At 44.9% G+C, this 243793-nt stretch overlaps 5 protein-coding genes across 9 annotated transcripts; 4 read left to right on the top strand and 1 right to left on the bottom strand.

Annotated features, from left to right (window-relative positions):
- Positions 1-581: 581 nt before the first annotated feature.
- On the top strand, positions 582-38830 carry ppm1ba (protein phosphatase, Mg2+/Mn2+ dependent, 1Ba). Of its 3 annotated transcripts, none has more exons than XM_018725046.2 (6): positions 582-990; positions 22458-23328; positions 25733-25850; positions 27768-27879; positions 28320-28377; positions 36543-38830. In XM_018725046.2, exons 2-6 carry the CDS (start codon positions 22483-22485, stop codon positions 36570-36572), a joined length of 1164 nt encoding a protein of 387 aa, XP_018580562.1. In that variant the 5' UTR covers positions 582-990; positions 22458-22482; the 3' UTR covers positions 36573-38830. The 3 variants fall into 3 exon arrangements, with proteins under 3 accessions (XP_018580562.1, XP_018580559.1, XP_018580561.1); XM_018725043.2 differs by lacking the exon at positions 36543-38830 and adding an exon at positions 33876-36535; XM_018725045.2 differs by lacking the exons at positions 582-990; positions 36543-38830 and adding exons at positions 1793-2014; positions 33876-36535.
- A 2069-nt stretch (positions 38831-40899) lies between these two features.
- On the top strand, positions 40900-47793 carry slc3a1 (solute carrier family 3 member 1). Its single transcript, XM_018725155.2, has 10 exons — positions 40900-41331; positions 42387-42566; positions 42647-42789; positions 42970-43095; positions 45043-45162; positions 45772-45896; positions 46011-46212; positions 46425-46601; positions 46752-46871; positions 47317-47793. The coding sequence occupies exons 1-10, from the start codon at positions 40926-40928 to the stop codon at positions 47743-47745; spliced, it is 2028 nt and encodes a 675-aa protein (XP_018580671.1). The 5' UTR covers positions 40900-40925; the 3' UTR covers positions 47746-47793.
- A 653-nt stretch (positions 47794-48446) lies between these two features.
- prepl (prolyl endopeptidase like) lies at positions 48447-57559 on the bottom strand. Of its 3 annotated transcripts, none has more exons than XM_018725151.2 (14): positions 57049-57559; positions 56534-56668; positions 55947-56013; positions 55461-55670; positions 55074-55200; positions 54772-54988; positions 54378-54569; positions 53058-53261; positions 52126-52304; positions 50740-50956; positions 50398-50547; positions 49898-50003; positions 48839-48927; positions 48447-48560 (listed from the first exon to the last, which is right to left on the bottom strand). In XM_018725151.2, the coding sequence occupies exons 1-14, from the start codon at positions 57127-57129 to the stop codon at positions 48486-48488; spliced, it is 2049 nt and encodes a 682-aa protein (XP_018580667.2). In that variant the 5' UTR covers positions 57130-57559; the 3' UTR covers positions 48447-48485. The 3 variants fall into 3 exon arrangements, with proteins under 3 accessions (XP_018580667.2, XP_018580668.2, XP_018580669.2); XM_018725152.2 differs by having other exon boundaries at positions 52126-52301; XM_018725153.2 differs by lacking the exon at positions 53058-53261 and having other exon boundaries at positions 52126-52301.
- Positions 57560-57640: 81 nt separating this feature from the next.
- On the top strand, positions 57641-151030 carry camkmt (calmodulin-lysine N-methyltransferase). The gene is made up of 11 exons (XM_018766076.2): positions 57641-58028; positions 59466-59644; positions 59814-59878; positions 124858-124918; positions 126674-126728; positions 128863-128926; positions 132695-132761; positions 134960-135034; positions 142068-142131; positions 144648-144779; positions 150442-151030. Exons 1-11 carry the CDS (start codon positions 57867-57869, stop codon positions 150535-150537), a joined length of 1020 nt encoding a protein of 339 aa, XP_018621592.1. The 5' UTR covers positions 57641-57866; the 3' UTR covers positions 150538-151030.
- Positions 151031-238921: 87891 nt separating this feature from the next.
- Positions 238922-241932, top strand: six3a (SIX homeobox 3a). Its single transcript, XM_018766195.2, has 2 exons — positions 238922-239663; positions 241555-241932. Exons 1-2 carry the CDS (start codon positions 238972-238974, stop codon positions 241745-241747), a joined length of 885 nt encoding a protein of 294 aa, XP_018621711.1. The 5' UTR covers positions 238922-238971; the 3' UTR covers positions 241748-241932.
- The last annotated feature ends 1861 nt before the right edge of the window (positions 241933-243793 follow it).

Genomic DNA, 243793 nt, shown 5'->3' with positions numbered 1-243793 from the left:
TTTTTTAAGACGTTGCCAATTCTAACATTATGCGACAGGCCGAATTATTCAGCACTCGCATAATTTGTTGCTAAAAACATAACAGCTCAAAGAGAACTTATGCTAAGAAGTAACATTACCACCACGTACACGCAATCTGATCTACGCCTGTTTCTTGCTGTGTGTTTGAGACACATTCTTTCATATCCAAACCACAGCTAACACCAAAATGCGTTAAAGATTAATGCAATATTAGCTTGCTTTCGCGAGACAACATCTTTAACAGACAAACCATATAACCAATTGAAAACCAAACCACAGCGAGCCTGCTGAAAACCAATCATATAAACGAATACAGGCGGATTCCCTACGTCACTTCTCAACTAAAATGACAACATTTTCATCCAAACATATTTGGCTATTTGATAGCGTATAAACCAATAGGAAAGAGCTTTATGGTGCCTCTAGCCAATAATACTTGATCAGAGGAAGACCTGTGATGTAATTTGACCGCCAGTTAAAATAACCAATAATAGCTTGTCTCGGTAGCGTTGACTTACCAATGGGTGGTGAGAACAGAACGTACTGTCCCTCCCCTCGACCTGGACGTTGAGCTTAGGGAGAACTACAGTCCGTCAATGGAGGATGAACGTCATGCATTTGTAGCATTTAGCTAGTCAGCGAATTCAGCTCTATTTTTATGTCTCATATTTTCTGTTTTGAGCCCCCAGACAGATTGGAAGCTCTGCTTTTTTGATTGTTGGGGTCAGCCGACGGAGTGACAAACATGTATGAAAATCCCCGCAACCAAAGTAGACGAGAGCTATTGAAAGGGGGATCACTCGTGTGAAATCCAATCTCGGGAGCTAGCATCGTAGCTAGCGAGCGCGCGAGCTCCTGCTTTGCTAGCTGTAAAGGAAAAAAGAAAAACGACAGCAAATTTAACCACTAAATCCTCCCCCTGCAGCCTGGAGTAGCGTTTGGAAGGGTTTTAATCTCCACTTTGAATACGTAAGTACATTGGTTCGGACAGAACAGAAGGCGTTATTTGTGAGTGAATGCGACTGCTGCCTGCTGCTTGTGATTTTCGAAACACCACCACCTCGGCTAGTCTGACGTACAAAATACCTTTGGCCTCTTAGTTTGGACATTCAGCGTATATAAATAAGTGTCCTGGCTCAGTATAAAATGAAACTAGGAGGCTGGGTGGGAACATCACTTGACAGCTGTCATCTGAATTCAGCATTGTGATTAGCTAATGCTGTTAGCTGTGTGAAGCCTTCACTGAAGGCAGGTTCGTGAACTCGTTTATTTACCCCTCCCCCCTGTCATTTTTGGGGGGTTAAATACTTGATCCGGATTTACCAAGGTAATAACTTTGATACTAGATCATGCAACGAATGCGGTCTCAAACAGGAACAAATACGTACTACAAGTGATTGGAATCCAGTGCGGCGTTCGCATCGTTACGTAATGTTTAGTTGGTGTCGTCTAAACAGAATGCGTGCTGCTGTAACTGTGATGTAATAGCTGTTCGAAGGAGTTGAGCGTTTAAACGGCCATCATGTGGGTTTTTTTTTTTTTTTTTTTTTTTTAAACCCCCCCCTCCCTTTGGTGTTATTTGTTACACAGCACACACCCGCTGCGCGTGGGTCGGTCGGAGGGACGCGCGTGGCGTGGTGGAGAGCGATCGGGACGAAGACCCCAAGCAGCGGCTCTCCGCGCCCCTCCTCCCCATCCCTATATTTAGATAACCCTTAACTAACTGAGGCTTGAGCTCTCTGCAATGGATGTGCCCCGCTTGTTGTGTGCGACGGGTCTCCTGTTTATTCAGTTGTTTATTATTAGATTTCTTGAAAGAGCAGATCCGTAAGGAAATCGAGTCGAAGGCCAGCCAGCCATCACTGATTTTTGGACGTGGTGTGTCACGTGATTATCAATTCAAGGAAACAGTTTTTCATCTAACAATGTCCCTGGAATCAATGGAACATGTCGATTAAATCACTTTAGCGTGTTGAAAGTGCACCATCAGCTGGTAAGAGTGTTTCATCAGTTGATGTGCTTGTCTGTCTCATGCAGAATTAATATTGCTGGTTATGGAAAGAGTTTTGGTTTGTCTTTCCCGAAGCAGACCTTCAGGCGAGGTAGGTTTCTTACAAAGCATAAATGCATCAGAAATGCATATTATCCATTTTTGAGCTTACAGAATCAACCATGTGCGATATTTTCCCACATGAATTATGGCAGTGTTTTCATTTTACCATTAAGTGACAAGAATGCTCACTCAGGGTGTCCTGAAGTATTTTATGAATACATTTATTGGTTGCCTTTAAGCATATCTATTTTTTCATATTTATGGCACATTCTTAAAACCTTGACAAAGCAAATGTGGTCAGAACAAGAGTTGAGGCTTGATTGCAATGATGAAACTTTATCTCTGACATTTATTTTTGTTGCTGGCTCAAACATATGTACGCACAAACGAGCATGTATGAGTGACACAGAGTGAAGAAAATTTGAGTTGTTTTTGGTTTTGTCCTAGTCTTTTGGCCATTTCTGCACTCATTTGGCTGTTACTGCAGTGTTTTGCCCTCTACTCTTTAAGTCAAGTGATGCCTCTGTGTTTAAGACGAACACTTCCATGCTTTAAATAATTGGAGTTTCTGAAAAATCACAATTTTTGAAGCACCTGTCATCCATACACTTACTTTATAAATACCAGTAATAAAAGGCACCCACAGATGTTATTAATGAACTGTTTCCACAACAAGAGTGTTAAATTCCAGGTCTAATACATCTGTCCCTCACCTGTTTAAGCAAGTGACTGTAGGTTAAGTATAAGGTTTATAATAAGAAATAGGAAACACTTGGAAGGGTAACAGCTGCTCCACCTTGAACATGGACCTCAGTGACCAAAATATGTGCCCCTTGTTGAGTAAAGCTTGAATTTGATCACTTAATGGGTTAGAAAATGATTGTGGAGCTTTTTGGAGACGCCTGAGATTTAACTGCTTTGGTTTGCAAGAGTGACTCAACGAATGTATTTATGAATACATTCACAATGAATCTCCCAATTAATAATGCGTATAGTAATGTATACATATAAATTAGTTTTACTAAACAAAAAACCTACCCGCTTGGCTGGAAGAAGAGTAATTTGTCTTGACTGTTTTGTAAAGTGGACTATGATAAATTTGAACTCAACCCACTAACCACATGGTTGACATGGTTATTTTTATGCTTACATTCTCCAAAATAGTATCTTCTCTTGAAGGTTGTAAGGCCTTCAGAAGTGTAGAAGTATGAGCTGAAAACCGATAGCAAAGCAAAAGAAGTCACATTGAGCAGTATGTGTTTGGAATGCTTTGTGCAAAAATGGACCCTTTGAATGCTGGGATAACTACACTAGGACAGGCACCAAAGGGTTCCTGGGGCCTTGTGTCTGGGCTTCGCTCAGCCTAACCCCCTTGCTGCTGCTCTGATGTTACAAGGGCAAACCAAGGACGTTAAAATAATGACATCAGGAGGGTTTTTTCCCCCACAAAGCAACTTTAATAGAGATCACATTTTTTCAAGAATTCTGGATTGTGTGTAAGAAATGGATTAATAGAGAAATGGAGATCCAGTAAAGGGATTATGGAGTGATTTTGTGGACGGGTTTTTGTATTATAACGGTTCTGCAAATCAGAGTATTGGAAACCTATGAGAACAGTTTATACCATTTGCTCAAGCTAGGCCTCGCCAACAGTTCTGTGGAGCTCCTCCTTCAAATCCTTTTAGTGTAGAGTTAATCAGATCAGAATCCGGTTTTGGATATTGTTGTACATTTTGTCCCTTTTTCTCTATTCTTTCTTGTTTCTCTGAAATGTTCCTGCATAATGTCAGGATGTGAAAGCTAAAAGGTGGGGTGGTTTAGAGGAAAAGTCTGATGTGCTGTCAGCACAGTGGAATGGAAGCAGGTCTGTTTACTGCAGCTGGTCCCGGCGGCTGTCTTCAGCATGACTCTTAAGGCTGCTGACATTGCAAACACTGTACGACGGCTCATGCATGCATGGGATGGTGTTAGGGTGGGGTTAGTATTCTAGTTTTTGGCAGTAACGGCTGAAGTCAAACATTGTATATGCTTTTGGGAAGCAGCAAGAATTCCTCTCGTGTGCTGATTTCCGCAAAAAAATCACTTATGCACTCCAGTGGTTGAGGACGAATTTAGATATTGATTGATGTCACACCAATCTTGGTATTGTGTGAAAAGTCTTTATTCCGTCCTAATAATCATTTGATTATTTTTTTCCCAGGATATCTTGTGTATCGATTTCTGCAGCTCAGATTTAATACGCTGTGAGAATTGAGAGTGAAATTAATTAAAAGCCACCTTCTCTCCTTTATCTCTCTTGGTTGAAAGCCAATGATGTTCTTGGATCAGGATCACATCTGTGTACAGTTACGATATGAAGGATGGTGCAGGTTTCCTTTGATTCAGTCATTTAATGATGAAAAGAGTTTTCTTTCAGGGTTTTTTCCTTCCCTGAGGAATACCTGTAGAACATTGTCATTCTCGTCTTTGCCCTAGCATGCTACTTAGAAAATACAAGGAGTGAGGGTGTTTTTTTTTTTTTTTGGCAGGGGGGTTGGTTTGTATCTTTTGTGAAAGTTTGCTGTAAGCATTCCTTGATTATTAATTAAATTGAGTTTTATTACAGCAGTTTTTTTTTTTATTTCTATAAAGTAGTTTTTTCTGGTCAGACATTGTGGTTCACTACTTCCATAGTCTGTTCCCTCTTCTAGCTAATCTCAAGATAATGTCTGCTCCGCCTCATTCTGCCTTCTTTCTGTACTCCCCATATGCACACAAAATGATCACTCATTATGTTCCTTTTCTCACAAGCTGTGGAGCTTACACAAAATCAGGTATGCTACTGATCTTCTGACATTTTGGTGGGTTTTGAAGACTCATCTCTGTACTTGCTGTCTTGGAACTGTGTAAATATCATCTGTGTTACTGTCACTTAATATCTTACTGTGTTCCTAATTCTTGCTTGTTTGTAATAGGCTGAACATGCATTTAAGCTTATTCTTACATTGTTTAATTTGTTAAATTGTTGTCTAGTCCAGTCTTAAGTTGACCTTATAGATTCTTACCATATCATTGTCCTATGACTTTGTAAAAATGTTGCCTTTCTGCCAATGTAACGTAAGTTGTCGTGGACAAAGGTTTTAACAGAATGAAAAATAATGAATAGACAACAATACTGAGTAATATTGACACGGTAAAGAAATAATCAGTTAATGCATGGTTTTAAACCATATTTCATTGATAGAGGTGTTTTTGAGTGCCTGTTAAAAGTGGGGGATTCAGTGTCAAGTGTTTGTGTATAATATTTGGTTGCAACATGTTCAGCAGATTTCTTAGTTCATAGCTAAAGCATCTGTTTAGGTGCCTTTTTCTTTCGTGGCAAGAAATGTTATTGGTGGGATGCTGACTGGGAGAAAGCAGCATGTGTCATGTACTTTTGTTTTGTTTAGGAACCATAAAAAGCAAATCCCGCTCATCTCAATTTTTTTTTCTGTGGTTTCTGAAAGGTCAACAGGGACGCTAAATGTTAAGCACAGAAAATAGTGTATATTTTAAGCAAACCATGTGATTTACCTGTAGCGCTAGTTTCTCTGTATGCAAATACCCATGCATCTGTTTTGTTGCATATGATGTAATTTTTGGTGAAGTTGGTTTTTTCTTGGGCCCTGAAATCAATGGTTGTGTGTTTGTTACCAGTAGGTTGTCTGGATCAGGTGACAAGGACCTCAGTCTGCCTCACACTGTCTTTGTGTGTATATTTAGAATACACAGTGTGTTTGGAAGATATTAGAGGGTATGTGTGTTTGGAAAGAACTGCAAATGGTCAGTGGTTTACACATCATGGCAGTTTTTAATGTAGTCATGGCTCTGTTGCACCAGGTGATGTGTTTGGTGATACCTCCCTTCCTTTTCTTTCCCCTCTCTCCCCACCCCATGAGCTCAGGCTTACGATGCCAGAACAAGTGTTGACGTGAGGTCTCAGAATAACCCGGTGGTGAGTGTGTTGAGTGTAGGGTCAGTGATAAGTAATAGGGGAGATGGGTGTGTGTAGAAAGGGGATGACTGCCCTCCGAGGGACAGGAAGGAGAGACAAAACACTGACTTGCTCTTCTCTACACATGTGCCTAACAAGGTGAGACCCAGAACCGTGGCTCTTTGGTCACTGCTACTGTAACACTGTCTTCTAGTTATTCTGTGGATTTATGGCTGGTTGGAAAATAAATATATAATCTTTCTTTGGGTCTGTGGAATATATTGTTTCCATTTAAAGAGAAAAGTAGGGACTCAAACTGAGAGAAAAATAGGCACACAGTTACATTTTTTAAAATGACCAAAAAGGGCATTCTTACTTTCTAAACTTGAAAGGGCTGAAGTTGAAGCCTGCATGCCCTCCTCCTCTGTACAGGATTGAAACAGGGGTTAGACCGGTTAACAGATGGTACACAGTCTCAGTGTCTGCAGATTACTGAAGTATTTCATCAGGTATATTTGTGTTCCATTCATTTTAGATTTGTCTAACACTGGTGAAAAACCAGCTAAACCCATACCCTGCTGGACATGGTTTGTTTTCATATAGATCGGGCAGGGGAGGGAGCAGAACCCCCAGCAGAGAGGGGAGGCTGAGTGATTGACTCACGTGCAGTCCGGATGTAAACAAGGACACGTTTTCAGGCCAGCTGTCATTTTGTTGTTCTCTCTCTGTACACCTTAGTAGTATGGTACATTTGACTTCAATATATATAAATTCTCCACTTGGGGCAATTTCTGAATCAATGATTAGCATTAATATAAAATATTATCTTAATACTGTGTGTGTAGTACTGCTTTACGAAACTTTTTTTTTATTTCTTAAAGTAGTACAGTTGCGCTCCAAGTTTTTTTTTTTTTTCCATGTTTTTGCGTAGTTTTCCTTGTACATTTTACATAAGCTGATGTTTTGGACAGACTTTTCAAAATGTATATTTTAATTTTAATTTGTTTATGTATCGCATGCTGTTGCCAAATATGGCCATTTGCAGAAGTCTTACTTCTTATGCACTTTTTTCAGTATACCAGTGCAAGATCAAAACACATGATATGATATTTTGATCTAGTAAATAATATCTTGGTTACACAAGGTACAATGTCATAAACTTTGCTCTTTTAAGGAGCATGTTAGATTCATGTTAAAAATGGTGTATTTCACTTTGCTGAATGGATCTGTAAAGAGGATAGTTATGGTGTATAAGGTGCTAATCTTTTTTGACTAGTACTTGTTAAGCAGTATGGAGAGTTTCATTTAAAGCAAGATAAAAAATAGTTTTTTTTTCCGTTCATATAAAAAAATATTTTCATTCTCTCAAAACTGCAAGAAAAATGTTTTTGTCTCCTCTTGAAAATGCCAGATCTTTTGATTAATTTGATTGCGACATCAGTACGATGTGTCACATTGGTGAATTGTAGTTATTCTTGTGTTTTCGTTGCATAATTTTTGAGCTATTCCTTTAAATTTATAAATAAGTCTTTTCAGCATTAATATTACAGGAACATTGTTTTTGGCTGCTGTAAGTGTTTCACTGCGTTCTGTCTTAGGATCTAATGGCTGTTTTGATCCTTTTCAGTATACCATTTGTTATTACTAATGTAATGATAATTATGTTTAACAAATATCAAATCATTTTTATCTCCTCCAGAGCTGACAGGCTTCTTTTGCTTTAAAATGTACAGTAACATGCAGTTCTTTGCACTCGGAGGAAATTACATGACACTAGGGTTCTGAGAACATTTCTCCTTTATACACACATCTGATAAATATCATAGGAAAAAAGCATATTACTACATGTTTTACATTAATGGAGCATTTCATTGCTGGGCATGTTTTGTCCTGGTTTTTAAGAGTTGGTGAGCTCTATATTAAATAGGGTGTAGAAAGGGCCTGTTCTGAAGCCTTAGCATTCTTCATCTGACATTCTTGGTATCAGTAATTTTTTCCGCCTTGGTAATGTGAGCCCATGCTGCCTATGATTGTTTTTAAATTGATACTGTCAGAGTGAAGCCATCAGACTGTTTCAGTGAGATAGGGTCTAGTATGCTGAATGGCCATGGGCTCAATTCCTTTTGCAAAGCTACTGTTCCACTGAAAGGGAGTATTGTTTTCCCCCTGTTACAAGTGTTGATTTTCCGCTCTGTGAAGGGATAACATTCCAGCAGAATGCTGTGTGAGCCACAAGTTGAAGTCCTTCCAAGTTTCTGTATGCGAGATTGGATTGAAGAGGCCTTCACCCCTGGCCAAAACTGGGAAAACCACAACTATGACCTTTGTGTGTGTGTGTGTGTGTGTGTGTGTGTGTGTGTGTGTGTGCGCGCGCGCGCGCGCAGGAGTACACACATGCTTTACATGGTAACCGGCCTGTTGATTTTGTTGCTCCCATTGTGCACCTTTAGGATTTCTACAGCCCCCTTTTTTTTTCTTTTTACCCTGCCATACATGACCTATACCATCCTCCTTCCATTAATCTTGCAATCCTTGTCCCGACCACTTCGTGTATGTTCAGAGCTGCGGTTACGTTGGTTAAAATTGCCTCATTGTTAATTGTCATTATCATCATCAAGACAGTGTAAGCAACCTCCCTGTGTACTTGGTAGTTTAAGGTCATAAACCCTGTACTGAAAAGGATTACAAGTGGAAGGAGTAGCAAAAGTTCCACAGTAAAGCAGCAAATGAATGCTATATTGGCAACAGTGCACAAACAGAAGGTCCACAAACACCACACCCCTTCCTGTGGTCCTGTTGACTTGAGAGCGATTAGGGTTTTGACAGAGTCTGGACACAACTCAAGAATTAAAGATGAAAGCAGCACATTGTATGCAGTTCATCCATGGTAAATGCTCAGAGGAGATGAGAGAGATGGTCCACAAGGACTCAGAGTACTTGAAAATTTTGGGAAATGTCAGATGAATTTTGTCTCCCTCTCTTTATTGGTGCAAGGTGGTAAAGGACATGGTGTTAGTTTGAGTGATAATGCCTCTTGGCACACTGAAAGAACTCTTCAAAAGCTAATCATCTGCTGCATGGATCTAATGAGTGGATTAGCGAATTGAGTTACTATGGTGGCTGCACTTACTGTAGGTCTTCTGTTCTCGACGTGGCTTTACTTACAGGCATTTTCTGTCTTCCTGTGGCAGTTAAGGGTAGGAAATTGAAATAGACAGTACCCTCTTCACATATGTGAAACCCCTGTGGGGGAAAGTGGCTTGCTTTTGTCATGTATACCACCCTTTATCGTGCAGAGGTATCAGGCTATGGTAACCATGATACTTTGTCTTATAACTGGATCTGGGCATATGACAACTCAAAAAATGTGAAACTTCAAGATCCAAATAAAAGAACATATTACTATGATAAACATTTGACTTTTCAGATTTAAAAGATTTTTGAGCTATTTAATCAAATGATCACTATTTTTTTTTTCTTGATTGTTTTAGCTCTGCTAAAAATCCCCAACTGAAAAGATCACACTTTTTTGTAATTGGCTGCAAATAGACTTTGCAGCTAAGTGGTACTTTGATGACAAGGTCCTCTAAGTCTGTGTGATGCAGATTAAGGTGACGAGGGCTCCAGTGTCAGATTTGTAGCCATTGTGTACAGTGGTGTGTAGTTCCTTTTTTTTTTTTCCCTGACATACGATTTCAAACATTACTGTGACCCTCATTGACTTGTTAGGTCGTTTAGCAGTATTGACTTGCTTCTACCCATGTACTGTACACCTAAGGGATATGCATGTCTGCACTCTCATGACCCTTTTGTGTTATATTATTTTTTTTTGTCTGCTCAATGACTGCAGATGATGAGGCTTTTACATCTCCAGGGTGTTAATTGTTCTTCCTTGCCCCTGTCAGCTGAAATAAATAGAGCAGTTAATGGCCAAATGTTGGCAGTACATTTGAATTTTAGTGTATTTTATCTGAGGATACTCTTGGTGGTATGTCAGGTCTTTCCAGTGTTTCCACTCTTTGCGTTGAATGTTGCATAGGCTTGGGATTGACCTTTCTTTCTTGGCAATGCTCTGACACATTTCACGCAAGGCTGTTGTGGCATATGTTTTGGTTGTAGTTATACTTCACTTTGGGTTCTGTGGCCCATATTTGATTATATCACTCTTGGAAAGTGCTTGTTTTTTTCTGTGTATTATGTTCTCTATGTTATTCATGCTTTTGGATAGATAAATGCTTTATTGATCCACAGTGCTTGAATGAAGGGGCCCATTTTAGTATCTCTCCTTCCCCATATTCATTTTGTTTGCTGTAGTAAGAGTTGTCAAATGAATGGCAACCTTTTGCTTGTTTAAAAAGTTCTTTTTAATGTAAAAATGCTAAACATAAGTATCATCAATCCATCAGGAGAAGGTTCTTTAGCTACTATGTGCTCATTTATTGGGTTGAGTGGTGGGAGAGGATGTTTGGTTGTTCCCATGTCTCCTGTTGGCACAGCTGCTGTTAGGCAAATGCAGGCTCTGTCCAGAGAATTATATGGGGTGTGAACCAGAACCGTCACCAGCATCTTGTGCCTCAGAAGCATGCAGGCATTAACTTATCTCTGCCTCAGTCAAGGGAACATACCTTATTTGTACCACCTGGAACTGGCATGGAACTGCAGTACTTGTTGAAATGAGCAGGGATGTTTTGAGAACTGAGCAGAAAGGGCAGCACAGATAGGGACAGATCTATGGAGTTCTTCCATGTCCTTAATCAGTTATTTCAATCAAACGCTCTTTAGACATTCAGTCAGAATACTAACAGAAAGGAAATAAATCCAAGATTTTTGGAACACGCACACACACACACCCTGAATCACAAGGGAGTGGATTGCCTGAAGTCAAAAGCTGCTGGCTGCTACCAGTGGGTCATGATTTGAGAGTGGCCAGGGCAACAGGCCTTTCAGGTTAGTGTTTGGGAGAGTCAAAATGCCCCCTCTTTTATCACACCCACCCCTTGCTGGGTGCTCTGTGTGAAATTGCCCTTGTAAGGGCTGGTTGTGGGATGGAGGGCAGTTAGTTCTCTGCTCCAGCCCAGGATGGCGGCGAGAACAGACCAGTTGCGTTGAATGAAGTAAACGCATGTTTGGAGAGGAGCACTTGGAGTAGCTTGGCAACGACGTTCTGTTTACTTTATTTTTAGAATACGGTGTCGTTTCTTTGGCACGCCAGATAAAACTGGGGGTATAAGTCATAAACGTGTGTTGTCAGATGAGCTAATCCTGAAAGGGAAATGGCCCCTGCTAATTCATTTTTCTACTCATGGATGTGGTGCAGGGCATCTCCTTGGTGGGTACTGAGAAAAAAGGTGCTTTGGCCACTGACACACTCCCCTCAGAATGGATTTTATTTTACCACCTTTGTGAGAGCACAAACTTCCTATGCATAGATAGCTGCTGTGGCACCTCTCCTGGGATATTTCTCAAGGCTTTAAATTCTCAGACCCACTAAAGATCCTGAACCAAGGCCTATAAAATCGGGGTTTGGGGACCTTTAGGTGTTTGTAGATGCTATCCAACTGATAATTCTTGTTGATTTTTAAAAAAAGAAAAAAACTGTACATGCTTTGAAGGTGCTGCATCCCAATTACCTTTGTAATGATTTTACTTTATAAGGTAAGCTACTTTATTGTCACTGTATTGCACAATACAGTGAAATTCCATATGGCAACCCTCAGGAGAACAGCAGCAGAAAGAACACTTGATAGAAACAACCAAATAAGTAAGTAAGTAAGTAAATATGCTACTTTGAAAAGCTTGCAAGTTGGTAGTCTTCTAATTCGCATGAGAGCCTCTGTTTGATGTACTGGTAATGACCACAGGCTATATTATATAGCATGACTGCTGAAATGAAAGTTTGTCTATTGAACAATAACTGGTCACGGGCATCAAAGAGGGAATGGTCTGGTAACTCCTAGGTGGCAATATGCATTCATGTGCAATGTTCCAGAATTTAGGGAGGTTTATTTGTTATTTCAGGCTACCACAAATTCACTCCAGGCATTAATAAGGTAATCAATGTGACATCCCACATCTGTGAGCTAAATCAAATTCCTCAGAGCTCATTTATGGTATTGACATGGAATTTTGATCAAAAAAAATCTTTGCACTATTATTAGCTGCATATGTAATTATGACTAGTTGATGCAAGAAGCTGAAGCGTTGCTTACTCGTGGATTTGTTGATTAATTTTTGAAATCTAACTCCCCCTGGACTGTTCAGTCTACCACCCTTTAACTTTAATTTATTTGCTCATTTGAAAGTGTATAGAAGTTATCAAAGAAAAGTTGATCTGTAAACACAATGCATTTGCTGTGGGCATTTCAAAGGGCATGGCATATATGGTCAGTCTTATACGTCAAGCATTTCTCTTCCTAAGAAGAGAAATATATTGAATATATTTTTTTGAGTAAATTCTCTTAACTTTTGTGTGTGGTTGTCTGACTGTGATGGAATCAGACCCAAATGTCTGATGTTTTTTTTTTTTGTTTTTGTTTTTTTTTTTTATTGTGGGTATAAGGCAGATATTAAGTGAATTTTGTGTTTACACAAGCAACACAAAATTACAAAATGACCATTATAGGATGATATGATCTTGTAGATGTGCTGTCCAGTTTTTTCATAATTAATGTTTTCCATGATGTTCAAAGTAAGAGTTCTCGAATGCAGTTAGTGTGGAGTTGAATTTACAGAACAGCAAATGCATTTGTAATATATATTTTCTGATGTAACATTAACCTGTTTTACAGTAAAAGTTGACTTAGTTCAGTAATGATAGGAAAAATCTCTGGTAAGACTCATGAGACTGAAGGTTTTGCATTAGTACAGAGTAACTGTATATCAAGAGGACAACTGCATTATAGAACAAGACAGACAGTTTTCTGGCCGTTTTTATTTTGTGGTGTTGATGTGTGATGCCAGCAGAGGGCTGGAAAAGATAAAACTGCCATTAGATGAGCATTCTTTGGTAGGTTTAACCAAAATTCATATTTCAGGTTTTAGTGGTGCAGTGCTCTTTAGTTCCAGCAGAAGCCCATTGTTGACTCCTACAAAAGCATAGTGACATCAAGTTTTGGAATGTGTTCAGTAGTTAAATAATGCAGTATGGTTGCATCCTCACCACAACTAAAAGACATACCTCAAGTCCACCAGAGTTGGTTTCTTGTCTCCATAGAAACCACCCAGCAGCCACTCCAAGAAGGGTAACCATAGAAACAGAATAAACTGCAGCATCATGGTGGTTACATCATCACAGTGCTAAAGACACTATGGGCACATTTTCTACATCTCCCTTGTGTGCAAGATGGACATTTGTATAACTAGTGTGTGTGTAGATATTTGTTGGCAATTGTGGGTTAAAATGTTCAGCTCTTACCATGTGTCTATCCCCCCCCCCCCCCTTTAAAAACACGTAGTCATCCATGAATGCTTTTTTTTGTCCAGGTGAACTATTTCACATCACGAGAAAATGGCTTTTTATGTTTATTAAACACTATTCTCTGTAACTCACTCTAAATATATCTGGATACTTAAAAACAGGGTTGTCACTCTTGTATGGAACCAAAAACATAGCATTGAACTTTGTGTATTAAAACTGCATGCACTAAACCATCTTAGCATATTGACTTTTAGGAGGACTAAATTTACTCAGAATTTTTGCATTCTTTTCCAGTGTCTGCACTTTGTTGATATGCCCGAATTCTCCATCTTATGAGTTGTACAGAGTTTGTTTACTTAATATAATGACACAGTGATTCCTCTGATGGAAGAGTCCCAAAGTTATTCTTAATCGTCAGGTTGGTTATTAAACTGCACAAGTTACGAATATTTGTTTATTGGCCATTTCCTTCATCAAACGTAAGATAGAACAAAGCTGAGCCTTTTTGGCAAGCAAAGTGAAATAACTGGCATAACAGTAGAAGATGCTTATGTGTACCATTGTGTAATATGTCCAAAAAACTAGACACTATATGTACATATATGGGACAGCTGGTAGCGTAGTAGAGTTACTGCCTTTGGACCCAAAGGTTGCAGGTTTGAATCTCACCTCCACCTATCATACCCTTGAGCAAGGTATGTACCCTAAATTGCTCCAGTAAAATTACCCTGCTCTATAAGTGGATAAATAATTGTAAGTATCTTAACATTGTAAGTTGCTTTGGAGAAAAGAATCAGCTAAATTAATAAATGTACTTAAATGTGCATATCCAGTGTTGCTCATTTTCCAGATTATATTGTTAATGATTTTTTTTTTTTTTTGTTCACAATGTGAAAATGAATTCAAAAGTTGAAACTGGATGAAGCTGGAATATTTGGAACAAAGTGGTGTAAGTTGACTTAGCGATCACAAGGTTTGTAAATTCAGCTGTTTGTCCCTCACTTTCCATTGCCAAAGAAACACTTCAAAGGGACACCCTAATTTCCTGTTACCGTGTACTATTGGTTTATTTAGGTCTGTTTTGTATTCAAGTGCCTGGCGAGCGACTTTGTTTGAGTTTGAAAAGCATTTAGACATCCATAAGCAATGAACGATATTATTAGGTTGCATGTGTTCTGTCATGGTAATAGCAGAACATGATCAAAGGTGGGAGAAGTGACTATTAGAGTCCATGCAGTTCAGACATAAGGTACAGCTGTTCATCCTGACAGTGTATTCACATGCAGTTTTACATCAGATTAAATGTACAAATCTGATGTAAAAGTCTGATCCCGCAAATCTACAGACCTCAGCTGAAACTGGGGACTACAGGACTGAGGGCTGGTGTGTTGCCCAGTTCTGTGGGCTGTTGGCTCACCTGGTTTTTCTGCTGGCTTTACTGAAGTCTTTGGAATGTTTTTATCTTGACATCCTTCCCTTTAGCCCACACCAGAGGACCCCCCTTGATCTGGGCAGCTACATCTTTGAGAATTTCAATTAGGGCTATCTTCTGCTTCCCCTCCACTGTGCTGCCACAAGCTCTGCTCTAAGAGGTTGTTCCTTCCTCTTGAGAGTGTTGGGTAAGGAAACTAAGGATGTGTTGCCCTGAATGAATAGTGAAGGTGTGACAGTGTTTCCTGGTTCCTGGGTGCTTTGCTTGTGCAAGGTTGTAACCTAAGCCTGTGAGATATTAATAGCCCGGTGAAAGTTCATAGGTAGGAAGGGTATGCACACAGCCAGGCTGACTGGACTGTGGCATTGCAGGTCACCACCTGACTGTGCCCACTGGCCTTTTTTGGGAAAGCACTTGTCACATCCCTCCTGTGAAAAACCTTGCTGCAGAAGCAGGGCGGCTGCTTCTTATTTTTAGCAAGAGTAACCCCCTCCTCTGTTTCCTCCAAGATCTTGTCCAGAGACTGGGGTTAGAATATACCCAGCCTTTAGGGATGAAAGTGTCACTCTGGCAGTTGGGAAGAAGAAGTCACAGAATCCAGCGTCAGCTATCGCTCTGACCTGTTGCAGTCATGTTCATAGTTTTCAGCTTCTCATTGTATCTATGTAATTTGATATTTGATAAATGGTTTATTCACAGTGATACCCATACCCAGTGCAGTGATGACTTATAATCACTCTGTTCGAGAAACTTTATCAACCTTTAGCATCAAAATATAAAGAACAAAAGTGACACACTTCTCAGCAAGATCCTGCTGAAACTATCATTCTTGTTACTTTTTTCTGTTGTACAGTACTTTAACTTAATTTTTAAATATGCATTTCAAGAGACAGAATTTTTATAAACGATGGTCTTAAACATGTTTTATACAGTGCAAATTTGTAGAGATCTATAAAATAACTTTCCCTGTTGGTGACAAAAGGACTAATTAAAAAAAGGAAATATTTTAAACAGCTTTATTTTTTTCTTGTTTTCACCCAAAAAACAGTACCAGTGACATTAACAACTATCCTAATGCTTCGCAGAAATATTATGATTACAAATGTCAGTCTTGTTATCCCTGGCTAGCTTAATTGAAATGAAAGGTAGAATTTCAAAATTCCTTTACATTTTAAGCAACACATACATTGATAAAGCATGAATGCATGCTGTTATTTCAGATATTTAATGCTGATAGTAAGCAAATGATTACATTGTTAAATGATCTTTATAGCCAATGGCAAAATGTTTTTGTATACATAATAAAATGAAAAAAGAGGCCGACAGAAGTAAATGATGGTAAAACAGGAGGTAGAGAGGGCAAGGGAGTCTGCACCTTAAACAAGCAGCCTTGGAGTCATTGGATTAAAAATGTGGTGGTCTTTTTCACTGTCAGCTTTTTCATTTTTGGAGCCTCTGAAATGAGCACTGAAACATGTTAGGCAGGGAAAATAGGTGTCTGATTTATTTGAAAATTGTATGTCCTCATTATTTTGACAAGGTTCATGTGGTCTCTGAATACTTATTTCCATAACAGAGGATGTCAAATGCTTCAAGCTAATTATTCCTTATTTGTATATAAAAATGCAAATATTTTCCAAAGGAAGTTTTTTCCTCTCTGCAGTATCCATTTCAAAGTGCATATGAATCATTGTTTTAAAATTCAGATGTTTAAATGGGTCGCTTCAGACAATCCATATCATCATATCCATATGGTGAATTCTTGGGGTTTCTGTTGCATGAAGATGTAATTAGTATTTTTACACGAAGTTTCATGGGAATAATCATTGATGGAATAGTAAATTAACCACTAGATACAGCGATACCTTTCGTCACATCTGTAAGACCACAACTACCATTATGCAGTCAGTTATGTTTTTTTAATATGTAATTTGCCTAATGCCTGATTTTGATTGGTAATACCTTTAGGTGTCTATTTTTGGCCATGTGTAATGTTCTTACTGTTGAGGTTTGGTTAAAGCTGCTTAAAGCACCTTGATTCTTTGTAAACCATGTACAATTAGGGACAGTGTGAGTATAATGATATGGAAGTCTAGGCATAACCCAGCTTTATATATAAAAGCTTTATAAAAACAAACTCAGATGTTGTTTACTCTACTACATACAATCAGATTTTAATGTTTGAAAGAAAATGCTTAGAATGAGGGGATGAGCTTTGTGTACCTGTTGCCAGCAGACAGTGGTTTGTATTTGGTGAATTAAGTAATTATTTTTTCTCCCAACAGAATATATAAAGAAGTTCAGCAGTTTGTAGATTATCATGGCAGTCAACATCATAAGCAAAACACCTACGTTTCTCAGAAGTGTGAGTCAGTAAGGTGTGGAGTGTGGTAGGTGTGAAATGGGCAGTTTGCGTGGGCTTTTGTAACTGTGTTGAGAAAACGATGGAAGACTCTTGTTGAATCATGTCTTTTTTTAATGCATTCTAAGAATAAAACACAACTTCATCTCTGATGATGGCTATGAAACTTGTGTATAGTGTTAATTCTTTATGTGGGTGGCTTGTGCCATGGAGTAAGTGGAGTCATAGTTAACACCTGTGGCATTTGAGTCAGACAGGTCTTCAGTGGATCACTGCAGCTGGCTCAGATTCTGCTGAACTGGGAAGAACTGGGGTGAACACACACTTGTGAAATGTGTTCTCTTTGTTGCTGTGCCTTTTCCATTAAACTATAAAACTTAAAGTTCTTGTGGACTGAACATATAGATGGACCCTTGCGGTACTGAGTTCGTCTGGATCCTTCTAGGTGATCGACAGTGAGGAGGGTGTTTGACAAAGCTGGAGAGAGCTTCCAGAAAGTGTCTTCTGGTTTTGTATTTGAAGCAGACACAAAAGTCGATGAATGACGGATAGCAGTGCGTGTGCTTGTATTGCACCTCTCCAATGTCACATGACATCAGGGACTGCTAGGATGAGGCTATCTGAGTAACATGCTCAGGAAATCCTAGTGCTTCAATCAACTGTCTTTTGCTTTGTAACCTAATTCCTAATTTAATTGGGGTGTAGTTAGCAATCATTAATTTCATTGAGTGGATTTCAATGTAAAATCCCCACACATGAGAAAGGCACAGACCTGGGGAGTATTTTTTCTTTTCTGTAGATATGTCTCACTCAAAAAACTAAGGTTGATGTTGTTTCGTGTGTGAAAACATCCTTGATATGGAGGGGAAAGAAAAGTTTGGTCTCCACACAATAAATAATGGATAAAACCTTAAACTGCTTCCAATCAAGTACTATTTACCCACTACATGTTCAGTGGTATACAGCATAGAGAGGAGCTGTTGGTCTCAGAGACATTTACACATAAAGGATGTCTTTTTTTTTTTTTTTTTTTGACTTGTGACTTGTCTTGAAAGGCTAAAGTCTTCCCTAAAGCTTGTGACAGTCAGACCCCCCTGCAGGAACCTCTGATAATTCAGCAATTCATTTTTGCCTTTAGGGCATGTTAAAAGGGCATCATCTGAAATATAGACTTGAGATAAATCTTTTTTTTTTTTTCCCCCCCCCCCCCCCCCCCTCAGTTTCTGTAATGTGAGAGACATGTGGTTCCACTGGTCCAGATCTTTACTGCCCACACAAGGGAAAATGTTAAAGGTCTTCATTAAAGACCAGAATATAGCCTAGGTGTGGTCTCACCCTGACTCATCTCTTCTGCCATGTTATTGCAAAACGGAGATAGCGGCTCAAAGAGGGAAACGGCAGGGACCGTGTCATTTATGTGCTGAGAATGTGGCTGACAGTAGTGTATTACACAAATATCTTCCCTTGCTTTCAGTTTTTAACACTGCAAGAAGCCACATTAACTGCTTCAGAACAGTAAAAGTTTTTAAAAAAAGCTTTAGTGATGATTGGTGAAAATGGTAATATGGGAAAACTTAATTATACATAAGTTATTATATATATATATGTGTGTGTGTGTGTGTATATATATATATATATATATATATATATATATATATATATATAAAATTATAATTGGGAACATGTCAGTAATGTCAGCCTGGTATAAAGAAGGAAAGATGTTGTCACAGGGCAGCCATAAGTACAATCATGCGTTCTGAAGCTGTGGTCAACAAACGTTAACCATAACTAAGAGAGAGTAATTTCAGCAATCGCCTCAGACCCATGATATAACATTGTTCTCCAGTGACCTCTTATTAAACCAAACTATAGACGGTGGAGTGTCTTTAGGGTTTCCTTAAAGTATCTGTTTCGGAATCGTACGATGGGGGTAAAATCATTGTGGAAGGGCAGCATGGTAGGCCCCAATTGAGTTTATGATGTGTTTGTGTTGTTCTGATGGCATATTTTGGTACAGCAGCATCCTGGTTAACATTTTAATGTTAACAACAGGGTGGCATGGTGGCACAGCAAGTAGCACTACTGTCTCACAGTGCCTGGGTGATACGAGAGGACATGGGTTTGATCCTTGCTCAGTCTGTGTGGAGTTTGCATGTTCTCCCCATGTCCGTGTGGGTTTCCTCCCACAGTCCAAAGACACGGTGTTCAGGTTCCCCCATAGTGTGTGTGTTCCACTGCTCTATGGATGAGTGACCCAGTGTAAGTAGTGTATCTAGCAGTGTAAGTCACCTTGGTGAATAAGCTATGTGGGCAAATAACACTACATAGAGTTCACTGATAGTCACTTTGGAGAAAAGCGTCTGCTAAATAAATAAATGTAAATTTTTAATATTTCACATTATGAACGAGTGTAATGATTTTATTGTGATCCTTCCGCTCTTGTGAGAGTTTGAGCTGTTATAATGAACTGTTTGAAGACCTGGGCAATACTTTAGACCACTTTAGTCTTAAAGTGTCCGATCATTCAGCCGAGTGAGAAGGTTCCTAAAGAGACTATAATTGCTTTAGATTTAGTTGTCTGTGTACAATCTAACATTAATGAATGAGTTAGTCAAACCACTGTTGCCTTTTGAAAGTGAAGTTGTTCACTGACATTGTGGAATTTTAAATGATCTATGTAGTTGGGAAAAAAACATTTCCCTTTTTATTTGTCAAATGATATTCGTCTTTTCCTGTGCCCATTAATCCTGGGACTTCAGATGTAAACTGTTTTCTAAGGCTCATGGCTTTCATATATTTTCTTGTCCTTCATTGTTTTGACACTTCTAACAATGTTAGGTCTTTGTGCTGATAAAAGGAAAACAATGCCATGTTTTATATACTTAGAATCAGTTTATTACATCATAGATACTCTCAATACTGCACACGAATGAAATAAATTACTCCCATATTTCCAAATTAAAAATTTAATTTACTAATTTCCTAATTGGAAATTTGTTCAAGAATCAAGTCTACATCCATATTTCTCCGTTTGTTGTGTAAATGCACTTTTGTTTACTCTGAATTGTATATTGCTTTGAAGAAATGCATATGTTAAATTCATAAATGTAAACGTTTCAAGTGCATAAATGAACCATATCTGGTCAGGGTAACCTTTTTCCCCCCAGACATAGGAGTAGTGTTGCTCTGAAAGTATACGCATTTTATCTTGGTTGGTTTAAACATCCCAGTAATTGTATAGATGGTTGTCCCAAAGCCACAATTCTAATAATCAAATTCCTAGACATGTTTATTTAGTTCTTTGACTGTACACTTTCCTGTAGTTTGTTCTGCTCACAAGAACCATACGTTCTAGCGCGGCCCCTTCAGTCCTCCCTTATAGTGCTCCTTGATCCCTGGTGACTGGTCCAACTCTGTCACTTGTTGGAAAAACCCTCTTTTTGGCAGCCACCCTTTCCTCCACCCTCCTCTCACGCTGCAATCTGGTTGATTATTTGGATTTATGGGTGTTAATTTTTAGAAGCAGCATGTTGGCCTGAATGCTATCCCTGCTCTTGTCTAGGTAATCTGCATATTTTTGTCAGGTTATTTCTGCTGTCACATTTATATGTGGAGGAAGTGGCATCTGTTGAGCTTTTAATGGCTTTAGACCTGCATTCTATGCAATTTCACTCCCGTCTTTTATGGGAGTGATTGATACCCGTGTTGGCAATGTGCTGTGTTGCACAGGGCGGATGCAAGGTTCTAACATGGAATTTACATATGCTGCCCAACAATGGGGGGGCGTGGTGGCGCAGCGGGCTTGGCCTGTGCCTGCTCTCTGGTGGGTTTGGGGTTCGAGTCCCGCTTGGGGTGCCCTGCGGCGGACTGGCGTCCTGTCCCAGGTGTGTCCCCTTCCCCTCCAGCCTTACTCCCTGTGTTGCCGGGTTAGGCTCCGGTTCACCGCAACCCCGCTCGGGACTAGCGATTTCAGTCTGTGTGCGTGCCCAACAATGTATTATTAATTTTATTGTTGAATTTCATTTTTACAGCTAATTACATTTTGGTTCCAGAGCTTCGAGAGTATGACACGCAGGAGGAAGGAAGACCTCTTCAGCATACTTTTCATCAGTTAGCTAAATTGAATCAGTTGAATTCTGAAGTAGTTGTAGCAGTGTATCTTGGTACCTGACTTTTAAGGTTACTTGAGAGCATTAACTCCAATAGGTCATGGTTTCAATGTAGTCACCAATAAATCCTAATTTTTGCTTTTGCTTAAATTGTATGTCATCAAGTCTGTGGTACAACAACATTTAAAGCAGAAAAAGCACACAAGTCAAAAGGCTAGTTTCTTGGGTGTGCTCTAAAGGGGGCATTTTGAAAAGCCAATGAGCCAAGCTAATTGTTTTGTGCTTTAATATGCAATATTATTTGAAAGTTGATGGGTTTATTGTCACAGGAAGTTGCAGGAAAATAGGTAATTGGTTTGCTCGCAGTTTAGAAATGTCTAATACCCTTGGATCCCAGATGTAGGCTAGTCTCTACAGAATGGTGATGCAGTAACGCTCTTATTCTTCACCTCTCTTGACCCCCATGGGCTTACACGCAGCTCTTGTTTGGTTAATAGTCCTCCTCTTGGTTAGCTCTGGAACGTCACATTTAGCCAGAACCTGACTGTTTTAGGCTCTAGCATGTCACTTCACTTGCAAGCCAAGCTAGAGAATCGGTATAGCAAGGTGCAGGAGGTTGAGTCTTTAATGAATGAATCAGAAGGCCTCTACATTGAATTTCTGCCTTCTCTGTATGCACAGGGGACAGAGGGTGGAAGCATTCTGGTATCCTATGCAATGTCAGAACTGTCAAGAGAGGGGGCCCAAGGAGCAGTGGTACAAGAGTACAAAGCAACTGATAATGGATAATGCTGGTCTGGGCCACATTGAAAAAGTACAAGGCACTGGACAGACATTTAAATACTTATGAACATTTCCATACCTTGCACTGTTTTTTTGAGAAGTGTAAATATTCTCATTATTTGACATAGCATTAACTTCCTTTCCAGGAACTGTTTTAAAGGTTTTTGTTTTGACCTGCTTCTAACTGATTTATCTATTGAAACAGTATGTTAAGTATGATGGTCAAGGTTCAAACAGCAACTGGTTTCAGTCTGCTTGGAGCTACTATGTTGCTTACTTGGCATTTGTTTTGAACTTGCTCTCCTTGTTCTCTTTCTCAATCTCTCAGCTGGTTCCAGGAGGTGCAGTGAAGCATGGGGGCATTTCTGGACAAGCCGAAGACGGAGAAACATAATGCGCATGGCTGTGGGAATGGGCTACGTTTTGGCCTGAGCAGCATGCAGGGATGGCGGGTGGAGATGGAAGATGCACACACGGCTGTTGTGGGCCTGCCACATGGCCTGGATGACTGGTCCTTCTTTGCTGTCTATGATGGGCATGCTGGATCACGTGTGGCCAACTACTGTTCCAAGCACCTGCTGGAGCACATCACGGGTAGTGAGGGTTTCCGTGGTGCTGAGCGGGCCGGCCCTGGGGGCGAGCCCGCCGTGGAGGCTGTGAAAAGCGGCATCCGCGCCGGATTCTTGAAGATCGACGAGTATATGCGCAGCTTCTCTGACCTACGCAACGGCATGGACCGCAGTGGCTCCACAGCAGTAGCTGTACTACTGTCACCTGAGCACCTGTACTTCATCAACTGTGGTGACTCGCGGGCTGTGTTGTATCGAGGATCCCGTGTCTGTTTCTCCACGCTAGACCACAAGCCCTGCAACCCACGTGAGAAGGAACGCATTCAAAATGCTGGCGGCAGTGTCATGATCCAACGGGTCAATGGCTCATTGGCTGTCTCGCGTGCCTTGGGGGACTATGACTACAAATGCGTTGATGGCAAGGGCCCCACAGAGCAGCTGGTGTCACCTGAGCCTGAGGTGTTTGAGATCCCACGCTCTCAGGAGGATGAATTTGTTGTGCTGGCCTGTGATGGTATCTGGGATGTTATGAGCAACGAGGAGCTCTGCGAGTTTGTCAAGTCACGCCTGGAAGTGACAGACGACCTAGAGAAGGTCTGCAACGCTGTGGTGGACACCTGCTTGCACAAGGTATGTTACATGCGCTTATGGAGCTTTAGGATGTCAGAGTTCATACTGATCAAGGTACCCTGAGTACCTCAGAGAAGGACCAAGGCTTTGAGCTCTTGATAATAGTTTTTTTATACTTATGTTTGTGAACAAAGTAAAGTATTTCTTATTTTTAGTTGGACAGGTGGGATTGCAGGGTGAGAAATTTGAAGGTAACGGTTCTTATAAAAAAAAAAAGACTTTGTTGAGCGAGCTCATGATGAAGCTCTGATGTTATGCTACTGTTTATCCTATGGTTTGATTACTGAAACCAACTTTACCCATCCCTGTTCTGTGCTTATCCCTTAAAATTAAAAATCCTGATCCTTTTTTCTACCACTTGCTTTATAAGCATGAATTCCATTTTTCAGAAATAGCGAGAAGGCGCAGAACCTGCATTCGTTTCCATAATACATTCAGCGTAGCTTAGTTTTCATGAAACTGACGCTACGTCCGTACAAAATTTAAACAGTGATATTTACAGAAATCTTTTCAGAAACAAGTGTGTACCTCCCTGGTAGTGTTTGACTAACTCAGTGTGCACTCAGGGTTCTTTCTGTTTCACCCAAAGGCTTTGCTTGGGTGCAGCTAATGGAAGACTTCTGTTTTCTTCTTGGGCTTATTCAGGTTTAAGAGTTTACTATGTATATGAATAAAAAATGCTGTTTGGTGAGAACTAGGCATGAAGTCAGCTTTAGGGCTGTTCTTTTGTTCTTTTATCTTTTTTTTTTTTTTTTTTTGAATGGGAAAATAGCACACATCCCTCAAAGGATATATTTTTTATTTGTTTTACATCTGTTTAGAAATCTAGCTATTTCACAGTTATGCTCCTTATAACCTGGGCATCTGCTGAAACCTCACACCTTTTTTCAGTTGTACATCCATTTATATAATGTTTGCAATTACTGATGAAAATACACAATATTCAGCATATCCTGAAATACAATAAAAGTACACATATTTACCATAGCAAAAATCTTGGCTTTTAATTTTCAAGTAAACATGCATTACACTTTCAGAAAAGTTTGAGTATGGAAAGCATTTCTTAAAGTAGGGTTAAGGTCTTTAACATTTTCATAATTGTTTCATATTTGGAGCACATGGGATGAAGCACCATGTTTTGTTGTTAGGCTTCAATACTGGATGCAAATAAAAGGATGGGTAAAGAGCAGCTGCCACAGGGTAAACACAGACTTGAAATTTACTGTGTGTGACATGGTAAACAGAGTACTCTGTAGAGGTAGTTGCTTGCTTGCCTAATATTAAAACTACAGTTGACACAGGAGCCCACTTTCTTTCAAATATGTTGTCATAAATGTGTTTGATCCAAATGTTCTGTGTCTTGGTTCTTTTTTTGTTTGCAGTAGCGCTTTTTCTGAAATTGTCATGTTGATATGGCACACTATACATTACATCCTTGATGTCAACAGAAATAGAGCAGCAAAGAAATAGTTCAGTGAATATTTCACTTGTCAGAAACATTGTGCCAAGACAATTGTAGCAGGCAGTTTGAAGGTGTTTAGAAAGTGTATGTGATGGTTTTTAACACCGAATGGGTTTCTTTAGTAGTGGAGTTAGATATACCCTGAACGGCTTTAACTATTTTAGGAATCATGGTGGTAACATTGGTCTGAGGTATTGACAGATGACCAGGTATGACTAGATAAGTGAAAAGGTACCGTTTAAGTCAACTTAACATACGTTATTAAGGTTATGTGTTAGAATGAAGTATAACATGAAGGCAATACCAACAGGTGAATAAAAAGTATTTGTACAAATTCTGTGAAGGTACAAGTAAAAACTTTTTATCTTTTAACTTTTTCCATTTTATCCCGTCATTTTGAAGTTGGCAGTTTGTGCTGAGGATTGGAGGAGATGACTTTATACTCTTCTCTCTCCTCCCTCTGCTCTTCCTCTCAAATTCGCCTGGCTGTTCCTGTCAATGGAAAAAAGGGCGTTTGTTTCCATTTTTAGCAGCCATGATAAATTCTCATCTAAGTTAAACGGGGGTTTCAACTCTCTCCTCCAGCAGAAACACGACCTGCCTTCTAGTTTGAAGTAACTGTACGTGTGAACAGAACGTCACCAGTTCATGTCCTTGAAGGGGTTCCTCAGTTTTGCCACAGAGAAAGGGAGCTGAAATGAACAAAGTGTACAGTGGCAAGCTGTGGAAGTAACAACATCTAAAAAAATAAGCTAAGAAGTAGAATAATAAAAGGCATCCTGCTGATGTGAAATCAGTTGACAAAATCATTACATTGTTCTCTCTCATTGTCTCTCTCTCTCACACACACAAACACAGTGAAAAGACTGTTCTCAGCTGTGGCAGTGCGTAGGGGTGCTTGTTTACTCAGCGTGACTCCTCGGTCTCTGTCTGCCCTTTCAGGGAAGCCGGGACAATATGAGTGTGGTGTTGGTGTGTTTGCCAAACGCCCCCAAGGTGTCAGAGGAGGCTGTAAAGAGAGACGCTGAACTGGACAAGTACCTGGAGTCTCGCGTGGAAGGTGAGCAATGCTTGAGGGTGACCTCTTCGTACTCCTCCCTCCCCCTCTTTTTTTCCCATTGTCCTTTTTGTCTGTCTCTCTCTCTCTCTCTCTCTCACACACACACACACACAGGGGTGCTCATCCCTGCTGTAGCTCTATAGATGCTTTTGTACTTCTCAAACTACACACACCTACCACTGAAACTTTCTCTATTAGACCAGCATCACACACGAACATGTATCCCTTCCTTGGTGACGTGTGCGAGAAAGTGCACTGCTACCCCAGCCCCTGGAAATCTCAAAACCGTGTTTAACAAACAGACCAAAGGGGTCCCTCCTGTCCCCCATCATCTCTTCTGACACCTTTCATGTTTACAGTAGGAAAAGAGCTTCATTCCATGTATGAACTTGTATCCCTTGGGTCCTGTAGATAAATGTCAGTGGGGTTTTGGGGGTGGTGTGGTGGGCCACAGGGCAAGAGGTGTTGTAATAAAAATTCCCTTTCTACATTGATCCCATCTCCCCCCATGACAGAGTGCCTGTCACTCAGAGAGGAATGAACCGCTTGTTATTCTGACCTACTTTTGCTGCAGGCTTCAGCGGTGCTCTGAGAAGTTGAGTCTCTGCTGTGTTGCTTTTCATATTTTAATTTTTTTTTTTTTTCCTGGCTCTTTAAAACATTCTGGCACAGCAGTGTGAGTTTTGTGAAGCCCTGAGGTTATGTAAACTCTTCCTCTCGGTGTTGGCTGCTAGAGTCAACCCAGCTTTGGAACGGCCTTTCACTGGGGCGGCGCTGCTGTTCTGCTTCAGGAATGTGCTGGCGGAACATCGGGCTGGCTGCGGGCCCGTGCCCCAGACTGGACTTCAGGGTTTTCTCCTGCAGTCTCGCTGTGGGGGAGAAGTCTGCGGGGGCATTGCTGTAGTGGGGGTGGGGTGACTCTGCCCCTGCCCTCCTCGTGCAGTTAGTTGGTGAGTCTGGGAGAAGTGTCGCACTGGACAGTGTACTTTGGTGGGGGTATATTTGTCAAAGTTTTGTCTTTCACATTTGGAGACAGGGGATTTTGTCAGTTTAAATGTACTTAAACATTAATTTGTCCAATAAAAAAATTATTTACGGTATTTGCGGTTGAGTCAGTCGACTCTTTGACCACTTACTTGGCTTTCATGCAAAGGGAGCATATGGAAGTGGTTTACCGTTGCCTTGTTCATTGCCTGTCTTTGGACTGTGGGAAGAAACCCAAAGAAACACTGGCAGAACATGCAAACTCCACACAGACAGAGCCGGATTTGAACCCAGATTCAAAACCGCAGCCCGTTGCCTGTGAGGCACTAACACTACCTGCTGCACCACCATACTACTAAAAAATTGATGAACACAATATTGAAGTCTTTTTAATGGCAAACTTAGTGTGGGACTTCAAATAGGCAATATTTTTAGATTACATAAAAGCTTAATTTGGCATTGAACATTACTTTTTCAAGATGCAGACGGTTGTCTTATGGCATAAAGTGGTGTGTGTCTGACACCATAGTGTGTGTCTGACCTGTGTGATGAGATGGTGTCTCTGTCAGGATACTGTTGCTTTCAGTCAGAGATGACTTGGCCGCCAGTTCTACATCATCTGATCAGAGTTGAATTTCGACCCTGGCATGCTTGCCACGAAGCATTCCCCAGCCACCGTTGCGGTCATACAGTCTCCCTCCCCTCCCTCATCTGACACACTGAGTCTTGATCTTTATGTGCTTCTCTGGCCCCACGTTGCTCTAGATATCTCTTGTTGTCTCTTGTCTCAATTCACACATAAACAGGTGTCACACCCTGCCTTCATGGCTGGTGACTGAAATTTAATGTTTAATAACTAATCACTCTTCTTTTGTTCCAGAGTATCTTAACTTGGTAGTTTATGCTCTGCCCATTTGTAACCTTTTCCTCCAGAAATTATGGAGAACTCTGGAGAAGAAGGTGTTCCTGACCTGGTCCATGTGATGCGCAACCTCTCCACGGAGAACATCCCAAATCTGCCACCAGGGGGAGGCCTCGCCAGCAAGTATGGCCTTAAATGCCAGCACAACAGATACTTACTGATAGATAGGGACTCAAGATGCTTTCCTTGCTCACCTCACTGTATAACTTGTAACTGGTGTGCAGGTTGATCCCTGTTTCACCTGTTTGTGCAGCTTATGTAAACCTGCTACATTTCTGCTGATTTGTGTTGAAGTTTTACTTTAGTTTTATTTTAGCCTGCCCAGGAGTTTGTTCAACCTCACTTTCTGTCAATATGGGTTGACAGTAATGTGTAAGGTGACAGCTATGATAGTTTGGCAATGCACATTAAATTATCTGTGTCTTTCGTGGACATGGGCTCCAGTCAACATGGCTTGGTGATTGTAAATGTATTGTCTGGAGAGTGCTACAGCTTGTGAGTGTTTGCTGTTTGTCCCCCACCTTTCATATGATGTGACCATGTCTGGTCCCCTTCTCCCTCAGGCGCAGTGTCATTGAGGCAGTGTACAACAGGCTGAATCCTCACAGAGAAGAGGATGGGGTGAGTGTTAACTTCTTGCCTATCCAGGCATTATGTATGCTTCCAGTGTAATATTTGCACATATGAAAAAGTATTATACTTATAATGTATTTACTTGCCCCTTCCTTAACCCAGCATAGAGCCTCCTGCCCCTATTGCCACACCATGAGACACACCTTTCCTGTCAAACAGGAAACAGAAATATTTAATGAAGATGAGAAATTAGGAGCTGGAGTTTCTCAAACACTGAAATTCTTCATGGGCTTTTAAAATTTCAATCTCTCCTGTCTTATCCAAAAAGCTGATTAAAAAAGCAATAGCCTCGTATCTCTTCCACAGAATGTAAGGAATGTCTCATGATGTCTCTGCCTCTTGTGTTTGGAGAATATAGAGCAGGGTATTGTGGGATACACTGTGTGCCTGTATCCATGAGCCCTTAAGTATATTTTTTGCATAATGTATTGTGAAGTAAGGAGACGCCTATGCATTGTGTATCTGGATACTCGAGAGGTTTTTTTGCTGTTGTGATGTTATTTCCAGTTGTCAGTGTAATGTAGTGCGTCATGCATGGACACAATGCATTATGAGCTGTTGAGAGAAGTGGTGGGGGGTTGGTGGGTTTGAATTTCTCTCCTTTGGCACATCCAAGAGCCCTTTCAGTTTAATCCAAACTCAGGCCCTCTGTGCACATGGTGTGTGCATGTGTGTGCCTGCTGGGTGGGAGAGTGTTTGTGTTCACCTGGCAGAGCAGGGGGGTTGACTCTTGGACTGTCCTGGGGCAATGTGTGGTGATGGCAGTCTCTGTTTGCCCTCTGTGGAAACAAGTGGGGATTGTGGCTGGTTAAGGGGTTCCATGTCACTGTTTGTTGCCTGCAATGTGGAATAGTGTAGAGGAGATAATGTGATCATTATGCTTCGCCTTGGAAGCGTGCAAACTGGTGTCCGTATGTATATGTAAGTGTGTGGACATGGGTGTGTATGTGTCTGTATATGTGAGTGTACACGTGTGGACATACCTTTCTGTCTCTGTGTGCCTTTACTGCTCCTGCTGCTGCTGTTGAGGCTGTTGCCTAGAAGAGTTTAGCAAAGCCCAAGGGACAAAAAACAATTTACCAAAAAAACGCACCATGCACACTTCTGACACAAATGGAGATCTGCCTCTGATCATCTGTTGATCTTCTCAAAAAAAGCAGAACCGACTGCTAATTGGCACTTCTGTCCTGTAGCAAGTTGGTAGTATGTCTTGGTTTGTTTTGGGTAGTACTGGCATGCCACATGTGAAGAAGCAGCCATCTGAACACGTCCACTGAGGTGACAGGAGGCGCAGCCTGCTGTACGGAAGAGGTGTGGAGCGGGAAAGGCCCCATGGGCATAGCCTTTGTAGTAGGCGAGAGGTAGCTGCTTGCTTCCATAGCAGCAATAACTTCAAGCCTCCGTCAAGCCTTGCCCTGCACCTGGCTAACGCAATGTCAACCTCTGATTAATGCAGCCCTCCTGTTTCATTTGGTAAGTTGACATATATGTATGTTTGTCTTTCCCACTTCTTTTTGGGTGCATATTCTTGGGGGTTCCTGTTTGGTAGCTTCTACAGGAAGTAGAAAGCTTTTCATTGCTCTTCTCTTTCACGAGGCAGGAGGAGGAGTTACTGGTGAGCCCTCAGATCTCATTGTTGCAGAACATCATTGCTAGGCACCTTCAGTTTCCCAGAATACCACAACACTCTAGCTTTCCTGCTAGCAGAAGACTGACTCCTGAAATAGAAACTTCAACACTCAGTTTATTCAGAATATTTTACAGCATTGGCAAATGGCACAATGATATGGTAGTCTTCAGGGTTTACAGCCTTTGCACGTTTTGGTATGTTAGACTTAGTTATGTATTTTGCTGTCGTCTTCATATTTTTTTAGTGGTACAAGGTTTCATTGTGTTGATGAAAAAACAATTTATTTTAAACTAATATTTGTCTTTTAAACATGACATGTCCAGTTCTTTGTGTTTTCTTTCTGGAAGTCATGTACTCCTTTGTTTAAAAAAATGTTCCTTTCTAGAGCAGGCATTTTTAAAAATAATTTTACGTTATTCTTTTGGATTCTACATTTACGTTGCCATCTATATATTTTTTTATTTTAAAATGTAAACTAAAAGAATGAGAAATGGTACAGGCAGCAGGTATTGTAGTGGTTAGAACTGTTGCCTTTGTATTCAAAAGGCACATGTTTGAATTTCATCTGCTGTTGTAATACCCTTGAGCAAGGTACTTATTCTAAAATTGCTCCAGTAAAAAAAATTACACAACTTTGTAGATCAGTGTATACAGCTGTAACATTGTAAGCTGCTCTGGAGAAAAGCATCAGCTAAATGAACAAATGCACATTTAATAAAAAAAAAAATGTAATCTACTTTTAATTTGGTTGCCTTAAGCCAGGGCTGTCTGCGTGCAAAACTGAAGTGACAGTGTTCACAAAAATGAATAATTTTAAATTAAAGTTGTCTTGTGCTACATACATCATTTTATGCCTCCTTCTGATTAACTGTTTGCTAATTGCATTTTTGAACAAATTCATTTTATACTGGCTCCTCATCTTTTGAATATTCAGGTTATGAACTGAAAAATACAAGCACTTGTATTTTTAGAGTTTATTTTTAACCCGCAGTTCCTCACTGTTATGTTTTCTAAAAGTTCTGCTGGCAAAGGAAAATCAATGTGTTTCCACCCTCAGGTGTTGGCTGGCAGTAAAACACACCCAAACAGTACAGCAATCTGGAACAGACTTGTTTCCACAGGATTTTGCAGTGTTTATAATTCTTAGCTGGGATTTGTGAGACACAATGATAAGTAGCAAAATGGCAAAGGTTAGACATGTCTATGGGATGAATCAGTCACAGCTGAACAGGAGTATGTGACAGAAGGTATTATTTCCAGTCATTAAAAATTAGTTTTATTGTTGCTTGAAATTAAAATGAAAAATGTGACAGTATTTTTACTTAATATACATATTTAAAAAAATCTGACCATATATAAATTGGAGAACGTCAGTTTATTAACGTTAAACTTTTATTGATTGTGTAGATAATGAAGTTTCAAGCATCCAGAGGCTGATGAATGTTCATACTTAAAGGATGAATCTGTCAGCAACTGGGACTGAATAGGAGGTAATGGGGATGACTGATGTATCTGAGGACTGATAGGTATACTGTAGGTAGGTAACAAACACTGGTTTCTACACCCTGCTACACACCTTGTGCTTTTGGAATAAGCTTTCAACCACCACAGTCTGCACTGGACAACCATTTATTGTTGATGGATAGAAGTATAAATTAATTTTTTTAATTATTTTATCATATTTTGAGATTTTTAACAGAACCTAACCCACGAAGTAATGCAAGGGTATCTGTGTTATGCAGCTTTTACTGATTGTGTGTGGTTAATGAAATTTAAGAAATATCTACAAGCCAAATTATGAGTAGGCTTCTGGTCCCAGTTTCATCAGCTGAACTGATCATGGTTTAGTTTTTAGTTGCTGTTAGTGATGAATTTGTGCAAAGAGTAATACCACAAAATGTTTAGAGTGATAATTCATGTAGTGATGATTATAAATTGTATAATTATAAATTATTATATCATAAATGGTCAATTATACACTCATTCTAACCTTTAAAATACTCTGTAATACACATTGCATCTTATATGTATGGTAGGATCATGTATTAACTGGAGCATAAACAGAATTAAATTTTACTCAGGAATTGTACTCTTATTAAAAGATTATTAAATGTAATAGCAAAAACTTGTATCTTTGGTGAAAGTTATTGTTCTTAATGCCTGAATAATGCATTGTATTTCCACTTATCAAAAGTATTAAAAACAAGCAGATTTATTTTAATGTTATGTTATTTAGTATTTAGTACTGTATTAAAAATGTGAGGTGTGTGGCTTCCTAAGTGAAACAAAAGTCTACAGCTTGAAGTACAGATAGCCAGTGGCAAAATTATTTTTCCAACATGAGCAGTAGAGTTAATTTAGATAAACATGCATATATTTTGTTTCCCTGGGCACATATAAAAAAAACCATAGCTTGACTATTCCTAACATTTAAATTGCATACTCTCTGAAAAAATCTGCACTGTTAGTAAATCTCCCTGCTTTCAAGTAATAATTTTAACAGAAGTTAAAGAAAAATAACAGCCTGTTTCAGCACCTTCTTGCCAATTGACAAAATTGTCAGTTGCGATGGCTAACAATGTTTTCCGTGATGGGACATGAAATGCCACTAAAATGTTGAAAATTTCTCTGTTAGGCATAATGTGTAGGAATTGGCAGTCATGCTTTGCCTGCGTGTGACTTAAGACCCTGGTAAAATATCTTTCGGTGTCTTATGGGAATAGATAACAAGAGGACAAATGATTTAACAGATTGAGTTCTGGCTGAACTTTGAGGCCGTCCTGGGCTCTCCTCTGACCTCATTGTTTTGGCAGCAGTGTTGGCAACTGGGTTCCTGTGATTTGGTTAGTGACAAATTGTGTGCAATTTTTGACAGCTGCTAAAAAAGGGTGGATATTGGTGTCTAAAAGTGTCCTTCAAGATTTCATCTGTTTGTTGTCTGATGTCAAACTGCTTTTGCTGATTGGTCACAGCGGCATTCTCACTGTTTAATATTTTGTGATGTAGACAAAGTCAGGTGTCATTGCTGTTTGAAGTATAAATTACTTGCTTTTGGTAACTGACTGTCCAAGTCAGTGTCGTCACAGTTTGGAGCCTGTCCCAGAGGCACAGGGCACAGAGCTAGTTAGGGTATACGCTGGGTGAGATTTACTGCGCACTGCATTGCAGGTTAGTCACCCACACATTTACACATTATGGGCAAATTAAAGTCCCCAGTTGAGCTGAGACACATGTCTTTGGACTCTGGGGAAGAAGCAACACCCAGAGGAATCACTTGCAGATGCTGGGAGGACATGCTAACTCTACACTGGCTAAGCTGGATTTGAATCTACAGCTGAACCGGCCAGGTGCTGTGTGGCAGCAGCATTACCCACTGCTCCACCATGGCACCCTACCTATAAATTATACTAATTTTACTAGAATAAACTAAGGGGTCCTGGGATTGTGTGTGTGTGTGTGTGTGTGTGTGTGTGTGTGTGTGTGTGTGTTTAAGCGAGTGATGAGAGAGAGAGAAAGAGAGGGAGAGATGATGGCAGTCTTCTGTGACTAAGTGGAGTGGATTGCCAGTTGGTCTGTGGGGTCCCCTTAGTGCAGTCCTTCAGGTCTGTGCTCCCCTCTTGTCCTGCACAATGCGTACAACCTTCATGCGTCTCCTTCAGGGTTTGCTGCTGCCTCAGATGATTATCCTCTTTGAGATGTTCTCCTTCTGATGTCTTTGAGAGGCTGCTTCATTGAACCTGTGCTCCCCCCCCACCCCAAGTCCCCACCTGGCAGCCTCCCCACAACCTCCAACCAGTAGCTGTGTAAGCAGTGTGTCCTCTCTGCTCTCTCCACTGACACTGGGGTTTCACACCAGGAGGCAGAGGGAGCGGATGAGGGCAGCACCACCGTGCACCTGCTGGAGGCACTGCGCCAGTTCCGCGCTAATCACAGGGGCGAGTGTCGGCACCTCCTGGAGGAGGCGCTTTGCACATATCAGCTTTCCTGCGAGACGGGGGCTGAACCCCCTGACCCCGACGCTGAACCACCCCCCTCACCTCCACCTTCCCCTGCCGGGGAGCCTGAGGAAATCGAGAGAGGTTCCAGTGGTGTGCTTGAGACGGCTTGTGAGGATCCTGACCTGCCCTCTGCATGACCTCTGACCTTGCATCCCTGTTGTATCACCCAGAACCATCATTGACTACGGAGGGGATATGGAACCAAGTTGATTGCTCAGGGTGTGGGATTGTTTGTGGATTCCTGCCTCTGGGGGAATGCAGAAAACCCTGGGGCAGAAGAGGTGTAGAGGAGTGAGCCTAACCTTGCCCCAGACTGCTAGCCTCAGAGAGAAACCTTTTACTTTTCCAACTCTTGATGATAATGACAGAAAGGCAAAATCCACTTGTGCTGCATCTGCTCTCCTCTGAAGCTGTCCAGGTACAGCCTATAGTGACTGCAGATTTCTTCAGGTTTATTGGCCATAATATGTACAAATTTAAAAATGAAATTTTGTGTTGAAACACCTGACAATCTGTAAATCACTTTTGATTTGGCTTCAAGGATGAAGCTTATCTTAGTAAGACAATATAGGGAAAGCACACTGCAAGTTGCTGAGCACAGATGAACGTTCATTATTTCTGTTGTCGGGACTTCAAATTTGGCAATACAGCACAAATTATGAAGTTTGGAATATAGTCCCTCACATAATCTTATGAATGAAAAAAGGTGTTAGGCATCACTGTCATTTATGATGAAGTTTATACTTTGCTTAATGTCTAATGCACATTTATGAGTGAAATTTATAGGCATAAGTATGAATTTATGTGCTCAAGTTGCTTTATAAAGGACTGAAAAGTCTCCAAAAACAAGATTAGGAATCCATGAGTTGTAATGCATGGCTTCAGCCCAGCAAGGTAACGCAGTTAAGTGCTATAGGCACTGCTATACCTGCTTTTCCAAAGTAAAACACCACAAGCATGAGGAAGATGTATACCCCGGGTGTGCAGCAGGCAGTTTACTACCTATACATATAGGGTATAGAGAGCAAATATGAGTATATATTTGTGTATATAGGTTTGGTTGTGTAGATGATGAAGAATGCTGTTGTTACCTCTGAGTATTTTCTTTTGTTTTTTACTTTAGCTTGTATGCAGAACAACTGAAGACTATTAACCAAAAATGTGAAGTAGTGGGCAAAAGCATTGAACATAACTGTTAAAAACAGTCACTTCTGAATCATAAGGCAGCATGTCATGTATAGTGGGGTTTATTTAAAAGGATTGTTTATAATAAATAATTCATGTTATTGTTACAGATTTCTAGCTTCATATATGACATTGTATAGGAAATATTGAATCTGTAATACCGTGTGAAACCCATTATGAGACATTGTCTCCTAAAACACAAGTTGTCAAACTGAAATTTGAATGACATTTACTATGGAACCCTACATATAGCAGATGGCAAAAAGATGGAAAGGAAATTGAAAGAGGTACTCTTAATTTTCACAAGCATCCAAATTCCTGTCATTTATTTTCCAGAGGAGAGAACTGAAGTGTTAACTTGAGATCAACACAAGCAGGCTGATGGCATGATTGCTTACACAGTCAGCAGCTGGTTGCCAATCTGCTATAATAGCTGTCCTGTTGCAGAAGTTCAGCACATTTTGAAGGATACTCATGGTTTTGATTATTGAATCAGACGAGTGATAGATTTTTCGTTGTGGAGCAGAGCGTTGTCATATATACCATTATGGCTCCTTTCTTGCTAGTTTGAAATGTGATTTTTCACAGTTACTGTGTACGGTGATATTGCTATACCATATTGCATGGTTAATAAGTACTTAGAGGACTTGCACTGTTGGTGGGCTAAATCTTGACCGCCTCAACGCACAGGCGGTACAATACTGTTTTCACTTATGCCGATTCTCAGAACTTGAAACTTCAGAGGATGGCTTGGAGACCATGGTTAATTTCCATGAAGAGAAGCATGGTTTTCGGTCTGCTTCTGTTGTGGCAGAAAGCAGTTCCATATTGTAGTGAAAGGTGTCACTCCATGCAAATAAAAATCGTTAAGCTGACAAGGTGTCCTTGGCTCTTCATTTTCTCAGTGACATTAGTGGTCTGTAGAGCTGGTGGTGAGAACTTTATAATTATGTAAGTGTTCTTTTTTTTGTCTTTTTTTAATTTTAATTCCAGCATCTGTGTGTTGCGGGTGAGGTAAAACGGTAATCATCTTAGTTTAAGGATTATACTCTGCCAGTCTGTCTTTTGAACATTAGAGCATTAACACACTGTGATTTCTTGTGCGTTAGTGTGGCCTCGTTCATCTTAATAGGATAGGCCACTTTTGGTCTATCGGCTAGCTAGCTCATTAAGGCATCTTAAATAGTTTGTAAACAAGCAGAAACTAGAATAGTGTGATTTCATACAGAGGCGAAAATAAGCTTGTGAACTCGCTATTCTCTGTATGTAATCACTCAGCATTTTTGTTGGCTCTTGTGTTCATCCCTCACTTCACATTCCTTTCTCTCTCTTTCCCTCAGAATGGCGGAGACCTGGAAGACCCTTGGTAGCTGTAGAGCACAGCCCCCTATCCCTACAAGAGAGTCCTGAATTCATAAAAAAAGAAGATGTCTTTATCCTCATTTGTCCCTCACCCTTCTTTTGACACCACCTGCAGATCAGTTGGACCACAATGTTTAAAAGGAAAACAATCGAAATGCAACACATGCTTTTTTCCCCCCCCCCTCCCCTTCAGATGTCAGATGAGGAACTTTAATGTTAGAGATTATAAAGTGAATTAAAGTATGTAATAGATAAGAATTTTTATCTTTTTCTTCTTTTTTGTTTCATTTCCAATTCAAGAAAAGCCTGAGAGAGGACTCGTGGTTTAACCCTTGCCCGTGCAGAATGCGGTGCCTTTTCATTTTTTTGTTTTCTTTTCTTTCTTTTTTTTTTTTTTAAATGTGGCTGCAGATTTGATACTGTATGGCTAATGGCAGTGCGGTCCTTGACTCTGGATTAGGGGTGGGGGGGGGCATTGTGGGACCACCGCATTGCAAGTCATCCGGGTGCCTCTCTGCACGCGCATTGCTCTGGACAAGAGCACGAGAGACAATTTTTGAAAAGGTGGCTGGATTATGGCATTACTTTGTTTTGAAAGAGTTCTTAAAGTTTGAAAGCTTTTGCATCCCTGCACCCATACTCCCACCACCCCAAACCACAAGCTGTCCACTCCCATAGCCTGCATGGAGGGAAGAAACTGTTTGAAACGATTTGTGTTCCTTCTAGAAGACTTCCACTCTTTTGTCACAAGCCTTTTATCCTGCTGTTATTAAGAGAAAGAAACATATATATAAATATATATACAGATATATATTTTTATGTTCCCTTCTCAGTTTGTTTTTCCTGTTGTGGCCTACTGTGCTTGCTGTACAAAGAAAGTAAAAACCAAGGAACCCACCTGACAATGAGAAAATATGAATAGTGTACATACGGAATAACTGTGGGAGGTGCAAGTTTTAAAGAATCAGCACATGCATACGAGATGTAGGAACTCCCTACATGGAGTTTTCTGGCTGGATGGGTCTGTAATGCCTGTTAACACCTCAGAATTCATCCCCGTTCCTCAGTCTCCTCTCCTGTGCTGTGCTCCCACACAGGGCAGCGGTCTCGTGTCAGTTTGCCTCCCCCCCCCCCTTATGATGTTGTAAAATTGTGATTTTGTTAATACAGATTTTTTTTCTATACAATGAATTGATTTTTAAATGTTATTTTGCAGATGCAGTGTACTGTGTTACATGGTGTTTGTTAGACTGCGTTTTACAATGCTCTGAAAATGACAAAGTACAGAGATATGAAGAATAGCAGAATTAAGTACTTAAAATAATAAAAAGGTTAAAAAAAAAAATGCATAAAATCACTTTTACTCGTTTTTTCTTTTTGGGCAAACAAACGAGGTGAAAGGGATATGCGTGTGGCCCGGTCAGAATTTTTTTTTTCCTTTTTTTTTTTTTTTTTGGGGACATCAGCGAAAACCATGGTACAAGACTGGTTGCCATATAATTATTAGGTACTTGAATATTCTGTGTGTGGTTCTATTTTTGCAATAATGAATTTTATGAGATGATTTTGCGCTGTGCATGTATTTGAGTTGGGGGTTTCGGTGTTTATCACGGGAAAGATTTCCATCTGAGACGCTGGGGTTGGGGTTGGAACAATGAATGTATTTCACCTTTACACATCTTGGATACATGCAGTGGTGGCCTCATAATGTGCTACGCTTTCTTTTTGTTAGTCTCTCAGTTCCTGATCTTACTTGCCCTTGTATGTACTTTCAGATGCATTTCAAACCCCCGTCACCCATAAGTTGTAGCAGTTTGCTCGAAAGCTTCTGGTGTTAGCAAGTTACACAAATGATTTTGCAAATGAAAATACGGTAAAGAATTTTTGTGCTTTGGTGCCCATTGTTACAAACCCTGATCCCCCCCCCCTTTTGGTTTTTTGTTTTGTATATCTACAGTTATTAATAAATAGAATAATTATTGCAACGGTTTATTTTATTTATTCCTAGATTTTAGCGTTGACGGTGAAATTTGCTGTACGTGAAGAGAATGGGATGAGGTAGTGTGTATGGGTGTTTCCGGGCCTGTTTCACAACCCCCTTCGAAGGGGGGAAAATGTGGATTGGCGGGGTTTGGAGAGGTACATGGGCCTTCCCTGTGTGTTCACCTTAACTCCTCCTTGTAACCATAGTTCCCAGTATGATATTGTGATGTTTCATACCATACAGTGAACATAACCACCTTATCTTCAATAAAGGATTGCTAAAGATGGCTGCCGTTGCTCTGTTCTCTTCTCCTTTCCCGCCGTTTTTCAGGCTGCCTCGTTCTGGGACAGCTGGTAGCCTAGTGGTTAGTTACTGCCTTTAGAGCCCAAGGTGGCAGGTTCGATCCTCACCTCCAGCCGTGCTACCCTTGAGTAAGGTAATTACCCTAAATTGCTCCAGTGAAATTACCCCGCTCTGTGAATGGGTAAATAATTGTAAGCTTAACACTGTAAATCGCTTGGGAGGAAAAACGTCAGCTGAATGTGGCGATTTGCTCTCGTTCAGGGGCAGAAGCCGCCATTTGTGCTGGAAGATGTCCCTCCTCGCGGCCATATCCTGAGTGTCCCGTCGTATTCATTTAGCGGTTTTTCGATGAAATTGCATGAACAAACTTTGTGAACGAATGTGATACACGCCATTTTTTTTCGAGGGGGGAAGTAGGTGCCGCTGAAAGGCTTTGCAAATGTTGTCATTCGTGGTTAATGAAGCCAAACACCGGGCACGAGTCAGGTGTTGCAACTGAACGCTGCTCCTGCATGTTGCTCGGAGCCTACGGAAAGTACACCAAGTGCAAAAAGTACACCAAGTAAAGTACAGTATGTAGCACAGGTAAAGTACGTACCACGCGCGGTTAGCTGTAACCGCCGGCTGAGGCGACCCGTGACGCGTGCGCGCGCGGGAGAGCTGGGTCATAATGTGGGCCCGGTTATTCTTCTCCTTTAAAATATTGCAAAATCTCCTCAGGTTGGACAGAGATTAATACATTTCTCAAAGACTGGCTCTAAAGTTCGGTATCAATTGACCCCCCCCCCCCCCCCCCCCCCCGAAAAGCCAAGGTTATTTTAATATTTCTGGATTATGTTCCCCAGTGGGAAGTACGTATTTAGCAATGATTGTTTTGGATAACTTTTCAACGTCTTAACTTTTCTTTTTTTGACCCGTTTAGTAATAGCAGTGACTGTACTAGAGGGCAACCTGACTAAGCCGAGCGCCGCGTTCCTTTCGGGACAGGCTCCGGCCCACCTCGACCCTGCCGGAGGACGAGCGCTTGTGGACACTGAATTATAATGTTTAATCAGATTTATTTGGGATGGTGTACGTTCGTGTCCGTCTCGCGGAGCATCAACGCGGCAGCTGCGGGAGAACACATTCACCCTGGTGAATAAGGTGTGTGGGCTCATGACACTAGAGTTCATTGGAAGTTGCTTTCGAGAAAAGCGTCTGCCAAATATGAAATAAATAAAAGTAATGTAAAACATGGTGGTCCCCCTCAGGAGGACAGCGGTCTCCGCCACATAGTTTGTCACCTCATCATTGTCCGGGAGCACGAGAATCTCCGCAGAGATGACCATCAGTCAATGTTTCTCAGCGCTCCTGGGCGGGGGGGTCCTCCTGTTCTTTACAGAGTTGAGTGTAGAGAATTACTGACACTACAGTAATCCTTTTTTTTTTTTTCTTCAAATTATGAATGCTCAATGTTTTATTGCATTTCTTATTGCATATCTCTGTGCGCGCGCCGCCCCCGCATTTATGTTTCCATATGAAGTACAAAGGGCGAATACGGAAACTGGGAAGTCCGATTCTCAGCTCGACACCTTGCCTTCTGCGCTCTGAAAACCTCACGGAGCCACCGAGGAAAGTGCCGGAGCTCCCGGTGGTCAGTTTCACACTGATTTCCCAGGCTCGCGCACAAAACAAAGAATAGGATCCCTGCGCTCCAGAATCCTTCTTCTTTTTTTGGGAGTTTTTCACTTCTGTGTAATATCCCAGCCCTTATACAGAAATTACACTCTCCTGTATTGTACACCTTTCGCGTGCCTGAAAATATGACATTATAATAAATACCCTTAGTTTTTTCTCTTTGATGGCAGTGTGTGAGGGTGCACGCGCATCAGGGCACGGAGGCGACAGCGCGGTCCCGCGCGCTCTCTGAAGTCCGCTCCCCCCTGTGAGTGAGGGAGAGACAGGGTGGGTGTGACCGTGGGGTGGGGTGGGCAGAGGGAGGTTATATTCTGTACCTGCCCACTCCGTTCAAAACAAGCCGCGGTCGCAGAAGCGCGAGCACTCGGTTCTCGACGGGTGTCCGCGAGGCAGCAGCATGATGATGATGATGATGATGAAAGAGGAGCCCAACGGCGCGGGACTGGAGCTCAAGCAGGGCGTCCGGAACGCGGCCTTCCAAGACGATGAGGCCGTCCAGGTGGAGCCCACGGAGCGCGGCGACTCGGGGGACCCCGGGGAAAGCGAGTACACGCAGGTGAAGCCGTACCCGGGTATGCCCAAGGAGGTCCTTCTGCTGTACTCGTGCCAGGCGCGCTACCGCGTCCCCCGCGAGATCCTCTTCTGGCTCATTGTGGCGCTCACGCTGGCGCTGATCGCCGTCACCGTGGCCGTGATCGCGCTGTCGCCGCGCTGCCTCAGCTGGTGGCAGTCGTCCCCGGTGTACCAGGTGTACCCGCGCTCCTTCATGGACTCGGACGGCGACGGCGTCGGGGACCTCAGAGGTAGCTATCCCCGCCGCGGCACGCGCCACGGGCCACGCAGACCTCGATGATCGATCGCTAGCGACCACTGATTGATTGTCCTTCGTCCGACTCGCGCGCGGTTCAAGCCGTTAAATTCAAAAGTCCACTGATTTTACTGCCCTGCGTTCGCGGCTCATAAACGTGTCCGGGCAGCCAGGAGGAGATGCGCTCGTTGACATCATCATCACGTGTTCATCTGGCAGAGGTTAGGTAGTAGCGCCTGGGTGGTACAGGGGACGTGGGTTCGAGCTCTGCTCAGTCTGTGTGGACTTTGCACGTTCTCCCCGTGTCTGCGTGCGTTTCCTCGGGGTGCTCTGGTTTCCTCCCACATTCCAAAGACATGCTGTTCGTATGGATTGCTCACTCTACATTTATTCATTTAGCAGATACTTTTCTCACACGCACTATGGGTGAACCTGAACAGCATGTCTTTGTCACTCCAAACTCACCCACAGTATGACAGTGTGTGTGTGTTCCACTGCTGTATGGATGAGCGACCCAGTGTAAGTAGTGTATCTAGCAGTGTAAGTCACCGCGGTGAATAAGGTGTGTGGGCTGATAACACTACATAGAGTTCATTGGAAGTTGCTTTGGAGAAAAGTGTCTGCTAAATGACGCAAACGTTAACACTTTTCTCCAAAGCCATGTATAACTCATAAAAATACAGAGTGCATTACATCAACAGAAGAGACTGGGATTCAGAAACGTGATTCCAGAGTACGGTCAATGTTTCCTACAAAAAAAATCTATGTTTCAAACTTATCCACCACCTTCTTCTTGTAACACTGCGGAGAGACATCCCTCACCCATTATAAATGATTCACATCTATACTGACACACGGTGCTTCCTTGCCTGTGAACGTAAGTTGACCACAGAGTCAGGTGAGGGACAGCAATTACCGAGCCAGGTAACCCACCAGCACACAGACGGTGCGTGTGACACCGCTGTGACATCACGACAGGGGTGTCATTTCGCAAAAGCCCTGGGCAGCTGTCCTGTTCCTCTATCTTAATGCTGTCCCACTTCTGCACAGGTATCATGCAGAAACTAGACCACTTTGAGTACCTGAACATTAAAGCCGTCTGGATCAGCCCCTTCTACAAATCGCCCATGAAGGATTTTGGGTACGATGTGCAGGACTTCAGGGATGTGGACCCTCTCTTCGGGACTTTACAGGACTTTGACGATCTCCTTGCGGCCATGCACGACAAAGGTATGTTCGGAGCGCGAGACGGGTCTTCGCCGAGATCTTTGCCGCACCGAATAACGGCAGCCTGGATGTTTGTCCGCCAGGGTTAAAAATGATTATGGACTACATCCCCAACCACACCAGTGACAAGCACGTCTGGTTCCAGCTCAGTCGAAATCGAACAAAGAACTACGAAGACTACTACGTTTGGGTGAACTGCACCCAAACAGAACCACCTAATAACTGGGTGAGTCAGTCATCCGCCGACCTTGGATGTCAACGTGGACATGGTTTAACCAAGAACTGCGGGTTTAGTCTGAAGGAAGTTTTAAGGTAGTGTTTTGACATCACGATGGTGATCAGAAGAAAACATCTTCTGAACTCAGCACCGCAGACATCATCTGTCGAGTTGCCATGTTCTCCTCAGGTGAGCATATTTGGGAACTCCTCTTGGACCTTTGATGAGGTGCGGGGCCAGTGTTACCTGCACCAGTTCCTCAAGGAGCAGCCTGACCTGAACTTCCGTAATCCCCTTGTGGTCAACGAAATGCTAGTAAGTTCATGTCTCTCCAGAGGACATCTTTCCTGGTCACTAAGAGACCAAAGTTGTGAACGAAAAAATGAGGAAGCAGCACCGTCCCAGCCATGTTCCTTCTCCAGCAGACCCCTGGGCTTGGGGATTCTGGGTTTCCCTGTAATGGTTCGAACACACACAGGTGACCATAGAGAGGCCTTTTTATCCTTCGCTGTACTGCGGTAATCCTGTCTGGGGCTTAGCGCCTGGAATTTCTGGATGTGGGGCCTGGTTTACCTCTAGGAGGATATCCGGTTCTTCAGGTCTCCGGCAGCAGCAGTAAAATTTTACGTCACTCATTTGATGCTGTTTTCTGAGTGGTTTGCATAGATTTCGGTGGGAAATTAATTAGGTGAAAGTAAGAGCATCAGCCTTGGTGTGGTCAGCGGCGCAGAAGTCAGCAGGTTTTAGATGCATTTAAAGATGCGCTAAAGACTTGCCCAGCATTTTACCAGAGACGAATGCAGTCGTTTCCATTATAATGTGTGTTTTAATTAGACGATTAGGATGTAATGCGATGAATAAATAGAGGAGAACAATTTACATCACTGGAAAAATTTGCGAGCAACTGGGGAATAATGTGATCGCATTTCGTCGATACGAACATGCTATATATGCTTTTTGGATTTGGTGTCTAATTCTGATATACTCCATCTCAGTAAAACATGGTTAGCCTAAGTGATAGCAGTGTAGCGACATGCTGTCTTGGTCAAAGTGCTGGTGGAGACTGGAAAAGGAAGGCTTTAGATCAGGGGTGTCCAAAGTTTTTTTGGTGAGGGCCAAATACAGAAAAATAAGCAAAGGCCCGGGCCACACACAAGAGGTGACATATTGACACATGATTACTGTGTGTATTTCTAACTCACTTCTTTAAAGAAATATTCATTTTCCCACCGTGTTTGAAATCTTCTACACTCACTTGCTATCTTGCGTTTCTTCGGTGCTGCCATTTCTGGTGACTCGTGGTAAATATTTTTCTTTGCTTAATTTTGTTTAGTGGAGAAGCACCTTTTCTGTGACTGAAGTCTAGTGTTGAAACTGAGAAGTGCAACAGAGTTGAGCTCAAGCGCCATGTGCGGGCCATATTCAATTATATTTTCAGAATTTGCTGCGGGCCAATAAAAACTGACCCGCGGGCCGCAGTTGGCCCGCGGGCCGTAGTTTGGACACCCCTGCTTTAGATGCTAGAAGAGAAACTGGATGTTATGAGGTGCTTTGAATGTACAAAATGTGGCAAACTGCTTATTCTTGCACCTTCAGGTGTTTTATTGTTTCACTGCAAGAACTTGCCTTTTACGAGTTTTGTGCCATCTTCTAATTTAATTTTGGGTGTGCTGTTACTTTTTATTACATTATGATTATTGTACTGTATGTGCTCTTCCCCTAACTCCATTTTCCATTTTGCCAATTGAAACTGTAATTCTCATTATGCAAATTAGCTTAACGTGATGTTTCATAGGAACGCTGTTATCACCTTACAGCGGAACAGCCATACGGGACAATGGAGACTTTTACACTTCTGTTAGTAATACATAACCTCTTAAAGTGGTTAATGATTATAATGAATTGACAATGGATTAGACTACAGTGAACCCTCTATAAATGGCAGGGGTGTAAAGTCCAGGCGAACTCAGGCAGATTATGGTAGGGCATGTTGCATGTGGCGAAGCTCGTGGGTCACGGAGCACACGCTACATAGGACTGACTGTCAAACAGTATAGCCCCACTGTACAGGTGGGGGTGCAAGTCTGTGGTGCCAGTGTCCTTAGTCTCACTCGCCGGTGTGATTCCTCAATTTCCTCGTGTTAAATGCTAAAGATTAACGTTATCAACTTGCAGGTTGTTCTTGGTGGTGTTCTCTCAATCCCGTATAGGCTTAGGGACCCCTAACACCTCCCATGCCTCCTTAATCGACCTGTCTTCTAGGAAGTCCTCCGATTCTGGTTGGAGAAGGGTGTGGATGGGTTTCGCATGGATGCCGTGAAGCACATGCTGGAGGCGTTGCACTTGAGGAATGAACCCCAGGTTGACCCTAACCAGCCCCCTGTAAGACTCGCCTCCTTCCAACAGCTCTGATCCAAGCAGTCATATAACTCCCAGATAGCTTTAAGGGAGCCATTTTTATTAAAGTCTAAGTCATTTTTGTCTTAACGTGGGCGAGACTCCACTGACAATCGTTTTAGTAACGTGCACAATCACTTGACACAACGCCATCACTACGCACATTATTGTCGTAGTTGGGAAATATTAGCGTTATATTTTCCTTCATGTTATTCAAATAAGATGAGAATGTTAGTGTCAACTCTACATGTTACTGGGTACTTAGGTGCGTTAAAACTTTATAGATGAAAGATGCGGAACGGCCTGTTTTATTGTCATTTGTTAGTTTTGCAGGAGAGAGCATTAAAAGGAAGACGCTTGGTTTCAAACCGTTTTTCACCTAAGGGACTGCCTTTTCCCAGCAAAATGGGAGGGGGTTGCAAACTGCAAAGTGCACAGAAAAGAGATTATTTGGAGCATATTTTTCAGGATTTACCTGCAATGCTTTTGATATCCTAATCCTGCTCAATTACATCATGTCTGAGCGGCTCAAGAAACTGCAGACCAGGAGATAATCTCCTCACAGACCTTTTCCGTTCTGTGCCCCCTGTCCAGGAGACTGTGGACACAGAGTTTGAACTTTACCACGACTACACCACCTCGCAGCCTGGCCTCCACGACATCATACGGAGTTGGAGAGTGGAAATGGACAAGTACAGTACGGAGCCGGGGCGCTATAGGTACATCTTACAGCGACTGCTTTCCTTAGTAACCAAGGCAACAAGACTGAAAACTCATTTGTGTGTATGAGTTGTCTTCATGTTAGCCTGTCCCCATTTCGCTGCATCTCCTAGGTTCCTGGTGACAGAATCCTATGATTATGAGGAAATTTACAAGACGATGATGTACTATGGCACTCCGTTCATCAAGGAAAGTGATTTTCCCTTCAACTTCTACCTCCTTTACCTGCCTGACAACCTGTCTGGACAAGGAGCCTTTGACCTGGTTGACCTCTGGATGTCCAACATGCCTGAAGGACAATGGCCAAACTGGGTGGTACGTGAGAGAATAAAGTTTTTCATGTCTTTTAAAAGGGTAAATTGTTAACCTGAGATTGGCTGACAGGTAAGAATCTACATGCTCAACTCATTCATTTTTATAACTCATAACATTTAATTGGTTACAATCTTTGAGAAAAGCCATCTGACAACCGACTGGTCGTCTCCGCTGCTCTCCAAGTAACATGACATCACCATGGCTGTGTGCAGGTGGGCAACCATGACAAGCCACGCATCTCCTCCAGCGCAGGCCTGGAGTACATGCGTGTCATCAACATGTTGCTCCTCACGCTTCCTGGCACACCCACAACATATTACGGCGAAGAGATCGGCATGGAGAATGTGAACGTGACAGACATACAAGACCCCTTTGGCAAATTCAACCCAGTAAGAGCCCCCGACCTCCTCCAATTCTGAAGAAGACCAGTCTGTCGTGGTTTGATTAGAAACCAGGGCAAATCAAGGTAATGCTTACATTGTCGGTTTGTTGCTCTGAGACAGGGGTTACCTTCAGTGTGTTGACTTTATGTGTGTCAGAATAACTCGCGGGACCCCCAGAGATCACCCATGCAGTGGAGCCCGGAGGAGAATGCTGGCTTCAGCATCAATAAGACTTGGCTTCCAGTGCATCCTGACTACAAGACTGTAAATGTGGAGGTAAAGAAGGGATTTTAGAACACTGCACTTGCAACAGTTTAATACATTAAATAACAGTGCAGACTGATTTAGGTGGACTTATTAGTTCCTTTCAGTTTTTTTTCAGGCTTGTCCTGCAGAGGGTCTCAGTTATTATTAAATGACAATCAGAGGTACAGTTCTTACAAAGAAACCTGATGAGGCAAATATCACATCATTAATTTTGTTTTAAATAAAGCAGATCAAGACGACTGGCATCGTTCAGTCACCTCTCCTAAATTGTTTATCTCTGTGCTTATTATAATTACTGTTGAGGTGGTGAGGTAGTGACTAAAGTACTGTACAGTATGTAGTACAACACTTGGAAAAAGTCTTCTAAACTAGTAAGATCAGTGATACAGAACAAAGGCATGGATGTTGTTTTTCTTAATGATAGTTAGGTGGTGTTCCTCTTGGTTCCCCCTAGGTCCAAAAGAATGACAGTCGATCAATTCTGCAGCAGTACCGGGCCCTGAGCCAACTTCGAGAGGCAGAGCTCCCTCTACAGCGAGGCTGGATGTGCTACGTGTGGAGCGATGCTAATGTCTTTGCCTTTTTGCGTGAGATGGATGGCTTTCCACAAGCTTTCCTCATGGTGCTCAACTTTGGAGCCAATGCAGTCACGGATCTCTCCGCTGTGCCCGAGCTACCGGAGGAGCTGACTGTGCGGCTGAACACACACTCCAGACAACCAGGGACGCGAATCCGAAAGTCCACGATCAATACGGAGAGTGGGGAGGGGCTGGTGCTGGAGTACTCATCCCAGAAGAGGTTTTATCCTGGCAACGTCTCAAAGTGCTATGTTTCAGAGAAAGCATGCTATCTGAGTGCACTGAATCTCCTGTACAAATGCTGAGCAGAGCAACATAGAGGGGAATGTGAGGACCGGGGGAAACTAAAAAAAAGCAATGGAGTATGAGCAGCAAAAAAAAAAAAAAAAAAAGCTAAATATCCCTACTTTTCAGTCCCCGGATCTTTAATTAGACTACTTTGTACACTCAATCAGTAATTGATTATTTTAATAAAAAAAAAAAAAAAAAGTCTGGCTTCTATCTTGAGTGTCCATTTCTTTAGTAGCAGCACATTGTATACACACCCGTGGTTACTCCATTGTATTGCGTTGTTCTATGTCCCAAGATTTTTTTTTTGCTTAAGTGAATGGGTCCATTGAGAACTTAAAACTGCTATCCGGTATCAGGTGACATATAACAAGTTAAACATAATCACTGTCAGTAACTTTGTGCCTTCTTGGTATTTAATCTTAAATCTGTGTTACAGGTCTAAGTAATGGCTCAGCAACATGTTGTAACATTTTTTCCCCTATTTGCAGAAGGAACTATTGGATCATATCAATTACATTCACAAAACTCTGATTCACAATGAAATTAGTCGAGACACTTTTTGCTTTACTTTTGTGTACTACTGCATTTTCCGTTACTATCACTCCACTTTGGCAAAAAGTAAAGTGTATGATTTAATAAGTATTTATTTAAAACAAAATGTGTATTTCTCCCTACTGAGTGGACTCCAGTAGTGGTCAGCCTGTGATCCTGTAATCCACCTTGCAGTGACATTGTCACCCCACACCTGTAACTACTACTTGTGTCTCTGTCTGTGACCCCCACAGAAAAGTCCCAACTCTCTGTAGAGGAAGGCTAGTTGCCTGGAAACCTGGGAAAAAAACAGCAAGGGGCACAAATTTAAAAGGAGACTGATTCAAAGATTGGTCTTTACACTGTAACTTACCTTCCTGTAATTTATAAACTGTTTTTGTCAGACTGGATACCTAAACTAGGCTTCTATACCACATGTGAACACACTCTCTTACTTTTAACACATATTAACAGAAAACAGTTATGAACGTGCTCTCGCATAAACTGAATTATCTGTTACACTAAGAATTAAAGTCACTCAGGGAAAACGTCCTTAATCACGATGGTTATTATAACCTCGTTAAGTGATGTGTCCAAATCCTCAGGTCCAAAGTGATCTTCTCCTGGCTGAAGGTCCAGAATGATGGATGGTGGCCATTCGACTCCTACATCCAAAACGGAAAACACCACAGCACATGACCCCAGGTGAGCAATGATCCATTGAATAATTCATCATCTACAAAAGAAGTGTGACAGTGAGCACTTCAATCTGAGTTTCTGATGTGACGTGAAACAATTTTTAAGAATAATAATTCAGTGTCCAATTGACACGTGTGAGGGTCACAAGGATGGCTGTATTATTTAACGTGGCAAAAGATACGGTATCAGATCATGACGGCATAGAAGAGGGACACAGGTTGTCTGAAGTCAAAGTTCCACGACAGGAGCAGGTGGACTCAATAGTTTGGGATAACAACAATTAACCGTAAAAGAGCCTTGAAAATGGCCCACTGAACTGTATTAAGAGCCCTCTGAGCCAGTCTACAAAACAACATGCAAAGCTGGTTTAAGAGCAGGTCTGTCACTCGGAAACCACACACAACCAAGGGCAATCAGGTAAAAAGGCATAATGTGGAGTAATAAGCACAAAACTTAGGCTGCTGACAGTAGGGGGCAAGCGACATGATCTTATCCTTTTCCTACATGTCAATCAGTTCCAAGTTTGGAGTAAGGTAGAGGCTATCTTCAACACACATTTCTGTCAAAGGTTAAAGATGTTGGTTGATCTGTAATGTCATCGACACTCATGGGCGCTGAAGACTGCTCTGCACGGTCTAAGACAATAAAAGAACATGAATCCATTTAAAGTAAAAGTATAGCCATCATTAAACCTTTAAAAGATGCTTTCCTGGAAGAAAGGTGCAATACTTCAGTTCACACATTTTGGTAATGATATGACAAGATCCAAGATGGTCTGAAGCTTTTCAAAAAGCAAAGAGGGGCTTTGCTGCTTATTAGATACTTAATATTCACAAATTGTTGTTTACACATCTAGCGTGTGGTAGCAGTGGTGTTTAGCAGCTTGTTTCTGTAAATAACACTGCTGAACAAGTCTTTCCACTCCACCTTACTCACCATGTGCTTGTACAGCAGAGGTCAGTTTCTCGACGTACTCCATCAGCCCTGGCAGTGGAATCCTGCGATCGCCCTCGTAGGCTGTGATCAGCATCGAAGGGTACCGCTGTGACAGAGAACAGGCTAACACTTTCTCATGGTCAGGCATACATGTCTCCACCATTTCTGTGGACATCTACCAATGACCAAGAAGGTTATGTATTCAAATCCATGTTTTTCTTTCAGTTCTCTGTTGCCCCCACCCATTGCGTGGTATGCAGAACAGTTTCATATTTAGATGATTACCTGGTGCAAGAGGTAAAAATCACAATCAGCATTAATTACCAAGGAATAAAACAGCTGAGCAACAATTTAGGTACAAATGCCTGTGCAGCTATTTAATTTATGGCTGTATGGAGCATGGCCCTCAACCAGGGGTGTACTATTGTCATGTGGAGGGTTTTTAAAGGTCTGTGCAGGCTTGAACACCTGTAAAACACGTTTTAGCCCAGCAAACTCACCTGCGGCTTAATGTTTTGAAGGGGGGAGTAGGAGGCAATGTTGTCTCTTTGTTGAGAATCAGCGAGCGGGTCCCCCCATTCCCCCCTGTCCTCAATGGTTAGGGGGAGGGTGGGATCCTGCATAGTGCCCAAGACATCCACAAAAGGAGCCTGCAATATCATGATGATACAACAATAATAAAATGCACTGATGTACAACAGTTGTTTACAGATGCTTATTCACACATTACAGAGCGACAACAGGAGCATTGAGCCATAGAGCTTCCCTGAAGTGGGATATGAAACGTTTAGCTCTAGGTTTGCCGATCCTAACCAGTAGCGTGTATGGACAGAGAATAAGACCTGTAGGGTGACGGCACGGAGCAAATGAGGATGCTGGTTGCACAGCGCTCCTGCGAGGATGGCTCCGGCGCTGTGGGCAGTCAGGGCAGCCAACGTGGGGCATGACACGCCCAACTTGAACAGATGCTGGACACAGGCCACCAGGTCCTCCACTCCCTTATGCTTTTGCTGGAGGCGGCCTGCTTGGTGCCAGCCCAGCCCCCGCTCCCCTCCACCCCTGCAGGTCACATGGTACACAGATTACACAAACACACCTGATGTTACTCTGTAAAATGAGTTTCTTTCTAGTTCAGGATTTATAGCCTTTGTGCATCCAAAGAAATCAAAGCCAAAGCCCCAATGGCCTCCTTCCCCATCTACGAATAAATTATATTTTAATCATTCACTGCTCAGTCACTGCACTGATCAATGCTTGGCGACTTATACATGTGGCAGAGGAGATGTTGCTAGCCCAAAATTGTTTACTTGGTTTGAGAACCACATTCAGTTATGACTTTTGTCTTTCTGAGGGAACTGATTTGCTGTGTGCATCACTTGACTTTTGGATTGTTTGTGTGTAGTTATATAATGATTAATGATAAGGAAGGAAACAACATATATGGCCACATGGGTGTAAACCTAAGTACAGCAATCGCGATCGTTCATGCGATATGAACTGGCAAACATATTCGATTCAGCATAATCGATCCATAATTGGTGGTGGGCCCATGCACAATTCCCAGTCTGCATATGGTTAAGGCTGTCTCAAGTGTTTATGTGAGAAGTTCTATCTGCAACCCTGTACATAATGTCACCCCATAAAATTATTGAAAATTGGAATAAAGTTGTACTCACTAAAACAAATGTATCAGTTAACCGGGGAAAGAAACATTGAGTTAACAAAAAATACTGTAGTGGTGTGAGATGTACATTGCTTTGGACAAAAGCGTCTGCTAAATGAATAAATGTAAATGTAGAAAAGTATGTGACAAACTCAAGCAAATTAAAACTGGAAGAAAATCTTTGGTGACTATGAAATCTAACAGGAATTCTGAGAATTATCTTAGAATTTTACGCAATTTAGGTATAATTGTACAAAAAGTCAATAAATTTTAGAATTTCTCATAACCCTATAAAATATATTTTATTTAGAATGTTCTTTTGATCATTCCCCAGGAACCCAACCAATGAAGATTATGCTGTCCATTCACTGTCCATAGATTACATAGGTAAAATTCTGTGCTCTGCCAGGCATTTGAAAAGTGTTAGACTTTAGTCATTGGTAACACCACTGGTATGTACCATAGCTTGATGTTGCAGTTGGTCCCGCAAACCAGTCTCACACTACACGCGTATCACATTGTTTCTCACTGTGGTAGCCCAGTGAAATGATGAGAACTGCAGTACCTAACGTGGCAGTAGGCCAGGACCCATCCTTCTTCAAGCAACACTTGCTTCTCAGGGCTGAACCCCATGCTGAGATCCAAGCCATATGCCCCGTAAACATGCAGCAGGAGTGGTGCCTCCTGCAGATTTCCCCAGGAAGCTGTGTGTAGTACTGTCATGGGGACCAGTGTGCCATCCTGCTGGCCCAGAGAGGAGAGAGAGGCACCTGAGCTGCCGGATCAGCAAATTCCATTCTTTCTCCAAACACCAATCGGCATGTGTCTGAGATGACTCCACTGAATTATTGATCACCTTAGTGGACATTTAACAGAAGCCACACTGAACAGTGTTCACATATCTGGACTGTTTCCCTATCTGACATTTTTTGCTGAAATGTTTACAGCAGCACAATATACATTATAACAAGAATCTGCTGAACTTAATGGCACAAATTTAGTTCATCTGGTAGGATTTCAACTTGTAACAAATTCTTTAACAAATTTAGGTCTCAATGGAGAGACACCGACTACAGGGCTTGTCCTGCTAGGCTTAGGGAGCTATTCACACAGCCAGAGGAGAACTGGATGCACACAAGGGTTTCCTGACTTGCTTGCTATTCTATTAGGAGGTAACTGCCATCAGCAGGGCTCTGGTTACTCGAAAGGACTGCATGCACAATGTCATGCTGACATGCCGTGCAAGTTTAGACACGGCAGGAAGACCACTGGCAACTGGTGAACTGACACCCCACAAACTCCTCCGAGACAAAGCCAACAGCTTGGCCACCTGATACCAACGAGTACTGCAGCCCTTTCAGGTCACTTGACATCTCTCAAAAGGGAGCAGGAAGCATCACATGATGCCATCGTACCACTGCACTGAACTGACTCCTTGTGTCACGGGACTCGCCAACACGATGGAAGGGCAGGCAACAGGGGTGGGCGCCTGGGTACCTGGCTCACTGCTTCCAACCGAGTCGTGTAATGTTCTTTGAGAGGAACTCCAGTGCTATCCTCCTGTATGAAGAGCTGCTGCTCCTTCAGAGAGTAGCAGCAGTGCGAAGGGGGGCAGACCGGAGAGGACAGGTGGAACTGAAATATATCACTGTCCAGTCCCAGACTGGGTCTGGCCTCAAACTCACAGGCCCATGGAGGCAACTGATGGATAAAAGACAACAGAGATCAAAATGGCATGTATTTTTATGTGGGGCCATAATATCAGGCAGGATAGCAGTTAGCCAAACAACTTAAAAACTGTCAATTTAATTCCCTCTCCCACCACTACTATATTACCCTTGAGGAAGAAATTAATCTCACAAGCGCCAATAAAATGTCCACCTGTATCAATAGGTCAAACAGAGTATACCACTTTGGACAAAATCATCAGCTAAGCAAAAAACTATACAAGAAAACTAAAAGCTTTGAAGTCACCTATGAAAGGGAATAGAAGCTTAAGCTGCAATTAAAAAAAATGATAAAAGCATTTAAAGTAGGCTTGTAAGCAAAAATACTGAGCTAGTCCTTGCTTGACACTAGAATACATAAAGGAATATTCTACTGCATCTCTTTAAGCAGCTGATTCTTATTTCAGCCACTGAAATGCTCATAAATCCAGAGAGCAACTAAACCAGAGATGTGACACTGGATTAGTGAGTTACAAAACACAGAGACCACCATAAACAAAGAGCAACTTCACAGAATGGATCATGGCCATTTGTCTGCTGAAGGTCTCTCATGTCATCCCTTATATAACAGCTCTCCTGCTCCTCAGTGTTACCATGTCCCAGAAGAGCTAGCAACAGTAAAATCTTTTGGTTTACAGGTCGTCACCTAGGACAAAAACAAACATAAAACCTTCCTAACGCCGTATGCGCACGCAATTTTCTCTGCGTCTGTACATGTGTATTTTCAAGGGCTGAACCTTACGATGAAAGGTCAATCTGCAATCATAAAGATAAAGTCCTGCAATGTAACAAAGACGACAATTTAGTGCTCTCTTTCGTTATGTTCCTTTTTGCGACCTGTTATCCAAGATAAGGCAGTTATGAGAGTGAAACTTTCTCATTACAGTTTCTTATGCAAACTGGACTCATGCATGCACAGAAGTGCTCATGTCATGAATGACATTTTTCTTTGCCGTGGACCAGTTGGAAAAAGTGGAGACACAATTCAGGGGCACGAGGCTCCCGCGTCAGTGCCAGCTTTAAAGATCTATGGCCCTTTGGTACAGCTGTGATTCTGACAGGGTTGGCAAAGAAGTGTGTGTGCCCTCACCTGCAGGGCAAAGGCCTTGGTGGGGTTGGCCAGTGGCACCACCTGTAGACTTAGAGTCCCACTGGGAGTACGGACCGCCAGGATACAGTGGTCTCTGCACAGCTCCATGTCTTTCAGGCCTGTCCCCTGAGCAGGGGTAAACACAGGCACCCAGCTCCTCATGAATGGTGAGGAGAGGTGGGTTCTCAGCAACTTTGAGGGATCCCAGGACAAACAGGACACAGACACGCAAAGCTAAGTTCACACATGGTGATCAAAACACACAACTATTCAGGTCAACTAACCTAGCGTTGTGTAAACAATCACAACAACTTTGGACAGACAAGGACACCAACAGGACAGCAGGACGAATCATTAACCAGAGGGTGAAAATTCCAGAAAGAGTTGAGCTCACTTGATACTCCTGCCCTGGTGCGGTGTTGGCAAGGATGTACAGATGCCTGTGGGAGTGCTCCACGTGATAGACCAGGCCAGGGAGGCGGGGCTGGACCACACGAGGACATCTCAGGGGCATGTGACTCTCAACCAGACGTACCTCTGAACTGCTTCTACTGCTGCAGTTCAGTGTGAGAAGCGTCCCATCCCGGGTACGGCTGACCTCCACAAAGAACCTGCAGGTGGACACGACGAGATCAGAGCACCAACGTGTGCACAGCACACCCAAGAGCAGACTCAGGGGACAGGCTGCACTCTTACTCAGGGTCCTGCTCTTTGTACACTGGGACACTTTTTAGCGGCATTTCCCTCAAATCCAGGCGGTGGACGGTCTGACACCGGAGCTCCTTCATGGTAGTGAAGAGCAGGATGTCGTCAGAGGCCCATTCTAGAGGAATCAGGGTGACAAACACAAGGCTGAATTTAGCCAAAGACTTAACTAAATCAAAACTCTCGGACTTGTCACCTCAGGAAGCACTACATTTCAGGAAGCGAATGTGTCAGTACTTTCAAATCACTTGTACGTCACTTTTAGATGATAAAAAGGTTGCTAGAGAAGCAGATGTCTACTGAGCCACTGGTAATCCCTGCCATCTGCTCAAAAATTAGCCCCTTCGTTCTGGTCCTTGAACCAACACCCTCTCTCACCAAAACTGAACATGTCACTGAGCTCAAGCAGCACTCTTGGGGAGGCAGGGGGGTCTCCAAGCCTCACCAGGAGGCCCCTGACCATGTTACTTTTAGGGTCCTTCAAGGTGGCAGCTAGCATGCGTTCCCCTGGGGAGAGGCGAACCCGCTGCAGGGCCCCCCTGACAACATCCTCGCTTTGGATCAACACTTCTTCCAGTTCCTGGTCACCTGAAACACATACACAGGCTCAGGTAAGCAGCACTTGGGATTAAGTTCTCATCATCCTGACTCAAGGAACTTGAGCTTATGGCAAAGAGATTTTACATGGCAGGCAGCCTAAATATGATAAGGAAGGACAGTGAATAAGAGACTTGGTTCTCGTCAATCTAGAGGTGGCTGTTAGTCGCCCAAGGTTTCAGATCTGCTGCCAAAACCGTGGACGAGGAGAAGTAACCTATCGGTGAAAGTGAATCGCCCCCCAAGAATGTACGCAGGGGGTCTTACTCTGTCCGCGGGCCTTTCTGTAGATGTTACCTCCTTCTTCAAAGTACACATGGTGTCGACCTTGAACCTGCAGAGCAGAAGGATCTTGTTTCACTTGTATGTGGGCATCGAAGGCGCAATTTACATTATATTTACATTTATTTATTTAGCAGATACTTTTCTCCAAAACAACTCCCAGTGAACTCTTATGTAGTGTTTTCAGACCACACACTTTATTCACCAAGGTGACTTACACTGCTAGAAACACTACTTACACTGAGTCACTCATCCATACACCAGTGGAACACACTCGCTCTGTCACTCACACACTAGGGGTGAACCTGAACAGTATGTCTTTAGAGTGTGGGAGGAAACCAGAGAAAATAAATACAAACTCCACACAGACTGAGCGGGGGTCGAACCCACGTGGCACGTCCTCTCGCAGCACAGCAGCACTACTCTCTGTGCCGCTGAGCGACGTGTTCAACCTGTCTCATACACTCCTTGGGCCCCATCGTACAGCGCACACAAGACATGCACACATTCAACGCTGCTTTTCAGCAGCAACTCTTAGTTGAGGCCTTTAGAAACAGGAGTAAAAGACCAACCACGGCGTGATCCGAGACCTCCGGAAATCTCCCGTAGGCTGCTTTTAGTTTCCTCTTGAAATACTGCTCTTGACTCCGGTACTTTTGCAACAGGGACCTAGAATGTTCTCGAACTGAATGTGAGAGGCGCTGAGCCTGAAGGGAACACACAACACGTAATTAAACACAACAACACAACAAGCCAACGACCGGCACAAAAAAAAAAAAACCCCAACAAAAACTGTCATTTTAAAGAGAGAAGAGAAAGAAAGCAGTGAGTAAAGCAGACTTTTGTAGTCGTGCTGTGGCAAAGTTAGGTGTTGCGTTCGTCTTGCTGATATAAAATAAACATTATGGAAAAGCTGCGACACGACAATTCATGACACATCGCTCCACACCCCCAAAAAAAACAAACAAAAAAGAAAACAAAAAGAATAAACAAAACAAAAAAACAAGGTGTGACAATACGAAGAAGACCGTGACTCGTGAGTCAGTGTGGAGAAACAGCTCATCTCGTGCCGCTCGCACATCCTCACCGCGCTCGCGCTGCAGCCGGAGCTCGAGCGGAGGGGCCGCAGCAGCCTTGGCAAGGGGCGCAGCAGAACGGGGGAGGGCATCACGATGGAGACCCTCCTGGGAGCCGTTTCACTGATCTCACACACACATGATTATTACAACATACTTTACAACTTTAGCCGGAGCCAAGCCTCAAGCACCGCTGATATCATATGATCATGGACTTTTCGACAGCCCGAATATTAATTGAATAACACAGCCTCAGTCACCCTCTCTCTCAGTATGTTCATTTTCTGAGGTAAAAACACCTATTGCTATTCTTTAGCCGCGAGACTATACGCATTTAGATGAGATCAGCCCGCAGGCTTGACTTTGTAGCGGTTTAGAAAACAATGTGTGTGCATCCCTTCACCATGTCGCGAAGACAAACAGCGCCGATAAACTCAAATCTCTCGTCTTTCCAGGAGCGAAGCGCCTCTTGTTGAATGGCGTGCACGGCAGACGTGAGCAATCCCGTCCAATTCTAATTCGCTCTCCCATTAAAATCAGCGTTAGATGTTCCGCGGATAGATTGCTTTTGCCTGTGTCGCGAGCAGGGCGGAAGTGTACGGAAGCAGCGTGCTTTCCCAGCGGCTTACGGGGCAGCGAGCCGCGCTGCTAGGCGCGGGGGGCCGGTGGGCGTGAGAGGCGCTGTCGGCGTTGATGAGAACTGCACGGGGGGGGGCTGGAAGAGACAGGAGACAGGAGACAGCCACTGTGGACACGTTCCGTGACTCCAGAATTTCAGTTGCGGTTTTTATTTCGCCGACTCGACAGAGATTGATTGAGACGCCGGGCGATGGAGGGCGGCGCGACAACAACAGGTGGCCCAGAGCTGGGTAAAAGAAAGGACGTGACCGTGTCGCCGGTGTCTGAAGAGAGGGGCGCGAGCCTCGAGTCCGGCCGCGCGGGGGATTGTGGGAGCGGAGTGGCTCGTGCGCGCTGGACTCTCCTCAGACAGGTGGAGTAGCTCGGCATTCGGTGAAAACGCCGCTTCTCTTCTTCTACAGATTGACGGAGCTCGTGTGTTGCTGTCGTTTGCTCACGTAGCTAGATGGGTAGTACTACTAGTAGTAGGCTGAGTGTGTGCCGGCGGTCAGCCGGTCCAGTGAGTGAGGGAAACGAACCAGCATCTGGGACCTGTTACCAACCAGGCGGGTGTGTGAAGACTGAGCACAGAGGGACACACACACACACACACACACAGCCGACTGGCAGTGGGGAGAAACCACGGAGTTATACTCCCACCAACAGGTGGCGTAGTGGTTTGGGCTGTCACCTTGCAACCTGAAGGTCTCGGGTTCGAATCCTGCTCCTGCTGTGGCGCCTTTTATTAGTTTGTCGCTCTCTTTCACCTGAACCGGTCCGGTAAGAATATCCTGCTGCAAAGCCGATCGTGTGACTCTGCGAGACCCCCCCCTTGCCCATCTGGCAAATAAAGTTTAATAACGAAATTTCCGTGAAGTGCTTGCGTGAGGTGTACGGGCTCTTGTTCCGCAGTGACTCGATGCGCACGTTGTGAGGTTGAGCCCAAAGCTCCGGTGTCTCAGCTTTCTGTTCACTTCCACAACAATCTGATACATCTATAATGCAGTATCTCATACTGTACCGCAGTGTAATAACTAGAGGATCGTTCCGGTGGGGGGGCGCAGCAGGTCTGTCCGGGTCATGCTCTCTGGCTGGTCTGGGGTTCGAGTCCCGCTTGGGGTGCCTTGTGATGGACTGGCGTCCCATCCTGGGTGTGTCCCCCCTCCTCCTCCTCCTCCTCCTCCTCCAGCCCTACACCCTGTGGTGCCAGGTTAGGCTCCAGCTCGCCGCAACCCCGCTTAAAACAAACGGCTTCAGCAAATGTGTATGTGTGTGTTGTTCCAGTGTATGCGCAACAGGCGTGAGCTCTGGGGAGGTGATTAAAAATTCAGCAAGGTGGAGAGTATTGCTGCACCCCCGAAATGGACTTTATGTAGCAAATCTAAAGTTAATATTCTGATGAATTTCGACTGGATGCGATGTCGTTTTGAACGTGTTTCGGCAGTGCGGCCGCTCCGCGGTGCATTTAGCGTCGAGGATAATGATGAACTTTCCTGGTCTCAGTTACAGTGTCAGCATGGTGTTGATGTTCATCTCTACAGAAAGGTATGGGAGAAGAAAGATGAGGATTGTTACATGGACAAAGATGCTCTTTACTGTTCAACTCCTGTTGACGACCCTATTTGTAGGTGAGGTTGGGGTTAGGGATGCAGCACAGGTCAAGAAGAGGTGTGTGTTCGGTCTCGTTATGTTTCGGTTTCTCAGAACATACACCGAAAGATGGAGGTCAGTGGGATGATGTGCTATTAAGCGCAGATGAACGTATAGTTCGCTCACATGTTCAGGTAACAATGTTTTCCTGGTCCTTCAGGTGCTGAAGAAGAAACAGCTGGACAGCGAGGAGGTCCAGCAGGTGTCCATACGCCGGTTTTCCTCGTTCAACCTGTTTTCCAGGATAAGGGTATCAGATTCCACCACCGGCGACCCGTCCAATGGGAAGTGGGTCGAGTACCGAAGTGCCTCTTTCCCACAGTTCGGTGCCTTCCTTAGGTGCGTCAATCAATGTCTGTTTATACTCTCACCCCCCCGTCTCCCTCTGCTGGAACTGTGCTGAAACACAAACCCTGATGCCTCGGTACATGCATGCACACACAGGAATTACATTCTTTCCTATTCTGGTGTTTAACTGGCATCTTTGTACAACTTTTATGTTTTCCAGAGACAGCCTTGGACCCATCAAAGTGGACGAGGTTCTCAGCAGTTTTGACAACACCGGAAATGTCTGTAAGTGTGGCCACCTGTATGAGTAGCCATGTGTAAGGGAGGCATATTCATTACCACTGAAATGCAGTTGTGAAGCTTGGCGGTCAGGGTCAGGTGCAGATTCACCTCCAGTTGGACAGAGTGTTTAGCATCAGCACAGCTATGTTTTGGTAGCTCTCCTACTGTGGAGAGAAAGGGAAAAGATACCAGCAGTGGCCAGGTTGACTCCTGCCTACAACACTTAATTTGTATCAAGCAGTAAATGTTTTTCTTTGTTTTTTTTATATGTATTCTAGAACAGCACAAATTGCCATTCAGGTAAGGAATTAACTTTGGTTGGCAGCTTTGGAAATAGAACCAGTCTTTTCTGTTCTTGGCATATTTACCCAAATCCCCCCCCACCCCGAAAAAGTGGTTCCCAGTAAGACAACTCAAATCCAACTTGAACGGCAACCGCTGTTAACGTTGTTTTAAATTCTGTGAGCAATTTGGATTAAAAGGTAGGCTGTACATGTGGCGATGCGCAATTTTTGCACTGGTGTTAGTGTTTGGCTGCTACAAATATGCACTCAGCAGACCGCCTCACCCTGCTCTCTAACAAGTGGGCAGCACTGCACAGGGCATCCAGAGAAACTCTTGGTGTGAAAGTGGAACTAGCGCCGTCCCTGAAGAGTGACACCATCCTTCTTTTTGAGGTTCAGTGTGCGTGTGTGTAAACCCAAAGTGGTGTGGTTAAGAGTGCTTGTGCCTGAAGTAAATGATGTACTGAGAGGCAGAAAAAGAAAAGCTTAACTGCCCGAAATGGAGACTTGTGTCATTCAGGGAAGATTCTGTCTGACCTTCTCTTCTCATATGTTGTTGTGAGCACCAAAGTGCCCCCCATTCCCTTAAATGAAATAATAGCTCATTCTGACTCTTCCTATATAACATTTTCACCTTGGAGGGATCTGTGACTTCCTCTCGCCGAACTCCGGTTGATCAGCGGAGCACATGGATTCACCCCCAGTGGAAAAGGACGCAGAGGTCTTGTTGAGAACAGAGACCTGTGTTGTGGTCCAGAGGGCCTGCAGTTTCAATACAGAGCTCTGCGGTGGGGCACACATATATTTACATTTACGTCATATTTACATTTATTCATTTTGCGGATACTTATCTCCAAACAAGGTCAAGTTTTGTCGCATACACAACCATACTTAGTATGACGTGCAGCTTTTCCGACTGTCGCGTGTTACAACTACTCCTTGCCATTGTGCTTCCACTTTTGCTTGCTCTGAGGCCCAAGGAAGGAAAGAAATACAGCTGACAGGTTGTGGATGCATCAAATAAATGGGAGCCATCGCCCCCTGCTGGTCAAGTAACTTTCATTGCGTGTGTTTACCATGGTGATTGCTGGTAAAGCGCAGTGCAGGAGTGCAGAGACCCATTTTGTTGTATCTGTGTTTGTATATGGTTTCCATTTATGCTTCTCCAGACCATTCCTTTTGTGGTGCGAATAGGATGGACCCCAGACCATATGATTTCAAAGGACAGAATCTCTTTTCGTGCTCTGGGATAGCCTATCTATTCAATTTCAATAACCGTTTGTCCTGAGCTGGGTCATGGTAAACGGGAGCCTATCCCAGAAGCATTGGGTGCAATGTTGATGGGGATACGCCCTGGATGGGATGTCAGTCCATCGCAGGGTAGTTACTCACAAACACACACTGCAGGCAGCTGAGAGTCACCAATTCACCTGATCTGCATGGTATTGGACTGTGGGAGGAAAGCAGAGCACATGGGGATAACATGGAAATGCTACACAGATTGAGCAGGAAGCAATCCCATGTTCTCTCACACCATCCGGTTGCTGTGAGGCGGCAGCGCTGTTTGCTGTGTCGCCACGCCATCTTGGGTAACCCCTGCGTTAAATTTTGGAGTTGTGGCCAACAGTTCTAGAGGGAACCCGCAAAGTGACTGAAACTGGTAGCGGTTGCTAAATAGTGAGCTGTCAATTTGTACTGACTGAAAACAATCAGCTGCAGAATTAACTGAGTTAAAGCAGTATAAATTGTAAATAAGGTATTTGCTTATTTATGGTTTTTCAGCATTGTCCTTGTGGTTACGGTATGAAATGTTAAGCTGAAAGCCATATCCTAAGGACTCCTTGTGGTCTTGAAGACCACTTATTTGGGCTTTGCTCCCCATAACCCTAAGGACAGGAAAAGCTAACACGCCTCAGACAGATTCCTGATTCCTCCCCCCTCACCTCCTGATGACCCTTTTGTATGGTTGACCAGCTCCGGAGTCCAATCTGAACCGGCCCCTGCTAGGGCCTTCTGGTCTCGGATAGCAGCACAGATAAGTTTCTGGGACCCAGGGCAGATTGCCTGTGAGGGGGTCATGCAGAGCTCAGTTCCTGTTGGCAGGGTCAGTGGCGGGCCTTTCAAGCCCTCCTCTCAAGCACCTAATTGATCTCACGCATTAGTAAGCCCAAACATCTCCAAAAGTCCTCAACGGATTGGCCGGTAGGTGGGGTGTCATCGGTGGCTGTTGCGGTGGGGGGTTTCTCATTGTGTGCGGAGCAACGATTCCACCCTTGCGTTACCTGCCCCCTCCCTGCACATCCCAAATGCCCCTTAATGACTGTACAAGCAAAAAGCCGATGTGTCCCATTCTCCGGAAGCCATTCTTAAGTAATGGCCTGGCGCTGTCTGTGGATTAGCACACCAAACGCACGGATTAAGGTAATCCACACTGCAGAGGTCGGCCACCGGGAGGCCGAAGGGACAACATGGCCCGGTGCTCAGGAGGCTAGAGTTTGTGGATTTAGCCAGTCCTGTCCCCTAGGCGGATCCCAGCTAAGACAATGGATCATTCCGAGGGGGGTCAGATCGAAAAGGGTTAACCAGGAGGTGAGAGGCTTACAAAGTTGGTGTTTGGAAAGAACCATTTTATTTTTTTAGTCACATGTCGGGATTCATTGAGTTTGGGGTTCATTGCATTTTTGACCGAGCTTTACAGAGGTCCTACTGTGGTTCTGTGTGTAAACCCATAGAACATCAGCCTCATGAAAACATTTCCTAACACTGGATCTCTGGTAAAATCTTTTTTTTTCCCCCCTCCTCTCAGTGATTTATTAAAGTATTTTGGTTAACACAGCTATTTTGAATAGTTTAAAATTTTTTTTTTAATCTGATAGAACTTTTACTTCTTGTTTTTTCTGGCCTTAGCTGTCTTGTTTTTGCTCATGTGTTGGTTTCTGAAGATTGTCGCTGTTAACAGAACAATGCTTCTTTTTGTTGCTGGGGAAAACATTGATTGTTGTTCTCTTGTGTTTCGTGCGCGAATGTTTGTGCTCATAGCACAGCAAACAGCGCTGCGTTTCCCCGCCTCAGCCACTAGGGGCACTGCTACATCACTGTGCTTTTCTACGTTTCCCTCATTCTGATCGAAATCACTTTCAGGCTAGCTTCCCTATGGTCCGCCGTTGATATTTGCGTAAGGAGGTACCGCCTATGGTCCCCTTGTGCTACCCCCGTCCCCCTTGACCCCCTAGCCCCCCGTACCCTCTTCCACCCCCTGTTTGTACCATTATGCAAATTTGCCGCTCCTACAATCCTAATTATATCCTCTTAGACAATGGCTTTACACCAGAGCAATGCAAGGTCTCGGGGCTGAAACTCTGTCAGTCTCTGTTGACTCTTAACTTTTGTATTGGTGACAGTTAATTAGCAGCCCCTAGTGTGCTGTTTACAGTGTGGGGTCTGTAGCAAGACAGAGAGCTCATCACATTAAGCAGTCAAAAGGCTCAAGTGCTGAAATTTGCGTCACTTTCGTGAGCATACTGGGGAAAGCAAGAGGCTGCCCACTATATATAGTCTGATGCGTAATTCTTACATAGCTCAAGAAAGACAATCGTTCATGCTGTGATTTTTTTTTTTTTTTTTTTTTTTTTTTAAATTAATCTGTCCCAGACATGTCTTAAAGGAAACATGTTATTTAAAACACAGCGGCTTTTGATTTATATTTAGTCTTATGTTATCTTAAGTTTTTGTCATTTTTCATGACTGAGCTGTGGTGCAATGAAGGGTACAACAAAAGTGTCAAATCATTGCTTGTGTCTGAAAGGAACAAAAAGGCTTTACTGGTCTCCATCATTCTATCATCTATGTCCAGTGCACTTTGGAGTGATGGGGGGGGAGAACACAGCACCATACACATCCGGTTGTAAATGTACAACAGTAAACCCTGCAGGATTGAGTGGACTTCTTGTTGTGTGCTGCTGCCCCAAGCCAAAGCCCCTACTTTCCCCCTAGCTGCTGTTGACATATCTGGAGTTGATTGCCTCTGAACATATACATCATCATCTCATGGAAGCCTCACTAACCAGAAATGATCTCTTGAATCATCTCAGAATTTTATATCCAATCGCCTCAGTTCACTTTGTGGGCTAAATTGTGTGTTAAATTGTGAATAAATGTCTTTTGGTAAGACATGCTTAGACCTACAGTGAATCAGTAGATGGCGGTGACAGTTGCGCATAAACTCACAACTGTATTTGTAGCATTTCTTCTTTGAAACGTCTGGGTGTGTGGTTGTGAGGGATGCCTTTGTCAGTGGGACAAAGCTCAAATGCCCACGTGCTCAGGTGAAGCTGGGATTAAAGGATCCTAACCCCAGCCCCTCAAAGTCCTGCCTCCCCCACAGAGGAGCACACTGGAGATAGCAAACAGTTAAGAGATATTGTTGTAATCTGTAGAAGAGAAGCAGGGGGTTAAATGGAGACATGTGGTCTTGCGTTCAGGTGCCCCAGTGTTGCTCGTTGTTGTTTTGCTGTGGAACTGTTAACGCAGATTCGTCATTTAGGGTGGGTGTTGTCCCATCCTCTGATTTAATTCAAGAAAATTGCTATGCTTCCACCCCATGGCCCAAAGGAGCCTGTTTATTGTGTACTCCTACGTTGTGTAGGGTAAGTTTAGTGGCCTTGAAACATCCCCCCCCTCCCCAAAACAACCCCCTATTCTCAGCACTCTGAGGCTGCGGTGTGGAGGTGGTAGGGACCAATGGCTTCCCTTCGCAGAGGCTGGCTACACTGTGGAAGTAAATGACCAGTGAAAGGAATGCTTTGGGGTGGGTGGTTGGGAGCAGAACTGCGTATCCTGGGGCATTGGGCTTTCCGCTGGCCGGTGAGCCGGGATTAGGCAGGAAATGAAGTTTTTCACAGGGAGAGTCAGGCCCTGCATTGTGAACACAGTAATACCGTGGTAATTAGAAAGACATATTTGAGCAGCCACATTTCTTCCCTCCAATCTCCCCCCCCCCACACCCCCCAAATCTCTTTTCTTCTGTTGCAAACATGGCTTCCTGTTTGGCCGGGTGAACGAGAAGTGTGAGGGGAAAAGAAAGAGGACCTCCCAGACATGTAACCCTGGCTGTTCTTAATTAGTTTTAAGTTTTTTTTTTTGGCCCTCTCTTCATATGAACACCTGCTAAACAACCTTCTCGCAGAACATGGTCTTTTACCCTCAGGTGTCATTTCATTATTTGTGCAGGGATCAGTACTCGTAGTTTGCCCTCAAGCTAGAGTTCATCCTCTGAAAGGTTCATGAAGTGAATTGTGTGGGACGAGAGTGACTATTACCCCCGAGTAATTAGTATAACCATTGATTAGCGTGCTGTGCTAGTGGCGGACAATGGCTGAAAGGGTCACGGAGGATGTAACCCCTTGCTCCCCTACTGCTCGGCAGCAGTGACCCCGGGAGCTGCAGCGCTTTCCGGGCCAGTTTAGAAGAAACCACCTCCAGCACGCTGGGGGAGAAGGGAGCGTGAAACAACAAGGCGCCTGAAAAGCAGTGAAAGACTTAATACGTCTGCGCAAAAGGCCGCTAAAGTTGTACGACATGTGGTGGCGAACGAAGGATGGAATCGGTGAAGAAAAGCCCAGTGGAGAAGAAAGCAATAGCAAGAACGAGTTTGTGTTAGAACTGAACGAAAGACTTAACAGGTGCCCAAATTGGCTGGAGCAGTCAATGGTTGCTGCAACATACAGCGAGGGAATGCTTTAAAAATGGGGCCGGCGCAGTTGAGTGGAATCGTATGGCGAGCATGGAACGAAACTCCAGAGGAACTGACCGAGCAAGCGAGATGGCGATGGCTTCCGAAAAGAAGGGACGACAGCCAAATAAGAGGAGTCCGAATGGTGCCTGCTCAGGAGGCAAAACAAGAGTGGCCTGGGATGTGAGGTGGTTGCTCCTGCACTGTGGCGATAATGAGGGTGCAGAACTCCATGTTTGTTTGCCCGTTGTGGAAACCCTTGTGTGGCCCCATTAGCAGCAAGATAAGCGATTAACGCACTCCAGTTAATTTGTGCCATTCCCAGCTACATATAGGATCGTGTGTCGCACAGGCCCGAGTTCCTCTGCCCCACCCCCCCACAACCACCTAGGCCCTTGTCATCAGCGTGGAGCCGTTTGCCTAGCAACTGCTGCATGCCAAATGGGGTTTTCTCCAGTCCTAATGCACTCAGTGGTATTTTAAAACAAATGGATAATTTATCTGATTAGCAACTTGGTCGGTAGTGATGCCTGCAAATGGCCAACTATCGCTGTCCTGTTGGGCTCCGCTCCAAAAAAGCAAATCGCGGGGATGCGCCGTTGCCCTGCTCACTCCTTGCCTCTCTTATTGTTCGTTTGTGCGCTTCATTGGCGCGATTACGCCCTCTCCCACCTTCCCGTTCTCCGCGCTGGCGAATGCTAGCACGATCACATCAAGCACCGTGCAGGTTTCCTCGCGGCTCTCCTCGCGTGTCTCGCTCCGCACATCTCACGCCGCGGATTGCAGTGCAAGGTGGCGCTTAAGCGCGCGACTGTAGCAGACTTTCCCGAGCGCCATACTGCCCCCGATCTCCTCGCAGTGCTGCACGTGGAGGGAGACGCCTCGCAGGCTGCACCCTCGTGCATTAATGTCATTATTGTGTGCTCAGCGGGCCCCCGGCGCTGTGTTTACGCCGCTAATTTTAAACATCAAAACTGTCAGTCGCTGCATTCGCTGTCGCACCTCTAACGTAAAAGGCACTGTGCGGAGTGCTGGAGCAAAGTCCACAGGGGCCGCTGAGTTGTCACCACTGCATTTTCCTCCTTAAGTAAATTTGCCGGAGCCGGCAGGGGACCTCTCTCCTCCCCGTGGGGAATTTTCAATGTCCTTTCAACTCGATGAAGTTGTCCTTTTAACTAAGACGAGATAAAGTAAAAAGTCCCGTAAAGTTTACCTGTGATTGTCTGTGACCCGCTTCAACGTAAATGCGTGTGTGATGGAGCAGGGTGTGTGCGCGCGCTTGTGCTTCCATTTGGACTGCGTCGGTTGCGTTTCTGTGTTCAAACGCATGGGTATGCGTGACGGAGGCGTGCGTTTCCTATGTTCCGTGAGCGTGCCCCCTCCCTTTGCCCCGCTTCCTTCTCTACGTGGCCGTGTTTGCTTCCGCGCCAAATCTTCGTACCAGCGTGTGTGTACGTGTCGCTTCGTTTTGTGAGTGCCTTCTGCAACCGCATGTGTGGCAGGGTGCGATGCGTTCTTCGTGTTAGTGTGTGTGCATGCCTGGCCTCTCCTTCCCTTTCTCTCCCTCCCTCCCTTTCTGCCTGCCTTTCTCTTTGCGCCTGCCCGCAGGCCCCTCCCCGCCCAGCCGGGCTCGTTCACTCAGACTAATTGCTTGATGAGCGTGGCCCCGGAGCAGTGTTTTAAGGTCATAGTGAGCTCAGTGAATAGTGCTGACTTGGGCAGTGTCTCGGTGACAGCTGATCCGAGCGCCGAGCAGGTTGGAGCCAGCCGAGCTGAGCTCCCCCCCCCGCCCCCTTCAATAGCGCTGTCAGCGGGCCGCCTCCTCCGCGCTTCTTTGTGTTTGCCCAGTCAGCCCGAAACCCGGCTGGAGCCCCTCGGAGGGAGAGCCCGGCCGGAGAAAGGGGGAGAAGAAAAGGAGAGAAGTAATTACGTTCAGTCATTGGGTTCTGAAGATCTCGCCGTTAATTACGGCCTTTGCTACAAACACCGCCAATTCAAGTGAAAAAGCAGGAATGTTTGTGGGACCCGCTTCGGAACATGACACCTCGGGGTCCCAGCGCTGGCATGAGAAGTGGGATTATGGCCTTCTTCTCTTTGTCGATGCCAGATTATGCACTCGGGCTCCGATTACAGCTGGCGTTATTGTGCGGCTTGCGCCGCATACACGCTTTCACCTCTCCGCATCACTGGCTTTTCAGGACAAGTGCACGCTCTCGCTTTCTCTCTCTGTCGGACTGACTGACTGGCTGTCCTTCTCCTTCCGTCTCCCTCGGCCCTTCTTGTTTTCTGCCATTTTCTTGAGCAACGTCCTCCGACATAGATCGCGCTCTTGCCCTTTAGCAGTTTCTTAAGCTCCGTTACGCCTTGACAGCACACCGCCAGTTTATGGTTTCAGATGCCTCGTGCTATATTTCAACTAATTTCCTTTTGTGGTAAATTGGTTAAATAAAAGACAAATATTCACACTTCATTGGATATTAAACGACGTGTGTAATGCAGTCATCACACACACGAAACTAGAAATTGATGACTGTTTGCAGTTTTTTGTTTTGTTTTGTTTTATGAGGTCACGGTCGCCCCCAGTGGAGGGGGGGGGGGGGGGGTGGTTGCTGAAAGGTCGGCTGATAAGCAGCCCATCGCAGAGGACATGTGCTTCCGATGTCGCTCACCATTGCCCATCCCTCCTGCTTTGTCTCGGAGAAATGGGCAGATTTTGGTTCGGAAAGCTGCTCTCTCAGAAGTAATCTTGCGCGAAAAGAAGTAATTTATTACCGGACCAGAGTTCATGCTTCAGAAAATGTATTGAATTAAGTGTACTAATCACAGGCTGGAACTGGGGGGGTGGGTGGTGGGTTTTTTTTTTTTTTTTTTTTGTCCTTCCCTTTCGCTCACCTCCACTGCTGTGTCGAGGGGATTACCAGGGGATTGCAGTGGAAACAAGCTTCTAACTGAAGGCCCGAAGGCCTTCCCACTGGGCCTTTCTTCAGGTGTGGGTGGGGGGTGGAGTGGGGTGGACCGGTTCATTAATGAAGAGGGCAGGTCCAGGACAGGCTCAGCAGCAGACAGGGTGCTGTCGCCGGGCGCCAGCCAGGTCCAGGGGCAGGGGGAGCTCTTTATCCATTTTAATTTTTTTATGGGGTCTGTCGATTGGCTCCTCGCTCCACTTCCAACCCCCTTGCTCAGTGACCATGGCCGTGACTCTGTGGGGGTTGGGATGTCGCTCCCACCCGAAACACACACACACACACACACCCGTGTATGCAAGCACACACACTCCCCACCCACGTTTTCTGGCCGTGGTTCGGCTGGAGCTGTTTTGCAGCTTTTTCCAAGTGGCTTTTTACAACTGTTACACAATAGAGATACTAATTACTTTTATTTGGAGAGCTGGTTAATTGATCTGTGCAACATCCTAATTGTGTCTCTTATGCTTTGCTGCTTAAAAACATTGCTGGGGTACATTTCAAGTGACTCCTCTGCATTTTGACACTGTGTGTAAAACATTCATTTTGGTAAATGGCTAAATAAAAATGTAGGTGTAAGGAAAGATTGACAGCGAGGGAGAGAAAGAGATATTGTGAGTGTGTGTTTAGAAACAACAGAGTGTTTCTGAAGTGGGTGGAATGGAAGTTAAGTTCTGCTTTTTCTCCCTCGATTCGGCATCGGGGATTTTGGAGCAACAGCAATGAACCTGCCGCTCTGTTTCCTCGTTCGTGTTTGGCCCCTCGTTGTTTACCTTGATTGCATTTAGTCTCTGTGATTTACCAGTTTATGCTGCTGGGTGTTTTCGCTGAGGAAATTCTGGTCTAGAACGTTGGGTACGGCCAAAGGGTACAAAGACAAGGATGCTCTCGGTACTTGTATTGATTTTTGGTCACAAGTCAAAGTGTTTAACCATTAGAGTTATCAGGGAGGAACAGGTGTGTGGGCACAGCAGTCTCCGGAGAAGCCAGGAGTTAGAGGACAATTGCAGGATATCCCTCAAGGTGGTCTGAGCGGCATGTACTGGCAGAGAAAGTGATGCTTTTTCACAGAGAACTGCAGTGCAGTACATCTCTAGTGCCTTTGCTGTCTGTCTAATACACAGTCATTCTGGCATAATGCTATGACTTTTACTGCTGTGTGGTGCAGGCTGTGGTGTCTACCTTGAGCCCCTAAATGTAAAACAGCGCTCTAGCTTATTTGATTAATATACACTGTTAGAGGATCCGTTATCAGTGCTGCTATTTTTACTGATATAGAATGAATGGGAAAACTGTGGACACTCTCCTGTTGATCAGCTTGGACAAGCACAATGAGAAACTCCCTGACGGCCCAGAGCCCATTTGTGTATATCGTGATTATGTTCCCCCCCCCCCGTCCCTGAGTGCTACCAGTATGACGTTCTCGTGCTTTGTCTGGCTGCTTGCCGCCGCCGCTGGCTCTGGAGAGGTCTGGTTATCTACACAAACTGAAGCACATAGTGTGTTCCAAAGTGGGACGCCGCAAATCAATCGGGATCATTCGGCCTGTCCAGCCTCACCGTGCAAAGTCCAGCTTTTTTCAGATCAATTTAAAATAAGTTTCATTGGCTTTGTCGGTTGGATACGTAGGAAGACGGGTGCTGATACGTGTGGGCAGGTCACACTAACATGTCAAAGATAAGTAGCCTTACATTATTAATAACAATTTGCAGAATGGCACCGGCCCACATGTAGCAATCAGATGTCTTAAGTGCCTCATTGCATCCTTTCACCTGAGGCTAGAGAGGTTGGAGAGAAAGCGCTCTTTTATCCTGAACTCCATAAATCAGACTAGCCCATCGCAGCCCCCCCCCCCCCCCCCCCCCAGAGCTCACTTTTACAGAAGGACAAAAAGGACAAGGTCACAGAGATAAACATGATTTTGATTTGATTCAAGTGAACCGTCTCATTTTGAAATTAGCCTTGGGCTCTCATAAAGAATACTTTGAATCTGCGCATATAATGCACATTGCCCAATTGTGTATGGGCATTATTTAGCTTCAGTAAGTGTGCTGCTTTGACAGGCTATTATAGGACATAATGAAATATGTTTCTGAAACAGGAGATACATGTAGTGACAGCTAGGCAGTGAAATACAGCTTGTGGCACCGTGTTTCGTCCCATCGGGGAAGGGACGCGGAATTTTTCAAGAGGGGTGTGTTTATGGGTCTTTCGGACTCCTGGTGGCGAGAAAAGATGATTCTAGATTAATTGTTTCAAGCACGGAGAGTGCAGCCGCCTGAATGCATACTTAATCAAGGCCCCGGCGGCAAAAAGCCATCGTGACCTCGGCCGCTTCTCCAGCACCGTGGCCGCGCGTTTGAGAGCGATTTTCTGTGTGAAAGGACCGCTCCTTACCCCGTCTGTTTTCCTTCAGGAGTAGTTGCAGTGCGAGGTGCTGATGTCCCAGGCCCCTGCTGTTCGTGCCTTCTGGAACTGACTGTCACCGTGTTCCCGCTTGTAGTCTAAACTGCATCTCTCCTGTGACCGTTCACATTAAGTTAGGAAGTCAAGTGCTGTAATTTGGGTGTTTCATCACTGGGGAGAAGTAAAAGAGAGAGTTGTCAGGAGGCGAGTTGATAGAAGGGGGTTGTTGGATGGCCTTATTATTCATTAAACTGCTTTGTGGAGATATGTGTGCTAGGGGCACTGATGGTATGAGAGAGTGTTGCTGTCGCCCATATCAACGTCGTTCACTGGCAATGATGTCTTTGTTCCGTGGAACCCTAGGGTGGAGGAAGTCAGACGACATCAGCGTACACACCATCCGTCGGGAGGCATGAAAGGAAGAGAGCAGGATGGATATTCAACTTGATCAACAGTCGATGCTAATTATACTTTGTCTGCAAGCCTCTCTTTAACTGGCCTGAATGGAGAGCGAGTTGGGTTGGGGTGAGGGGAGCACATGTTTGTGGGTGTGTGGGAGAGACAGAGAGAAGGGAGTATGAGAGGGAGGGTAACAGCCAGGACGGCTCTGTTACTTGGCACCGTTAGAGTGTTAAGTGCTGTCCTGGTGTCACTGTGTAATCGATCGTGGCTTTGCTGCATGCGAGAGCCGGTGCTGAAAGAGGCTGTGCCTTTTATAAAAAGAGCCTAGGGGGTTCATAGGGCTCCCAGTCCACTACTGCTAAACAGGCACCCTCCCCCATCTCTCACCCCATCCCTCGTCCCTCACCCCGTCCAAATAGACAGACCAGCAGAAGCCCGGGGAGGCACTTCTGCAACTGCACATCAATACCCATCGAGTGTCATAGTGCGCTAATGCCGACCTGATGGATCAGCACCCAGTTTTGGCCCGGAGGACCATTAGTGAGTGCAGGCAGACCCATGGTGATATGTGAAATCAGGGCTGCCACCCAGCACAAGCGTTGTGCCCCCTTGCTTCTCTCAACGCCTTGTCTGTTTGTTCGAGAGCGGGCCGATCAAGGGAAGGCAGCAAAGGGTTCGTTCACGGGATTGCTAAAGTTTTGCAGACGTGAGAGCGCTGGGTAGAAGAGAAGCGGTTAGCAAGAGCATGGGGGTGGCTGGGAGGAGCAGAGTAATGGGTGTAGAATTGTCGCCTGCATCCAAAAAGATAGACATGGGCTTTTTCAATTGATCAGCTGATGCACTTGGCTTAGGGTGAACACGCACAGCATGCAAGTGAAGGCGAAACGACGCTGTTTACACAGATGTATACGCCTGCCTGGTCAACTACAGCACCCTCAATTGATGAGGTTTTATGCAGGCTCACGTCTGTCTTCCGTTATGACTACTTGTGCAAAGTGACTCACGGTACTTAACTCAACTTCTGTTCAGATATGTAATTATGCATCTTGTAAACTGGGGATGTCCGTGCTTTTGTCCCCGAGTTTTCCTTTCATTCCTAATTGCATATCCCTGTTGAGTCGCACGTCAACAACAAAGTACTCAGCAACTGTCAGACGCTCGCAGCCTTCGGTCATGATTTGCGCAAGAACAAAAGTTTTGATTTTGATCTAACTGTCAGTTATCGAGTGCCAGGAGCGATGTGTTGAAGTGTAATCTGCACTCAGTGTAAAGACACCAACTCTGAGGGAAGCGTCGGTGTGCTCATGTGCAGCTAGACCGCGATGTTGGCACCGGTGATGAAAGATATCCTGCGTATGCGTTGTGTTTTTTCTCAAATTATTTTTGCACTATGTCTTGTGCATGTCTTTGGGATGCATGTTGAATTTGATGTTGATCGAGGATTTATTTTCAGGCAAGTAGTCCCACCTCCCCCCTTTAGCAAGCGTAACACCCTTTAGCTGTCCCGGTAATGGTCACACAACACTAAGTACGCTCACCAGAACAGGCTGTAAATCAGGGCGAGTGTTTTTCAGAGTGTCTCAATTACCACTACTGTCCAGCTACCCCCACCAGTGCCACCTGGCCTAATGGAGTCACTTACAGAACTCTGCCTTTACAGCTTCGCTGTCGATTGTCTCTCGTTTGCCTTCCACCCCCACCAAGCCCATTACCAGGTCTAGGACAGTAGGGTAAGGGTTCGTACTACTAACTGCCCGTCCCGATTTGTCCACTTTGCACAGCTTAATTTTTACTAGATCGCTTACATTTCAGGTAAAACAGCAATTTCTTTCTCAGGTTTTCAGCCGCTCTTCTGAATGCTGTTAGTCTTGTTCGACTATTACAGGGAGAGTTAAGGGGTGTCACAGTGGGGAGGGGTGGGGGGTCCCTCATTCAACTGTCAGTCCTGCATCAACCCAAAACTAGGATGCGCCCTGAAGTCATGCACAAAACGCAAAAATAATTTTAAAAAGCAAAAGGCCCAGGCATTGTTACTCTGCGATGGCTGTAATGGTCTCCTCTTGTGCAGGATTCAAATAACTGTGTGTGCAATATGCCTTTATTTGTGTTTTCGGTCCACAAGCATGTTTCAAAAGCCTTCTGTAGTACAAGTGGGTTTAAAACTGCCAACAATAGAGTACTTTGCTACTCGCTGCTGATAAGGCTGTTCCTAATTTTAATATCCCTGAAACAAACACCAAATGTATTACACACCACTTGAAATGTACAGGGAAAATCAAGCCTCTAACCTTTCCACAATTCAAACTGGTCTTTTCTTCCCATTAAATGTGATTGTGAAGTGTTTATGTGTTGGTTTGCTGCTGCCTTGGCGGACTACCAAGTGGTCTAGTCTGTGTGTGAAGGGTTTGTACTGGTCCTGGTTGTGTGTGTGTGTGTGTGTGTGTGTCTATTTTCTGACTGCATCTACCAGGTAGATATGTGTCTGTGTAATATCTAATTGCATCGACCCAGAAGGGCTTATGTCTAACTATTTACCAGGCAGGCCGGTGTGTGTGTATAGTGACTGACAGCATGTAACTGTACACCGAGACAGAGTGTAGTCTAGAGAGTTTCTACCAGGTGTAGCAGTTGTGTTGTGTTGCAACTAGCAACATGTACCAAAAAACAGTATTTTACACTGCTACATTACACGTATAGCGATACAGGTTACTGGTGCTATGTTTACTGACTTAACAGGCCGTTCTTATTTCCCAGATGGAACTGGTTTCGGAACCACTCGAGCGCTAGGTGATGGTGCGGAGTGTTTGTCCGTCCCAGCTGCGGTATCATTCCTGATTTACATACTAATTACCAAAATTATCAAGTGCAAGTCAGAAGGCAAACAAGACCATTGTTTTAAAGCGCTCTTGAAATGCGGCGGTAATCTCCCGTGATTTGCGCCCAACGCACGCCGCTCACTGCATCGCGGACAAGAAAGAAAGAAAGGCAAAACTTCACATCATGCCTAATTCATTTTCCATTATTCATTTACATATTAATTACTAGGGCCAAAGTAATCAAGTACAAGTAATATCACAGTGGATAAGGATCTTTTTTGTTGTGTTTTTTGGCACGTCTTGAAGGTGTCGTGGCTCAGTGTGTTTCCTGTGCTCGGCTGAAGCGCTGGGGGGAGTCAATGTGAGGGATTGAGATATAGCCCCTGGCCTTGTCACTCCTGCCTTCCTTCTGCCCTCCCTCTCTTGTTTCTTCTTCTTCATCGCCTTTTTCCTCCAGTTTGGTCCAGCGTGGCATCGAGCATCACCTTTCAGCTGAATCACAGAAAAGGGCTTTGACCCCTCCCACTGTCTCCCCTCCCTGCAAACCACAAAGCACCTCTTAAGGCTGAACATTGTTGGCCTTGCTCTACTAGTGACACTCTGACTTAAGGGGAGAAGATTTTTTTTTTCTTTCCAGAGGTATGGAGTGGTTTTGACGCTTGGCAGAGACGCACATGCCATCGCAGACACATCTGCCCCCAAACTAACACGCAAGACACATGGGCAAACAAAGGATGCGGAGGGACCGTAGCGGAGCGCAGCGCTAGCTGGGATGGTTCCTGCTAGTGCCCCAGGGCAGTGCCACAGAGAAAACCCATCAAGCCTCACTGAGAATCCACTCAATACAACATGACTACACTTGACAGAAAAAGTGAATTCATATCCATTTTCATTCCCCGGGAACACGCAGCTCTTGAGATAAATGGCATCATCGCAGAGTCGGGATTTATTTTTCTGCTTGTGCAGCAGGGCGGGGGGTGGGGTGTGTGTATGCATACATGTGTGCGTGGGGGGGGGGTATTTGAGCTTGTGCTCCGTCTATAGTGCCGTTGGAGTCGGGGTGGGGTTATGCAGAACTGATGAGGAGAAAGGTAGATGAAGGTTCAGCGGTGCTGTTACACTGCTCCTCATGCACTCACTTTGTGATGTGTGGCAGCCAGGTTACTCCCTCCGAGACGGGTCCCACATCCTCTTCTTTTCAGCAACCGTTGATGGGCTCATTTCATATTTAGTGGCTGAAGTTGTACCGTACAGTGTGGCTGTGTAAAGCTCTACCGTGGTAAGAACGAACTGAAGGTGGTCAGCTCATAGTCCAGATCCTGGACAATGCCGGGCATTATTGAGCTGTGCTTCAGTAAGGGTTTTCACCAACACAAAATGTGTGAGTGTTGTCTTGAGGACCCTGCTGTCTTGATCCCTGGTCCTGCAGTTGACCTGATTGTTGGAGGGAGCAATGCCGTCCATATGGAGGCAGGGCCCCAGGTTGGGGGGGGTGGAGGGTCTTGGTGCCATAGGCACACTCGCACCATGTGGCTCAACCTCACGTGTCTCAGCAGGCACACACAACTGTGAATTGACGGTGCTGCTCACAGGGTTGTTGCGTTGTTGCCGCTTTGCGTCATGCCCCAGCTTGGTGGAGGTGTGGTTTCCCGATACTTGTAGACGTGAACAGTAAAACTTATGTGACCGTGTGACAGCATGTTCTAGAGTGTGTCTGGGACAGCTGGTAGCGTAGTGGTTAGTTACTTCCTTTGGATACAAAGGTTGCAGGTTTGATCCTAGTACCCTTGAGCAAGGTACTTATCCTAAATTGCTCCGGTTAAAAAAAAAAAAAAAAAAAGAAAAACTACCCAGCTGTATAAACAGGTAAATAATTGTAAGCTTGTAACTGTAATAACTGTAACCTTGATATTGTAAGTCACTTTGGAAAAAAGGTGTCCGCTAAATGAATAAATGTAAATCTGTGTTTATGTCTGAAATTGTATGTAGCATTGCCACTGCTTCAGAATTTTCATTGAAAGGTTGTCATTGTTCACTGCAGCTGTTTCAGTGGAAGTGTTCAACTAGAAGAATGGCTATATTATGAAACTGTACTTTATGTAAGTTGCTGTGACCATAAGCGTTTTCTAAACACTGAAATACATTATTTTAAAACAATACATATGTGATGAGAACTATATAAAAGGTTTATAAGCAATTGGCAATCATTATAGTAGTGATTCGTTTTGTTGTTTGTCTCAATAAAAAGAACTGGTCTCAGGTTCAAGGAAATGATTTATTGCCTTGTCATTGCACCATATTCCCATCTGTTAGTTCACGTCACATTAGGAAGCGTCCAGTGTTGGAAAGCCAAATGTTTCACTCATGCTACTTTTAACATTGCCGTATATCCTCTCCCCGTACTGAGAGCTCTAGGATGTATCTATTCGCTGTGGTCCACGTGCATCTGCCCAAGTAGCTGCTGATTTGTCCTTTTGCTGCTGTACCGTGCTCCACGAATCCCCTGATCTCTCCTTTTTTCTTTTTTTGTTTTTACTTTTATAATGCAGTTACTTATTGTACATTTCTTTTTTTATGTGTTTGCTCTGGCGATGTGACAGTGGTGGAGTCACTGATATCCTCATAGCTCTTGCTAATTTAAAATCCAATTTCAGGAACGAAATCTAAGCAAACGGGGCCAGTAACTCTACCTGCTGGGCTGTGGGGAGGGACGAAGGTAACTGAATTTGACTTTAACAAAAATTATATAAGGCAAATATGATAAACTTAGGTCCTGGGTTTGAATCCCACATCCCATTGTAGTGTCCTTGTTCAAGGTATTTACACTCAGTAGATGCATAAATATTACCAAGTTTTATAAACGGGAAAATAATTGTAAGAAGCTTAGTATACACATGTAACATTGTAATCTGGCTTGGACAAAGGTGTTGGTTAAAATAAATAAAGTTGGTTAAATGTTAAGGGTGGCTGCTTTGGGTATAGAGGAGTCCAACTCTTAATACAAGTTTTTCCCAGAAGAGTCGTCATTGCTTTTAGACTTTTTGCTCTTACTGACTTTTCCCATGTGACTCAACTTGTGGGTTAAGTGATTATGATGTTAGGCTTATTATTTTTTTTAGGAAGTGGTGTTTGTCATAATGAAAGTTTAAATTGCACTGCTTTGAAACTATGTCTCCAAATAGGTCTATTCAGTGGTCTCCTATGAATATTTAAATGATTCTCTGCACTTTTACTATCCATGTACTCTACAGGTGACCATGGCTTGGCCATTTCCAGTGTTAAACACATTGACAGGTTGGGAGGGAGTTTGACACAGTTTCTCCTGTTTACCTTTCTGGATGAGTACCCTGATGTGTGCTTTCTGAAGCTGAATTTAAACACTGAATATGCATCCACTCCATGAATTCTAAGAGTTGAAGTTACATATAAGTAGTGCGCATATTTGAGTCTTGATTTTCTCTGATTGAATTCTTCAACTTGAAATTTTTGCATTGAAATCCACATTTACTTTGCACACTTGAGTTGCCTAATTTGGTTATTAGTTAGTACACTGAAATATTCAAGCAGTGCAATACGATTTCAGATCCATAAATTTAGTTTTTCGTTTTTTGTTCTATTCTCCCTCCGTAAGGGCAGATGCATGGACCGTGATGAGCCGCGTTGTTTGTCATGGTTGAATCTGAGGGAGGCGCTCCCCCCCCCCCCCGGCCACCCCTGCCTCATTTTGGCTGTTAGTAGCGCCTACCTTTCCCTCTCTCGCCACCCATTATCCAGGCTTGAGATGCTCTCTATTATGTGGCGAAAGTCATTAAGCCCTTGTGTTGTCAAATGCTGTTTGTGTGCGTGTCGGCAGGGCTTTGGCGTGACCACGAGGCTCGCTGACGGCACACTGTAGCGACGCACGGATAATTGAATGCCCGTGGCCGGAAGGGGGGAGGTGGTGGGACATGGGCACTCTATCTAATCACCTGCTTCCTTGTCTACGCGGTGGTGGCCCCACACCCTGGCTGACTGCACGATGCCCCCTCTGTACTGGTGTAGAAACCAACGGCGCGGGCAGGATGGGGAGGCCAGAGGAGTGCGGCGTGATGTTGTCTGTGCTTAGAGGGTGGGGTTTGGGAGCTGCGATTTCTCCTGAGCAGATAGACAATGCCGATTCGTTAAACAGGAGACGACTTCCTGCGTAGCAGCTCCACGTTAATAAATAGTCCCCAGCACATCCCCTCTCAGACAATCGGAGAGGAAGCAGTGCCGGCAAAACACTCTTGTCAGACAATGCGAACGTTTTGTGCCGGGCATGGACAGTACAATCTTACTCTTACTGTGGTTTTACATTCTCCAAAGGGCACGGTGCTCTCCCCTTTTTTGGCACAACTGGCCTGTGGTACTCCTTAACGACAAAGTGCTGATGTCATAATTCTCCAGTAGGTTTATCTCAATGCACTGGTCCCCGAATGCCTCGGCAGAGGATTACCGTAAACAGTACACAACTTTGTTAGCGTGTATACGGTAACAGATGTGATTTTGCTGTTGCGGGGGGGGGGGTTCTGTCCTGGGTGGCGGTGTGCTTTGCCGTGCCGTGGCTGCTGGCTGGTGGACAAAGCTACAGCATTATCCACACTGCTCGTTGAAGCGCTGGGCTACCTGCTGACCGACCTGGCATCGATTAGGTGGTCAGGTGACTACATCAGCGTGCTCACCAGTTTGCCTCTTAATCATGGTCCCGGCTACACGTCGGTTCGCTGACACACAGGCCTCAGATAGGAATAGGCTTTCAACACCCATTCTCACATTCAGAACCAGAGGGTGAACGTTTACGTGTGGCATATGGTTCGTTCCATAATACTGCGGTGTTGGAGACGTCACGTGAAGGTGCGCACACACTTTGAAGAGGTGCCGCCGTGCGCGGTGTTGGCCTTTGAACCCCGGCACAAGAGGCATTAGCGGCCTTGAGGTCCCTGGCTGCGGGCAGAAGTGCCGGCTTTTGTAGAGGTGTCGCCGCACAGCTCGAGCAGACAGACGCACAACCGGGCGGTCGCTCTTGTGCCACTCCGCTCTCGCAGCCCTCTGGATTTTCCGTGGAAATAGCACTTCTCCTCAATCCACGACGGTTGCACCTCGACGCCGAAGTTTTTGCACGGCGCTCTTGTTAGCTGAGGAAAATGACTGCTGCCCGCAGATGAAAGTGAACAATAGTGGGACACCTGCTGTTTGGAAAAATAGCTGCTGTTTGGCGGGAAAGTGCCCCACTAGAGTAACCAGAGCTTCCTGACGCTGTCATCTGTGTCCTGTAGGTGGCAGCAGTCACTACTTTTTTGAAAAATTGTTCTCACAAACACCCCCCCCCCCCCCCCCAAAAAAAAATGCCTGTGAAATAGGCATGTTTTTGTTTGCTCTTTTCTCATTTTCTTTAGCCCATAAAATTAATCAAGCCACGCTGGGAGTGCAATGACAGTGTAAAGACGTCTTGCCTGGCATGAAAAATTGTGACATTTTAAATGAGATAACGTGGATCACAAAAACAGCACTCAGCTCATTGTACAGCAGGAATGCTGTTAGCGGAAAAGAAGATGATAAGGGCTTTGACGGACAAAAAAGTACCTCTGACCAAGACTAATAATTACACAAATCTGTTGATTGCGCACTATGCACGTTAAATATGTCTCCTACTGTACATCTGCTCACCCCATTTCCACATATGTGACAACTCGAGATTCCTAAAATGCCGTTTTGGGAGGAGTGGTACCGCCGACTGCACACTTTGCACATCGCGTTCTGCTGGCCACCGCAAAAGGCCCCTTCTCGCACTCTTCTTTGCATCATCATGGCAGTACGGTTTTCTCACTGTCCTTGCCAGTAAGTGGCTTTACTGTCTTTGAGTGGAGAAGGTGCAGCTCTTTCCTTGCAGCCATGAGGCCTGTATGGTCTGATTGCAGATAAAGGCAAATTGAACCGTTTTGATTGCTGATATTCGCTAAAGGTGCCCCTAGCATCAGCCCCCGTGGGCTGACCCATCACTAGTTGTTTCCTGCTACTACTGTTGTTTTTTTTTTTTCTTTCTTTCTTAAATATTGTTGGCAATGTAAGTAATTACTTTAATTGGAAGTCAGAGTAACTTATCTCAGTAAGAAGGAATGCTGCTGCTTATTAAAAACCAAAGAAAGGTTTTTTTTTTTTTTTTTTTTTTCTTTTCTCCTCTCCCCCCCCCCCCCACACCTTTTATTGTTGTAAATCAGGCTTTGCGCAATACCTTCCACGGGCTCAGTGCTTGAAAATAACATTCATTTCCCTACAGATGTCTTTCGGTGACAGTATTATTTCGTTTTACTTGTAACGTGTGCTTAATGCAAGAAACTGTTTTTAATATCTTAAACTTACATTTTGTGCTGATGAAAAATACAGATATAACATTTTCTTTATTATCGTCGCTTTTAACTTGTTTTGTTGTTTCACAAAAACACTGCAGGAAAAGAAACATTTTGACAGTTTTATTTTAACCTCATCATAATCATCAAAGACGTTTTTAGATGATGTAAAAAGTTTTATGGAACATGGTGGGGGGGGTGAGGACCTTTTTTTTCTTTTTCTCTGTTCAGATGAAGCAAGGTAAGATTGGATTCACTGAACACACGAGCACCTTAAAGTGTGAACAACGCACGTAAAACTGTTCATACGCACATTTGTCTTAGCGTACACATGCAGTGCACGGCAAGGTAACTGGACCGTCTGATCCCCCCCCACACGCGCGCGCGCACACACACGTGCGCAAGTGTGAGTACAGTGCAGAGATGCCTGGCGAAAGATATGATGTTCAAGGTAGCCGGATAAAAGTGGTGCTGTTGTAATTCGATAGATGGGCTTTTGCAAAGATAATCTGTCCTAAACAGATGATCATTTCGGTAGGAAATTTGATTGATACGGTAGAATGGCAGACTGGGATTTTCTACAAGATTTAAAAGCTGCATCTGTATCTTTTTGAAAAGAGTGCTGGACAGCCGGCTTCATTACTACACCCCGATCATGGTATCCCTCGTGTCGCTCCTACCCCTCCATTCAGACACACCCCCCCCATTGTTTGCTCCTCTTCCTCGGCCACAGCACCCTTCTTTTCAGATGCTCTGTATCGGTCTTCACCCAGGTGCCTTTACCTATGGCTTATTTATTTGCTAACACCAACCCCCCACCCCCTTCAAAAACCCAATCCTATATATACTGCCCCCCCATTGGTCTGGATCCAAGAATGTTTCTGGTATAATCCTCTACTTCGGCCTCTGTTGCCACAGAAACATCAATAATATTCCTGCTCTACAACATCTTAGTGCATTAAAGTGGTCGTATAGAGACGCGGCACAGAGGCCTCTCTCGGAGTAATGCATTTCGCTGCAAATCCTGGGGAAAAAATAGAAGCGTAACTGTGCAGGAATAAAACTGGGAGGAAAAAACTGGGGGGGAAGGAGAGATTTGGATTGCTCATGTTTAGAGCCCATTTTTCTGAGCGATTTCTGTGGCCTTTCCACACGATGGCCGCCACTCCAGCTCAAGGAGCACTCGAGGGCCGAGTGTGATGGACATTGGGCACTCGCGTGCGCGCGCACACACACACACACACACACACACACACTCAAAGGCGTATGTACAAACCTGTAAACATGTAGACATAGGAGGCAGTATGAAAATGTTGAAATTTACAAAAGCAAGCTTAAACATATATATGCATGAAAATGTGTATACTTGCATATTTCATTGTTTTCTATTTTCCACATAGTACCGTACACTACAAGGATAAAGAGGCTGAGAAAGGGTCATGAATTCAGTGGCCCTCTGGAAGAGCCAACACCAAACAGGTTGCTGACCACTCATGTGCCAGAGAACAGTCATGTATGCTGAAATGAGATGTCCCACTGCAGTGACATTAGCAAGGACAGTTGGCACGGAGTGCTCCTCTGATGTTCACACCACGGTGGTGGAGATCCATGGGAACATTTCCTCTTGATCTCTCGCCCAGGCAATGACCCTGTATCGTAGGGCATGGTGGTTGCGACCCTTTACGGAAGGGGGTGCTGCATGCGAATGAGCCTGCAGGTCCCCCTGCAGGTTCGAGCGCTCATTCCCTGGAGGAGGCCTGGTTCTCCCTTCGCTCCACTAGGCTACACTCTCTCCTCAATGCAGCAGTCCTGGAGGTGACGGTCTCCTGGTTATCTGCCTGGAGCGTGCATCTCCATCCATCTCAATTAAAATAGAGCAATCCCCCCCATGTTGGTATTATACATTATCCGTCTAAATCTAATTTCAGAGAAACTGCCAGGGAGTCTAAAGTCATTAATTTGAGTGACATTGGTGTGGATTGTTATTCCACAATGGCAGTGAGGATAAGGGTATCTCGGAGCAGGCAGAGTTGGGCTGATGGAGCGCATAGACACACACACACACACACACACACACACACACACACACACCAGTGGCTATGGTAGACTTTGGCACAGGAGTCACATTGATGTGAGGCACAACCTGCGAAGACACACAATGGCAGTCGATAGAAGTATACACACACTGAGCAAACACGGGTGATCTGTGGTACACACCGGTACTCGCGGAAAATGTCTCGCGCAGGCTGTCATGGCAAACATACGATTTTCCTTGACACCGCAGTGTCTGCACGCGCCGACAGTTTTACTCACGCTTGTGCAAGTTGCTTTTGGTACACTGCACTGTACACCCACGATCGCCAGCTTTACAGACCCTCGTTCCATAGCGTGTGTTAGTAGTTGTTGGAACCTAGCTGAATTTTAGAGTGCCCAGGTTTCATCCTTGCCTTTCCCTGAACGGTTGAGATATGAGAAGAAGCTCAAGGAGAACAAATGTGGAGTTTCCACACGGTCTGCTCTGGTAACTTAGGTGATCTTCAGTTAGAACTATCCCAGCCTGTTTGCTGAAATACAGACCTTGCTGAGGGCTGGCTTCCTTGCTTTCAGAATACACACCTGATGCAGTCCTGTGTTTCTAAAATTACTTTTCTTACAAACACACCTTTTTTGTATATTGAATGGTAGTATGGCTCTTTTTACGGTCAGGCGCTGATAATCTTAACAGTGTGATTCGGCGAACTGCAGGGCAACAGTTTAGAGTTGGGGGCCATCAGGACCAGACCGTCATCATGCTGGGCCAATTATTCTGATTGTCACGGCTTTGTGATGGAGGCGGCTGTTGTCCCTGCCCTCAATCGGATGTTTTGATTGATCATTCGCTCTCTGTTTTTAAGAGTAAAGCAACAACACAGAAGTCGTGGCCTTTGCTTGATGAAGTGACAATCCCTCACTCCCCCGGACACTCCTGGCCACCCCATCAGAAACGTCAGGATGAGAAGCAAAATCAGTGAATTGTCACTGGGCTGTGTGATATTGTGGAAGCTCTCGGTCAGGGTGCTCAGACACATGGATATATGCCAAGGTACTCAAACACACGCATATACATGCATGCACGCACAAGAATATAGAAGTGTCTTCTTTGATAAACACATGTATTCAGAAATTTCATGAATTTACACACGTACATGCATAGAACTTTCCAAAAATAAGAATACCAAATTGGCAACGAAACTGGATAAATCCTGCGCAGTACAACACAAAGTACACACATCGCAACAAAATATTTAGCCACACGCCCATACAAACTTTTGCATTAAAAGTAAGCAGGCACACATTCATCCAAGCTACACTCCGTGGGTGTGTGTAAGCTAAAGTTAGGAAAAAGGTTGGGACACTGTTGCTAATGAGAGATGTCAGCAACTGAGCAGGGCCAAGAAGGAGCGAGACAGACACAGAGAGACACGGGGTGGGAGGGGAGGTAAATGGATTGAGGCTCTGAATGCATGTGGGATTTCCTTAACTAATTAGCCAACACTCAACATGCCCATAACAAACAGCTCTTTGGGCGGGTGGAGGTGATCACCAATCTGAACGGGCCTAAAACGCATTATCAGCATGCAATATTCAGGGCCTCTAATTTAGGCTTTTAGAGGAAACTCTATATGTTCCAAGGGCCCCCTAAAGCAAGAGCAATCTCAGCAGAAGATGGGAGCGAGCTGTCTCTTTTTAAATGCATGGCTGATGAATCTCCAGACGTGTTTTACACGGTGCAGTTTAAGTACAAAGTGTGATTTCCTCCATAATGGGAGGAATGACTGACAGTGCCCTCCCCCCACTGTCTTCCTCCTCCTTTCTGCTGCACTCACTTTATTTTTGGGCTGGTCTAGGTAAGTCTAAATACCAGTGAGTCTCTGGGACCAACTGTTGAGGAAGTGGCTTAAACAGAACAAGGTGTGGAAATGACAGGTGCGAGCGGATGTCGTCATAGTGGCCGTGTCCAAACTTTCATCTGCGTGTGGACCTGCTCTGGTGGACGGGGCAGTAGTGGGGACAGCAAAGGTGTATTTCTTTTTAAAGAAGTTCACCTGGTTGAAGCTGGCTTGCCTAACTTTGCGAAAGAGTAAGGACGTTCCAAAAAGGTTGGCTTCAACATTATTATTTATATATTGCGTTATTTATACTGTATATGTAATGCATTCGTCGTATTTTTTCTTTGAGGTGTACGTCGCTTTGGAGAAAAGCGTCTGCCGAATGAATAAATGTAAGTGCATTCATTTAACTGATGCCTTTCCCCAAGGCGAGTTATTTTTATGGCGCTAAGCTACTTGCAGCAATTTACTCATTTATGCAGTAGTGTATTTGTTACTAAAGCTGGGTAACTTGATAAAGTAATTTGCTCAAGGGTACTGTAAGAAAAGGATGGGTCTGAACCTGGGTTTTTAGATTGCAAGTCAACGGCTGTAGCCACTAAGGCACCTGCTAGGTTGACCTTCCTTTAGTTATTAGAGCTTCTGTACTGTATATCAGCAACGCTGGTCTTGTCTAAGCCATTGGCTGAAGTTTAGCAGGTAGCTGGCTCAGTCATACCTATTACTGTTTAGGATTTTATCATTTTGCAGGTGTCCCAACATCCTAGTACAGTCTTTGCCAGAGCTGCTGATTTAATGGGGCACTGGCGAGGCCAGTCCCACGCGGACCCCCTGCGTCCGAGTGAGCACAAAGCTGCTCATTTGCACATCGACCCAGAGAGGCTCTGGGTAATCTGTTCAACACCTTGCGCCCGTGCCGGGCTGCACGTCGTCAGCTTAGCGGTGAGTCACGTGAGAGGAAGTCGTACAACTTTGGCGTGTTTCAGTGCGGAGCATGGACGATAGGCCTGTATGCCGGCAGGCGTGTGCTCTACGAGGCCAAGCCTGACCTGTGTGCTCCCGCAACCTTCCGCTGTTGCTTTCTTCGCACGGTGCTGGCACGCAACGTCGCACGCTATCCTGTGCCCGCTGTTCACCTCCCCCCTTTCCTCCGCTACCAAACCCGGCCCTTTTATCCCTTGTGGTCTCCATGGGAATCGAGGGAGGAAAAGGCTGAGAAACTCTGAGATTTTCGCCCCACTTCTTGTCACGGCTGTTGCTGCCGGTTTTCAGAGGGTGAGAAATGTGTTGCTTTCAAGTGCGAGTTATTTCCTGGTGTGTTCCTCTCCAAATGCCACATGCTTTTTTTTCTTTCCCTTTTTCACCCCTCCTCTTCTTCGTCTTTCTTCAGCAATTTCCAGTTATTTTCCTGTCGAGCATGGTTTCCAGGTGGCCAGCTGAGCGATGGCTCTCCTCTCTCTTTCCCCCTCTCTTCCGAGCCCCTTTGCCCCTTCCCCCCTCCCCACCACCACCACCACACATGGCCCCCCTCCACCGAGGCCCGTGCGCTGCGGTCCCCGGCCGGATGGTGAAACCGGCAGAGTGCCAAACAATCCCGAGGTCATAAAAATGTCACTTCCCATTGACTTGCAGAGATTGCTTTCTGGAGCGCAGGGGGCACGCACCTCTTGGCCACCTCCGCTACCTCGAGGTGGGCCGCCAAACATATGGATGGAGCTGGGCGCCACTCCTCAGGCTTGTCTTGTCTACCTTTCTTTCACGTACTGGTAATCCTCTGTCAAGAGCAAGTGTCAGAAACATTGTGATGTAGCCGATTGATGCTGTCATGCTGTCTGCTGCAGTGACGGTCTGTCTCGCAGAAGTTTATGCTGAGAGTTTTAGCAGTATTTGACTTCAAAAGCAGGATATTTATGTTTGTTTTGTATAGATTTTTTTAAAGATGTTGTAGCTGAGTGTCTTTCTCAAGTCCTTGTCACTAGGGTTGATTGATGTGCTTTTCGATGGAGGGTAGTAAATAACGGTGAATTTTGTGTTTGTTTTACATCTACTACTACATGTAGAACTTTGTTCAGTAGCTGCTGTGAGCTGATCTGTGGAGCAGGGGGCACCAAGCAGTCCCAGTACCCAGGTCCCCCACATAATTGATGATTATAATCATGGAAATAGAACTCTTTGCGTTTCTGTATAGCTTCCTGTTTCCTATTCCACGTACAAAAGTGTGGAGAATGGGACTCTTTTGAATTACCGTGCCTTTTTTCTTTCCCCCAGAAGAGCTCAGCGGGTAATTCATCACTTCCTGCGCCATTGTTCGGCTCTGCACACCTAATTGAATGTTTATATTTAACTCATGGGGAGGGCTTGTCTGCAGGTTATATCAGCCCGAATGCAGACCCGGAACAAGGCTCTAATGCTCTTAATTATAAGCCATGCAAGAGTTGTACTTTCCCCTTCCTTTCATTATATGAGCAGAAACCTGTCCAAATGAGCCCGGTTAGATGAACGCGCTCGCTGCCAAGCGTTCCAAGACCCAAACAAACCTGTGCGAGGCCTCGTTTACACCTAGTTTTGTTTTAAAGCTGTCCAAGTAGATTTTTGCAGTGTGCGTGGAAAGCGAGTGTTTAAATTAGTCATAACTCTAGGCTTTTAAAGTGGGGCAGCCGAAGGGTAAGCGAGAGGCCGGCTGCTGCTAACGGTGCAATGTGCTAATCTCCCTCACCTCTTCCTGTTGTCACTGCCACGCTCTGCCGTATCCCCTATCGTCCAGTGTGGCCTCTGAATAATTGCAGCGAGCAGGAATTTTTTTATTTATTTTTTTTTCCAATGCATACGTGATTGCCTCTCTCAAGCGCGTCTCTCGTCCTTGAGTGAAAGACTATCCCCCTGGTCCCGCTAATCCCGCATCCCTGCCTTGTTGGAGAGGGGATTTACCGCCAGCTCCTGGGCCTTATGCATGTGGAGGAAGGAGCACAGCGCCTCAGCTCCTTATCCTGTCCTCACTCACATCTGCAACTCCCCCCCCCACCGGTGACTCTTAACACATTCCCACCTGCTTCCCCCCCACCTGCACCTGCACCCTTCGCTTCCACTGGTGCATCTTTTGCATCCACCACAACACTGACTCTCAGGTGTCTGTACAACCCACCTTAGCTACAAATGCAATAACCCTGCACTTAATTGTCCCAATGCATGTGCTTTTGTGATATATTGCCAAAATGGAGACCACGGTTCAGTCCGATGGCTGCTATTCTGTCTGTATGCGCTTGCACGGACACTGAATTGGAAGGGCCCTTTGCACTCGCTAATACATTATGCCAAGAGGTGTGACATGCGTGCTGCGTGTGCCGAACCTGTGGCCGAGTTCCCGGGACCTCAGGAGACTCCTGTTTGGCCGCAGCCTACATGCGATCAGGGACATATATGTACGTGGTGGACATGCCCTTGTGCAGGTCACATGCTAAAGGAAGGTGTACCCGAACACACATGCAAGCTCAGAAGCCTCCCACGGAGCCTCTGATTCAGAGCAAGCGAGTGGTATGCAAATGTCGCCATTGTGGAAGAATAAACATTTTACATTAATCTCCTTAATTGTCATTAACCCCTGGAGCTGTGCAGAAAGGTGTTTTCACAAAGAAGGGCTGAGAGGGAGGGAGAGAGCGCCTGTGTTTGCGTGTATGTGTCTGAGAAGGGGGAGGATGGGAGAGAGAGAGGGAGAGCATGAGGGGTAGGTGGAGAGGCGGGGGGTGGGATGGGAGAAATGTAAGGCCCAGCAGAAGTGCCCTCCAACGGGGGCTACATTGTGCGTGGAGTGCGGCGGTTCATTAATTACCCTCCTGAGCAGCCCAACGACGGCTCTCACACTACCCGCTCCCCTGTGTTTGTGTTTGCCTTTGTGGCCGGCATGTTGGAATCTGGGCCTCACAGCGAGAGGGACTGCGGGGCCTTCTGGGTGATGGTGTGCTGTGTGTGTTATGATCTGTGTGTAGGACCCTGGTCTCAGGGAGACTGTGACCTCCTTGGCATTGACTGAGGTGGTGTCCATAGGCATGCTTGGGTTTCTGGGAGTGGGCATTGAGACCGTCCTACTTGGGAAGTAAGGCTTCTTGACATTTGAACCTCGCACGTTCCATTTACTCCTTCGTTGCCGAGGGCTTTTTTTGAGGGTGGGCAGCGAAACACTGTTACTAGCGAGAGATGGTGTAATGGTTAAGGAACGGCTTTAACGGAGTGGACTGGTGGCGCACGTTAATGACCTAAGGCCGCCGGTTTATTCATAGCAGCGGACTGCGATATCCAGCTGTGTAAATGAGTAAAATGTCTGGCTATTTAAGTCATTTTATCTGCACCTACATCAGTCCAAATTATATCGCGCCATAGTGCTCCAACTCCTGAGCATTTATGTCTTGACGGCTTCACTCTGGTCTTTAAATTGTAACAAAGAACATTAGCACAGAAGCAGAATTGCTGCGTTTGTTTAAATTTTATAGCACATTTCTCCAAAGCAGTTTACAAAATTTATCTAGTACTTGCACTTATCAACCTATTTATACAGCTAGGTAAATATTTTTTTTTTGTTTTTGGTATTGGTGCAATTCTGGGTAAGTACCTTACTCAAGGGTACCATAGGTGGACTTTAGTCCTCATCCTTTTAAAATGAATATCAGTTGACTGTGTTTCTGTGTAATCTTGAGCTTTTGAAAAGCTCTGGTACCAACAGACTGTTGGAGTTTTCCATATCCTGCCAGTTGATGTTATGACATTTTCTCATCATCACTGAGAAGCAGGACTAAGGCTTGTGTTCTCTCTGCTTATTGTAAAGAGCAGATGGGTGTCATGAGAGCACAGCTCTGCACTCTGCCAAGAAAAGCTAGCCACACGTGTGTATTCTTGGTCACCTCAAGGTCAGGAGACCTGCCTGCTAAACTAAGCTGTTCCCACCCCTCCGTTGTCCCAGCATGGGGCTAATGTCTTTTCTCACTATCTACTACTGTACACAGTTATCCCACCCTGGCCTTTCCCCATGCTTTATTCAGTAGACAAGTGTGAGACCCACAAATACCCCCCCCCCCCAACAAGGGGGCAGTGGAACCCTCCAGAGCTGGGGCGGGCGAGGGGGGCGGGCAGCACCTGTTAATCTGCTGGCCGGAAGGCCTGCAGCTGATTGCAGGATTTGTCCAAAAGCTGTAATTGCACCAGAGGTGGTCAAGTGGTGGAGCCTGGGTGTAAAACAATAGGCAGATTAGCCCTGACCTCACCTTGTTGGATGTTTGGTGGCGTGGGGTGAACAGCTGCCCCCACGGCCCGGGGTAGAGCTACAGCGAGGCTCCCTTACTTAGATACTGCTGGGCACACGGCACTGATGGAAGGCAAGTCAAGCAACTTGTAGGATGGTGGAGGGCTGGCGATGTCTAACATGAGTTTTGTGGCTTAAGCTGTGGAAAAACAGGTGCGCTTGCATGCGCATAGATAAGGTTTTTTTTTTGGTTTTTTTTTTTTTTTTTTTTGGTCAGTGTATTGTGTGTTTTTCATAAAAAGAAAAAGTTTTCTGAGCACAACAGTACAATTAATGTCAATAATGAGATGCAGCATAGTTTCTCTGGCTGAGCTACAGCGTGCGGATTACGAGAAGCTCGTCTGAACTGCATGGGCACCATATCGGCTGTTGCATTTCCTGTCCCCCCCCTTAGCTCGTACACACACCCTCCTGTGATCCCTATATCAGAACGTCGTTTGTGGAGATGCCGCTCTTTCATCTGGGAAATGTTCTCCGATGAAGGGAGACCGGGGGGATCAAGGCCCAGAGGAGAGGCTGAAGTCACAGTACCAATTCCCTTTGCTCACATATCTGATGGACGCTCAAATTAAGGCGAGCCGTTGGACCGGCTGTGGAGAGCAGCTTTCCAGACTCACGATTGAAGCACTTTGTGTCATCGTGTCTCGTATTTCTTTTCATTTCAGCTTGATTTTTTTTTTTTTTTTTTTTTTTTTAAATTATTTTTATTTGCACCATGTGACAACAGTTTCAAACTTCTAAACCCCAGCGGAGGCCGTAGCCTGCAGAGCTTTTATCTGGTAAATGAAAAGAAAACTCCTTTCCCCCCTTTTTTTACCACATTGCAGAATCCCAGAGCAAGGTCACATTCATACAGTGTCACCAATTTGGTGTCTACTGTCTGCTTTCTGGCAGGTCTGTTTCACATTACCGCTCTGATGTTTTCCCTTGTATGAGACATAAAATTAGTTAAATGTAACACCGTTGTGCACATGGATAAATGTTGGACACCTGAAGGTTATGAGTTCCATTCAAGGAAGGAGCACTGCCGTCAAACCATCAAGAAAACTTTATGCTGAATTGAGCCTGTGAAATGTCTAGTTATATAAATGAGTCTAGTTCTGCAGCTTTAAATAAAATCAACAAGTTAATGATGACTTGCTGTCTCACAGTGTCTGGATGATGTGAGAAGACATGGGTTCAATCCCCGCTGAGTCTGTGTGGAGTTTGCATGTTCTCCCTGTGTCTGTGTGGGTTTTCTGTGGGTGCTCTGGTTTCCTCCCACAGTCCAAAGACATGCTGTTCAGGTTCACCCATAGTGTGCGAGTGACAGAGAGAGAGAGAGAGAGAGTGTGTGTTCCACTCATGTATGGATGAGTGACCCAGTGTAAGTAGTGTATCTAGCAGTGTAAGTCACCGCGGTGAAAAAGGTGTGTGGGCTGATAACACGACATAGAGTTCATCGGAAGTTGCTTTGGAGAACAGCGTATGCTAAATAAATAAATGTAAATGTAGTTATGTTGCGTTCCTCTGCTGTACAAGAAGGTAAATGATTTGCATTGCATTTATTCTGTTCTAAACTACCTATAAATGATTATAGGTAGTTTACTTTAGTGTACTGTATCTAACACTAAGTCACTTTAGGGAAAGTTGTCAGCCAAATATTAGTTATTAATAATGTGCTCTACACAGAACTGCTTCAATAATAAAAAACAGATCAAAGAATAACCAGTAAGTAGTATTACGTGTCTAATACGTGACTTTGACATTATGGATTGACATCCCAATGAAGGAGCTGCTGTTGTACCCACTGAAACAGGTACTTTTGTAATCATGCAGTTGTATAAATCTTTGAAACAATAGTAATTACTAGTAGGCAATCTCTTGTTCGTGATAGTTTTTATGTCTGATGACCTTTCCCAGTCAGTAAATTCCACGAGACGTCCCCCGAACTGTGAACGCTTGGGTAAAGATTTATGTAGAAATGCATTACTATAGTATTCATGATGTGTGAGAATTCAGCCTTTCTTCATACCTGAAGCCCAATGTTTTGAGTTTTCCCTCCTTTGTCATCTCCGCAGATGAGATCAATCAGTCAGTCAAAAGCGGTTTGACCTAGCGCCCTTGCTAACAGTGCTCTGCTGAGGAGCAGTCAATGGTGTGAGGGCGCTAAGTGCCAAAAGGTCAGAGGTCGTCCTTATTGTGCGGCGGTTTCTCGTAACGGTGTTCAAGGCCTCGCCGGGGGACTGTGTGCTCTGGGGTGCGCGTTGAATGAGGGGTGTTACCTCACTCTCAACATACATACAGCCAGCCGCCTCCCGTGGCATCACAGATTGGAATGTACAAAGACACCCAGCAGTCTGACTTCCTGCGATCTGGGGGTGTTTGACCCCTACCAGTTTATCTACTGCATTTAATTTCCCCCTCCCAACGATTCAATCGTAATTTAAAGGTGTTCTAAATAATTCTTGTGGATTATGTGATTATGCGGGTGTTGTAGCTGCTTATAGTGAGAATTACAGTGTTTCTCTCTGGCAACTGCATTGATGAAATGCTTTGTTTCAGGCCAGTGGGCTGCTTATTTTTGCGCCCTTGTGCAGGTCATCTGGCAGGGGGATGAGGGTGGGGCCGGAGGACGGTGAAGAGGGGAGAGGCTTTCAAATCTAAAAACATATTTGTTGATTTTCTCATTTTGGTTTTATTGTATTAATTTCTGATGCTAATGCTGTAGGATTAAGCCGCCCCCCCCCTGCACAGATGCTTTGTGTCGACAGTGGAAGTGTATTGTCCCCTCCTTACCATGGCTCCCTCCCTGAGGTGAGTGCACATTGAAGGTGACTGTTTAGTGGCGAGCGGACCTGCGAGTGATTACCAATGCAGGTCCTGCAGCTGTCCCGATCTGAACAGGTGGTCCCGCAGCTGCCGCGTGCCCTCCCGCCCCCTACCTCTACCTCAATACATCGACACCGAGTGCTACCACATGGAAACACGTACAGTGTGACAGAGGCACAATATGGCTTTGTTAATTCTCTTTCTTTCTTGCTGTTTTTGTCACTGTCCCTTGTGCAAGTGCTAGTTTACCGGTAGCATAGCCAACCGGCCCCCTTCTACAACTGGTCGGTCAGGCCCGTACTCATCATTCAACAACAGGCACTGCAGGTCGATGCACACACTACTCTTTGAGTGAGCCAGGGGCGGAAGCTGAGAGATGGAAGGAACTCCTCTCAGGGACAGCGGGATAAATGAAGGAGAACATTCTTCCTCGCAGAGCCCTGGGCAATAGCCACAAATGGATGGTTATTAATAGGCTCCGTCTCCTTTCCTCCCTCCCTCTCATGGAGTACAGTCTGCAGGGGTTGGGAGAGATGTGATTAAATCAGCACATGATATCTCTGACAGGAGGCACTTAAACCTAATCACCAAGTTTGGACAGAAGTGTCCCAAGGCAGTGGTGGGAGCCCGCTGTTCAGAGGTATGCTCCCCCGCATTGACTGCTGGCTTCCTGAGCCACAGGAGGAATATGATGGGTATAAGGAGAAAGGAGAGCATGGAGAAGGGAGTTTATGTTAAGCTTTGGGGAGGCGGGAGGGCAGATTGATGACGGGAGCGGTGTGAGAGATCAAGGGAGGCAAGGAGAGAGGGATCTTTGAGAGAAGACAGACAGGAACGCAAGCCTAAGTTGGATGGAGGTTCAGACTCTGAGAAGCAAAGGGAAAACTTGTTCAAAAACACGCACAGGCAAACGACACCGAAGGCACAGAATCTGTTGCTGGGCTTGCAAATTAGTTCTGACTGCCACTAATTTAAATTAACTCTTTCTTTTTTTTTTTTTTTTTTTTTCCCCCCCCTTCTCTGTAACCTGAGGGATCTTTTCAGAAATGCACAACGAGTTTGTCATTTGCCTCGGGGTGGAGGTGATTCCCGTGCACAACGTGTTCGTGATGTGCGAGTAGAGCAGGGCAGAGCAGGGCAAAGCAGGGCGCCGTGGTCCAGCAACTCTCATGGCGACTGGACTGCTTTCTGGTGCTATGTCTGTTACGGGCGAGCATTCACTCTTCTGTGATGTCAGATAATATAGCAGCTGATGAATTGGATCACTGACCGAAAGGCTACCAGTTCAAATCCCAAGAAGGGGCTTTGTTTTGCTTGTAATGTAAAATTGGTGATGTGTCGTAATGATTGGCTGTAACAGATGGGAACATCAGCGGTTCCACCATGGACAGATCTACCATAAGCTACGAGTCCCCCTCAGGCTCAGTGGGGACCTCCCTCACGAAGGCCATTGTGGCGCCGTCATTTCCGTGTTACCAGCGCATCTTTGTGCTCCTCTGAATGAGTTCCACAAGCCTTGCCGGAATGTCCAGGCCCTTCCTTTTCTCCCCAGGAAAATGGACAGTGGAGGTAAGGCATCTACTATTCAGATTGCCTCCGCCACCCCCCCAAACACACACCGCCAACCCGTCCAGTGCTCCCTGGCTACGAGCGCATTTACTGCTTCTGCAGCTCTATTCTTGTGGCTATAATTGACCAGTAGAGACCAGGCTGCCAAGGCGACCCAGGGGGGTCAGTGTGGATGGGGGGGCCAGTGGCCCCATTTTTCCGCCACCTCAGGGGGCACCCATGCTGTGACCTAGCAGCCACCACCCCACAGTACCCCCCCCGCACACACACATGCACACCATGGGTGCACTGGGCTGAAAGGCCTTTGTCTCTTGTGCTGGCTGCCAATCCACGGCCCTTCTCTTTCTCTGTCTCTCCGTTTCTCCCTCCCTGCCTCGGTCTCTGTGGGCGCTCTGCAGAAGGATTGTCGGACTTATCTGTCGGCTGCAGGAAGTGCTGGGGTGATAAGATGCCTCTGCGATCCATCGCGAGAAGGCTGCCTCGGATTCCCGGTTAAAAACTGAAGTGTGTGTTTGCACCTGTGCCTCTATAAAGAAAGGCTTCCAAAAAAGCTGTGACGGCATGAAGTGAACGGCAGCAATTCACTAACTGCACTCCCAAAACATTGTCATCTTTTGCAGTATAACAGAGTAATTTATCAGACATAAAATGGTATCTTTAACAGTGCCAGTAATATCTTGACACTTTGCTGGCGTTCTTGTGTTTGCCCAGTGTGAGACTTAGTAGGGATTTGTTCTGTCCAGCTAAACAGGGAAGATGGGCACAGTGTGACCTGTGATCCTGCAGGAGGGACACTTTCCATGAGCTCTACCAGGCATACACTCATGCAGTGTTAATTCCCCCATACTTCTTATATAGATGTCTGTCTGTCTTGTGCAATTGTGCTTGAGATAATAGTGATCATTACTAATTATTGACTATTATTAGAATAACATACTCATTATTATTATTATTATTATTATTATTATTATTATTATTATCATCATTATCTGCTCTGCAATGGACTGGAGTCCTGTCCAAGATGCATTCTTCCTCATGTTTCCAAGTTAGGCTCTGGACTGCAACCCTACATTGGACAAGTGGTTACTAATGATAGGAGGATTATTAATACTACTTGTACTTGAACAAATCTAACACTTGTTACAATGCACTATAAATCCTGTATATGTCACTTGTTTTACTAATTCAGTATAATAATTGTAAAAAATAATAAGCTAAATCTTGTTTGAATGTTTTTGTCCCCGTGTTCTGTGGCATATGAAGCACCCAAGTGAAACAGCAGCATGTGGTGCGAGTAAAGTCACAAGATTGCTTACCTCAAATGCACCACGACAAATGGAAGGGCCTTATAAATAGAGCAATAAATCATTCATAAATGAGTAACGGACTATTTCGGATGCTAAAATGTAAACATTGTAAGTTGTCCTGGATAATGGCATCTGTAAAGTGAATAGATTGATGTAATGTAGACACTGGCAATTCCACAAGGACATCGTATGTAGTGGAAAGGAAGGAAGATGTTGAGTTTGGTGCTGGGGCGTCGTGGGTCTGCCTCTTGTTGACTCAGAGCTGGCGGCTGGGATGAGAAAAGTGGTCCTTGCAGTGGAATGGATGAAGAACACATCACAAGGGGATGTCTTCCTCCCTGCTGCCCAATCACACCCTTTCCCATTGTCTGTTCTGCTATAAGACAGATGCCCCCTTTTGTTTTGTCTGTACTGACTTACGGATTCTAGGTTGGAAGGCAGTAGTAGGTGTAGCAGTCATCCTCGGATATTGGCCCTGTTAAGGCTTTGGCTCTGTAAACCCTGCTGTTTGAGTCAGGCTTTGTGGTCTCACCCCCCCCCACGGTATAATGGCTCTATAAATGTAGTGTTGCCCCCCTTGGGGTTGGTCAGGGCACCATCCTGCCATTTGTCGCAACCCAGACCCCTAACCCAGGAACTAGCCAATGCCCAGCTGGCGTTCACCAGCTCATCATTTTGAAAATTATGTGTTTACTTTGTCCCCTCATTATTAAAAAGTAACCCCAACACTAATGACGGGTGTGTAATTTCACAGTGCTCTTGTTTTCAAGCATGGCCACGGAGAGATCTTTTGCTAGTGTCATTTCAAGACCCGTGGCCTGATTCAAGACTGCCGTTGCAAATAATGACAAATACGTCACAGGAAAAAAAAGCCATCTGCCCCAGACGTACTCATCCTGGTGATTGTGGTGGTCTTGTGAGGCCTGTAACTGTAGAGCGAAAGTGGGCGGGTAGTGGCCGGCCTTGTCAGGGTCTAATTCTTACGCATCATAATGTGCCACTGCTCAGTGTGTAACTTGCGCTTGTGCAGCTTTTGTTCATTTAATTGCCACAGTGCAATGAACTTGTGGTCACTCCTATCACTTTGTAATGAACCAGTGGTTACATGCAACCCCAATGGAGTTGTGCTTTCTTTCAGTTAGCCCTCCTGCCTCGAACCGAAGGATACTGTAGCAGGATCCCCTGGGAAAGAAAAGTGCTCTCCCAAAATCAATAGCGCTCCATAAAAGGTACATTCGTCCCATTGCTCTGCGCTAGGCCTGACCACACCAGAGTGATGATACAGTTGAATGAATGAGACCTCTGTTTTCGGGTGTACTTACACTGACCCTCTTTAGGTAGGAGACCACAAATCCATTCACGCAGAAGAAGTTCATCATCCTCTGAGGGCTCAAATATGTCATAATTCAAATAGGGGCCTATGATCTGCCCGTTCTCCCATGTGACTTTTTCTTCAAAGGTAGCACGCAGCGGAGGGGTCTGAACGTGGATTGTGGAGCCGCTCGTCCCTCACGGGACCTCTGAGTGGCTCTCTGCCTCAGAACCTTTAAGTGTGTGTGAGCTGTCTCCGGAGCCACCTGTCAGGGTGCCATTGCACTCTGTGTGTGTTTTAATCCCATTGCCCAAGCCTTGTTCTGTGATCAGTCCTCGCGATTCCATTTCCCCCTCTATCTTGGGTGAGAGAAAGACTTTCAGCGAGCCGCACCGAGGAAATTGCTGGCGCCCGATTACAGATCAAGAAGGGGCCGAGTAATCAGACTGTTGTTATTATTTGACGGGTATTTGGGTCAGAGAGAAGGAAGTAATTTAGAGAGGGAGGAAGAGCAGAAACAAGGTAAAGATGGAGCGAGGAAGGCAGAGGAGTTTTGATTCGTGTCTCGGTTTAACTGGAGTAAGAACCACGTTCAGGTGTTGTGATCAAATACACTCTAGACACCCTAACTGTTTAGGGTCCCTTGTTTTTCAAGGTGTTTTTCATCATATGCGGCTGTCCTGTATTACTAGAAAGTGCGTAGTGTTTTTTTTTATTTTTATTTAAACATTTATTTTCAGAAACTCTTGTTCAGGACAGGGCCAGCATGATCTTAAGCCTGTCCTGGAAACACAGGGAGTGAGACAGAGCACAAGTCCCTAACAGTGCAGACAGACACACGCTCATTCAGTCTCACATACACAAAGGAGAATTTAGAGTTCAATTCAGCTGATACTTGGAAAATAGTATTTAGGTTTATTAAAGGCCCATCTGACAACATACTGAGAATTATTTTCCTCAACGCATTTAATGTCATCGTTATGTACAGCACCTTAAATGAACTTTCGGGTTTTGCAGAGCTCAGCCAAGCTAGTTCTTATTGATATCATTGTCTTATTTCTGGTTTTGTAACATCACAGCTCAAGGGGGGGGGTTCATCACGGGTGAGGACTTTGGCAGGGGATGTCTGTCCTGTCTCCTGTGTCCTGGACCTTGTGTCCTGGTGCAGTCTCCCTGACCTCTGTTCCCGCCACAGTCAGCATCGTGCAGCTCCATCCCTGTAGTGGAAGTGTCCATCTTAGAGAACTGTCATCAAAGCCACTAAGCCACTTACTGCGTGAAGGGGAAACACCACACCCAGAGATTAGCCCTGGGCTTACTGGACTCTGCAATTGACTGCCTGTCCTTCCAAAGAGCTGCTTGACCCTGTGACCTCTTGAAGGCCTTGCCAAAAACCCAAGCTGTTCTGCCCACTTCACTTTTACGCAAACTTACGCAGATAAGAGACTCCTGCGACACACCGTACAGCATCTTCCAGTAATTCCTGTCTGAGCTAAAGATACTGTGCTACAACCAAGTATTCATGCCTCATGAATATTCATGAAATGGTGACCCAACAGTTGATTCTGAGCAAGTGATTTGCACTTCCTGTCTGATCTGTCTGTCTTCTCCAGTCTGTGGCTGTCTACCCTGACTAGCATGGAGTTCCATGTTTAATGGTAACGTTGGGGAATGAAAGATGCCCACAGCAGCATCACATTGTAAGTAAAATGTTCCAGCACATCAGTGTAGTCCCTGTCATTTCATGATTATATGCAAATTAGCTAACCTGTATCTATAAATATAATGCTTGTCATTTAACAGTCAGAGTGACGGGTGGAATACATTAAATCTTTGTTTCCCTAGTGTCTCTTTTTTTGAAAGCTTGCTCTTGATGGCTAAGGTCAGGCCTCCAGTCGGATGTCTTGCTCACGTGAAGATGAGCGAAGCAAAAGAACCAGACCGTTGATCTAGCAGTGTGGCGATGTGAGCAAGTCGGTGAAGCTCTGGTTTAATCTCATGGTGTCGTATTGATTTTTGTATTGTGAGCTATGATACAGAGGCCAACGTCTTTTAGGAGCATTTACTGGGAGTTGCAGTGCATTGCTCCGCTCCGTGGCTTACTGTGCCGACTGACACGCTTATTAACCGGCGGCGATGATTGACGTTGACTGACATTCCAGTAGGGGGGCTTTGGGGTAAGTTCACAGCTCCTGAGTGCGGCCCATAGTTTGATTGGTTCGCAGAGCCACGCAGCCCACCTTCTCGAACCCAATGCACTGCGTCCTTTTTGGACCTCTGCTCTCACGGGCAGAGTGTGAGTGCAGGGGGAAAAAGCCACAGAGGTGGAGACGGAGAGAGAGAAGAGGAGAAGGCGGACAGGAGGAGCAGGGATAATGGAGGCAGTTAGGGAACTGGCGGCGCTCTGTCCAGGTGTCACACCGCTTGACAGGCGGTCTGTCAGAAGACGCCCGCGTTGTGCCGAAATCTCCGCAAAATCCCACTCTCTCTCCCTGACCCCTCACCCTCGCTCTCCTCAGCGAGTGACAAGTGAAATAAAATAATGAGAGGAAAATAAGGAGGAATTAAGTCCAATTAAATGTCAATTGGCTCTTTCTCTCTCTTTTTTTTTTTTTTTTTTTTTCTCCTCCTCGCCCCAACTGCCGCCATTTGTGAATATTCCGGGAGCTCTTTGATTTCGGAGGAGTGGTGTGACACATGAACGGAAAAAATTCTTGATGCAAATGGAGAACTGTCTGCTGACCTGAGCAGGAGGAGAAGGGATGTGGGGGCTGCTTGTGAGCAGGGCAGGGAGAACTTAGAGGGGAAAAAAAAAAAAAAAGGCTGAAAGGTAAAGGTTGTGGCCAGTCCTAGATGCGATGTGACCTGCTGTACAAAACTGAACCTGAGTGCAATGGACGTTGACAGTTGGATGACAGTTTCCTCCACCACTGATGGATCTAAACTCGGTGGTAATTGCATCAGTATCACGTACTTGCATGCAAAACGCGTTGTGCTTTAGAGACGCCCTTAAGCAGTCTAACCATGACATTCTCAACAGAACCTCAGGGAACAATTTAACCTTTGCATGTGTGGCGATATACGTAATACACAAGTGTTGTTTGATAATGTGTATGGTATATTGACATAACATTTTATATGTGCTATTTACAGCAGGTCAGAAAGTGATGTTTCTGTGGGTTTCAGTTGCGATTGAGTCGTCTGAGTAACATCACTTACACATTACGTGTAGACAGTACCACTTATGGTAGCTATAATGAAAGCATGTGTAGAGATGAGGCAGGGATGGGTTCTTTCAGCACTCACCTGAGCTCCATGTCAACGTGGCAAGACATTCTGTGGGCCCAGAGTGATGTGAGTGCATTTTGGGCCAGTGCACAAACCACACACTCTGCGTCTTGGGCAGGAGCCTCTCTCGACTGCTGAACTACAGGAGGCCATGTGTTACAGACCCCAGCCTTTCGGCTGCACAGGGAAGGCAGCGATAGCCTGCAATAGAGGCAGCAATAGGGTTTTTGACAGGTTGGGTGAAAGGTCAGATGCAATCTGGACTTTGGTAATTCACTGCAGGAAGTGAATTCTATTCTGTTTGTTTGTTTTTAATATTTGTTGCTGTCTGAGTAATTACCTCGAGGAAGAGGTGCAGAGTTGCATGTGGGGGCGTGAGATTGTCTTTCGGGGAGGGGGGTGGCATTTGTGTACGTGTGTGAGTCGAGGGGGTTGTGAAGACTGGGAACTGCATGTGGGATTGTGCCTCTTAGACTGCAGAGATTTGGGAAGATTTGTGTGTTTAATAGGGGGGAGACGAGCGGCTGTGGGTGTGTGGGTGTGTGTGTGTGTATGTGGGGGGGGTAGTCTGCAGGACCTGGATTAGACCCCCTGCTCTTTGCTGATGCAGCCTCTTGCTGTCTTATCTTAATGCCTTTCAGAGCAGCGCCGCTGTCGCTGTCTCTTCACGACCCGCTGTCACCGCTGCCTATTTGCACAGTCTCAATTGCTGGCCAGATTAGGCCAAGAGGTTGTGTTACCCACAGATATAATAATGTATAATCAGCTCCTATTCTTATTCAGGGGGGAGGAGGAATGTGTTACACAAATGTCAGCGGCGCTCACTTTCCCACTCCCTCTTCCTGCTCTCTCTTGCCGTCCCCCGCTCCCGCGCTCTCTCGCTCGTGTCAAATCTCAGGGACGCTCGCGGAGCAGCGGTACGCAGCAAGGCCGGCTGAATCTGCCCTGCTTTGTGAAACGGAGGAAATGAGATGCAAAGCTCCGGCGCATCCAGACGCAGAGCCCGCCACTCGGGTGGTGGAAGTGAAAACAGAGTATTAAATGGAAATGACATATAGCGGTCGAACACAGTGCTGCTGTGCGTGTTTGTGCAAATACTTGAGTGTCTGTGGAGGCTTGAGGGATTGGTCGGGGGGAGGCAAAGTCCTTGCTTTTACCTATGGAAAGATGGCCCCAGAATTAATGGTGCTGACTATCTTTTGGCTCTGTCATTATGGCCCTTTGATGCCACTGGGGACATGGAGGACTGGAGCACATTCAGACTGAGACTCTTAAGACTACTACAATCACATTGAGGTTAAGACAACACTATTCTGTGTGTCACGTGGAACACGAGGATACAGCTTCGGCGTAAAGAGTGGCATTGGAATGACTTTAATGCTACAGTACACTAAAGCCGATACTCTAGTATGTCCTCACAGAAGCTCGTTCTCCTGCACTGCATTTCGTACTGATGCATAGTACACTTCGCAGCTGTGAAATTACATTACTGGACTCCGAAATGAAGCACCAAGGACATTAGGAAAAGTACAGGATAAGTATTTGTATGTTCAAGGTTCAAGGATGCACATGGGATTTCTTCATTGCTGTTGGTTGTTGCAATGTTTCTCTCTACTCACAGAAGCTTGGAATGATGTTATTTTTGCTTGAGGTCTTAGCACGAGGCAGAGGTCAGGGTTGTTGGTGCTTCAGTTCACTTTAATGGTTAACCTCGCCATAAGATAGGCTTTTGAAAAACACTCGTGCTGTAAGATCTCTCTGCATTGTAGCTCCACTTAGGGCTGTATGGAAATGGTGCTGGAGAACTTGTTGTTGAGATGGGTGCTCTCCTCCCGCTGTCCCAGACCACAGTTACTCTGAAGAGTAGAGCAGGCAGGATCAGGGACAGGTGAAGGTCAGTATTGACCACTCCCTCCAAGGGCCCTATGTGATGCATTCGGGCTTATAATTGTACAAGTCGCGGCTCCCGCTCCGCCGACTGAGCAACGCAAGCTGGGGCTATAAAAATGTTAATTTTCCAAGCAGCAAGGACCTTGCTGCTGTCTGCATTTTGAAAAGGGCCGACCGGGCTTATTAATGTGCCCACAGCCTCGTTGAGATTGAGCAGAATGTATTAGATGTATTCAAATCTGCATCTTGAGTTTCCCTTACCTCATCACGAGGCTTTACCATTCTGCCACTTAGTCAGAAAGGGTGCCGAGACGGTGAAGGACACCTGTGTGCTTTTCTCCCACGTGACGACAACACAACAGCAAGGGGAAGCCAGGCGGCCTCCAGAAACTCCGTACTGCCCAGTCTTGTGGACTGCGCCGCGTCATAGCGAGTCAGGTTGAGTGCGTCTATGCAACGTCCTACTGCTGCACCAACAATCTGTAGAAAAGTACAGTACCGGAGTAGGGAAGTGGCTAGGGAACGACCCCCAGCTTTGACGGAAAATATAACTTGGTCGCTTTACCTTCTCTTGGGCCTCCGTGACTTAACACAGGGTAACGTGCAATAAGGTGACTCTCTGTGGCTGCAGGGAACGCACCAATGGCAGGAACTACCTTAATTAGTATCCACAGAGCACCTCTAATTGCATAATCTGGAGGGCGACAGAAAAACGTAATTTGACCAAAAGGAAATGACTGGGGGGGGGCACTTTGTGAAATCGCTTGATTCTACCAAACCCTGGCTGTGCTATTATCTCACAAGCTGGACCACTGAGTGTTCCCAGGAAAATAAAAGAGAGGAACCTTGGCACAAACAAAACAAAACAAGAAAGCCCCTATTCTTCTCTCGACTCACTGTATCAATCGTCCCCCTCTGGTTTACAAAGGAGTGAGTCTGCCTTGGTTGTTTACATGTTCCTTGCAGTTTAGGTGCGTGGAAGGTGGGAGTGGGAGTGGGGGTGGGGGGTGGCAGGCGGCATCAAACAAGAAGGTATCAGGAGAAAGATGACAATTTGATGTGTTGGGTGGACTGTGTTTGTTGAAATGAAGACCACTATAGCTTGATTGCCTAACATTAAACCACCAATAACTGCCCAATCATCACACTTACACCACAAGACACCAAATAGTTGAATTTGATGAGAGCTACCAGCCCTGCCCACCCCTTTGCTCTCACACTTTTCTGTCTTCATGAAATGCTTATTAGCTGCCATTGATCTGGCCTGGTCAATTGTCGAGTCCTCTCATCCGCAGCGTATCGATCGAATAATCAGTAGATGGAGGCTGTAGACAGATGAAATTTGGTGTCGGTGGGTAAATTATTGGCTGTCGGCTTGTCGACCTGGGGGGGTCAGCATGCACATTTCAAATGCTTGCACACTGTCATGCAAACGCACACTTGCACTCAAACGTACTCACCTTTATCAATATTCTAAAGATGCTTTGTAATTTTAAGTATTTATTTGCATGGTTTTCAGGGCATGCTTGATTATAACTTATTTAACTGTTTCCGCCCTAACAACACAGGTAAACGCTCGGCGCATTTCTTCACTATAAATATAAATGGAATGTTCTTTAAGAGAAAAAATGAACTGGTTCAGCCTTTCAAGTGAAGGAGAAGTCAAACATCTCTCTTCAGTGTAACGCATTGAAATGCTTACAATGCAAGCTAAGTGTTTGCTGGGCGTGTGCAGTGTGAATGTAAGGAGGGTTTGTGCCCTGCCTCCTCTCACCGCGTCTCCGGCGGCCCGATTCCAGCCGTGACCTTGGGATCCATTCTCCACTGTCAACAGCAGCGTATCAATTCATTGAGACGGGCATAAAAGAAAGTTGTCGGCGCTCCAGCAGGCCAAAGAAAAGCAGCCATCGGCGGTGTGCCAATGTTGCTCTCGCTGCCTCAAAGAGAGGGTGCACTGTTGCATCAGGTGAAGGATGGGGAGAAGGAGGGGGCCATGAGCTTCGTGTTGTTGTGGAGGAAAGGGGGGATGGGGTCACAGCTATTCTTTCATAGCTTTTGTACAGCATCCTCTTGCTTTGATGTTCCACGCTGTCCTTCCTTGGCTGTCCGGGTCCAGTTTGCACTCGCATTCCTCAACTGGGAACCGCGCGCAGTCACAGCAGCATCTCTGAGGAATCACTTCTCGAATAACGCCAAGGCCGTCCGTGTAAGGCGCCATGTGCACTTGGACTCAGCTGTTTGTGGAGCATCCATGTGTTGGCTAGTATGATGTCTAATTGAGGTGTGCATTTTTGGGGTGGCACGGTGGCTCAGTGCGTAGCACTGCTGACTCACAGCACCTGGGTGGTGCGAGAGGATGTGGGTTCTATCTCCGCTCAGTCTGTGTGGAATTTGTGTGTTCTCCTCATGTCTGCGTGGGTTTGGCCTTGCAATGGACCGATGTCCAGTCCAGGGTGTATCCCTCCGCCCCTTCGGCCTTACGCCCTGTGTTTTTGGGATAGGCTCTGGTTCACCGCGACCCCATTTGGGACAAGCAGTTATAGAAATTGTATTGGATTGGATGTGTGTTTTTGGGTTGCGTGAAGATTTTGACATGTGTGCCACACATATGTTAAGATGGGACCTGTATTGTCCAGCGTTCAGAACAGTGTCAAAATATTTCCAAATCTGAAACACTATGATTTTTTTAGCCCTTGGACAAACAGAAAATCGCATTTGCAGGCATGTAAGCTCTTTTTGTTGTTATAAAGAGAGTTGTTTAGTTCTAATGACCTTGTGAGAAAAGCTGTTTTATCTTTTCGGTTTCTTAGCAGCCCACTTGTGTTCATTACCAGATTCCTGTTGCCTTCTACATAATTCCCCTGAGCCAGTTAAGGCCAGGTAAATACATTGGTTTAAGACAAATGACACACCTTTAGCTTAACCCACCATCTCATTGCCTTTAGCCTCCTGCCATAGAAGAACCAAAGATCTCGGAGTGTCCCCTCCACCGATGCTCCACCTGTGCCCCCTTGATGCCCCCTCTTCCTGCTTCCGAATAACTTGTATTCGGGTACTGTTTCAGCCACATTAATTCTGAGCCCAAATGAGAGCCTTGGTGTTGACCGATCGCTGCAGGAACCCTGGCAAATAGACTGGTTGCTGATCCCCATCTTGCAGCTCCTCCCTTGCCCTTAAAAAACCTCCATGTACTCAAATTCACCGCTAAATTTACCGCTTTTTTAATCTTGTTAAGCTTCTGCCTTCAGCAATGGCCCTTATTCATGGCCTGTTTGCTTATGATTCTTTTTCGTATATATTTTGCTGCAATATTATTTATATGTAACAGTTGGTTATTCGGTTTGCTGCTGCTTATTTTATTGCTCAGGAGAGTAGCTCCGGCAGTCTTATATTTGAGAAAAATTGCATTAGGGTTACGTCGTTACTTTCTACACATACTGTAGACAAGGCACAGTGGTGCAGCGAGTAGTGCTGTTGTCTCACAGTGCCTGGGTGGTGCAAGAGGACACGGGTTTGATCCCCGCTCTGTTAGTGTGAAGTTTGCTTGGCTTTTCTCCAGATGCTCTGGTTTCTGCCCATTGTTCAAAAATATGTGTTTCAGATGAATGGGTGAGTATTTAAAATAAAAATAAAAGTCGCCATTGTGTGAGTGTGTTCCACTTGTGTGTTGCAGAAGGGCTCACTGCAGGTAGGGTGTCTAGCACTGTTACCTTGTATTCATCAGTTTCGATCATACCTGTGAATACTGCATAATCTTCACTGGAAGTCGCTTTGGAGAAAAGCATCTACTAAATGAATAAATCTATAGACTTTACCAACTACATTTCTTAGCTATTTAGCTGCAGCTCATATGAGCAGCATATATTTCAGATTACGCTTCAGTCAATTAAGTCCAAAGGCTGCTTTATGATGTTCGAGAGGAGTGATAACAGTGCCCTTTACGGCAGCCCTCTGCTCTCACGTTTTGCCCTCAGTTCTTGGCTGTACATCATCATCTAACTTTTCAGGAAGAGCTGCAGTGACTTGTTCTTGTGGAAATCATGAGTGTTTGAGCTCAGAAATGCAGAAAAGTTCTTCTGGTTAGCTACAGTACATTTAGCCCCCTAGACACAAGGGCTGCCTGTCACAGAGTAAGTGTCAGAGTCTGGATTTGAGGGGGTGTGTCTGAGTGTTTTATTTTGTGTTTGGGAGTAGTGACACTAGAAAACAGCTTTATACATATTTGTCACAGTAGCCAGTTCAAAGGAATGATTGATGTGTGAAAAAGGTTGTTATTCTGGCCTCTAAAATTGACTTTGGGATGTTGTCTGGGCTGGACCAGCCCACACACGAGATTTGGCTAACTCGCAGCCTCCGCTAACACGCTGACGGAAGACGATGTGCAGATAACGGTCCATTCATCTCCCCGCACCTCCTACTGTGCATTTCAGTATTGCTCCACACTGGAGAATGTTGTTTTTCCATAATCCCTCACCCTTTCTTTTAACCATCATCTCTTTTCCTTCTGAAAATGAATGCTGTACACAATAACACAGCATAAATGTGAAATAAGTGAGGGGAAAGCATTGGCTTCGAAATGATACCAATTTAGCGGAAAATGGCACGACTGATTCGAGGGTACAGGCTCCGTGAGGTACAATGTGCCGACGCAGCCAGATGGGGCGTAATGGTTCCGATCCAGACGGGCGAGGTTTAGTGCGTGCGACTTAGTAGCACCTGGCGCTGTATGTAAAGGCTTTTTTATTTATTAATTTTTATTTTTAAGATCTTTGACTGATCCATGTTCCCCCACTGCCACCCCTCCTCACCTGGCTGACAACAGCGTTGCGAGGGAGAGAGAGTGGTTTAAAGAGGCAGGTGCGTGTACCATTGGTGGAACTGGGGCCGGTCACCTTCACAGGTGCTCTATCGATCCGAGATAACAGCTGTCTTCTCCCCCTTCGAGGTTCGGCGCCCCATTACGCAGCGATAAACTTTATCAAATTTGACGGGTGGAAGTCTCTCAGGAAAGGCTGTGCTGGGGGCTGAAGGGCGGTGCGGCAGCACGTGGGTACCGGGCCCTCTTCCTGAGCTCCTCCACATGTCCAGCTCTGACCTCTGACTTCTGTCTGGACAAGCAATTGTCTGTTGTCGGACGCTGCCCCTCCTCACCCCCCACCCCCAAGTGCCCCGGCAGTGTGCTCAGCCTGCCAGTGAGGTGACAGTCACAATGACATGGCATCGAGCATCGGTTGGTTTTTAAGACAAGTTAAATTAGCAGTCTGGAAACGATTCCCACTATCTCTCGGCTTCCCTCTGTTGCCATATTCCGCCGCCCCTGTCAGCAGCCGGCTGATGGCTTAATAGTCTTTCTTGAGTGGATTTGAGCACTTTGGCTGTGTGTTTACATGCGGTTGTCATGCTTAAAATATTCATATGGAGATTTGAAATATTCATTTGAAGGCTCCTCCAGTGCAGGGGGTGGTTACTGGGGGGACGGTTCTTGGGAGGACCCCCCCCCCCCCCCCCCCGCAGCTCCCGCCTCCTCACGCTGCCAGTCAGAGCCGCTGCAGCTCCATCCTGCTCGATGGCCCAGCTGCAGAAGCCGTCTTGCTGGGTCTGCTCTCGGGCCTCGACAGGCACTGGGTAGATATAATACGTCGCGTTTGATTAAAACATCATCTGCTGGCATTGTTTTAAGAAGTGCTCCGTTGTTAGGCAACCCCAAGGGAGTGGATCTCGCATGCATCAGATCTTGAACCCGGTGCCTTTGCTTCTTACGACCTGCTTTTTTAATTTGTCCATTGTGGAGATCGTTTCCCATGCACATTATGTTCACATTATGTTCAGATCAGTTGCCCAATGTGCTGGCATTGATTTTCGTTTAGCAAGATTGTAGTTCAATTGTGTCACTTGCCCCTGTTTAGCCAACCCTAATTACATGAAACAATAACTACTACCAGTCAGTAAAAACGATGGGCTTGTGTATATTATATTACATATTGTTTCTGTATGTAGTAGTGGCAGAGAGCAGTCCAGCTTCTGTGTGTGTGTGTGCGTGCGTGCGCATGCGTTTGTGTGCGGACATAGCCTCGTCTCTCATGATTGTTCTGCGTTTTATTCTCCCTCCGCCGAGTGCTGCTGCCATATGTCCAGACTTATCTTGACATTATAATCGCAATCACGGGAGAAAAGATTGAGCAGTATTTATTTTCTGTCAGCGGTGTGGCCGGGGGGATGAATACAAACAGTGGTGCTCGGGTCCCCCCGCTTGCTCCCACTCTAACTTCACCCCTTTAATCAGCTATTTCAAATGTAGGTGTGATATCATGGCTTTCGCTCCGTCACCCGTCTTTTCTCCGGCTCCATCTTTTGTGCGATACGGAAAGAGGAATTGCATTCTATTCTTTTCTCTTGCGTGTGTGTGCGCCCTTTGATTTGTAATCTTTGCATACTCTTTATGTGTGTTATTTGTCAGTGGTGATGTGCGTGGGTATGTGTGTGCCCTCCGTGCTTCTGTGTAGTGCGCTGTATGTGTCGACAGAACAACGTGACTGTTGGACGGTGGCCGAGAGGTTGTGATGGTGTCTGCAAGTGCGTGTGTGTTGTACAATAACATAGTAAAGTGTTCTGTGCTTTTTTTTTTTTTTTCCCCCTGAATGTGCAACACAGTACGTGTGGCTGAGTGCCATCGTGTGCAGATTAGCACAGGAGTCTCCGATGGTGTGCTGGTGTGTTTTCCGTGTATCAGCCGGAGTAGAACCCGTGTGTGTGTGAAACAGAAAGAGGGAGTAAGTGTGACAGAGAGAGATGCTGCGTACAGTATGTGTGCCCATGCCGCAGTGTAAAGCTCTGGCTGCACGTGTCAAAGCGCGGAGGCTGTTCTATATATAAATGCAGTAGTAGTTCATAAGTGACATTAATGATAGAGCGCGGCAGACAATGGCAAGTTGTCAGGGTCAGTAATTGAGTGGGAGGGCTGAGCTCTCTATGCTCCAGTCCATCTTCTCCCGCCTGCCGGCCAGTGTCATCACAATGACGGCACCAGGGCCGAACAATGGAGGCCGTCCTTCAGGCCGGGAGTCCGGCACCATGATGCTCTCGCCAGGAGAGAGGCCCGCGCATCGCCCGCAGCTATTTGCCACGTGGCTTTCCGCGGGTGCACAAGACCCCCGCCGACTTTCCGTTGCGCCGCAAATCCGAAACCTCAATTTTGTATTGAACGTACCACTTATCTGCAAATGGAACGGGACCATTGTTTGAGGTTATGTTGTAATAAGCTGTTTTACTTGGCAAGAAAGTGGGTTTGTGGCGGAGCTTAATTAAGGCTGCTAATTACGGTTAATTATTCAGAGTCAGCGTTTTCCCGGGGAGCGTGGAGTGCGCGATGTTGGGAATCAGATCCAGCTGCAGTCGGGGGAGCTTGTGTCAAGCAGAGGAAGACTAATAAGAACAAGCCACCGCGAAAGCATATTGACACTATTGGATGGTTTCACAATAGACTGGTCGTGGGGTGGGGTATGTTTTGGGGGGGGTGGAATGCTGTTCACTGACCCAGTTGAGGAACTGTTCTAGAACTGAGCCCCTTTGTTTGACTACCAGGAAAACATAGCAGGAATGATGCCATGGCATTAATATTGGAAGAGCCCTGCTATTGTACCCTTAAGAGGGGTACTTATGCAGAATGGCTTCTGTAGAAATATCCAGCTGTACAAATAGTTTAGGGCTGGGTTTGGGTAAAAGCATCTAATAATAATGTAATTTTTTGAGTTTTGGGAAGGCTGGCATTGGTGCGGAGTTTCTGTTTCGTGGCTGCTTTGAGCGACTCGGTATGGATGCTAAGCACTTGATTGTTTAGCTTCCCGCGGGTGTCGGGGGTTTCGATTCTGTAGGATGAGTGAGACAAGTCAGTTCCAAATGTTTGTGGTTGGGGTGTCGGGAAGAGGGTTGTGTGCTGTTGAAACCTACCGATACCTGGTCTCAGATTCAGTGAATGTCGTAGCCAACTGATGCCATCTGCTGTGATCTATTTAGTGGCGCGCAGTGTCGACCAGACGACAGGACTCAGCAGTCACAAGGAGGCTATTCAAATCGACAGGAGAAAAAAGAAGACGATGAAAGGAAGAAGGAAGGCAACACAAAGCCTCTGGGCTCCCGAGAGCCATTTGCGCTCTCCTTTCAAAATAGTTTCTGCCGATGAAATATTTAAAAAAGCAGTGTGCTCCCAATTATACCCGCATGTCATCTGTTAGCTCCGTTTAATATCATCGGCGACTGAGGAGACGTGTGTCGGAGCGTTGGGAGGAGGGAATGAGCAGCCAAGCAGACGATTTGTCTTTCACCCCATCCTTCCCCCACTCCACAATCACACGCAATAACCCCACTTTGTCTTTCTGCAGCTCTTCCCCAGCATGGGCAGGTGATGTGACATTAGAGAGAAGCTTCAAAGAAGGTCCATTCCAGACTCTATAGTGGGAAGCAATAAACCAAAGGTATTAGGACAAAAAAGGCTCATAACCAGAAAGTTGCAGGTTCGCACCCCTGAAGGTTCACACCCTCTTTCTACACCCTCTAGCATTGTACTTAATATGAATTATTCCAATTAAATATGCAGATCTATAAAATTGCTTTGAATAAAACTTTTCAAGGCAATGAAAATTGTGATGTATCAGGGTTCCGTAGTATAATAAAGGTTATCGAGAATGTCTTTGTGAAGATTTACTCTTGTACATACTGATAAGGTTTTTAGTACTCTTTTTGTATCCGGTTCAGTGCACTGTTTTAAAATGTTTTCCATTCTGAATTTTCCCTAGCGACTTGGAGAGCATCCTGCTGACAGTCTGTTTAGTAACAAGTCAGACCATTTTTTACGCCATAGCTATTTCATCAGATCACAGAAATGTGAGAAGAGAGCGATCTGGCCAGTGGTTCAGAAGAACTGTGCTCTGCTCAAGCACAACCGTGAGATTTCATGTGACAAAAATTGTTGTGTAAAAGTCAGGTTGGCGTGCATGTGTACTGAAATGTGTGTTGGCATGCCTGCATTATCACTTCCACTTGTGCAGACGCATCCATCGGGTCTAGTTACTCCTCAGCAGCCATGAAGGACAATGCAAACAAGAAGCTGAGCTTGTCCTCGCTACTCTGAAATGCCTGCCTGATGTTAAATGAATGCTACTGTACACCACTTGTGCATATGAACACTCGCACACACTCAAACACATAAACACGCACATTCTCGCTGCATTTAATATTTTCTAAACCCGTGAATAGCTTACTGTGACGTAATGTAAATGTAATACAAATTATGCAATGGGTGAAAAATAAGAAACGCCTAATAATATATTAAGTACTTAATAAGGAACAGGGTCACTCTTTGCCTTCAGATCAGCTCCAGTCCTTCTTGGAATGTTGTTATACAAGTCTTGAAGTGTGTAGTGGGATGTTGCAGCATTCTTCAAGAAGAACTGCCCGCCAGTTCCTCGAGTCATGAAGAAGGTGGAACTTACCATAAAGGTTCAGCGATGTTTAGATCTGGTGACTGGGGAGGCCATGGCGAAGCATTTGACTTCATCCTGGTGTTCATGACACCACTTTTGAATTTGTTTAAGCAGTCTGTATGAGAGCAGGATAATCCTGGAATGTGGGAACATCATGAAGGAACAGTGTGTGCAACATAGGGTGCACCTGGTCCTGTAAAATGGTCTCGTTCCGTGGTTGTTACGCAATCATCCGACCTAATGAGTCCTACGGGACAGCTGCCCATGCCATGTTTAACAGTTAGCAACAGACATTGTGGGTTGAAGGCATCCTCTGGCTTTCTGCAAACATAAAACAGTCTGTATTTAGGAAATATGGTGCCTGATCAGACCATATTATGTTTCATTGCTCAGGGGTCTAGGTTTTGTGTTCCTTACACCAGGTCATGTGCATTTTGTGTTGGATACAAGCAGATAATGAATGCAGTCCTGCCTAAATTCCAGCTTTGAGAAGCTCACGTCGTACAGTTTTTGTTGAGACTGGGTTACAGAGATGCTGGTTCAGTTCTGTGGAAATTTTTGAGGCTGTACTTTTGGGGCATTTAGCAGCTATCCTGTGAAAGTGTCTGTCTATCCCCGTCGGTAAGCTTTGACTGCTTGACTATTTTTGACCACTGTTACTTTTTGCCAGTTAGTCCATGCTTTACGTACCTCATCACTATTTTTGAGACTTTTCCCGCGTGACACAAATAACTCGGCAGTTTTTGTCACCAGTGCACCTAAAATTCGGGCATCAGCTATTCGGCTTATTTGGGACTCTGTTAGTTTTCCCATATTGGTTTGAAAAGTCACATGTCAAAGTGCTAATTCTAAAACCCTGTAGTTTACGTACACTTAGCCAAAGCTTAAATCTCTAAAATTGCTGAGCTTGATCTCGTGGCTTATAGGTGAATTTGGGGTCTTATTATTTTGCCTTTATTTGAGCAAGTTTGCATAAGTCATTAAAATATCTCGATATATTAGAAGATAACGTATAAGTCACTTGGGATAAAAGATTGTGCTGACTGATGTGTAATGCAGAATGGTCAGGGTGTCTTTGGGCAAATGGCATCAATGGAGCAGAACGAGCGCTCGCAGAGATTCTGCTGGTCATCCGTGTTTGTGTTCTTGACCCCGTGCTTGGCCAGCACTGGGCAAGCAGCTCCTTCTCTTCGGGGTGTTTCGGGAAGCAGTTCCCTCGGAGTAATGAGACTACTTTAGGCTGAGGCACAAAGGTGGGGGGGATACCAGAGCGCAGTGAGGGTGGGGAGGGGGGGAGGTGTTCTGAGGTCTTTCTCTGGGCAAATTGCAGGGAAGAAATGTTTAATTTTGACAGAAGTTTTGTGTGTGTGCCTGAGACTTCTCAGTCTAATTGTTGATGAAATAGAATGGAAGCTCAGCAAGAGCAGCCCTGGGGTGTCACTTCACATCACAAGCCTGCAGGGCAGTGTTGCTGGCACCGGCATGTCACGGGGCACCTGTCATGTAGGACCCCGAGGTCCCTGTCCCGTACTCCCCCTGCCTAGACAACGTGGTAGTCCCTTCCCTATAATCGCTTTAATTACCCAAGTTCCCCAAGTTTGCTGCCTTGACCCACTCGCTAGAAGTTTCCTCTAGGAGCTCCTTTAGTAGACTGCAACAGCAGCCCCACCACCACCCAAGATTAATCGCAGCACACGCAGACTCAGAGGACAACGTGCGAAGCAGCAAGCAGCATGCTGCACTCTCAAACAGCTTGTCCGCCGGCACGGCACACAGTGGCACAATGGCCCCCGACTTGCACTGGTGGAAATGGAGGACACACAATGGCCCAGTGCACAGAAATGGCTCCATTGTGCTTCTTGGTGGCTGCTCAAAAGTCTCTTTTGTTGGCGGGGTAATCGTCCGACTTTGAGTAAGGGAGGTTAAACTTCTCCATCGCCCCGCTTTCAGCCATCGCCGGCGCTCCTGCCCACATGCTACCGGCAGAACTTCCACGTGAAAGGGTTTGGGGGTGGGGCATGCCCCTGCGGTGTCCTTCCAAATGTGGCAGAAAAGAGACGGAGGAGGAAATGACCTCACTTGGGTACCGTGCAATGGAAGGCGCTTCTGCAATTAGCATATGTGTGGGCAGGGTCTGTGTGGCGGCCTATTTCTGTGGGACAAAAACAGTGCTCTGCCGAACCCCTCCCTCCCAGCCCGCGCTGAATGGGGTGGTAATCGGCGCTCAGTCAGGGGGTGCACTAACAGGGGTTCATGGCAGCTTGGCAGGGAAGCAGACGGGTGCCGGCGTATAATGTGCGTCATGGGGGCCACTGAAAGGAGTAGCCAAGCAAGTTCTTTCACAGTGAATGTGCCGGAAGAAGTCCACTCACCTGCAGCTGCATTCACAGTGACTCCTCTCCCAATAAAGTTTTTACTTGTGCCCCAACCCCAGCCCCCCATGGTACTCACTGTCCGTCAGTCCTTTCTTCCATGCTGCCTCTTTTCAGAACCACCCATTGAGCATGCCTTCCTAGCCCATTCAACATTTCAGTCATTTCCAAACATGGAGGTCCAGAACTCCATCCACAAGCGGTGGAACATCTCAGCAACAGGTTGCACACTACCCAGATCCACGATCAAGCTAATTGCTGGAGATCGCCGTCATTTGGAGGGAGGACACCTCCCTCGACCTCTGGCAGTCTCCCAACAGTCGGTGTCTCGCAGACCTGTAGGGGGCATTCTTGCAATTAATAATTTGAGACCTCTCGGTACAGCAGGGTGGCGCCACTTACAGTGTCGGCTTCAGTGGAACAATTGAGGGATAGTTTACGCTCGAACGACAGAACTGCAAAGAGAGCGTACCGACTGAAGCTAGATTTGCAGTGCTGAATGAAAGAGGTCTCTCTTTCCTTCCATCTCACTGTCTCTTCTTTAAAGCCTTGGCTGCATTTCTAGACCTGCGAGTTAGTCCTGTATGTCACACCGCTCTGGTTCTTATTGCTATTGCCGCAGTCGTTTCGGATGCTGACGTCGAATGCAGGTACAGGTTCGCAGAATGGTACAGAAGCTGTTAGTTACCCTCGCAGTGTGGGTACTTTGATTTTACTTATGATGATGTCTCTCTTCATTTTTTTTTTTTTTTTGCACGAATTTGACACGCTTTATGGTCACATAAAGGACATGTAGCTAATAGGTTCATTTGTGCCCGCTGCCTTGAGTGTGCCTGCTCCCGCAGCTCTTCACTTCTCATTCACCAGCCTGAAAGGATGCTCTCCTTGTCTCTCTGAATAACGCAGCAAACAAGACGGGAAGGTGACTTCTGAAGTCTGGGGAAGAGATGCAGTTGCTCTCTGTTAACCCTCAGTCGCCGCCTACTACCATGTCATGGAATGCCTTTATTTAATGCAGACTGGCACCAGAGCTAACTTTTCTATTTGCCTGGCACAACAAAAGCAAGGACAGTCCCCCCGCAGATCCATTTTGCTTTCGTGGCATCAGTTATCGCAAGTTGCATCAGTGCCATTCAAGGTCAAGTGTTTTCATTTTTCTCTAGTCCAGGCTGTAGATTTACATCGTTGTTTGCAAGGACTCTGCAGAACAGCATAAGGGTGTCATTTCTCCTGTACAGGTGTGGGCTTCGCCGTGGCCTTGACATGTGTGGGTGCCGCATGGAACGTGGTTGACTGACTACAGCAGAGAGCGTGCTCATGTCAGTAGTTACGCCATCAGGGAAAAAGATTGAATGCGATTGTGGGGGTCAGTTGCCGTGGTGACCTCAACAAGGGGGGAGAAAAAAAAAAAGAAAAGAGCTGGAAACAAAAGGTGTTCAGGGCATGTCGAGAAAGCAGGTGAGCGTTTCCAAGACTGAGAGCTCGCTTCCCAGTCTGACTCGGCAGGAAAGGCAGAGTGAAAGACTCCTCGGACCCACTGACATCCTGCAAGTATATCAAGAGTGGTATTCCCTGGCACATATCAGACTTAGATTTCCAGGTGTCTGCCATGGATTCGCACAAAAAATTCTTGTTGTAATTACAGATGTGGTTTTACCCCAACATATATTTTAAAGGGGTTGTGGAATAATCATTGGTTTTGGCACTTTTGTTTTTATTTGTTCTTTATAACTTTTTGAGAAAGTGCTTTGTGACATACTTTGTCAATGAATGTGTTTTATTATAATTTGGTGTGCAGCCTTTTGGTTACCGATGTTTCTTGTGAACCGCCGCATGGCCTGCTTCTCTTTCCCTCCTCGTACCGAATCCGCATCCAACTGAACGTGTGTCTAAGGAGGTCTCGCCCGCCTTTGTGCCTGCCTGTTTTTCTTGACTCCGGCAACTAATTTTCTATTTGTGTCAACACAGAGCCCCTGTGTCCGTCCCCGGAGGCGCAATCATCCTCAGCTGCGTTCATTACGAATGTTTAGTCGCAGGAGGGAGTGAAGTGGAAAATCGCAAATTTAAGCTGTTTCCTCGTATGAATGCTGGGGGCTTCGTCCCGGAGCTGGGAGGCCAGTGACAAAATGCCCCACGACATGTAGTGTCACTCTCAGCAGAGCCGCTCTTGCCTCGCTTCACAACGCTTAGCTGTTCCTGAGCTGCATGGGCCAATAATGCGCAGTTATGCTCATCGCTGTCGACGCTGGAGCAGGGAGACACGACACGGAGCGTTTGTTGTGAGAGACTCTTTTCATTAACAGCCTCACACCGTCTTGTCTGTTTTGACCCGTTTCTTGATGGCATGGGGCCACCGCTAAGGTTGGCACAAAGAACATTTTGGCATCGAAGTGGGCCAAATACAAGATGTCAGTGGAGAAGTCATGTAGGTGTTCAGTCGGGTACCACAGCAACGCTGCAGACCTGTCGCAGAGGCGCGCAGCCCTTGGGGGGGGAAAAAAAAAAAAACAAGGGTGTCCATAGAAGTTGTGACTTCTTTTTGAGCGGGATGCTCTGCGCGGAGGGCACCACAAGGAGACAGTGTTGTCAGTTACAGACCTTCAACACATCCTGGAGAATATGTGAAATTAGCAGTGCTGCAAGTTCCCAAAGGGTCAGGCTGGTAGCGGCAGGAGGGCGACACCCATCGGCCGCCTCACTTGTTATCCCCCCTCCGAGTTGGTGCTGCTCTGCTTGCCAAACCCATCACCCTTACCTGATTATTTATTTTTATCTTGTTTTTGAGAGGCCACCCGGGGCGGAATTACCTCTCTGCCAACTCCCACCTCCATCACCCAGCCTTCAACGCCAGACTTCAGAACAGAGGGAGGGCGGGAGCAAGGGAGAGAGGAGAGGGGGGGTGCAGGCGGAGGCAGCGAGAGAGGACGCTGGGCCGTAGATAGAACTAAATCGCCTGGGTACCCCAGGGGGACCTGAGCAGTGTCCGGGTGAGCTTTGTCCAGGCCTTTCACTTTGATTAGGCCGTTGTGCAGGGAATTCACTTAGGCTGAGAGGAAAATATAATACCTGCTCCTGCCCATGCTGTTCAGATCACAACCGTTTCCACATAATGCCACTTAATTCCCTGAAAAGCGGCGAGGTAAATCAGTGACCAGCCGCAGAAGGTGTCATAATGCATCGGGACCCACGATCGCCCCGGGGGATAATGGTTCTGATTGCTGTTGATTCGTGTCTCGGCAAAGTACCTCATGTAAAATAAGTGACATTTAAAAGGCATCAAGATGTGAAAAGAGGTAGAGGGAGAGAGAAAGGGGAGAGAGAAAGAAGGGAAAAAAAAAAAAAAGAAGTACTAATCTTTGCACCTGAATTAAAAGTCCCTTTTTCGCCTCTGGAAAGTGCCAGAAAATGATAACTCCTTGTGTCAGAGCTGACCTGCACTGCTAAGCTTTTTAACTTCTTCCTGTCTGTTCTGTTTTTGCCACTTTTCCCTAGGGGGAAAAAAAAAAGGAGGGGTGGTGGTGCCTGACATGGCTTCTGGGAAGTGCTTCCCAAACACTGTTTGCAAAAAAAAGAAAAGGGAAAAAAAAAAAAACATTTCAGGTTTAATGACGTCCCCCTCTGGCAGGCCCAGGGACGCCACTTGGTTCCTCGACGGTTAAAAGGAAGCGGCAGCGGGGAGAGGGGCTTGCGGGCACCCGGCAAACACGTGGGCTAAAGGGGGCAGGCTCTCCATCGCAGTAACCAGCGAGGCGGACGGGACCCCCGACGCTACAGCCGCCATATGTTGAACTGTGGCCCGTCGGCTTGCGTCCGCAATGGGACGGGACCCTTTAGCACCTCCTCTCTAGTGAAAGGCGGTAAGGGCTGCTGGAAGGCGAGAGACACATGCGGCGCGATTCTGCTTTTCCACTTCACATTGAAATAAATGGTTTCTATGCAGAGGTTCCCGTTACACAAAAGTGTGAAATAAGATTATATAACTGATCGTTTTCATAGATCCAAGAACCATATGAGAGGAGTCGGATTTATAAAAAAAAAAAAAACAAAAAAAGCGACACGCCGTGTGTTTATGTGCAGCATATGTGTTCGTTTGTTCAGCGTTTAATTGTGTAATTCTGTCCAGGTCTCTGTGGTTTTAAATCTTGAACTGTTTAAGCCTGCTTAAGTATCGCATGGTAAGAATGAATAAATATCATGCTAAATTAGGGATTCCTTTTGCCCTGCATTTGGTGGATGAGCCATGTGTTTTTTTTTTTTTTTTTTTTTTTTTAATGACATGAAGACTTGCAAAGACACCTGTTCTCTCATTTCTTTTTTGCCCCATCTGATGCAGCCCACATCCCCCTCCCCACCTGTTCCCTCCCTGTCCCAAACCTATCGTGCATATCACATCACTTCTTGTCAGCCTGTCATATGCTTGTGACATTTTCAAATTAAAAAAAAAAAGAGAGATAATCAAAGCAGCAGGTGTCAGGTACAATGGTTAAAAAGTTTTAGACTCTCACCAAAGTAATATATATTCCAGGATAAATTGTGTATAATTCAGTATAGATTGTATAAACCTGAAGTGAGGAACTTTGGATAAAAGCATCTAGTAGATGAGGCACCATCACGATGCTTCCGAGAATAAATATCAGTATTTTGATGTATAGTTGATTATAGTCAGTTCCTGCACATGATACGCAGGCACATTTCAGTGTTATTTTTAAAGGCATTAATACATCCATTTCTCTATCATTGTTCCTCGTGTGTATGTGTGTGCGTGCATTCGTTCGTGTGGTGTTTGTGAGAGAAAGGCTTTCTTCATCCGTACGTGACGTGTCCTCTCTGGTGACCCGGACCGCCCAATCCCGCCTGGCTAATGGCAGAGGGGATGGACCGCAGATCCACGCTGACCCTCGTTACCGTGGACACAGACGCTTCCACGTCAGACCAGTAATCAAATGCTTCTTAGCAGGGCCTCCGCACTGATTTCCCACATCCTTGACAATCTGTTGGCTGTTTTTCAGAGGTCTCACTGCAACTTGTGTCAGTGTCGGGCTGCTTCCCATGCGCGGGGCCCTCGAAGCTCCAAAATGGTTTCCCCGTGACCGAGGTTCCTTCCTGTGCACAGGTGATTTGAAAACACAAATGGTGTTGCTCTTACTGTTCTAAATTACCTATAGCTGTGCCTTGCAAGTGCTCTGTTTTAATTTGCGTCATTGAGGATTTGTTCACATTTTTGTCTTCTTGCCGAAGTGTGTTGTGCTGTACCGTTGTTTCACCAGCGGGCTGTTTTTAACTAATCGCAATTTGTTTGTTTCCCATATTTGCCACCTAGATTCTGTCCCTAAGGGCACATTTAGTTTTTACGAAGAGGCATGTTGCCGTGGTGACAGGGCCTTGAGAGCAGGTCCAGAGTGATAGCGACCCCATACACCCCCGCCAAGTGTGTGAAAAAGGACTTGTAGCTGCAGGTCTTGTTGACTGCTCTTATCCCCACAGTTACACTTTCCACCTGGAGCACTTTTTAACTGCTCACACATTAGTAGGCGACCGTCCCCCTCCTGCCTGTGGCGATGGCAACCCGTTCACGCCGTAGCACCTCACAGTACCGCCCTGCAGGCCACCCGAAGTCAGAGCTGGACACCCGTCTTTAGTCATCCCTGCCAGGTGATGCGCTTTGGGCTGGTGGACTACATACCTTGCGTATATGCATGTCGCCAGCCCGAGCCAAACCATTCCCGAGCGTCACTAGGAGAGCGGATTGGGGGAAAACGGAGGGTGTCGCCAAGTCGAAGTTGTGCCTGTACGCACACGCGTGCTGTCGCGGCACGCCGTGTTTCCGCATGTACGTTTCTACATTTAGTGCTTCTTTCTGCTTTGTGCTGTCAGTCCGCTCTCTCCTTCTTTCTTCCCCTTTTTTTGGGGTGGTTGTTAACCTGCCACTTTACAAAGTTCCCCTGCCATAATTACCGGCATAAATGAACCTCATTAATTTTCCAGCTGAAGCAGTGACAATGGCAGCAGACTGGAGCGGAGGGGAGCCATTTTGTTTTAACGAGAGAGCAGGCATCGCTCCCGCCACCTCCCCCCCAGCCCTCGACACACTTTCCCTCCTCTCCCCCCCCCCCGGCCCCTCCCTTTCCCTGCTCCCAACCAAAACCCACCACCGACAATACCCCGCTCACTTTCTGCCCCCCTCCCTGTCTTTCCCTCTCTCTCATCCGCACTCTCTCTTTTCCTTCCTTAATTGTTTATATACATTAACATTCCCCAAATAGAGCGAATCCAGGTGACAGGCCTGTAATTTGAAAGCCTGCCAGAAGAGGAGTAAGCAATTTAAGCTCTAGCCCTACCGTAATCTTGGGTTGTCAAAGGGAAAGCCATTCTCCCTATGCTAATCAATCAATGGATCTTGCACCCCTTCATCTGCTCAGCTTAGCATCTACCCCGAGCCCTGATATATCTATTAGCTGCCCATCATCAGGCAGCTGCCCTGGCGCGTGATGAGATTCCTCCAGCTTGGCATTTGAAGGCAGATAAGTAAGCTATCAGAGCCGGGGATAAATAGCAGTGTAAAGATTCCGTGCGGCCCCCGGGAGCGGGGACAATGCGGGCACCCACTGCAGATAGCCTCCTTATTATCCTCCCCGCCAACCTCCTAATCCAAAAAGTTGTTTACCGAAGGAGAAGGCGCCGTTATCTCCGCCCAGCACAGTATTTGGTGTTCTTTTTTTTTTTTTTTAAGGGACACACTCATACATGCAGTTCGATGTTGTGGGGTTTTTTTTCTTTTTTGGGTGGGGGCATATTTTGTGGGTGGTCCTGTCCTTTTATGTGAGGGCTTCTGCTCATGTAAGGGCAAATTTTTGGGTTCGCTGTAGGAGAGGGATGTTGGAGGCACTGTATGACTGAGACCTAATGCACCACTGGCCCATTTGGACCAGGGAGAGGGCACATTTAACAGCAGGAGCCCTGCATGAGGCCAGGTTGTACAGCGTTTTATCGACATTGGGACAAACAAGCCTCGCACCTTCTTTGTGCTCTCTGTACATACCTTTGGTTTGGTTTTTTAAATACAGTTGAACACATAGTTGAGTAGCTGCTGAAATTAAGTGGTATTGGGGTGATGCAGAAGTCCAAGTAAGGAGTTTCACTTTAATTTACTGGGCAATCATGTTTTGAAGCCTTCTTTGAAGAACTGTTGGAACGGTGTGGAGTTGCAGAGCACAACCAGCCAGGTCATCCTACCTGGTGCCTTGATGATGCTGTTTGCTAATTATGGCCTGATGTTGAGAAAAGTCCAGATGGAGCAGTGTCTGGTCTCCGTGCACGTGCCAAGTGGACATTCCCAATCAGATCATAACCCCTACTCATTCTCACCCCTCCACCCCTACCCTCTACCTTTCCAATGGCTCCATTTTTTTCTCACTGTGTTTCATATGACTTGGCCCCCTGATAATCCTGAGGAGCAAACTAGCAGTGTGAAGGGACAGATTACCAGTTGATCATGCTGAAATTCGCTCTTATCCATTATTGGATCTGCAGTAGAGAAGGCTTAAGAATTATCTGTCTTCTCACTTAATGTGGAGATGAAGGTTTACAGGTGGTCCACCGAAGGGGCCCTTGGCCAAGAAAGACATACAGTTTCTTTTTTTTTTTAAAAAACCTTTTTCCCCCACTGTCAGCAGAGCAGTTAGCGAAATGCATCTGCATGGGTTTTATCACAGTAGTTCAAAGTAGACTCATGAGCAGAAGGTTGTCGGTTCAAAAGGCAGTGCTAGAGGCAGAACCCAGTCCAAGTCTTTGTTTCGAGATTCCCCTGCTATCCGACCACAGTCACAAGGGTACCATCACAGCTGCCCTGCCCCTAGCAGCTGTCTCCAGTGAAGTCCTGACCCTGTGACCCTTGGAAGGTGCAGCGCCTGGATAATCCATGACAGGGAAGTTGAGCACTAATCAGATGAGAGCGGATGAGGAGATGACAGCGTGCTACTTTAGTTGTGCAGGAATTCCAAGAAACATCAATTGTTTTCTGTGTTGGGAAGGAGACGGTTGTTTTCTTGGGTTCAAAGTTCAAAATAGGATCAAGACATAATTAACATTACATAATTTGTTTTTATCTGTGCATCCTCATTTATGAATTATTACAGAAGAAAAATCAAAGGACTCTTCAGAAATCAACATGCTGGTGCTGTGGGCTGGTGGTGGTGCCTCACGGCTCCAGAGCTGTGGTTTCACATCTGGGTTTTAAATCCGACTCAGTCTGTTTGAGAGATGGCAGTGGTAAAACACTTCTGTCCCCTCCTCTACCATGAAAGCCATGGTTGCCAAGAGTTGACTTTGACTGAGGGGCACTTACCCTTACCTGTTTAAAAGTACAGCTCTTACTTTTTTTGAATTATTGCTTCTGAAACCTGATCTGGTGTTGTTAAGTCTGTGCACTGGCAGGCCTCTACACCCGTACCGCTCTGCCCTCGTACACTTGAGTTTTTGTGATTCATGACGATGTGGCAATGTATATTTTTTTTTGATGTGCCAGTTCTTGTTCTACAAGAATTTGGACTATACAGTTATTCTTCTAAAGCTATAATCTGTTAGCTCTCTGGCATCATGCACTATTTCTCTTGCCCCATTTAGGTCACATCATTTATCTTTGACCTTTTGTGATTTAATTCTCTGAGTAGGGCGAGAGGGATTAGGAGTGTGATGTGTCCGATGAAGTGGCTAACATGCATGGTCTGGCACCATCCCCGGCCTTTTCTCATCTGGTAATTGAAGGTGAGAAATGATTTCATTACCCACCGAAAGGGTGCAATCCAGATTTCCCTGATTGATCCCCTAATTTCCTAGAGTGCACCTATTCCTCACCTCTAGTTCGAACGTACCCCCTCCTGGACCCTCCGCTCGTATTCTAGTTCGCTGGAAGGTGTCGTCTCTGTTCCTTGGGCCATATTCTGACCCTCTCCTCCAAAAGCTCATATCTGTTCCCAGTTCTGGGATATGGGGTTACCCCTCAGGACTTATACATTACGTATATTTTTCATTATCGTGACATGTAGCGCCGAAACCGTATCCGCAATGGAGTAAAACCATGCAAACACTGGTCAGATGGCAACTCCCAGATATGAGCTGTGACTTCAGAATCCACACTATGTGCCCACTTGTTGTTCTTCTAGAAACCCCCTCTTGCCCCAGGCTACGTGTCTCGGAAGTACACTACTTCTAGTTCCTTTAAGTAGCCACAGACACAATATCTGAGTATCTGTTTGGTGTTCAGAATTATCACCACTCGATGAATGGTCCTGCTTCACTGTGGCTCACCCTACCATTGCTTACATGGAGGAAGAGTTTGCAGAGTTGCCTGCGTTGTTGTGGAGGAACGGCCTAGCATTACTTTTTTAATGAGAGAGGAATATTTTGACGTTTCATCAATAAGCATTATTAAATTCGTCTCGCTTCAGTTAATCTGGCGTCTACGGAGCCGGCTGCCGTGAGACCCGGACTCCTCCGTCTCAGAGAGGCCGTAGACAGCGGGCTGTAAGCCGCTTATTTTATCGACCGTCTCGTCGTCCTCCCGCACCTCCCTTCTCTCCCGTTTGCTCTTGTCCTCCCTCCTCCAGTGCCCGCACACACACGGATGCAGATGCGCGCGCAGACATGTACTTGGTCATGCCTGCACTTCACAGGGAGAGAAAGATGGAGATTCGCATGCTTAATTACACAGTGAACACCCACATACCGAAATGTCAAAATGAGAAACGCATGTATTTACTGCACATTTGTATTTAGCTACATAGAGAACTCCTAGACAGACACTGGAACGTTCACACTCACACTTCACATTTATATCTGGGCAGACGCTGAAACACACATGCACACACAGAGCAGTGCTTCCTCCATCAAAGCCAGCGACATGGCAGAAGTTTATTTGAAACGAGTGTTTTCTTTTTTTCCTCCTTCTTCTTCTCGTGCCAGGATGTGTGTGAGAAACAGTGGCGGCGTTATGGCACTTTCTGACTTAACAGAAGGAGCAGGACTGACAGTGGGCGATAAGCCGGTCCGCCTGCACCCGTCGATAATCGCTCCCTGGGACCGCGTGTGCTGGATCCCCACTTTCCGGCGTGCTGCTTACAAGGCTAAGTCGAGCAGAAGCGATTGGTGCGCAGGTTGGAGGGGGAGAGATGCAAAGCCACTGAGCTCTGGGAGTGTATTAGAAGAGTGTCCTTTCTCAGGTGCAATCCTCACTCTGTTGTGGGCTCTTGGCAGTGAAAGAAAAATCCAGGAGAAGGTGATGTCAGGTTCTCCTTCCAGTTGCATTGGGTTTCTGCTTTGATGTGGACGTGATGCTTCCACGTCGTTGCACTGTTGAGATTGTAGAGGCAGCTTGGGGGATTGGGAATGCCATGGAAGCCCATCTTGCAGTATGAGGGATTTCCAGAAGCACAGGAGGGCAGTCTGCACTCTGAAGCCCTTCCCCCCCACCCTCTGCTGAAAAACAGAATGCATCAGGCTGTTCTGAGTGCGGATCGTGGGAAGGCAAGCACCATTCAGGTCCTCCACAGTTACAGCCCCCTTATTTCACAGTTTGTGCATTTTTGTTTATTTTTGAGAGTGTACTTTGTCTATGAGAGCTGATTCAGCATGTGGGGGTTCTGAAACACTAGTTGACAGGCAGTTATTGTCTTTCTCCCAAGGTAGGGCTGTCGGTATATATCTTTAATTCACCTTCCTGCCAGGGAAGATCGCTCTATGAACTCATGAGAATGTGATAGGATGGTATATAGTCACTTGGTTTACGTTTTGCCAGCTCACCGCCTTTCTTTCTCTCCCTCTCTTCCTACAGGTGTTTGGCCCTCGGAGGAGGTGATGGCTTACTACTGCCTGAAAAACTGCCACATGTTCAGGTGAGGGTTAACTCTGATGATCTGCCCACAGCTTTCGTCGTCCTCCAGTCGCAAAATACACTCATCCCTATCCCAACCATTGCGGTTTTCATTCAATAAGTCTCTCCCCCATCTCACACAGCCCTTCGTCCTTCCCTGTACCCCCACCTCCTGCTGGTGCAGTGCCGATGGGCATGGATCGTGCTACGCCAGCTTCCCTAAGCCAGTGCTGGGGTGAAAAGCGTCCAGGACGTTTGATTTCCCCTCGAGGCAAAACGTGACTCTTTGATTTGCTGATTTTTTTTTTTTTTTTTTTTTTTTTTGTTTGGGTTTGAGAGGCAGGAGTGGAGGAGAGAAAGGGTTATCGATTGGCGTTTGATGCTGAAGGTCAGGAAGCATGTTTGCTTGGGGAGATCAGTCGAGTGGCATAGCACAGAGGTGTGGGCCACTAGAGTGCCATTTCCAAGCTGGATTTTGGTAGGGGGTCTCATGGCTGGTGTACCGTTACCACCATTTCCCTGTCTGTTGGACCTGTTATCAAGCACTAAGGATGGAGAAGAAAAAGATAATAAAAGAAAAAAAACAAGCCAATTGACAGAGAAGCTCTCATCTCTTCAACACAGCGCTGAAGTTTCCTCTTTTCTTCCCCATTGCAGACTGTACAGCCAAATAGCTACCTGTCACCGGCCCTTTGTCCTAAGTGATGCTTACACGAGTAGCTTTGTGCACATTAATTTTTAATTGCTCTTTTTTACAACAATTGCCAGCTTCATTGTGGATTTAGTTTTTCACTCAGTTGTGGAAGGTTACATATCAAAAGGAAGAGAGAAGAAAGGGTGTCTTGGCATCGCTAATCACTGAGACGGAAGCCGAGATAGAGGTAAAGAGAGAGAGGACTGACAGACAGCTTGAGATGAGGCCTCTATTATGGTCTGGTCTCCACAGTAACCAAGAGGGCTGATAACGACCTGGTGGGAAACATCTTTATGAACCGTGTCATCAATCCATTCTCTTCCCCAGATTATCCTTATTTAGGCTTTCTTTTCCTACCCTTGGCTTTTGCTACAAACGCTTTCGGGGAAGGTCCAGAGTTTGATCCCTTCTGCCCTTCCTTCGTGTGCATCTCTTTGTCCCGCCCACTAACCAGCTAATAGGTCAGATGGCAAACAAAAACGAGATTGTGTAGGATGTAACGCATATCCGAGCCCTTGCTTAATTACGAGGCTCTGTTATTACACCTACATATATTCTCCAGACCTCCACAAAAGACTTGTCTGTGTATGTGCTGCCGCTACATTTTTTTTTATGCGCTAAAATGCAGCGCTTGGAGATGTCTTGTATGTTTGACGTTTACCTTCAAACACCATGAGAGCGTCGTTCCAGCAGGGAAAAGGACAACACGGCCTGTGCGGTCAAAGGCGCTTGCTCCCTCATAGTGGACATGGTGGTGGGAGGCAGGAAGCAGCAAGCATGTGAGGCAGGAAATCAATGCCTTTACGGGCATAGCATTCAAATCGATGCACTTCCTACTGCGGCACCGTATCGGCCGTTAATTAAAGTTTGTGTTGTGACAGGCAAGTGTTCTGCTGTTGCCTCACAGTTTGGTCTTTCGCCTACGTATGAGTAAATTAACACCATACCTTTTCTGGCCCAAATGAAACCGACATTCCCAGACTCAAGAGTGGGCAGTGGCAAATAAGCTTATGGTCCCCGTGCTTCTTTCTTGCTCTCTCCGCCTTGATTTCAGCTCCACCCCTCCTCTGCTTCTCCTTTCAGAGGTGCCACAGTGTGCGAACTGGGAGGCGGGATGACCTGTCTTGCTGGGCTTATGGTAAGTACCCGCCCCCCCAACCTCCACCTTTACAGCATCTGCTTTCACATGTTATAATAATGAGATATTTTTCTGAACACCAAGAAAGTCATAATGTGCTAATTCACTCCTGGTCTAAGACCTATGGTATACTTACAAATGATGCGATGAGAAGTGGTTGAGGAGTGAGGGGCTTGGATTCCGCCAGTGTCAGGCTGGGGGAATTGTTCGCCATGGAGCCCTTAAGAGCCCCTCTGGATCGACAGGCTTTTGCGCAGCATTGATCCACTGGTGTCTTCAGAAGACCAGATGCTCTTTATCTTCTTGGAATCAATATCCTATGTTGAGACATTCCATAGCCCCTTCTGTCCTCCTCCCCAAATCCTATGTCTTCCCAGCGCCCTTTGGAGTTCTGACATGGGGAACCCTTTTGGGTCCCTCAAACTCTTGGACCAACTTGAACAAGGATGCGTTGCTAGTTTTCATCATGGTGGTAAAGCTAAACATGGGGAAACAGTGTGAGCCTCACCTATCTGCCCGCCTGACAACCCGAAAATGATTTCAGCTTTAACTTCCTGGAAGGCTAAAATTCTTTTAAATAAAACCAGATCTTTAGTTCTTCTGACTGCTACAAATGATCACGTGAAGAGACTGGTGTAAAACGTAGAGTGTGGTACTCTTGTACACGCTTCAGTGAAGGCTTACTTCTCCAGGATTTTTGTTTGGTTAAGCATTTAGAGACAATTCACGTAAGCACTTTGTTTATCGGGGACAACTTATGATTGGTTTGTGCTGGCTCACATGGTCATTTTCTAAGATGATTTGAATCTGTCACAGAGAGAATGTGAGAGAGGATTCAACTAGGCTATAATGGTGTGAGTTGACTGCTGTAGAGCTGTATTGTACTGTGGTACCAGACAAACTGAGCTGTTTTCTGACATGCTCAGCTGGGATAACCATTCTGATCCAGTTATTGAGCGCTGTGTATTGTCATCACGTGGCTTAGCTCATATTGTGTCACAACGGCCAGGGTTGGCTGCCATGTAGATGAACTGAACAGACTGCCTCTGTCTGTTAGATAGACTCGCTTGGTAGGAGCCTGTGTGTGCCCTGTGGTTCGCAAAGCTAAACCTTGGCCACCTGATACAAGGTAGGAAGTGTGTGTGCAGCTGCATGCAAAGGCAGCAGGCAGGTTGGGTCTTAATGAAGGTACGCAATGAGATCCTTACAACTTCTCTAAGGACCTTGAGCAACAATGCCTAGCTCCTCTCCAACATTTCTCTCTCTGGTTCAACAGTAACTTCTCCAGCATAACTTCCTCACATAGGCAACCATTATTTTTGCACAGCTCTATTTTTTCCTCCTCTTTGTCCTCCTTTTCCTTTGCCATAGTTGTACATTGTGCAAATTCTGCAGCGTACAAGGCAGACCTGTGGCAGCACTGTTCAGCAACCTGTATTGGCCAGCAGGGATAGTAGGGGAAGTAGCTCTGGCAGCAAATACATCTACACATTCACACAGTCGCGCACACACGCTAGGTAAAAAATCTCACACACTCAGGGGGGACAAAAGGGGTAAGAGAGAAAAACGATGAGTTGTGGGGGAAGGCGGTGGGGGGCGATGACGGCAAGCAGCACAAAGCGCTCCGACTGCAGCGCAAAGTTATATGAAGGGCATCAAGCAGGCAGACCGAGCAAGCCGAGAGCAGAGTGACAGCGGCGTGTGATGGCTCAGCCAGATAAACACAAGCCCACAAATGAAAGGCCCTCCGCTCGCCATCATCCCCTGTCACAATGCAATTACTGAACAGAATGATAGCAAGATAGAGGCTCCTCACAAATGGAATGATAAAAGTATTGACTGATTTGATTGAATGATTAAAATAATGCAGACATAAAATGGGAAAAAAAAGACTAGAGACGGGGCAGGGAGGCGGAAAGAAGGGAAAAGCAAAGATGGGCAGAGAGACACGGCTTGTTGGTTGTCGTATGTCAGGGGGTGCAGTGTGTATTTGTATGTGTTCAAGTGGAGGGCTGGCAATGTGTTGGAGGGTTAAGGGTCATGGAGGACTCACCTAGGAGGGATGATGGTTTTTTTCTCTTTTTTTTGAAGCTCTCACTCATTATCCCCTCCCATTGTTTTCCACTCTCCTCAGATCGCTATTTCTGCTGACGTGAAGGAAGTTCTGCTATCAGATGGGAACGAGAAGGCCATTCAAAGTATCCTTGTTTCTGAAGTGAAATGAGCTGAGCATTGTGCTTTGCGTGCCGTAACCATTGTGCTGATGTGCATGTCTCTGTGTGTCTGAATGCACATTTGTGTGAATGTGAAAGTGCAGTAGTGTGTGTTTGTGTGTATGTTCTTATACACGAGTGTGTGCATATGTATCTGTGCATGTCTTTCCATTGGTGTTGGTGGGGATGTGTGCACAGTCTGGATAGCAGGAAAAGGTATAGGTAGGGGCTTTAGGAAAGGTCAGGATGGGGGTTGCACAGTCAAACGCTGCTCCTTCAGCTCTCCTTTATGCATGAGTTGATTTCTGCTATCGGGCATTATCTCCTGACTTCCAAGAGATGGGGCATTGCATCTGCAGAATTAATTACTTGCACTCTTTGGAGGAGATTAGTATGAGCACAGGGATCACTAGAACTCCATGACAAGTCGCACTCAGGCCATCAGTTTTACCATTCCCTTACGGAATGGAGTGCAATATTTTCAGCATAAAAATGTCAGTGTTTTGTACATAACAATATTATTAAGTAATAATGGTAGTAAGTAAAGATGGAGGTTGGCAGCAGTACAACGCACACAAATAGCGTTTGCACTCATGAACTCAGATCCTCAGGAGCTGCCTGCTGCCCCAGTAGTTCAGCTGGAGTCTTTACTGAGAACAGTGGCAACTGTATGCTTCACAGAGAAGTGTGCCAGGTCAGAGTATAATTGATATAGTCTGTTTTAAATAAAAGGAACAAAACGTGATTCATATTAGTTAAATTGCATTGTGCATCGTTTTATGGGTTAAAGATTTTTGAGCCTTGGCACCCTAAAATTCAGGGTCTCCTGAAACCAGGCATGGTACCATTAAAAACAGTGTGACTTGATATCTAGACACAAAGGCAACGAAGCCTCTCAAAACACAGACACAGTCACACCGCCTGCTCAGAAGGAGACATTCCTAAGATGTAGACATCAGTTCATTTTGCAACATGTGTGTGTGTGTGTGTGTGTGTGTGTGTGTGTGTGTGTGTATAGTCTTGTTAGCCCGTCTATTTAATTAATCATTTTATTTTTTAAGTGTCGCACATAGCTTTCCTCCTTTGTGCTGCCCAACTCACCGAGGGGAGCAGTCAGGTGAAGGCTTAAACAGGTGGAACAATGGCGTAAGACGTACAGCAATTCCTTTCTTTTAATTGCCTCTTTGCTCATTTTTTTTTTTTTTTCTTTAACATAACAATAATCGAGACTATAAAGCGAACTGCAAAGCACTCACAAAAGCAGGAAAGCAGATACAGGGGCTTCAACAAAGATTCCAAATTGCGGCGCAGATTCGTAGGAAAAGCCGAGCTGCACAATAAAGCTGTATTGAATATCAGAGTGACTGTAACAATGCTGCCGCAGAGGCTCTGACAAAAAAATGTATACAATTCCCCATTGACTGGATTTGTTTAAAAGAAAGAAATAAAATAGAGGAAAGAGACTGGATAGATGGATAATCTTGTTACACACCAAAGGGATATATTCACAGAGTGTTCCAGAGTCACTTCCTTCGATATACCGAGAAAAATAGAGCCAGTGAATGTTGGACATGGAACTAATTAAGTTGTTTTGACCAGTGTATTTCTTTTTTAGTTGCAAATATAATAGAATAAGATGTTAGAATGTGATAAGGGTGAGAATTGGAAGGAAATGCATTGACAGATATAAAAATGCCACAGATTTAGTCAATAGTGTTTTTATATGGGAGTTAAAGGCATTCAAGTCTAAGTGTACAGTCACAGTGTCAGGGAAGAAGAGGAGGACTATTAGGTGGTGTATGAGTTAAAATTATTCAGATTTTTTATTTCTACATAACATTGCTGTACCTGTTGTAACTTAACATTAAGACAGAGTTGTTGGTAGGTGCCTCCGAGTCGATGTGGACTCATGTCAACTCTATGGATAGTTGTCCTGAAAAGCATCCGGTTTTCCACCAACCGGCTAAGACTTGAAAGTGGGGCACAGACAGAGTTAGACATATACATTTCCAAAACACATGTATAATCTGGTATTGACCTTTTGTTTTGATTTTTTGCAAAACAACGTTGAGGTCTCATATGCAGCTCTTTGTTCCTCCTTTTGACTGAGGCCACAGGACAGACAGCAGGATCCTGAATAGTACCATATTTTTGTACCTGGGTTGTGTCTCACAGATCTGATCTCGATTGCTACCCATCTCCCTCATCCCAGTTCTCATAGGAGGTCACTGTGATTCCTTAGAGCCAATATACACTTTCTAATGTCCTATGGCAAACATACCAAACCCTGCATTTGATAATCCACAGTACTATGTATTATGACTCATCCGTGTACTATAATTTTTTTAAAATAGAGTAAGACAATGTAACCACTAAAACTACCCAATATAAAATGTGGAAAAATATTTTTATGTCTCATATGGACGAGTTTTTATGTGTCCGTAACACATAAAATCCTGCAAAACTTCCCTCTGCTTGTGGGGCTTTATTTAAACCACCGTGGTTTTTCCCTGACCTTGAGTTTCCAACCAGAAATCAATTGAATTGTTCCTATTAAGTCTGATTGATGAATGTCCTTTCTGGCCTCCCAGGTGAAACTCAAAAGGAGCATATTCTCTGCCTTTAATGCATTGTCACACATGTCAGGGCAATGCTGTCAGGGCATGTGTTGACATTTTTGATGGGGCCAAGCAACCTTTCATCCACTAAGGAGTTTCAGAGTTGTGCATTTTTACTAGCTTCCACCAAATTGGTGTGTGTGTGTGTGTGTGTGTGTGTGTGTGTGTGTGTGTGTGTGTGTGTGTGTGTGTGTGTGTGTGTGTGTGTGTGTGATTTTCATTTTTTTTTTTTTTTTTTTTTTTTAAACCAGGCAAATTTGTTTGATGCTCTTTGACAATGTCTAAAGGTATTAGGGTTGCGTCTCTTGTTGCGGCCCAACACGTTCTGTGTCTGTGTGACTTTGCGGTTACTCTGGTAATGCACTTTGGTGGTGGTGGAGGGAGATCTTCCCAACCAAACTGCATCTTGGGTGCTGGCTGCACGTTGATCTAGAGATTGGATCTCTAGAACCTGCAGGTTCTGCTCATTCCCTGGCATTGATTTGATTTGCAAAGATTTTTTTCCCCATGAATCTGAGTTAAATTACCCTAAAACTGCTCTACATTCTTAGTAATAAAAAAAGGTAATAACAATCCCACAATGTCCCATTAATGGGACTTTCCTCAAGCACTGGCTTTATGTTAAAAGGTTTCATATTGATCATTTTGGTGTTGCTTTGCTTGAGTTGACTTCATAGCTTTATAATCAGTGGTCAATGTTCAAGGTAAGTATGAAGAGGGCATCAGCGAGACACGTTTCAGTTTCCGATGATCCCAGCTCTTTTCTAACAGCGGAAGCACTTGACAAAGCTGCTAGTTGATTTAAGATGCAAATGTTGATCAAAGGCAGAGTGTTACTGGGATTCAGGCATTTGCTGTGATTTTGCTAAGCACAATGTTTCCTTCAATGGGCGCCATGCTACATTATTTTCCGTCTGAGCTAAGCTGGACCTCTAGGCTTCGTTTCATGATTTTTTTGGGGGGGAGTTCATGTACATGCGCTGTGCAGTGACTTTTATGGTATTGTCTTGCCCTCATTGATTGTATTTTCAACAAGTCTTCCCTTGTTCTGCTGTGTCAGACGGTATGGGCCATCTTTGTGCACCGTTGCTCAACAGAACAGTGGTGTGCTGTTTTGTCTTAACTGTGATCCCAGATGTTCGCTGTGTCATCGAGAGAAACCGGCTAGCTGGTAATTTCAGGACTGCTGCTGTATCCAGCTGGTGAGTGGTCATTATTGCATCACTTCCTATCAAAATGTAACACCTTTCTGTTACATTTTTTGCTATTGTGTATAAAGCAGTGACAGTAGTACCGTTGAACAATGTTTAGTGGCCAGATGAATGACCTCTGATGTCTCTGTAAGCAGTCCACCGCTTTGATAGTCATTAAGATGTTTCAGCAATTATGATTTGTTTATAGCTCAGCAGGGAAGCATTTAAACTGTATTTAGGAAAAGTTTTTACATTAAAATAAAATTGTGCAGTCATAATATTTCAGGGGTTGGACTGTAGGGGGTGGTGTTGTTGGGTCTCTCAGAAGCGATGAGGGCAGCGACCTTGCAAATGGTTATGGCAGAAGGAGCATGTGGTTGTCACGGTGACCCGTTATTGTGTGTGGCCAGCGAGCACCAATATCGGTACAGTCAGGCAGCTCGGCTGGACCGTTCATCGTGACTGAAAACTTCCATCCACACGTCTACGCATGAGAAGCTCGCAAATTCACCGTTCCTTCTTTCAGCAACTGTACATAGGGAACATAGGCGCGGGAACGAAGATTAATTATCTTGAAAAGTAATTTTGACGTTAAGTCATCAGAGTAGTTGTTACCCCCTCCCCCCCCACCTCCTTCCTTCTCATGTATTTACACTATGATGATAAATTGAAAAAGTAAACGTATAATTAGGCTGCATTACTTTGATTGTTTTCTTTACAGATTAAGCTTCCTGTCAGAAAGCACGGTTTGAGAGGGTGAAGGTCGTGTGCGATTGGATGAGGGGATTTCTGCTGCTCAAGTCACTGAATAATAGATTAAGGCCCCCTGCCGGGAGAAGAGATTGTGTTTCCACCAGACATCATTTTTGTTTACTGAGTGTTAATAATGACTAATTAATAATCAGATTTGGCTGTCTGGAATATGGTCTCTTTTAAGAACAGAAACTCAAGTGTTTAACCGGTTGAGGCCCACACTGGCCTGGGTGAGGGTGAGGGGAGGGCGCGAACCCACCCAGTTTCACACATACCACCGTCTCTGCTCCCTCGCCACCCACTTCCACCCCCTGCAGGACGAACCCTCTGCTGCAACTCCCTCCATCTGTGTTACTGTCAGGCTCAAGCTTTGCGCTGGCCTCGAGTAATTCTGATTAATATGTGTTATTGTACTGCAGCTGTCACACACTATTATTTACCTGCTTTCAATGTGCCCTGTACATGTTTATTTTTTTCCGAAAGAAGAAAAGCAACAGACTAATACTTTACATTTATTTAGCACACGCTCTTCTCCAAAGCAGCTTCCAATGAACTCTATGTAGTGTTATCAGCCCACACACCTTATTCACCAAGGTAACACACTGCTAGATACACTACTTACACTGGGTCACTCATCCATACATCAGTGGAACACACTCTCTCTGTCACTCACACACTATGGGTGAACCTGAACAACATGTCTTTGGACTGTGGAAGGAAACCAGAGCACCCGGAGGAAACCCAAACAGACGCAGGGAAACCATACAAACTCCACACAGACTGAGCGGGGATCGAACCCATGTCTTCTTGCACCACACAGTCGCTGTGAGACAGCAGTGCTACTTGCTGTGCCACCATTTCGCCATAATAATTAATATTCATAATAATATGAATTGTCTACAGCAACAGCATGGCCTGCTTCTCCGTGGTGGATGTATGGTCCTACTGAGAGAACATCCTGCATGCTGATTTTGAAATATTAAATGGTATCATAACAAAGATGAGTTTCTCCAAGAGATGTACGGGTCACATTCGCTTTCAGAAAAGACGCTGGGCATCCCCCTGGTCTTTGAGGCCCGTTGCCCATAAATCAAACGGAGCTTATTGAGGTTTCGGCTCCACTATCTCGAACAGCCACAGCTGCTGACGGTCCTTCAGAGGGACGGAATACACAAGCTCAGGGGCGATGGATGCGAGGGCTGGGAAGGAGATGAGGGGAGTATGGAGGAAGGGCTCTGGCCGGGTAATTGTCTCTCGGTACACACATATGAAAGAGAGAGAGAGAAGAGGCGAGAGCAGGAGAAAAGAAGATAAGGCCAGCTAATTGTCTCTCTCTTTTTTTTTTTTTTTTTTTTTTCTCCCCCCCACCCTGTCCCTGAACCCTGCTCCATTCCCTATTTTCTACCCCCGTTCTGGACTCGGGACTCTCTTGTCCTGCAACACTGCCCTGATAGCGTGGTGAGATGGGACAGCGAGGCGGATGTGTCGACGCTAGAAGGACACTTTGACATTGTGCTGTGTGCTGACTGGTAAGTGCCCCCCCCCCCCCCCCCATGTCCAACCCTTATAACCCGTCACTGTCCACCACCAGCCATCCCAGTGCGAGCGCAGCAGCACGATGACAACAGGGGCCAAACCTTACCAACCCTCTGTCCTCCACCACCTGCATTAATATTCCCCAGCTTGTGACATTTATCAGATAGCCCTCGTCAGACAGTAACTTGTACCACATTATTTCCCCCAGGCTGACTTTGAGAGGCATTTCCATTTTTCTGAAATTGCCTCTTTTTCATGCTTCGCGTCCCAGCAAATGGATGACTTAGGCAAATTGCAAATAATTATGGCTCAGCGAGGAGACAGAGGGAGAACCACAGAGAAAAGCAAGTGTAGCAACAACACAAACATCTCAATTAGCCAGCTCCTTAACATAGATCTCACTGCTGATCGAGGAGCCGGGGCTCTTTTCTCTACAGCCCCCTACTCCCATGCTCTCTCTGGGGTGTATTTCTGTTAATGTGTGTGTGATTGGTTTCCATTCCTTATGTCCATTTGCCTCACCGGTTCCTCGCTGGGAGTCTCCCTGAAGTGAACATTATTTCGCTCTTTCCAGCCGCTCATCTCAAACACAAGCCAACTGTGGTTGATCTTGATTAAAAGATAGAAAATGCAAGCTGAGCCGGAGGAGGTGTGTGGGGTTTTATTTCATGTGTTTGTGGCCTCGGTTCTCCTTTCTTAAGTAAAGGTCTGTGAATGGATTATATTATACATTATAATGTCTTTCAGAGGCTCCCATTCTGAGGGGCGTGCAATGCATGCAAGTTCACATCTTTTACTCACTGTTTGCCAAGCATAGAGTGGAACTGTTTTGATGAGGTTACGGTACGATTTAAAAGTATTGTAACTGCTTCAGTCCCGGCATTTTATCCTTCAGGTTCAGGTCTGGAACTCTGAATTTGGATGACCAATGGAAACGTCCCTAGAGTTCTGAGCGCAGTGGACCAGATTAGTGTCCCGTTGCTCGGTTCTGATCCTCAAGAACTGGGTACAGCATTACCAGACATGTTCATGTTCCTGCTGATGGTAGCTGGCCTGTGTTAGAATGTGTCATTGCTGCTGAGATTAACAAAACCCTGCGGATGTGACAACGTCAGCGAATAGAGCAAAAAAATGCCATGCCAGTGGCAGAAGGTTTGAAGTTCAGTTTTTTCTTCATTAAAAACAGACTTTTAGATGCCACACCAAGATTTGCAGGTTTACAGGTAAGTCAAAACACTGAAGGATGTGGCCGAAGTGGATGGAAGTGCAGTAAAGTAGTCGTCGGGGTGCAGCTGTAAGGTTTGTGGAGGCCGTTGCCTCCTCCGCAGTGAGGGCGACATCATGGCTGGCTAAGGAGTGCGATCGTCTTGAGATTAGTGAGGCATCGTGGCAGCGATCGTCGCTGAAAAGGTCAACAAGCACACTCTTTGCGTTAATTACGGGCTCTCAGGGTGGCCAGCAGCAGCAGCCCGGTGTTTTGTCTTGTCGCCAAGCGCAACAGGGCCTGAGAGAGAGAAGACAGAGAGAGGAGAGGAGAGGAAAGGGCCCACATCTGGCCCAGAGACAATGAGGTGCTGCTTACTCGTTTTTACCACCGCAGAGCTAGTGGGAGAGATTGCAAGAAAGAGGGAGAGAGAGAGCGAAAGCGAAAAACTGAGAGCGCATGGCGAAGAGGAGTGATCAGAAATTCCAAATACCAGAGACGGAGATGGAGTCCTTAAAAAAGACTAATATAAAAAGAGATTAATATCAATACACCGATAAGAATAAGAATCACTGCTGAAAAACACTAAACCCGCTGAGATGCCACTCCTGACAGTGACTTGTATCTGGATTTGAAATTGACTGGGAGGCAAACTGGAGGACCAGCTTTTGAACTGTAGTCAGTTTGATTAGTGAGTTTTTAAATCTCTTTTAACTTGACTGACTTTGTGTGATTTAAGTAAAAATTAAAAAGATGGATGCATGCATTATGGCTATGCCGTCCCCATTTTAGTGTATAGAAGTACAGTAAATAGACTGTAATCCATTATCATAAATACATTAAGGTGTCAAGGCATCTGCAGCAGATGATTATTTGATCACGTAAAGTGTCTCTTACAGGGCTTACTCTTCCTCTTAGCTGATGAAGAGAGATCAGCGTGAAGAATGGAGTAATGCAGCCCTGTCAGTGATGTTCAGGAAGCAGGAATGCAACTGTCCATATAGTTGTGCCCTGCACTGGAAAGAAGACCCTTTCCACCCACTTTTCACTGTCTCGTAGAGATCAGCCCAGCAAACCCAGCTGTCCGATGCCACTTTTTTGTATATATGGTTGTCAGGTCAGGAAACTTCAGCTCAGCGGCATATAACTTGATTTCTTACACTGATATTTTCACGTGAACGTCTGCTGTTCTCAGCTCCTATTCACTGTGACTTTGTAAAATTCTGCACGAAACTCAAGTGCAGAGGCTTACAACAGCAGCCACTTTTTAACATTATCATTATTTAGAGCAGTTGTTTGAGACCAAACCATGTTCAGCTGAACTCTTAACCTTCAGATTAGCATAGATACGTGTTTAAATAATCAAATTTTTTCTTAATCTTTACCCAGAACAGATAGATTTTTAATGACACCAATGTGCTGATGGAGTAAAATACTCCTCGGGACACACCAGCGATCTGCTGTATAAAGGATGTAGTGACCCTTCTGAGACCTTCCCCATCAACTACTGTATTCCAGCCCGCTTCTCAGTCGGACAAAGCAGGAGCACCGAACACCACCCAGAGTGGTGCAACTGTGGTTGTGCTGGTGTTCGTAAGGTAAGCTGGGTAACGGCAGGAAGACAGATAGCCGTGGCTCTGCTCTCTGTTAAATGGAGCCCCTCCGCAGCGCAGCGGGCCATTGTGCTGGCTGCCGGCCGACACCAGGCTGGGATTCCAACAGAGTGGGTACACTGGGAGTCCGTCTGCCTGGCTCGGCCCCTGCTTGGCACGTCTGCCCCCTCCCACCCCCACCCCCTTGCCATCCGTGTGTCGGTGTGGAGATAAAGCCCTTCGTGTGTAGGGAACCAGCCAGCTGTGTGCGATGGTTTCTCTGCGTTTCTGCTGAAGATGCCAGCGAAGCAGCTTTCCTGCAAACACAGGGCGTGTGTGCGTTCTCTGACTGAAACGGCAGCCATCACCATTCTCATCCAGGGGGCGAGCCGTAATGTGTCAGGTGTCAATGTCTCAGACAGTGCCGTGGCCTCTGTAGAGACTCGGACTGCAACGTGTAACCTTGTACACGGATGATAACAATGGGCAAGGCGCGCGCTCACATTCAGCTCAGTCTGCTTTGCATTATGCCTGCGCTGCTCTGTAATTGTTTATTTACTATTTTGCATTGACCTGCTTTGTCCTTCTCTCTGGTTTGTTAGAATGACAGGTGGGATGCATGTGACGGCTTATTTTTAGAAATCCTTTTCATTTCACAAAAAGCATTACATCAGCAGCGGAGACAGAAGAATTAGTGATATGCAATAAACAAAAAAAACAACAAAAAAAAAAAACAAAGCAATGTGAAGCTGGGGTGGGGGGCTGAAAACAAAGCGTGGCCCAAAAAAGGAAGGTATTATTTTCTAATCGTCAATAACGTCAATCATCTGATTAGAATAAGCAGCTAAGCAACACCATATGATTTCAGCAAGTAATTTAGTAAATGCCTTCCTCGTCCAGAGTTCGAATGGATACTTCAGGTTTCATTGCACAGATGAAGTTAATGCTGGTGGGATTAGACCAGATTAAGTATGGAAGTCAGGTCAGAATGGTAGGCATCAGATTGGGGGCCCCCTGAGTGCTCTCTCTGGACTGCATGGACCGCCCCAAGATTACTGGGTGGTGGCCTAAGGTTCTGCCAAGTAAATTAGTTGGCAGCCTTTGTTGCGCTGACGTTCTTACCGTGTCATCCTATTTTGTGCTTGAGGGATAAGTGAGGGGAGACCACATAAGTAGGTTTTGGTTAATACACTTTTGTAATGGACTATCCTGACTATTTAAAACGGTTTATGTTGCTTTTTTAGACAACATGACACGTATTCCTTCCCATCAGCATTGGTTTTGTGAAGGACTCTAGCCATTTATCAATGGACTGTTAATAGCAATTATTTTTAAGGAGAGGGGTTGGGAGTAGGGGTTATGAACACCACAGATGACCCAGTGTCTTGAAACTGAGCTTCTAGGATGGAAGAATTCTGGAACCTTGAAGGGCAGCAACTTGGGGGGCAGTGTAAACATGGCCAGTATGCAAACACTGGTAGGGCAGGAGGGGGAAGTGACAGACAGCCCTGGGAGGGGGCATCTGGGACAAGGAGGGGCTCTTATCCCTCCAGGGGAAGGGACTGCATGACTGGTAGGGTGGGCGTCACACTCCCCACAATCCAACCTTCATTGTTCCAACTTGACCTTTCCCTCCCAAAACAGGGAAGTTCACCAGATAATGAAATTGATTGAAGGTCAGGGGTTGCGACCTGAACACATGTAAAGGGGTCATTTCTAAATTTATCATCATCTTGTACCTGTCCTGCACAATAGAATGCAAGCTTGGTTATTATTAACCCACCCCAAAAATGTTTCTCGTACCTTTTCGGTTTAATGACACAGAAGCTGTTTTTTTTTTTTTTTCTATCACTATTCATTCATATGTAATGGTTTTTCAGTGCTCTTTTAGTTTGTTAGCATGATTTTCCCGGTTTATTATGCAAGTCTTATGGATTTATTTAATTCCTATTGGCTTCTTATTGTATTTTTGATAAATAAAATCAGTTGTGGATTGTAATTTAATGACAAGCAGATGCCAAGCATGGGCTAAGGCAGACAGATCCAGACTCACTGGATTTGACTGTATTGGCCAGTTTACTGTTTGATTTACAATTAAGAAATTGCTTTCTGTAGAGCCAGTCTCTGCAAATCTTGAAGCTGAGTTTGCATGGTTAGCTCTAGGGACGGAGCTCATTTTTCTTCTGTTCTTCCATTAAAAAGACGCTCGTTGACAGCCAGAATCGCTGAGAGGAAGGCCTGCTATCTGCACATCTTTAAACTTCCATGAGAATGAGGAACCTTTTAAAGAGTCTGTTTTTAATCCACACCCTTACAGTGTAGGATACACACTGAGGTCTTCAGATCTGGTGTGAATTACGTGTGACTCTGACCTTTGGGCTGCACATATGCCTGGTGTTATAAACTGTGAAGTAGAACTTTTGCTCCAGTACTGAGCCATTCCCATGCCCCACCAGCTTTACTGTGAATACGGTCATTAGGGACAGATACGTACCTGTGGCAGGTGAGAATGACACTTGCTGTTAACCATTCCATGCTCACTTCCTGTCACCAGGGCAGATTTAGCATATGGAAGGTCATTGACTAACATGATTGGGAAACCCTCCCCCCTTCAGGATTCCAGCTCCCTGAGCCAGGGGGAGATTTGGATTATGCAGATCTGGGCCCTGGAAGCTTGTATTGTTTCATTTAATAAAATTACTTGTGAACTAATTTATTATAATATTGAGATATTAAGACAGTCCAGGGCTCAGTGACATTAATCTGAATGACACCAGAGGGCATCTTCAGTGGTGGGCATTTCTCAGATTACACATATCCACTGTGCTCTTTTATGTGATGCATGATTTCAAACATATTTTCAAAGTGATTGTGACAGTGGGGTTGAACATGTCAGGAAGTTGGGGTCACATGGGATTATTTATCCAGCTCACCACACCTCCGCATCCAGTGCCTGACCCCCCGGCCTTACCTAGTCTCCAGTATCGTGCCCACTGCGTAACCCCTCCGTGGACACAGTGCAGCCTTAAGGGTAACCATACAGCGCCTCCATGGCAAGAATATAGTAAGCAACCCCGTGCATGCCCTGCTACATGTATATGTGTGCATGCATGATTTGCAACTACACACACATACTGCAATGTGTACTATTTCTGAATATTTTAGAATGCCATAATTGGTCTACTTTTAAGTCTCAGAACTCCCTCAAAATAGATGTTAGTGCTCTTTTACTATAGAAAATTTTTAAATACAGAAATTTACAAAAATAAATGAAATGAAAATGCATTTCGAAAAAATTCAGCGATTTGACATTGGCAATCGTCCCTTGCTACTGAAATGTGTTATCTGTTAAACAAGTCAGTGATTTGTATGTATAACATGTTGGCAGCCATCGCTCTGAGCTGTCCCTTAAGGTCTCACTCCCACTAAGCATTATTTAAATAGCAATAAGGCATCTCGGTGGGGAGGACACGCACAGCATGGCAGACAAAAGAACGTGAAAATTTCCTGCGCTACAGTTGACATTTAAAGCATACATATATAATGTATACGTACAACAAGAGTAACCCTGTGACAGCCCTCCATGCGAGTGTCCTACGGGTTGGCAAACACACCACGTGTTCTTGTAAGTCAGGAGACACAATAGCCACCTCTGACACATTCACGCGAAATCACGGAAGTATTTTTAATATATATAATAAATGAAGTGATTAAATGCTTAGTTTACTATACATATGCCACATTCTCACCTACATTTGTGTCCTAAGATGATATCTGAAGACCACACGTCACGTACCGAGAGTTTGCGCCATGTTGTACGCCAAGCATTTTTAAATCTAGTATTGCATTATGGGTATTTATTTCTCTAAGTTCACCCATGTGTGCATGTCTGACTGTATAGTATGTTTTGACCGGCAAGAGCATGTAAAATTCACAGGGTTCATAGGTATCTGCCGGGCCAGCCCTCTGCAACAGGAACAGCCGATGCGCTTGGAATAAACACGAGGCAAACAATGTGGTCAGCAGCGAAGAGGGTGGCAGACCATTAAAAAAAAAAAAAAGCATCTTACCCATGCAAATTGTTTTTTCTTTTTTTTTTTTGCGGTTTTATTTGTAAACAAAAGAAAATAGCCTCCTGATTTATCTGCGGTCTCTATCGTTCGGAATGAATTCTAATCTCTGCTGTCCCCCTCCGTCTGTCCCTCCCTCTCTCTTTCTTTCTCATGTTAGCCTGTTCCTGGACCGGTACAGAGCCAGTCTGGTTGATGCAATAAGGAGATTACTTCGGCCTGGCGTAAGTGTGTTTCAATTCTCTTTAAAGCACTGGACTCACAGTAATTAGTCTGCACACAATGATTGAGACAGTAATGGAATGGCAGGATTAATATCATGTAATACTTTAATACTTATTATGTGCAACTTGAATTGGGTCTTCTAATCTATCTGATGCTTTTCGTAATCATAAAGCAAGGAACTTCTTATATTTGGCCCTGCGATAAGACTCGCTACTGCAAGAGGCAAAGCAAATGAAAAGGCTTCCGAGATGGTATGAGATTACTATTTATCTCCAGGGGTTTTCAAGTATTCGCTTTGATATAAAAAAAAATGTCTTTATATTAAAAAAGAAAGAGGGCTACAGTTCTGAGTATTGGCTGTCTGGGGTCCTGTCATTTGTAATCCACTCAGAGGACTGACTTCCTGGTCTCAGAACTTGCCATTAGTCAACCTCTCTCCCTCCATCTCCCCATATCCCTACCACCACCCCCCCCCCCCCCCCCCCCCTTCTTTTTTTGCGTCTTCCCGTCTCTCTACTGCTAGGATCGCTTTGCTCCTCACTACTTTCACAAGAGAAAAGTGTCCAGAAGGGACCAGCCCCACCCACCCCCTCCCCCAAAAGTAATAGATCCAGTGCTGTAATACAAGTCATATCGCATGCATACTTTTCATAACCCTCTTTCATTCAGGTTGTATCATCCTCTGACCTTTATAAATGGTCCAGAGATTATCTGATGCTCTGACTCCATGTGCACCACTGTACACATCAGTATTACACGTAATACTTGTGTTGAAATCATTGAGGTCATAGTGAAATTCTTGAATCAGTATCAAAATTATAATTTTTCTGAGCTCCATCGATAGAAACTGTTAATAAAATTTGTCAAATGTGACTTTTTTTTTAGAATATTAACTTTGTTGTGGTTTATATGTTGAGGTAGTTAAGCTCGTCAATTGGACAACAGCGGGTCCCTCTCGGCAGGGTCCTCTGGCCCAATGGTTCGGTGAACCCAGACTGGGCCTGGATCTCTAATGGAACTGCTGGTCATAACAGTGATGTTACGCATATTAGAGATTTTTAACAGCTGTTGTGCATCACTTTGTCTGACACCACTCAGCTTTAATATGAGCTAACCAGGGCTGACCAGACTGACAAAGAAAACAATTAAATTTCATTGTCTAATTGCTCTAATTCATTAGAAACGGACATGTACCCTCCAGGCTGCACATATTTCATCGTTAGCTGCTGATTAGTCTTTTTTTGTAGAAAACAACACAAAATAATTAACTAAAACAGCTGTCGAAATGTTTTTTTATTATTATTATTTTGTTTGTGTTGTTTGTCTCACATCCCTCCATTTAATTAAAACAATAATATGATCAAAATATCAAATAATAATATTTAAAGCCGAAGGATTTCAAAGAAACTTTGAACCTCTGCCTAATCCTCTTAGCGTCCAACTGGCTGCACCGGTTGTTCTCTAAAGTGTGGATGTGTTTCCAGCCATAGATTGGATTACGTGAGCTTTAATCTTTTTGTTTATTATCTAATATAATACCTGGGTAAAGTAAAATAGAGTGGGGGAAAAAAACTGTCTGGCCCCTCATTGGATTGTGACCTCAAATTCAGTCCTGGTCAGTGGATTACAGTCAACTTGGTGGGTGGACGATGTTACACTTCAGCATAGAACTTCAGCCTCATGCCAGGTGGGCCTCACTGCAACCATGCTAAGTTGGGTCATTTGTGTCAGTGCTTCTTAGTTCTCTTAATTAAGGATTTCTGCCAAGGAGTGGCCTTCCCGTTTAAAGGATATTGATGTACCGCAGCACCGATTTATCAATGTGGTCAACACAAACACGAAGGGTGACATTCGAGTCAAAATGCATACGTTGCCATCGGTAACATTGTTTTCAGAGGGTCCACATGGCGAACACAGCCTCATCCAAGCAGTCATTCTGTGGTTTGACACCCAGATGTTCTACGCCAATGTGCCACTTTGCTTTATGTTGCTGTCACGCAGCACGAGTTGTCCGCAAGCTAATCACCGTGCGTCTGAGTCATAGCAGATCGCCGCATCAGACAATTGTGGTATAAAGGAGCGCTTTTTTATTTTTATTTCATTTAATGTTTAACATCTTTATCTTGCAGCGCGTCTTACACTGGGCTGATGCTGGAGATAAAATAAGCAAGAACTGGCTCCTGCAAAACAAGAAAAGAAATCACTTTTCAAACTCGCATGGGCAATTTGGACTTTACTGGAGTATAATCTCATGTAAAATCCATTCATGTACAAAATAGGTGTTGCTGTAAAATATTGTGTTATTTTAGATGAAATGTAATCAGTTGTAAAGCTAGCAGAGTGAATAGGCATAACAACATTTAACGCGATGCGAGGACAGTCACTGTTTTTAATAAACTCACTGGCTCAATGGATTTGATTGATAACACGTTTGTACTGCGGAGAGGCTGGCGTGGATGTGCGGTGGCCCAGCGGTCTTATGCCGGAGTGTGTCCTCTCTCTCGTTCTTCCCCAGGGGACGGCTCTGGTGTTTGCCCCTCTTCGAGGCAACACCCTGCGAGAGTTCTGTGACCTGGCGGAGAGGGCCGGCTTGACCATGTGCAGATACCACAATTATGATGAGCACATTTGGAAGCTCCATCTGAAGGTGAGCACTGAGTCTCAGGTCCTGCAGTTTGAGCTGTGGGGGTGAGGGGCAGTCAGATGCCCTCGTTAGTTTCGCCCCTTTACCCCCCCCCCCATTAAAAACACATGTACTTCTACTATACCAACCATCCCCTTTAGTATGCTTTATGAGACCTTTCTCGGCGACCCCCGCGTGAGTCCCCTGCTCTTCATTAATCATGCTGTTGAGTGGATTACCTACCTCTAATCTTTGAGACACATATTATTGAAGTACTTCTGTCCTTGCCCACCCCCTTCCTCACCACTCTACGCTGTGCTAAAGCTGCCAAGCACATGACGTCTAACATTTAACACGAAGTGGACGTGCCTGTGCAACATTCTCACCCACAGAGGGGTCCTCGTGAGCCGTGCACTGTTTAAAAAACAAAAAAAAAAAACACTGGCACCCAGGTGTTTTCTGGAGGACGTATGTGGTAAAGGGTGTGCGGTCGCAGACTTATTCTTGTCTCTGTATTCAGCTCCTCTTCACACAGCACTGGGTTTAGCCTTCCAGCCTAGCGCACACCCAACCCTTTCCCCCAGATGCCATTTATTGCGGGGGGAATACTAGCTGACTTGTTCTTTGTCGTTCGGGGCTGCTGTGTCCATGAACAGGCAGTCTGAGCGGCCACTTGGGTGTGGCCACATCCAGCTGGTTAACGGCGGCGTCCAGGTGCCACAGTGGCTTCTGGGAGGACTCATTACACAGCCTGGGCCCATCGGAGCTCCACGGAGCCCAGGCGGGTGGCAAATGGCCCTGCCAGCAGGGTCCTGCTCCTCTCCCCCCAGTGCCACTGCAGCTATTCCAGCTCTGCTGCCTTTTCAGTTCCATGCCGGGGCCTTTTCAGAGGCCACTCGACGGGGCAGCGAGGGCAGCCCCGGACTCTCTCCACTGACCCGTCGCCATGGTTGCACGGAAGAGTCGCTGAGGTGCAATTCAGAGGCATGGGGCTGTAGGGGGGTTGTGGGAGCAGGAAAGGGGGGTGGCTGCTAGATTTGGACCTGCTGACTTTCTGGACACTCGCCCAGATCTCCACAGAACATGCTGCATTGTGGGCGGAGTCAGGCATTGGCAAACAGGTGTGTTTCAGTTGAGAGGGGCTGTAAACAGGTGTGCACGCCCCAAGTGCTCTGGTTACCAAGAGCAACCGTACGCACAATCAATGAGTCTTCTTTTCAAGAGGCTCTCAAATACACTCGGTCACAGAGTCTAATAATTTGTAGAATTAACAGATTTTGCAGCATGTTTAATTTTATTGTCATTGAACCCACTCATAGAGGAAGAACTGGCCAATGTAGGCTGCGTTATTGGAGTTTTGCAAGGTGATGCGACAGCCTCAGCCGCCTGTGGTCGTTAATGTAAATGCTGGACATGGCAGCTTTCTTTTTTGACCTTGATGGAACCCGAGGCTCATTATCTCCACAGAACCCTGTGTACCCTAGTCCGTCAGGCTGGCATTTTACACAAAACAATGCCGCTGCACACTCAGAGAAGCATAAGTATCAATGTGAACACTGTTCTGGAAGGAGTTTAGGTTCTCAAGGTCCCTTTACCTCAGTGGGGAGTTCCAATCCAGACCAATCTGTCAGGGGTGATGTCCTGGAGGGAGGGCGACGCCTCAAAATATGGCCTGATATGGCACACCCCCAGGGCAGTGGCAGAATAAAGAGCAGAATGAATAGAGGGTGATGATGATGATGATGATGATGTTTAGGCCCTGGTTCATGGAACCAAAGGGTCAAGCCTGTCATGGTCACCCACGGAGCGAAGACTTCTTTCTTCCTCTCACCAGGCTTTCAGGGCCGTGGGTGGGGACACAATGACACGACACTGGATACCTGCAGCTCAGCACAGACATTTAGCGCCACTTGTACAATAAAGTGCCACTTAGAGGCCATTAGAGGCCCAGATTAGCCAACCGGGTCAAATTTCAGGCCCCAATTAGAGACTCGTTCCCAGGTGTGTTATCCAGGTGGGTTTTTGCCTCCACCCAAGGTCAGCTCACAGGGTGCTAACATGGACAATAGCCACGCCTTCCTGTTGCCACATGCTTAATGATCTTGCCGTCTTCATGTGAATCGATTGGGTCTTTTGTGTATGTCAATGAGCAGAACATAGTCGCAGGAAACACGCTGATTGCGCACGCACGCACGCACGCACGCACACACACACACACACACTCACTCACATGCGCTCACGCTCTCCCCCCCCATGCCCTTTGTGTGCCTTCGATGGACCTGAAGTCTGTCAGAGCCTTTGTTTGCAATGGACCACCTACAGTGTCTCTCTGCACAGGCGGATAATCATGTCCTCAGCGCTGGGGAGGGGTGGGAGCTGGGGGGGGGGGTGCCTGAGTCAAGTGTCTGTCTGCCTGCGTGAGATTCAGCGGAGGTGTGCTGGGTAGCGGGGGAGTAGGGTAGGTGCAGGAAGAAGATTCACTCTGCAGTTCTATACTGCTACACCTTACTTTATCCCAGCGTACACGTATTTAATTTGCAAACACATACTTTTTCTCTCTCTCTCTCTCTCTCTCTCTCTCTCTCTCTCTCTCTCTCTCTCTCTCTCTCTCTCTCACACACACACACACACACACACCCCTTATCTCTCAATCAATCAAACACATACACACATTAACACGGACCTGTGGTGATTTGTTCACACACAACGTGCGTCTTTTCTCTCTGTCTTGCCTAACACACAGGTTACGTCGTCTTGTCTTTACATTAACTCCATGTTTAATGCGTCCTCAGATGCATCCCATTGAACCTCAAAAACATTTTAACTATAAACTTTTTAAAACTCACTGAGGTTTAAAAAAAAGTATGTTGTACAAAAGGTACCGATGCCATTTTAGGCTTATTATCCTTGTGGGAAGAGTTTTAAAAGAAAGTGCCCTCGAGGTGTAGGAAAAGAAACACACACATACCTTTTTCTGATTGTGTATCTTGGTCATGGAGGTGAAGGGGTCCCTCCGGGAATCAGAGAGCGAAGGCAAACTTGAAATGGGCTCAGAATATCGAGGGCAGATTAATTCGTCCCTCTTATCTTTGTCCGAACACCCCTCTCCCAGGATTTGCGACTGGACGGCTCTATGCTGGAGCGTAGGTCTGGAACCCTGACCCAGCTGGTGCGGCGGCCTTGCTGAGATTCTCGCTATGGTGCTGTGGGAGCGGAGCAGTGCGTGTTAGAAACCTGCTCGTGACCACATTTAGGAACATTTCAGGTCCCTCGTACGTATGAACAGCGGGTGTGCTGGGGAGCGTCTCGGGAAAGATTGTGCAGGGGCTGCGTTCCGGGAGCGGCGAGGTTTTGTGTGCGGAGACGCAAAGCGTCCTGCGAGGAAAAAGAGATGGAAAACTGCAGGCGCAAAGGAAGATGGGGCAGTGGTCCGGTTCCGCCTGCAGTTTGATAACCTGGGTGGTCCCAGAGGGGCTGGCATCGGAGTAAGGTGCACGGAGCACCCCCATTGGATGGCGACATGGAGAAGGGGATGTGAGAAGATAGAGTAGGGCAGGGGGTAAATGTTAGCGGGTGGGGGGTGCGGGGCCCAAAGCAGCAGGACTGCTGGCAGATACAGGCCCCTGATGTCCCAGAGCTTACCTCCTCTCTCCTCACACACACACACACACACACACACACACACACACACACACACCACCCCATTCCCTATTCTCCGCAGGATGAGCTTCTCGGCACAAGCTTGGAGAGATGCAGATTTTTTTTTTTTTCTCCAAGTCGGCATGTTATCCTCTTATCCCCACTGTTCTGGAATAGAGCGGAACCAGCTGGAGAACTGTAAGAAGCCTGATAATGTAGCTATTTTCTGCCGGCCCATCTTAATCTTGTTACACAAATGGTTGTGAAGAGAGTCATGAATTTTAATTTTGCCCCTACGCATTAACCCCTTTGTGTCCACCCCTATCCCAGCTGCCCCGGCCCTCCCTCCCCTCCCTCCCTCCATCTCAGCGCTCCAGACTCATCCTCCTCTCCCTCTCTCAGGAGCTCCATTCCTCCTTTGAAGACGGAGCTCCGCACGAAAATGGGAAAGTGGCAATAAAGCAAATGACTTACATGTTGGCGGCGCTGCGATTAAAAGTAATACCGATTTACCCAGCCACCCATGAAGCTGATTAGCTGCCTGTGATCAGGAGGAACAGCTTTGCTTGTTAAACTTTTCACCTCTGCGAGCTCGCCGGGTTTGCTTTCTGCCCTGAGATTTGAATGTGAATGTGGCAGGCCCATGGTGGGCTTAGTGTTGGGCCGCTGGGCCTTCGATTACGCAGGTTGCAGGTTCAACCACCGCCCGGCGCTCCGAGGGGTGCGCGGGGAGATAACATGCATGACGGTTGTGCTGGGGGGGGGGGGGGTAGGGGGTGGTCTTATCTGTTCTTTCATAAGAAGAGGTGGGACGTGGGGGTGGAATTGAAAAATTGCTCTGTGTTATTTTATTAGCCTGGCTTGTTGCCCTGTTGGACAGCGGTAAGCAGGATGCTGCGGCGCCGGCTCAGGGTGGGCACCGCGCGCCGTGTTACCGCAGAATCCATCTTCCGTTACGCCGGGACCATGCTGACACTCGGAGCCACTGCAAGGTCTATATAAGGGAGATACAGTATTACTTGAGATATTGCAACGGCGCTGACGTGGTTTAATTTTGAAATGCCATTCATTCTCTGATTAAACAAATGTCACACTTAGTTTTCCCCCCAGTTTTCAGGGTTTCCGCATAATCATAATTTTGCCAGTAGTGCTTGCATATACTTGTTTTCATGACTCTGTTTCTTCCCCTCATTTTCCCCTGTTTTAAGACTAATACATTACGAGCACGACTGTAAGTTGGTTGTTTTTCTCCTTTGTCCCTCAGGTGATTTTCATAAACGGCTTTGGCGCTTTGCACAAACTCGCTTACCTAAGTTGTAACTGGTGCTTTGGGCCTCCTCACTGAGCTGATTGGCTGGGGGAGGGGTGGCGGGCATGTGGGGGGGGACTGGCGTCCAAGGAGCCACGTGCCACCTCAGATGTGGGCCGATGTGCACAAACTTAGAGGACATAGAGGAGCCATGCACTCTGTGGCACAATAATAACACCCCCCGTTTCGATAAGTTGTATAACAGCGTTCTGCCATTGTGTGGGGCATTAGGAATTAGTGTTTTTTTCCAGAGGTTGCACAATGTTGTATCTGCATTTTGGTTTATTCTCTGTCTGCATCCGGCCCATGAATCCTTTTGGGGTAGCTGGGTTCATCTGGTGTCCCTGCCCTCTACTGTGCACCTTAGCCTAGAGCAGAACTGTATGAAAGTCCAAAGTGTTCAACTGCAGGGGGGGCTGTTGTGACAAATGCCCCAGAATAAAGACTCCGACGCCTGTAAGCCGTCACTCACTGGAAATCGGTGATTCCACATTCGTGATTTTCTATACTCGAGTTCATTTGCTTTATTTAGCTAAATAAAGTGGCAAATTACAGTATACAGTTTACCCACAGACTGCGGGGGAGCCCTGAAATTTTAATTTTTCAGCAGACGTCTTTCTCTGCCCTCCAGTTAGTGCACTACCTGTCCGAGGACGTGTTGGATGACCTCTCACCCCGGGTCTCTGCCTTGAGCCCAGGTCCCATGAACTTTTATGCCTTATTCTCGGTGTGTTGCAGATGCAGAGCGGAAGGAAGGAAACCTACGACGAGAACATCCATTACCCGCTGCTGGTCACCCTGACTCGGCCCCCTGGCCCGGCCCACCTCCTCTGAGACCACAGGGTGCTCCTTATTCGTCTGCCAAACTGCCTACTCTGGCACAACTCCTCCGATCCCTTGTCCCACCATTCCTACAGACCAACGTCTGCCACTGTGCCCCTCTCCTCCTTGCAAAACCCGTGTGTGCCAGGGTTTTCGATCACTGTTTTATCAAAATACACGTGTTATTGTTTAATTTTTTGTTACACAAGGTAGAACACGTACTCTTTTCTCTCATGTTCACCGTGTTTGACTGTGGATAAAGTAAGTTAGTAGGGTTCGTTTTTTACGGTTACACTAATTGTTGAAGCCCCACCGTGTACGGCTGCCCTCACATACAGAGCAGGGCCCTGTTACAGTGTAATAAAATGTGCAATGTGCAAAACGTTCAAGTGGACGACGACTCGCCGACAGCTGTGCTCGAACGGGAGAGGACTACCCCTGAGGGACCAAAACACCAGGCGTGTCCTCGTACCCGAGTCCAGATGATCCGAACCCCCCCCCCCCCCCCCCCGCATTATTCCCCTCGCAAAACCAAAAGACCTCTGCCACTGTTCCCACCGAGACGTGTTTACAATGTCGTGGAGACTACATTTTGACGTTTGTCCTCCGTTGAACCCTGTGCTTTTTTGCTTTTCCAGCTACACTGTGTATAACAGAGCGACCTTTTGTTATTCTCGCAGAGCGCATCAGGTGGTTTCAATGACTGTGAATTAAACGCTTTAATTGAATTATTACACCTGTCTCCAGAAAGTGCCTTTAAAACCTCATTTTATTTATTCGTTTGGCCGATGCCAGCTTACAGATACTGGAACTCTAGCTTTAAACTACTTCAGTTTATCCATTTCTCTCGCTTTTATATACGTGATATTTTTTCTTTAACCCATGGTCCAGATGACATCAGATTTTGTTTAATATAGTTGTGTGCCATTTGTGGTGTGCTTTTACAAATTGTTGAGTGCAGTACTACATGTATCTGAGAGTAAGACCCAGAGAACATCTGACCCCACAGGTTTGCGGTGAGTATTTTTTTAGAAGTGTGCAAGGCAGCAAACGGCCGCGCTGCCGGCTGTGATGTCGGCCCAAGTTGAGCGTATAAGTTTCTTGCGCTCGGTAAAAGAAAAGCCAACCTGGGCCACGGCTGAGACCCCATCAGGGTACGGGCCTCAGTCGTCAGTGTAAATCCGTAGGCCCAATAAAAGGAGAAGCTAATCTGTGTTGAAGGCTGTTGGCTAGGTACAGAGCAGAGTCCTCTCCTCTTGGGCCTCTCTTCCACTTTCTGAAGAAAATAAAGGAGAGGAGCAGAGCGGCTAATCCCCTCATCTTACAGGGCAGGGCCAGCACGGAGGGGGAGGTGCGAACGAGTGTCCAACTCCCCTTTTTGATATTTTAAACAGGCCTGTTGTCTCCTCCCCTCCAGGCGGAGGGAGAGAGAGCTCCCCCTGCTCAGCACAAGGGCCCCATTAACTTGACCACTTGCCCTTTGCACACAATGCCTCGGCCGGCCCCCTGCCCCTCCCACCCAATTATGTGCGATTAGGCTCACTGCGCTGTGTCAAGATGCAGGAGGGCGCTGGGAGAGCATTATCTGTTTAGGGGTGCAGCTCCTCTCTCTGGCTCTGCGCTGGAGTGACAGCTGGAGGATGGGGTGTCTGGGCGGGCGGGGGTACGTGGGGTACGAAGCCACGGAACACCCGTCAGCTCGGAGACCCGGGCGCCGGTAACCTCCCTCACCTGACCACAGGACCCGCAGGCTCACGCTGGGTCATTGTAGAAGGCTGGCGGGGTCGGGAGAAAGATTCGTAGCGAACGCGTTCGTCTTTTCTCGCAGTCTGCGGCGTACGATGGAAGGTTTGCGAGAAAGAGGTTGCGGTGCCTTTCGAAAGCGGCCGGAAAGACGACGTTTGTATTCGTTCTCCGTCGCTGGACTGTGGAGGGATTTCTTGTTTTTGTGAGAAATACCAGATCCCTGGGAAATACGTGACAATGCTGGACATGTCGGCCCACTGTACACCCCACCCCACCCCCCGCCGCCGGTTGCAAGAGCGCCCCCCGACAGAGCGCTGTATGATGTGTTGATGTGGGAGACCTTGCACTCAGCGGGGGTGTTAGACTGCGTGTGCCAGGCTGGCGCATGATGCTGCTAGTTGGGGTAAATCGTGGTTCCACGGCTATGTGGTCTGCCCAGTTCAGCATCACTGGCAGAGCAGGTACTGAGAGTACACTCTAGCTGAGAGTGGTTGGTAGGTGTGCTTGGGGGGTAGCAGACCCACACTTTGCATCACCTCTGAGCGCTTTACATCTCATAGAAAATACAATTTATGTATTACATTAGAAGAAAGAGACATAGTTGCAGATGTGTGATTCCTAAGTACAGTTAGTTTCTTTCCACCATACGAATCAATGTTCATCACACGAGTAGCTGCATAAAACTTTATCAGAATATCCACGATACTTGATCACCTTCCTCGTATTTTTTTTTTTTTTTTTTTGACATTTACGTTACACTTTCACGCAACTACTGGTGTATCCGTCATTCAACAGGCATGACCTCAAGGTTACAGCGCATGAATATTTACACCTTACATGAACTTATGAGATGATGGGCGAAGCGAGCCTGGAAGAGGTGAGTTTTAAGATCCTTTTTAAGCGTGGACAGAGATTCAGCAGTTCCGAGTGAGAGGGGGAGGTCGTTCCACCACAACGGAGCCAGAACCGAGAACTTTCGTGGTTTTCTTTTTGGACCTTTCGTGCGCGGGACCACCAAACAGCAGAGGTGAAGGAGTGTAGCAGTCTGGTTGGGGTGTAGTGGATGATCAGGTCTTCTAGATATCTGGGAGCAGTTCCATTTTTGATTTCCAGGCCATAACCACGTTTACCTGATGCTTTTCTCTAAAGTGACTTACAACGTAAAGCTGCTAACAAGTACTGCTACACACAGCTGGGTAATTTTTACTAGAGCAGTTCAGAGTAATTTCGTTTATCAGGGGTGCCACAGGAGGAGGTTGAGTGCTGGGAACGGAAAAGATACAGTAAAAACATTGTGGAAGGTTAAGATGATGTGACACTCAAGTGTGTCGGACGCGTCGGAGGCTCACAGTAATCAGTGTCGGGTACTGTACTCGCAACGTGGTAATCGGCGCCGATTGCTTGCAGAATTTGTTGTTTATCCTCCGGTGTTCGTAACGCTCGCGAAGTTCAGCTGCTGCCGCGAGTTTGTTCTACTAGCTGAGCTCGGGGCAGGGGTTTGAACTTTCGTTGTGCTTAATGTTTTGCTTCACACAGCTGTGCAAACCAGTAATTATTAACCCAGCTGCTTTCACGAAATACAGAACAATATGCTTCATGTTCAATAGCTTTGTTTTTTTTTTTTTTTTCTTACCTGTCCATGTTTTGAATCCAGTAAGAATCTCATGAATAGCACCTGTTTCAAGGAAAATTAATGAGCGGTTAAATTGAATAATGCTGGAAAATTTGTGGGCGGCACGTGGTACAAGGAGTAGTGCTGCTGTCTCGGAGTGCCTGGGTGGTGCGAGAGGACGTGGGTTGGATCTCTCCTCCAGTCTATGTAGAGTTCGCGTGTTTTCCCCATATCTGCGTGGGTTTCCTCTGGGTGCTCTGGTTTCCTCCCACACTCCAAAGACATGCTGTTGAGATTCACCCATAGTGTGTGAGTGAGTGACAGAGAGAGTGTGTTCCACTACTGTATGGATGAGTGACCCAGTGTAAGTAGTGTATCTAGCGGTGTAAGTCACCGCGGTGAATAAGGTGTGTGGGCTCATAACACTACATAGAGTTCACTGGAAATCGCTTTGGAGAAAAGCGTCTGCTAAATAAATAAATGTAAATGTAAAATTAGAACAGAAGGAAAGTGAAATGACTTGAGAGAAGTATCATGTGCTGCTGACCATTACATATTCTGCAAAGTCAGCCTGTGGTCGTTGTCCTCACCTGCCCTGGACAGTAAGTGTTGAGAAAGACTGGCTGCGTGCAACAAATATTTCTGTATATACGTGTTCCTTTCGGTAGGTGTGAGTCACAGGTTGAGCGGCCCTCACCCTACAACTCTTGCTACCTGCAGGATCTCTTCGCTTCATCCGGTCACCCTAGCAACATCCTGGCCTCCTCTCACTCTGCCCTGCGCTCGGTCAACACCCGCTTCCTGTGATGCCGGTAGGTTTGACAATAAGAGGGCTGCCCAGTCCCCTCTCACTGGAGGTCAACAGGCACCATGATTAGAGGAGACGGAGGAGCGGTGTCTTGAGACGACTCGTGTCAAATGCATAATGCAGATGCTCCTCGCCTCACGATGGTTCGACTTAGGATTTTTCGACTTTACGATGATGAGCTGGCGATAGGTTTTCAGTAGAAACCGTACTTTGAATTATGAATTTTTTTGTTTTTTTTCTTCCTGGGCAAGCGATATGCGGAGCGATGCTCTCTCGCGATGCTGGGCAGCGGCAGCGATCCGCATCTCCCGGCCCGTCGTGCAGAGGTGTGCACCAGGCGCGTTCAATCCATTTTCGACTTACGTCGCGGAACGTAACTCCGTCGTAAGTCGGGGACCACCTGCATATTGATTGCTCAAGGAGCCTCCTGAAATGCAATTACTCGTTAAAATGTTCTCATTTGTTTACATAAAAGATTACGAATGTAGTCGTTTGCGTTTTGGAAGGGGGGGGAAGGTTCATTCGCTTCGATACAAACACGCAAACCCGCATCTTGGTCCTCGCTCACGTACGGCGGGGAACGCACACAAATGAGCGTTGCTTCGTGCAGCAAACAGAGAGGGGAAAATTGGTTTTAATTAGCACCTTGGGTAGAACTGCTGATTAGAGCGCCTTGGTTTTTTGGAGGGGGGCGAGACGGCGCGTTGCCTCTCCCATCCTGACAGAGAGGACTCCTGTTGTTCCACACTAACGGCAGATGATGACAGAGGCAGAGAAGTTTGTCAAGCAACAATTTGCAATATTGCGAAACCTTGGCGGAAAATCTCCCAGCAGGAGGTAGTAAACACCAATCTTGTATTTAAGACGGAAGGAAACGGGAGGCTCTGCTGGGGACTAAAATGATACTTTATTTTTTACGAAGTCCCGCGAACGGAGAATAGAATGAAGAGCGTATGGATTAGGGAAGGGCGTGCGAGGGGGGGCGAAAGGGTGATGGTGCGTTCTTGCAAAAAAAAAAAAAAAAAAAAAAAAAATGGTAAACTGGTGATTATTGTGTCACCGTGGATACTATAGAAGAGGAGGACGGTTAAACCTCCAGCCGTCGTCGGCAATCCTTCGTGAAAACGCAGTTTAAAATCCCCTACAAGGCCATTAATTAGTAAAAACGGTCATTTTTGCGTGGGGTACGCAGGTACAGCGTGTGAACTGCAGGGGTTTACGTGTAGCGCAATCAAACAGCAGCAAGTGCAGACAAAAGAAATAGGATTTAATTTTTCGCTGCGGGAGGTGTCTGTAGAACTGATGCTGAATACATGTGTCAACCAGGAACAATTAGAGTACAAAAATTACAGTAGAGACCTATACACCCGCATTCAGGGATTGTAAATAGTATGTAAATGGATAAACCTTCATGCAACTACTCCTCTAACAAATGTCTATATATATATATATATATATATATATATATATATATATATATATATATATAATACACACACATATGCAGTATATATACACGATATATATGTGAGTGTGTATGAAATTGCTAAGAAGGAATCGATATTCAGATAAAGTTTTATGCAGCTACTCGCATGATGAACATTGATTCATATGGTGGAAAGAAACTAACTGTACTTAAGAACGACGCGTCTGACGCCAAGTCTATTTTTTTTTTTTTTTTTTACATTTCTATTAATTCATTGAGCAGATGCCTATATATCTCAGGTACGGTGGCGCTTCGCGCAGCGGGGAAAAACAATCGCAGGTTCAAGTCACGGGCGGTAACCTGCTCTTGTACCTTTGAGAGAAGCGCTTAACTCTAATTGCCTTATCAAATTAACGAAATCGGTTAATGGGGGGAGGGGAAAAAAAAAAAAAAAGAGCCACACCAATTGCTCGGGCTAAAAGTGTCAGTGACGTTAAAAAAAAAAAAAACTCAAAAATGGCCCAGCTGTGTGTGTATATTATATACCAGTGTAATATTAACATAGGCACACATTGCTGCAATATCTGTCTTTCCATATGCGTGTTTGTCTATTCTGTATATTTACGGTGCGCGTAATTACATTACCTACATCTGGTATTGAAGCGTGCGGCTTTTCGTGACGGCTGTTTGCATCCTGTAAAGTGGCTAAAAGGCTTCAGTCGTGAGCGAGGCCAGGCTGTTTTGCTCTTTCTACCCACACTGCTCTGTTAATCACCTGTTTGATGATGTTAATTGGGCTCCCACTGCTGCACTAATTGATAACGCCATCGCCGTTGACAACGGGAAACGCGGTCTCTAAGAGCCCGGGAATGTAAGCTTGCTGCTTTTTAGTGTGCGACCGAAATATTTCCAGTACTATTATGTTTTTAATTATATTACATGCTTTTGTTGCCTCATTATCTACTATTTTCACGATCGTCATAATACTGGGATTTAATACACTTCTGGAAATTATCTTATCTTGCTGTTTTTCTTTCGTGAGGCGGTTCGTGGAATTGTGCGTCGTTTCAACGGCTTTTTAAATCACGGCGGAAATAATCTCCGCAAAGTTTTCGCTGCGGCGGGACGGGGGAGAGAAGTGGAGGAAGCGCGTGCGTCCAGCGCGGTTCCCGCGTGCTGGGTGCCGCTCGAACCCTGTCCTTCCGTCGGCGGGCTCCGGGATTTGGAAAGTTTTATTTTTTTTTAACCGAAAAAACCGGTAATCGCGGTGTCAGTTACGTGAAAAGCCGCAGTTTTCCCTGCGTTTTCAAGAACAATGTATTTAGATGAGATATATATATTATGTAACGACCCCGCGTTACTGTTTTAGGAGGGAGTGTGTGTTTAAATGTAAATAGTTGCATTATGGGAAATAATGTTAAACGTGTGTGTAACCACTGGGGGCACTTAAGGGGAAAATGGTAGGGTGACAGTGTCTCCCAGTGTGTTGGGGAGAGCCTGGGGTGCTAAGGCAGGCTGGCTGTAAGTGCAGGCTTTGGAGGAAAAGGGGGTCCTCAGACCGAGAGCATTATTTCCCTTGTGCTGGTGTTTGAATAAATCGTTCGTTATGAAAACTGTTTCCGTGTCCTCCTTCATCCTATCCAAACCCATGGTGCTGCGCGCCACAATATATATTTTTTTGTAAAAGGCCTTTTTGCTGGAATGGGAACGTGCCAAGAACGCCAGCGGGAACGCGGCCCATCAGAAAGTCGGTCAGAGGCCCACCGAAGAAGGGGCGCGGGGAGCGAGGAAAGGGACAAAGGAAGAGGAAAAGAGTTCGGAGCAAGAGGTGGGGCGACAAAGCCTTCGACGGGAAGCGGGAGGGTGAGGGAGAGCGGCGGGACCGAGGAGCTCCTGACCAGCCGGTGTCCCATCGCGGCGTGCAGAATGGCGGCTGCGGAGGCCCACTAAATCGCCCCTCCCGGTTAATGACAGCTGTCGGCCTGCCTGGCAGCGCCACACTGGGCCCAGTCGCGCTAATGGGCCCCGCCGGAGTGACCGCTGCGGCTTAATGTCCGGCTCGCCGGGGGGAACGGAAAAGCCTCAAAGGCTAGCGTAATGGCTGCGCCGGCGGGAGCAAATTGCCAGGCGCGCCAAGGGGGCCCGGGGGCTCAGGAGGAAGCGGCGCTGCCATTTAAGCCCCCGTCATTACAGACACTCTACCCTCGGCTTCGGGGGCATCTTAGCGCCGGCTGCCTGCTCTTCGTGGTCTTTCCCCAGAAGGGTGCGATTCCTCGCCCCCCCACCCTTTGAACCTAACCGCTTGCACCTGAGCGAGCGCCGGGGCGGGAAACGCCGGCCGGGTCCCTTTCCTCCTCCGCGCGCCGGGAACGGCTTTGACTGGCTCGCGTTCGCAACGCGCCGTCTTCCGGCTCTCCGAAAACATTGACGCCTCCGTTTAATTTTCCTTTCCTCTCTTTATGCCTCGCTCCATTCCGTTGTAAAATCCTGTCTTAAAACCACGGCGGCACTTCCTTCAACTTATAGATAAGGATGACACCACAAGTCCTGACCGTCAGTAATTTTCAGGGTATATAGTTCCTAACCCTCCCCTCCCACCCTTAAATAACTCCATTAAAAAATAAATAATAAAAACACTCTTGGCGTGTCTGAACGAGACTGGGAAAAGTAACGCTAATCTTTACCCTTCCCGCCGGACTGCAAAGTCGATATCCGTCGAAGATTCGCTCCTGCTGCATTTATACGCATAACGCCAGAGAGGCCTTGAGGTCTGAATGGATGGACGTTTTTCCATTCTGCCTCTTTAACCAAACCGGGTTTTTTTTTTTTTTTTTTTTTTTTTTTGCTTATTGTAATTATGATTAATGTTAATATGGATGAGCCGTAACACCCTGGCACCGCTGCAAAAACATATTTTTAAAAAGAGCACAACATAATGCAACCAGAAATAATGGAGTAAATTTGCGAGGCAAGGGCTTCTGAACCCGGGCAGTTTGTCATTAGGCTTTTAAGTGGAAAATGAAATGAAAAGAAAATGGAGCAAAGATTACGTCCACCTGTATTACAGATGTGCGCGGTAACCGTTGTGCCAAATGCACTTGATCACATGATTGGCTTTTATGAGAGAAGGAAGCGGGTGTTGTTTTGTTACGCGACGGAAAGTCGTGTTTCCAAGGCTTATTTAAGCGATGCCTTTGCTCTCTTGTAGCAAAAAAAAAAAAACAAGGAGTAATAATAATAATCTTTACCTGCTTTCCTGTAAGTTCATTTGAAGCGTCTGTTTCGTTTATGCAGAATTTGACATTTTTGTAATGGGCCTAGTGGTGATGGTTTTTTTTTGACGCGGTCGCTTCCCGAAAACGAAACGCGTCCGGACGGAGGGGACGGCGCGAACGTTCCCGCCGAGGTTGAGGTGCCCCTCCCCCGCCCGGCGCGGACGAGCCTCGGCTTCCCGCGGCGGCCCGTCGCTCCCGCACATAAAAGATCGCTCATAAGGAAATGTCCGACAGCCAAAGGAAAAAACCAATGAATCTTTGATGTAACTTTACGGTACAAATACATGATGCCGCTCTGTGTACTTTGGCTGAAGCTGGATGCGGGGAGGTTTTTTTGATCTGCGGCTAGACATCACAGCGGCTTCCTCTCAGGGATGGCTGCTGCTTCCTGTTTTGGGGTAGAGGGTGGACGGAAGGTGGACGGAGGTCTGGACCGAGTTGCCGCCGGGCTCCTGCTCGACCGCTAGCCCTCGGTAACCCGACTTCAAAGCCCCTCTCCCCCCGAAGTTTGCGTGTGCGCGCCGCAGCCGTCCTGGTTATGGTTCACCGTGCGGTTAACCGCTGCGCTCCTGCGACTGTTTCGCGGAGCACGAACAATGGTTCGCATGAGTATGAGACGCTTTTCCGCAGCGCCCGTGGCCGGGTGGGCCGCCGAGGGCCGTAACCCCGAGACCAGGCGCGCTTTGGAAAGCAAATAAAAGTGCCAGCTTTGGGACACGGTTCCCCCCCCCCCCACCCCTTTCCAATACCCGCTGTCATACTTTTTAACTGAAGATGAACTGAAAAGTAAACCACCGTTATATTCTTCTATGGCCCTGGGTTTGTTTTCATAATCGTTCGGTGAAACGGTAACTTTAAGAGGGAGAATTCTACTCGCGGGAGTTTCGTTTATCATAAATGTTGGGGGGGTTAACAAAATATTCTGTGTCGGTGTCGTAAGAGCGTTATCGTTTTCAGTTTATCTAGTGATTTTTTTTTTTTTTTTTTTTTGGATGATATTCTGTAACTTAGGAGGGCGTGGTGGCGCAGCTGGTTTGTCCTGTGCCTGCTCTCTGGCGGGTCTGGGGTTTGAGTCCTGCTTAGGGTGCCTTGTGATGGACTGGCGTCCCGTCCTGGGTGTGTCCTCTCCCCCTCCAGCCTTACGCCACGTGTTGTTGGGTTAGGCTCCTTCTCACTGCGACTCTGTTTTAGACAACCAGTTTGTTTGTGTGTGAGTGTTCTGTGACTTGTACTGAACTGTACAGTTGTACATCCCTTTGGAGACCTGGGTGGCGCAGCAAGTAATGCTGCTGTCTCACAGCGCCTGGGTGGTGCAAGAGAATGTGGGTTCGATCCCTGCTCAGTCTGTGTGGAGTTTGCATGTTCTCCCTGTGTCTGTGTGGCTTTCCTCCAGCTGCTCTGGTTTCCTCCCACAGTCCAAAAACATGCTGTTCAGCTTCACCCTGTGTGTGTGTATTCCACTGATGTATGGATGATTGACCCATTGTAAGTAGTGTATCTAGCAGTGTAAGTCACCGCGGTGAATAAGGTGTGTGGGCTGATGACACTCCATAGAGTTCATTGGAAGTCGCTTTGGAATAAAGCGTCTGCTAAATTCATAAACGCGAATGTACACACTCTTGACTTGGCGTGAAATATGTCATTTCTGCAGGTGGTCTCTTGGGCAGTGTGTGTGTGGCTACACATTGAATGAATGAGAAAAAAAAAAAAAAATGATGGGCAGAGGATGTGTTTCACTATTTGCTTTGATGGCAGACCCCATGCTGTCGCACCTTAAACTAGCCCAACGGTGGGGTGTTGCTCTCTGCAGCAGCAAGGACAGAAGAAACCATATGAAGTCTTGGGATGAGATTATCTCAGGGCTTTGTACTTGAGGGGAAAATGCCTAGTCTTGTTAAACAAAAGTCATTTTTATCATTTTTATCAGACCCTTTGCAGGGAAGAGAGGACCTGCAGCACTGAGCGGGCATCGTGTCGGCGTGGAGCCGACTCCGCGTCCTGCTTCCGACAAGGAATCCCAGCAGGGCGGGACCTTTAAGCCAGTGATGCACAGGGGTCCAGCGGTGGGACAAGGGCAAGGGGCTAAAGGGCCAAGTGTTCCCCTGCTTTGAGTGGAAGGATTAACCCAGAGGGTAGAGACATCCAAGCGCGAGGATGTTTCTCCTGGTTGGTGCAACAAAAAAAGAAGACGACTGAAGTCACTTTGTGATTTACTTCAATGCTGCGCCATTTATTGCGGGCTCACTGTTATCTCGAAGTTTCTGCTATTTTTCTCCTGGATGTGTCTCCGGTATTCTTGCACGCAACTACAATGAATGCATAATGCACAATGCAGCGCGGTACAATGTGCTGCATTCAATTTCTGGAAACGTTAGGTCAAGCAGGGGATTAGAACCCTTGATAGAAGGATTCTTTTTTATTTTCTTGAGTACAGTTTGAATGTGACAAATAACATATAAGTAGTGACTGGCTCATGCCATCATCCAGGAGGAGGCAGGATTGTACGAGTGGAACACAAGTTGAGTCAGTCTTGTTCGGCTGTAGGATCAGCGGAGTGACTGTCTCTGCTATGGACTGAACCGGTACAGCCCAACGTCGCATGTTGTTCATTTACATTTATGTATTTAGCAGATGCTTTTGTCCAAAACGACTTCCATTGAACTCTATGTAGTGTTATTTGCCCACACACCTTATTCACTGCAGTGACTTACACTGCTAGATACACTGCTTCCACTGGGTCACTCATCCATAGAGCAGTGGAACACACATACTCACTATGGGGGAACAGGGACAGCATGTCTTTAGAGTGTGGGAGGAAACCAGAGCACCCCTGAGAAAGCCTACACAGACACGGGGGAAGAACCAACTGTGGGACAGCTGGTAGCGTAGGGGTTAGCGCTACTGCCTTTAGACCCAAAGGTCATGGGTTCGGTCCCCATCTCCTGCTGTAGTACCCTTGAGCAAGGTACTAACCCAAAATTGCTCCTGTAAAAATTACCCACGTATGTAAATGGGTAAATGATTGTAAGCATGTAATAATTGTGAACATTGTAAGTCACTTTGGAGAAAAGCATCAGCTAAATGAATAAACGTAAACATGCAAACTCCACAGAGGCTGAGAGGGGCTCGAACCCACATCCTCTCGCACCACCCAGGCGCCGTGAGACAGCAGTGCTACTTGCTGCGCCTCCTGTTCGCAGGCCGTGTTCACATGCGGTTTCCCTTTCTTTCGGGGGTCTAAGGCCAAGTCTCACCAACCGACTCGTCAGGTCTCGGAGACTTAACCCCGCTGAACAGGTAACGCTCATTTCCTTGGTCGCCAACAGTAGACATCAGTGCTGTGGGATCTTTAACCAGCTGCCCCCCCCATCCCAAGATGATCGTCTCGCAAATGCCCGATCCGTGAAAAGCAAAGGCATTCAGCTGACTGAGTGAGGGTTTGGGGGGGGGGGGGGGGGTTGATGCTTTTGTCAGCGAAATCAACTCAGAAAGGAGGTTTCACTGAGAAAGGGCCTGTCACAGACCTCAATGGTAACATTATGTAAATCTCTGTCGTCCCTGATGTAAACCTGAAAAAAAAAATACATTAATGTCTTGTATATATTTTAAAAAGCGGTCGGCTACTTTCGGCGGTGGCATATCCAGTAATCATGTTGACAAATTAATGGCAGAGAATTAGTTGTACATTAAAAGTGTATTATGCGGCAATACTGGCACATAAAATTACTCCAAATAGTCTGAGAATGAGTGTAAATTAATTCCTCGTGCTGATTTGGCAGGCATCTGATTGGCATCTTTGGACTGGGAGCCATCAAAGCAGTGTAAGTGCTTGTGTTCCCGCACCGCGCTGGCAGAGAGGTCATGATGTGAAACACAAGGATGCGGTATCTTGTGACTTGCCGCCGCGGGGGCACCCGCGCGATAATGGGCTCGCGGGTCTCCTTAACCAGCCGGGTCTTTCCTAGGTCGATTGTCACCCCACAGGTTCTCTTCGCCCCCCCCCCTCCTTTTTTCAGCTTGCGTGTTGGTGCGGATAAACAGCCTCGTGCTGTAAAAACCGTGACGTCGTGTTGCGGATTTCACCTGGCGTGGTTAACCTCGCCGCTCCCGCCCGGCGGCGGACGAGGGCGTGGAAAGGCCGTCGTTATCTTTTCCCTCCCCTGCTGGTGGGGGAGGGCGCTACACGCAAGTAAAATACTGTTTGCTCATTAAGTGAACCTCGATAGGCTTTAAGAAGGAAAGACGAGCTGACGGCACCCAGGAAATGAAAATGTTGGAGTTGACGGTTTTGTTGCCTCTGCTCTAAAATACGACCATTAGCATCCCTGTAACGAGGTCCGTCCTCTTTGCACGGATGTGAGATCTTCGGATCGCTCCCGTCTGTTAAATGACGAGTTTCCTCTCGCTGTCGGGCGAACAAATTACCGCCGAGCTGCGCGGCCCGGCGCCGGCGCTTTTGGAGCCGAGAGGCCGGAAAGGTTCGAACCCCGTGCCGATCGCGCGCGAGGGCTCGTCCCGGAGCCGTGGCCCGTGGGCGCCGTCTTGGGAGCCGAAAAGGCGAACGACGGGTTTATTCTGCCTGCGAGACGAGGCTTTCCGCGCTTCGGTCCTTTCTGAGATGTAAATATATATTGTTTTGTCTGTTTTGTCAGGTTATATTTATGTTTGGAAATGTGCAAATGCCTGCTTCAGCCTATGTTGTAATTTTGAGCAATGTGAAATAAACCAAATGTTTGAGTAAAAAAAAAAAAAAAAAAGAAAGAAAGAAAAACGGGGAAACGTGTAAGCCGTAGTTATGTCTTTTCTTTTCTCCCAGCCTAAAATGTAATTCAGATGTCAAAACTGTGCCTTTGGCTCCCCCCCCGCCCGCCCGCCCAACTCCCAGGCGCGGCACAATGTCTCCTTCTACGCCGCTCCCTTTGTTCGCCGGGCTGCTCCTTTTATCTTACAAGACATCGGAGGGAGGGCGGAAAAAGATGACACGCTTTCACAGCTATCTTCTGTGTCCCGACTGGAGAGGCTGTCACTTTGCCGGCGCTCTCTGACAGCTCCCCGTGGCAGCGCGCCGTCCCTGGCGATGGCGAAGCTGCGCGGCCGCCGTTGTTTGCCCGCGCCGGCCTTCGGAGCGCGGGTCGCCACTGCCCCGTTGGTCAGCTGGTCAGGACTTGCCTATCAGCTGTCAGATGGTCCCAAACACTGCGTGCGTGTGTGTGTGTGTGTGTGTGTGCGTGTGTGTGTGTGCGCGCGCATCTCCGCTCCGACTCCTTCCCTTTGACATCGCCTTGTCACCTCCCTCCCGGTGTAGTGCTGGGGCCGGCGAGGATGGGGGGTTGCGCATTGTACGTGCGCGGTGGCCGGGGGCCTCATAAAGGATATTGCCAAGAACTATTCACGGTTTTAATTAATGTTATCAATATTGATTGTTTCCACTATTACTAACGATCGAGGTGAACGCGCAGAGGGCCGGCTGGCGCCGGCTTGAATGGCGCCGGGTCCTGGGCTCAGTTCCGGAACTGCAGACCCATGCTGGGTTCCTAATCAGAACCGCATTCTGGAGGGCTGAATGGAGACCCGAACACAATGGCCCATGGAACCCCGGGCCACGGTCACCACTGCGGACATGCTCCCCGCTCTCCGCTCTTTGCAACGAGGTCCGGCCATTCAGAGCAGGGCAGCCGGTGCACAAAAGCACAACGGAAATTGGGGTAACTTTTGGGGAGGCTTGCGGTTCTCTTCAATGCCGGACAGCCTTGCAAGGGGACAAGAGGGCACTAATTGTGAACGGGAAGCTATTGTTTGGGAGGAAAAAAAAGTTGTAAAAGGGTGCCGGGTGTAGCGAGGTAAGGGTGGGGTGATGGAGCTTGGTGGGGGGGACCGGATCTCTTGTTTTTTGGGGCCTGATGTGCTCTCTTGTATACCTCAGCAAAACAACAGGAACAGCAGAAGGGTTTGGGGGGGGGGGTTGTACCTCCAGCTCCTCTTAATTGTGTTCGTCCCCAAGACTCGGTGAGTTACTTAAGACCCCACTGAAGTGCTTAGAATGCCTGGGGGACAAGGAACCGGGCTGTCGAGTCACACAAATACCAGACCCCGGCTTTACGCGTGTTTGTTCAACAGAGCGGGACTCATTGTAGCCCGTTTTCCCGGGTCGCCGAAATTGTCGTCGGGGACGCGCGACGTATCGGAGGATTGCTTCTTCGGCACTCCGTTGAGCGGATTGCTGGGATGGCCACGCGTCTGTCTCGTGGCGTGGAGACGGCCACCATCTCACCATTTCGTATTTTGCGTATTCGGACGCGGCCGCGGACGGTGATGTCGAAAACTTCAACGAACGTACCTGGCCTTTGAGAGAGCCGGGCTGGTGTTTGCTCGCGTCGTCGGGTTATGGTGGTGCGCGGGCGTGGGTCTCCATGCAAACGCGCAGTGCCGAGTGTCGTCCCGCGGCGGCCCCAGCTCTCCGTCGCTCTCCTTTGGCATCGCGACGTGACTTCGCATGCTTCTGGGTGACGCGGCTAAGTGCTCGAAGCGAAAGAGCGGAAACGGTACCAGCGCAGGTATACTGTAGGAGGTTCCAGTCCTCAAGGTGTGGTGCCGCTAGTCCAACATTTAGAAATAAAATCACTGTACATGTAGTAGTGAGAACCGGTCGAAAGCAATAACTACTTTTTCCTAACACACATCATCATCGCAAAATTTCTAGCTCTAAGGTCCATTAATTACTTACCCGCCATGGAAAGACTCTAAAAGGTACCAAAATTATAGGGTGGCAGGTGACACGGCGAGTGGTGCCGCTGTCTCACAGCGCCTGGGTGGTGCGAGAGGACATGGGTTCAATCCCCTCTCAGTCTGTGTGGAGTTTGCGTGTTCTTCCAGTGTCTGTGTGGGTTTCCTCTGGGTGCTCTGGTTTCCTCCCACAGTCCAAGTACACACTGTTCAGGTCCCCCCATAGTTTGCAAGTGACAGAGAGTGTGTGTTCCACTGATGTATGGCTGAATGACCCATTGTAAGCAGTGTATCTAGCAGTGTAAGTCACCGCGGTGAATAAGGTGTGTGGGCTGATAACACTACATAGAGTTTATTGGAAATCGCTTTGGAGAAAAGTGTCTGCTAAATAAATAAATGTATATAAAATTGTTCTACAGCACATTTTCTAGCAAGAATTTAAAGAGCTTATTTCAATTTAAAAAAAAGCTCATTTCACCGATGGACACATTTTTAAATTAGTTGCTCGTAACTGTGTTTCGTAAGTCAAGGCAGGACAGTGAAAGTGACACAAAATGACCCCCCCCCCCCAAAAAAAAAAAAAAAAACAAAAAAAAAGCAAACTTGTGATATCCAAAACAAAACTCCCACCAGCCAATGCCATCAGACAAACCGGTCCGTTTTACTTTTGTTTCCGCCACCTCGGCCCCTTGCGTGCGCTCGACTCGATTGTATTTCCGCTGCCTGAGAGCTAACTTTGCAAAGGCTCCTCTTTGTTTACGGAGCTTAAAGGTGGCATCTCGACAAAGCCGTGCCACGCACAATGCGGGGGGCAGAAAAGGGAAGGTCTCCGCCGTCGGGACCTTGTGCATATGGGATTTTAAAATGAAATCCATAACGGCAAACACTGAGGGATGAAGCCGGTTTGTTTCCACTGGGGTGAGATTGGTACACTTGTGATAAGTGGCCCATTGCAGCGGAGACTGTGTACCGGTGGGCTGCCCTAAATAATACGCTTAAACAGTGCCCTTTGTGCAGCCCGCTATTCTCAGGCCTTAAAATTAGGCTTCTTTTTTCTCCCTTTTTTCCCCTCTATTTTTTTTTTCCCGATAAACCACCATGTGAAGTGGTTCATTACTGCTCCTTCCCTCTCCAGGTTCTGGCCCTGGCCATTCCCAGCACTCGAGATTTGTAACTCCATGAAAAAGGGACAAGGAAAACATGGCGCACAAAGGTCTTGTTAGCACTTCCTATGTGAAATTAGCAGCTTTCCAAAAGGTACAACTCCAATTACCTCACAATGTGAGGGTGCGCACAAGCCCCACAATGCGCTCCGTCTCGCCCGTGACACTCTGCCAGTTCCAGAGTTACTTCCCTAATTAAGACTGAAGGTGCTCTTCTCTCCCTCCTAAGTGCATCTATTTACCATGCTCTGCGCCCTCTCTATACCCCAGCGCCTCCACCCTCGTCGCCTCTTTCGTTGCCCTCCCCGGCATGCGGCGTCGGAGCACAGAAGTGCTCTTTTGGGCAGGCCCGTCCGAGATGTGCCTGCGCATTCCGGACCATTCTGCCCCTCGGGGCCGCCGGGCCCTTGCTTCGGCTGCATTGTTCCCGCCTGTGAATTGTCCCCGCTCAAAGGTGGTGGGACGAACAACAGGCCGCAGAAGGGGGGGAGGGGGGGCACATCCTTGGGAGTCTAATGATGGACAAAAAGAAAAATATTTATTGCCTTTGACAGTGTCATAAGGGCCCAGAATGGTTGGGGTGGTTGGAGTTGTGCTCTGTGCTGGTGGGGGAAGGGGGAAGGGGTCTGGGGGCTGGGGGTTGGGGGTTGGGGGTGGCGAGGCGAGGCGAGGCGCACCGGGCGGTTGGGGCTCCTCCTCGACGGGCCTCCGACCAAGACAGCAACAAGTAAATAAGGCGCGGAAGAAAGGCGGTCGGCAAAGGTTTACCCGTCGAAGATGCGAAAGCAGTTCGGCGACTCCGGGCCCCGCATCTTACGCTCGACTTTTACCGAAACACCTGCAACTTGTACTTTTTACTCTGCTTTTATGCTGTGGGGCATAAAATAACAGGCAGTAATGAAGCTCTGGGAAGCAAGGAAGAGCACAACAGAGCAACAGACAGAAAGCATATAATAATAATAACAGTTAGGAGCCCCGCGTGTTTATAGAAAAGAATCGGCAAATCAAAGGTGAAATTAGCGAGATATGTAGATTTCACCGGAAAGAGGTAACGCGTTTAATTAATCTCTTGACTCCTGCTGTTAAATGTAAGCGATTAATTCTAGCAACGTTTTGCGCGGGAAACATCGCGGAGCTTCAATCCATTATAATCGCATTAATTCAATAACATTTAATTGAAACAACTGCAACCCTTTTTTTTTTTTTCTTTTTTTAAAATAGCGACACAAAAGGAGCGATGTTACAGCGGATGTTACTGTACTGAAACCCTAAAGATCACACGGAGCTATAGTAACAGCAATAATAATAATAATAATAATAGTTTTAATTGATAATGATCTTGGTATTAACGTGTACATTAATTTAACACTTGTGTTTATTAATTATTATTATTATTATTCACTTTGAGAAAATTAAAGGATTTCTTTTAGTGAAGGAGGGAAGGGGTGCGGTGGATGTTTCAATTTTCTAACAACAACGAGACACCTGAAAGCCAGCATCCAATATTGAGCTCCTCTCATGGTAAACTGGGCAGAATTTACCCTCATTTCCGTTAGAAAACATTCACCGAAAAGGTCGATCCGTCCAACGTTTCGTTGTTTCTCCCGGTTCGTGTCCTGCAGCCGAGGCGCTACCGCGCGCGCGCCGTGCCTTCAGAACCCAGCGCGTGGTTCACTGCGCACGTGCGATTCCTCGAGGCCCGGGATCATTTACCTTCACCAGAGTAAAGTCTCTTGGCTGGAGTCTCCGCTTCCACACTGGCATCGGCGTACGGGGCATTCGGGGCAAGCACTGAGTACTGAGTACTGAATACCGAGTACCGAGTGCTCTGTGTTGTGCATCAGTACTGTGTGGTGATTGCTGTGTACTGAGTACCAGCTGCTGTGTGTTATGTACCAGTACTGTGTGGTCATTGCTGTGTACTGAGTTCTGAGTGTGTGGTTCACATAAAAATACAGACAAAGAAACAAAATAGCTTAATTTGAGTAATTCTGGACAAGTGAGTCACTGGAATAAACTATGGAAAACCAGTCACTCGTCCATATCGAAACACACGCTGGATGACTTTGCAAACCAAATAATATAAATGTATATTTTATTTTTTCAGCAGCAATTTCTTGAATTGAAAGTCTGAGGGCATCTGAGGGCTTCATTCCTACTGCTTGCCAGCAGAGACAGGGACATTGTGACATATATCACCTGTGTCACCTGTTGTCTAGTGTTTGTGTGTTAATTCTGGGGAATGTAAGTGTGTCACAGACTTGGCTCACAATATCCTAAGTGTGTTAAACACGTTCAGGACAAACAGAGTGAGACAGGCGGCAGTCCTCCGCGCTTCAGAATAAATGGTGTGGAATATGAGGGATCATCTAAGGGCCCTAAACATCTATCTGTGTCTCACACACAAAACATCCTGCAAATATTTCATCTGAGGCTAAAAAGATCCACAAAATACATGACTGATTATTTCACTAATTACATGCATAGTTATTTCAAGATGCACAGGAGACAATATACTTTAAGTAAATGCTATGCTTCTTCCTATTAACTGTAGTCTATAGATATGCATTCTTATCAATAATAATAGCTGCAATTTTTGTGTTACTAGTAGGGGTAATGGTAATAGAATGAAAAATACTAATATAGTTAATATTATGTCATTGGACTTGAATGTCCAGCTCAGACAATATTTTGGTGACAATGATGCATCTCTCTGTTCAAATGGTTAAATGTCACTCATATTTGTCCGCCCATTTCCGAGTCAGAGAGTTATTAATATATTAACTTCTACGTTTCCCTGCGTGTGTGAGACGATAGAAGTCATTGTCATCACTTTCTCACCACTCCATCCTCCCACTCCACGTCCACGGCCCGAAAAGACACCGAGGCGACGAGCATCAAATATTGAAGCAATACACTGGAGCGGCATGAAACATTAAGGCAGAATAAAATAATTAAGGATTATAGCGATGAAAGATGCATGTCCGGGGCTACGTGGAAGTCCATGATATGAACAATTCAATGAATCATCTATGGATTGCATAGAGGCATAGAAGTTTTAGTTTAAGAGCTCTGAACACGCTCTAGCAGAACAAATCCAGGGACTGCACTACATATAATAATAATAATAATAATAAAAATAATAATCCAGCATTGTACTCCGTTCATAGTGCTAAGACGGTCCAAACGTGCCTGTTAGTTACTTTAGCCTCCTCGGGCTTGTGTTTTTTTTTTGTTTTTTCTCCTGCATCAGTGTCATCTGTGCGGGACGGCTGGTGTGATGTGTCCATGTGTTGTGTGTCGCTCTGAGCCCCTCTCAGAGCCCGCATTTTCCCCCTCAGTGGCTCCGAGCAGCCTCTGTGTGTGTGTGTGTGTGTGTGTGTGTGTGTGTTGGGGGGGGTTCGGTGGCCGGAGTCCCCCAGGGCGGCCGATCGAGCTGGGACGAGCCCACTTTCGTCGAAAGAGAACGTGGGGTGTTACAGTTAAAACAAAACGGGAAAAAAAACCCTTATTTTAGGATGTTGGTATTTTCTTAAACAAACAAACAAAAAACAAATTCACAATAATAAAATCATTACTACGACAGAATTGTATCCACGGTCTAACAATAACTATCGAGCCTGAATGCATTCATATCAGCCGCATATTTCAGAAACGCGTTAAGATTTACTGCATTCGGCGTAATTAGAGAGCGCGGCGGCGTCTCCGCGCGCGCGCGCGCGTGCGCACGTGCGACTGAACTGCGGCGCGTGAATAAATAAGCGAACAAATGAAACAAGAAGCGTCAGCGAAGTGCGCTCCGTCGCCCCGCTGCCTCCCTGTCGGAAGATCAGCGCCACTTTCTCAGGCTTCGTGGATTGAGGCGCGTCGTCGCCGCGACTGAACGGAACCAAAACGCCGCAGCCAGAGACGCGCTCTGCTTTGCGCGCTGTGTCACCTGCATAATGTTGACACGCATGTCGTGTGGCTGGAGGAACATAAAATAATTGTGTTTGTCAGAAATGTAATGAAAAATTACATTTATGATATAAAACTAAATACATCAATAATCGTTTAACGTATTTAAGTGAATTATGTTGCTATAATTAATATAACAACGAATACGTGATTAACACTATATTATATAAATATATACAGTTATGTATAGTGCCAAGAATAATAATGATAATAGAACGTTTGTTATTGTACACATTAATGGTTATATTACTGTTTATTAGAGGCGCTAACTGAATATTATTCTGTTTACATTCAGTGAATTTCCTTCTGCTGAAACATTATTACATTTCCAGTGTATGGTGCTCTTTTGGTATTGGGGTTATAGAAAAGGAAACGAAAGCGAGCCCTGAAAAGGCCGATGATAAGCCAACTTTTTATATATCATTAATTTATTTTTTTTTGCTGTCGTAGATTAGTTGCTCCCCTGAAAACCGATGGGTGACAAAATTGGACGGAGAACAACAATATGCACCTAGTTGCCCTATTCTTTTTCTGCTTCGTAGTAAAATTAATTTAGAAGTGGAGACAATTAGGGCTATGTCAAAGATGATGTTTTATTCATGTACACTTACGCGTCTCACACTCCCAGCTATATTTACATTACTTCTTAACAACATAATTGTAGGACAACAATTGCTAGAATTTGTCCACTGGTCTGGGGCTTAGCAGAGGGGGAAGAACAGGGCTAAGGGTTGTGCGATTTAATTATCCGAGCAACAGAAACATTTTAAGAAGAAACTCAGACGCGTTGCGCACAATCTGCTTCAGATACCGACTGGCGCACGCGCGGCCGCGCCAAATATTGCGCTTTGTTTACAATTATAAACGATTTTTAAACAACAATGCAACGGTGCAAGCGAGGCGATGCAATTTGTATGTAAATGTATGTGCAGTGTCATTTTAAATGAAAACTTCCCGTTGGTTATGTCAGTAGGCCTAGCCAAAGAAACCGGCCCGGGCTGCTCAATACAATTAACCGGTGGAGCCACATCAAACCTGGGGGGGGGGGGGGGGGGGGGAGGCCGTGTTCTGTGCATAAATTCATAGTAATATGCGTGTGCCTTGTGCGGAATTGCTCAAGCGCGGGAAAGTGATAGGCGACATTAGACATAGGCAGGCGCGCGCGCCTCTCGCGGAGCCGCGCGCTCATTAAGGGGCTCCGCCGTTTAATCTTCGTCGGTCTGTGGCGGGAAGGCCGGGCCTCCTCGCGGAAGCAATTGCGTCCGTGTCCTAACGCGACGTATAATTCTCATTTTAATAATGGTGAAAACAGTCGTATCGCATTTGAAACGTTGAACCGCGTTGATTATAACGTAACTGTGAAAAACTTAGTGCAGCGAGGGGTCGCGACTGTCTCTGGGGGAGGCGCCGCTGTGGCCCGTACTCAACGAGTCCGCGTGTTTATCGTGCATTTATTTATTTATTTATTTATTTTTTTATTTATTAACTATATTTGCAAACCTCTCTGTGTAATGGTAATTATATGGGTAATTGCGCCGCGAAGCCGCCGACGTAGAGCGTGGCGGGTAGCGGCTCGAGAGCGAGCTCACCTGTGAGGCACGTGACCGGCGCGAGCTCGACTTTTCACAGACTTTTTCGGCTCTGGAGGAGAGAAACCCACACAAAACGGACCACTTTTGCTTCCCTCTGGCATTTTTAGTATGCGGAGAAATTTTATGTAAACATTTATTTCCGTAGAGGAGCTAAACTGACTGATAACGAAAGAGCGAATTTGGTACTAGGTCAGTGCCACATGATTTAGTAGGTTTTTGGAACCCGAGCTGTGATTTTCCATGATATTATGATATTCTTTAATTTGATGCAGCATTAATCATATTTCCTGGATTCTGCCTTCTCGGTATTCATCACAAGTACCTACAGGTCTTCGTTTTAAAAAATGTATAGCGCCGTGTTTACTGTTTCCAGTGCTAACTGTTAATATCGATACACAGTTTTTTCACGAGGGAAAAATATAACTTTCACTTTTTTTACATTTACCGAAACGTCCCAGTAATGATCTGTGGTAGATTAAGTCATGATGATTAGGAGAACGAGGTGAAAATTAGTTTTATATCTCTGAAGCGATACAGCTCACTGCAAAAACAGTGTTCCGCGAGTAGTTGAACCGTTAAAAATTTGATTGGTCAATTGATGCCTGAGTCTCCTGTCATATTATTGGCTATCGGAAATGCTAAAATCTAATTGGTTGTTCGATGCTTTTCCTGCCATTTCATTGGCTTTCCAAATTCTTACCTTGAATAAAAAAGACGCTTCTATAATTTAGAACTCTGGAGCCCTTATAATACACAGTAAGTTATATAGCACACTGATATATTGTGGTTCGGTGCCAAATATGAAACACAATATAACAATATACAAGACAGTGAAGGACAAGATAGTAACAACATGCAAAAACAGACGCCATGTACTAATATACAACAACAGGATTGCAGACACGAGCATTAGTGCAAATATGTCATAGTGCAATTGACAGCAATGTGGAAATGACTGCAGTTTGCAAAGAGGAGTGTAATTAGTTACAGCATAAGCTGTAACATTGGCAGCATCGTTATTTTGTGAATTAATAAGAAAGGTTCCCATACTTGTTGGGTTGACCAGTTTTAACTGAACAACTAGCCTACCTATCCTAGTCTGAATGTTATCTTTTATGCAATTAGGTATGTGCTTCATATTTTGGTGACTGGCAATAAACCTTCTCAAGTATGAATTTATAGCAGCGAGTTTAATGTGTGCATTTTTTAAAAAATACAAGACACATTTTACAGTTGAAAATGAATTTAGATACTGTTAGAAAAGTCTACATTGTTTTTACACAACAAAACATTTTGCACTATATGGATTTAAAAAAAAATAAAAACCATTGTTGTTAATTACATAAGTGCCCCAATTTTTTCCCTTCACATATCAGCCCATTTTCAATGAATAATCAAACCTTGCTGTTCAAGAAAGTGGAATTTGCACTACTAGTACGTTTTGATGGTTTTCATTTGTTTTTGGTTTTCATCTCTTAACTAACCTTTAGAATTTTTTTCTGCAACCTCATGTAAAATTAGACTTACTGTCTTTTCTGTATATATATATATATACACACACACACACACACACACATTTTCAGAACCGCTTGTCCCTTACGGGGTCACGGGGAACCGGAGCCTACCCGGTAACACAGGGCGTAAGGCCGGAGGGGGAAGGGAACGCACCCAGGACGGGACGCCAGTCCGCCGCAAGGCACCCCAAGCGGGACTTGAACCCCAGACCCACCGGAGAGCAGGACTGCGGTCCAACCCACTGCGCCACCGCACCCATATATATATTTATAAAATATATATATATTTTACATTTGTCCTCCCATGTATTGTGCATATCTTGTACAAGTTTCCTGTTTTGCTCTGTCAAATAGTGTGCAAAATTATAAGCCTTAGGAGAACCATTTTTGGGTTTTGTACTGTAGTGTTTTATTGTGTTACAGATTCTTAAATTCAGCTACATAGACATACCTACATATATTTTACAGCATCAGGGATCAACAAAAATTTCCAAGTCTTCTTATACAGGTGACAAGATCCTTCAGAATCCCCTGTAGTCCTGTGTTACCTTTGGCGAATTGTCTCCTAGCTCTGCAACTGGTAAGTGTTAAGCCCTTTGGAATCCACCATTACTAAGAGAGGTATTTGTTCTCTCATAGCTTTATTTGTACTTTGTTAGTAGTTCTTCTGTGGAGTTGGCAACATCTGAATTTGTTTTTTACTTATCATGTCAACTAAACATCGAAGACACATGTTGAGAATATTGACAAATGATTCATTTTGAAAAATCAGGTGTACATGGCTTCTGTGAATTGCAGAATATTACCTAATGCTCAGCTGAAAACAATTTACTCTCCTTTGCAGGATATTAATCAGGAAGTTTATTATTGCCAGTCACATTCTGTTATCAGAAAACACAAGCCATTATAAGGCATTTGACCTTTTAGAACAAGTATCTGGAAATTGCTTTCCGCAAAATTAGAATACTGCCCGGTGAGTTGTAATGCAACCCCCTTCACAGAGTATGTGGCAGACTCCAAAGCCCCTAGGAGATGCTGAGTTTAATTAAGTGAAATGTGTTCCAGTTGTTCCATCGAAACAGAGGCATTGAGAGGAATGGCATGAGGAGAGACAACGCAGGTGCACGGTGTTTAAAGGAAGACCTCTCTCTCCTTCGTTCTCGTTCCCTCTGACTCCCACTCTCAATCTTGAAATGGAGGAATTGCCTCTATCGATCGGATGGGGAATCTCCAGCTGAAAGGCTGTTTGAGGTTTAACAGGGCATTATTACGCCTTGAAATCCCCACTCATGGCTATCACTGTGTACCACCCATTTCTCAGTTGACTCTTCTGTTCATTTAATCCTGCTTCACTTTGGTGGTCAGTGCGTACAAAACTCGGACAGATGTAGTAAAGCTATCAACAAGTATGCTCGGATATTTTAAAATACCTAAAATATTTTTGCTGCGTAATAATATGTAGATACAACAGCTACATATAGTGCTTGTTAAAATCTGTATATGCGTATTTGTCTAACCTTAACATTATCTATCAAGCAAGCATCTTTGGACTGCTGACCTCACAAGTTCGCTTCAGCCCTTAAGCTCTTAAAGCTAATCCCAGAAAGTCAATGGAGGAACATAAGTGGTCCAGTGTAATGTTTTTTTTTTTTTTGTGCGGCACGTTCCCTCTACATGCTGCAGTGCTTTGAAAAATAATGTGTAAGTATTGTAAAATGTTTCTTAATATCAGGAAAATAATTGTTAATCAAAAATTCACATCGAACACAAACCACATCAGATATAATTATCAAACCATGCTTTACATTAATGCTTTGCATTGCTGAAGCATTCTATTCTACACTTCTATTGCTGCCATTCTTGAATTTAGAATGTTGGATGTTTTTTTTAATACTGTCCACGTTATGTTTTTCCTTAAGATATGATATCATAATATGTACGTATGTGTTACACACTAGGAAATTTCATTTTCGTTATATTAGTTTGCTTCTGTACGTTTACTCATTTTGCTGACACTTTTCTCCAGAGCAACTTACAATGTTAAGCGAATTACAATGATTTACCCATTTATAGAGCTGGGTAATTTTTTTTTTCTTTACTGGAGCAATTTAGGGTAAGTACCTTACTCAAGGGTATTCCAGCTGGGGGTTGGATTCAAACCTGTGACCTTTGGGTCCTATGCTACCAGCTGCCCCACATTTGGTCCTGTATATGGACCGAATACAAGTACACAGGGGCAGTGGATATCATAATGGTTACAGTGTGACCTTACAGTCTCTGCTCCTATAATGCCCTAGAGCAGGTACTTACCCTGAATTGCTCCACTAAAAAATTACCCAGCTGTATAAATGGGTAAACAATTGTATGTGGCCTGGTGACATTGTAAATCGCCTTGAGCAAAAGCATCAGCTAAATTAATAAAACTGCATTCATACACCTCTAATGTCATGCAGTACTGCTTCAAACTTAGTTGAATTACTATTTTTTTCTTTATGTTTTAAGCACTATGGTTTGCTGTTTTTCCAGGCTCTTAGAACTACTGTAGCTCATCCCTAATAGCACATAGGATGAGCAATTGAAAACTTTCCATGTACAGTACTTCTGCCTTAAACCCAAATCTAAGGCTAGTGGTATGGGTATGGACAGTTTTGGATGATCAGAGGAACTGAAAACTGAAACATCACAAGGTTTCACCAGTTCCAGTTAATGCGCTATCTGGTCTGCAGTGGTATGGTGGCCTGGTCTCATCCGGCTGATCATGAGACTTTGATTTGCTGTTGTTGAAAACCCAGCAGAAACAATAATGCTTGGTCAACTTATCTGCCAGGAATCTGAATGACAGAACGTATTGTCTGGATTGGAAAAACATTTGCAGACCTATTAACTGCCACAAAAAGCACCTGTGACTATGAGGAAACTGGCCCTGTGTCATTGAACAGAACCTCCTATGACTAACTCAACTTGAGTTACAGTGATCATCCCTGGAGGGGGTAGTGCCACCAACAGAAGTACCAGTGAATGTCTCTTTCATTCAAAGTAAACCAAATGTAAGCAAATACAGTGTTGCTTGAAAGTATGTGAACTCTTTAGGGATGGACATTATTCTTGTATAAAATATTAAAATCTAAATGTTAAACTTGTAAAATGAATAAATGATTGTGATTTACCCATCGGATCATACTTACCTACATGGTTGAACCATTGTAACTTTGGGTTCACTTATTTTTGCACCTGCACTATATCCGTTTTTCTACTAATTACTCAATTAATATGTTGAATGAGAAAGACAGCTTCTCGTTAAATAAGGATTTCGTGGTAAAGCTAAGAGGAGCAGGACATTCACATTCTTTTAAGCAGCGCTGTATAGGCAGAATTACTTTTCAAAAACTGTTTTGCGGACTTAGTATATGTATTGAGTTCTTTTTATGAAGACTGAGATTAGTATGGCATTTCAACATTTGATTATAGAAGAAAAGAAGCATCATTATGATAAAATTGCGAGGAAAAATATTGGAGCGTCTAAGTGGAAAATGTCCCAGGGCAAAATTAACCTTTGTGGAGGCACCGTAACTCATGAAGAAAGGGCCAGACGTGTAAAACCAGGCTTATGCAGTAGGGTGACAAGCATTTACATACAGCAGAAAATTGGATTAAACGCCACATCAGGGTACAATGACTGTGAGACTCTGGGCTTTGACACCAGTCCTCTCTCCAAAAGGAAAACAGGAAGATGATATGGCAAAGTGTGACATTACTGACAATACAATCAACCTTGCTGTCAGTATTTCCTCTTTACATGCATGATGCTTTATCCATTGACCAGCTGATGAAGAAGCTATGCCATGGAGAGAATGCCAGTACAGCAGAAAACGTCAGATGTTACTTAACATTGCCACAGGGTAACACCGTGTGACTGTGTAATTTTAAATGAGCCCCATGTGGGATTGCTTACTGAGCCAGAATCAGTCATTCTAGGGGCCCTTTCAGCTGTTCTAGACCTTGTCCAGTACAAAATAATCAATTGCAAAGTAGAGTACTGGCCATCTGGGTAGTTGGACAGCTGATAAGCAGGTGTCTGACTACCCACAAGCTGAGATGTTTCCAGCTTTGTAGAGCTTTTTTTTACACATCCTAATTCTTTAGTTGTTGCTGCCTTTTATTTACTAAAATATCTTCACATAGATGTTGCATTCAAGTCAATGGTTAACGGATGCCTTGGATGCAGAGGTTCCAGGTTCGGATCTTCTTATCTGCCGTAAAACACAAATCATTTAATTTTAAGTTGCTCCAGTTAAAAACTACCAGTCTGTATAATTGGATAAATCATTAAAGGATGCGCATCAAAAAAGTGTCAGCTGAATGAATAAATAGGTAGGTATGAGTTCTTGAGTGTAGGTTCAAATCCAGCTCAGTCTGTGTGGAGTGTGCATGTCCTCCCAGTCTCGGTGTGTGTTTACTCCCAAAGACAAGCAGCTGCGATAAAGTGGTGCTGCTGAATTTCCTTTAGTATATGAGTGTGTGCATATAGCTGCCCTGCAATGGACTGGTGTACCTTCCCCTCTACCTTGAACCCAGTTATTCTGGGATAGAGTCTGGCCTGCTATGACTGACCAGGAGAGACAGTTTGCTGAAAATGAATGAATGTTTAGCAAAGAATGTTACCTTGATTTTATTCATTTATACAGCTGGTTGCTAGCAATGCCAATAATATACATCCCTACTTGGTACAACAGCGGGCTTCCACATGGTATACGACACTGTAACATTCAGGATACATAATGACATTTGAAGAATATAGTTATTTGAAGTATAAAACATTTGAAGAACTGTTTTCTCTAAACAAACCACTACATTCTTCGGGGCATTTCAACCCAGCATCAGAATGTCTTACCTTTTCATACCGGGAGCTGATATTGAAGGGCAGTTTTAAACCCACTCCTCTCCTTCAATAAACAGCTCCACTTCACTGACACAAATGCCCAACTGCTCCTCATGATTATTCAAAAGAATCTGCTCTCAACACTGGAGGAAGAAATTATTACTTTTATCCCTGATGGGCTGCCATACTGCAGATATTCTTAGTAGAAAAATGATAGGGGGAGTAATGACAGTTTCATAAGGGGTTAGCTCCTGATTGCAAATAAGTTCTGCTTCTGTTGTTCATCCTCAGTTATGCAGTTTTATTCCGTTATTGCAGGGGAGCGAAAACAAAGAAATGCGAAATGCGAAAAATAACTCCTTCAGACGCACAACAATATGACGAATAAGAAAGGTGCATATAAGATTTGAACTTATTTTTATACATATATGTATATTAATAATAATCTTATGTCATCATCACAATATCCTGTTCCATCCTGGCTGCTGAGTGATTCAGCACCTAAGCATATCCAATGTTTGTGGGCAAGAGCAAGAATAGAAGTTACAGGTGCTGCCTTGCACCCGAAGGACCCATGTTTGAATCCCACCTCCTTCTACAGTTCCCTTGAGCGAGTTACTTACCCCGAATTGCTCCAGTCAAAATTTCCTGGCTGTATGAATGCGCAAAAAAAAAAAAAAAGTTCACTTTTGGGAATAGAAACTTAATAGAACAGACAACCCTTGACTGAAGGAGTAAGGTGGGGCAGTAGGTAACCATGACATTCCAACTCAGGGAGTGTGGAGATTTTCCAAGTGTTTGCAATTCTCTGACAAGTGGAAGAAAGCAGTGGTAAACCACTTCTGTACCCTTCCTTAATGTAAAAAGCTTATGTATGGCGATGTGAGTTGAAATTCATTCAATTATGCTTGATTCATTTTCGTAACAGCTTCAGTAAAAATCTTGGATAAAACTATAGCTAATAAAAATACTTTTTAAAAAATTTTAAAACAACGAGCTACATTGAGTTAATAGCAATTAAATAACAGATTTAAAAAAAAAAAAAAATCATCTCTCCATAGGCTTTAATCCAGTGCTGTTTGGTGACCAGTTAAACATTTGCAACTTGTCCGTTGTGCCGCACGCCTGTACTATTTAACAGCGTTTTACTGCCAACTAACGGCTGCACACGGAACTGCAGGTTGTTTTCACTCTGAAACAGAAATTTGTACAATATGGAACGAAAAACAAAGTACACAGAAACATAAATAAAGTGGAAAATGTGCGTATAGTAGAAGAACTGGAGCGTTTGCAAAGTGATGAGCCAGTGTAAATGCAACAAAACTCAGGATAGACGCATCATGATCACCTTCCTACGATTTTTTTTTTTATTATTATAAAAGGTACACAAACATTTTCATACAATACAATAGCGGCTGTGTAAAGGCTGTTCTTCTTTACACAGCTTTGGGTAATATTTGCTGGAGCAATTTAGGGTGAGTACCTTGATCATCGGGTTATTAGACAAAAAGATGGATTCAAACGTGGGTCCACATGCGACAAACTCACCACACAAATACACACATTTGCAGAGTGAAAGCGGTAGTACAGTATATTGTATATTTTCAGTATTTAGTATTGGTATTTTTTTCTTTAAATTTTTTTTTTTAATTTTATTTTTTTTTATTCAGTAGTGGCGTGGTGGCACAGCGGATTTGGGCGGGTCCTGCTCTCTGGTAGGTCTGGGGTTCGAGCCCTGCTTGGGGTGCCTTGTGAGGGACTGGCGTCCTGTTCTGGGTGTGGTTTCAAACTGCGTGTTATTTTCAGTTCTCAAATATTTCTTCATTTAATTATTTATTGAAAGCAGTATATGTACTTTTATGAATAGAAGGTTACATTTCAATAATCTGGAACACCCTTATTTGTTTGCTTGTTTTATTAGTTATGCTTAATTTGATCGGTTTAACCATGGTAACGTAGGTCGGTTAAATACAGTAATGTGAATTAAATGCAATGTGACTCAGTGAAGTGAAGGGTAAACGTAAGGCATACACTAATGAAGGGATTATTCAGAGTTGCGGTGAAATTTTACCACATTTTACCATTGCTTAGAAAAACTAAAAATTAGACAAAAAATTGGACTAATTTAAGAGCCAGTCACTAAAGAAAGAGAGTTTTCAAACTTTCACAAAAACGCACAAGTCATTATTTAGCAAATGGGACATATTTGGTTTCAATTTCAAAAAGTGACAAACATTATCGATCCAAAGGGCTATTTTGCGTTCTGAACCATCGTAACTAAGGGTCTGCATCCTACCCTATTTTTTTTCTCCTTTTTTATTTAGCTCTTTCACTGTAAGCGACCATAAAAGGTCGGTTTATTGCAGTTGATGATAAATATTGTTATAAGTCCAAAACAACGCAACATTTTTTTTTACTGCGGTCCAGTGATGTTTGGAGAAATTTTGTTTGGGGGTTTTTGGATAGGCTGGGAACACATTATTATTTTTCGCCATTGAAAACAATGGCACATAGGCTGTTCTGTCTGAAATTTTGATATCTGCAAAGCAGTGATATATTGGCAGATTCCACTCTGCCTCCAAAGCAACAAAGATTGACTCAGATTGAACAAAGGTAAATTTTACAGTTAAGAGTTTTACAGTGCGGACACGTGATTGTAGAAGCACAGTTTGTTCGATCTGGTTCTCCAAAATTTATTTCAATTCATGTAACTCAACTCATGCAAAAGGTTATTGTGTCAGGTGATGTGATGATGGTTCATGGAGCAGATAGGATATTACAAGAGATGCTGGTGTCTTAGAGATTCACTGAGACTCATCTTGAATGGGAGGATGGATTCAGCAGTTCTGAGGATAAGATGAAAAATTCCATAAAGTTTAAAAACACAACACAAATATAAGACACTTAAACACATTTACATCATACTTCCAGTAAAATCTTTCTCATCAAAGAAACAATTATTCACACATCTGCTCTCCACACACGTAAACTTGCCTTTCCAGAGAAACTGTGAAAATACGAGGTTAAAAAGAATTACAAATAACTACGTTGCGAATAAATCCTTAGGACTTTATAACCTTTTAACTTTAGAAGTGTTTTAAGAAAAACAGTAAAAATATGGAAAACCCATAGGAAAAGTAAGCCTTTTTGTGAAAATTAACAGTCCACATCACTCTATCATTTTCAGTTATATTAACACACAAACATTCATACAGCACCATAACCACACACATTTATAAAAAGTGATTCAATACAAAATACAGTTAAAACATATCAAAATCAACAATCAAAGAATTTTTCTAATCAAAAAGCCCCCTCCTACCCAGCCTGCAGATGGGACTCCTCCCCAGGCCTAACGAACTGAACCTATAGGGTGACTCCACCTGGACGGATCAATGACTAATAAACCCGAATGACCGATAACCACTAGGGATAACGGAGGATCTTCTCTGTCCTTTTGAGGGATAGCTGTAAAAACTGGTTCCCCCAGTGCAGTGCCGGTGATTGACCCAACCTCCCTCCTGCATCTCTTCTTCCTCCTGGTCACTCTCGAGAAGTCCCGTGTGCTGTGTGTGTGACCAGGAGTACTTGAGTAGCCAGGGACACCACAAAAGTGCCCAACAATGACAACACCGACTGCAGACAACTGCTCTCTTACCCCAGCCGAAGCCGCTGGTCCTTATTGCTCTGCAGTGCTGTTGATCAAAAGCAGGGTTCCTCCACCATCCTCCGTCAATTCTGCACTGGGTCGCACCACTCCCGCATAGGATGGCTTACGCTGCATACTCTGCATGCAGTTGTGGGAAAGATTATCCTCTCCCCCACACTGGGAACAGCAGCGAGGACCTACACAGTCTTTGGCCAGGTGGCTGGTCTCCAAGCACCACTTCCACTTCATATTTTACAGTTTCTACTGGTGTTTCCCTGGCTGAAACACAAATGGAGGAAGAAGGCTGACGCTGATAAAATAGGTAGCCTTTTGCCTTGCCCAAGGTGAAGTGCACCAGAGGGTGGCTGAACTCATCTTTTCTCGCAATGTCAGTATGCAGGCGAGCTAAAAAGCATCTCCGTCCGTTCCAGATGCTCAGAATGTCCATCTCTTCTTTGTTTCCATGGAAGATGTTGACAAATCCCCCCCAGGAAGGCTGCCAAGACATCTGCTGACACAAAGAGGTCAAAAAGGTGGATAGTGACTACTCTCTTATCAGTCCTCCACAAAGGTCCAATGGAGTAGGGGAGCAGCTTAGGATGTAACACACTCACCCTGCATGTCTCCAACACCCTTCGGTAGTGTTCCTCAGTTATCAGCATGACATCGAAAAAGAACGGCAATCTGTTCCACTGGATGTCCTCCACTCAAAGTTCCAAGAGATTGATGATGAGCTCCCGAATGAAAGGAATCCATCCATTCAGGAAATCCTTCTATGTCAGGGAGACAGTGTTTTTCAGAGTCTGCACCCTCCAGGCCACCATCCTCGCTGTAGACGATGTCTGGTTGTTCTCACCAGAGGATGGTGATGTCTTCAAAAGCAAAACTACTCAGAGCTATCTAGAGTTAAAAAACACTAAAACAAAATATCTGTGTCACCTTGCGGGGAGAGAGGACAAGTCACCCAAAACCCTGCGCAGTAGGTTCAAGAGGAAACCAAAAATGAAATAAAACCCTACCAGGGAGCAGAGTTCCCCCTGAGAATGCTGCGGTCAAGACGCACACAATCCTGCATTAGGTTCCACTCCACCCCCAGCAAAACGCTCTGGTACCGCACTTTGATCTTAGCTAAAAGGCCGAGAAGAGACCCGAGGAAGAGAGGAAAACTCATTCCAACACATTTAGAGCTAAAACTGAGAATCTATGGACTTCTGACTTTAGACCTCTTAAGTGTTGGACCAACAAGCAGCCACAGGTGAAGGAGTGTAGTGATCTTACTGGGGTGTAGGGAGTGGTTAGCTTCTGCAAGTATTGAGGTTCAGATCCTTTGACCCTCTTGTAGGTAGTAACTACACTTTTAAACTTGATATGGGTAGCTTCAGGAAGCCAGTGGGCAGATGTGAAGATGGGAGTTTCACAGGATACTTTGACAGGTCAAACACAACTTCTGCTGTGAAATTCTGTATGACCTGGAGAGTATTGATGGCAGAGGCTAGAATATCTAACAGAGTGGAGTTGCAGTAGTGTGGGCAGGATATCACCATGGCCTGGACCAGGACCTGTGTGGGGTGAGGTGTGAGATGTGGTCAGGTCCTGTGGATATTATACAGGAGGTATCTGCAGGATCAGGTTATGACTTCAGTGTACTGGGAAAAGCTTTTTCCTCCCTTTAACTGTGACTGGGCTTTGGATGGGCAGTGTCAGGCAGTTCATGTTTTGGAGCCTTTTGTGTTTGGAGAGGCTGTGGCACCCTTTCTAAGGCTTTTGTTGAACCGACCGGGAAACTCATGGGACTTGCAGGATGAGCTGAGCATTTGGAATGAGTGCAGGGAATTTTGTGTTCCCTTACCCTGTGGGCAGTGATGGTTTTTACAACCCCCCTCCCGGCAAACTTTTCCATTACCGGCAGCCTGGGTTACCCGTTTTTAAAGGACAGCCTCCTTCTTACCACCCTTGTCAGAGCTGGGGGCACACAGCAATAAACTATAAGAGCATTAGTTGCTGGTGGTGTTTGGAGACTTGCCACCTGGCCAGAGACTGTGTAGGCCCTTGCTGTTGCAAACAACGAAGGGGAGAGGGCCATCTCTCCCACAGCAGCCCCCCAGTGGAAGCCTTCCAATACTGCTGTGGCATCATCTGGAGCAGTGTCAGTAGGGGTGGATAAGAAGACCATGTGATGGAGAATGAAGGTCAAGGATGCAAGGGGACAGAAGAAGGGAGGCTAAGGCAGAGGCCCCTCTTTTCCCAGTTGGTCCAGACCTCTCAGGTGTGTCGGTAATTCATTTGTCGCCGCCTTCGTCACACATTTGGACTTCATCTTGAGGGTACTTCATCCGCACGTTCTGAGTCCCACCTAGAATGAGGAGGAGGGGGGAGTAGTGATAGTAACAAGCAGTGAGTGTTTCATATTTGATTAAATTTAATTTACATCTTGTCTAAATTTAAGATGTTATGGTTTATATGGTTGTGGATTGTTATGTTTTATTTTGTTTCATGATGATGAAAGAATCAATGTGTTTGGGTGAGGGGTAAATATGCTCCTAATAGCTTATTTTAAGTTGTTCTGAGCACTAAAGTATTTAATACTTTACGGTTTTACGGATAGACTACGATAATAAAGGTAATAATTTCCATGTTTCATATTACGTTATGCCAGATGTTGTACAGATTAGAATTGTGGAGAAGCACGTAATTGTTATGGGTATTCAGGGAGTATGTACCATATCTGGATTGAATGTTTTTCTGTAGTTTAGTTTGTATTTGAAATTAAACCCATTAATGGTTTTGTGGTTTGAAACTGTGGAAGTTTAGTGCTTTTCATTTTTCATGTGATTTGAAACAATCATAGTGGCAAAAAAATTACATGCCGCATTTATGGACCGAGGCCTGCTCTGTGGTGAGTCTGGGGTTCGGGTCCCGCTTGGGGTGCCTTGCGATGGACTGGCATCCCATCCTGGGTGTGTCCCCTTCCCCTCCAGCCTTGCGCCCTGTGTTGCCCGGCTGGGCTCCGGTTCGCCGTGACCCCACTTGGGACAAGCGGTTTCAGTCAGTGTGTGTGTGATTTATGGCCCAAAAGGAGCTTGGGATACCTTATACAACCTTTGGTTTAACTTTGAATGATTTGGTAAATGAAATAGTCATTTTTTTAACATTTTAAATATGCCGGTATATTATATCAATGTAATATTAACAAAATTCATAATTTTCAGTTTTGAGAGGTTATGCGGTGGTGTTATAAACCTTCAGCAGCACCACGCGGACTCGCTCAGCGAACCTCACGTTGACTTAGGAACAGCTACGGGTGCCTGGAGAGGTATATTGGCAGAGCTGTAGTTCTCTTATTAAAGGAGGAGAAGACATAAAGAGCCACTAGGGGGGCATTCTTTCCTCAATATCCCACTCGCTAAATAATGAATTATGCTCTTAAAGCATCTCTGCAGACACCGGAGCTGGCTTGTTGTAAGTTTCTGGAGCCAAGTCTCCTGAGATTTAAACAGACAGATCCCTCACAGCAGACCTCCCACTTGAGCGGTCATGGTGGTCAGTTGGTCAGGTGGGGCTCAGATTGCAGTTTTCCAGTGCAGGCCACAGTTTGACACTTGTGTAAATGAATATGTGCTGAATATGTCATGTGCCTTTTGCACTCTGCGTTGCATAATACAGGCAATAATGGGGTGTCAAAACCTTTTAATCAGCAATTAAAAAAAAAAAAAAAATGAAATTAGCGCCCTTAATGTTTATTATGTTCTCTGTGACATCTTTCGTTTTATCCCATTCAGAACGACTTTCTATTTGTAATTGCAAATATATTTTATAAATATAATAGCAAATTTGTTACAGCAACAAAATGACTAAAGGTGAAACATTTTTGTGTCACTAAATAAATGCACAGAGTCAATATAAATTACATACTTGAATTTTAAAATACTGTAAACTGTTAACGCGTCTTTATTAAAAACGATAAATCCATTTAGAAGTTCTAGAACTCTTACTAACCATTTCTGCTACTGGTTAAGCCAAAAACAATTAAAATTGTATTTTTTTTTAATGAAATTAGTGAAACTGTAACTATTAAAACATATTAATGTACAATATATTAGTATTTGAATATAGAGCTATATCCAAATAATCATACCCTTTTTTTTGGGTTTTAAGTTAGCTATGAAAAGATTGATGCATAATGTCAAATCTTTTTTTGTCTTCAAATTAGTTTACCTGTAAGAAAGCTTTTGGCTCCTCAGCCACCAAGTGGGCTCTTTGCCGTATCAGTAGTTTCCCATGTAAATCTATACTTTGCATTCTAAAGGATGTCCTTCTTAAGAAAAAATAACGAATCTTGAATGAAGAAAACAATAGCATATTTTAATAATAATATTCAAAATTATGCAGAATATTTGCACCTCTGCAAGCTAAGCATCAACAGTTAACACTTGTAATATATATATATATATATATATACATTTCTTATTATAGTGAAAATTTAAGTTTATATGCTTTTTTTGTTTCGTTTGATTCTTGCTTTGGGACACGAGAAACTAGGGGCCTCTAGACACTGCTGAACTTGCAACCACCCAAGAGGAGAAAGACTCAGTGATACTGCCTGGACAAGATGCCAAAGAATGAGCTGTTACTGTTACTGAACTTATGTGGAGTGATACATGGATGCTACAGCGTTTAGAAAAAAAAGTGCACTCTCCTGATTAGATTACTTACATCCTTCCTGGAACAGAACCCTGGTATATGGCACATCTTCCAATCGGAATGAAAAATTTGGGGAGGGGGGGGGGTGGGGATCAGCACAAATTAAGACACCTTCCAAAAGCCAATAATAAACAATAATTAGCGTCTGAAAAAACACCGAAAACAACCATGCAAACAGATGCTTTGTTTCCCACGAGCAATGATTACTCACTACCTTAATATCTTTGTCTTTGTGGATGGCTCTCTCCCAACCCCCAACCCCCCTGACACACACACACACACACACACACACACACACACACACAGAGGCATAAACACCACACCCAGCCAAGCCAATACCCCTGCGACCCTCCCACCCCACCCAACATACACTCACTCGCTCACTCGCTCACTCGCTCACACACACGCACAGACACACAACCCTTAATTTCCGCAAGCCGTTCCTCTGGCAGGCAGTGTGTCGCACAAACAAAGATGCGTTGTGGGTAATTGGTCTTGCTGTGTTTGTATGGAAATCTCTGAGTGTGTGACAAGGCTAGATAGCTTCCAATGTTGTTCTGATCCACACTTTAGGCCGGCAGCCAAAGTATTTTATCTTTTAATGCATTAGAGTGATCTTCCAATTAGCTGTTGCTCATAATACCACGGTTTTCTGGTGGCTGTGGCTGGGGCTCGGGGTGGGCGGCGGGCGAGCGATGGTCGGGGGGAGCGGGGAGCGCAAAGAGGGGGTGCCATTGCTCTGGGGGTTGGGGGTGCTCCGATAGTTCTGCTTGAGAGGTGAAATGAGGTGCTTATTGCGAGCGGCGCAGGGGTTGCGCCGTTGCCGAGTTCCTGTTGTAAAGTTTGCTGATAAGGGAAGCCCGGCCCTTGAGCATCCATTCTGCTCGGTATATTAACACTCCTTATCTGCGCCCAGATAAAACCGCATGCCATTTGCCTTTGGAGGAATTAGCTCGTCTTCCTTGGCTAACCAGGCAGTGGTGATTAACCTTTACACTGTCCAATATTCTCTGCAGACTTCAGCGCCCAGATTAGAAACCATTAGTTATGACCAACTAAATTAACAGCTCGCTCCCCCAGCAGAGGAGGCGCGCCGAGACGCTCCGTTTAAAGTGGCGATGGCCGCACGGGCGAGGAGATTGACGGCGCTCTTCCCGCGCGGAGAGGCGCGTACGTCGGTGTAACGACGCGCTCCCGGGCGCGTGTCCTGTAAACAGTCGCTCGTTCGTGATCAAAAAAGCTTCATGCACGGGAGCAAAAAAAAAAAATCAGTCCGCTCAATTATTTTTTAAATGTCAGTGCTGCAGCACTGTAAAACATAAAATATTTACAAACAAAGGCTGTGTTTTATCAGCAAAACGTATAATTACTACGGCGACGTTTCTATCTCTTTTTATTTTAGCGCAGCTGTGACATTCTGCAGGGTTAAAAAAATGGGGATGAAGGGAAAAAGAGACAAACGTGTTTTTAAATGTTTGTTTTAATCTTCATTATTCGTGGCCTGAGAGCATAATAAAATAATAATTCATTTAGGAAGAACGGGGGGAAAAACTGATAGACAGTGAGTGAAAAAAAAATGTTGCGCTGTAATTTCTTTTAATTAATTGCGTTTCAAAGAAATTACCGCCCATGGCTTGAGCTGAAAAGGAGCGTATAAAAAAAAACGGACACTACCCGCATGCTGCTAATGTTAATGTTGAATTGGCGTGCTTAAATTGTAATTGTAAATATGACATATACCATTTAAAGGCAATAGAAGGACAATTCAATTCCGTATATGCTATAGATTATGAAACGTGAAGTTTTTCTGCAGGTCAGCCAACAACAGTATTGGTGATACTGTTTTTACTGCTTCGAAAAGAAATTAAAAATCTCTGCTCAGAAAAAAAACTTAAAAAAAAAAAAAAAAAATCCTGCCTGAATCAGTGAGTAAGGAAAGGGACTTGATTATATTTTGGGAACAGGGGAGAAATGACTTTTGCCACAGTCTTATTTTAGAAAGTCTTTTTTTTTTTTTTTTTGGCGCACAGATCCCAGCATTGTTCTTGACGGAAGGTCACAGTAAATAATGTGATATGGACAATATGTAGAAGGGGCCAAGCTAACAGACGCACACACACGCCGCCTGATAACAGTGGGGTGGCTCGGGGGTACGGAGGCAGGAGCTGAGCATGATTCTTCCTGGATGACTTGCCCCGGCGTTTAGGCCTCTCTGCCAGCGCTAACAATATTAAGCCATCACATCTGTGCAGAATTGACAAGCGATGCGATGAAGCGATTTGCAAAACCTGCACAGGACCGCAGCCGTGCGGCCGAGGGCCATCCCCCGTCTTTCTCCGCGTCTCTCTCGCTCGCTCGCACGCTTATGCTCGTTCTCCGCGACTGCTGCAGATCCGGTCCCCCGTTCTATGTTGCGAAAATGTGACCTGCGCGTACGAAGGGGGTTTCAAACCGACAAACGCTCGTGCGCCCCCCGTGCTGAAATTTGCGTGCAGGCTGAGGCCCTCCCACGAACGCGCGGTTAGCGTGCGTCGCACTTCATACGCAAACACGGCGTGGTCTTATATGACCCGAAGGCCCGACGGAAGAGGAGCATGCAGGGGCTTCGCCGCTGCACAGAACGTGTCACAATAAAACACTGGCAGTGCTTAATTTAGTTTTGCTGGAGAAAATAACGTTTTCTCCCCAAATTAAAATTATTCATTAAAATGACAGAAGAATGGGATTACCCCATAGGATTCAACCCCCTGGAATCCATAAAAAGTGCTTTCAAAGAATAAATGCTTCTAAACAAGCGTTGCAGATATAGACATTAACTCCTCATGGATATCCACTAACTAACTCCCACAGCATTGAAGACCCGTTTATCTACACACACAATTAGGAGCGTGAAATTTTTACATGCTGTGTTAAATGGAAAGCTTTTGTTACAAAGGACACAAAGCGGGAGAAAAATGAATTTTCTGCCATGAGAGAGAATGCGCCAACACACTGATACCAGAATAATCACATTTTCCTCAAATCCTGCTGGCTGGCGCAGGCGGTGGCTGGTTTAAGACCGTCCGGAGGCAAGTGGGAAGGGGAGGAGAAACCGGGACTTGGTTCTGGGGGCTCATATTATGTGGCCAGACCCCCCCCCCCCACACCCCCACCCCCACCTCCCCAGCTTGCCCCACAGGAGCGCAGGAATCACCCCACAGAAACCAGTTTGGCCAGACTCAGCTTTGGCACCGGCATCTGGTGAATATACCTGCACTTTACGCAGTCCTTGAATGTCTGTCCTCTAACACAAGAAAGCCCAACGAAAGTCAATGAGGTTCTCAGCCATTATGCCACAAACCAGGCCTTCTTTCCACCTTAAGAAAATGAGTAATCAAGACCCCACGATTTGCAAACTGTCAATCAAGCCGCTATCTTCCGCCGAGGCTTCTGCCTCTAATACCAATTTAAATCATTCACAGGCCTTCCTCTGCCATTATTCAAAAGATCATAATAGTTTCCTTGTGCCCAAAGCACAAAAAATCAATTATTTCCCCACAAAGACTTGAAAGTACTTAGCGAGGGCTGCAAGAAAAGCTGTGGGTTATATCAAATTGAAACTGCACTCATTACACACTGCACAATTAGTTACCTCTAGTCTGTGTGGCTCTTTAATTCCGAACGGCATATCTATATTATTACAGAAACAAGCATGCAAATACTATTGTTGGGGATTTAGAGAAATCAATAGGACAGAGACGCAACTGTTTGGTGGCCTGTCACTCAATCTGCTGTGAGCTGGAGATAAAGGTCTGAATTCAAATTAATGAAAGCCGACGGTGACATCACAAGTGACACCCAAATAAAAGAAATGGCTTCATGATATATGTAATTATTCAACACATGTTCGCCTTTTTTCCCCCCTCATTGTATATACTTGTGTAACTGCGTTTCATATAAAAGGATTAGGAGTGTTTTAATGGGAAACTATAATTGTTTTTGCTGTACAGAAATGTGTGAATATTTGCTCACATTTGAGCTTGTATGTTTTTTTCTTTCTTTTTTTTTTTTTTTTTTTTTTTTTTTTAAATTACACTTCCTGGCAAATAATAAAATAAGGGTTGTTTACGTCTTTTTTTTATTGCCCCGATGCGCCAGCCCTCCGGTCTGACGGTTTAGCGGACTGTGTTTAACGCTCAGTAAGCGGAAGTGCTGGAAACTGTCTCGAAGCAGATAGCCCCGCCGAACCGTCTCTTACATCTGCACGCCGTTCCCGCCACGTGCGATTTATCTGCGCTCATCCACTGCTGCGCTTTCTAAGGACTGTTCAGGACCTTGGACTTTTTTTTTCTTTTTTTCTCCCCCCTATATAAACTCTAACAAATCACGCAGGAGAACAAACTGTTTTCTTGCTTACCCAGTTTGAAAAAGTGAAGAGAAGGTCAGTGAAACTGTAAGTCTGGGAGAGACTCCAGACGCGGAGAGCGAAAGCTGTGAGCTGTGGTGGCGTCAGCTAAACACACGACTTGCTGACTGGAAACATCGCTCGTCTTCCAGCTCCCTCACAGACCGCCAAACCAGTCTGGCTCCATCTTGTGCCACAAGCTCCTTGATGTCATCTAATCTTTCATCTCCACCCTCTAACTTACAAAGGTCTGACACATATCAGCAAGACTAGGTCTTCTGAGGGCAATCTAAGGAGATACCGCATTTTTCCATATAAATAATTGAAATTGGAAGCATGTAATTATGAACGAGTCTTGCCATGAGTCACACTGGGGAGTTCATCTTTGAAAGTTGGGTGTTAGTCATGTCAGGGAGGTAAGTATGGAGTTCTGGGTGTTAGGTTGGGGGTCTGGAGGGATTTGAACAAGCGAGGTTAGTGGAGCACGGTGCTCGGAATTCTTGGTATCAGTCGCATTCGTCAGTGACTTCTCACAGGCCTCCAGGCTGCGGAGATGATGGAGGAAATAAATTCTGCGTACTCTGCTTGTGGTGCAGCGGAAATCTCCGATGCTTCTGACCTGCCGGTGAACTCAGGTCCGAACCGTTCTCTCGAGGACAGGTTAAAGCAGGTGTCATGATCTCTGGCGGTGCTTGACCTCTGACTGCGGAAGGTCCCCGGTGTCCTGTCACCATGGTGGTCACCTCTCCGCTCAAAGGACATGTTTTTAGAAGAAGGTGGGTTCACAAGTATGCCCTTCATACAAAGAAGATGCAGGAATGTTGTGTCAGAATACAATGGGACGTACAGGACTTAACCCACTGGTCCCAGCTCACACACATTGGCTGATAAATGCTTGTCCCGAGCGGGAGGGGGGTTGCGGCAAGCCGGAGCCTTACCTGGCAACACAGGGCGCGAGGGGGGAGGGGACACACCCAGGACAGGATGCCAGTCTATCGCAAGGCACCCCGGACAGGACTCCACCCCCAGACCCACCAGAGAGCAGGACCCGACTCAACCTACTGCACCACCGGGGCCCCCATGCACTACACTGTCCCCTCCAATAGCAATACACAGCTGCACTTGTCCTCTAAACTCGTTGAAGAGTTGCTCACTCTGTTATAACAACCTAAATACATAGTTAGAAAATAAACCAACTGGGGGAAAATTCTGAGGCTTTTCAGTGGGACATACCATGAATCTTTCCTGCAAGAATATTTTCAGAATGGATTTCATTTTCCTGCCACTGGCATAGGGAGGAAGGGCCTTTTGTTAGGCTCTCCCTCTCTTGTCCGGCAAGAGTTCAGCAGCACAATGCCAGCTGCTGCTGCCGTAGCAGTGGAGAGCTGCTGGACCCTGTCAGGCAGGAGAGAGAGAGAGAGAGAGAGAGAGAGAGAGAGAGAGAGGGGAGAGAGAGAGAGAGAGAATAAGAAAAGGTCACTCAATTATGTGCGGTAATCACCTCAAGCATATTATCTGAGACCCAGGTGTTTGAGATGACCCCATGTGACTCAGCCATTAACCCTGCCGCTGGGGGTAGGATGGGGTGGTGGTGGACTGGAAGAGGACGGCCACCACCCCTCTCCCCTACCCCCACCTTCGGTAAACGACCTCTATTCAGCCCCGGCCTTGTCCCTCCCTGCACACTTCATAAAAGATGGAGATATGCCCGCAATTTACGTCAGCACCCCTCGGAGGACCTGACCCCGTTCCAGGGCAGGCCACGCACCGGGCCTTTCACTGGGTCCAGCCATGTGCGATAAAGAGTGGCAGGCCGGCTGAATGAGGTGCACAAACAGGCCACAGGGTGGGGGGGGGGTGGTTGTCATTCAGCTGCTGCCAACGAGCACATTGCACAACAACATGAGAGCAGGGCACTGAACCCCCCCCACCCCCCCACCAAAACCACCTCGCCGCTCTTCATCTGCTGCTCCTCTGCTATGGTCTTCAGAGCAGCACTCTGGTCCTGTTGAACCAGCTGTTCGGTGTGAGTGTTGCTGTAGGAAGCTACTGCGAGCGGCTGTGCGCTGCTAAGTGCTCCCAAGTGCGACTGTTATTGCACGAGTGACATTCTTTCTATAGACCTGGACCCACAGCAACCTTATGCTTTTTTTTTTTTTTTTACTTCGTTTCGAAACAGACCAAATGCAATGTTTGTGCGCGTCTCTGCTTTTCCTTGTCAAAGCAACACTGGTGTTTTAAGTCCACACCAAGCTTACAGACCGAGGTAAAATAAGGTTTTCCCTCAATTCGGATATGTGTGCATCTGGAGTCTAATCTGGAGCCCTTTATACTTCCAGAGAAACGGTAGCTGCACGTATTTGCACTTTTATTTTTACATTCATTCTTCCCAGGAATTTTGAGAGATTCTCTTGGGGTCACGGGCGTGATGAAAGTGAAGCGAATCAAACTTTTGCTTATCAAATGCTCAGTGAACGTAATATTGTGCACAGGGAGACATAACACGTAAGCACATAAAAATGCACGTTTCTCTGTAGAGGGCAGTTTTACTGAATCGCATCTAGTATCACTGAGTCAGAATGAAAGAGGAGGATGGACTTAGCAGAAAACCAGCAAATGGAATACAAAGAATAATTGCACAAGGACTAGATGGAATAAAGGCATTAAGAGAAAAAAAACGTGGAGCTATGAACAGGCAATATAGCATACGTTGGACAGACTGGATTGTCTGACGTGCTCACCAAGGACTTCTCTCATTGCATGAAAACTTGTGGAGCAATGGAGGAGGGTTTTTCTCAAGGAAATGATACAAGTGTCCCAGCCCTCTCGCCGCCTCACCCCAAAGCTATATGCACAGTGGCACAACGAGTATTTCTGCTGTCGTACAGCGCCTCAGTGGGTTCGATACCCACTCAGTCCGTGTGGAGTTTGGGTGTTTTCCTCATGTCTCTGTGGGTTTCCTCTGGATGCTCTGGTTTCCTCCCACACTCCAAAGACATGCTGCTTGGGTTCACCCATAGTGTGTGAGTGACCCAGTGTAAGTAGTGTAGCTAGCAGTGTAAGTCACCATGGTGAATAAGGTGTGTGGGCTGATAACACGACATAGAGTTCATCGGAAGTTGCTTTGGAGAACAGTGTCTGATAAATAAATGTAAGTGTAAATGTACTCAGGCTGTAACCACCTCTGTACACTTTCATTTACTTACACAAGTATCATACCTAATTGTCCCCATGTTCAAGAAACAAAGCAGGGGCACTGATGTCAACCCAGTTGTGCTCTCATCCTTTCCCAACCGCCACTGTTAATTTTTTGCAATAAGTAAACAGTTCCTGAGAATACAATTTTGTACATTTGGGGATTTAATCTGTCCTGTGAGACATACTTAGAAAGCCTCCAGGACATCTCTGTGCATTACATCACAAAGTTGCCTTTTTTATGAAATGAACTCAGCTGAAAGTTTTCTCTAAGGACCCAAACCTGGGGGTATGATATGTTTATGACAAAAGAGATATGTGATTTCTATATTTTGAAAGACTGATTTTCATTATTTATGCTGAACAAGTCAGGGCACAAAATATTAATTGCCTCCTTTACAAGAGTTCCACTGACATCTCAGGATTAGGGAGACAGACAAAATAAGTGTATATAGCAGGCTTGGATTCCTGCGATAAATAGGGAGGATGGTACTCGTCATAATTTAGCCTCAGAGAAGATCAGATCACGTTGGCTGACATGGAAGAGTCTTGACGATAGGTGTGCGTGAACATGGAGACGCATTTCCTTGGCAACTGACCGGCTCCACAGAGGATCCAACCAAGCCGGGCCAAACCCTCGTGAGTGCGTGCCAGACGGCCCAGATGAGGTGCGGTTTGTCAAGGGAGAGATGAGCTGGGCCAACTCACCTTCACAGAAAGAGACCTGTCACATTCGCTGAAGTCTGGCTGCCACGAAACAAGCCTTAGGTGCCGAGCTGGCAGAGACACCACATCCAAAAATAAGTTAAGCCCTCCAAAATGAATCTCATCAACATTCCAGCAACTATCACTCAGCAGATTGTCTTTTTTCAGATACATTACATAAATTAGTCCATCACAAAATAAACCTTAGCAACAGTCCCACAAGGAAAATCCCATTCAGAAGTTCGTCATATGCCCTTTCTTTGCTATGCTGAAAACAGATGAGCTCTATAGTTTATGAAGACTTTAGCCGTGGAGCTTTATTGTAAAAAAATTGACCATCAAGGAGTTTCTTGCAAATCCACTGAGAAGGTATTTGAGCAGTTACCTGAAGCTTCTTGTCTGCAAGTTTTGAGTAGTTTCTGGTGGTGAGCTGGGGAACCAATTAGGAGAAAGGGAGGTAACTGAAATGCTTCCATCCTGGTGTTCGGAACCTGCAGTAGATCATCTGGACAATGCAGTAACCTTCAAAACCAAAACCAAGTTTTTCCTAGGGCTCTGTCGCAGAGGAATGGTAGACATGCTCACTCACTTGTTCTCCCTCACACACTGCTCATCGCCACCCACCGTGCATTCTCATGATCGATGTCTGAGGGAACATGAAACTTCCATTAAACCTCAGGCAGTGGAAGATATCGTAGAGATAACTTGCTGCTCCTATACTTCCTTAGGATAAAAGCAATTGAATGAATATTGCAGACATCTTCTTTATATTTTCATAAAGGTGATCAGAACCGTAATGCAATATTATAAACCTGCTCCACTTTAAAGCCATTGAAAATCTGCCAACAATAATACCTGCGAGGGAGACAGAAGAAGTTAGATTTGTCCATATAAAACGTGTTTCATAGAGTTTCCTTATAAATTACTATCTTCAATGCTGAGATTGTCTAAATATGAGTTTGATGTAATGAAGCAGGAAGCAGGACACCAATGAGTCATCCAAGCTAAACTTCTTGTAATTTCTTTTTCTAGCGGGAAATCTGAAGAAAATGAAAAAATAGAAAGTTTTGTTTTCAGGTCATGTCAATACAGCTGTAAAACATTGTATTCATAACATCATACCGTCTGGATAGTCATTCACTTAAATAATCATATGGCAAAGGGGAAAACGCTTAGGCAGTCATTAGTTTGATGGATTTTTTTCTCTTTGGCACTTTACAGTTGATTGACATGTGGAGATTAGTGAAACGAGTTCAGACATTTTTGCGCAATTAGAGATCACTGAGCAACTGTAACTCAGATATGTTGCTGTACGGGGTGGAAGGTAATATGACAGTTAAGCGAAGAGACTTTTAGCCTTAAAGTTGCAGATTCGAGCCCCAGTCCCTGATACTGCTCTAAGTATCCTTCAGCAAAGCTCACACTCTGATTGTGCAAGTACAAATACTTGGATTTATAAATATGTGAAATACTGTAAGTCAGATGTTAAAAGTGACAGGTAAACAACAAATTCTTCTTCTTCTTAATAATAATAATAATAATAATAATAATAATAATAAGAAGAAGAAGAAGAAGAAGAAGAATGATGAGTGAACCATTGCATTGCTTACCCACTCCCCACACCTCATGGAGAGTGTGAATGGTTCCCATTTATCTGGAATGAGATACACTGAAAATATTGTTTCAGTCTCTCTGCACTTGTAGGTTGCTTTGCTTTGACTCTTCTGTCCAGTTTGTTTCATACCTGTATTGCTCAGGTACCATGTCTGGACCAAGAGTCTTTCAAACAGAATTTGTACTTACCTCCTTTAGGGCTACTGACAAGTCTAATTAGGGCAGTAACATCTATAATGCCTGAAGCATCCAAGAGCAAGAGAATTTAAGATAAAGGTTTACTTTACTTAATTTCTCATGAGTTCCAGCTTCAGTGTTAAAGGTGCTTTTTGCTGGACAGTCAGTTAACTACTAAAAATGCTGCAGCCTGCTGTTAATGTAAGTATTCGTTGTTCTAGCATAACGAGCCGAAGAGATGGATTCTGGGAATGGGCAAGGGACAGACCAGGGGCCTGGACACTGGATCACAAGAGGAGCAGTGTTTACATAGGGTAAGAGAATCAAGAGATGCTGGTACTTTTTGTCCATCATCTCCATTGTGGGTAGTGTGTCTTCATAACCAACAGCTCTGTGGGGGCAGAGCGTGTTCCACTGATGTATGGATGAGTGACCCAGTGGAAGTAGTGTATCTAACAGTGTAAATCACCTTGGTGAATAAGGTGTAGGGACTGATAACACTACCATAGAGCTCATTGGAAGTCGCTTTGGAGAAAAGTGTCTGTTAAATAAATAAATGTAAATGTATACATATCAGAGCTCATTGTTAGAAGATGCTACTAGGATACTGTTAAGATTGCAAATGGGTGGAGGTTTGAGTAGATCTAGGAGGCATTTGAGGGTCTGTGTGTATTTTTTACATAGAGATGAATGTCTGTCTGGAGACCCTATGCCAAGAGTTCTCTGTATGGCAAAGGTTTCTTCACTATCCATCTGGGTGCCAGGCCACAACTGCCCAGGATGTGTTTGGAGGGCATTCAGAGGAGTTCTGCCCCTTCATTGGAGACAATTTCCTCGAGAGTACTTCTACAGCTTAAATGAGACAGGGAGCACAAAGCTCTGGAATAACTCTTGCTTCTTGTGGGCCTTAATTCCCAGGAGGTCAACAGAGGGGGGGTTAACTCCCTCCACCCTTCCCGCTGCACACCCCCTACAGAGCAGACCACTTCTGCAGTCAAAAGACAAGTGATTATTAGTTCAACACAACGCTGGGTATGGTAGGACACACCGGTGCCACATTTTTACCAGAACAAAGAAACTGGTTTGACTTCCTTCAAGCTTAAGATAAGCTCATTTAAAATTCCTTTAAAGTGTGAAACATCACGAGAGAACTGGCCTCCTTACTTCGGCTAAAGGCCAATATGCTAAAGGTCATTACATGCTCTTCCTCCTCTCAAGTAGCACGGGAGTAACGGCGAGGAAGAAATGAATGCATGCTGCTCATACTGTACAAAGCTGAGGGTAATTCAATGCTGCACTCCCGTCCACCACCCAAGCAGCCAGTTGAAGCAGTTGAGTTGGGGGTGGCCCGCAGGTAAAGACCACGACTGATGACAATGCCCAGTAGAATCCCTTTTCAATAAACACCCACCCAGTTGCCCTTCTCTAAGCTCCCCTCCACACCACTCATACCCTGGGGAGCCGAACACCTGCAGACAAACAGACGCAGCTCAACTCTGCAGATGTAGGTGGATAGTGGAGTGGTCAGTTAGCACACTATTTACATGACTAAAGATGGCTAATTAGGCACTAATTGATTCAGGAGCTCACTGACTCAGTGTAAGACGCTAAGTGCCGATATGTTTATGGCAGGTAGATAAGGAGCTCTGCATGGTGCTGATTCCAGCATGGCCAGAGGAAGAGGGGCCAAGCCGTCTATATCAGCAAGGAATGCTCTCAGCGAGACAACTTTTTGTTCCTCCATTCAGCCAGAGAGATGCATTGATAAGGCTGAGAAGCTTCCAGGTCCCCCACCAGTTTCTAATTAGCCACAAGATGTACGCATGATATCCTGATGCAAATCCAAGAAACAGGATTTAGTAAAACAATTAAGAAGTAATTTGATAATTTGAAAGCTAATACAAACTAAAATTGAGCTATTTTTTATGCCTTTCAGAACTCTCTATATATATATGTATAATTTAAACATGTTAACATAATTTATCTACACAGTGTATACGTATAATTTAGAAATACTAAAATACTTAGACATCAAAGCAATATTAATAATCAATATTAAATATATGCATAATTCTGTTATACAGACTGAAGAAATTAAATATACCTTCGCCAAAATTAGCTGCATGGCAGAGTTCAGAAACTCGTGTAATTACTTGCATGTGAATTCCTGTCTAAGATGTGGGAGGTGTTTTTGCTATTGTGCTGTGATTTTTGGTTGTCTGCAAAATCATTGAAATGTCTGGAATACTACCTAACCTAATATCGAACCAATTCTGTTTGTATTTGTAAGTCTCCCATCCCTCCCCTGAAAGGTCGCATGAGGACATCACACAGCAAGACCTTTACTAGAGGACGAAATCCCCAGACCAGACCATCGCACACTGGCTTAGTCTGCCCTATGCAAATATAATGCTGCATAAACCAGAAATAGGAACTGAGAACTGGGAGATGATCTTTCCATTAACACCCATTAGTATATAAATGTAACCAAAACGACATTTACATAAATTAACAACAGGGGGCAGTAGGGTGGGGATGTGTAACCAAAATATAATGTCAGTTCAAGTCCCAAAAGGGACCTTGCTGTTGAACCTTTGACTGTGTGGCGTGACATTGTTTTAGCATAACATACAGATTTGTATAAACGAGTAAAGTGTAAAACTGCAAGCTTCGTAAATCAGTGCGGATAAGAGCGGCTGCTAGAGAACTAGGGTGAAAAGCATTAAAAAACAAATATGAAAAATAAATATAAGCAGGTAAGATGTTAACATTTACTTGGAAAAGGAGGACAGAAGGACAGAAGAAAAAAAGAGAAATAAGGAGTGAAGTAGAGGATCAATGTGGAATGGAGGTTTCCCCCACATTAACATCAGAGCACACGGTTTTTAAATCTCCTTATGAAATCTACTCCTGCCACGGGTAATTACAATGAACAACTTCATATAGCACGGCTGCCGGCGCTGGAGATAAGGGGTGTGGAGCATGGCACGCGCCGGGCCGCTTGGAAGGTAAAAATCCCATATCTTATCTCCATCTCCGCAGAACAACCGGCTTCTCCCCAATTCCACCCTAATCTTTTGCGTAAACAATACTGATATTTCTCCACCACAGCAAAAAAGGGAAGAAAACGAGGCCTGCCAGATCTGCCCTGATAGCATCACTCATTTATACACGCTGTCCGCCATCCTTCTGCCAAAAACCTGCTTCGCCACCATCGCTTCGACAAAATTAATCGCTGATGGGAGAATCAAAAACACACGAACGTCCTCCTCCGTGAAAACTTTCAAAGGTAATATATGACAAGTGTAAGATTGCGCAATAACGAAATAGGTATGTCTTCACTTTTTAATTTATGATAGGTTATTTTAGGTTCACGTTAAGCTCGATTCAAGTGCGTCTCATCTTCAGCACCTTCGCTCAAGAAATCCTGCTTGGACCCCTTGTACCAATATACAGGATATCAGCACATGCATTTGCAGCAAAATACACCGTTTTAGTACCATTTATTAGGCTGGCCTTCACGTCTTCAAAAACGGTTATGTCCATTTGCTCCCATGATTAACAACAACAGGACAAACCTGGATCTCTGCCCAGACTAAGAGTGAAGCCTAAACTCTCCATTCAATGAAATAGCCTAATCAGATGCATTGTATGGAGAGGCACTGTGAGAGGGAAAGAGGGAAGTGATAGTAAACAACAAACCAACGAAGGTGGCATCACCTCACCGAAAGAAAACATTAAAACATTAGTTTCCTTGAAATCCTTTTTTTTTTTTTTTTTTTTTTTGCTTCTCCGACCTCCATGAACCGCAGCATTGCTCCCTTTCTGAGATGATCGGCGCTCTCATCATCTAACACACCACTGATAGCGCTGGATGACCTGCGGGATGTGGCTAAATTGGAAATGAAGTTGATTTCATCAGTTCCACTCATAAGCCGCTGTGCAAACCACTTCAGCTTGATTTATTTATCTGTTATATTTCCTGTTGGGAGAATCCCCTCCACTGTATATCAGGACTTTTTATCAGGATTTTAACTCTTAATTTTTAACTCTGCACCAAAGGCATCGTTGTACTATAGCTAAAGCACCGGAAAGAAATAAAGAATTACATACATTAAAAAATGGCATGGCATCCACAGTAACAGATATTTTGTTTTCTGGTTCTCCTCTGCCTGATTTCCCCCCCCCCCCCCCCCCCCCCCCCCAATAGAAAAAAGTGTTTTTCTAAACAGTTTTAGCAGTAGGAGGATTATATTGAACAAGATTACACAGAGAAGATCATGTCTGATTGTGTGTCAAATAACCTGAACTGTGAAACAAATAGCATGGGCAAGGTATTGCAGGCTGCCCATATGGGGAATGCAGGTCAATAAATCACAACTCTTTCTGCAAATCGCCAAATTTGTTAAATCCATTCAGGCTAGCAGCGGGCATTCTTTTTGCGGGCTAATCCCCTTGATGGTTCCCAATAGTGCATGGACTCAATAGAGGGACGTTTCACAGCACTTGTGTTTTCGCATAATAATGTTATGGATATGGACTCCTTTTATCCACCAGATCCGAACTGTCACAGGGCTGGTGCTTTTCCAGATTTGGGCAGACATGCCCTTCAGGATGAAAAAAAGCGATGGCGGAGCACGCAGGCGGTGTGTGTCACCGTTCCGCTCGTCCGTGATACGAGACTGTCTCCTTTTCGGAAGTCCGAGAATAAGGCAGCAAAGTCAAAGCGCGAGTTACCGGGGGGGTCTCCGGTCTGAGTGGACACATTCATCTTAGAGAACTGTGTCCCTTTATGGGGAGGGGTCGCAACCCCCCAGACCCCTCATAAGCCCGGAAAACTTGACAACCTCTATCTTCCTCCTCCAGCCCCAGACAAACCAAACCACTACGTTACTCACTTATTCCGCTGAGTAATCTGTGTTCGGCTCAGTGTCCTGGATGAGTCAGGATGGTCTGTGTATCCCAGATGTTAGTCACCGCTGCACAGCATCCAATGAACTGTGGAAGAGCCAGAATAGAAGCATTCCCTCTGACACATGTGCTGGAGGTCAGTGGCAATGTGGTAAAGTTCACTACTTTCACATGGAAAAAGAAATGCCTGACAATTCCTCATATCGTCGATTTCTTATCAGCAATTCACGGAGCCCTGAAGGAAATGAAGTAAAACAAATATGTGCATATATGCATATATATATGCACACACAAACAAAAGCAAGCATTTTACGATTTGTGTGTATATATACAGTATATATATTTGCTTCAAAGACATTTTTTGTATTATTATGATATGAATATTTATTTCATTACAGCTATCATAAAATTTTAAAAATAATGTTAACAGTGAAGAGGGAAAGAATTGGTTTTTCCTCCTTGTAGACCCAGTTAGTGAAATATATAGATTTTTTTCACACTACACTGTCATGAAATTACTGCTGATTGGCATCTATTCTATGTGAATTCTTCAGCACATCAAAAATCAAAGGACAAATTATACAAGAAAAATGGGAATCCATGCTATTATTGGAAAAAATGCTTTAAACTTTTTTGGCCCTGAACTTGTAATAACCATCAAGATTATCTAAAGGATCTTTGGTAAGTTTCATAAGCAAAAATGAATATTAAAGCAGGACCATGGTCACTGAACGTTCATGTTTGTGAAGTTTTGTGAACTCCAATCTTACCCAAGACTCTTGCACATATAATTTTGAATATCAGTGCGATTATTCATACCAACATAAAGAAATGAAAACTGAGAAGATCTAATTGGCTACACAACATCATCTCTGCTAATGAAGGACAATAAATGTATGTGATTGTGAGGTGCTTTATCTGTGATAGGTATACAACAAGTTGAATGGAACAATGTCAAGGATATTGTAGAAGGCTGCAAGGTTTCGGACCGGCAAGAGACTCCAGAAAGGCTGTGATCATATGTTTACCTTTGTCGTTTTAGACAAAAATGCATAAGGTTCCTCTAAGTGGTGTAAAACTGCTTCATTGTTTGGTCTGAGGAGTTTCTGAAACTGATTGCAGAACTGGAGTTAAAAGCCTTTGGTCTGACTATTAAAACAGAAGCCAGCTCTGATTTAAAATCTGGATTTGTTGCTTCGTCAAAATGCAAGGAAGTAGATGGTGCTGCAGTTAAGTATGAGGATGGACCCAGCTATTGTACGTTTGAGCAAAGTTGCACTACTGGGTACTGCAGGTAATGTGGTAATTAGGGCCGTTGCTTTGCAATCTGAAGGTGGCAGGTTCGTATTTCATTCTTGCTGCACTACCCTTGATCAAAATGCTTACCCTGAATTGATACAGTAAGAACACCTTGCTGTATAAATGGGTAAAACAGTGTAGAAAAAACACTTGTCTAAGTTTGTAAGTCACCATATGCAAAAGGTTTTCAAAGCCAGACTGAAGTCTCATTTCTTTAAATTAGCTTTTCAGAAGTCTATTAATCCTTTCTGTAGGGCATCCCACCTTTTCTCCCTTTTTTATTGACTAATCTGTTTGAAATGACCGCTTGATCATGATTATTGTACTCACTAGTTGTCTTTTTTCTTTCAGTTTCTCCTACAGCCTTTCGCCTGAAGCACCATGGAGCCACAAAACTCACCTGTGAAGCTTTTAGATGGATGAGCAACCACTGGTACTTAAATCTCCAGATTTCTTTAATTACACACACACACACACATTTTCAGAACCGCTTGTCCCATACGGGGTCACGGGGAACCGGAGCCTACCCGGTAACACAGGGCGTAAGGCCGGAGGGGGAGGGGACACACCCAGGACGGGACGCCAGTCCGTCGCAAGGCACCCCAAGCGGGACTCGAACCCCAGACCCACGGGAGAGCAGGACTGTGGTCCAACCCACTGCGCCACTGCACCCCCTAGGTATTTCTTTAATTATTTCATTTTAATTTTCTTCCCTTCTTTGCTATGAGTTTTTTGTTTTCCTCTCCTCAACAGTCTCTTTGTTTATTGGGTTAATGTTTGCATACATTCACTTCTGTTTTAACTTCTTGTTTTGGCCTCTTCTTAATCGTTCAGCCCTTCGTGTCACTCTGCTGAGAAGAGCACTCTATAAAAATAAGTTTAATTGAATTAAAAAAAAACCTACAATATTTTTAGTACAATATCTAACTGACCATTCGGTTCAAAATTTAAAAATACACAAGCTGTATGAGACACAATGAAGACAAATAAAATCATATTTATTTCCAACTGTAGGAAATCTAGGACAGCAGGTAACAAAGTGGTTAGCGTCACCACCTTGCAAATGAAGGATATGCACTACAGTCCTACCCCCTGCTGTAGTAACCTCAATCAAGGTACTTAAACTGAACTGATAGAGTAAAAATTGCCCAGCTCTATAAATGGCTAAATAATTACAAGCAGCTTAGTATACAAACCTAACATTGTAAGCTGCTTTATAGGGAAGCATCAGCTAAATGAATGAACAATAACATCATAAATAAGTAATAACAGTAATTCATCTGCCCACATGTTTGTTAAATTGTGTAAACTCTGTGATAAATGAACTGGGATTCACAGTGGTGCTCAGTATGTGTCTTTGAATACTTTGACTGAATAGGTTAAAATACAAGCATACCGCTAAAAAAAGGGGTACTGATACAATCCAAGCAAAAATGTTCTTGGTGGGGACGTGATGATTTTGTTGATTTTGGGGGTGGGGGACGGTATAACGTCAAATAACGAGGAATCAGCAGCTGCCGACACCTTTTCTCGGAACCCGTGACTCATGTCTTGCTGGTTACCGAAAGGCCACGGTGGGTAGCGCAGAGGACTGTGGGATGCCTGCATGAGTGGCACACCGTAAAACATAACAAGTGGAAAGCAATCCCACAATCTCCACCCCGTTCGCCACCGAAACCCCTGGGTGTCGCAGTCAAGGAACAATTACAACCTGGGATTCATCTTTAATGTTTTTATTAGGGTCATGGAAATGGCTAATTAGAAACATGTTTTCACCCTTTTATATCAGAGTTAATAATACAATGCTGTGGAAAAGGGTAGGTGACACAGACGTGTAGCCACTCTTTTTGTCTGGGAAGGTACGTGATTATTACTAAATTATTCATGCCATTGAAAGTAGAAGGAGGAAGTGGAAAAGCCTCAGCCATTGCCTGTAATTAAAATCATCATATTAAAGGTAATACGCGTCTCTCAGACAGCGCCGGAGAGGCCTATGTGATACCTTTCGGTCCCCTGGTCCTGCTTTCAGGGGAAAATTATAACCTGGTTGTGTGCTTTAATAATTCATCTTTAAGTGGCTATGACAGGTTCTCTTTTGTGTCATCCCCCACACCCCTCTGCGCCCCCACCCAGGCAAAATCTGCCACTTACTCACTGCCGTGCCATCTTGACTGTTCAGCACTGCAAAGCACAGAACTCATCATGCAAAAACCAGAAGAACCGAACGCAACGGCGAAACAAAAACAACTCAAAACCAACCGCATCAATTATTCATTGTGCCGGATGCTCTAAGGATAAATGTCGGTCTCGTCCTCGCCATGAATGAGGGTCTGTATGTGTAACATTTCGACTGTTTTTTTTTTTTTTAAACTGTGACCAGGGACTTGGCTGTTGGATCCGGGCTGCGTGAAGCTGCAGACGAGTGACTCCTGTTCAGACAGTAGTGGGCTAAGCCATTTTGCCACCGAGGAGCCAGTAATAAAAACTAACTGACTTGTGAATTGCAGCTGAGGACAGCTGTGACAGACAGGTAAAGAAAATAGCTATAAGTCAAGAAAGTTGTGCACAGGTAACTATTTTCTTACGGTTATTGTTGCCAATGAACGTTCTGTGGACCAGGATAATGGTCTCTTGTGATTCATCTAGCTCACACACACACATGCTGGCTGAAGCTGCTTGTCCGAAGTAGGGTCACGGCAAACTGGAGCCTAACCCGGCAACTCAGGGCACAAGGCTGTAGGGGGAGGGGACACACCCAGGATGGGATGCCAGTCCATCACAAGGAACCCCAAGCGGGACTCACACCCCAGACCCACCAGAGAGCACGCCCTGGCCAAACCCGCTGCGCCACCGCACCCCAGTTCATCTAGCTATATTAGCTTAAATGGTCAGAAAGGGAACATTCTTGGGCTTGGACCATTAGTTCCATTCTGTGAATTCAAACTAGTGTGAGTCAAGGACAGGCTGATATAGAATATCCATGTTAACCTGAGTTTCTGAGACCAGAATAACTTCCGTGGAGGAGGCAAGGCTCTGGACCGAAAGATCGGGCAATTCAGAAATTTTACAGGGTGACAGAGCATCACGTGGTTGGCCGTCCTCCAGGGGAAGGCTGTAGAAAGACCTACGTAACAGTTCCTTTAGACTGACAGAATTACTAGAAACCTGACGGTCTCCTCTGGAGTGACCTACTATCTCGAGACCAGTTGGATTTCACAGAAGTGACAAAATGACCCGAAACCTGTCAGTGTCCTGCGGAGGGGCTGGTTTACCAGAGACTGGTTCGTCTCCGCTGGGTTGTTTTCGCACAGCATGCCCAGAGTCGGAAAGGGGGGATAGAGGCCTTCCTACCTCCCTCTAGGATCCACACAAACAGAGCAGAAACTTGCCCGAGGCTACGGGCCACTTCATTCTGTACAGGCTGCCTGTCAATTGTGTCTCCCGCAAAAGAACTCCTGGCATGTCCCATAATTACAACCCCCGCCCCACCACCAGCCTGCCCTCCTACCCCCAGGGTCATCTGGGAGGGACAGTCGTTTCTCAGCGGAGCTTTCCATTCGGGCACAATGTGTTAAATGGCAGAGCGACTGTCTTCCCCATTCTGGTTGGCAAGTGAAAGGCTTGCATCATAATTGCTCCCAGTAGTTGGAGCTGGTAGGGGCAGCTATTTCCCAGCCAAAATGTTACGCTTCTGTTGCGTATGAGGAAAGGAGGAGAGGCAGTAAGAGGAGGAGGCGGAGGGAGCAATCCTTGTTCAGTCAGTCTGGAGAATCTGACTGTTTTCCGCACTATAAAACGAACGAGCTGCTCTGATCTGAGGCTCTGCATTAAAGCCACGTTTCACTTCTCGCGTCTCACATAGACTTCAACGTTCAAAACCCTTCCCTCCTTGCAGTACACGTTTTTTGATTTCTTTCTTTACTTGTTTCCTTGTGTTATATGCGTGTAGTGTCACGCCCTCCTCGGCGCAACGAGGAACACCTGCGGCGGATCAGGGAACGACCGCATGAAAGGGCGCTCCGGAGCACACTCGGGCGCGGAACCTTGTTCGGCGATTGATCATCATTCTCGTATGCTCCTGGACTCTTTACCTTTCCTGTTCCATCCGTCCTCAATCCCGTTCTCCCGTCTCCCTTCCCTTCTCTCTTTGGATCCCTCGGTTTCCTCAATCTCCTGCTTGTCTCACGGATTACGGCTTTCGAATTTCCCCTCCGGTAACGTTTGTGCATCGGCTACCCTCGGATCGTCTTGCGACCACGGCTTTCGGATTCCCCTTCCGAACCGCGACGCTCCGCGCTTGGGTCCGACGGCCTCCTTCCGCTGTGACACCATGACATGTAGTTCATAATGATACCTTGCTTTGGTATGCAGAAGTACTCAGTACTCAGGAGAAGTTTTCCAGGTGCTACGAAAAGGCTCGGCCTTTCGTTTAGTACTGGAGAAGATGCAAGGCCTCGTAGTAACTCTGTAATGGAAAATTCCACAAAGACACATTATTGCCTCAAAGACAAGTTTCGGAACATAGCTATTCCAGCGAGCTCGAAAAAGTTGATCGTATTTTGTCCGTAAATACACTCCATGCATTTTTTTACACCCAACTTCTCCCTGTTATTCACTTGTGTTTAACAACATCATCTTAGCGCGCTTTTCCTCAGGCGAGGGTATAAAGGTCCCAGCTCACAGACCTCCTAGATGCTCAGAAAGACGTTTTTGTGCTATTGCAAACATTTAATATCTTTTTCTATCCGAAACATGCCGGCATTTCTTAATTTTAGTAGACTAACTCCCATGAACATGTCAGCAATCAACCGATCCATCAGCCGGCTGGTGAAATGAATGTTAAAAATCTGACATGCTTGGACCAAATTTAAAATTACGCACGGAAAAGACGAGCATAAAACATAGCTCTGAGAAATTAGCAAGGTCATATTTTTTTTTATTGAAAGTGCTCGGAAAGACACCGTCACAGTCGCAGACACACAAACACGCACAAAGAAAGGCGGCACAGACTTCACAGCTGGAGGAATTTGTCCAGACAGGCCGAAGCATTGATCATATAATTTACTCTTCACTATTAAGCCGCAATGATATTGATCAAATAATTCCTTCTGCAGTATCCGGACGCTCTCAAATTGCCCGACGCCTTGTGCTGTATTTAAGCATGTGCGGTAATGGCCTTTCCATTGATTCTCCGGTCTATTTCTCTTTGCATGAAAACAAGTCCTTTTCAGTGAAGTGGAGCAAACTATCTCCCCGAATGGAGCAGGGCATGTTTGTGTGTTCATTAAATTTGAAAATTAAGTAATTCAAGTAACCTCCTCATCCGACTCTCCAGGATGGAGCGAAATTGCGGGCACTCACTCCGGTGGTAATTTCGAAGCGATTTGAAGATTACGCCAAGTGAAAGGCAACGTGACCCCACTTTCCCAAGGCCCCGGCGCTTGATTCTTTTCCCCTCGACGAGGACGTATCGGTCCCGCGATGCCCGCGGCAGCACAGCGCACCGTTTACGGTTTGTACTCGAGGAGGAAACGAATCGGTGATTGAGACTGACAATGAGTCACACAGTCACAGCGAAAAAAAAAAAAAAAAAAAAATAATGGCTTTTACGGAAGGTTTTCCAAAACTTAGCTCAGCCCTGGTTACGCAGTACCGACCGCCGTGACACTGCAAGCTGACCCTCGAATGGTGACTTCATAAGTGCACGACAGTTATACCTCTTTGGAAGTGATGGCACTTGTGAAAGAGACACTTTGTAGCAGATCTGGACTGGAAATGTTTCATGGTAAAAAAAAACACAGACGTTCATTTTTAAAATTTGAAAAAAACGTTAATGTTCAGACTCACAAACACGGCTACGGTTTTATCAGTGTTAAAAGAAAAGAGCGGTATCTTACTAACCACGCTCACTTAATGCCTGACGACTTTTATTTGTTATTGCAAGCAAGAACATCTATGAATGATGTTCTAATAACACTTGATTTACATTAAAACGATGTCATTTTTTTACAAAATAATGTTCGTGACTGAAGGGAGGCGGTATGTCTGAAGAAACCCAACAGCTGCATTGAACTACGCAGCATCTATGATGCCCCCCTGTTTGCCCCACCTCCCTCGCCCTGATCCCACTCCTGGTACCCTCCAAACATCAGGCAGCCGCACAGAGAGAAAACACTTAAACCGCAGAACTCATCGAATTGAGAGCAACAATGAAAATCGTCCTTTCCATTAGCTACACTCCCCCATCTCCCCACCCTGACAAACCCGCCCCTCTGCTGTCCTCCTCTCCGCTCCAATCATGTTTCTCGAAAGCGTCCTCAAAATTGCAGGTGGTGGCACAAAAGGCAGCGATGCGGGGATGTGACACCTCCTGTCGGAGCGGTGGCCTCTGCGGGCGAAGATGACAGCCGTGTCAGGCGGACATCCTGATAAAGCCCCCCCGCTGCCTGACCCCACCTCGCTCTTCCCTGGCTGACTTATCCTATGTAAAGGCTTTGGGTCGGTCTGTACGAGGGGGGGCTTGCCCAGGTTAGATCAGAGCGGGAGTGACATCGCATCAACTCAATTTCACATCCCCTCCACAGCAGTGTCTATCACCCGTCCATGCTGCTAATGTCCTTGACACACAAACAGCCTCCGCAGTCACCGGTGAGCACCTCCAAACCCCCCCTCCCAGCTCACCCACAGCCTGTCACTCGCCCGGCAAAGCAGCAAAATTGTCATTAAATGTGGAAGTACCATTAATGCTCGGTCACCCTGACCGGGCTGGGATAATGCTTAGAACAATCTACTTATTCCCCCTCCCACCCCAACTCCGCGCACATACACATCCGCCACACATAGAACACAACCCTCCCACTTTGTTCAAATGTGCATACACCCCCGCCCCCGCCATGTTCTCCATCAATATTCATGCACAAAGGGAAGCATCTCTGGGAGTCCCGTGATTTGCATGCGATAAATAAATGAAAGAGCCCAATCAAGACCCACAGCCAGGGCCTCCACTGAGGGAGAGGGGCATGGAGCTGGTTAAAATTGCATGACAATTGCCGGGTTAAAGGAAGAAAAACGGACCAGCCACCGCTTTAAAAAAAAATCTTGGAGGGCTGCTCAATGCAGTAATGAATTTCAAATAAGTTATTCACTTCAGGAGTAAGTGCCTGGCACACAGTCCTTACAGCTGGTTTGTCGAGATAATTGATTTTCAAATAGTTTGAAGATGAGGGAGAGGCGCCGATGACAACCGCGCCGCCGTCCGAGCCAATTCTGAGAGCCGTATCAGTTTAATTATAACAGCGCCGGCCTCCGACACGGGCTCTTTCCTCCGCGAATTAAAATATCCCGGTGACTTGCAACGCAAGAACGATGAATTTTTCATGCGGCCTTCCAACGCCTCCCCACCTTCGCTTTTCCCCTCCCCTCCCCTCCCCTCCGCTCGGGCGTCCTAGCTCAGGGCAGTGTTGCTAGCTAAACATCTTGCTCCTTTTCAATAGACGGTTGACACAGTAAGCGAGGCCCGACTGGCTGACACAGATAACTCAAGGGAATAACAACGCAGCGAATGAGATGCATTAGCGGGCTGGATTTGAATTGGCAATGTAATTTCCCCACAAGTTCCTGTTTAATTTATACATGCAGAAAAACTCCCCAGCCAAGTAGCTTTCCATGCATATACTTACACAATAGCACTCAGCCAACTAGGGAGAGAGAGAGCGAGATAGAGAGTAATGTCAGCAGGTCACAAGTCCGAACACATCCATATGCTAAAGGACAGCGTTAAATCCCAAACACATGTCTAAGAGAAACTGCCAGGGTGTGCAGGTGCGCGAGTGTGGGGTGGTGTTTTCCGCTTTTTCCCCCCCCCCGCCTTTCTTAATCCGAGGAAGTTAAATCGGACGAATCTGAAGTGGTCTGGAGCGCTTCTGGTGAAGTTTTGAGTTTCAGGGAAGTTTTGTTTTCCCCAGCGATTGAAGAATGCATCGTACCCAATAACCTATTGCACCCACCGAATGAAACGGTGTCTGAGAACAGAATTAGCTTTTACCTGGGAGGCATCCCCCCCCCACGCAAGAGACATTCCCAGTTTTGTCCGTTAACTCTTTAGTTTAGCTTCCATTTGTGTTGAGAGCTCAACTGACCTCTTGTCAAAACAAGTTTACATTTATTTATTTAGCAGACGCTTTTCTCCAAAGCGACTTCCAGTGAACTCTATGTAGTGTTACCAGCCCACACACCTTATTCACCGCGGTGACTTACACTGCTAGATACGCTACTTACACTGGGTCACTCATCCATACATCAGTGGAACACACACTATGGGTGAACCTGAACAGCATGTCTTTGGAGTGTGGGAGGAAACCAGAGCACCCTGAGAACATGCAAACTCCACACAGACTGAGCAGGGATCGAACCCTTGTCCTCTTGTACCTCCCAGGCGCTGTGAGACAGCAGCACTACTCGCTGTGCCTTCCACTTAAGAGAAATGCGGTACCACTGAAATACCAGAAAATACAGTATGACCGCAAACATATTTCCTTGATGACCAATATGAAATATCTGCATCAATTCAACTTTCTGGTCATTTGCAGAAGTTGCCTGATATGGGCCATGGTTCATCGCTGTGCTGTGGAGATCACATTTGGAACAGATAGCTGGGATCCAGCCTACACCCCCCCCCCCCCCCCTGCCAGAGCCTCCCCTTGAACCCGGCTCCCAGAACTCTTCTCCCTGAATCCTGATCATTTGCTCTTGACTTAGAAGTAATCTTGCTCCATAATTTTGTGCTTGATCATTAATCTCTGTGCAAACAGGTGAAATCCCCTGTCACCATGTCGAAAGGTGCCAAAAACGACATGAAGGCAGAGCCCTGCACCAACACGTAAATACACCTTTTGTTACGGAGCGGTCGGAAATGAATCAGGGAGGGAGGGAGGGAGGGGGAGGAATGGAGGGGAGGGGGAGGAACAGGGGCAATGCGTTTGAGTTTTTCTCTCCCCGCTGCCCCCTCTCCACCCTCAGCAACATGTCCCTGCCCAACAACTGCTCAGACAAAGAGCTCAGAGTTTGTTTGTGATTTAAACTGACAAGCCTTTTAGGAAACTGTTTGGTTAATTACATGCACTTGAGAAATGCACAGTGCCGGCTGGTGTCGAGTGTGTAATCAGCTCTCACGCCTCGCATTCCATTTCAGATTAGGGACAGCGCACTGCGAATCCACTCTGTCAGGAAATGTGACAAACCCATTCATTACGAAACCGTCTCCCTTTTAATCTACAGCCGTACATCATCTGCCCCCCCCCCCCCCCCCCCCTTAACTTCTTCCATCAAACAATTGACTTACCTTTTTTGCAATGGATCAGAATGAATTTTAGTGTAAGTGAATACAATAAATTGAGGAGTTGTGACCTGTAATAGCAGGCTGAGAGCGGACTCATCAAGAGACAGGAGGAAGCGGTATGATTGATTTATCTTTTTTTCTCTGTTTTTTTTTTTCTCCCCCCCCCCACCCCCCAAAGTTCATGTGGTTTGTTTTACATAATGACTTGTTCGGGGTGTCATTTTAACGGTGAGAGAGAAAAAGGCCGGACACGTGAGGACCTGAGGATGAGGCCACCGAACCTGCCTTCTCAGCGTTTCGTCTGACAAGGATGCGCTTTGATGATGCAGGATATTTCTGTTCAAAAAACAGCCATACAAAAGGAGGTCGAATAATACAATGCAGCTAAAGTCAGCTAATGGAAAAAGAAATGCCTCTGGCTATTTCGTGCCTCATTTGGTCCGCGTAACTCAGCGCACCACTGTTTTCGGGGTGACCTGAACAGGGGTAAAAGATCACTTCCTGGCACACAGAGGGATGGTGTACAATACACTGTGTTAATCTGATTAACTAATTGCTGTTTCCAGTCCCTGGATCCCTCACAACACTGCTTTTGTGTGACATATCAGATATTACATTTATTTACCGGACACTTTTCTCCAAAGCAACTCCCAATGAACTCTATGTAGTGTTATGAGCCCACACACCTTATTCACCGTGGTGACTTACACTTCTAGATACACTACTTACACTGGGTCACTCATCCATACATAGATCAGTGGAACACACACACACTCTGTCACTCACACACCATGGGTGAACTTGAACAGGATGTCTTTGGAGTATGGGAGGAAACCAGAGCACCCAGAGGAAACCTGCACAGACCCAGGGACAAAATGCAAAGTCCACACAGACTGAGAGGGGATCAAACCCATGTCCTCTCGCACCACCCAGGCGCTGTGCCGCCATTGCTGCCCTCTTTACTGGCCTGGTTTAAGGAAATATTTCTCATGTAAAGTACAGAGTTCATTTTGAGAGCTGATAAAGCAGACAACGGGACGCTCCACAGAGGACGAAGTGGCGTTTGAAAAAAAGTCTACAGAGACAGAGAGAGTCTGTAAACTCAGTTCTGTCTTTGTTAATCGTACTCTGAACACACAAAACCAAAATGCCGAGAAACTGATCTGATTAGTCAGTTCTGCAAGCTTTTAATTACATTGACTTTGTTTTTTGTACTGTACATGATCAATAAAAAAGTGTAATTATTTAAAAGATGTTTGTTTTCATATTCAGTTCTGAACTTTCCCACCTCCTCTTGCCCTCTGACTGTGAATTTGTCCTTTTCCTCACGGAGATGAAGACGGACACATTGTGCCATATAAATGAGCCCTGAAGTGGGTCTGGTTCTCTAGCTGAGTGGTTCCTGCTCCTGCCTTTGATTGAGGAAGTCTGGGGTTCGATTCCAAACTTTAAAGGCTTCTCTGCTTTTAAACTCAAGCAAACTAAGGTCTGTCAAAGGTGCACAAGAAGTTGAAAGGAAATCTCGCATTAGCCCTAGAGATGTAGTAGAGTGGTTAAGGTGCTGCTCTGCAAGTGACTGACTCCTGGTATCAAATCCTAGGCAAATGAAGAGGCTAAAATTTTTCTACAGCCCTGCAACAGAGGCCTGTTTAATAACACAAAAGTGCCAAACAAAACAAAAGAAACCTGGTGGCCTCAATAGGGCAGTGGTTAAAACACTGTGGTGGGGTGCAGGAGGTCCATGGTTCAAGTCCCATGCCAGGAAGCAGCAATAAATTTAAGGTAAGTGCAACCAATACCTGAATGAAAGGCAAACATGAAGAAAGTCCCTTGCGTGTGGGGGGTGGGTGAAGTCAGTGCTGTGTAACAACATCAAAAGTGTATACCTTAAGTTAGTATGACTAGAGTGCTGTAAGGAACTTAAATATGTTTTTGTGTATTAAAGTAGAAATGCCCCACAGGGGCTGTTTTTTTCCTTCAACACATTCATTCCAAAACACCCTCACACCTCCAACACTCACACCAACGGATCCTGAAGCGCTGGCGCCATGGGCAGTGGCAGGCTCAGGTGTACGGTCCATACTTACCTCCCCGGGGAACCGAACCAAGGACCTTGCAGTTAGGAGTCAAGCTCCTTACCTGTTATGCCACACCACTGCCCAACAACTAAGCTTTCTAAACTCTCAGTTGTACCTCCACAACTCGAAGCTTCAAACAGAAAAGTAGGTTAGAGTGCCTGAGGGTTAAATGGATACAGTGCTGAGACTTGAACCAGCAACCTCAGAAATCTAATCCCATGGAGTTGCAGACAGTGCTACAGAGCTTCACAGACTCACCTCTTCTCCAACTTTGCACTTGTGCCCAAGAGCTGAGCCACACAACTCAAGAAAAGTTCAGCTTCAACTCAACAGCCATGGAACAAGCAGGGATTGAACCAGTAACCCTGAGAGGACAACCACATGTGCATTGACAGCCAGCTACAGAGGTTTGTGGCTCTAGCCTCCTGCTACGCCCAAGGGTGAGGATCACATCTCTCAAAAAACAGGTGATGATAAGTTGCTAAAAGAATGGAAAGCCAGGAATTCAGCAAGTGAGACTTGAACCAAAGAGACCAGAAGAAGAAGTACATGTTCTTACCCACAGCTCCACCAAAGAGCTCTGCCAAGCTTTGGAGTAGGAGCCATGTTATTCAAAAGCTACATGTCCACCCTGAGCAGATTCAAACCCCCTGCCCCCCAGTGCAGTGGGTCGCCGTCTATAGCACCAAACGGACACGTCCATCACTGGATCGCTCATCCATACATCAGTGGGACACACTCTCTCTCTGTCATCACACACTATATGTCACATGTGTTACAAAATTGGGATTTTCTCAGGAAGAATGAGACACACACTGACTGAAACCACTTGTCCTAAGCAGGGTTGCAGTGAACTAGAACCTCACCCACCAACACAGGGTGCAAGGCTGGAGAGGACACACCCAGGACAGGATGCCATTGCATCATAAGGCACCCCCAGCAGGGCTTGAACCCCAGACCCACCCCACCATAGGACCCAGCCCAACCAACTGTGCCACAGCATCCACTGAATTAACTGACTCCATTGCAGCCACTGCATCCCCTGCAAGAGCAGAATATTTATATGAATTAAATGTTTTGGAAAGTATAAGTATGTCTTGGTGAGCATCTAATTCCTTAACCTTGCAAGGGGAAAGAACAGTTAAGGCCCCCCCCACCAAAAAAAAAAAAACAAAGCTTGTAGGAATGTTGAGACAATGTAAAACACTAAAAGTTGTAAAAATACTGTTCATCATTTTGTGTGTAGGAGAGAGAGTGAATCTGAGAGTGTTGTTTTGCAGCATCAAGAACAGGCCGTCCGTGAGGCATATTCTGAGGCTGCCGAATATGAACTGACACAACAAACCAGGAAAGGAGAATAAATATTTCATAGCTTTTAATCAGCTCGCAGCTCATCGCTGTTTTCTGGGGACTCTTTAAATAATTTCTGACAGATTAATGCTTTGGAATCATTAAATAATGATTGGATGTGTAATTATTAAACCCCTCGCAACTGTAGAGCCCTCCTCTGGCAGGATGTCACAAGACACATGTGCTGCAGATGGCAAGTCATATTTCACAGGGTTTTCACAAGAGTAACAGCATTGCATGCTTACAGTAAAGGGAGCCTCACACACACACACACACACACACACACACACACACACACACACACACACACACAGTCCAGGTGAACACATTTATTTTTTTCGCCACCTAGAACTGCAATTGTTAGTGGAGATAAGCAGAGGATGAACATATACTGCTTACTGGCCTCAGTTGCTTCTATTTCTTAAAGGTTTCAATGCGATGCCCCCTAGCCATGAGAGTGCCGCTAGAAGTTCCCCAGAGAGAAGCTCTGCTGTTTTACATCTCAGTAAAACAGTAAAACTTAAAACAATTATCTGTGTATTCCCATTTGAATATTAAATTAGCACATTGTATGACTGAAGGGTGATTATTACGTTTTGTCATCATATTGGATCCTGCAGTATAGCAAAACGACCACGGCACAAAATTCTAATCTGATTACCTCACACTGCATTTCTAACCTCAGCAGGACTCATCATGTGAAAACACCTAAAAAAATATACAGACGAACAACCTGCAAAATGTGAAACAACGTTGTCTGTTTTTTTGTGGCGGTACGGTGGGTTCGGCCAGTACCCGCTGTGTGGCGTGTCTGGAGTTCGAGCCCGGCTTGGGGTGCCTTGCGATGGACTGGCGTCCCGTCCAGGGTGTTTCCCCTCCCCCTTCAGCCTTGTGCCCTGTGTTTCTGGGATAGGCTCTGGCTCACCGTGACCCTGCTCGGGACAAGCGATTGTTGTCTTTTTAAAAACTGGACAATGTCATATTGAAATGGTGCTAAATCATGAAATAATGCTGGTCCCATTCATATCTATTTAATCTTTTGACATGATACAGGGTTAGTTCACGTTGGAAGGCACGAGATCCACATTCACTTCGATAAGGATATAGGATTTATCTTTTATTAATCCTGTAAGAAACTGCACAATTTCCTTCGAGGTTCGCTAAGATTTGTATGTATCTAATATGTGAAGGGTACACTATGGCTTCTCGCCCTGCGTTGAAAGAGCTCTCCAAGATGTGTTCATTTCCTGAAGAACGAGATCAACAGCTCAGACAGTCCATGCTCTCAGTTGAGGCAGACCGGAGGTTGCGGTGGATGGGGGGGAGGAAGGGGCTTACAACAAATCAGCAGCCTTCACTGGACGGGTTCAGCTGAACCCCAGCAGAACACCTCCGTGCGTCCTAAAGCGGCTTGAAAAGTGCTTTTCCTTGTAAAAGCTTGGTTCTGTATTCTGCGTCTGTCTCTCTGTCCTGGGCACTAGCGAGTTACCACACCACCAGTGGGGTGAGGGTGTATGTCAGCCCTGTTATGATACCATGCTGCACGGTAAATGCTCTGTCCCCTTCCCCCAGTGTTGTCACTCTAATGGCATAGTGACACAGCCATTTGGTGACCAAAGATTAGACCCTCTACAACCCCTGTTTCATGTCTGCAAATATAATTATTATCATTACACTCTGTGCTCATAATGACTACAAGTGTCCCTTATAATGAGAAAACATTATCGGCCGGATTTTTTTATTGAAATAAATTAATTTATTTAGAATGAATACAAAAGCTTAGACCTCTGAACAAGGCTGAAAGACACTTTGATAAATATCTTTTTTTTAAAGAGTTTTTCCCTAATGGTGTCATCGACTGCTAATGCACTTCAAAGCATTGCAGGGGAAGGAACATGCAATAATAATTGTTTCAGATCAAGAGGAGCTTAATTAATTTCTCATCTTGAACTTACGAGGAGGGCTGTATTCATCTTGCGCTGCGGCGCGGGCCCGATAATGAGAAAACCTTGATAATGTGTCGGAGAGGCGGGCGGCAGCGTGTTTGGAGGCGTGGGCGGCGCAGAGTTACAGAGTTGCGCGCAGTCTGCTTGGCCACTGGGGGGAAAACGGCCCAGGGCGCGGGAATTGAATGCTGTTGCACCACGACAGCTCCCATTTAATTTCTGCGGGGGAATTAATGAGCATCATTCGGGGCCTTGGGAGGGGTACGCCCCCCCCGCCACCCATGTCCTGGTTTACAGCTCGCAGTGTGCAGAAAATGAGAGACTTAATGAAAGTTCCCCCCCGTTCACGGCCCCGGTCCCAAGGGGTGCGGTCCGCTTTCCGTTGGCATCCCCATCTCTCCCTCCGCCTCTGCCGACTGCAGGAAGCAGAATAATGTCAGAAAGTCCAGCAGGGGAGCGAGTCGTGTCGTGGCAAAAAGCTGAGGTCCTGCGTGGCCACAAACACATTCAAATGCACCGTAGTAACAGAGCATTAATGAAAAAGGAGAGGAAACAAAATGGAAAAGAAACACATCACATTGACATCTTTAATAACCCCAGGGAACGGTCACAGAAAGGTAATTAGATTGCGCAGGTGGCATCGGGAACTCTGTGTAGTTTTTCTGCAGGGCAAGGATTGCAACGGGATGCGTTCACGGGCCACAATATGAAAAGAGGGCACTTGTGGGATCCGATCCATCAGATCCCCGCGGAGAAGGCAGCCGGAAAACCGTACCGCTGAGACTGGGGGCACAGAGCACAAACAACCTCACCTAATGTAAACCACGCATGAGTTCTAACAGGTATGAACGCATGTCATGGCGTTTGGTATGGTTACCTATATCTCTGTTTTCATATATAGGCTGTAATAGGAGCTACATGATTTATAACCATCTGAAGCATATGGCACCTGAGGTCAGACTTCAAACGTACAAGAAATCTGACCACAAGTTCTCTGAATCTAAAATCTCTGAATCTAAGTTCTCTGAATCAGGGGGCATGGTGGCACAGCGAGTAGCGGTGCTGTTTCTCAGTGCCTGGGTGGTGTGAGAGGATGTGGGTTTAATCCCTGCTCAGTCTGTGTAGAGTTTGCATGTTCTTGGAGTGCTCTGGTTTCCTCCCACACTCCAAAGACATGCTGTTCAGGTTTACCCATAGTGTGTGAGTGACAGAGAGAGTGTGTGTGTGTTCCACTGCTGTATGGATGAGTGACCCAGTGTAAGTAGTGTATCTAGCAGTGTAAGTCACCACGGTGAATAAGGTGTGTGGGCTGATAACACCACAGAGAGTTCATTGGAAGTCGCTTAGGAGAAAAGTGTCTGAAAAATAAATAAATAAGTATAACACTGTTCTACAGCACACTTTCTAGTTCATTGGAAGTTGCTTTGGAAAAAAGTGTCTGAAAAATAAATAAATCTAATGTATATACAGTATAAAACTAGCCAACCTAAATATTAAAACCAACACAAATTGCTAACAAGAGGACATAAAGAGTGCATACATTCACCCCAAAATGCCTTATCCACTAGATAAATAGCAAAAAAGGTTAACACTTATGAAATGCAATGAAAACTGCATTGCAGTTCATCTGCAGAGAAGGGCCACATTCACCTTAATGCCATGTGCAGCAAAGGACAAATGTGGAAATGCAGACTGATGCAGGGAAGGTACAGTACACAGGTGTGTTTTTCCTGTACTCACCGAACATTGTTGCGTTTGTGGTTTAGCCCGAAATCACTGCATCTCAGTTAGCAGGCAGATTCCTTGTCTTCAGAGACTGACCCTCAAAGGAGCATGATCTGTGTCGCCATCATATCACATGTGACCGTCCATAACAGAGCAGACATAGTCTCTGAAAGCTCCACGAAGTATTCATTTAGAAAGACTGCAATGTTTAATTAATTTAAGTGGACTTTAATTTTATACTATGGCAGTGATGACTTATGTAGTGCTAACTGTGTGCATTAGCTGCTGTAAGCAATCTCTTTTGCCCCAAAGGCCAGAATGCAGTAGCGTAAGCATCTGGGACCTGCACAAGAAAAAGCAGAAACACACTGAAAAGCCAGGATTTTCCACATGCTTTAATGCTGCATTCTAGAACCATCTGTGGCGTTCCAGCACTTTCCTGATTGACAGCTTCGTGAACCCATCTGTGCTGAGAAATTCAGAGGCCTGCCCTCTCCTTCCTGCTTACTGCACGCTGACATCGACGCATTGTTCCAACAGCTGTACATTTCCTTCATGTAATAACATTATTAACTCACTCTGAATGGGGAGATCATTTTAGGGCCACTATGGCTGCCACTTATTCAGCCCCCTTAACGGTTATGCCCTGTGTCTTCTCCCCTGTCATGACCTGTCCATTGTGCAGCACAAAGAGCTTTGAAGAGCAAGCGCCCCCTTGGCCGCATTAGCATTTTAATCGCGCATCGTCTCCCGGCGACATCCTGGCTGGTGCGCAACATTCTGCCAGCGTTGCGGGACAGCGCTCGAGTTTGTCAAATTGCACACAGCAGCTGAGATTCAAAAAAAAACGCAAATCAAAAACAGGACAATTATTATGGCACATGATTGCATAGGGAAAGCCAAAGTGTCAGCATGTTAAAAAGCACCGCAGTGGTTCAAAGGTGTATATTTTAAGTTATTAACACGGTATTGAGTTTCTTTGCTCGGAGGACATGGGAAACGTGCGAGCGGCACACAAAAGCTGGAGGCACGAGTGCTTCGGCGATACTCCGAGGAAGAAGGTGAGCGTTTGAAAGCTGTGCAGAGGATGAAGGTGGACAATTGAGCAACTCTGTGAGGACATCAGCGCAACTGTGCACATTCTTCCTGCACAGGACTCACACAGAGAAAATCAGACGCTCTCACCCCAGCTGTGGTGGGCCGCCTTTGAGTGCCCATTTAAAGATGGCCTAGCGTTTCTCTTTCGGGAAAAAGTTAACTCAGTTCGATTTAGATTTTTGGAGAAAGGTAAAAGGAGCCTCCTTAAGCTGCGCTCCCTGTCCCTGAGCTAATTTTCTGTGAACTTATTTACTTTTTCCCAACACCTAAAGCACACCTTAAGCTTGAGTTACATATAAACGTTCATGTCTTAATAGTTGGGTCAAGAATTTCCCAGAATAAAGCTTTAAACACATTCCAAATGCGAAGACAAGTTTTAAAAGAACAAAAGCCAGACAAAGGAGGTGGCAATGTAAATCTCCGAAAGAATATCTTCTTTACTTAAAAGCAGTCTACCTGTTTCACAGTACTAGCACTCTGATTGGTGTAACTAGTAATTAGCGGTGGGCTGCGGTCACGCAGAGCGTGGAAATCAAGAGTGAGGTGCGGGGGTGGGGGGTGACGGAGACAGAGTCTGAGAGATTTCTCGTAACCTGACAAGTTGGAGCCCAAAAGGCTACACTTAGCCCATTAAAGATTTTTTCGGCGTGACATTTCGGAGCAGCTGCGGAGCAGCGCACCACCTTGCCATTTCCCATTCGCCGGGCATCAATTTAGAGAGAGGGGCCACCAGGCAGCCACCAACACAAATGGATTTCATTCACCGAGGTGAACTGTACTACGCTGATAAATGCACTTTCTTTAATGTCAGCAAATGTCACTAGAGAAGCCATTTGCTGTTGCTTTAATAGCTTCCCAAACTTACAAAGAGAAATGAAAATAGGGAAGACCAGGGAAGACAGAACTGAACAGAAAGACAGAGACAGGCAGGGGGAGAGAAAGGAAGAGAGAAAGGGAGTGAAAGAGAGAGAGAGAAAACGGGGTTGGGCCACAGTCACTTCCACATGAATAGGCAATAGGCCTTTTGAAGAACTTCAGTGAGAAAGTGGTTAAACTTGATGGATGAAGCTGTTTAAACTAACAAAAACAACATGATCTCCTTGAAAAAGGGAGGGGGGGAAAAAAAGCAGTTCGGAGGAAGAAAGAGAGACGGAGAAATAGAGGCACTTCCAAGTTCATTCACCTCACTGATCGTTCTTCTGCTTCTCTAATTATGGGGCCATTATCATTATTAAACAAATTTCTAAGCCAACCTCGCTCCGCGGCACAATCTACAACGCAAACAGTATCGCACCATTAAGCAGCTTGTTGCAATAATAATAATGTAAAACATCGGTTTAGGAGTCAGTGTGGTGGAAAATCCCAGTCCAGCCAGAATGAGCTTATGTTTCTATATGTGGCCAGCCTCTGTTTTAATTCTGCATTCCCCTCGGTTTACATGCACAGACAGAAGTGTTCTAGTGAGCCTCTCTCATTTTTTAAACAATAAGATTATCGTATGAACCCAGTGGTTATTCCCAAAGTGATCATTAGTTTAATAGAATCCGACCTCCCGCAGCCAGCGTGGCTTCCATAGGATGTTGGCCCCTCCGTGGAAGCTCAAGTTCTGGCCCTTATGTATGAGACCTATACCTGGCTCTCCAACCCATAAACCAAAGGGTTTCACTATGGAGGTTCAATCGACAGCAAGGGTGAAGTGGTTGTTTTAGCACACAGGTGTTGAGCCAGGGGGTGCAGTGGTGCAACGGGTTTGGCCAAGACCTGCTCTGTTCTGCTCTGGCGTTCAAGTCCTGCTTGGGGTGCCTTGTGATGGACTGGCGTCCCATCCCGGGTGTGTTCCCTCCCTCTCAAGCCTTGCGCCCTGTGTTGCCGAGTTAGGCTCCAGCTTGCCATGACCCTGCTCGGGACAAGTGGTTGCACACTCTGTGTGTGCGGACTCAAAATGGGAATCACTCTAAAATGAGGAGATAGAAACTCACTGTTGTTGAAGAAACCAGCAGCCAGGAGTGACTCCTGGTTGTCCTGACTGAAAATCAGGAGTGTACCCATCTGCCCCTCTGTTTTGTTCTGCACACACCACTCTGGAACAAATTAACACACTCAAATGCACACACACACACACACATCAGAAAGAAACCTCCCAACTAAATTTGGATGGAAATGAAGGACTCAGCTGAACTACAAAATAGAAAAAAAAAATTCTCTGGAAACAACTCCCCGACACTTCTGGGACCCTGAAGAGTGGCCCTCATCAAGATGAGCAAAGAGAAGATGGTTACTGAGAAATATTTAACGGAAGGGCAAAGGAGTTTGTACGTAGGACGTGGAGAGTATTGGACCGAGAGTGAGACGCGGAAAGTTGTCGAGAGAATGTTGTTGTGGCCATCTTGACGTCACAGAAAGCTCAACCCCAGGCAAGACCACTCAGCAAAGCCTTCAAGTGAGTCCGACATCACTGCGATAATCCTCGTTTCTGGTTGTTGCTAAGGTTACAAATTACCTTGGGTGTTTATAGCCAGTTCCTCTATAACACTAGACTAATCCTTTCACGGAATTTATATTTCATTTAGGATTATTTATACCAGATACAGGATTATATTCTTCTACATTCGTTTTTGTACCTGCTTACAGAACAGCAACCTGGAGATCGAATTGCAAACACGTGATATATGACAGAGTAAATTGTTACCGCAGAAGGCTTTGCAAGTTGTTAAAGTGCGCTACATCCAGCAAGACCACTGGCTTCCGCTTGAGCTCTCTTTCAGGTGATGGTTGACAATAAGTGTTTCGTTTTAACATATGCAATGAGGCTAAGAGTCCTCTTTGTTTAACCCCGCTTTAAAACGTTTCAGAACATTTTTTGCAGTGGCATGATGGGTGATGTGCTGTGACGTGCAATAGAGAAACACAAACAGGCCTGACCGCGTTAACTGCGTTAATCAGGTTACCTTTTCACACAATGCAGGGATGGATTGTGTGTGTGTTTGTGTTCGGTTGTGTATGCATTGTTTGTATTTAACTGCGGGGGAGGAGGCCAGGAGGCAAAAAACATGACCAAACAATCAAGGGTGACATCAAGAACGATATCCTGCTGCCACTCCAGTCTTTCCTCCACCGGTTGAGATTAGGGGGTTGAGAACAACTGCAGATACCATCAGCATCCCAGTCATCAAAGAGTCCCAATGGGAAGGGTACTCACCTCCTGCTTCCATTTCTCCTTGAGAGGGGCCTGAGTTGAGGGGGGCATGCTCACAGGTGGCGCGATGTGAGACCTCAGGATGCAGACAGAGTACGTTCAGCTCCACACTGTGTCCATCAAAGGCTTTCTTTCCAGTTGGGGTTCTTATCGTACCACACAGTAGCATGGAAAAAAACTTACCCACAAGGCCACGTGCTAACACTTCTCCAGCTGAAGCACAACTTTTCCCACAACCCTCTTGTCCTGTACAGAGGATGATGTTTGTGGGCTAAAAGTCGGGATCTTACACATCAAAAACACCACTACCAGTGTCCGATCAGATGTTATTTTTAATGGGTTGTAATAATGACATTTCAAGAAAATGGAAATAAGGCCGTTTGAAGACAGAGAATCAGATACTGCATCAACCTTTTCATGGTTCTGTTTTATTATGCCTGCCACCTCATTCAGATAAAGGCTATCAGAGGAAATGTATCTGACAGATGCTGACTACTATCAGCAACACGTCAGTTCTACCCCAGCACTTGGGCCAAACCATGATGTTGTGGTCCCCTCCTTGCACTTGTTTGTTTGCAATTCTCTGCAGCTAAACAGATGTAATCAGGCTAATGGAGGCAATATCCAGCCAGATGGATCACTCACCACGGGGAAGTTGGAGATATGCCCTGGAAAGGGGGAATATCATCCGATTAGCGTTATGACTGAGGCAAGCAGACAGAGACGCTATAAACTATTGCAAACATATCAAAATGTTTCAAGCACTTTATTTCGATTATCGTAGTCTTTCGGAATTTGGCAGTTCCATATTGAAAGGTCATAACAGAAATATTTATTTCTATAAACAGACGTAGAAGGTTGCTTTAAGAATAGCCGATGATAAAATAAACACGACCCACTGTGAAAAATTAAGGTGTCGGTGGTATCTGAAGAAGTTTTGGTTTTGAGTGGCATGAGTTTTATGGAGTGTTTGTCCCAAGTGTTCCATTAGGTTTCAGAAAAGTAGAGACCAAAGGAGAGGCGGGAAAGAAAGATTTTCGGTGTCAGGTTGCCCGTGTTCTTAACAATTGTTTTCCCTCTAACATCTTAGTGTTTTTCCTCCCTAGAACAACGAAATACTGTCTGGCTATAATATTTTAGATCGACATGCATGTTTTAGAGTTGGCATATATGACAATGGCACCATTGACAGAGGTGGTGGGAGAAGTACTGACCACACCCTGGAACCCCTTTCCCTCTGCAGGCCCAAATCTGAAGGTCCTGCAGAACAAGACACCGACTCGAGGGGACGGCAGCTATGGTGATTTATGTAAGAGGGAAAAGGGGGAAGTGCCAGTGTTCGCCTTGTGGAGTGACCCAGCACAGGAGCGTTCGCAGGTACCAGTAATGCAGGCACACAGACAAAAGATGCCATGAAATTTAAAACTATGCACATAGCTTTAAATGAATGCCACGATCCAATATTTTTCTTTATTGATTCTGAGACCCATTCAGTCACACACTACAAAAAATTGCATTTCAGACAAATTAAGTAAAAGTCTACCTTAAAATAGACAGAGAAATTCAGAAACTGGAATTTTCTTGTATATCTGAAACAATAATAACCCAGATAAAAGAGTACTGTCCTAGAATGCTATTTATGGTACTATAAAATACTCTAAAAATACTTAATAATTTAATGTTTTAAGGGTTTGTGCTGTATTTTAATAATGATGAAAATTAGTTTTAAGTCTCCAGTCATTTGTTGGACATATACATGAGTGGACATGGATGCAGTGCCTCTCTAACTTGGTCTTTCAAATAATATTGTAATTAACAATGCTTAAAAGGGCTTAACGGCTTGTTAAAATTCTGTGCAAGTAAAAAAATATCCTTTTGATGGGATCTCGCATGTTATCTACTGTAGAAAGATGGCACAGGACCATACTCCAGTTATATGTGTCCCTTGACTAGTTAACCTGTCTGATACATTCAAAGCTAAATGTCTTTCAGACAGTGTGGGAACCCTTTTCGAATATATTTGTTATGATATATCAAACATTCTAAAAACAGGAGCTACCTAATGCAATAACTGCATCTACATGCTACAGTTCTCTGTTTTTTCTTAATACAAAATCTTCTTGCAGGTTGTGGTTGTCTGTCGTGCATGTCTTGCAGTTTTTTGTTTGTCATGCAGAAAAAAATATGAATATATATTTTAAATCAATTTTGTCAGATAGCAGAATAGCTCCTGTATCACAAATTTTGTGATTGTGGATGCTTTGCATTTTTTCCCCATCACACCATCTCCTGAAAACATTTTGTGTCATTTATGTGATGGAGTGCAATTTTATTTTCACTAAGTTGTATGTTGCTTTGGAGAACAGTATCTGCCAAATGAGTAAATGTTAATATAAATGTTACACAAACGCCAATACTATACAAGGCATCATATTTGAAATTGAGTTCACATTTGAAAATGGAATGATTAGTGTAAGTTACCTGCAATGGGAAATGACAAATAAAAAACATTAATCAACAATAACTGTAGTAAAGCCTGAAATAATTATGCACATGGATTAAAATAAAAAACAAATGCAACCGAAAAAATCTTCACAGACAGCTGGAAGCATGGGTCACAGAGGATAAAAATAGAAAGGCAACTTTGGAATTTAAACACAAAAGAATTCTCAGAGCAGGAGGACGGGCCCAGCAGTGGCACGCACAAATAGGAGAACAAACCCGGCAGTGAATGACGTCGCAATATTATTTGTATTCCTGTTTGGGAAGATTTAATAAACCTACAAAAACAAACAGGCAGAAGGCTGGTGGCAAAGCCGGGTGCTGAAAGGCAGGACACAGCCCCTTTTAGGAAGGAAAGGGATTTTTCTGGAGAAAGCAAACAAAAGATATCAACAGTCTCTTCGTCTCTTTGACCCTGCCGTGAACCGAGGAACCCTCGGACACCCCTAGTCTGACTGTCTTCCAATAACTTCCCATTACCTCCACATGACATTTACCCCATATATGCCAGCTGGGCAGAAAGGGCAGAAGAACAAATCAGGGTAAAGGGTGGACCATAAAGAGGCCTAAACCTCTCAGGCTTGCCACTGAGGGCATCTGATCAGTCAAAGGAGACTATAAATTAAATCAATTTCATAAGATTGTCCCAAAGCCCTATATCAACGTAGACATTTGCTGAAAAAAACAACTTTATAAAGAAAAGAAAAATAAAAGAATAAATGGACCTATGGGAATAGTAGTTACTGCTCACGACCCTTAATTTATATCTTTGGAGTTTTGAGGTTAATGCTGACAATGTCAGTTTATACTTAAGGCATAAAAATTATGAAGCAAATGAAAACTAGACGTTGTTATAACACTGCAGTAAATGTTCCAGGGACCATGTGTGTTTAAAAACGACTTCTTCATTTATTGTTGAAAAACAAAGCGGTTTCTTTTCCCCCGAAGAGATGAAACTGACGCATTAGAGGCAATGAATGAGTAATAAGAGAAGTGGACACCAAGTGGGAGCGCGCAGGTTTCATTAAAATAGATGTTTAAATGAGCTGTCCATTGAAACGTCGCGCGGGGCGCTGCTGCAAACAGCTGTCCGTCATTAATTTTTCATTTTACAATCGGACAGCGGGTCCCCCGGTCCGCTCCCTCATTCGCACATCAACATTTCTGAGACGTCCCGACATCTGCTCCAGTGTCTTCTATTAATTTAGTAATCGCGCTGGTTAAATATGTATGAAGTTTTATTTTAACAGATCATCATTCGGCAACATTCGAGACCCTAATGTTCTTGAAGAAAATAGGGCTCTTCGGACCCACTTGGGGAAAAAACAGGATATGTGTAACACACACACACACACACACACACACGAAACGGAGCTCGTGGCGTTGTGTCGAACGTCTCCCGTTCTTGCAATTTATACACCCAAAACGACGCGACTTTGCGAAATTCTGGATGAAATGACCCGTGCGACGTTCATGTAGAACAATGACAATGACAAAAATTAAAGTGGTGTGTGTGTGCGCGCGCGTGCGTGCGTGTGTGCATGCAAAATTATTTAAAAAAAAAAAAAAAAAAAAAAAAAAAAGTCGACAAGATGTCTAAGAGCAAATCACTGCACGTGACTCGCTTACACTGTCAACCAGTGACCAGGCAGCCTGAGACGTAGGTCCAGGGCAATATGTGCAGGTAAACACACCACACACCTTACATTTACATTGCATGAAAATAAACATTTAGCGTTAAAGAGAATGATTCTTATTGCTGATTCTTACTACTGCAGAACACACTTAGTAAACGTGGACTTTAGATGCAATAACCAATTGGTGCATAATTCATATTGCATACAAAGCAGGCGTTTTTTTCGGAATTTAACTGTTTGAAGGAATGTGAAGAACATTTTATCAATAGTAAGAAGCTTTATCAAAAGGTTTTAATGTTATCGGTTTCTCTGTTATTATTTATGCAATATTGTTGCTATTTCTTAGTATTTAAGACATAATAAAAGTTTAAAAAAAAAACAAAGCAGTGTTGTTCAGATATATCACATGCACTGTGGATGAAAACATTTTATTGGAAACTAACAGACTGAATTTAGGTGTTCAGAATGCTCCTCAAACTTTATTATTATAATGTCCGGTCCTCCTGTCATCCTTACCGTTCAACGGGTTTTGTACCATTAATACCATCTTACCATTTAACGTACAGTTGTATTTGTACTTGTATCGCACAGAAATAATGAGAAATCGGACTTGACAAAATTTAAACTAATTTCACACTAAAATTTTGATAATAATAATAATAATAATAATAATAATAATAAGAAGAAGAAGAAGAAGAAGAACCGCCGCGAATGAATATTATGCATTTATATTTCCATTTTCTCTTCAAAAATTTTGCACATTATATTATATATCAGTTCTAACCAACATCATCTTTATAAAGTGGAGAATAAAACAGCTATTTGGGAATGAAACATTTTCTGGTTTTGTAGTTTTGTTTGCTTTGTGTCTGTGGTACCTGTTGATCTTCGGGTCGCGTGGATCCGTCCCGTCTCCCTTGGCGACACGAGGCGGCGCGCGGGGCTTGTACCTGTCACAGCGATGCAGCTCGCGGCGTTTCTCCGCGAGCTCCAGACGTCCCCTATTGATTTGCCGGGCACACCCGAGCAAAGACAAAAATCATATTCGACAGACGGCGCTCACTCGTGAATAATAAGTTCAGTGGACGCCATAACTATCGTCATTATCCCTGAAGTTAATATCGAGCCACAATAGTTGTGTAAATTTCAGAATGTACTCACAGGACAGAGGGAATTCATGAGCCAACCCCGAATCCGCCACCCTTCAGAACAGGAGGGCAGGAGTTTGAACAAAAAAAAAGACAGTTGAGTTGACAGTTGTATTATGGCGCAACATTCGGAACTTGATGTTTTGTGAATATGACATATAAAAGCAGGAAAGGACTAGAAAAACCACAAAACTGCAACTGATCTCTGCTGTCAGCTGATAGTGGGACTGAAACCCTTCCGTTACTGGAGCTCATTAAATTGGCAAAAATGCATGTATGGAATTTGTTAAATGCTGAATGGTGCTGCTGAGTGTGCCTTAGATATATGGAGCAACAATATAGCCCAGAAATATGATGGGGTGACCTTCGGGTGTCTCCTAACTTCAATTTTTACTGTCAATATTTAATTTAATAATTTTCGTTATAACATTGTTATTATCAGTATTCCATTTTCATATTTTTATGGTAACATTAATATTTATCTCTTCTATGAAAGAACACATGATTTGGAAGTTAGCTACAATGGGACATAACACTGAGGGGTGGCTGCTGTGTCAATGTGAAAACACATCATTGGTGACTTGGAGTGACCCTGTCTTTGAGTCTGTGTGTTTGTGTATGCAGGCAAACGATAAATCACACATGAATGAATGAATGAATGAATGAATGAATGAATGAATGAATGACATGTCTGTGAAATGGAAAGGAAGAAAACATTTTAGGAAAAATTAATGCCAACTCCTTAACCAACACCTTGAAAAGTTTGGTTTAGTTTTGCACCTTCCTGTTTTGGAAATTCGTGTTGTGGAACGTCTTTGAGCGTTAAATTATGTGCAGTTTGGTGTTGTTTTGAATCGCTTGTTTGAACTTGAATTGTTCATTATTGTACTTATATACCTTATACACTATTGTACTTAATATACCTTACAGCCTTGACAGGTGAAGTTAACCGTGTTTTGGTCGAAACATTTTTGTTTAGCCATTGATTAATTACATTTATATTTTAACTCTGGGTGAGAAATATCTTTTAACGCGATGTTTTCACTACATCATGTAATTACGCACATTCCATTGTTGAATGAAATCAAAATGAAAAGAAAGCGAAATAACTTGTGCGCGTATGTTTAAATTTACAATGCCTCAGCAGTCCTCTTAAGTAATGTGAATATTCTTTACTCATTGAAGTGCTCAGGGGTGCTTAAAATTAATTTTTGCTGCAGGGTTTCGCGGCGGACGCACCTCGTGCGTCGCGATATCGGATATGCGTTCGCTCGCGACCTTCCAGGTGTACCGACAGTTACAGTATATCCTTTGGCTGAAGAGGCAAATCCAGAGACCCGCATAAGGGGTCCAGGAGAATCTGGCCTCTTGGATCCAGAAAACTTATCCACTGTGATTATTTATGATGTATGGATGAGTGACCTACTGTAAGTAGTGTATCTAGCAGTGTAAGTCACCACGGTGAATAAGGTGCGTGGGCTCATAACACTACATAGAGTTCATTGGAAATGGCTTTGGAGAAAATTGTCAGCTAAATAAATAAATGTCAATGTAAATGTATTTAAAGAATTATTTAAATCACCTTCATTTCCCATCCGGACTTAGTTGGATCTGCCGCACTGCTCCAAATCAAGTTTGACAGAAGAACAACCGCGCAGTGGCTGACCCCCCCCCCCCCCCCCCAATAATGCAGAGTAAATCAATAGGAAAACAGATGGATAAACGACGGTGCTCTTGTTTTTTTTTTTTTTTTTAAGGCTCACAGTACTAAAAATTAGAACACTGGTCCTTGTTGAAACAAAAGCCCATGCAGCTGGCTTTCATTTGGTTTTTTAAGAGGAAGCAATGTGACATATGTTGCGGAATAGGTGTACTGTACAGGGATTAACAATACCAGTACATACATATATACACACACACACACACACACACACACACACACACAGGGGTGAACACGCTCAGTTGCTTCACCCGTATTCCAACAGCGTGATGTTTACTTTTTTATTATAGTTACAGCACGAAGCACTTTGTTTTGTATGCCAATAGCACTCGAGAGCAGGAATTCAAATAAAATCAAGGTGCATTTGGCCTGGGGGAGCCACTCTGCGCTCGTTTTGCAGAACATCATATGTTGAGCTCCGGGGCACGAGTAACAAACGCATCCATTATATTAATTCTGCGTTATACCCAAACACCTGGACGGAAGATAATAAAGTGCCCCGCGACTGTCCTCGCGCCGCGGATCGGCTTCGCGAGCCCTAGAACGCGCCACTGCGAGACGTCAGCGCCTCCGAGGTGTTTCTTCTTCCCTCATAGTGCCACGTGCGCGCAGGTGATCAAGGCAGGAGGCGCCGGACTGATATGGGAAAAAAAAAAATGTGTTAAAGTTGTATGTATTACTGCGACATGCCGGGAATATCTCCAGCAGGACGCAACGCACTGAGGGGACACTGAGATAATTAAATGTTTATGGAAGTGAAACCTAACCCAGGGTTACTGAATTTATGAAATTATGAATGCTTTATATTAGAATACGGCAAACTACATAAGTGAAGAAACAAAAATCAATATCTAATAATGCAAAAATGAGCAACAACAACGACCTTAACATTAACAACAACTATAATAATAATAATAATAATAATAATAATAATAATAATACATGTATGCGACAGGTTTGGTGTGTAATACTCGGGTTTTGTTTAAAGTACAACTTGATCGTTACGAACAAAAAATCGAATTCTGAGGCTTAATTAAATATTCTATGTAAAAAAAAAATCAATCTCAGTCATGTTACCACACACCTTTATATGCACGTGCGTTTTAGAAAAGGTATGACTAGATTAGCTGCTGCATGCGTTGAATTGTCCCTTACTTGCGACTGATAGGAAGAGATAAAAAACTACATTAAGAACATCAGAATCCAATTTAGAGTGCAAAAATATATAATAGCATATTTGTGGGTATTGAATATGAGAATTTGTATGGCCCATGGGAAAAAAAAAAGCTTAAGGCAACATAAGGCACTGTCAATTTTACATTTTTAGTTGGTTTCAGGGTAAGTAATTTTGGTTTAGGCTATATCTCATTTCACATTGTAGGTCTACTGTTTTAATTGGGCTAATTTATGTAAGGCAACACAGTAGTTGCAGGCAGTGTCTGAACTGAAAACTTCCTGCTCCTGTCGAGCATTCAGATAACCTTATGAACAAATTATGACTTTTCTTAATGTATTTCAGTATATCTTCATTTAGGCTAGATTCTAAACAGTTGTGACACGTTAATGAATCATCATCACATGAACACGTGCATAGGGGTGAGGATTCCAATAATAATGACAGCAGTACGGAGGAGATAGCATTAAGAGATCAGCTCCCAGTCAAAAGTACACGCGAGAAGCAAAACAAATCAATATCATTTGCATAATTATTTAATTGTAGAACTATTTTTTATTTATCAGTGTTAAAATTGCAGATTGCTAAGTGCTTAATCATGAAATCCAAGGCATTTCTGTTGCTGAGTCCTTGCTAGGCCAAAGGAAATCAATGCTGGAATAAGGATTATACAAAACTGACGAGTGCATTTCTGTTTATAGAGAACCTTCACGGGCAACAAACGTGTTGATCATATAATATGGCAGTAAATCAGTGTATTTTCCCGCATTAGAGACATCCTCCATGAAAAGTACAACAGCAGTCTATCTCACAATATAAAAAAAATATGAGAGGGGGTGGCCATCGATAATGCTGGTTTCAGAGGAACAAACTATAAATTAAAGAAGGATTCCTAAAAACGCATACATGATATGTGCACTGTACTATGTCTTGTCACATAATTGTAACTGCATACATGGTTCGCACATAAGGATTTAAAACAAGGGCCAAGCATGTGAATGGGGCAATAAAAGCTTTTCCTGTATATAAAACATAGAACACGCTTTGATTTGATGTCAGGTTTCTCTTGAGGACATCCATATATTTGTTTAGCAAAAATTTACTTTAAGAACCGCAAAGACTAATTGATTTTTAAGTGCTCCGTGGGGGAAGGAGGGGGGGGGGTTAAACTCCGTCGCTTTACCTGGGAAGAGCAGCTAGTGATGCGTTGCTGAACCCGCCTAATCCACAGAGGACCGCGCTCAAAATCAACTCTGGGGAGGGAGCGTTTTATACGCGGGCAGCTGATTGAACTTTTTGTGAAGTAGACTAAGATGTCAAACCCGACTGACCTAATGATACACGGACCGTATGATATTATACTGCGTAAAAAATGTATTTTGCTAACCCCTCCACCCCGACAGCGCACGAGCGCCCGCTTCTGCGAGCGCGCGCGCGTGCGCGCACACACACACACACACACACACACACACACACATCTTTTCTTTCACTGAATCAAAATGACGCAGAACACCCCCCGCCTCCCCCAACCCCACCCCACCCCACCCCCTCCTCCCGCCATCCCCTCCCTCTCCGAATCGTGCGCCGGGGAGTTTTCACATTTTAACCCAGCATCAGCGCTCCACAGAGGAAGCGGAAGAAAGAAGGCCTGCAGTTTGAGTCGCCCGGGTCCATTCATTGGAAGAGCCTCCAATGGCTTCATTAGAAGTAACGAGTTGACACAAGGTAAATCTAACATGGAGGCGCCATTCTCTGTGTCTGCGGAGCGCCCTCATTAACTGTCGCTAACAAGCCGTGCAAAAACACTGACTGGACAGCTTTCGTGTAACTCGGCGGACTTAGCAGGATGCCCACTTAATGAGACCACACAAAAAAAAAAAGAAAAGAAGTTGAACAAATAAAATAAAATAAAACGAAATGAAAATGTAATGTGGATCACACTTGAAGAGTTATACTACTGTACTCGGTTAAACCTGGATTTGCTGCGGCGATCAAAATGCATTCCTTAGGCTTACATGTCATCCGAATGCGAGATCTTGTCACAAACTTTAAAATCGTCCAATGGAAATGTAACTAAAGCAATGTTCTGCGCTACATTATTTCACTACATTATATTTCGACACTAAACACAGGCAGGCGGAACTGCTACGGTTATTAAGTGTACCACATAAGAATAACATACTACTACATAGTAATAATGAAAATAATAGTAATAATAGCGAAAATGCTTTAAGTTACCTCGTTGTTATCTATTATTATCTTTCTCTGCCTTATCTCGTGCTTCAATACATTAGTCTAACGGACCGCGTGTTTAAACTTCTCAGAGTAATAAATGAAAGTATCCGATTTAATTAAATACGTTTTGTGGTATATATGCGGAATAAGGCTGCAAACGCCCTTTTTAAAGCTGTGCTGGAAATGGGAAGAGATGCTGTAGTGGAACCCGTGGCAGCACTTTTGGACGGTGCGAGAAGGCAGAAGCGCTCTCCCGGTTTCCCAGTAACCCGAGCGGCTGCGGCTCAGCAAATAAATCGTGTCGTTTGCGCCCCGTCCCGACAACACGACAAAGCTGCAGCGGCGCGACCACGCGGGAGAGCGGGGCTCTTCTCGCCGCGGAATCGCTGGAATCCACTGCAGGGCAACTTCACGCGTGTTTTCGGTCATCGCTCTTTCCTGAACTGGAGCGCTCGTATTGAATGAATGCAAAGAATAAAAACGCCTTGTTTATGCAGATCTGTAAATGAGGAGCACTTCGTCATTTATTCCCTCTCTACACGTTACAACACCTAGTCAAGTGGCTCTTCTAACGCACATATATGCACTTGATTTAAAACCGAAACCGGCAATGACAGAACGCGCAGGCGGCGCGCGAATTTTTATTGCATCACGCAGTCAACTTTAGCGTATTTTAGCGTTTGACGCGCCGAAGGACATAAGACGTCTCGATGCGCGCCGCTCGGCACTTACTGGATCCGGGAACATTTCCGTGTGTAGATCGTGTACAGAGCGACTTCGGTGGGGCGCGTTTCCCTCTCCGGACACCTTCTTGTTCTTCTCCTCCGTAAGACGTCCAGCAGCTCCAATCCTTAGGAAGACGAGGAAGAACAAGTATATGATGAGGAAGAAGTAGGCGAGGAGGAGGCACACAACACAGGTCATAAGCGGTTTCCTTTGCTAATATACAGCTGGATTTCTTTTCCGGGTGTTATATAATAAATTCAGTCAAATAGTCTTCGCGAAATGTCTCGAAGCCTGATGCTTGCCCTTTAAAACCAATGTCCACCCGGTACCGCTTATTACAAAAAAGGTTAGCTGACTTGTCTTGTAGAGGAAAAAAAAAATCCGTGTTTAAAAATGTTTAGATATATAAGGTGAGGTTCAGATGTATGCGTCCTTCTGACTTAGAATGTCCGCATTCTTTGCATACTTTATTCTTGGACTTGTCAACGATTTTGCCCAGAAAAAAAGCACGCTGCCATGATTATGGTTGGTCACGTTAATTGCAGGCTAATGTTTACCGGGATGAGATGAAAGAAGCACCTCTCTATCTCAGCCGAAAAAAAAGGTATATCGGATATTCGTCCTGGAATCTGGGGGTCAAGCAAATAATAATAAAATAATTAAAACAGGTTTTCCCCTTACCTTTTCCATCAGCCTCTCTATCTCTTAAGCTCAGTCTCACACACCCCCTCTGACGCAACACTTCTTTTTTTTTACGAGATGTGGATAAAAAATATTTTTAAACGTATAAGTCAAGAATGGGGGGAAAAAGAAAAAAAAAAAAAAAAAAAACTTGGTCCACTCAATTGGAAAATAAATCAATAGTGGCCAAGTGGGGTCAAGGTTAATGAATACTTGTTGTATCAGTGTAACGTACTGTTAACTGCAGCCTCTGCTGTAAAGGCAGACGGGAGCTGCGGAGTAAATAAACAAAGATCGACCTAATGGTGTGTCGGCATTGAGCAGCGCGTCTCCCGCTGCTTATGGCTGAGAAGAAGACCATTATGAGCTGGAGGATAAACACACAATTAGACCAGGTGAATAAACTTGTTTAGGGGTGTTAATTACACGCTCAACGCAAACAAAGACTATGTAAAAGAATGTTATTTACCGCAGGCTTTGCAAACCAGTCTAGGTTTTACATTTCACCTCACAGTCCAGATTTCCCCCACCCCCCAAAAGACGTGCTGGGGACAAAAACACATATTCCTGTCTCGCTAGACTAAAAAGCCCCTGGAAAGTGCACACCCCAAACAAGCAACAATGTAATGATCGGTAATGGAGAGGCAATAAACCTGTTTTTAAAAAATATTTTTTTGTATTAAGCTCCCTCTGTAAGAGTTGGCAAGCCGAGAAGGTTTTCAACAGAAACATGGCCATCGTGGAAATACCGCGGGTTATTTCCAGTCCAAGAAGCTTTCCAACTGGACCAATTCAAGTGCCACTTAGAATTACTTCACCGCAGTTTCATATGACAGGAGAGCAAACAGGTTTGATCCAAAGACATAACCTGCTCCAAACGCCCCCAACAAGATCATCACCCACGCCCCCAAGACACACAGTTTTACAGCGAAGCTACTCTAAATTATAAATAATAACTTAATTGTACAAACGGAAATGAAGCTGTATTAAAATGAGAAAATAACAATATAACCACGCACCTGTCAATACTGAGCCGCGTGAAGTGGGTTTAAGGAAAATGCAGTGGAATGCAAAAATCCAAAAAAACTTCAGAATTCCTCAACGATTTTGCAGAAAGGCAGCTTAGGATAATTATTTCAGCTTTGTCGAGGGCAGATTAGCTAAAGTCTGGGATCTCCGTTTAACTACGCCTTACGTTTGCCATTACAATATCCTTATTGTTCGTTTCTGTGTGCGAACTAACACACTTTTTTTTTTCTTTTTTTAAAATTTAAGGTCCTTTTCACACAGAAAGCCCCAAATCAGGATATACACCTCTTTAAAAGATAGACGTGATAAAAGCACACTGTAGGGGTGCTGTGAATGATAAATTTCTATTTTTAAAGTAACAAAACATTTAGTGATACCACGACGGGTCTTATTAACTAGCAACGACGTGTCATCGCGCCCATAGACGGACATGTACTGTAAACTATGAAAATCTTATTCTGAGCAACTGTTGTAACAGTTTTATTCTTAACATTCACAATACTCGTTATAACTTCATATAAACTGACTTTATTACTAGGACTATGGTAGTTGTGTAATATAATACAAATATATTGCATGCATTAAAACACACTCTGATTCCAAAAAAGAGCTGCTGGGGAAAAAAAATGAGTCACGGGTGCGCAGTACAGTCGTTCGGATGGGTTTGCTTCGTTTTCACTAGTTTGAATTTTTAGCAGTGCTTCAGGACCAGTCTATGTTAGCTATAACAGCCGAAACACCGATGATGCCATATACACTAATAACAAAGTCATATTCCGCACAACCCCCCGGTGTCTCTAGGTGCGCATAGCCAATAACGAAAATTCAGTCTTAAAACAATTTTAATAGAAAAAAGTTGGTTCTGCGAGAGGACTTTGGTGACATGACTACGGTCATAACTGGTCACAATGAGCTCAGCTTTCCGGTCTTTCCGCGAATGAAAAATGTTCACATGGGGACGAAATAAACGCGAAACTACGCGCAAAATCATGTGTGAATTGACTCAGTTAAAAGCTCTTTTATTCAAATGTGTATTGCCGTATCCTGCCTGTCCCATTCGACACCCCTAAAACCCCCTCCCCTCCTCCCTTTCCTCTTCCCTACATATCTTCTTTAGCCTTAACGAGCCTCGTTAAGATCGCAATAATATTCCACCCTCTAATTGCTCATTCCATTCAACAAATAGGCGAGCGTTGGCTTTTACTCGATGCGAGCTGGTGTGGAGGGAGGGCAGTGTTGAGATTGGGGTTTCTGATAACCCCCCGTGCGTGCAGCACAAGTGGTGAAAGCCTCTACGTACTGGCTAATGATTGGCACGCTTGACAGTGATTGGCAGGGCTGCCATGACAACCTCACAACGACACCAAGAAGACCAATAGAAAAGCGAAACAAAATGTTTCAATGCTACACTCACGGTGGATTTAGGGGGGAGATATTATGAGGCTGGTGTCATTAGGCGATAGCTATTGAATCATTCAATCTTTACTCGTCGTTTCTTTTCCTTGATAATTTTCTTTCTCTCTCAGGTCATTCCATGGTTTTCAGATCCCCTTTAGAGCTTTATCCCTCCCATTTCTTCCTGCCAAACTTCGCTGATCGCCCTTTGCTCTTGGCGAGCGGCGCTCCCAGCACCAGGTCTCCAGAAGACTTGTCAATGTTTCAGCTACCCACCCTCAACTTCTCTCCGGAGCAAGTGGCGAGCGTCTGCGAGACGCTGGAGGAGACCGGAGATATCGAGCGGCTGGGTCGGTTCCTGTGGTCCCTGCCCGTGGCGCCGGGCGCGTGCGAGGCGATCAACAAGCACGAGTCCATCCTGCGGGCTCGCGCCGTGGTCGCCTTCCACACGGGGAATTTCAGAGACCTGTACCACATCCTCGAGAACCACAAGTTCACCAAGGACTCGCACGGCAAGCTGCAGGCCATGTGGCTAGAAGCGCACTACCAGGAGGCCGAGAAGCTGCGCGGCCGCCCGCTCGGACCCGTTGATAAGTACAGGGTACGCAAGAAGTTTCCCCTGCCCAGGACCATCTGGGACGGCGAGCAGAAGACCCACTGTTTCAAGGAGCGGACGCGCAGCCTGTTGAGGGAGTGGTACCTCCAGGATCCCTACCCAAATCCCAGCAAGAAAAGGGAACTGGCACAAGCCACGGGACTCACTCCTACACAGGTCGGGAATTGGTTTAAAAACCGGAGGCAAAGAGACAGAGCCGCCGCGGCCAAGAACAGGTCAGTCTCGGTCTCTCGAAAGCGTTGGCGCGCGAGCGAAACCACCACCACCAGGCTCCTCCGTAAAAAATAAGACGGACACGTAGACGGTGCGGAGCGGAGTTGATAGCAAGTGGCCGGCGTAGTGGATGCGCGAGTGTGCGTGGTGGTGGAGGAGAGGAGACGAGAGGAGAGGAGAGGAGAGGAGAGGAACAGAGCAGATGCAGCTCTGTGCTGCCGGGGGAGGCGGGCAAAAGGGCTCGGCGACATTTTACCCTTAGTCTTTTACTCTTTATTTCAAAATGTGCGCCGAAAAGTGCAGCGCGGAATGCGCCGGTTTTCCAGCGCGTAATTTCAATCACTGCACGGCGTATCGAGTGAAAAAGGACAAGTAGTTTAGAACACAAAAGAGGGGCTGCACTTGGGAGGGAAAAAAAAAATACTTGGGATGCTTTTAAAATCCCAAATGCGATGAAACGAGCGAACAAGCGAGATGATAGAGGTCCTGAGTGAGAAGCGCGCTCCGCTCCAGCATGGCGGATGACGGGCTCGGTCCCACTGTAAATAAACTGTCCACTTTACTGCACTGTGCGGTAAACCTCTCCGCAAGAACCCGAGTCGAAGCAGAATTTACTGAAATACAATATTACGGGCTGCACACACTTCCCCATATTACCCAACCCCGGCATTTTTAAAATATTATCTCGACTAAGTGTTTCCTTCGAAATCAAACTCGAAATTATTAGCAGCATGAAATATTTTTGTCAGTATCGACAACGAAACAAATAGGCAATACATTTCCGCAGACAATAATTTTCTCACCAGTAAAGTTAAATAGCTATATAGTTAGCAGATATTTTAAAAGTTGTGTGCTGTGTATGCTATTCGAGTGCCAAAAGTGCAAATGCTGAAACATTATGTCCGCACGTGGCACAGAAATGATAAACGATCAATTCATTAGGCAGCGACATCACACATTCTAATTCGGTCTGCATTTTTTTTAAGGTCTACAAGATTAGTATTTTTCTTATCGTTGCTTCTCGGTGTTAAATATACATCCATTTGCGTGCGCGCGCGTGTTTCTATGTACAATATATACACAGATACAGAAACAAAAACATATAATCATAATTCCTGACAGTCATTAACAAAAAATATATGCAATCGTTTCTTTATTTCTAGTATGAAATACCTTTGTGTAAATTTTACTTTAATTCGTTCTTCTCTATTTGCATATTTTGAAATGTTACAATGCAATAAATGTTTCTCTAACCCAACGTGCAGTTGGTATCAAAGTATAGCACACAAATGCAGACAATGTGAACAGTGCAGCAGGCTGAAATTTAATAGATCAATAATCAAGTAAATTATATATTTTAAAAAATTCTCAGAGCAGTACAAAGCAAGCAAATACTAAATAATAATACACGAGCAAAAAGATAATTTGTAACAACAGTAACGTTCAAACGTGACGAAAATACTTTGCACTTTTCCCTCATGTGGGGCACGTACATTAGAGATACATTCCTCTGATAGAAAATATCTGAAATACATTTCACGGAAGGGATAATGAAAAGTATCCTTATTAAAATCACAACGAGCGCGCAGAGACTAGGGCTAAATTGCGCCTTAATAAAGCCTGGATACATTTCTATTGAGACGTGGCCATATTTTGTGTATTTAGAGAATAATACACTGTTGCATTTTGTGTAATTTTATATTTCCGTTTATTTAACAGGTAGTCTCGTCTTCCCTGCGTTCTTCGGGCAGTGCACTCATGTTTGTACCCTCCAGTAGAGCTCAGTAGAGCCAGCAGAAGGAGGGTTAGGCATAATGCTTGAAAGGTCTAGCGTGACACAGGGAGACACTGGGATATGTGTTAATCGCGATGTTATTTTCTTGTTCCAACCAGGCTCCAGCACCAAGCAATAGGGCAGAACGGCATGCGTTCTCTGTCAGAGTCCGGGTGCACCCCGCACAGCTCGGCGGAGTCGCCGTCCACCGCGGCCAGTCCGACCACCAGCGTGTCCAGTATGACAGAGCGGGTGGAAACGGGCACCTCCATTCTCTCAGTAACGTCGAGTGACTCCGAGTGCGATGTATGATACTAAACACCAGTACTGACAGGGAATACGGACCTTAAAAAAGACTATGAAATATCGGGAAGAAAAAAGAGGACCAATTGGTATAACTATATATAAAACAAAACAAAACAACAACAAAAAAAAAAAGATTAAAGCACGTCTTTTTCAAGCGCTTTCAAAGGACCCACGCTTTCCCCTGCCCCCCCCCCCCCAACCCCACCTTCCCCCCTCACTACTTGCATGATATTTTTTGTATCTGGGAAAAAATTTACTTTTAAGTTCAATATTTTTTACAAGGATGGCCGAGAAGAGGGAATTACCAGATCCTGATGTTTATCGCCTTTTTGATCTCTATCTGTTTTAGTCCAAGTGATGATACCGCTCAGCCAAGATGCAATCCTCTTTTATTTCATGTTCATCAGACAATCATTTGAGTCGTAAGCACCTTTTTACAACAATTCTGTCACTGCCTGTGTGGGGTACTGGTGAAATGTGGAATCGAATAGTTATGACTGTAACAGATTTTTATTTTTATTTCAAGATTTTATATTGAATTATGTATATCTTAAAATAATGCGATCATTCTCCCAGTCTGTAATATATGTGTAGAGATATGCCTGTATATAATATTGCTCTCCTGCTCCGTTTCCTTTTCTATCCTTGTTCACTTTTCTTGACTTGGTGTTCCTACATAAAAATATTTGTCAAATTGTATGACGAAAGTGCTCTAGGTTTTTTGTTCGTTTGTTGGATTTTTTTTTTTATACTTTAAATGGAATAATGACGCTAGACAAGCATCAAATGTTATCGGTCACCTTTTATGCAAAATCAATTTATTATGAAATTTGGAGTATTCCTCATCAACATGTTCAGTCATTTTCGTGCTCGCTGAAGGCGCTTATTAATCAATGTTTCTTTACTTGCGTGTTTATGTTCATGTAAAAATTTCTAAATCAAATACAGTATTCCATTTTCTTATAGAAATTGCAGTATGTCTTTTTGTCCTTTTACAGCTGTCCTTAAAAAAACATCCTAATGTCCAGCGGAACTGGACCTAGTGTCAGACGCACAGTTATAACGGTTTTTCACAGTTTTATTATTTATTTGTTGTGTTACATACTCTGCTCTACACACCTTGCTGAAATTAACAGTGAATGCAATGAGATTTTTTGGCTGAGGGTCTTCCTAGTGTGAGGCTACACATATACACGTATAAAACAGTGGAAAACCTCCAGAGTTAGGGTCCTGCTTAGATGAAACTCTTGTTTCTACCTTTTTTGTTTATGGTTGGCAGTGAATACAGAAATTAAGTAAACGCGCCATTAAATGGACTAATCATTGCGGACTCCTCCCCTGCTTCAATCTCCCATTGTGGAGCCCTGAAAGAGGCTTTCTTCTGCGCAGGGCGAGTACTGTTCGAACCTCCTCGTGACAGAAGAAGAAGGAAAAAAAAAACATTCCCTTTCCGCTTCATCGTGCTCTTCATTAATAAAGATAGGGCAATTCTTATATTGAAAAAAGTAGAAATACAAATACGTGTGTACAGAGCATCACTTTTTTATTAACCGCAACCCTTTGGCTTTTATAGAAAAAAAATGGCACAAGTTCACCATTGAATATTTCCCTCGGCTGTGCTTGGAAAGTGTAACGTATGCTTTGTCATTTATATACATCTATAAACGGTCAAAACGCTCCAGCAAAAGCATTACAAATGGGTAGGAGTTTTATACACCTATTACTGACACTCTTTTGAAAATGTTGCCATTAAGTAGACATGGCGTCAACACGTAATGAATTATGTTTTCTGTCTATTATCTTACAGTTACAGGCTTTAATTACATGTATTATTTATTATTACAGTTATTGCAGCATTATTTCAAGATCGTCTTTTAGATATCCACGATGGAGATTATTATTGAATAAAAACACTGGTAAAGGGACACTGGTAAAGCAAATAAGCGGCGGTCGAAATTAACACACTTCTAGTGAAATATTCCCCAAAGTTTCATTAACCTAAGATTACACTGCACATAATCATATTTCCATTGTCTTACCGTTAAAAATCAA

This window comes from Scleropages formosus, chromosome 8 (assembly GCF_900964775.1).
Source record: "Scleropages formosus chromosome 8, fSclFor1.1, whole genome shotgun sequence".
NCBI classification, from domain to species: Eukaryota; Metazoa; Chordata; class Actinopteri; order Osteoglossiformes; family Osteoglossidae; genus Scleropages; species Scleropages formosus.
Note: the sequence above shows the minus strand (reverse complement) of the source record. Positions and strands in the feature narration are given on the sequence as shown.

Coding starts and splice junctions, on each gene's coding strand:
- six3a (XM_018766195.2), top strand. CDS start 238,972: ATGGTTTTCAGATCCCCTTTAGAGCTTTATCCCTCCCATTTCTTCCTG. Junction 239,664..241,554: donor GCCGCCGCGGCCAAGAACAG/GTCAGTCTCGGT, acceptor TGTTCCAACCAG/GCTCCAGCACCAAGCAATAG.
- ppm1ba (XM_018725043.2), top strand. CDS start 22,483: ATGGGGGCATTTCTGGACAAGCCGAAGACGGAGAAACATAATGCGCAT. Junction 23,329..25,732: donor TGGACACCTGCTTGCACAAG/GTATGTTACATG, acceptor CTGCCCTTTCAG/GGAAGCCGGGACAATATGAG. Junction 28,378..33,875: donor CTCACAGAGAAGAGGATGGG/GTGAGTGTTAAC, acceptor GTTTCACACCAG/GAGGCAGAGGGAGCGGATGA.
- prepl (XM_018725151.2), bottom strand. CDS start 57,129: ATGCCCTCCCCCGTTCTGCTGCGCCCCTTGCCAAGGCTGCTGCGGCCC. Junction 56,669..57,048: donor CCGGCTGCAGCGCGAGCGCG/GTGAGGATGTGC, acceptor TGTTCCCTTCAG/GCTCAGCGCCTCTCACATTC. Junction 48,561..48,838: donor TGGACACATCACTTAACGAG/GTTATAATAACC, acceptor TTTTTTTCCCAG/GTTTCCAGGCAACTAGCCTT.
- slc3a1 (XM_018725155.2), top strand. CDS start 40,926: ATGATGATGATGATGATGATGAAAGAGGAGCCCAACGGCGCGGGACTG. Junction 42,790..42,969: donor CAGAACCACCTAATAACTGG/GTGAGTCAGTCA, acceptor TGTTCTCCTCAG/GTGAGCATATTTGGGAACTC. Junction 43,096..45,042: donor TTGTGGTCAACGAAATGCTA/GTAAGTTCATGT, acceptor CCTGTCTTCTAG/GAAGTCCTCCGATTCTGGTT.
- camkmt (XM_018766076.2), top strand. CDS start 57,867: ATGGAGGGCGGCGCGACAACAACAGGTGGCCCAGAGCTGGGTAAAAGA. Junction 128,927..132,694: donor GAACGAGAAGGCCATTCAAA/GTATCCTTGTTT, acceptor CTGTGATCCCAG/ATGTTCGCTGTGTCATCGAG. Junction 135,035..142,067: donor ATTGTGCTGTGTGCTGACTG/GTAAGTGCCCCC, acceptor TTCTCATGTTAG/CCTGTTCCTGGACCGGTACA.